We start from the raw sequence: 288358 nt of genomic DNA, 5'->3' as shown, positions 1-288358 counted from the left end.
TATTAGATTCCGATGCACCACTGTAGGTTTACTGTATCCCTTGGACCTTCACATTGACGATGAAACACACAAATCGCATCGGAATTGAATATAAAAGGCACAATGCCGACTTAAGTACAAGAAGAGTGAATCTTCTAAGAATTTGGGCTTTGAGCGGCTCCTGGGAAACCAGTATTGGATTCCGATGCACCAGTGCAGGTTTACTGTATCCCTAGGACCTTCACTTTGACGATGAAACACAGATATCGCATCGGAATTGAATATAAAAGGCACAATGCCGACTTAAGTACTAGAAGAGTGAATCTTCTAAGAGTTTGTGCTTTGAGCGGCTCCTGGGAAACCAGTATTGGATTCCGATGCACCAGTGCAGGTTTACTGTATCCCTAGGACGTTCATATTGACGATGAAACAAAGGAATCGGATCGGAATTGAATATAAAAGGCACAATGCCGACTTAAGTACAAGAAGCGTGAGTCTTCTAAGAGTTTGTGGTTTGAGCGGCTCCTGGGAGACCAGTATTAGATTCCGATGCACCAGTGCAGGTTTACTGTATCCCTTGGACCTTCACATTGACGATGAAACACAGAAATCGCATCGGAATTGAATATAAAAGGCACAATGCCGACTTAAGTACAAGAAGAGTGAATCTTCTAAGAATTTGGGCTTTGAGCGGCTCCTGGGAGACCAGTATTTAATTCCGATGCACCAGTGCAGGTTAACTGTATCCCTTGGACCTTCACATTGACGATGAAACACAGATATCGCATCGGAATTGAATATAAAAGGCACAATGCCGACTTAAGTACTAGAAGAGTGAATCTTCTAAGAGTTTGTGCTTTTAGCGGCTCCTGGGAAACCAGTATTGGATTCCGATGCACCAGTGCAGGTTTACTGTATCCCTAGGACGTTCATATTGACGATGAAACAAAGGAATCGGATCGGAATTGAATATAAAAGGCACAATGCCGACTTAAGTACAAGAAGCGTGAGTCTTCTAAGAGTTTGTGGTTTGAGCGGCTCCTGGGAGACCAGTATTAGATTCCGATGCACCAGTGCAGGTTTACTGTATCCCTTGGACCTTCACATTGACGATGAAACACAGAAATCGCATCGGAATTGAATATAAAAGGCACAATGCCGACTTAAGTACAAGAAGAGTGAATCTTCTAAGAGTTTGTGCTTTGAGCGGCTCCTGGGAGACCAGTATTGGATTCCGATGCACCAGTGCAGGTTTACTGTATCCCTTGGCCCTTCACATTGACGATGAAACACAGAAATCGCATCGGAATTGAATATAAAAGGCACAATGCCGAATTAAGTGCAAGAAGAGTGAGTCTTCTAACAGTTTGTTCTTTGAGCGGCTCCTGGGAGACCAGTATTGGATTCCGATGCACCAGTGCAGGTTAACTGTATCCCTTGGACCTTCACATTGACGATGAAACACAGATATCGCATCGGAATTGAATATAAAAAGCACAATGCAGACTTAAGTACTAGGAGAGTGAATCTTCTAAGAGTTTGTGCTTTGAGCGGCACTTGGGAGACCAGTATTGGATTCCGATGCACCAGTGCAGGTTTACTGTATCCCTTGGACGTTCACATTGACGATGATACAAAGAAGACGGATCGGAATTGAATATAAAAGGCACAATGCCGACTTAAGTACAAGAAGAGTGAGTCTTCTAAGAGTTTGTGGTTTGAGCGGCTCCTGGGAGACCAGTATTAGATTCCGATGCACCACTGTAGGTTTACTGTATCCCTTGGACCTTCACATTGACGATGAAACACACAAATCGCATCGGAATTGAATATAAAAGGTACAATGCCGACTTAAGTACAAGAAGAGTGAATCTTCTAAGAGTTTGTGGTTTGGGCGGGTCCTGGGAGACCAGTATTGGATTCCGTTGCACCAGTGCAGGTTTACTGTATCCCTTGGACCTTCACATAGACGATGAAACACAGAAATCGCATCGGAATTGAATATGAAAGGCACAATGCCGACATAAGTACAAGAAGAGTGAGTCTTCTAACAGTTTGTGGTTTAAGCGCCTCCTGGGAAACCAGTATTATATTCCGATGCACCAGTGCAGGTTACCTGTATCCCTTGGACCTTCACATTGGCGATGAAACACAGATATTGCATCGGAATTGAATACGAAAGGCACAATGCCGACTTAAGTACAAGAAGAGTGAATCTTCTAAGAGTTTGCGCTTTGAGCGGCTCCTGGTAGACAAGTACTGGATTCCGATGCACCAGTGCAGGTTTACTGTATCCCTTGGACCTTCACATTGACGATGAAACACAGAAATCGCATCGGAATTGAATATAAAAGGCACAATGCCGACTTAAGTACAAGAAGAGTGAGTCTTCTAACAGTTTGTGGTTTAAGCGCCTCCTGGGAAACCAGTATTATATTCCGATGCACCAGTGCAGGTTAACTGTATCCCTTGGACATTCACATTGACGATGAAACACAGATATTGCATCGGAATTGAATATGAAGTACAAGAAGAGTGAATCTTCTAAGAGTTTGCGCTTTGAGCGGCTCCTGGGAGACAAGTATTGGATTCCGATGCACCAGTGCAGGTTTACTGTATCCCTTGGACCTACACATTGACGATGAAACACAGAAATCGCATCGGAATTGAATATAAAAGGCACAATGCCGACTTAAGTACAAGAAGAGTGTATCTTCTAAGAGTTTGTGGTTTGAGCGGCTCCTGGGAGACCAGTATTGGATTCCGATGCACCAGTGCAGGTTTACTGTATCCCTTGGACCTTCACATTGACGATGAAACACAGAAATCGAATCGCAATTGAATATAAAAAGCACAATGCCGACATAAGTACAAGAAGAGTGAATCTTCAAAGAGTTTGCGCTTTGAGCGGCTCCTGGGAGACCAGTATTGCATTCCGATGCACCAGTGCAGGTTTACTGTATCCCTTGGACCTTCACATTGACGATGAAACACAGAAATCGCATCGGAATTGAATATAAAAGGCACAATGCCGACTTAAGTACTAGAAGAGTGAATCTTCTAAGAGTTTGTGCTTTGAGCGGCTCCTGGGAGACCAGTATTGGATTCCGATGCACCAGTGCAGGTCAACTGTATCACTTGGACCTCCACATTGACAATGAAACACAGATATCGCCTCCGAATTGAATATAAAAGCACAATGCCGACTTCAGTACTAGAAGAGTGAATCTTCTAAGAGTTTGTGCTTTGAGCGGCTCCTGGGAGACCAGTATTGGATTCCGATGCACCAGTGTAGGTTTATTGTATCCCTTGGACGTTCACATTAACGATGAAACAAAGAAATCGGATCGGAATTGAATATAAAAGGCACAATGCCGACTTAAGTACAAGAAGAGTGAGTCTTCTAAGAGTTTGTGGTTTGAGCGGCTCCTGGGAGACCAGTATTAGATTCCGATGCACCAGTGCAGGTTTACTGTATCCCTTGGACCTTCACATTGACGATGAAACACAGAAATCGCATCGGAATTGAATATAAAAGGCACAATGCCGACTTAAGTACAAGAAGAGTGAGTCTTCTAACAGTTTGTGGTTTAAGCGCCTCCTGGGAAACCAGTATTATATTCCGATGCACCAGTGCAGGTTAACTGTATCCCTTGGACATTCACATTGACGATGAAACACAGATATTGCATCGGAATTGAATATGAAGTACAAGAAGAGTGAATCTTCTAAGAGTTTGCGCTTTGAGCGGCTCCTGGGAGACAAGTATTGGATTCCGATGCACCAGTGCAGGTTTACTGTATCCCTTGGACCTACACATTGACGATGAAACACAGAAATCGCATCGGAATTGAATATAAAAGGCACAATGCCGACTTAAGTACAAGAAGAGTGTATCTTCTAAGAGTTTGTGGTTTGAGCGGCTCCTGGGAGACCAGTATTGGATTCCGATGCACCAGTGCAGGTTTACTGTATCCCTTGGACCTTCACATTGACGATGAAACACAGAAATCGAATCGCAATTGAATATAAAAAGCACAATGCCGACATAAGTACAAGAAGAGTGAATCTTCAAAGAGTTTGCGCTTTGAGCGGCTCCTGGGAGACCAGTATTGCATTCCGATGCACCAGTGCAGGTTTACTGTATCCCTTGGACCTTCACATTGACGATGAAACACAGAAATCGCATCGGAATTGAATATAAAAGGCACAATGCCGACTTAAGTACTAGAAGAGTGAATCTTCTAAGAGTTTGTGCTTTGAGCGGCTCCTGGGAGACCAGTATTGGATTCCGATGCACCAGTGTAGGTTTATTGTATCCCTTGGACGTTCACATTAACGATGAAACAAAGAAATCGGATCGGAATTGAATATAAAAGGCACAATGCCGACTTAAGTACAAGAAGAGTGAGTCTTCTAAGAGTTTGTGGTTTGAGCGGCTCCTGGGAGACCAGTATTAGATTCCGATGCACCAGTGCAGGTTTACTGTATCCCTTGGACCTTCACATTGACGATGAAACACAGAAATCGCATCGGAATTGAATATAAAAGGCACAATGCCGACTTAAGTACAAGAAGAGTGAATCTTCTAAGAATTTGGGCTTTGAGCGGCTCCTGGGAGACCAGTATTTAATTCCGATGCACCAGTGCAGGTTAACTGTATCCCTTGGACCTTCACATTGACGATGAAACACAGATATCGCATCGGAATTGAATGTAAAAGGCACAATGCCGACTTAAGTACTAGAAGAGTGAATCTTCTAAGAGTTTGTGCTTTGAGCGGCTCCTGGGAAACCAGTATTGGATTCCGATGCACCAGTGCAGGTTTACTGTATCCCTAGGACGTTCATATTGACGATGAAACAAAGGAATCGGATCGGAATTGAATATAAAAGGCACAATGCCGACTTAAGTACAAGAAGCGTGAGTCTTCCAAGAGTTTGTGGTTTGAGCGGCTCCTGGGAGACCAGTATTAGATTCCGATGCACCAGTGCAGGTTTACTGTATCCCTTGGACCTTCACATTGACGATGAAACACAGAAATCGCATCGGAATTGAATATAAAAGGCACAATGCCGACTTAAGTACAAGAAGAGTGAATCTTCTAAGAGTTTGTGCTTTGAGCGGCTCCTGGGAGACCAGTATTGGATTCCGATGCACCAGTGCAGGTTTACTGTATCCCTTGGACCTTCACATTGACGATGAAACACAGAAATCGCATCGGAATTGAATATAAAAGGCACAATGCCGAATTAAGTGCAAGAAGAGTGAGTCTTCTAACAGTTTGTTCTTTGAGCGGCTCCTGGGAGACCAGTATTGGATTCCGATGCACCAGTGCAGGTTAACTGTATCCCTTGGACCATCACATTGACGATGAAACACAGATATCGCATCGGAATTGAATATAAAAAGCACAATGCAGACTTAAGTACTAGGAGAGTGAATCTTCCAAGAGTTTGTGCTTTGAGCGGCACTTGGGAGACCAGTATTGGATTCCGATGCACCAGTGCAGGTTTACTGTATCCCTTGGACGTTCACATTGACGATGATACAAAGAAGACGGATCGGAATTGAATATAAAAGGCACAATGCCGACTTAAGTACAAGAAGAGTGAGTCTTCTAAGAGTTTGTGGTTTGAGCGGCTCCTGGGAGACCAGTATTAGATTCCGATGCACCAGTGTAGGTTTACTGTATCCCTTGGACCTTCACATTGACGATGAAACACACAAATCGCATCGGAATTGAATATAAAAGGTACAATGCAGACTTAAGTACAAGAAGAGTGAATCTTCTAAGAGTTTGTTGTTTGGGCGGGTCCTGGGAGACCAGTATTGGATTCCGTTGCACCAGTGCAGGTTTACTGTATCCCTTGGACCTTCACATAGACGATGAAACACAGAAATCGCATCGGAATTGAATATAAAAGGCACAATGCCGACATAAGTACAAGAAGAGTGAGTCTTCTAACAGTTTGTGGTTTAAGCGCCTCCTGGGAAACCAGTATTATATTCCGATGCACCAGTGCAGGTTACCTGTATCCCTTGGACCCTCACATTGGCGATGAAACACAGATATTGCATCGGAATTGAATATGAAAGGCACAATGCCGACTTAAGTACAAGAAGAGTGAATCTTCTAAGAGTTTGCGCTTTGAGCGGCTCCTGGTAGACAAGTACTGGATTCCGATGCACCAGTGCAGGTTTACTGTATCCCTTGGACCTTCACATTGACGATGAAACACAGAAATCGCATCGGAATTGAATATAAAAGGCACAATGCCAACTTAAGTACAAGAAGAGTGAGTCTTCTAACAGTTTGTGGTTTAAGCGCCTCCTGGGAAACCAGTATTATATTCCGATGCACCAGTGCAGGTTAACTGTATCCCTTGGACATTCACATTGACGATGAAACACAGATATTGCATCGGAATTGAATATGAAGGGCACAAAGCCGACTTAAGTACAAGAAGAGTGAATCTTCTAAGAGTTTGCGCTTTGAGCGGCTCCTGGGAGACAAGTATTGGATTCCGATGCACCAGTGCAGGTTTACTGTATCCCTTGGACCTACACATTGACGATGAAACACAGAAATCGCATCGGAATTGAATATAAAAGGCACAATGCCGACTTAAGTACAAGAAGAGTGTATCTTCTAAGAGTTTGTGCTTTGAGCGGCTCCTGGGAGACCAGTATTGGATTCCGATGCACCAGTGCAGGTTTACTGTATCCCTTGGACCTTCACATTGACGATGAAACAGAGAAATCGAATCGCAATTGAATATAAAAGGCACAATGCGGACTTAAGTACAAGAAGAGTGAATCTTCAAAGAGTTTGCGCTTTGAGCGGCTCCTGGGAGACCAGTATTGCATTCCGATGCACCAGTGCAGGTTTACGGTATCCCTTGGACCTTCACATTGACGATGAAACACAGAAATCGCATCGGAATTGAATATAAAAGGCACAATGCCGACTTAAGTACTAGAAGAGTGAATCTTCTAAGAGTTTGTGCTTTGAGCGGCTCCTGGGAGACCAGTATTGGATTCCGATGCACCAGTGCAGGTCAACTGTATCACTTGGACCTCCACATTGACAATGAAACACAGATATCGCCTCCGAATTGAATATAAAAGGCACAATGCCGACTTCAGTACTAGAAGAGTGAATCTTCTAAGAGTTTGTGCTTTGAGCGGCTCCTGGGAGACCAGTATTGGATTCCGATGCACCAGTGTAGGTTTATTGTATCCCTTGGACGTTCACATTAACGATGAAACAAAGAAATCGGATCGGAATTGAATATAAAAGGCACAATGCCGGCTTAAGTACAATAAGAGTGAGTCTTCTAAGAGTTTGTGGTTTGAGCGGCTCCTGGGAGACCAGTATTAGATTCCGATGCACCACTGTAGGTTTACTGTATCCCTTGGACCTTCACATTGACGATGAAACACACAAATCGCATCGGAATTGAATATAAAAGGCACAATGCCGACTTAAGTACAAGAAGAGTGAATCTTCTAAGAATTTGGGCTTTGAGCGGCTCCTGGGAAACCAGTATTGGATTCCGATGCACCAGTGCAGGTTTACTGTATCCCTAGGACCTTCACATTGACGATGAAACACAGATATCGCATCGGAATTGAATATAAAAGGCACAATGCCGACTTAAGTACTAGAAGAGTGAATCTTCTAAGAGTTTGTGCTTTGAGCGGCTCCTGGGAAACCAGTATTAGATTCCGATGCACCAGTGCAGGTTTACTGTATCCCTAGGACGTTCATATTGACGATGAAACAAAGGAATCGGATCGGAATTGAATATAAAAGGCACAATGCCGACTTAAGTACAAGAAGCGTGAGTCTTCTAAGAGTTTGTGGTTTGAGCGGCTCCTGGGAGACCAGTATTAGATTCCGATGCACCAGTGCAGGTTTACTGTATCCCTTGGACCTTCACATTGACGATGAAACACAGAAATCGCATCGGAATTGAATATAAAAGGCACAATGCCGACTTAAGTACAAGAAGAGTGAATCTTCTAAGAATTTGGGCTTTGAGCGGCTCCTGGGAGACCAGTATTTAATTCCGATGCACCAGTGCAGGTTAACTGTATCCCTTGGACCTTCACATTGACGATGAAACACAGATATCGCATCGGAATTGAATATAAAAGGCACAATGCCGACTTAAGTACTAGAAGAGTGAATCTTCTAAGAGTTTGTGCTTTGAGCGGCTCCTGGGAAACCAGTATTGGATTCCGATGCACCAGTGCAGGTTTACTGTATCCCTAGGACGTTCATATTGACGATGAAACAAAGGAATCGGATCGGAATTGAATATAAAAGGCACAATGCCGACTTAAGTACAAGAAGCGTGAGTCTTCTAAGAGTTTGTGGTTTGAGCGGCTCCTGGGTGACCAGTATTAGATTCCGATGCACCAGTGCAGGTTTACTGTATCCCTTGGACCTTCACATTGACGATGAAACACAGAAATCGCATCGGAATTGAATATAAAAGGCACAATGCCGACTTAAGTACAAGAAGAGTGAATCTTCTAAGAGTTAGTGCTTTGAGCGGCTCCTGGGAGACCAGTATTGGATTCCGATGCACCAGTGCAGGTTTACTGTATCCCTTGGACCTTCACATTGACGATGAAACACAGAAATCGCATCGGAATTGAATATAAAAGGCACAATGCCGAATTAAGTGCAAGAAGAGTGAGTCTTCTAACAGTTTGTTCTTTGAGCGGCTCCTGGGAGACCAGTATTGGATTCCGATGCACCAGTGCAGGTTAACTGTATCCCTTGGACCTTCACATTGACGATGAAACACAGATATCGCATCGGAATTGAATATAAAAAGCACAATGCAGACTTAAGTACTAGAAGAGTGAATCTTCTAAGAGTTTGTGCTTTGAGCGGCACTTGGGAGACCAGTATTGGATTCCGATGCACCAGTGCAGGTTTACTGTATCCCTTGGACGTTCACATTGACGATGATACAAAGAAGACGGATCGGAATTGAATATAAAAGGCACAATGCCGACTTAAGTACAAGAAGAGTGAGTCTTCTAAGAGTTTGTGGTTTGAGCGGCTCCTGGGAGACCAGTATTAGATTCCGATGCACCAGTGTAGGTTTACTGTATCCCTTGGACCTTCACATTGACGATGAAACACACAAATCGCATCGGAATTGAATATAAAAGGTACAATGCCGACTTAAGTGCAAGAAGAGTGAATCTTCTAAGAGTTTGTGGTTTGGGCGGGTCCTGGGAGACCAGTATTGGATTCCGTTGCACCAGTGCAGGTTTACTGTATCCCTTGGACCTTCACATAGACGATGAAACACAGAAATCGCATCGGAATTGAATATAAAAGGCACAATGCCGACATAAGTACAAGAAGAGTGAGTCTTCTAACAGTTTGTGGTTTAAGCGCCTCCTGGGAAACCAGTATTATATTCCGATGCACCAGTGCAGGTTACCTGTATCCCTTGGACCTTCACATTGGCGATGAAACACAGATATTGCATTGGAATTGAATATGAAAGGCACAATGCCGACTTAAGTACAAGAAGAGTGAATCTTCTAAGAGTTTGCGCTTTGAGCGGCTCCTGGTAGACAAGTACTGGATTCCGATGCACCAGTGCAGGTTTACTGTATCCCTTGGACCTTCACATTGACGATGAAACACAGAAATCGCATCGGAATTGAATATAAAAGGCACAATGCCGACTTAAGTACAAGAAGAGTGAGTCTTCTAACAGTTTGTGGTTTAAGCGCCTCCTGGGAAACCAGTATTATATTCCGATGCACCAGTGCAGGTTAACTGTATCCCTTGGACCGTCACATTGACGATGAAACACAGATATTGCATCGGAATTGAATATGAAAGGTACAAAGCCGACTTAAGTACAGGAAGAGTGAATCTTCTAAGAGTTTGCGCTTTGAGCGGCTCCTGGGAGACCAGTATTGGATTCCGATGCACCAGTGCAGGTTTACTGTATCCCTTGGACCTACACATTGACGATGAAACACAGAAATCGCATCGGAATTGAATATAAAAGGCACAATACCGACTTAAGTACAAGAAGAGTGTATCTTCTAAGAGTTTGCGCTTTGAGCGGCTCCTGGGAGACCAGTATTGGATTCCGATGCACCAGTGCAGGTTTACTGTATCCCTTGGACGTTCACATTGACGATGAAACACAGAAATCGCATCGGAATTGAATATAAATGGCACAATGCCGACTTAAGTACAAGAAGAGTGAGTCTTCTAAGAGTTTGTGGTTTGAGCGGCTCCTGGGAGACCAGTATTAGATTCCGATGCACCAGTGCAGGTTTACTGTATCCCTTGGACCTTCACATTGACGATGAAACACAGAAATCGCATCGGAGTTGATTATAAAGGGTACAATGCCGACTTAAGTACAAGAAGAGTGAATCTTCTAAGAGTTTGTACTTTAAGCGGCTTCTGGGAGACCAGTATTGGATTCCGATGCACCAGTGCAGGTTTACTATATCCCTTGGACCTTCACATTGACGATGAAACACAGAAATCGAATCGCAATTGAATATAAAAGGCACAATGCCGACTTAAGTACAAGAAGAGTGAATCTTCAAAGAGTTTGCGCTTTGAGCGGCTCCTGGGAGACCAGTATTGCATTCCGATGCACCAGTGCAGGTTTACTGTATCCCTTGGACCTTCACATTGACGATGAAACACAGAAATCGCATCGGAATTGAATATAAAAGGCACAATGCCGACTTAAGTACTAGAAGAGTGAATCTTCTAAGAGTTTGTGCTTTGAGCGGCTCCTGGGAGACTAGTATTGGATTCCGATGCACCAGTGCAGGTCAACTGTATCACTTGGACTTCCACATTGACAATGAAACACAGATATCGCCTCCGAATTGAATATAAAAGGCACAATGCCGACTTAAGTACTAGAAGGGTGAATCTTCTAAGAGTTTGTGCTTTGAGCGGCTCCTGGGAAACCAGTATTGGATTCCGATGCACCAGTGCAGGTTTACTGTATCCCTAGGACGTTCATATTGACGATGAAACAAAGGAATCGGATCGGAATTGAATATAAAAGGCACAATGCCGACTTAAGTACAAGAAGCGTGAGTCTTCTAAGAGTTTGTGGTTTGAGCGGCTCCTGGGAGACCAGTATTAGATTCCGATGCACCAGTGCAGGTTTACTGTATCCCTTGGACCTTCACATTGACGATGAAACACAGAAATCGCATCGGAATTGAATATAAAAGGCACAATGCCGACTTAAGTACAAGAAGAGTGAATCTTCTAAGAGTTTGTGCTTTGAGCGGCTCCTGGGAGACCAGTATTGGATTCCGATGCACCAGTGCAGGTTTACTGTATCCCTTGGACCTTCACATTGACGATGAAACACAGAAATCGCTTCGGAATTGAATATAAAAGGCACAATGCCGAATTAAGTGCAAGAAGAGTGAGTCTTCTAAGAGTTTGTTCTTTGAGCGGCTCCTGGGAGACCAGTATTGGATTCCGATGCACCAGTGCAGGTTAACTGTATCCCTTGGACCTTCACATTGACGATGAAACACAGATATCGCATCGGAATTGAATATAAAAAGCACAATGCAGACTTAAGTACTAGAAGAGTGAATCTTCTAAGAGTTTGTGCTTTGAGCGGCACTTGGGAGACCAGTATTGGATTCCGATGCACCAGTGCAGGTTTACTGTATCCCTTGGACGTTCACATTGACGATGATACAAAGAAGACGGATCGGAATTGAATATAAGAGGCACAATGCCGACTTAAGTACAAGAAGAGTGAGTCTTCTAAGAGTTTGTGGTTTGAGCGGCTCCTGGGAGACCAGTATTAGATTCCGATGCACCAGTGTAGGTTTACTGTATCCCTTGGACCTTCACATTGACGATGAAACACACAAATCGCATCGGAATTGAATATAAAAGGTACAATGCCGACTTAAGTGCAAGAAGAGTGAATCTTCTAAGAGTTTGTGGTTTGGGCGGGTCCTGGGAGACCAGTATTGGATTCCGTTGCACCAGTGCAGGTTTACTGTATCCCTTGGACCTTCACATAGACGATGAAACACAGAAATCGCATCGGAATTGAATATAAAAGGCACAATGCCGACATAAGTACAAGAAGAGTGAGTCTTCTAACAGTTTGTGGTTTAAGCGCCTCCTGGGAAACCAGTATTATATTCCGATGCACCAGTGCAGGTTACCTGTATCCCTTGGACCTTCACATAGACGATGAAACACAGAAATCGCATCGGAATTGAATATAAAAGGCACAATGCCGACATAAGTACAAGAAGAGTGAATCTTCTAAGAGTTTGTGGTATGAGCGGCTCCTGGGAGACCAGTATTGGATTCCGATGCACCAGTGCAGGTTTACTGTATCCCTTGGACCTTTACATTGACGATGAAACACAGAAATCGCATCGGAATTGAATATAAAAGGCACAATGCCGACTTAAGTACAAGAAGAGTGAATCTTCTAAGAGTTTGTGGTTTGAGCGGCTCCTGTGAGACCAGTATTAGATTCCGATGCAACAGTGCAGGTTTACTGTATCCCTTGGACCTTCCAATTGACGATGAAACACAGAAATCGCATCGGAATTGAATATAAAAGGCACAATGCCGACTTAAGTACAAGAAGAGTGAGTCTTCTAACAGTTTGTGGTTTGAGCGCCTCCTGGGAAACCAGTATTATTTTCCGATGCACCAGTGCAGGTTAACTGTATCCCTTGGACATTCACACTGACGATGAAACACAGATATTGCATCGGAATTGAATATGAAAGGCACAATGCCGACTTAAGTACAAGAAGAGTGAATCTTCTAAGATTTTGCGCTTTGAGCGGCTCCTGGGAGACTAGTATTGGATTCCGATGCACCAGTGCTGGTTTACTGTATCCCTTGGACCTTCGCATTGACGATGAAACACACAAATCGCATCGGAATTGAATATAAAAGGCACAATGCCGACTTAAGTACAAGAAGAGTGAATCTTCTAAGAGTTTGTGGTTTGAGCGGCTCCTGGGAGACCAGTATTGGATTCCGAAGCACCAGTGCAGGTTAACTGTATCCCTTGGACCTTCACATTGACGATGAAACACAGATATCGCATCGGAATTGAATATAAAAGGCACAATGCCGACTTAAGTACTAGAAGAGGGAATCTTCTAAGAGTTTGTGCTTTGAGCGGCTCCTGGGAGACCAGTATTGGGTTCCGATGCACCAGTGCAGGTTTACTGTATCCCTAGGACGTTCATATTGACGATGAAACAAAGGAATCGGATCGGAATTGAATATAAAAGGCACAATGCCGACTTAAGTACAAGAAGCGTGAGTCTTCTAAGAGTTTGTGGTTTGAGCGGCTCCAGGGAGGCCAGTATTAGATTCCGATGCACCAGTGCAGGTTTACTGTATCCCTTGGACCTTCACATTGACGATGAAACACAGAAATCGCATCGGAATTGAATATAAAAGGCACAATGCCGAATTAAGTACAAGAAGAGTGAGTCATCTAACAGTTTGTTCTTTGAGCGGCTCCTGGGAGACCAGTATTGGATTCCGATACACCAGTGCAGGTTAACTGTATCCTTTGGACCTTCACATTGACGATGAAACACAGATATCGCATCGGAATCGAATATAAAAGGCACAATGCAGACATAAGTACTAGAAGAGTGAATCTTCTAAGAGTTTGTGCTTTGAGCGGCACCTGGGAGACCAGTATTGGATTCCGATGCACCAGTGCTGGTTTACTGTATCCCTTGGACGTTCACATTGACGATGAAACAAAGAAATCGGATCGGAATTGAATATAAAAGGCACAACGCCGACTTAAGTACAAGAAGAGTGAGTCTTCTAAGAGTTTGTGGTTTGAGCGGCTCCTGGGAGACCAGTATTAGATTCCGATGCACCAGTGCAGGTTTACTGTATCCCTTGGACCTTCACATTGACGATGAAACACACAAATCGCATCGGAATTGAATATAAAAGGTACAATGCCGACTTAAGTACAAGAAGAGTGAATCTTCTAAGAGTTTGTGCTTTGAGCGGCTCCTGGGAGACCAGTATTGGATTCCGATGCACCAGTGCAGGTTTACTGTATCCCTTGTACGTTCACATTGACGATGAAACACAGAAATCGCATCGCAATTGAATATAAAAGGCAAAATGCCGAATGAAGTACAAGATGAGTGAGTCTTCTAACAATTTGTTCTTTGAGCGGCTCCTGGGAGACCAGTATTGGATTCCGATGCACCAGTGCAGGTTAACTGTATCCCTTGGACCTTCACATTGACGATGAAACACAGATATCGCATCGGAAGTGAATATAAAAGGCACAATGCCGACTTAAGTACAAGAACGTGAGTCTTCTAAGAGTTTGTGGTTTGAGCGGCTCCTGGGAGACCAGTATTAGATTCCGATGCACCAGTGCAGGTTTACTGTATCCCTTGGACCTTCACATTGACGATGAAACACACAAATCGCATCGGAATTGAATATAAAAGGTACAATGCCGACTTAAGTACAAGAAGAGTGAATCTTCTAAGAGTTTGTGCTTTGAGCGGCTCCTGGGAGACCAGTATTGGATTCCGATGCACCAGTGCAGGTTTACTGTATCCCTTGGACCTTCACATAGACGATGAAACACAGAAATCACATCGGAATTGAATATAAAAGGCACAATGCCGACTTAAATACAAGAAGAGTGAGTCTTCTAACAGTTTGTGGTTTAAGCGCCTCCTGGGAAACCAGTATTATATTCCGATGCACCAGTGCAGGTTAACTGTATCCCTTGGACCTTCACATTGACGATGAAACACAGATATTGCATCGGAATTGAATATGAAAGGCACAGTGCCGACTTAAGTACAAGAAGAGTGAATCTTCTAAGAGTTTGCGCTTTGAGCGGCTCCTGAGAGACAAGTATAGGATTCCGATGCACCAGTGCAGGTTTACTGTATCCCTTGGACCTTCACATTGACGATGAAACACAGAAATCGCATCGGAATTGAATATAAAAGGCACAAAGCCGACTTAAGTACAAGAAGAGTGAATCTTCTAAGAGTTTGCGCTTTGAGCGGCTCCTGGGAGACCAGTATTGGATTCCGATGCACCAGTGCAGGTTTACTGTATCCCTTGGACCTTCACATTAACGATGAAACACAGAAATCGCATCGGAATTGAATATTAAATGCAAAATGCCGAATTAAGTACAAGAAGAGTGAGTCTTCTATCAGTTTGTTCTTTGAGCGGCTCCTGGGAGACCAGTATTGGATTCCGATGCACCAGTGCAGGTTAACTGTATCCCTTGGATGTTCACATTGACGATGAAACACAGATATCGCATCAGAATTGAATATAAAAGGCACAATGCCGACTTAAGTACTAGAAGAGTGAATCTTCTAAGAGTTTGTGCTTTGAGCGGCTCCTGGGAGACCAGTATTGGATTCCGATGCACCAGTGCAGGTTTACTGTATCCCTTGGACCTTTACATTGACGATGAAACACAGAAATCGCATCGGAATTGAATATAAAAGGCACAATGCCGACTTAAGTACAAGAAGAGTGAATCTTCTAAGAGTTTGTGCTTTGAGCGGCTCCTGGGAGACCAGTATTGGATTCCGATGCACCAGTGCAGGTTTACTGTATCCCTTGGACGTTCACATTGACGATGAAACAAAGAAATCGGGTCGGAATTGAATATAAAAGGCACAATGCCGACTTAAGTACAAGAAGAGTGAGTCTTCTAAGAGTTTGTGGTTTGAGCGGCTCCTGGGAGACCAGTATTGGATTCCGATGCACCAGTGCAGGTTTACTGTATCCCTTGGACCTTCACATTGACGATGAAACACAGAAATCGCATCGGAATTGAATATAAAAGGCACAATGCCGACTTAAGTACAAGAAGAGTGAGTCTTCTAACAGTTTGTTCTTTGTGCGGCTCCTGGGAGACCAGTATTGGATTCCGATGCACCAGAGCAGGTTAACTGTATCCCTTGGACGTTCACATTGACGATGAAACACAGATATCGCATCGGAATTGAATATAAAAGGCACAATGCCGACTTAAGTACTAGAAGAGTGAATCTTCTAAGAATTTGTGCTTTTGAGCGGCTCCTGGGAGACCAGTATTGGATTGCGATGCACCAGTGCAGGTTTACTGTATCCCTTGGACGTTCACATTGACGATGAAACAAAGAAATCGGATCGGAATTGTATATAAAAAGCACAATGCCGACTTAAGTACAAGAAGCGTGAGTCTTCTAAGAGTTTGTGGTTTGAGCGGCTCCTGGGAGACCAGTATTAGATTCCGATGCACCAGTGCAGGTTTACTGTATCCCTTGGACCTTCACATTGACGATGAAACACAGAAATCGCATCGGAATTGAATATAAAAGGCACAATGCCGACTTAAGTACAAGAAGAGTGAATCTTCTAAGAGTTTGTGGTTTGAGCGGCTATTGGGAGACCAGTATTAGTTTCCGATGCACCAGTGCAGGTTAACTGTATCCCTTGGACCTTCACATTGACGATGAAACACAGAAATCGCATCGGAATTGAATATAAATGGCACAATGCCGACTTAAGTACAAGAAGAGTGAGTCTTCTAAGAGTTTGTGGTTTGAGAGGCTCCTGGGAGACCAGTATTAGATTCCGATGCACCAGTGCAGGTTTACTGTATCCCTTGGACCTTCACATTGACGATGAAACACAGAATTCGCATCGGAGTTGATTATAAAGGGTACAATGCCGACTTAAGTACAAGAAGAGTGAATCTTCTAAGAGTTTGTGCTTTGAGCGGCTCCTGGGAGACCAGTATCGGATTCCGATGCACCAGTGCAGGTTTACTGTATCCCTTGGACGTTCACATTGACGATGAAACAAAGAAATTCGGTCGGAATTGAATATAAAAGGCACAATGCCGACTTAAGTACAAGAAGAGTGAGTCTTCTAAGAGTTTGTGGTTTGAGCGGCTCCTGGGAGACCAGTATTGGATTCCGATGCACCAGTGCAGGTTTACTGTATCCCTTGGACCTTCACATTGACGATGAAACACAGAAATCGCATCAGAATTGAATATAAAAGGCACAATGCCGACTTAAGTACAAGGAGAGTGAGTCTTCTAACAGTTTGTGGTTTGAGCGCCTCCTGGGAAACCAGTATTATATTCCGATGCACCAGTGCAGGTTAACTGTATCCCTTGGACATTCACATTGACGATGAAACACAGATATTGCATCGGAATTGAATATGAAAGGCACAATGCCGACTTAAGTACAAGAAGAGTGAATCTTCTAAGAATTTACGCTTTGAGCGGCTCCTGGTAGACCAGTATTGGATTCCGATGCACCAGTGCAGGTTTACTGTATCCCTTGGACCTTTACATTGACGATGAAACACAGAAATCGCATCGCACTTGAATATAATTGGCACAATGCCGACTTAAGTACAAGAAGAGTGAATCTTCTAAGAATTTGCGCTTTGAGCGGCTCCTGGGAGACCAGTATTGGATTCCGATGCACCAGTGCAGGTTTACTGTATCCCTTGGACCTTCACATTGACGATGAAACACAGAAATCGCATCGTAATTGAATATAAAACGCACAATGCAGACTTAAGTACAAGAAGAGTGAATCTTCTAAGAGTTTGTGTTTTGAGCGGCTCCTGGAGGACCAGTATTGGATTCCGATGCACCAGTGCAGGTTAACTGTATCCCTTGGACCTTCACATTGACGTTGAAACACAGAAATCGCATCGGAATTGAATATAAATGGCACAATGCCGACTTAAGTACAAGAAGAGTGAGTCTTCTAAGAGTTTGTGGTTTGAGCGGCTCCTTGGAGACCAGTATTAGATTCCGATGCACCAGTGCAGGTTTACTGTATCCCTTGGACCTTCACATTGACGATGAAACACAGAAATCGCATCGGAGTTGATTATAAAGGGTACAATGCCGACTTAAGTACAAGAAGAGTGAATCTTCTAAGAGTTTGTACATTAAGCGGCTTCTGGGAGACCAGTATTGGATTCCGATGCACCAGTGCAGGTTTACCATATCCCTTGGACCTTCACATTGACGATGAAACACAGAAATCGCATCGGAATTGAATATGAAAGGCACAATGCCGACTTAAGTACAAGAAGAGTGAATCTTCTAAGAGTTTGCGCTTTGAGCGGCACCTGGGAGACCAGTATTGCACTCCGATGCACCAGTGCAGGTTTACTGTATCCCTTGGACCTTTACATTGACGATGAAACACAGAAATCGCATCGCAATTGAATATAAATGGCACAATGCCGACTTAAGTACAAGAAGAGTGAATCTTCTAAGAGTTTGTGCTTTGAGCGGCTCCTGGGAGACCAGTATTGGATTCCAATGCACCAGTGCAGGTTTACTGTATCCCTTGGACGTTCACATTGACGATGAAGCACAGAAATCGCATCGGAATTGAATATGAAAGGCAAAATGCCGAATTAAGTACAAGAAGAGTGAGTCTTCTAACAGTTTGTTCTTTGTGCGGCTCCTGGGAGACCAGTATTAGATTCCGATGCACCAGTGCAGGTTTACTGTATCCCTTGGACCTTCACATTGACGATGAAACACAGAAATCGCATCGGAATTGAATATAAAAGGCAAAATGCCGAATAAAGTACAAGAAGAGTGAGTCTTCTAACAGTTTGTTCTTTGAGCGGCTCCTGGGAGACCAGTATTGGATTCCGATGCACCAGTGCAGGTTAACTGTATCCCTTGGACCTTCACATGGACGATGAAACACAGATATCGCATCGGAATTGAATATAAAAGGCACAATGCCGACTTAAGTACTAGAAGAGTGAATCTTCTAAGTATTTGTGCTTTGAGCGGCACCTGGGAGACCAGTATTGGATTCCGATGCACCAGGGCAGGTTTACTGTATCCCTTGGATGTTCACATTGACGATGAAACAAAGAAATCGGATCGGAATTGAATATAAAAGGCACAATGCCGACTTAAGTACAAGAAGAGTGAATCTTCTAAGAGTTTGTACTTTGAGCGGCTCCTGGGAGACCAGTATTGCATTCCGATGCACCAGTGCAGGTTAACTGTATCCCTTGGACCTTCACATTGACGATGAAACACAGATATCTCATCGGAATTGAATATAAAAGGCACAATGCCGACTTAAGTACTAGAAGAGTGAATCTTCTAAGAGTTTGTGCTTTGAGCGGCTCCTGGGAGACCAGTATTGGATTGCGATGCACCAGTGCATGTTTACTGTATCCCTTGGACGCTCACATTGACGATGAAACAAAGAAATCGGATCGGAATTGAATATAAAAAGCACAATGCCGACTTAAGTACAAGAAGCGTGAGTCTTCAAAGAGTTTGTGGTTTGAGCGGCTCCTGGGAGACCAGTATTAGATTCCGATGCACCAGTGCAGGTTTACTGTATCCCTTGGACCTTCACATTGACGATGAAACACAGAAATCGCATCGGAATTGAATATAAAAGGCAAAATGCCGAATTAAGTACAAGAAGAGTGAGTCTTCTAACAGTTTGTTCTTTGAGCGGCTCCTGGGAGACCAGTATTGGATTCCGATGCACCAGTGCAGGTTAACTGTAGCCCTTGGACGTTCACATGGACGATGAAACACAGATATCGCATCGGAATTGAATATAAAAGGCAAATGCCGACTTAAGTACTAGAAGAGTGAATCTTCTAAGAGTTTGTGCTTCGAGCGGCACCTGGGAGACCAGTATTGGATTCCGATGAACCAGTGCAGGTTTACTGTATCCCTTGGATGTTCACATTGACGATGAAACAAAGAAATCGGATCGGAATTGAATATAAAAGGCACAATGCCGACTTAAGTACAAGAAGCGTGAGTCTTCTAAGAGTTTGTGGTTTGAGCGGCTCCTGGAAGACCAGTATTAGATTCCGATGCACCAGTGCAGGTTTACTGTATCCCTTGGACCTTCACATTGACGATGAAACACAGAAATAGCATCGGAATTGAATATAAAAGGCACAATGCCGACTTAAGTACAAGAATTGTGAGTCTTCTAACAGTTTGTGGTTTTAGCGCCTCCTGGGAAACCAGTATTATATTCCGATGCACCAGTGCAGGTTAACTGTATCCCTTGGACCTTCACATTGACGATGAAACACAGATATTGCATCGGAATTGAATATGAAGGGCACAATGCCAACTTAAGTACAAGAAGAGTGAATCTTCTAAGAGTTTGCGCTTTGAGCGGCTCCTGGGAGACAAGTATTGGATTCCGATGCACCAGTGCAGGTTTACTGTATCCCTTGGACCTTCACATTGATGATGAAACACAGAAATCGCATCGGAATTGAATATGAAAGGCACATTGCCGACTTAAGTACAAGAAGAGTGAGTCTTCTAACAGTTTGTGGTTTAAGCGCCTCCTGGGAAACCAGTATTGTATTCCGATGCACCAGTGCAGGTTAACTGTATCCCTTGGACATTCACATTGACGATGAAACACAGATATTGCATCGGAATTGAATATGAAAGGCACAATGCCGACTTAAGTACAAGAAGAGTGAATCTTCTAAGAGTTTGCGCTTTGAGCGGCTCCTGGGAGACCAGTATTGGATTCCGATGCACCAGTGCAGGTTTACTGTATCCCTTGGACCTTTACATTGACGATGAAACACAGAAATCGCATCGCACTTGAATATAAATGGCACAATGCCGACTTAAGTACAAGAAGAGTGAATCTTCTAAGAATTTGCGCTTTGAGCGGCTCCTGGGAGACCAGTATTGGATTCCGATGCACCAGTGCAGGTTAACTGTATCCCTTGGACCTTCACATTGACAATGAAACACAGATATCGCATCGGAATTGAATATAAAAGGCACAATGCCGACTTAAGTACTAGAAGAGTGAATCTTCTAAGAGTTTGTGCTTTGAGCGGCTCCTGGGAGACCAGTATTGGATTCCGATGCACCAGTGCAGGTTTACTGTATCCCTTGGACGTTCATATTAACGATGAAACAAAGAAATCGGATCGGAATTGAATATAAAAGGCACAATGCCGACTTAAGTACAAGAAGTGTGAGTCTTCTAAGAGTTTGTGGTTTGAGCGGCTCCTGGGAGACCAGTATTAGATTCCGATGCACCAGTGCAGGTTTACTGTATCCCTTGGACCTTCACATTGACGATGAAACACAGAAATCGCATCGGAATTGAATATACAAGGCACAATGCCGAATAAAGTACAAGAAGAGTGAGTCTTCTAACAGTTTGTTCTTTGAGCGGCTCCTGGGAGACCAGTATTGGCTTCCGATGCACCAGTGCAGGTTAACTGTATCCCTTTGACCTTCACATTGACGATGAAACACAGATACCGCATCGGAATTGAATATAAAAGGCACAATGCCGACTTAAGTACTAGAAGAGTGAATCTTCTAAGAGTTTGTGCTTTGAGCGGCACCTGGGAGACCAGTATTGGATTCCGATGCACCAGTGCAGGTTTACTGTATCCCTTGGACCTTCACATTGACGATGAAACAAAGAAATCGGATCGGAATTGAATATAAAAGGCACAATGCCGACTTAAGCACAAGAAGAGTGAGTCTTCTAAGTGTTTGTGGTTTGAGCGGCTCCTGGGAGACCAGTATTAGATTCCGCTGCACCAGTGCAGGTTTACTGTATCCCTTGGACCTTCACATTGACGATGAAACACACAAATCGCATCGGAATTGAATATAAAAGGCACAATGCCGACTTAAGTACAAGAAGAGTGAATCTTCTAAGAGTTTGTGGTTTGAGCGTCTCCTGGGAGCCCAGTATTGGATTCCGATGCACCAGTGCAGGTTTACTGTATCTCTTGGACCTTCACATAGACGATGAAACATAGAAATAGCATCGGAATTGAATATAAAAGGCACAATGCCGACTTAAGTACAAGAAGAGTGAGTCTTCTAACAGTTTGTGGTTTAAGCGCCTCCTGGGAAACCAGTATTATATTCCGATGCACCAGTGCAGGTTAACTGTATCCCTTGGACCTTCACATTGACGATGAAACACAGATATTGCATCGGAATTGAATATGAAGGGCACAATGCCGACTTAAGTACAAGAAGAGTGAATCTTCTAAGAATTTGCGCTTTGAGCGGCTCCTGGGAGACAAGTATTGGATTCCGATGCACCAGTGCAGGTTTACTGCATTCCTTGGACCTTCACATTGACGATGAAACACAGAAATCGCATCGGAAAAGAATATGAAAAGCACATTGCCGACTTAAGTACAAGAAGAGTGAATCTTCGAAGAGTTTACGCTTTGAGCGGCTCCTGGGAGACCAGTATTGGATTCCGATGCACCAGTGCAGGTTTACTGTATCCCTTGGACCTTCACATTGACGATTAAACACAGAAATCGCATCGGAATTGAATATAAATGGCACGATGCCGACTTAAGTACAAGAAGAGTGAGTCTTCTAAGAGTTTGTGGTTTGAGCGGCTCCTGGGAGACCAGTATTAGATTACGATGCACCGGTGCAGGTTTACTGTATCCCTTGGACCTTCACATTGACGATTAAACACAGAAATAGCATCGGAATTGAATATAAAAGGCACAATGCCGAATTAAGTACAAGAAGAGTGAGTCTCCTAACAGTTTGTGCTTTGAGCGGCTCTTGGGAGACCAGTATTGGATTCCGATGCACCAGTGCAGGTTAACTGTATCCCTTGGACGTCCACATTGACAATGAAACACAGATATCGCATCGGAATTGAATATAAAAGGCACAATGCCGACTTAAGTACTAGAAGAGTGAATCTTCTAAGAGTTTGTGCTCTGAGCGGCTCCTGGGAGACCAGTATTGGATTCCGATGCACCAGTGTAGGTTTATTGTATCCCTTGGACGTTCACATTGACGATGAAACAAAGAAATCGGATCGGAATTTAATATAAAAGGCACAATGCCGACTTAAGTACAAGAAGAGTGAGTCTTCTAAGAGTTTGTGGTTTGAGCGGCTCCTGGGAGACCAGTATTAGATTCCGATGCACCAGTGCAGGTTTACTGTATCCCTTGGACCTTCACATTGACGATGAAACGCAGAAATCGCATCGGAATTGAATATAAAAGGCACAATGCCGAATTATGTACAAGAAGAGTGAGTCTTCTAACAGTTTGTTCTTTGAGCAGCTCCTGGGAGACCATTATTGGCTTCCGATGCACCAGTGCAGGTTATCTGTATCCCTTGGACCTTCACATTGACGATGAAACACAGATATCGCATCGGAATTGAATATAAAAGTCACAATGCCGACTTAAGTACAAGAAGAGTGAATCTTCTAAGAGTTTGTGCTTTGAGCGGCACCTGGGAGACCAGTATTGGATTCCGATGCACCAGTGCAGGTTTACTGTATCCCTTGGACGTTCACATTGACGATGAAACACACAAATCGCATCGGAATTGAATATAAAAGGCACAATGCCGACTTAAGTACAAGAAGAGTGAATCTTCTAAGAGTTTGTGGTTTGAGCGGCTCCTGGGAGACCAGTATTGGATTCCGATGCACCAGTGCAGGTTTACTGTATCCCTTTGACCTTCACATAGACGATGAAACACTGACATCGCATCGGAATTGAATATAAAAGGCACAATGCCGACTTAAGTACAAGAAGAGTGAATCTTCTAAGAGTTTGTGCTTTGAGCGGCTCCTGGGTGACCAGTATTGGATTCCGATGCACCAGTGCAGGTTTACTGTATCCCTTGGACGTTCACATTGACGATGAAACACAGAAATCGCATCGGAATTGAGTATAAAAGGCCAAATGCCGAATTAAGTACAAGAAGAGTGAGTCTTCTAACAATTTGTTCTTTGAGCGGCTCCTGGGAGACCAGTATTGGATTCCGATGCACCAGTGCAGGTTAACTGTATCCCTTGGACGTTCGCATTGACGATGAAACACAGATATCGCAACGGAATTGAATATAAAAGGCACAATGCCGACTTAAGTACTAGAAGAGTGAATCTTCTAAGAGTTTGTGCTTTGAGCGGCTCCTGGGAGACCAGTATTGGATTCCAATGCACCAGTGCAGGTTAACTGTATCCCTTGGACATTCACATTGACGATGAAACACAGATATTGCATATGAATTGAATATGAAAGGCACAATGCCGACTTAAGTACAAGAAGAGTGAATCTTCTAAGAGTTTACGCTTTGAGCGGCTCCTGGGAGACCAGTATTGGATTCCGATGCACCAGTGCAGGTTTACTGTATCCCTTGGACCTTTACATTGACGATGAAACACAGAAATCGCATCGCACTTGAATATAAATGGCACGATGCTGACTTAAGTACAAGGAGAGTGAGTCTTCTAAGAGTTTGTGGTTTGAGCGGCTCCTGGGAGACCAGTGTTAGATTCCGATGCACCAGTGCAGGTTTACTGTATCCCTTGGACCTTCACATTGACGATGAAACACAGAAATCGCATCGGAGTTGATTATAAAGGGTACAATGCCGACTTAAGTACAAGAAGAGTGAATCTTCTAAGAGTTTGTACTTTAAGCGGCTTCTGGGAGACCAGTATTGGATTCCGATGAACCAATGCTGGTTTACTACATCCCTTGGACCTTCACATTGACGATGAAACACAGAAATCGAATCGCAATTGAATTTAAAAGGCACAATGCCGACTTAAGTACAAGAAGAGTGAATCTTCTAAGAGTTTGCGCTTTGAGCGGCTCCTGGGAGACCAGTATTGCATTCCGATGCACCAGTGTAGGTTTATTGTATCCCTTGGACGTTCTCATTGACGATGAAACAAAGAAATCGGATCGGAATTTAATATAAAAGGCACAATGCCGACTTAAGTACAAGAAGAGTGAGTCTTCTAAGAGTTTGTGGTTTGAGCGGCTCATGGGAGACCAGTATTGGATTCCGATGCACCAGTGCAGGTTTACTGTATCCCTTGGACCTTCACATTGACGATGAAACACAGAAATCGCATCGGAATTGAATATAAAAGGCACAATGCCGACTTATGTAAAAGAAGAGTGAGTCTTCTAACAGTTTGTGGTTTGAGCGCCTCCTGGGAGACCAGTATCAGATTTCGATGCACCAGTGCAGGTTTACTGTATCCCTTGGACCTTCACAGTGACGATGAAACACAGAAATCGTATCGGAGTTGATTATAAAAGGTACAATGCCGACATAAGCACAAGAAGAGTGAATCTTCTAAGAGTTTGTGCTTTAAGCGGCTCCTGGGAGACCAGTATTGGATTCCGATGCACCAGTGCAGGTTTACTGTATCCCATGGACCTTCACATTGACGATGAAGCACAGAAATCGAATCGCAATTGAATATAAAAGGCACAATGCCGACTTAAGTACAAGAAGAGTGAATCTTCAAAGAGTTAGCGCATTGAGCGGCTCTTGGGAGACCAGTATTGGATTCCGATGCACCAGTGCAGGTTTACTGTATCCCTTGGACTTTCACATTGACGATGAAACACAGAAATCGCATCGGAATTGAATATAAAAGGCACAATGCCGACTTAAGTACAAGAAGAGTGAATCTTCTAAGAGTTTTTGGTTTGAGCGGCTCCTGGGAGACCAGTATTGGATTCCGATGCACCAGTGCAGGTTTACTGTATCCCTTCGACCTTCACATTGACGATGAAACACAGAAATCGCATCGGAATTGAATGCAAAAGGCACAATGCCGAATTAAGTACAAGAAGAGTGAGTCTTCTAACAGTTTGTTCTTTGAGCGGCTCCTGGGAGACCAGTATTGGATTCAGATGCACCAGTGCAGGTTTACTGTATCCCTTGGACCTTCACATTGACGATGAAGCACAGAAATCGAATCGCAATTGAATATAAAAGGCACAATGCCGACTTAAGTACAAGAAGAGTGAATCTTCTAAGAGTTTGCGCTTTGAGCGCCTCCTGGGAGACCAGTATTGGATTCCGATGCACCAGTGCAGGTTTACTGTATCCCTTGGACCTTCACATTGACGATGAAACACAGAAATCTCATCGGAATTGAATATAAAAGACACAATGCCGACTTAAGTACAAGAAGAGTGAGTCTTCTAACAGTTTGTTCTTTGAGCGGCTCCTGGGAGACCAGTATTGGATTCCGATGCACCAGTACCGGTTAACTGTATCCCTTGGACCTTCACATTGACGATGAATCACAGATATCGCATCGGAGTTGAATATAAAAGGCACAATGCCGACTTAAGTACTAGAAGAGGGAATCTTCTAAGAGTTTGTGCTTTGAGCGGCTCCTGGGAGACCAGTATTGGATTCCGATGCACCAGTGCAGGTTTACTGTATCCCTTGGACGTTCACATTGACGATGGAACAAAGAAATCGGATCGGAATTGAATATAAAAGGCACAATGCCGACTTAAGTACAAGAAGAGTGAGTCTTCTAAGAGTTTGTGGTTTGAGCGGCACCTGGGAGGCCAGTATTAGATTCCGATGCACCAGTGCAGGTTTACTGTATTCCTTGGACCTTCACATTGACGATGAAACGCAGAAATCGCATCGGAATTGAATGTAAAAGGCACAATGCCGACTTAAGTACAAGAAGAGTGAATCTTCTAAGAGTTTGTGCTTTGAGCAGCGCCTGGGGGACCAGTATTGGATTCCGATGCTCCAGTGCAGGTTCACTGTATCCCTTGGACCTTCACATTGTCGATGAAACACAGAAATCGAATCGGAATTGAATATAAAAGGCACAATGCCGACTTATGTACAAGAAGAGTGAATCTTCTGAGAGTATCTTCTAAGAGTTTGTGCTTTGAGCGGCTCCTGGGAGAGCAGTATTAGATTCCGATGCACCAGTGCAGGTTTACTGTACCCCTTGGACCTTCCCATTGACGATGAAACGCAGAAATCGCATCGGAATTGATTATAAAAGGCACAATGCCGACTTAACTACAAGAAGAGTGAACCTTCTAAGAGTTTGGGCTTTAAGCGGCTCCTGGGAGACCAGTATTGGATTCCGATGCACCAGTGCAGGTTTACTGTATCCCTTGGACCTTTACATTGACGATGAAACACAGAAATCGCATCGGAATTGAATATAAAAGGCACAATACCGACTTAAGTACAAGAAGAGTGAATCTTCTAAGAGTTTGTGCTTTGAGCGGCTCCTGGGAGTCCAGTATTGGATTCCGATGCACCAGTGCAGGTTTACTGTATCCCTTCGACCTACACATTGACGATAAACACAGAAATCGCATCGGAATTGAATATGAAAGGCACAATGCCGACTTAAGAACAAGAAGAGTGAATCTTCTAAGAGTTTGCTATTTGAGCGGCTCCTGGGAGACCAGTATTGGATTCCGATGCACCAGTGCAGGTTTACTGTATCCCTTGGACGTTCACATCGACGATGAAACACAGAAATCGCATCGGAATTGAATATAAAAGGCAGAATGCCGACTTAACTACAAGAAGAGTGAATCTTCAAAGAGTTTGTGCTTTGAGCGGCTCCTGGGAGACTAGTATTGGATTCCGATGCACCAGTGCAGGTTTACTGTATCCCTTGGACCTTCACATTGACGATGAAACACACAAATCGCATCGGAATTGAATATTAAAGGCACAATGCCGACTTAAGTACAAGAAGAGTGAATCTTCTAGGAGTTTTTGGTTTGAGCGGCTCCTGGGAGACCAGTATTGGATTACGATGCACCAGTGCAGGTTTACTGTATCCCTTGGACCTTCACATTGACGATGAAACACAGAAATCGCATCGCAATTGAATATAAAAGGCACAATGCCGACTTAAGTTTAAGAAGAGTGAATCGTCTAAGAGTTTGTGCTTTGAGCGGCTCTTGGGATACCAGTATTGGATTACGATGCACCAGTGCAGGTTTACTGTATCCCTTGGACGTTCACATTGACGATGAAACACAGAAATCGCATCGGAATTGAATATAAAAGGCACAATGCCGACTTATGTAAAAGAAGAGTGAGTCTTCTAACAGTTTGTGGTTTGAGCGCCTCCTGGGAGACCAGTATCAGATTTCGATGCACCAGTGCAGGTTTACTGTATCCCTTGGACCTTCACAGTGACGATGAAACACAGAAATCGTATCGGAGTTGATTATAAAAGGTACAATGCCGACATAAGCACAAGAAGAGTGAATCTTCTAAGAGTTTGTGCTTTAAGCGGCTCCTGGGAGACCAGTATTGGATTCCGATGCACCAGTGCAGGTTTACTGTATCCCATGGACCTTCACATTGACGATGAAGCACAGAAATCGAATCGCAATTGAATATAAAAGGCACAATGCCGACTTAAGTACAAGAAGAGTGAATCTTCAAAGAGTTAGCGCATTGAGCGGCTCCAGGGAGACCAGTATTGGATTCCGATGCACCAGTGCAGGTTTACTGTATCCCTTGGACTTTCACATTGACGATGAAACACAGAAATCGCATCGGAATTGAATATAAAAGGCACAATGCCGACTTAAGTACAAGAAGAGTGAATCTTCTAAGAGTTTTTGGTTTGAGCGGCTCCTGGGAGACCAGTATTGGATTCCGATGCACCAGTGCAGGTTTACTGTATCCCTTCGACCTTCACATTGACGATGAAACACAGAAATCGCATCGGAATTGTATGCAAAAGGCACAATGCCGAATTAAGTACAACAAGAGTGAGTCTTCTAACAGTTTGATCTTTGAGCGGCTCCTGGGAGACCAGTATTGGATTCAGATGCACCAGTGCAGGTTTACTGTATCCCTTGGACCTTCACATTGACGATGAAGCACAGAAATCGAATCGCAATTGAATATAAAAGGCACAATGCCGACTTAAGTACAAGAAGAGTGAATCTTCTAAGAGTTTGCGCTTTGAGCGGCTCCTGGGAGACCAGTATTGGATTCCGATGCACCAGTGCAGGTTTACTCTATCCCTTGGACTTTCACATTGACGATGAAACACAGAAATCGCATCGGAATTGAATATAAAAGGCACAATGCCGACTTAAGTACAAGAAGAGTGAATCTTCTAAGAGTTTGTGCTTTGAGCGCCTCCTGGGAGACCAGTATTGGATTCCGATGCACCAGTGCAGGTTTACTGTATCCCTTGGACCTTCACATTGACGATGAAACACAGAAATCTCATCGGAATTGAATATAAAAGACACAATGCCGAATTAAGTACAAGAAGAGTGAGTATTCTAACAGTTTGTTCTTTGAGCGGCTCCTGGGAGACCAGTATTGGATTCCGATGCACCAGTACCGGTTAACTGTATCCCTTGGACCTTCACATTGACGATGAATCACAGATATCGCATCGGAGTTGACTATAAAAGGCACAATGCCGACTTAAGTACTAGAAGAGGGTATCTTCTAAGAGTTTGTGCTTTGAGCGGCTCCTGGGAGACCAGTATTGGATTCCGATGCACCAGTGCAGGTTTACTGTATCCCTTGGACGTTCACATTGACGATGGAACAAAGAAATCGGATCGGAATTGAATATAAAAGGCACAATGCCGACTTCAGTACAAGAAGAGTGAGTCTTCTAAGAGTTTGTGGTTTGAGCGGCACCTGGGAGGCCAGTATTAGATTCCGATGCACCAGTGCAGGTTTACTGTATTCCTTGGACCTTCACATTGACGATGAAACGCAGAAATCGCATCGGAATTGAATATAAAAGGCACAATGCCGACTTAAGTACAAGAAGAGTGAATCTTCTAAGAGTTTGTGCTTTGAGCAGCTCCTGGGGGACCAGTATTGGATTCCGATGCACCAGTGCAGATTCACTGTATCCCTTGGACCTTCACATTGTCGATGAAACACAGAAATCGAATCGGAATTGAATATAAAAGGCACAATGCCGACTTAAGTACAAGAAGAGTGAATCTTCTAGGAGTTTTTGGTTTGAGCGGCTCCTGGGAGACCAGTATTGGATTACGATGCACCAGTGCAGGTTTACTGTATCCCTTGGACCTTCACATTGACGATGAAACACAGAAATCGCATCGCAATTGAATATAAAAGGCACAATGCCGACTTAAGTACAAGAAGAGTGAATCTTCTAAGAGTTTGCGCTTTGAGCGGCTCCTGGGAGACAAGTATTGGATTCCGATGCACCAGTGCAGGTTTACTGTATCCCTTGGACCTTCACATTGACGATGAAACACAGAAATCGCATCGGAATTGAATATGAAAGGCACATTGCCGACTTAAGTATAAGAAGAATGAAGCTTCGAAGAGTTTACGTTTTGAGCGGCTCCTGGGAGACCAGTATTGGATTCCGATGCACCAGTGCAGGTTTACTGTATCCCTTGGACCTTCACATTGACGATTAAACACAGAAATCGCATCGGAATTGAATATAAATGGAACGATGCCGACTTAAGTACAAGAAGAGTGAGTCTTCTAAGAGTTTGTGGTTTGAGCGGCTCCTGGGAGACCAGTATTAGATTACGATGCACCGGTGCAGGTTTACTGTATCCCTTGGACCTTCACATTGACGATTAAACACAGAAATCGCATCGGAATTGAATATAAAAGGCACAATGCCGAATTAAGTACAAGAAGAGTGAGTCTCCTAACAGTTTGTGCTTTGAGCGGCTCTTGGGAGACCAGTATTGGATTCCGATGCACCAGTGCAGGTTAACTGTATCCCTTGGACCTCCACATTGACAATGAAACACACATATCGCATCGGAATTGAATATAAAATGCACAATGCCGACTTAAGTACTAGAAGAGTGAATCTTCTAAGAGTTTGTGCTCTGAGCGGCTCCTGGGAGACCAGTATTGGATTCCGATGCACCAGTGTAGGTTTATTGTATCCCTTGGACGTCCACATTGACGATGAAACAAAGAAATCGGATCGGAATTTAATATAAAAGGCACAATGCCGACTTAAGTACAAGAAGAGTGAGTCTTCTAAGAGTTTGTGGTTTGAGCGGCTCCTGGGAGACCAGTATTAGGTTCCGATGCACCAGTGCAGGTTTACTGTATACCTTGGACCTTCTCATTGACGATGAAACGCAGAAATCGCATCGGAATTGAATATAAAAGGCACAATGCCGACTTAAGTACTAGAAGAGTGAATCTTCTAAGAGTTTGTGCTTTGAGCGGCACCTGGGAGACCAGTATTGGATTCCGATGCACCAGTGCAGGTTTACTGTATCCCTTGGACCTTCACATTGACGATGAAACACACAAATCGCATCGGAATTGAATATAAAAGGCACAATGCCGACTTAAGTACAAGAAGAGTGAATCTTCTAAGAGTTTGTGGTTTGAGCGGCTCCTGGGAGACCAGTATTGGATTCCGATGCACCAGTGCAGGTTTACTGTATCCCTTGGACCTTCACATAGACGATGAAACACAGAAATCGCATCGGAATTGAATATAAAAGGCACAATGCCGACTTAAGTACAAGAAGAGTGAGTCTTCTAACAGTTTGTGGTTTAAGTGCCTCCTGGGAAACCAGTATTATATTCCGATGCACAAGTGCAGGTTAAATGTATCCCTTGGACCTTCACATTGACGATGAAACACAGATATTGCATCGGAATTGAATATGAAAGGCACAATGCCGACTTAAGTACAAGAAGAGTGAATCTTCTAAGAGTTTGCGCTTTGAGCGGCTCCTGGGAGACAAGTAATGGACTCCGATGCACCAGTGCAGGTTTACTGTATCCCTTGGACCTTCACATTGACGATGAAACACAGAAATCGCATCGGAATTGAATATAAAAGGCACAATGCCGACTTAAGTACAAGAAGAGTGAATCTTCTAAGAGTTAGTGCTTTGAGCGGCTCCTGGGGGACCAGTATTGGATTCCGATGCACCAGTGCAGGTTTACTGTATCCCTTGGACGTTCACATTGACGATGAAACACAGAAATCGCATCGGAATTGAATATAAAAGCCCAAATGCCGAATTAAGTACAAGAAGAGTGGGTCTTCTAACAGTTTGTTCTTTGAGCGGCTCCTGGGAGACCAGTATTGGATTCCGCTGCACCAGTGCAGGTTAACTGTATCCCTTGGACGTTCGCATTGACGATGAAACACAGATATCGCAACGGAATTGAATATAAAAGGCACAATGCCGACTTAAGTACTAGAAGAGTGAATCTTCTAAGAGTTTGTGCTTTGAGCGGCTCCTGGGAGACCAGTATTGGATTACGATGCACGAGTGCAGGTTAACTGTATCCCTTGGACATTCACATTGACGATGAAACACAGATATTGCATCGGAATTGAATATGAAAGGCACAATGCAGACTTAAGTACAAGAAGAGTGAATCTTCTAAGAGTTTACGCTTTGAGCGGCTCCTGGGAGACCAGTATTGGATTCCGATGCACCAGTGCAGGTTTACTGTATCCCTTGGACCTTTACATTGACGATGAAACACAGAAATCGTATCGCACTTGAATATAAATGGCACAATGCCTACTTAAGTACAAGAAGAGTGAAACTTCTAAGAATTTGCGCTTAGAGCGGCTCCTGGGAGACCAGTATTGGATTCCGATGCACCAGTGCAGGTTTACTGTATCCCTTGGACCTTCACATTGACGATGAAACACAGAAATCGCATCGGAATTGAATATAAAACGCACAATGCAGACTTAAGTACAAGAAGAGTGAATCTTCTAAGAGTTTGTGTTTTGAGCGGCTCCTGGAGGACCAGTATTGGATTCCGATGCACCAGTGCAGGTTAACTGTATCCCTTGGACCTTCACATTGACGATGAAACACAGAAATCGCATCGGAATTGAATATAAATGGCACAATGCCGACTTAAGTACAAGGAGAGTGAGTCTTCTAAGAGTTTGTGGTTTGAGCGGCTCCTGGGAGACCAGTATTAGATTCCGATGCACCAGTGCAGGTTTACTGTATCCCTTGGACCTTCACATTGACGATGAAACACAGAAATCGCATCGGAGTTGATTATAAAGGGTACAATGCCGACTTAAGTACAAGAAGAGTGAATCTTCTAAGAGTTTGTACTTTAAGCGGCTTCTGGGAGACCAGTATTGGATTCCGATGCACCAATGCTGGTTTACTATATCCCTTGGACCTTCACATTGACGATGAAACACAGAAATCGAATCGCAATTGAATATAAAAGGCACAATGCCGACTTAAGTACAAGAAGAGTGAATCTTCTAAGAGTTTGCGCTTTGAGCGGCTCCTGGGAGACCAGTATTGCATTCCGATGCACCAGTGCAGGTTTACTGTATCCCTTGGACCTTCACATGGACGATGAAACACAGAAATCGCATCGGAATTGAATATAAAAGGCACAATGCCGACTTAAGTACAAGAAGAGTGAATCTTCTAAGAGTTTGTGTTTGAGCGGCTCCTGGGAGACCAGTATTGGATTCCGATGCACCAGTGCAGGTTTACTGTATCCCTTGGACCTTCACATTGACGATTAAACACAGAAATCGCATCGGAATTGAATATAAAAGGCACAATGCCGAATTAAGTACAAGAAGAGTGAGTCTCCTAACAGTTTGTGCTTTGAGCGGCTCCTGGGAGTCCAGTATTGGATTCCGATGCACCAGTGCAGGTTAACTGTATCCCTTGGACCTCCACAATGACAATGAAACACAGATATCGCATCGGAATTGAATATAAACGGCACAATGCCGACATAAGTACTAGAAGAGTGAATCTTCTAAGAGTTTGCGCTTTGAGCGGCTCCTGGGAGACCAGTATTGCATTCCGATGCACCAGTGCAGGTTTACTGTATCCCTTGGACCTTCACATGGACGATGAAACACAGAAATCGCATCGGAATTGAATATAAAAGGCACAATGCCGACTTAAGTACAAGAAGAGTGAATCTTCTAAGAGTTTACGCTTTGAGCGGCTCCTGGGAGACCAGTATTGGATTCCGATGCACCAGTGCAGGTTTACTGTATCCCTTGGACCTTTACATTGACGATGAAACACAGAAATCGTATCGCACTTGAATATAAATGGCACAATGCCGACTTAAGTACAAGAAGAGTGAAACTTCTAAGAATTTGCGCTTTGAGCGGCTCCTGGGAGACCAGTATTGGATTCCGATGCACCAGTGCAGGTTTACTGTATCCCTTGGACCTTCACATTGACGATGATACACAGAAATCGCATCGGAATTGAATATAAAACGCACAATGCAGACTTAAGTACAAGAAGAGTGAATCTTCTAAGAGTTTGTGTTTTGAGCGGCTCCTGGAGGACCAGTATTGGATTCCGATGCACCAGTGCAGGTTAACTGTATCCCTTGGACCTTCACATTGACGATGAAACACAGAAATCGCATCGGAATTGAATATAAAATGCACAATGCCGACTTAAGTACAAGAAGAGTGAGTCTCCTAACAGTTTGTGCTTTGAGCGGCTCCTGGGAGTCCAGTATTGCATTCCGATGCACCAGTGCAGGTTAACTGTATCCCTTGGACCTCCACATTGACAATGAAACACAGATATCGCATCGGAATTGAATATAAACGGCACAATGCCGACTTAAGTACTAGAAGAGTGAATCTTCTAAGAGTTTGTGCTCTGAGCGGCTCCTGGGAGACCATTATTGGATTCCGATGCACCAGTGTAGGTTTATTGTATCCCTTGGACGTTCACATTGACGATGAAACAAAGAAATCGGATCGGAATTTAATATAAAAGGCACAATGCCGACTTAAGTACAAGAAGAGTGAATCTTCTAAGAGGTTGTGGTATGAGCGGCTCCTGGGAGACCAGTATTGGATTCCGATGCACCAGTGCAGGTTTACTGTATCCTTTGGACCTTCACATAGACGATGAGACACAGAAATCGCATCGGAATTGAATATAAAAGGCACAATGCCGACTTAAGTACAAGAAGAGTGAGTCTTCTAACAGTTTGTGGTTTAAGTGCCTCCTGGGAAACCAGTATTATATTCCGATGCACAAGTGCAGGTTAACTGTATCCCTTGGACCTTCACATTGACGATGAAACAAAGAAATCGCATCGGAATTGAATATAAAAGGCACAATGCCGACTTAAGTACAAGAAGAGTGAATCTTCTAAGAGTTTGTGCTTTGAGCGGCTCCTGGGGGACCAGTATTGGATTCCGATGCACCAGTGCAGGTTTACTGTATCCCTTGGACGTTCACATTGACGATGAAACACAGAAATCGCATCGGAATTGAATATAAAAGGCCAAATGCCGAATTAAGTACAAGAAGAGTAAGTCTTCTAACAGTTTTTTCTTTGAGCGGCTCCTGGGAGACCAGTATTGGATTCCGATGCACCAGTGCAGGTTAACTGTATCCCTTGGACATTCGCATTGACGATGAAACACAGATATCGCAACGGAATTGAATATAAAAGGCACAATGCCGACTTAAGCACTAGAAGAGTGAATCTTCAAAGAGTTTGTGCTTTGAGCGGCTCCTGGGAGACCAGTATTGGATTCCAATGCACCAGTGCAGGTTAACTGTATCCCTTGGACATTCACATTGACGATGAAACACAGATATTGCATCGGAATTGAATATGAAAGGCACAATGCCTACTTAAGTACAAGAAGAGTGAATCTTCTAAGAGTTTAAGCTTTGAGCGGCTCCTGGGAGACCAGTATTGGATTCCGATGCACCAGTGCAGGTTTACTGTATCCCTTCGACCTTTACATTGACGATGAAACACAGAAATCGTATCGCACTTGAATATAAATGGCACAATGCCAACTTAAGTACAAGAAGAGTGAAACTTCTAAGAATTTGCGCTTTGAGCGGCTCCTGGGAGACCAGTATTGGATTCCGATGCACCAGTGCAGGTTTACTGTATCCCTTGGACCTTCACATTGACGATGAAACACAGAAATCGCATCGGAATTGAATATAAAACGCACAATGCAGACTTAAGTACAAGAAGAGTGAATCTTCTAAGAGTTTGTGTTTTGAGCGGCTCCTGGAGGACCAGTATTGGATTCCGATGCACCAGTGCAGGTTAACTGTATCCCTTGGACCTTCACATTGACGATGAAACACAGAAATCGCATCGGAACTGAATATAAATGGCACGATGCCGACTTTAGTACAAGGAGAGTGAGTCTTCTAAGAGTTTGTGGTTTGAGCGGCTCCGGGGAGACCAGTATTAGATTCCGATGCACCAGTGCAGGTTTACTGTATCCCTTGGACCTTCACATTGACGATGAAACACAGAAATCGCATCGGAGTTGATTATAAAGGGTACAATGCCGACTTAAGTACAAGAAGAGTGAATCTTCTAAGAGTTTGTACTTTAAGCGGCTTCTGGGAGACCGGTATTGGATTCCGATGCACCAATGCTGGTTTACTATATCCCTTGGCCCTTCACATTGACGATGAAACACAGAAATCGCATCGCAATTGAATATAAAAGGCACAATGCCGACTTAAGTACAAGAAGAGTGAATCTTCTAAGAGTTTGCGCTTTGAGCGGCTCCGGGGAAACCAGTATTGCATTCCGATGCACCAGTGCAGGTTTACTGTATCCCTTGGACCTTCACATGGACGATGAAACACAGAAATCGCATCGGAATTGAATATAAAAGGCACAATGCCGACTTAAGTACAAGAAGAGTGAATCTTCTAAGAGTTTGTGCTTTGAGCGGCTCCTGGGAGACCAGTATTGGATTCCGATGCACCAGTGCAGGTTTACTGTATCCCTTGGACCTTCACATTGACGATTAAACACAGAAATCGCATCGGAATTGAATATAAAAGGCCAAATGCCGAATTAAGTACAAGAAGAGTGAGTCTCCTAACAGTTTATGCTTTGAGCGGCTCCTGGGAGTCCAGTATTGGATTCCGATGCACCAGTGCAGGTTAACTGTATCCCTTGGACCTCTACATTGACAATGAAACACAGATATCGCATCGGAATTGAATATAAACGGCACAATGCCGACTTAAGTACTAGAAGAGTGAATCTTCTAAGAGTTTGTGCTCTGAGCGGCTCCTGGGAGACCAGTATTGGATTCCGATGCACCAGTGCAGGTTTACTGTATCCCTTGGACCTTCACATTGACGATGAAACACAGAAATCGCATCGGAATTGAATATAAAAGGCACAATGCCGACTTATGTGAAAGAAGAGTGAGTCTTCTAACAGTTTGTGGTTTGAGCGCCTCCTGGGAGACAAGTATCAGATTTCGATGCACCAGTGCAGGTTTACTGTATCCCTTGGACCTTCACATTGACGATGAAACACAGAAATCGTATCGGAGTTGATTATAAAAGGTACAATGCCGACATAAGCACAAGAAGAGTGAATCTTCTAAGAGTTTGTGCTTTAAGCGGCTCCTGGGAGACCAGTATTGGATTTTGATGCACCAGTGCAGGTTTACTGTATCCCTTGGACCTTCACATTGACGATGAAGCACAGAAATCGAATCGCAATTGAATATAAAAAGCACAATGCCGACTTAAGTGCAAGAAGAGTGAATCTTCAAAGAGTTAGCGCTTTGAGCGGCTCCTGGGAGACCAGTATTGGATTCCGATGCACCAGTGCAGGTTTACTGTATCCCTTGGACTTTCACATTGCCGATGAAACACAGAAATCGCATCGGAATTGAATATAAAAGGCACAATGCCGACTTAAGTACAAGAAGAGTGAATCTTCTAAGAGTTTGTGCTTTCAGCGGCTCCTGGGAGACCAGTATTGGATTCCGATGCACCAGTGCAGGTTTACTGTATCCCTTCGACCTTCACATTGACGATGAAACACAGAAATCGCATCGGAATTGAATGCAAAAGGCACAATGCCGAATTAAGTATAAGAAGAGTGAGTCTTCTAACAGTTTGTTCTTTGAGCGGCTCCTGGGAGACCAGTATTGGATTCAGATGCACCAGTGCAGGTTTACTGTATCCCTTGGACCTTCACATTGACGATGAAGCATAGAAATCGAATCGCAATTGAATATAAAAGGCACAATGCCGACTTAAGTACAAGAAGAGTGAATCTTCTAAGAGATTGCGCTTTGAGCGGCTCCTGGGAGACCAGTATTGGATTCCGATGCACCAGTGCAGGTTTACTCTATCCCTTGGACTTTCACATTGACGATGAAACACAGAAATCGCATCGGAATTGAATATAAAAGGCACAATGCCGACTTAAGTACAAGAAGAGTGAATCTTCTAAGAGTTTGTGCTTTGAGCGGCTCCTGGGAGACCAGTATTGGATTCCGATGCACCAGTGCAGGTTTACTGTATCCCTTGGACCTTCCCATTGACGATGAAACACAGAAATCTCATCGGAATTGAATATAAAAGACACAATGCCGAATTAAGTACAAGAAGAGTGAGTCTTCTAACAGTTTGTTCTTTGAGCGGCTCCTGGGAGACCAGTATTGGATTCCGATGCACCAGTGCCGGTTAACTGTATCCCTTGGACTTCACATTGACGATGAATCACAGATATCGTATCGGAGTTGAATATAAAAGGCACAATGCCGACTTAAGTACTAGAATAGGGAATCTTCTAAGAGTTTGTGCTTTGAGCGGCTCCTGGGAGACCAGTATTGGATTCCGATGCACCAGTGCAGGTTTACTGTATCCCTTGGACGTTCACATTGACGATGAAACAATGAAATCGGATCGGAATTGAATATAAAAGGCACAATGCCGACTTAAGTACAAGAAGAGTGAGTCTTCTAAGGGTTTGTGGTTTGAGCGGCTCCTGGGAGGCCAGTATTAGAATCCGATGCACCAGTGCAGATTTACTGTATTCCTTGGACCTTCACATTGACGATGAAACGCAGAAATCGCATCGGAATTGAATATAAAAGGCACAATGCCGACTTAAGTACAAGAAGAGTGAATCTTCTAAGAGTTTGTGCTTTGAGCAGCTCCTGGGGGACCAGTATTGGATTCCGATGCACCAGTGCAGGTTCACTGTATCCCTTGGACCTTCACATTGACGATGAAACACAGAAATCGAATCGGAATTGAATATAAAAGGCACAATGCCGACTTAAGTACAAGAAGAGTAAATCTTCTGAGAGTATCTTCTAAGAGTTTGTGCTTTGAGCGGCTCCTGGGAGAGCAGTATTAGATTCCGATGCACCAGTGCAGGTTTACTGTACCCCTTGGACCTTCCCATTGACGATGAAACGCAGAAATCGCATCGGAATGGATTATAAAAGGCACAATGCCGACTTAAGTACAAGAAGAGTGAATCTTCTAAGAGTTTGGGCTTTAAGCGGCTCCTGGGAGACCAGTATTGGATTCCGATGCACCAGTGCAGGTTTACTGTATCCCTTGGACCTTTACATTGACGATGAAACACAGAAATCGCATCGCAATTGAATATAAAAGGCACAATGCCCACTTAAGTACAAGAAAAGTGAATCTTCTAAGGGTTTGTGCTTTGAGCGGCTCCGGGGAGACCGGTATTAGATTCCGATGCACCAGTGCAGGTTTACTGTATCCCTTGGACCTTCACATTGACGATGAAACACAGAAATGGCATCGGAATTGAATATAAAAGGCACAATGCCGACTTAAGTACAAGAAGAGTGAATCTTCTAAGAGTTTGTGCTTTGAGCGGCTCCTGGGAGACCAGTATTGGACTCCGATGCACCAGTGCAGGTTTACTGTATCCCTTGGACCTTCACATTGACGACGAAACACAGAAATCGCATCGAAATTGAATATAAAAGGCACAATGCCGACTTAAGTACAAGAAGAGTGAATCTTCTAAGAGTTTGTGGTTTGAGCGGCTCCTGGGAGACCAGTATTGGATTCCGATGCACCAGTGCAGGTTTACTGTACCCCTTGGACCTTCACATTGACGATGAAACACAGAAATCGCATCAGAATTGAATATAAAATGCACAATGCCGACTTAAGTACAAGAAGAGTGAATCTTCTAAGAGTTTGCGCTTTGAGCGGCTCCTGGGAGACCAGTATTGGATTCCGATGCACCAGTGCAGGTTTACTGTATCCCTTGGACCTTTACATTGACGATGAAACACAGATATCGCATCGCACTTGAATATAAATGGCACAATGCCGACTTAAGTACAAGAAGAGTGAATCTTCTAAGAATTTGCGCTTTGAGCGGCTCCTGGGAGACCAGTATTGGATTCCGATGCACCAGTGCAGGTTAACTGTATCCCTTGGACCTTCACATTGACGATGAAACACAGATATCGCATCGGAATTGAATATAAAAGGCACAATGCCGACTTAAGTACTAGAAGAGTGAATCTTCTAAGAGTTTGTGCTTTGAGCGGCTCCTGGGAGACCAGTATTGGATTCCGATTCACCAGTGCAGGTTTACTGTATCCCTTGGACGTTCACATTGACGATGAAACAAAGAAATCGGATCGGAATTGAATTTAAAAGGCACAATGCCGACTTAAGTACAAGAAGCGTGAGTCTTCTAAGAGTTTGGGTTTGAGCGGCTCCTGGGAGACCAGTATTAGATTCCGATGCACCAGTGCAGGTTTACTGTATCCCTTGGACCTTCACATTGACGATGAAACACAGATATCGCATCGGAATTGAATATACAAGGCACAATGCCGAATTAAGTACAAGAAGAGTGAGTCTTCTAACAGTTTGTTCTTTGAGCGGCTCCTGGGAGACCAGTATTGGCTTCCGATGCACCAGTGCAGGTTAACTGTATCCCTTGGACCTTCACATTGACGATGAAACACAGAAATCGCATCGGAATTGAATATAAATGGCACGATGCCGACTTTAGTACAAGGAGAGTGAGTCTTCTAAGAGTTTGTGGTTTGAGCGGCTCCGGGGAGACCAGTATTAGATTCCGATGCACCAGTGCAGGTTTACTGTATCCCTTGGACCTTCACATTGACGATGAAACACAGAAATCGCATCGGAGTTGATTATAAAGGGTACAATGCCGACTTAAGTACAAGAAGAGTGAATCTTCTAAGAGTTTGTACTTTAAGCGGCTTCTGGGAGACCGGTATTGGATTCCGATGCACCAATGCTGGTTTACTATATCCCTTGGCCCTTCACATTGACGATGAAACACAGAAATCGCATCGCAATTGAATATAAAAGGCACAATGCCGACTTAAGTACAAGAAGAGTGAATCTTCTAAGAGTTTGCGCTTTGAGCGGCTCCTGGGAGACCAGTATTGCATTCCGATGCACCAGTGCAGGTTTACTGTATCCCTTGGACCTTCACATGGACGATGAAACACAGAAATCGCATCGGAATTGAATATAAAAGGCACAATGCCGACTTAAGTACAAGAAGAGTGAATCTTCTAAGAGTTTGTGCTTTGAGCGGCTCCTGGGAGACCAGTATTGGATTCCGATGCACCAGTGCAGGTTTACTGTATCCCTTGGACCTTCACATTGACGATTAAACACAGAAATCGCATCGGAATTGAATATAAAAGGCCAAATGCCGAATTAAGTACAAGAAGAGTGAGTCTCCTAACAGTTTATGCTTTGAGCGGCTCCTGGGAGTCCAGTATTGGATTCCGATGCACCTGTGCAGGTTAACTGTATCCCTTGGACCTCTACATTGACAATGAAACACAGATATCGCATCGGAATTGAATATAAACGGCACAATGCCGACTTAAGTACTAGAAGAGTGAATCTTCTAAGAGTTTGTGTTCTGAGCGGCTCCTGGGAGACCAGTATTGGATTCCGATGCACCAGTGCAGGTTTACTGTATCCCTTGGACCTTCACATTGACGATGAAACACAGAAATCGCATCGGAATTGAATATAAAAGGCACAATGCCGACTTATGTGAAAGAAGAGTGAGTCTTCTAACAGTTTGTGGTTTGAGCGCCTCCTGGGAGACAAGTATCAGATTTCGATGCACCAGTGCAGGTTTACTGTATCCCTTGGACCTTCACATTGACGATGAAACACAGAAATCGTATCGGAGTTGATTATAAAAGGTACAATGCCGACATAAGCACAAGAAGAGTGAATCTTCTAAGAGTTTGTGCTTTAAGCGGCTCCTGGGAGACCAGTATTGGATTCCGATGCACCAGTGCAGGTTTACTGTATCCCTTGGACCTTCACATTGACGATGAAGCACAGAAATCGAATCGCAATTGAATATAAAAGGCACAATGCCGACTTAAGTGCAAGAAGAGTGAATCTTCAAAGAGTTAGCGCTTTGAGCGGCTCCTGGGAGACCAGTATTGGATTCCGATGCACCAGTGCAGGTTTACTGTATCCCTTGGACTTTCACATTGCCGATGAAACACAGAAATCGCATCGGAATTGAATATAAAAGGCACAATGCCGACTTAAGTACAAGAAGAGTGAATCTTCTAAGAGTTTGTGCTTTCAGCGGCTCCTGGGAGACCAGTATTGGATTCCGATGCACCAGTGCAGGTTTACTGTATCCCTTCGACCTTCACATTGACGATGAAACACAGAAATCGCATCGGAATTGAATGCAAAAGGCACAATGCCGAATTAAGTATAAGAAGAGTGAGTCTTCTAACAGTTTGTTCTTTGAGCGGCTCCTGGGAGACCAGTATTGGATTCAGATGCACCAGTTCAGGTTTACTGTATCCCTTGGACCTTCACATTGACGATGAAGCATAGAAATCGAATCGCAATAGAATATAAAAGGCACAATGCCGACTTAAGTACAAGAAGAGTGAATCTTCTAAGAGATTGCGCTTTGAGCGGCTCCTGGGAGACCAGTATTGGATTCCGATGCACCAGTGCAGGTTTACTCTATCCCTTGGACTTTCACATTGACGATGAAACACAGAAATCGCATCGGAATTGAATATAAAAGGCACAATGCCGACTTAAGTACAAGAAGAGTGAATCTTCTAAGAGTTTGTGCTTTGAGCGGCTCCTGGGAGACCAGTATTGGATTCCGTTGCACCAGTGCAGGTTTACTGTATCCCTTGGACCTTCACATTGACGATGAAACACAGAAATCTCATCGGAATTGAATATAAAAGACACAATGCCGAATTAAGTACAAGAAGAGTGAGTCTTCTAACAGTTTGTTCTTTGAGCGGCTCCTGGGAGACCAGTATTGGATTCCGATGCACCAGTGCCGGTTAACTGTATCCCTTGGACTTCACATTGACGATGAATCACAGATATCGTATCGGAGTTGAATATAAAAGGCACAATGCCGACTTAAGTACTAGAATAGGGAATCTTCTAAGAGTTTGTGCTTTGAGCGGCTCCTGGGAGACCAGTATTGGATTCCGATGCACCAGTGCAGGTTTACTGTATCCCTTGGACGTTCACATTGACGATGAAACAATGAAATCGGATCGGAATTGAATATAAAAGGCACAATGCCGACTTCAGTACAAGAAGAGTGAGTCTTCTAAGGGTTTGTGGTTTGAGCGGCTCCTGGGAGGCCAGTATTAGAATCCGATGCACCAGTGCAGGTTTACTGTATTCCTTGGACCTTCACATTGACGATGAAACGCAGAAATCGCATCGGAATTGAATATAAAAGGCACAATGCCGACTTAAGTACAAGAAGAGTGAATCTTCTAAGAGTTTGTGCTTTGAGCAGCTCCTGGGGGACCAGTATTGGATTACGATGCACCAGTGCAGGTTCACTGTATCCCTTGGACCTTCACATTGTCGATGAAACACAGAAATCGAATCGGAATTGAATATAAAAGGCACAATGCCGACTTAAGTACAAGAAGAGTGAATCTTCTGAGAGTATCTTCTAAGAGTTTGTGCTTTGAGCGGCTCCTGGGAGAGCAGTATTAGATTCCGATGCACCAGTGCAGGTTTACTGTACCCCTTGGACCTTCCCATTGACGATGAAACGCAGAAATCGCATCGGAATGGATTATAAAAGGCACAATGCCGACTTAAGTACAAGAAGAGTGAATCTTCTAAGAGTTTGGGCTTTAAGCGGCTCCTGGGAGACCAGTATTGGATTCCGATGCACCAGTGCAGGTTTACTGTATCCCTTGGACCTTTACATTGACGATGAAACACAGAAATCGCATCGCAATTGAATATAAAAGGCACAATGCCCACTTAAGTACAAGAAAAGTGAATCTTCTAAGGGTTTGTGCTTTGAGCGGCTCCGGGGAGACCGGTATTAGATTCCGATGCACCAGTGCAGGTTTACTGTATCCCTTGGACCTTCACATTGACGATGAAACACAGAAATGGCATCGGAATTGAATATAAAAGGCACAATGCCGACTTAAGTACAAGAAGAGTGAATCTTCTAAGAGTTTGTGCTTTGAGCGGCTCCTGGGAGACCAGTATTGGACTCCGATGCACCAGTGCAGGTTTACTGTATCCCTTGGACCTTCACATTGACGACGAAACACAGAAATCGCATCGAAATTGAATATAAAAGGCACAATGCCGACTTAAGTACAAGAAGAGTGAATCTTCTAAGAGTTTGTGGTTTGAGCGGCTCCTGGGAGACCAGTATTGGATTCCGATGCACCAGTGCAGGTTTACTGTACCCCTTGGACCTTCACATTGACGATGAAACACAGAAATCGCATCAGAATTGAATATAAAATGCACAATGCCGACTTAAGTACAAGAAGAGTGAATCTTCTAAGAGTTTGCGCTTTGAGCGGCTCCTGGGAGACCAGTATTGGATTCCGATGCACCAGTGCAGGTTTACTGTATCCCTTGGACCTTTACATTGACGTTGAAACACAGATATCGCATCGCACTTGAATATAAATGGCACAATGCCGACTTAAGTACAAGAAGAGTGAATCTTCTAAGAATTTGCGCTTTGAGCGGCTCCTGGGAGACCAGTATTGGATTCCGATGCACCAGTGCAGGTTAACTGTATCCCTTGGACCTTCACATTGACGATGAAACACAGATATCGCATCGGAATTGAATATAAAAGGCACAATGCCGACTTAAGTACTAGAAGAGTGAATCTTCTAAGAGTTTGTGCTTTGAGCGGCTCCTGGGAGACCAGTATTGGATTCCGATTCACCAGTGCAGGTTTACTGTATCCCTTGGACGTTCACATTGACGATGAAACAAAGAAATCGGATCGGAATTGAATTTAAAAGGCACAATGCCGACTTAAGTACAAGAAGCGTGAGTCTTCTAAGAGTTTGGGTTTGAGCGGCTCCTGGGAGACCAGTATTAGATTCCGATGCACCAGTGCAGGTTTACTGTATCCCTTGGACCTTCACATTGACGATGAAACACAGATATCGCATCGGAATTGAATATACAAGGCACAATGCCGAATTAAGTACAAGAAGAGTGAGTCTTCTAACAGTTTGTTCTTTGAGCGGCTCCTGGGAGACCAGTATTGGCTTCCGATGCACCAGTGCAGGTTAACTGTATCCCTTGGACCTTCACATTGACGATGAAACACAGATACCGCATCGGAATTGAATATAAAAGGCACAATGCCGACTTAAGTACTAGAAGAGTGAATCTTCTAAGAGTTTGTGCTTTGAGCGGCACCTGGGAGACCAGTATTGGATTCCGATGCACCAGTGCAGGTTTACTGTATCCCTTCGACCTACACATTGACGATAAACACAGAAATCGCATCGGAATTGAATATGAAAGGCACAATGCCGACTTAAGAACAAGAAGAGTGAATCTTCTAAGAGTTTGCTATTTGAGCGGCTCCTGGGAGACCAGTATTGGATTCCGATGCACCAGTGCAGGTTTACTGTATCCCTTGGACCTTCACATTGACGATGAAACACAGAAATCGCATCGGAATTGAATATGAAAGGCACATTGCCGACTTAAGTACAAGAAGAATGAATCTTCGAAGAGTTTACGCTTTGAGCGGCTCCTGGGAGACCAGTATTGGATTCCGATGCACCAGTGCTGGTTTACTGTATCCCTTGGACCTTCACATTGACGATTAAACACAGAAATCGCATCGGAATTGAATATAAATGGAACGATGCCGACTTAAGTACAAGAAGAGTGAGTCTTCTAAGAGTTTGTGGTTTGAGCGGCTCCTGGGAGACCAGTATTAGATTACGATGCACCGGTTCAGGTTTACTGTATCCCTTGGACCTTCACATTGACTATTAAACACAGAAATCGCATCGGAATCGAATATAAAAGGCACAATGCCGAATGAAGTACAAAATTAGTGAGTCTCCTAACAGTTTGTGCTTTGAGCGGCTCTTGGGAGACCAGTATTGGATTCCGATGCACCAGTGCAGGTTAACTGTATCCCTTGGACCTCCACATTGACAATGAAACACACATATCGCATCGGAATTGAATATAAAAGGCACAATGCCGACTTAAGTACTAGAAGAGTGAATTTTCTAAGAGTTTGTGCTCTGAGCGGCTCCTGGGAGACCAGTATTGGATTCCGATGCACCAGTGTAGGTTTATTGTATCCCTTGGACGTTCACATTGACGATGAAACAAAGAAATCGGATCGGAATTTAATATAAAAGGCACAATGCCGACTTAAGTACAAGAAGAGTGAGTCTTCTAAGAGTTTGTGGTTTGAGCGGCTCCTGGGAGACCAGTATTAGGTTCCGATGCACCAGTGCAGGTTTACTGCATCCCTTGGACCTTCTCATTGACGATGAAACGCAGAAATCGCACCGGAATTGAATATAAAAGGCACAATGCCGAATTATGTACAAGAAGAGTGAGTCTTCTAACAGTTTGTTCTTTGAGCGGCTCCTGGGAGACCAGTATTGGCTTCCGATGCACCAGTGCAGGTTAACTGTATCCCTTGGACCTTCACATTGACGATGAAACACAGATATCGCATCGGAATTGAATATAAAAGGCACAATGCCGACTTAAGTACTAGAAGAGTGAATCTTCTAAGAGTTTGTGCTTTGAGCGGCACCTGGGAGACCAGTATTGGATTCCGATGCACCAGTGCAGGTTTACTGTATCCCTTGGACCTTCACATTGACGATGAAACACACAAATCGCATCGGAATTGAATATAAAAGGCACAATGCCGACTTAAGTACAAGAAGAGTGAATCTTCTAAGAGTTTGTGCTTTGAGCGGCTCCTGGGAGACCAGTATTGGATTCCGATGCACCAGTGCAGGTTTACTGTCTCCCTTGGACCTTCACATAGACGATGAAACACAGAAATCGCATCGGAATTGAATATAAAAGGCACAATGCCGAGTTAAGTACAAGAAGAGTGAGTCTTCTAACAGTTTGTGGTTTAAGTGCCTCCTGGGAAACCAGTATTATATTCCGATGCACAAGTGCAGGTTAACTGTATCCCTTGGACCTTCACATTGACGATGAAACACAGATATTGCATCGGAATTGAATATGAAAGGCACAATGCCGACTTAAGTACAAGAAGAGTGAATCTTCTAAGAGTTTGCGCTTTGAGCGGCTCCTGGGAGACAAGTATTGGACTCCGATGCACCAGTGCAGGTTTACTGTATCCCTTGGACCTTCACATTGACGATGAAACACAGAAATCGCATCGGAATTGAATATAAAAGGCACAATGCCGACTTAAGTACAAGAAGAGTGAATCTTCTAAGAGTTTGTGCTTTGTGCGGCTCCTGGGGGACCAGTATTGGATTCCGATGCACCAGTGCAGGTTTACTGTATCCCTTGGACGTTCACATTGACGATGAAACACAGAAATCGCATCGGAATGAATATAAAATGCCAAATGCCGAATTAAGTAAAGAAGAGTGAGTCTTCTAACAGTTTGTTCTTTGTGCGGCTCCTGGGAGACCAGTATTGGATTCCGATGCACCAGTGCAGGTTAACTGTATCCCTTGGACGTTCGCATTGACGATGAAACACAGATATCGCAACGGAATTGAATATAAAAGGCACAATGCCGACTTAAGTACTAGAAGAGTGAATCTTCTAAGAGTTTGGGCTTTGAGCGGCTCCTGGGAGACCAGTATTGGATTCCAATGCACCAGTGCAGGTTAACTGTATCCCTTGGACATTCACATTGACGATGAAACACAGATATTGCATCGGAATTGAATATGAAAGGCACAATGCCGACTTAAGTACAAGAAGAGTGAATCTTCTAAGAGTTTACGCTTTGAGCGGCTCCTGGGAGACCAGTATTGGATTCCGATGCACCAGTGCAGGTTTACTGTATCCCTTGGACCTTTACATTGACGATGAAACACAGAAATCGTATCGCACTTGAATATAAATGGCACAATGCCGACTTAAGTACAAGAAGAGTGAAACTTCTAAGAATTTGCGCTTTGAGCGGCTCCTGGGAGACCAGTATTGGATTCCGATGCACCAGTGCAGGTTTACTGTATCCCTTGGACCTTCACATTGACGATGAAACACAGAAATCGCATCGGAATTGAATATAAAACGCACAATGCAGACCTTTAGTACAAGAAGAGTGAATCATCTAAGAGTTTGTGTTTTGAGCGGCTCCTGGAGGACCAGTATTGGATTCCGATGCACCAGTGCAGGTTAACTGTATCCCTTGGACCTTCACATTGACGATGAAACACAGAAATCGCATCGGAATTGAATATAAATGGCACGATGCCGACTTAAGTACAAGGAGAGTGAGTCTTCTAAGAGTTTGTGGTTTGAGCGGCTCCTGGGAGACCAGTATTAGATTCCGATGCACCAGTGCAGGTTTACTGTATCCCTTGGACCTTCACATTGACGATGAAACACAGAAATCGCATCGGAGTTGATTATAAAGGGTACAATGCCGACTTAAGTACAAGAAGAGTGAATCTTCTAAGAGTTTGTACTTTAAGCGGCTTCTGGGAGACCAGTATTGGATTCCGATGCACCAATGGTGGTTTACTATATCCCTTTTACCTCCACATTGACAATGAAACACAGAAATCGCATCGGAATGAATATAAAAGGCCAAATGCCGAATTAAGTACAAGAAGAGTGAGTCTTCTAACAGTTTGTTCTTTGAGCGGCTCCTGGGAGACCAGTATTGGATTCCGATGCACCAGTGCAGGTTTACTGTATCCCTTGGACCTTCACATTGACGATGAAACACAGAAATCGCATCGGAATTGAATATAAAAGGCACAATGCCGACTTAAGTACAAGAAGAGTAAATCTTCTAAGAGTTTGTGCTTTGTGCGGCTCCTGGGGGACCAGTATTGGATTCCGATGCACCAGTGCAGGTTTACTGTATCCCTTGGACGTTCACATTGACGATGAAACACAGAAATCGCATCGGAATGAATATAAAAGGCCAAATGCCGAATTAAGTACAAGAAGAGTGAGTCTTCTAACAGTTTGTTCTTTGAGCGGCTCCTGGGAGACCAGTATTGGATTCCGATGCACCAGTGCAGGTTTACTGTATCCCTTGGACCTTTACATTGACGATGAAACACAGAAATCGTATCGCACTTGAATATAAATGGCACAATGCCGACTTAAGTACAAGAAGAGTGAAACTTCTAAGAATTTGCGCTTTGAGCGGCTCCTGGGAGACCAGTATTGGATTCCGATGCACCAGTGCAGGTTTACTGTATCCTTTGGACCTTCACATTGACGATGAAACACACAAATCGCATCGGAATTGAAAATAAAAGGCACAATGCCGAATTAAGTACAAGAAGAGTGAGTCTCCTATCAGTTTGTGCTTTGAGCGGCTCCTGGGAGTCCAGTATTGGATTCCGATGCACCAGTGCAGGTTAACTGTATCCCTTGGACCTCCACATTGACAATGAAACACAGATATCGCATCGGAATTGAATATAAACGCCACAATGCCGACTTAAGTACTAGAAGAGTGAATCTTCTAAGAGTTTGCGCTTTGAGCGGCTCCTGGGAGACCAGTATTGCATTCCGATGCACCAGTGCAGGTTTACTGTATCCCTTGGACCTCCACATTGACAATGAAACACAGATATCGCATCGGAATTGAATATAAACGCCACAATGCCGACTTAAGTACTAGAAGAGTGAATCTTCTAAGAGTTTGCGCTTTGAGCGGCTCCTGGGAGACCAGTATTGCATTCCGATGCACCAGTGCAGGTTTACTGTATCCCTTGGACCTTCACATGGACGATGAAACACAGAAATCGCATCGGAATTGAATATAAAACGCACAATGCAGACTTAACTACAAGAAGAGTGAATCTTCTAAGATTTTGTGTTTTGAGCGGCTCCTGGAGGACCAGTATTGGATTCCGATGCACCAGTGCAGGTTAACTGTATCCCTTGGACCTTCACATTGACGATGAAACACAGAAATCGCATCGGAATTGAATATAAAAGGCACAATGCCGACTTAAGTACAAGAAGAGTGAGTCTCCTAACAGTTTGTGCTTTGAGCGGCTCCTGGGAGTCCAGTATTGGATTCCGATGCACCAGTGCAGGTTAACTGTATCCCTTGGACCTTCACATTGACGATGAAACACAGATACCGCATCGGAATTGAATATAAAAGGCACAATGCCGACTTAAGTACTAGAAGAGTGAATCTTCTAAGAGTTTGTGCTTTGAGCGGCACCTGGGAGACCAGTATTGGTTTCCGATGCACCAGTGCAGGTTTACTGTATCCCTTCGACCTACACATTGACGATAAACACAGAAATCGCATCGGAATTGAATATGAAAGGCACAATGCCGACTTAAGAACAAGAAGAGTGAATCTTCTAAGAGTTTGCTATTTGAGCGGCTCCTGGGAGTCCAGTATTGGATTCCGATGCACCAGTGCAGGTTTACTGTATCCCTTGGACCTTCACATTGACGATGAAACACAGAAATGGCATCGGAATTGAATATAAAAGGCACAATGCCGACTTAAGTACAAGAAGAGTGAATCTTCTAAGAGTTTGTGCTTTGAGCGGCTCCTGGGAGACCAGTATTGGACTCCGATGCACCAGTGCAGGTTTACTGTATCCCTTGGACCTTCACATTGACGACGAAACACAGAAATCGCATCGAAATTGAATATAAAAGGCACAATGCCGACTTAAGTACAAGAAGAGTGAATCTTCTAAGAGTTTGTGGTTTGAGCGGCTCTTGGGAGGCCAGTATTGGATTCCGATGCACCAGTGCAGGTTTACTGTATCCCTTGGACCTTCACATTGACGATGAAACACAGAAATCGCATCAGAATTGAATATAAAATGCACAATGCCGACTTAAGTACAAGAAGAGTGAATCTTCTAAGAGTTTGCGCTTTGAGCGGCTCCTGGGAGACCAGTATTGGATTCCGATGCACCAGTGCAGGTTTACTGTATCCCTTGGACCTTTACATTGACGATGAAACACAGAAATCGCATCGCACTTGAATATAAATGGCACAATGCCGACTTAAGTACAAGAAGAGTGAATCTTCTAAGAATTTGCGCTTTGAGCGGCTCCTGGGAGACCAGTATTGGAATCCGATGCACCAGTGCAGGTTAACTGTATCCCTTGGACCTTCACATTGACGATGAAACACAGATATCGCATCGGAATTGAATATAAAAGGCACAATGCCGACTTAAGTACTAGAAGAGTGAATCTTCTAAGAGTTTGTGCTTTGAGCGGCTCCTGGGAGACCAGTATTGGATTCCGATTCACCAGTGCAGGTTTACTGTATCCCTTGGACGTTCACATTGACGATTAAACAAAGAAATCGGATCGGAATTGAATATAAAAGCACAATGCCGACTTAAGTACAAGAAGCGTGAGTCTTCTAAGAGTTTGTGGTTTGAGCGGCTCCTGGGAGACCAGTATTAGATTCCGATGCACCAGTGCAGGTTTACTGTATCCCTTGGACCTTCACATTGACGATGAAACACAGATATCGCATTGGAATTGAATATACAAGGCACAATGCCGAATTAAGTACAAGAAGAGTGAGTCTTCTAACAGTTTGTTCTTTGAGCGGCTCCTGGGAGACCAGTATTGGATTCCGATGCACCAGTGCAGGTTTACTGTATCCCTTGGACCTTCACATTGACGATTAAACACAGAAATCGCATCGGAATTGAATATAAAAGGCACAATGCCGAATTAAGTACAAGAAGATTGAGTCTCCTAACAGTTTGTGCTTTGAGCGGCTCCTGGGAGTCCAGTATTGGATTCCGATGCACCAGTGCAGGTTAACTGTATCCCTTGGACCTCCACATTGACAATGAAACACAGATATCGCATCGTAATTGAATATAAACGGCACAATGCCGACTTAAGTACTAGAAGAGTGAATCTTCTAAGAGTTTGTGCTCTGAGCGGCTCCTGGGAGACCAGTATTGGATTCCGATGCACCAGTGCAGGTTTACTGTATCCCTTGGACCTTTACATTGACGATGAAACACAGAAATCGTATCGCACTTGAATATAAATGGCACAATGCCGACTTAAGTACAAGAAGAGTGAAACTTCTAAGAATTTGCGCTTTGAGCGGCTCCTGGGAGACCAGTATTGGATTCCGATGCACCAGTGCAGGTTTACTGTATCCCTTGGACCTTCACATTGACGATGAAACACAGAAATCGCATCGGAATTGAATATAAAAGGCACAATGCCGACTTAAGTACAAGAAGAGTGAATCTTCTAAGAGTATGTGCTTTGTGCGGCTCCTGGGGGACCAGTATTGGATTCCGATGCACCAGTGCAGGTTTACTGTATCCCTTGGACCTTCACATTGACAATGAAACACAGATATCGCATCGGAATTGAATATAAACGCCACAATGCCGACTTAAGTACTAGAAGAGTGAATCTTCTAAGAGTTTGCGCTTTGAGCGGCTCCTGGGAGACCAGTATTGCATTCCGATGCACCAGTGCAGGTTTACTGTATCCCTTGGACCTCCACATTGACAATGAAACACAGATATCGCATCGGAATTGAATATAAACGCCACAATGCCGACTTAAGTACTAGAAGAGTGAATCTTCTAAGAGTTTGCGCTTTGAGCGGCTCCTGGGAGACCAGTATTGCATTCCGATGCACCAGTGCAGGTTTACTGTATCACTTGGACCTTCACATGGACGATGAAACACAGAAATCGCATCGGAATTGAATATAAAACGCACAATGCAGACTTAACTACAAGAAGAGTGAATCTTCTAAGATTTTGTGTTTTGAGCGGCTCCTGGAGGTCCAGTATTGGATTCCGATGCACCAGTGCAGGTTAACTGTATCCCTTGGACCTTCACATTGACGATGAAACACAGAAATCGCATCGGAATTGAATATAAAAGGCACAATGCCGACTTAAGTACAAGAAGAGTGAGTCTCCTAACAGTTTGTGCTTTGAGCGGCTCCTGGGAGTCCAGTATTGGATTCCGATGCACCAGTGCAGGTTAACTGTATCCCTTGGACCTTCACATTGACGATGAAACACAGATACCGCATCGGAATTGAATATAAAAGGCACAATGCCGACTTAAGTACTAGAAGAGTGAATCTTCTACGAGTTTGTGCTTTGAGCGGCACCTGGGAGACCAGTATTGGATTCCGATGCACCAGTGCAGGTTTACTGTATCCCTTCGACCTACACATTGACGATAAACACAGAAATCGCATCGGAATTGAATATGAAAGGCACAATGCCGACTTAAGAACAAGAAGAGTGAATCTTCTAAGAGTTTGCTATTTGAGCGGCTCCTGGGAGACCAGTATTGGATTCCGATGCACCAGTGCAGGTTTACTGTATCCCTTGGACGTTCACATTGACGATGAAACACAGAAATCGCATCGGAATTGAATATAAAAGGCAGAATGCCGACTTAACTACAAGAAGAGTGAATCTTCAAAGAGTTTGTGCTTTGAGCGGCTCCTGGGAGACTAGTATTGGATTCCGATGCACCAGTGCAGGTTTACTGTATCCCTTGGACCTTCACATTGACGATGAAACACACAAATCGCATCGGAATTGAATATAAAAGGCACAATGCCGACTTAAGTTCAAGAAGAGTGAATCTTCTAAGAGTTTTTGGTTTGAGCGACTCCTGGGAGACCAGTATTGGATTACGATGCACCAGTGCAGGTTTACTGTATCCCTTGGACCTTCACATTGAAGATGAAACACAGAAATCGCATCGCAATTGAATATAAAAGGCACAATGCCGACTTAAGTTTAAGAAGAGTGAATCTTCTAAGAGTTTGTGCTTTGAGCGGCTCTTGGGATACCAGTATTGGATTACGATGCACCAGTGCAGGTTTACTGTATCCCTTGGACCTTCACATTGACGATGAAACACAGAAATCACATTGGAATTGAATATAAAAGGCACAATGCCGACATAAGTACAAGAAGAGTGAATCTTCTAAGAGTTTGCGCTTTGAGCGGCTCCTGGGAGACAAGTATTGGATTCCGATGCACCAGTGCAGGTTTACTGTATCCCTTGGACCTTCACATTGACGATGAAACACAGAAATCGCATCGGAATTGAATATGAAAGGCACATTGCCGACTTAAGTACAAGAAGAATGAATCTTCGAAGAGTTTACGCTTTGAGCGGCTCCTGGGAGACCAGTATTGGATTCCGATGCACCAGTGCAGGTTTACTGTATCCCTTGGACCTTCACATTGACGATTAAACACAGAAATCGCATCGGAATTGAATATAAATGGAACGATGCCGACTTAAGTACAAGAAGAGTGAGTCTTCTAAGAGTTTGTGGTTTGAGCGGCTCCTGGGAGACCAGTATTAGATAACGTGCACCGGTGCAGGTTTACTGTATCCCTTGGACCTTCACATTGACAATGAAACACAGATATCGCATCGGAATCGAATATAAAAGGCACAATGCCGAATTAAGTACAAGATGAGTGAGTCTCCTAACAGTTTGTGCCTTGAGCGGCTCTTGGGAGACCAGTATTGGATTCCGATGCACCAGTGCAGGTTAACTGTATCCCTTGGACCTCCACATTGACAATGAAACACACATATCGCATCGGAATTGAATATAAAAGGCACAATGCCGACTTAAGTACTAGAAGAGTGAATCTTCTAAGAGTTTGTGCTCTGAGCGGCTCCTGGGAGACCAGTATTGGATTCCGATGCACCAGTGTAGGTTTATTGTATCCCTTGGACGTTCACATTGACGATGAAACAAAGAAATCGGATCGGAATTTAATATAAAAGGCACAATGCCGACTTAAGTACAAGAAGAGTGAGTCTTCTAAGAGTTTGTGGTTTGAGCGGCTCCTGGGAGACCAGTATTAGGTTCCGATGCACCAGTGCAGGTTTACTGTATCCCTTGGACCTTCTCATTGACGATGAAACGCAGAAATCGCATCGGAATTGAATATACAAGGCACAATGCCGAATTATGTACAAGAAGAGTGAGTCTTCTAACAGTTTGTTCTTTGAGCGGCTCCTGGGAGACCAGTATTGGCTTCCGATGCACCAGTGCAGGTTAACTGTATCCCTTGGACCTTCACATTGACGATGAAACACAGATATCGCATCGGAATTGAATATAAAAATCACAATGCCGACTTAAGTACTAGAAGAGTGAATCTTCTAAGAGTTTGTGCTTTGAGCGGCACCTGGGAGACCAGTATTGGATTTCGATGCACCAGTGCAGGTTTACTGTATCCCTTGGACCTTCACATTGACGATGAAACACACAAATCGCATCGGAATTGAATATAAAAGGCACACTGCCGACTTAAGTACAAGAAGAGTGAATCTTCTAAGAGTTTGTGCTTTGAGCGGCTCCTGGGAGACCAGTATTGGATTCCGATGCACCAGTGCAGGTTTACTGTATCCCTTGGACCTTCACATAGACGATGAAACACAGAAATCGCATCGGAATTGAATATAAAAGGCACAATGCCGAGTTAAGTACAAGAAGAGTGAGTCTTCTAACAGGTTGTGGTTTAAGTGCGTCCTGGGAAACCAGTATTATATTCCGATGCAGAAGTGCAAGTTAACTGTATCCCTTGGACCTTCACATTGACGATGAAACACAGATATTGCATCGGAATTGAATATGAAAGGCACAATGCCGACTTAAGTACAAGAAGAGTGAATCTTCTAAGAGTTTGCGCTTTGAGCGGCTCCTGGGAGACAAGTATTGGACTCCGATGCACCAGTGCAGGTTTACTGTATCCCTTGGACCTTCACATTGACGATGAAACACAGAAATCGCATCGGAATTGAATATAAAAGGCACAATGCCGACTTCAGTACAAGAAGAGTGAATCTTCTAAGAGTTTGTGCTTTGTGCGGCTCCTGGGGGACCAGTATTGGATTCCGATGCACCAGTGCAGGTTTACTGTATCCCTTGGACGTTCACATTGACGATGAAACACAGAAATCGCATCGGAATGAATATAAAAGGCCAAATGCCGAATTAAGTACAAGAAGAGTGAGTCTTCTAACAGTTTGTTCTTTGAGCGGCTCCTGGGAGACCAGTATTGGATTCCGATGCACCAGTGCAGGTTAACTGTATCCCTTGGACGTTCGCATTGACGATGAAACACAGATATCGCAACGGAATTGAATATAAAAGGCACAATGCCGACTTAAGTACTAGAAGAGTGAATCTTCTAAGAGTTTGGGCTTTGAGCGGCTCCTGGGAGACCAGTATTGGATTCCAATGCACCAGTGCTGGTTAACTGTATCCCTTGGACATTCACATTGACGATGAAACACAGATATTGCATCGGAATTGAATATGAAAGGCACAATGCCGACTTAAGTACAAGAAGAGTGAATCTTCTAAGAGTTTACGCTTTGAGCGGCTCCTGGGAGACCAGTATTGGATTCCGATGCACCAGTGCAGGTTTACTGTATCCCTTGGACCTTTACATTGACGATGAAACACAGAAATCGTATCGCACTTGAATATAAATGGCACAATGCCGACTTAAGTACAAGAAGAGTGAAACTTCTATGAATTTGCGCTTTGAGCGGCTCCTGGGAGACCAGTATTGGATTCCGATGCACCAGTGCAGGTTTACTGTATCCCTTGGACCTTCACATTGACGATGAAACACAGAAATCGCATCGGAATTGAATATAAAACGCACAATGCAGACCTTTAGTACAAGAAGAGTGAATCATCTAAGAGTTTGTGTTTTGAGCGGCTCCTGGAGGACCAGTATTGGATTCCGATGCACCAGTGCAGGTTAACTGTATCCCTTGGACCTTCACATTGACGATGAAACACAGAAATCGCATCGGAATTGAATATAAATGGCACGATGCCGACTTAAGTACAAGGAGAGTGAGTCTTCTAAGAGTTTGTGGTTTGAGCGGCTCCTGGGAGACCAGTATTAGATTCCGATGCACCAGTGCAGGTTTACTGTATCCCTTGGACCTTCACATTGACGATGAAACACAGAAATCGCATCGGAGTTGATTATAAAGGGTACAATGCCGACTTAAGTACAAGAAGAGTGAATCTTCTAAGAGTTTGTACTTTAAGCGGCTTCTGGGAGACCAGTATTGGATTCCGATGCACCAATGCTGGTTTACTATATCCCTTGGACCTTCACATTGACGTTGAAACACAGAAATCGAATCGCAATTGAATATAAAAGGCACAATGCCGACTTAAGTACTAGAAGAGTGAATCTTCTAAGAGTTTGCGCTTTGAGCGGCTCCTGGGAGACCAGTATTGCATTCCGATGCACCAGTGCAGGTTAACTGTATCCCTTGGACCTTCACATGGACGATGAAACACAGAAATCGCATCGGAATTGAATATAAAAGGCACAATGGCGACTTAAGTACAAGAAGAGTGAATCTTCTAAGAGTTTGTGTTTTTAGCGGCTCCTGATAGACCAGTATTGGATTCCGATGCACCAGTGTAGGTTTACTGTATCCCTTGGACCTTCACATTGACGATTAAACACAGAAATCGCATCGGAATTGAATATAAAAGGCACAATGCCGAATTAAGTACAAGAAGAGTGAGTCTCCTAACAGTTTGTGCTTTGAGCGGCTCCTGGGAGTCCAGTATTGGATTCCGATGCACCAGTGCAGGTTAACTGTATCCCTTGGACATCCACATTGACAATGAAACACAGATATCGCATCGGAATTGAATATAAACGCCACAATGCCGACTTAAGTACTAGAAGAGTGAATCTTCTAAGAGTTTGCGCTTTGAGCGGCTCCTGGGGGACCAGTATTGCATTCCGATGCACCAGTGCAGGTTTACTGTATCCCTTGGACCTTCACATGGACGATGAAACACAGAAATCGCATCGGAATTGAATATAAAACGCACAATGCAGACTTAACTACAAGAAGAGTGAATCTTCTAAGATTTTGTGTTTTGAGCGGCTCCTGGAGGACCAGTATTGGATTCCGATGCACCAGTGCAGGTTAACTGTATTCCTTGGACCTTCACATTGACGATGAAACACAGAAATCGCATCGGAATTGAATATAAAAGGCACAATGCCGACTTAAGTACAAGAAGAGTGAGTCTCCTAACAGTTTGTGCTTTGAGCGGCTCCTGGGAGTCCAGTATTGGATTCCGATGCACCAGTGCAGGTTAACTGTATCCCTTGGACCTCCACATTGACAATGAAACACAGATATCGCATCGGAATTGAATATAAACGGCACAATGCCGACTTAAGTACTAGATGAGTGAATCTTCTAAGAGTTTGTGCTCTGAGCGGCTCCTGGGAGACCAGTATTGGATTCCGATGCACCAGTGTAGGTTTATTGTATCCCTTGGACGTTCACATTGACGATGAAACAAAGAAATCGGATCGGAATTTAATATAAAAGGCACAATGCCGACTTAAGTACAAGAAGAGTGAGTCTTCTAAGAGTTTGTGGTTTGAGCGGCTCCTGGGAGACCAGTATTAGGTTCCGATGCACCAGTGCAGGTTTACTGTATCCCTTGGACCTTCTCATTGACGATGAAACGCAGAAATCGCATCGGAATTGAATATAAAAGGCACAATGCCGAATTATGTACGAGAAGAGTGAGTCTTCTAACAGTTTGTTCTTTGAGCGGCTCCTGGGAGACCAGTATTGGCTTCCGATGCACCAGTGCAGGTTAACTGTATCCCTTGGACCTTCACATTGACGATGAAACACAGATATCGCATCGGAATTGAATATAAAAGGCACAATGCCGACTCAAATACAAGAAGAGTGAATCTTCTAAGAGTTTGTGCTTTGAGCGGCACCTGGGAGACCAGTATTGGATTCCGATGCACCAGTGCAGGTTTACTGTATCCCTTGGATCTTCACATTGACGATGAAACACACAAATCGCATCGGAATTGAATATAAAAGGCACAATGCCGACTTAAGTACAAGAAGAGTGAATCTTCTAAGAGTTTGTGCTTTGAGCGGCTCCTGGGAGACCAGTATTGGATTCCGATGCACCAGTGCAGGTTTACTGTATCCCTTGGACCTTCACATAGACGATGAAACACAGAAATCGCATCGGAATTGAATATAAAAGGCACAATGCCGACTTAAGTACAAGAAGAGTGAGTCTTCTAACAGTTTGTGGTTTAAGTGCCTCCTGGGAAACCAGTATTATATTCCGATGCACAAGTGCAGGATAACTGTATCCCTTGGACCTTCACATTGACGATGAAACACAGATATTGCATTGGAATTGAATATGAAAGGCACAATGCCGACTTAAGTACAAGAAGAGTGAATCTTCTAAGAGTTTGCGCTTTGAGCGGCTCCTGGGAGACAAGTATTGGACTCCGATGCACCAGTGCAGGTTTACTGTATCCCTTGGACCTTCACATTGACGATGAAACACAGAAATCGCATCGGAATTGAATATAAAAGGCACAATGCCGACTTAAGTACAAGAAGAGTGAATCTTCTAAGAGTTTGTGCTTTGAGCGGCTCCTGGGGGACCAGTATTGGATTCCGATGCACCAGTGCAGGTTTACTGTATCCTTTGGACGTTCACATTGACGATGAAACACAGAAATCGCATCGGAATTGAATATAAAAGGCCAAATGCCGAATTAAGTACAAGAAGAGTGAGTCTTCTAACAGTTTGTTCTTTGAGCGGCTCCTGGGAGACCAGTATTGGATTCCGATGCACCAGTGCAGGCTAACTGTATCCCTTGGACGTTCGCATTGACGATGAAACACAGATATCGCAACGGAATTGAATATAAAAGGCACAATGCCGACTTAAGTACTAGAAGAGTAAATCTTCTAAGAGTTTGTGCTTTGAGCGGCTCCTGGGAGACCAGTATTGGATTCCAATGCACCAGTGCAGGTTAACTGTATCCCTTGGACATTCACATTGACGATGAAACACAGATATTGCATCGGAATTGAATATGAAAGGCACAATGCCGACTTAAGTACAAGAAGAGTGAATCTTCTAAGAGTTTACGCTTTGAGCGGCTCCTGGGAGACCAGTATTGGCTTCCGATGCACCAGTGCAGGTTAACTGTATCCCTTGGACCTTCACATTGACGATGAAACACAGATATCGCATCGGAATTGAATATAAAAGGCACAATGCCGACTTAAGTACTAGAAGAGTGAATCTTCTAAGAGTTTGTGCTTTGAGCGGCACCTGGGAGACCAGTATTGGATTCCGATGCACCAGTGCAGGTTTACTGTATCCCTTGGATCTTCACATTGACGATGAAACACACAAATCGCATCGGAATTGAATATAAAAGGCACAATGCCGACTTAAGTACAAGAAGAGTGAATCTTCTAAGAGTTTGTGCTTTGAGCGGCTCCTGGGAGACCAGTATTGGATTCCGATGCACCAGTGCAGGTTTACTGTATCCCTTGGACCTTCACATAGACGATGAAACACAGAAATCGCATCGGAATTGAATATAAAAGGCACAATGCCGACTTAAGTACAAGAAGAGTGAGTCTTCTAACAGTTTGTGGTTTAAGTGCCTCCTGGGAAACCAGTATTATATTCCGATGCACAAGTGCAGGATAACTGTATCCCTTGGACCTTCACATTGACGATGAAACACAGATATTGCATTGGAATTGAATATGAAAGGCACAATGCCGACTTAAGTACAAGAAGAGTGAATCTTCTAAGAGTTTGCGCTTTGAGCGGCTCCTGGGAGACAAGTATTGGACTCCGATGCACCAGTGCAGGTTTACTGTATCCCTTGGACCTTCACATTGACGATGAAACACAGAAATCGCATCGGAATTGAATATAAAAGGCACAATGCCGACTTAAGTACAAGAAGAGTGAATCTTCTAAGAGTTTGTGCTTTGAGCGGCTCCTGGGGGACCAGTATTGGATTCCGATGCACCAGTGCAGGTTTACTGTATCCTTTGGACGTTCACATTGACGATGAAACACAGAAATCGCATCGGAATTGAATATAAAAGGCCAAATGCCGAATTAAGTACAAGAAGAGTGAGTCTTCTAACAGTTTGTTCTTTGAGCGGCTCCTGGGAGACCAGTATTGGATTCCGATGCACCAGTGCAGGCTAACTGTATCCCTTGGACGTTCGCATTGACGATGAAACACAGATATCGCAACGGAATTGAATATAAAAGGCACAATGCCGACTTAAGTACTAGAAGAGTAAATCTTCTAAGAGTTTGTGCTTTGAGCGGCTCCTGGGAGACCAGTATTGGATTCCAATGCACCAGTGCAGGTTAACTGTATCCCTTGGACATTCACATTGACGATGAAACACAGATATTGCATCGGAATTGAATATGAAAGGCACAATGCCGACTTAAGTACAAGAAGAGTGAATCTTCTAAGAGTTTACGCTTTGAGCGGCTCCTGGGAGACCAGTATTGGATTCCGATGCACCAGTGCAGGTTTACTGTATCCCTTGGACCTTTACATTGACGATGAAACACACAAATCGTATCGCACTTGAATATAAATGGCACAATGCCGACTTAAGTACAAGAAGAGTGAAACTTCTAAGAATTTGCGCTTTGAGCGGCTCCTGGGAGACCAGTATTGGATTCCGATGCACCAGTGCAGGTTTACTGTATCCCTTGGACCTTCACATTGACGATGAAACACAGAAATCGCATCGGAACTGAATATAAAACGCACAATAAAGACTTAAGTACAAGAAGAGTGAATCTTCTAAGAGTTTGTGTTTTGAGCGGCTCCTGGAGGACCAGTATTGGATTCCGATGCACCAGTGCAGGTTAACTGTATCCCTTGGACCTTCACATTGACGATGAAACACAGAAATCGCATCGGAATTGAATATAATTGGCACGATGCCGACTGAAGTACAAGGAGAGTGAGTCTTCTAAGAGTTTGTGGTTTGAGCGGCTCCTGGGAGACCAGTATTAGATTCCGATGCACCAGTGCAGGTTTACTGTATCCCTTGGACCTTCACATTGACGATGAAGCACAGAAATCGCATCGGAGTTGATTATAAATGGTACAATGCCGACTTAAGTACAAGAAGAGTGAATCTTCTAAGAGTTTGTACTTTAAGCGGCTTCTGGGAGACCAGTATTGGATTCCGATGCACCAATGCTGGTTTACTATATCCCTTGGACCTTCACATTGACGATGAAACACAGAAATCGAATCGCAATTGAATATAAAAGGCACAATGCCGACTTAAGTACAAGAAGAGTGAATCTTCTAAGAGTTTGCGCTTTGAGCGGCTCCTGGGAGACCAGTATTGCATTCCGATGCACCAGTGCAGGATTACTGTATCCCTTGGACCTTCACATGGACGATGAAACACAGAAATCGCATCGGAATTGAATATAAAAGGCACAATGCCGACTTAAGTACAAGAAGAGTGAATCTTCTAAGAGTTTGTGCTTTGAGCGGCTCCTGGGAGACCAGTATTGGATTCCGATGCACCAGTGCAGGTTTACTGTATCCCTTGGACCTTCACATTGACGATGAAACACAGAAATCGCATCGGAATTGAATATAAAAGGCACAATGCCGACTTATGTGAAAGAAGAGTGAGTCTTCTAACAGTTTGTGGTTTGAGCGCCTCCTGGGAGACCAGTATCAGATTTCGATGCACCAGTGCAGGTTTACTGTATCTCTTACTGCATTGACGATGAAACACAGAAATCGTATCGGAGTTGATTGTAAAAGGTACAATGCCGACATAAGCACAAGAAGAGTGAATCTTCTAAGAGTTTGTGCTTTAAGCGGCTCCTGGTAGACCAGTATTGGATTCCGATGCACCAGTGCAGGTTTACTGTATCCCTTGGACCTTCACATTGACGATGAAGCACAGAAATCGAATCGCAATTGAATATAAAAGGCACAATGCCGACTTAAGTACAAGAAGAGTGAATCTTCAAAGAGTTAGCGCTTTGAGCGGCTCCTGGGAGACCAGTATTGGATTCCGATGCACCAGTGCAGGTTTACTGTATCCCTTGGACTTTCACATTGCCGATGAAACACAGAAATCGCATCGGAATTGAATATAAAAGGCACAATGCCGACTTAAGTACAAGAAGAGTGAATCTTGTAAGAGTTTGTGCTTTCAGCGGCTCCTGGGAGACCAGTATTGGATTCCGATGCACCAGTGCAGGTTTACTGTATCCCTTCGACCTTCACATTGACGATGAAACACAGAAATCGCATCGGAATTGAATGCAAAAGGCACAATGCCGAATTAAGTATAAGAAGAATGAGTCTTCTAACAGTTTGTTCTTTGAGCGGCTCCTGGGAGACCAGTATTGGATTCAGATGCACCAGTGCAGGTTTACTGTATCCCTTGGACCTTCACATTGACGATGAAGCACAGAAATCGAATCGCAATTGAATATAAAAGGCACAATGCCGACTTAAGTACAAGAAGAGTGAATCTTCTAAGAGATTGCGCTTTGAGCGGCTCCTGGGAGACCAGTATTGGATTCCGATGCACCAGTGCAGGTTTACTCTATCCCTTGGACTTTCACATTGACGATGAAACACAGAAATCGCATCGGAATTGAATATAAAAGGCACAATGCCGACTTAAGTACAAGAAGAGTGAATCTTCTAAGAGTTTGTGCTTTGAGCGGCTCCTGGGAGACCAGTATTGGATTCCGATGCACCAGTGCAGGTTTTCTGTATCCCTTGGACCTTCACATTGACGATGAAACACAGAAATCTCATCGGAATTGAATATAAAAGACACAATGCCGAATTAAGTACAAGAAGAGTGAGTCTTCTAACAGTTTGTTCTTTGAACGGCTCCTGGGAGACCAGTATTGGATTCCGATGCACCAGTGCCGGTTAACTGTATCCCTTGGACCTTCACATTGACGATGAATCACAGATATCGCATCGGAGTTGAATATAAAAGGCACAATGCCGACTTAAGTACTAGAAGAGGGAATCTTCTAAGAGTTTGTGTTTTGAGCGGCTCCTGGGAGACCAGTATTGGATTCCGATGCACCAGTGCAGGTTTACTGTATCCCTTGGACGTTCACATTGACGATGAAACACAGATATCGCATCGGAATTGAATATACAAGGCACAATGCCAACTTAAGTACAAGAAGAGTGAGTCTTCTAAGGGTTTGTGGTTTGAGCGGCACCTGGGAGGCCAGTATTAGAATCCGATGCACCAGTGCAGGTTTACTGTACACCTTGGACCTTCCCATTGTCGATGAAACGCAGAAATCGCATCGGAATTGATTATAAAAGGCACAATGCCGACTTAAGTACAGGAAGAGTGAATCTTCTAAGAGTTTGGGCTTTAAGCGGCTCCTGGGAGACCAGTATTGGATTCCGATGCACCAGTGCAGGTTTACTGTATCCCTTGGACCTTTACATTGACGATGAAACACAGAAATCGCATCGGAATTGAATATAAAAGGCACAATACCGACTTAAGTACAAGAAGAGTGAATCTTCTAAGAGTTGGTGCTTTGAGCGGCTCCTGGGAGTCCAGTATTGGATTCCAATGCACCAGTGCAGGTTTACTGTATCCCTTCGACCTACACATTGACGATAAACACAGAAATCGCATCGGAATTGAATATGAAAGGCACAATATCGACTTAAGAACAAGAAGAGTGAATCTTCTAAGAGTTTGCTATTTGAGCGGCTCCTGGGAGACCAGTATTGCATTCCGATGCACCAGTGCAGGTTTACTGTATCCCTTGGACGTTCACATTGACGATGAAACACAGAAATCGCATCGGAATTGAATATAAAAGGCAGAATGCCGACCTAACTACAAGAAGAGTGAATCTTCAAAGAGTTTGTGCTTTGAGCGGCTCCTGGGAGGCTGGTATTGGATTCCGATGCACCAGTGCAGGTTTACTGTATCCCTTGGACCTTCACATTGACGATGAAACACACAAATCGCATCGGAATTGAATATAAAAGGCACAATGCCGACTTAAGTACAAGAAGAGTGAATCTTCTAAGAGTTTTTCGTTTGAGCGGCTCCTGGGAGACCAGTATTGGATTACGATGCACCAGTGCAGGTTTACTGTATCCCTTGGACCTTCACATTGACGATGAAATACAGATCTTGCATCGGAATTGAATATGAAAGGCACAATGCCGACTTAAGTACAAGAAGAGTGAATCTTCTAAGAGTTTGCGCTTTGAGCGGCTCCTGGGAGACCAGTATTGGATTCCGATGCACCAGTGCAGGTTTACTGTATCCCTTTGACCTTCACATTGACGATGAAACACGGAAATCGCATCGAAATTGAATATAAGAGGCACAATGCCGACTTAAGTTTAAGAAGAGTGAATCTTCTAAGAGTTTGTGCTTTGAGCGGCTCTTGGGATACCAGTATTGGATTACGATGCACCAGTGCAGGTTTACTGTATCCCTTGGACCTTCACATTGACGATGAAACACAGAAATCACATCGGAATTGAATATAAAAGGCACAATGCCGACTTAAGTACAAGAAGAGTGAATCTTCTAAGAGTTTGTGTTTGAGCGGCTCCTGGGAGACCAGTATTGGATTCCGATGCACCAGTGCAGGTTTACTGTATCCCTTGGACCTTCCCATTCATGATGAAACACAGAAATCGCATCGGAATTGAATATAAAAGGCACAATGCCGACTTAAGTACAAGAAGAGCGAATCTTCTAAGGGTTTGGGGTTTGAGCGGCTCCTGGGAGACCAGTATTGAATTCCGATGCACCAGTGCAGATTTACTGTATCCCTTGGACCTTCACATTGACGATGAAACACAGAAATCGCATCGCAATTGAATATAAAAGGCACAATGCCGACTTAAGTACAAGAAGAGTGAATCTTCTAAGGGTTTGTGCTTTGAGCGGCTCCGGGGAGACCGGTATTAGATTCCGATGCACCAGTGCAGGTTTACTGTATCCCTTGGACCTTCACATTGACGATGAAACACAGAAATGGCATCGGAATTGAATATAAAAGGCACAATGCCGACTTAAGTACAAGAAGAGTGAATCTTCTAAGAGTTTGTGCTTTGAGCGGCTCCTGGGAGACCAGTATTGGACTCCGATGCACCAGTGCAGGTTTACTGTATCCCTTGGACCTTCACATTGACGACGAAACACAGAAATCGCATCGAAATTGAATATAAAAGGCACAATGCCGACTTAAGTACAAGAAGAGTGAATCTTCTAAGAGTTTGTGGTTTGAGCGGCTCCTGGGAGACCAGTATTGGATTCCGATGCACCAGTGCAGGTTTACTGTATCCCTTGGACCTTCACATTGACGATGAAACACAGAAATCACATCGGAATTGAATATAAAAGGCACAATGCCGACTTAAGTACAAGAAGAGTGAATCTTCTAAGAGTTTGTGTTTGAGCGGCTCCTGGGAGACCAGTATTGGATTCCGATGCACCAGTGCAGGTTTACTGTATCCCTTGGACCTTCCCATTCATGATGAAACACAGAAATCGCATCGGAATTGAATATAAAAGGCACAATGCCGACTTAAGTACAAGAAGAGCGAATCTTCTAAGGGTTTGGGGTTTGAGCGGCTCCTGGGAGACCAGTATTGAATTCCGATGCACCAGTGCAGATTTACTGTATCCCTTGGACCTTCACATTGACGATGAAACACAGAAATCGCATCGCAATTGAATATAAAAGCACAATGCCGACTTAAGTACAAGAAGAGTGAATCTTCTAAGGGTTTGTGCTTTGAGCGGCTCCGGGGAGACCGGTATTAGATTCCGATGCACCAGTGCAGGTTTACTGTATCCCTTGGACCTTCACATTGACGATGAAACACAGAAATGGCATCGGAATTGAATATAAAAGGCACAATGCCGACTTAAGTACAAGAAGAGTGAATCTTCTAAGAGTTTGTGCTTTGAGCGGCTCCTGGGAGACCAGTATTGGACTCCGATGCACCAGTGCAGGTTTACTGTATCCCTTGGACCTTCACATTGACGACGAAACACAGAAATCGCATCGAAATTGAATATAAAAGGCACAATGCCGACTTAAGTACAAGAAGAGTGAATCTTCTAAGAGTTTGTGGTTTGAGCGGCTCCTGGGAGACCAGTATTGGATTCCGATGCACCAGTGCAGGTTTACTGTATCCCTTGGACCTACACATTGACGATAAACACAGAAATCGCATCGGAATTGAATATAAAAGGCAGAATGCCGACTTAACTACAAGAAGAGTGAATCTTCAAAGAGTTTGTGCTTTGAGCGGCTCCTGGGAGACTGGTATTGGATTCCGATGCTCCAGTGCAGGTTTACTGTATCCCTTGGACCTTCACATTGACGATGAAACACACAAATCGCATCGGAATTGAATATAAAAGGCACAATGCCGACTTAAGTACAAGAAGAGTGAATCTTCTAAGAGTTTTTCGTTTGAGCGGCTCCTGGGAGACCAGTATTGGATTACGATGCACCAGTGCAGGTTTACTGTATCCCTTGGACCTTCACATTGACGATGAAATACAGATCTTGCATCGGAATTGAATATGAAAGGCACAATGCCGACTTAAGTACAAGAAGAGTGAATCTTCTAAGAGTTTGCGCTTTGAGCGGCTCCTGGGACACCAGTATTGGATTCCGATGCACCAGTGCAGGTTTACTGTATCCCTTGGACCTTCACATTGACGATGAAACATGGAAATCGCATCGAAATTGAATATAAGAGGCACAATGCCGACTTAAGTTTAAGAAGAGTGAATCTTCTAAGAGTTTGTTCTTTGAGCGGCTCTTGGGATACCAGTATTGGATTACGATGCACCAGTGCAGGTTTACTGTATCCCTTGGACCTTCACATTGACGATGAAACACAGAAATCACATCGGAATTGAATATAAAAGGCACAATGCCGACTTAAGTACAAGAAGAGTGAATCTTCTAAGAGTTTGTGTTTGAGCGGCTCCTGGGAGACCAGTATTGGATTCCGATGCACCAGTGCAGGTTTACTGTATCCCTTGGACCTTCCCATTCATGATGAAACACAGAAATCGCATCGGAATTGAATATAAAAGGCACAATGCCGACTTAAGTACAAGAAGAGCGAATCTTCTAAGGGTTTGGGGTTTGAGCGGCTCCTGGGAGACCAGTATTGAATTCCGATGCACCAGTGCAGATTTACTGTATCCCTTGGACCTTCACATTGACGATGAAACACAGAAATCGCATCGCAATTGAATATAAAAGGCACAATGCCGACTTAAGTACAAGAAGAGTGAATCTTCTAAGGGTTTGTGCTTTGAGCGGCTCCGGGGAGACCGGTATTAGATTCCGATGCACCAGTGCAAGTTTACTGTACCCCTTGGACCTTCACATTGACGATGAAACACAGAAATGGCATCGGAATTGAATATAAAAGGCACAATGCCGACTTAAGTACAAGAAGAGTGAATCTTCTAAGAGTTTGTGCTTTGAGCGGCTCCTGGGAGACCAGTATTGGACTCCGATGCACCAGTGCAGGTTTACTGTATCCCTTGGACCTTCACATTGACGACGAAACACAGAAATCGCATCGAAATTGAATATAAAAGGCACAATGCCGACTTAAGTACAAGAAGAGTGAATCTTCTAAGAGTTTGTGGTTTGAGCGGCTCCTGGGAGACCAGTATTGGATTCCGATGCACCAGTGCAGGTTTACTGTATCCCTTGGACCTTCACATTGACGATGAAACACAGAAATCGCATCAGAATTGAATATAAAATGCACAATGCCGACTTAAGTACAAGAAGAGTGAATCTTCTAAGAGTTTGCGCTTTGAGCGGCTCCTGGGAGACCAGTATTGGATTCCGATGCACCAGTGCAGGTTTACTGTATTCCTTGGACCTTTACATTGACGATGAAACACAGAAATCGCATCGCACTTGAATATAAATGGCACAATGCCGACTTAAGTACAAGAAGAGTGAATCTTCTAAGAGTTTGCGCTTTGAGCGGCTCCTGGGAGACCACTATTTGGATTCCGATGCACCAGTGCAGGTTTACTGTATCCCTTGGACCTTCACATTGACGATGAAACACGGAAATCGCATCGCAATTCAATATAAAAGGCACAATGCCGACTTAAGTTTAAGAAGAGTGAATCTTCTAAGAGTTTGTGCTTTGAGCGGCTCTTGGGATACCAGTATTGGATTACGATGCACCAGTGCAGGTTTACTGTATCCCTTGGACCTTCACATTGACGATGAAACACAGAAATCACATCGGAATTGAATATAAAAGGCACAATGCCGACTTAAGTACAAGAAGAGTGAATCTTCTAAGAGTTTGTGTTTGAGCGGCTCCTGGGAGACCAGTATTGGATTCCGATGCACCAGTGCAGGTTTACTGTATCCCTTGGACCTTCCCATTCATGATGAAACACAGAAATCGCATCGGAATTGAATATAAAAGGCACAATGCCGACTTAAGTACAAGAAGAGCGAATCTTCTAAGGGTTTGAGGTTTGAGCGGCTCCTGGGAGACCAGTATTGAATTCCGATGCACCAGTGCAGATTTACTGTATCCCTTGGACCTTCACATTGACGATGAAACACAGAAATCGCATCGCAATTGAATATAAAAGGCACAATGCCGACTTAAGTACAAGAAGAGTGAATCTTCAAAGGGTTTGTGCTTTGAGCGGCTCCGGGGAGGCCGGTATTAGATTCCGATGCACCAGTGCAGGTTTACTGTATCCCTTGGACCTTCACATTGACGATGAAACACAGAAATGGCATCGGAATTGAATATAAAAGGCACAATGCCGACTTAAGTACAAGAAGAGTGAATCTTCTAAGAGTTTGTGCTGTGAGCGGCTCCTGGGAGACCAGTATTGGACTCCGATGCACCAGTGCAGGTTTACTGTATCCCTTGGACCTTCACATTGACGACGAAACACAGAAATCGCATCGAAATTGAATATAAAAGGCACAATGCCGACTTAAGTACAAGAAGAGTGAATCTTCTAAGAGTTTGTGGTTTGAGCGGCTCTTGGGAGACCAGTATTGGATTCCGATGCACCAGTGCAGGTTTACTGTATCCCTTGGACCTTCACATTGACGATGAAACACAGAAATCGCATCAGAATTGAATATAAAATGCACAATGCCGACTTAAGTACAAGAAGAGTGAATCTTCTAAGAGTTTGCGCTTTGAGCGGCTCCTGGGAGACCAGTATTGGATTCCGATGCACCAGTGCAGGTTAACTGTATCCCTTGGACCTTCACATTGACGATGAAACACAGATATCGCATCGGAATTGAATATAAAAGGCACAATGCCGACTTAAGTACTAGAAGAGTGAATCTTCTAAGAGTTTGTGCTTTGAGCGGCTCCTGGGAGACCAGTGTTAGATTCCGATGCACCAGTGCAGGTTTACTGTATCCCTTGGACCTTCACATTGACGATGAAACACAGATATCGCATCGGAATTGAATATACAAGGCACAATGCCGAATTAAGTACAAGAAGAGTGAGTCTTCTAACAGTTTGTTCTTTGAGCGGCTCCTGGGAGACCAGTATTGGCTTCCGATGCACCAGTGCAGGTTAACTGTATCCCTTGGACCTTCACATTGACGATGAAACACAGATACCGCATCGGAATTGAATATAAAAGGCACAATGCCGACTTAAGTACTAGAAGAGTGAATCTTCTAAGAGTTTGTGCTTTGAGCGGCACCTGGGAGACCAGTATTGGATTCCGATGCACCAGTGCAGGTTTACTGTATCCCTTGGACCTTCACATTGACGATGAAACAAAGAAATCGCATCGGAATTGAATATAAAAGGCACAATGCCGACTTAAGTACAAGAAGAGTGAATCTTCTAAGAGTTTGTGGTTTGATCGTCTCCTGGGAGCCCAGTATTGGATTCCGATGCACCAGTGCAGGTTTACTGTATCTCTTGGACCTTCACATAGACGATGAAACACAGAAATAGCATCGGAATTGAATATAAAAGGCACAATGCAGACTTAAGTACAAGAAGAGTGAGTCTTCTAACAGTTTGTGGTTTAAGCGCCTCCTGGGAAACCACTATTATATTCCGATGCACCAGTGCAGGTTAACTGTATCCCTTGGACCTTCACATTGACGATGAAACACAAATATTGCATCGGAATTGAATATGAAGGGCACAATGCCGACTTAAGTACAAGAAGAGTGAATCTTCTAAGAGTTTGCGTTTTTGAGCGGCTCCTGGGAGACAAGTATTGGATTCCGATGCACCAGTGCTGGTTTACTGTATCCCTTGGACCTTCACATTGACGATGAAACACAGAAATCGCATCGGAATTGAATATGAAAGGCACATTGCCGACTTAAGTACAAGAAGAGTGAATCTTCGAAGAGTTTACGCTTTGAGCGGCTCCTGGGAGACCAGTATTGGATTCCGATGCACCAGTGCAGGTTTACTGTATCCCTTGGACCTTCATATTGACGATTAAACACAGAAATCGCATCGGAATTGAATATAAATGGCACGATGCCGACTTAAGTACAAGAAGAGTGAGTCTTCTAAGAGTTTGTGGTTTGAGCGGCTCCTGGGAGACCAGTATTAGATTACGATGCACCGGTGCAGGTTTACTGTATCCCTTGGACCTTCACATTGACGATGAAACACAGAAATCGCATCGGAATTGAATATAAAAGGCACAATGCCGAATTAAGTACAAGAAGAGTGAGTCTCCTAACAGTTTGTGCTTTGAGCGGCTCTTGGGATACCAGTATTGGATTCCGATGCATCAGTGCAGGTTAACTGTATCCCTTGGACCTCCACATTGACAATGAAACACAGATATCAAATCGGAATTGAATATAAAAGGCACAATGCCGACTTAAGTACTAGAAGAGTGAATCTTCTAAGAGTTTGTGCTCTGAGCGGCTCCTGGGAGACCAGTATTGGATTCCGATGCACCAGTGTAGGTTTATTGTATCCCTTGGACGTTCACATTGACGATGAAAGAAAGAAATCGGATCGGAATTTAATATAAAAGGCACAATGCCGACTTAAGTACAAGAAGAGTGAGTCTTCTAAGAGTTTGTGGTTTGAGCGGCTCCTGGGAGACCAGTATTATATTCCGATGCACAAGTGCAGGTTAACTGTATCCCTTGGACCTTCACATTGACGATGAAACACAGATATTGCATCGGAATTGAATATGAAAGTCACAATGCCGACTTAAGTACAAGAAGAGTGAATCTTCTAAGAGTTTGCGCTTTGAGCGGCTCCTGGGAGACAAGTATTGGATTCCGATGCACCAGTGCAGGTTTACTGTATCCCTTGGACCTTCACATTGACGATGAAACACAGAAATCGCATCGGAATTGAATATAAAAGGCACAATGCCGACTTAAGTACAAGAAGAGTGAATCTTCTAAGAGTTCGTGCTTTGAGCGGCTCCTGGGGGACCAGTATTGGATTCCGATGCACCAGTACAGGTTTACTGTATCCCTTGGACGTTCACATTGACGATGAAACACAGAAATCGCATCGGAATTGAATATAAAAGGCCAAATGCCGAATTAAGTACAAGAAGAGTGAGTCTTGTAACAATTTGTTCTTTGAGCGGCTCCTGGGAGACCAGTATTGGATTCCGATGCACCAGTGCAGGTTAACTGTATCCCTTGGACGTTCGCATTGACGATGAAACACAGATATCGCAACGGAATTGAATATAAAAGGCACAATGCCGACTTAAGTACTAGAAGAGTGAATCTTCTAAGAGTTTGTGCTTTGAGCGGCTCCTGGGAGACCAGTATTGGATTCCAATGCACCAGTGCAGGTTAACTGTATCCCTTGGACATTCACATTGACGATGAAACACAGATATTGCGTCGGAATTGAATATGAAAGGCACAATGCCGACTTAAGTACAAGAAGAGTGAATCTTCTAAGAGTTTACGCTTTGAGCGGCTCCTGGGAGACCAGTATTGGATTCCGATGCACCAGTACAGGTTTACTGTATCCCTTGGACCTTTACATTGACGATGAAACACAGAAATCGCATCGCACTTGAATATAAATGGCACAATGCCGACTTAAGTACAAGAAGAGTGAAACTTCTAAGAATTTGCGCTTTGAGCGGCTCCTGGGAGACCAGTATTGGATTCCGATGCACCAGTGCAGGTTTACTGTATCCCTTGGACCTTCACATTGACGATGAAACACAGAAATCGCATCGGAATTGAATATAAAACGCACAATGCAGACTTAAGTACAAGAAGAGTGAATCTTCTAAGAGTTTGTGTTTTGAGCGGCTCCTGGAGGACCAGTATTGGATTCCGATGCACCAGTGCAGGTTAACTGTATCCCTTGGACCTTCACATTGACGATGAAACACAGAAATCGCATCGGAATTGAATATAAATGGCACGATGCCGACTTAAGTAGAAGGAGAGTGAGTCTTCTAAGAGTTTGTGGTTTGAGCGGCTCCTGGGAGACCAGTATTAGATTCCGATGCACCAGTGCAGGTTTACTGTATCCCTTGGACCTTCACATTGACGATGAAATACAGAAATCGCATCGGAGTTGATTATAAAGGGTACAATGCCGACTTACGTACAAGAAGAGTGAATCTTCTAAGAGTTTGTACTTTAAGCGGCTTCTGGGAGACCAGTACTGGATTCCGATGCACCAATGCTGGTTTACTATATCCCTTGGACCTTCACATTGACGATGAAACACAGAAATCGAATCGCAATTGAATATAAAAGGCACAATGCCGAATTAAGTACAAGAAGAGTGAATCTTCTAAGAGTTTGCGCTTTGAGCGGCTCCTGGGAGACCAGTATTGCATTCCGATGCACCAGTGCAGGTTTACTGTATCCCTTGGACCTTCACATGGACGATGAAACACAGAAATCGCATCGGAATTGAATATAAAAGGCACAATGCCGACTTAAGTAGAAGAAGAGTGAATCTTCTAAGAGTTTGTGCTTTGAGCGGCTCCTGGGAGACCAGTATTGGATTCCGATGCACCAGTGCAGGTTTACTGTATCCCTTGGACCTTCACATTGCCGATTAAACACAGAAATCGCATCGGAATTGAATATAAAAGGCACAATGCCGAATTAAGTACAAGAAGAGTGAGTCTCCTAACAGTTTGTGCTTTGAGCGGCACCTGGGAGTCCAGTATTGGATTCCGATGCACCAGTGCAGGTTAACTGTATCCCTTGGACCTCCACATTGACAATGAAACACAGATATCGCATCGGAATTGAATATAAACGGCACAATGCCGACTTAAGTACTTGAAGAGTGAATCTTCTAAGAGTTTGTGCTCTGAGCGGCTCCTGGGAGACCAGTATTGGATTCCGATGCACCAGTGTAGGTTTATTGTATCCCTTGGACGTTCACATTGACGATGAAACAAAGAAATCGGATCGGAATTTAATATAAAAGGCACAATGCCGACTTAAGTACAAGAAGAGTGAGTCTTCTAAGAGTTTGTGGTTTGAGCGGTTCCTGGGAGACCAGTATTAGATTCCGATGCACCAGTGCAGGTTTACTGTATCACTTGGACCTTCACATTGACGATGAAACGCAGAAATCGCATCGGAATTGAATATAAAAGGCACAATGCCGACTTAAGTACAAGAAGAGTGAATCTTCTAAGAGTTTGTGCTTTGAGCGGCTCCTGGGAGACCAGTATTGGATTCCGATGCACCAGTGCAGGTTTTCTGTATCCCTTGGACCTTCACATTGACGATGAAACACAGAAATCTCATCGGAATTGAATATAAAAGACACAATGCCGAATTAAGTACAAGAAGAGTGAGTCTTCTAACAGTTTGTTCTTTGAGCGGCTCCTGGGAGACCAGTATTGGATTCAGATGCACCAGTGCCGGTTAACTGTATCCCTTGGACCTTCACATTGACGATGAATCACAGATATCGCATCGGAGTTGAATATAAAAGGCACAATGCCGACTTAAGTACTAGAAGAGGGAATCTTCTAAGAGTTTGTGTTTTGAGCGGCTCCTGGGAGACCAGTATTGGATTCCGATGCACCAGTGCAGGTTTACTGTATCCCTTGGACGTTCACATTGACGATGAAACACAGATATCGCATCGGAATTGAATATACAAGGCACAATGCCAACTTAAGTACAAGAAGAGTGAGTCTTCTAAGGGTTTGTGGTTTGAGCGGCACCTGGGAGGCCAGTATTAGAATCCGATGCACCAGTGCAGGTTTACTGTATTCCTTGGACCTTCACATTGACGATGAAACGCAGAAATCGCATCGGAATTGAATATAAAAGGCACAATGCCGACTTAAGTACAAGAAGAGTGAATCTTCTAAGAGTTTGTGCTTTGAGCAGCTCCTGGGGGACCAGTATTGGATTCCGATGCACCAGTGCAGGTTCACTGTATCCCTTGGACCTTCTCATTGTCGATGAAACACAGAAATCGAATCGGAATTGAATATAAAAGGCACAATGCCGACTTAAGTACAAGAAGAGTGAATCTTCTGAGAGTATCTTCTAAGAGTTTGTGCTTTGAGCGGCTCCTGGGAGAGCAGTATTAGATTCCGATGCACCAGTGCAGGTTTACTGTACCCCTTGGACCTTCCCATTGTCGATGAAACGCAGAAATCGCATCGGAATTGATTATAAAAGGCACAATGCCGACTTAAGTACAAGAAGAGTGAATCTTCTAAGAGTTTGGGCTTTAAGCGGCTCCTGGGAGACCAGTATTGGATTCCGATGCACCAGTGCAGGTTTACTGTATCCCTTGGACCTTTACATTGACGATGAAACACAGAAATCGCATCGGAATTGAATATAAAAGGCACAATACCGACTTAAGTACAAGAAGAGTGAATCTTCTAAGAGTTGGTGCTTTGAGCGGCTCCTGGGAGTCCAGTATTGGATTCCGATGCACCAGTGCAGGTTTACTGTATCCCTTCGACCTACACATTGACGATAAACACAGAAATCGCATCGGAATTGAATATGAAAGGCACAATATCGACTTAAGAACAAGAAGAGTGAATCTTCTAAGAGTTTGCTATTTGAGCGGCTCCTGGGAGACCAGTATTGCATTCCGATGCACCAGTGCAGGTTTACTGTATCCCTTGGACGTTCACATTGACGATGAAACACAGAAATCGCATCGGAATTGAATATAAAAGGCAGAATGCCGACTTAACTACAAGAAGAGTGAATCTTCAAAGAGTTTGTGCTTTGAGCGGCTCCTGGGAGACTGGTATTGGATTCCGATGCACCAGTGCAGGTTTACTGTATCCCTTGGACCTTCACATTGACGATGAAACACACAAATCGCATCGGAATTGAATATAAAAGGCACAATGCCGACTTAAGTACAAGAAGAGTGAATCTTCTAAGAGTTTTTCGTTTGAGCGGCTCCTGGGAGACCAGTATTGGATTACGATGCACCAGTGCAGGTTTACTGTATCCCTTGGACCTTCACATTGACGATGAAATACAGATCTTGCATCGGAATTGAATATGAAAGGCACAATGCCGACTTAAGTACAAGAAGAGTGAATCTTCTAAGAGTTTGCGCTTTGAGCGGCTCCTGGGAGACCAGTATTGGATTCCGATGCACCAGTGCAGGTTTACTGTATCCCTTGGACCTTCACATTGACGATGAAACACGGAAATCGCATCGCAATTGAATATAAGAGGCACAATACCGACTTAAGTTTAAGAAGAGTGAATCTTCTAAGAGTTTGTGCTTTGAGCGGCTCTTGGGATACCAGTATTGGATTACGATGCACCAGTGCAGGTTTACTGTATCCCTTGGACCTTCACATTGACGATGAAACACAGAAATCACATCGGAATTGAATATAAAAGGCACAATGCCGACTTAAGTACAAGAAGAGTGAATCTTCTAAGAGTTTGTGTTTGAGCGGCTCCTGGGAAACCAGTATTGGATTCCGATGCACCAGTGCAGGTTTACTGTATCCCTTGGACCTTCCCATTCATGATGAAACACAGAAATCGCATCGGAATTGAATATAAAAGGCACAATGCCGACTTAAGTACAAGAAGAGCGAATCTTCTAAGGGTTTGGGGTTTGAGCGGCTCCTGGGAGACCAGTATTGAATTCCGATGCACCAGTGCAGATTTACTGTATCCCTTGGACCTTCACATTGACGATGAAACACAGAAATCGCATCGCAATTGAATATAAAAGGCACAATGCCGACTTAAGTACAAGAAGAGTGAATCTTCTAAGGGTTTGTGCTTTGAGCGGCTCCGGGGAGACCGGTATTAGATTCCGATGCACCAGTGCAGGTTTACTGTATCCCTTGGACCTTCACATTGACGATGAAACACAGAAATGGCATCGGAATTGAATATAAAAGGCACAATGCCGACTTAAGTACAAGAAGAGTGAATCTTCTAAGAGTTTGTGCTTTGAGCGGCTCCTGGGAGACCAGTATTGGACTCCGATGCACCAGTGCAGGTTTACTGTATCCCTTGGACCTTCACATTGACGACGAAACACAGAAATCGCATCGAAATTGAATATAAAAGGCACAATGCCGACTTAAGTACAAGAAGAGTGAATCTTCTAAGAGTTTGTGGTTTGAGCGGCTCCTGGGAGACCAGTATTGGATTCCGATGCACCAGTGCAGGTTTACTGTATCCCTTGGACCTTCACATTGACGATGAAACACAGAAATCGCATCAGAATTGAATATAAAATGCACAATGCCGACTTAAGTACAAGAAGAGTGAATCTTCTAAGAGTTTGCGCTTTGAGCGGCTCCTGGGAGACCAGTATTGGATTCCGATGCACCAGTGCAGGTTTACTGTATTCCTTGGACCTTTACATTGACGATGAAACACAGAAATCGCATCGCACTTGAATATAAATGGCACAATGCCGACTTAAGTACAAGAAGAGTGAATCTTCTAAGAGTTTGCGCTTTGAGCGGCTCCTGGGAGACCACTATTTGGATTCCGATGCACCAGTGCAGGTTTACTGTATCCCTTGGACCTTCACATTGACGATGAAACACGGAAATCGCATCGCAATTCAATATAAAAGGCACAATGCCGACTTAAGTTTAAGAAGAGTGAATCTTCTAAGAGTTTGTGCTTTGAGCGGCTCTTGGGATACCAGTATTGGATTACGATGCACCAGTGCAGGTTTACTGTATCCCTTGGACCTTCACATTGACGATGAAACACAGAAATCACATCGGAATTGAATATAAAAGGCACAATGCCGACTTAAGTACAAGAAGAGTGAATCTTCTAAGAGTTTGTGTTTGAGCGGCTCCTGGGAGACCAGTATTGGATTCCGATGCACCAGTGCAGGTTTACTGTATCCCTTGGACCTTCCCATTCATGATGAAACACAGAAATCGCATCGGAATTGAATATAAAAGGCACAATGCCGACTTAAGTACAAGAAGAGCGAATCTTCTAAGGGTTTGAGGTTTGAGCGGCTCCTGGGAGACCAGTATTGAATTCCGATGCACCAGTGCAGGTTTACTGTATCCCTTGGACCTTCCCATTCATGATGAAACACAGAAATCGCATCGGAATTGAATATAAAAGGCACAATGCCGACTTAAGTACAAGAAGAGCGAATCTTCTAAGGGTTTGGGGTTTGAGCGGCTCCTGGGAGACCAGTATTGAATTCCGATGCACCAGTGCAGATTTACTGTATACCTTGGACCTTCACATTGACGATGAAACACAGAAATCGCATCGCAATTGAATATAAAAGGCACAATGCCGACTTAAGTACAAGAAGAGTGAATCTTCTAAGGGTTTGTGCTTTGAGCGGCTCCGGGGAGACCGGTATTAGATTCCGATGCACCAGTGCAGGTTTACTGTATCCCTTGGACCTTCACATTGACGATGAAACACAGAAATGGCATCGGAATTGAATATAAAAGGCACAATGCCGACTTAAGTACAAGAAGAGTGAATCTTCTAAGAGTTTGTGCTTTGAGCGGCTCCTGGGAGACCAGTATTGGACTCCGATGCACCAGTGCAGGTTTACTGTATCCCTTGGACCTTCACATTGACGACGAAACACAGAAATCGCATCGAAATTGAATATAAAAGGCACAATGCCGACTTAAGTACAAGAAGAGTGAATCTTCTAAGAGTTTGTGGTTTGAGCGGCTCCTGGGAGACCAGTATTGGATTCCGATGCACCAGTGCAGGTTTACTGTATCCCTTGGACCTTCACATTGACGATGAAACACAGAAATCGCATCAGAATTGAATATAAAATGCACAATGCCGACTTAAGTACAAGAAGAGTGAATCTTCTAAGAGTTTGCGCTTTGAGCGGCTCCTGGGAGACCAGTATTGGATTCCGATGCACCAGTGCAGGTTTACTGTATTCCTTGGACCTTTACATTGACGATGAAACACAGAAATCGCATCGCACTTGAATATAAATGGCACAATGCCGACTTAAGTACAAGAAGAGTGAATCTTCTAAGAGTTTGCGCTTTGAGCGGCTCCTGGGAGACCACTATTTGGATTCCGATGCACCAGTGCAGGTTTACTGTATCCCTTGGACCTTCACATTGACGATGAAACACGGAAATCGCATCGCAATTCAATATAAAAGGCACAATGCCGACTTAAGTTTAAGAAGAGTGAATCTTCTAAGAGTTTGTGCTTTGAGCGGCTCTTGGGATACCAGTATTGGATTACGATGCACCAGTGCAGGTTTACTGTATCCCTTGGACCTTCACATTGACGATGAAACACAGAAATCACATCGGAATTGAATATAAAAGGCACAATGCCGACTTAAGTACAAGAAGAGTGAATCTTCTAAGGGTTTGAGGTTTGAGCGGCTCCTGGGAGACCAGTATTGAATTCCGATGCACCAGTGCAGATTTACTGTATCCCTTGGACCTTCACATTGACGATGAAACACAGAAATCGCATCGCAATTGAATATAAAAGGCACAATGCCGACTTAAGTACAAGAAGAGTGAATCTTCAAAGGGTTTGTGCTTTGAGCGGCTCCGGGGAGACCGGTATTAGATTCCGATGCACCAGTGCAGGTTTACTGTATCCCTTGGACCTTCACATTGACGATGAAACACAGAAATGGCATCGGAATTGAATATAAAAGGCACAATGCCGACTTAAGTACAAGAAGAGTGAATCTTCTAAGAGTTTGTGCTGTGAGCGGCTCCTGGGAGACCAGTATTGGACTCCGATGCACCAGTGCAGGTTTACTGTATCCCTTGGACCTTCACATTGACGACGAAACACAGAAATCGCATCGAAATTGAATATAAAAGGCACAATGCCGACTTAAGTACAAGAAGAGTGAATCTTCTAAGAGTTTGTGGTTTGAGCGGCTCTTGGGAGACCAGTATTGGATTCCGATGCACCAGTGCAGGTTTACTGTATCCCTTGGACCTTCACATTGACGATGAAACACAGAAATCGCATCAGAATTGAATATAAAATGCACAATGCCGACTTAAGTACAAGAAGAGTGAATCTTCTAAGAGTTTGCGCTTTGAGCGGCTCCTGGGAGACCAGTATTGGATTCCGATGCACCAGTGCAGGTTAACTGTATCCCTTGGACCTTCACATTGACGATGAAACACAGATATCGCATCGGAATTGAATATAAAAGGCACAATGCCGACTTAAGTACTAGAAGAGTGAATCTTCTAAGAGTTTGTGCTTTGAGCGGCTCCTGGGAGACCAGTGTTAGATTCCGATGCACCAGTGCAGGTTAACTGTATCCCTTGGACCTTCCCATTGACGATGAAACACAGATATCGCATCGGAATTGAATATATAAGGCACAATGCCGAATTAAGTACAAGAAGAGTGAGTCTTCTAACAGTTTGTTCTTTGAGCGGCTCCTGGGAGACCAGTATTGGCTTCCGATGCACCAGTGCAGGTTAACTGTATCCCTTGGACCTTCACATTGACGATGAAACACAGATACCGGTCCGGAATTGAATATAAAAGGCACAATGCCGACTTAAGTACTAGAAGAGTGAATCTTCTAAGAGTTTGTGCTTTGAGCGGCACCTGGGAGACCAGTATTGGATTCCGATGCACCAGTGCAGGTTTACTGTATCCCTTGGACCTTCCCATTGACGATGAAACACAGATATCGCATCGGAATTGAATATACAAGGCACAATGCCAACTTAAGTACAAGAAGAGTGAGTCTTCTAAGGGTTTGTGGTTTGAGCGGCACCTGGGAGGCCAGTATTAGAATCCGATGCACCAGTGCAGGTTTACTGTATTCCTTGGACCTTCACATTGACGATGAAACGCAGAAATCGCATCGGAATTGAATATAAAAGGCACAATGCCGACTTAAGTACAAGAAGAGTGAATCTTCTAAGAGTTTGTGCTTTGAGCAGCTCCTGGGGGACCAGTATTGGATTCCGATGCACCAGTGCAGGTTCACTGTATCCCTTGGACCTTCTCATTGTCGATGAAACACAGAAATCGAATCGGAATTGAATATAAAAGGCACAATGCCGACTTAAGTACAAGAAGAGTGAATCTTCTGAGAGTATCTTCTAAGAGTTTGTGCTTTGAGCGGCTCCTGGGAGAGCAGTATTAGATTCCGATGCACCAGTGCAGGTTTACTGTACCCCTTGGACCTTCCCATTGTCGATGAAACGCAGAAATCGCATCGGAATTGATTATAAAAGGCACAATGCCGACTTAAGTACAAGAAGAGTGAATCTTCTAAGAGTTTGGGCTTTAAGCGGCTCCTGGGAGACCAGTATTGGATTCCGATGCACCAGTGCAGGTTTACTGTATCCCTTGGACCTTTACATTGACGATGAAACACAGAAATCGCATCGGAATTGAATATAAAAGGCACAATACCGACTTAAGTACAAGAAGAGTGAATCTTCTAAGAGTTGGTGCTTTGAGCGGCTCCTGGGAGTCCAGTATTGGATTCCGATGCACCAGTGCAGGTTTACTGTATCCCTTCGACCTACACATTGACGATAAACACAGAAATCGCATCGGAATTGAATATGAAAGGCACAATATCGACTTAAGAACAAGAAGAGTGAATCTTCTAAGAGTTTGCTATTTGAGCGGCTCCTGGGAGACCAGTATTGCATTCCGATGCACCAGTGCAGGTTTACTGTATCCCTTGGACGTTCACATTGACGATGAAACACAGAAATCGCATCGGAATTGAATATAAAAGGCAGAATGCCGACTTAACTACAAGAAGAGTGAATCTTCAAAGAGTTTGTGCTTTGAGCGGCTCCTGGGAGACTGGTATTGGATTCCGATGCACCAGTGCAGGTTTACTGTATCCCTTGGACCTTCACATTGACGATGAAACACACAAATCGCATCGGAATTGAATATAAAAGGCACAATGCCGACTTAAGTACAAGAAGAGTGAATCTTCTAAGAGTTTTTCGTTTGAGCGGCTCCTGGGAGACCAGTATTGGATTACGATGCACCAGTGCAGGTTTACTGTATCCCTTGGACCTTCACATTGACGATGAAATACAGATCTTGCATCGGAATTGAATATGAAAGGCACAATGCCGACTTAAGTACAAGAAGAGTGAATCTTCTAAGAGTTTGCGCTTTGAGCGGCTCCTGGGAGACCAGTATTGGATTCCGATGCACCAGTGCAGGTTTACTGTATCCCTTGGACCTTCACATTGACGATGAAACACGGAAATCGCATCGCAATTGAATATAAGAGGCACAATACCGACTTAAGTTTAAGAAGAGTGAATCTTCTAAGAGTTTGTGCTTTGAGCGGCTCTTGGGATACCAGTATTGGATTACGATGCACCAGTGCAGGTTTACTGTATCCCTTGGACCTTCACATTGACGATGAAACACAGAAATCACATCGGAATTGAATATAAAAGGCACAATGCCGACTTAAGTACAAGAAGAGTGAATCTTCTAAGAGTTTGTGTTTGAGCGGCTCCTGGGAAACCAGTATTGGATTCCGATGCACCAGTGCAGGTTTACTGTATCCCTTGGACCTTCCCATTCATGATGAAACACAGAAATCGCATCGGAATTGAATATAAAAGGCACAATGCCGACTTAAGTACAAGAAGAGCGAATCTTCTAAGGGTTTGGGGTTTGAGCGGCTCCTGGGAGACCAGTATTGAATTCCGATGCACCAGTGCAGATTTACTGTATCCCTTGGACCTTCACATTGACGATGAAACACAGAAATCGCATCGCAATTGAATATAAAAGGCACAATGCCGACTTAAGTACAAGAAGAGTGAATCTTCTAAGGGTTTGTGCTTTGAGCGGCTCCGGGGAGACCGGTATTAGATTCCGATGCACCAGTGCAGGTTTACTGTATCCCTTGGACCTTCACATTGACGATGAAACACAGAAATGGCATCGGAATTGAATATAAAAGGCACAATGCCGACTTAAGTACAAGAAGAGTGAATCTTCTAAGAGTTTGTGCTTTGAGCGGCTCCTGGGAGACCAGTATTGGACTCCGATGCACCAGTGCAGGTTTACTGTATCCCTTGGACCTTCACATTGACGACGAAACACAGAAATCGCATCGAAATTGAATATAAAAGGCACAATGCCGACTTAAGTACAAGAAGAGTGAATCTTCTAAGAGTTTGTGGTTTGAGCGGCTCCTGGGAGACCAGTATTGGATTCCGATGCACCAGTGCAGGTTTACTGTATCCCTTGGACCTTCACATTGACGATGAAACACAGAAATCGCATCAGAATTGAATATAAAATGCACAATGCCGACTTAAGTACAAGAAGAGTGAATCTTCTAAGAGTTTGCGCTTTGAGCGGCTCCTGGGAGACCAGTATTGGATTCCGATGCACCAGTGCAGGTTTACTGTATTCCTTGGACCTTTACATTGACGATGAAACACAGAAATCGCATCGCACTTGAATATAAATGGCACAATGCCGACTTAAGTACAAGAAGAGTGAATCTTCTAAGAGTTTGCGCTTTGAGCGGCTCCTGGGAGACCACTATTTGGATTCCGATGCACCAGTGCAGGTTTACTGTATCCCTTGGACCTTCACATTGACGATGAAACACGGAAATCGCATCGCAATTCAATATAAAAGGCACAATGCCGACTTAAGTTTAAGAAGAGTGAATCTTCTAAGAGTTTGTGCTTTGAGCGGCTCTTGGGATACCAGTATTGGATTACGATGCACCAGTGCAGGTTTACTGTATCCCTTGGACCTTCACATTGACGATGAAACACAGAAATCACATCGGAATTGAATATAAAAGGCACAATGCCGACTTAAGTACAAGAAGAGTGAATCTTCTAAGAGTTTGTGTTTGAGCGGCTCCTGGGAGACCAGTATTGGATTCCGATGCACCAGTGCAGGTTTACTGTATCCCTTGGACCTTCCCATTCATGATGAAACACAGAAATCGCATCGGAATTGAATATAAAAGGCACAATGCCGACTTAAGTACAAGAAGAGCGAATCTTCTAAGGGTTTGAGGTTTGAGCGGCTCCTGGGAGACCAGTATTGAATTCCGATGCACCAGTGCAGATTTACTGTATCCCTTGGACCTTCACATTGACGATGAAACACAGAAATCGCATCGCAATTGAATATAAAAGGCACAATGCCGACTTAAGTACAAGAAGAGTGAATCTTCAAAGGGTTTGTGCTTTGAGCGGCTCCGGGGAGACCGGTATTAGATTCCGATGCACCAGTGCAGGTTTACTGTATCCCTTGGACCTTCACATTGACGATGAAACACAGAAATGGCATCGGAATTGAATATAAAAGGCACAATGCCGACTTAAGTACAAGAAGAGTGAATCTTCTAAGAGTTTGTGCTGTGAGCGGCTCCTGGGAGACCAGTATTGGACTCCGATGCACCAGTGCAGGTTTACTGTATCCCTTGGACCTTCACATTGACGACGAAACACAGAAATCGCATCGAAATTGAATATAAAAGGCACAATGCCGACTTAAGTACAAGAAGAGTGAATCTTCTAAGAGTTTGTGGTTTGAGCGGCTCTTGGGAGACCAGTATTGGATTCCGATGCACCAGTGCAGGTTTACTGTATCCCTTGGACCTTCACATTGACGATGAAACACAGAAATCGCATCAGAATTGAATATAAAATGCACAATGCCGACTTAAGTACAAGAAGAGTGCATCTTCTAAGAGTTTGCGCTTTGAGCGGCTCCTGGGAGACCAGTATTGGATTCCGATGCACCAGTGCAGGTTAACTGTATCCCTTGGACCTTCACATTGACGATGAAACACAGATATCGCATCGGAATTGAATATAAAAGGCACAATGCCGACTTAAGTACTAGAAGAGTGAATCTTCTAAGAGTTTGTGCTTTGAGCGGCTCCTGGGAGACCAGTGTTAGATTCCGATGCACCAGTGCAGGTTAACTGTATCCCTTGGACCTTCCCATTGACGATGAAACACAGATATCGCATCGGAATTGAATATATAAGGCACAATGCCGAATTAAGTACAAGAAGAGTGAGTCTTCTAACAGTTTGTTCTTTGAGCGGCTCCTGGGAGACCAGTATTGGCTTCCGATGCACCAGTGCAGGTTAACTGTATCCCTTGGACCTTCACATTGACGATGAAACACAGATACCGGTCCGGAATTGAATATAAAAGGCACAATGCCGACTTAAGTACTAGAAGAGTGAATCTTCTAAGAGTTTGTGCTTTGAGCGGCACCTGGGAGACCAGTATTGGATTCCGATGCACCAGTGCAGGTTTACTGTATCCCTTGGACCTTCACATTGACGATGAAACAAAGAAATCGCATCGGAATTGAATATAAAAGGCACAATGCCGACTTAAGTACAAGAAGAGTGAATCTTCTAAGAGTTTGTGGTTTGAGCGTCTCCTGGGAGCCCAGTATTGGATTCCGATGCACCAGTGCAGGTTTACTGTATCTCTTGGACCTTCACATAGACGATGAAACACAGAAATAGCATCGGAATTGAATATAAAAGGCACAATGCAGACTTAAGTACAAGAAGAGTGAGTCTTCTAACAGTTTGTGGTTTAAGCGCCTCCTGGGAAACCACTATTATATTCCGATGCACCAGTGCAGGTTAACTGTATCCCTTGGACCTTCACATTGACGATGAAACACAAAAATTGCATCGGAATTGAATATGAAGGGCACAATGCCGACTTAAGTACAAGAAGAGTGAATCTTCTAAGAGTTTGCGTTTTTGAGCGGCTCCTGGGAGACAAGTATTGGATTCCGATGCACCAGTGCAGGTTTACTGTATCCCTTGGACCTTCACATTGACGATGAAACACAGAAATCGCATCGGAATTGAATATGAAAGGCACATTGCCGACTTAAGTACAAGAAGAGTGAATCTTCGAAGAGTTTACGCTTTGAGCGGCTCCTGGGAGACCAGTATTGGATTCCGATGCACCAGTGCAGGTTTACTGTATCCCTTGGACCTTCATATTGACGATTAAACACAGAAATCGCATCGGAATTGAATATAAATGGCACGATGCCGACTTAAGTACAAGAAGAGTGAGTCTTCTAAGAGTTTGTGGTTTGAGCGGCTCCTGGGAGACCAGTATTAGATTACGATGCACCGGTGCAGGTTTACTGTATCCCTTGGACCTTCACATTGACGATGAAACACAGAAATCGCATCGGAATTGAATATAAAAGGCACAATGCCGAATTAAGTACAAGAAGAGTGAGTCTCCTAACAGTTTGTGCTTTGAGCGGCTCTTGGGATACCAGTATTGGATTCCGATGCATCAGTGCAGGTTAACTGTATCCCTTGGACCTCCACATTGACAATGAAACACAGATATCAAATCGGAATTGAATATAAAAGGCACAATGCCGACTTAAGTACTAGAAGAGTGAATCTTCTAAGAGTTTGTGCTCTGAGCGGCTCCTGGGAGACCAGTATTGGATTCCGATGCACCAGTGTAGGTTTATTGTATCCCTTGGACGTTCACATTGACGATGAAACAAAGAAATCGGATCGGAATTGAATATAAAAGGCACAATGCCGACTTAAGTACAAGAAGAGTGAGTCTTCTAAGAGTTTGTGGTTTGAGCGGCTCCTGGGAGACCAGTATTATATTCCGATGCACAAGTGCAGGTTAACTGTATCCCTTGGACCTTCACATTGACGATGAAACACAGATATTGCATCGGAATTGAATATGAAAGTCACAATGCCGACTTAAGTACAAGAAGAGTGAATCTTCTAAGAGTTTGCGCTTTGAGCGGCTCCTGGGAGACAAGTATTGGATTCCGATGCACCAGTGCAGGTTTACTGTATCCCTTGGACCTTCACATTGACGATGAAACACAGAAATCGCATCGGAATTGAATATAAAAGGCACAATGCCGACTTAAGTACAAGAAGAGTGAATCTTCCAAGAGTTCGTGCTTTGAGCGGCTCCTGGGGGACCAGTATTGGATTCCGATGCACCAGTGCAGGTTTACTGTATCCCTTGGACGTTCACATTGACGATGAAACACAGAAATCGCATCGGAATTGAATATAAAAGGCCAAATGCCGAATTAAGTACAAGAAGAGTGAGTCTTCTAACAATTTGTTCTTTGAGCGGCTCCTGGGAGACCAGTATTGGATTCCGATGCACCAGTGCAGGTTAACTGTATCCCTTGGACGTTCGCATTGACGATGAAACACAGATATCGCAACGGAATTGAATATAAAAGGCACAATGCCGACTTAAGTACTAGAAGAGTGAATCTTCTAAGAGTTTGTGCTTTGAGCGGCTCCTGTTAGACCAGTATTGGATTCCAATGCACCAGTGCAGGTTAACTGTATCCCTTGGACATTCACATTGACGATGAAACACAGATATTGCGTCGGAATTGAATATGAAAGGCACAATGCCGACTTAAGTACAAGAAGAGTGAATCTTCTAAGAGTTTACGCTTTGAGCGGCTCCTGGGAGACCAGTATTGGATTCCGATGCACCAGTACAGGTTTACTGTATCCCTTGGACCGTTACATTGACGATGAAACACAGAAATCGCATCGCACTTGAATATAAATGGCACAATGCCGACTTAAGTACAAGAAGAGTGAAACTTCTAAGAATTTGCGCTTTGAGCGGCTCCTGGGAGACCAGTATTGGATTCCGATGCACCAGTGCAGGTTTACTGTATCCCTTGGACCTTCACATTGACGATGAAACACAGAAATCGCATCGGAATTGAATATAAAACGCACAATGCAGACTTAAGTACAAGAAGAGTGAATCTTCTAAGAGTTTGTGTTTTGAGCGGCTCCTGGAGGACCAGTATTGGATTCCGATGCACCAGTGCAGGTTAACTGTATCCCTTGGACCTTCACATTGACGATGAAACACAGAAATCGCATCGGAATTGAATATAAATGGCACGATGCCGACTTAAGTAGAAGGAGAGTGAGTCTTCTAAGAGTTTGTGGTTTGAGCGGCTCCTGGGAGACCAGTATTAGATTCCGATGCACCAGTGCAGGTTTACTGTATCCCTTGGACCTTCACATTGACGATGAAATACAGAAATCGCATCGGAGTTGATTATAAAGGGTACAATGCCGACTTACGTACAAGAAGAGTGAATCTTCTAAGAGTTTGTACTTTAAGCGGCTTCTGGGAGACCAGTACTGGATTCCGATGCACCAATGCTGGTTTACTATATCCCTTGGACCTTCACATTGACGATGAAACACAGAAATCGAATCGCAATTGAATATAAAAGGCACAATGCCGAATTAAGTACAAGAAGAGTGAATCTTCTAAGAGTTTGCGCTTTGAGCGGCTCCTGGGAGACCAGTATTGCATTCCGATGCACCAGTGCAGGTTTACTGTATCCCTTGGACCTTCACATGGACGATGAAACACAGAAATCGCATCGGAATTGAATATAAAAGGCACAATGCCGACTTAAGTAGAAGAAGAGTGAATCTTCTAAGAGTTTGTGCTTTGAGCGGCTCCTGGGAGACCAGTATTGGATTCCGATGCACCAGTGCAGGTTTACTGTATCCCTTGGACCTTCACATTGCCGATTAAACACAGAAATCGCATCGGAATTGAATATAAAAGGCACAATGCCGAATTAAGTACAAGAAGAGTGAGTCTCCTAACAGTTTGTGCTTTGAGCGGCTCCTGGGAGTCCAGTATTGGATTCCGATGCACCAGTGCAGGTTAACTGTATCCCTTGGACCTCCACATTGACAATGAAACACAGATATCGCATCGGAATTGAATATAAACGGCACAATGCCGACTTAAGTACTTGAAGAGTGAATCTTCTAAGAGTTTGTGCTCTGAGCGGCTCCTGGGAGACCAGTATTGGATTCCGATGCACCAGTGTAGGTTTATTGTATCCCTTGGACGTTCACATTGACGATGAAACAAAGAAATCGGATCGGAATTTAATATAAAAGGCACAATGCCGACTTAAGTACAAGAAGAGTGAGTCTTCTAAGAGTTTGTGGTTTGAGCGGCTCCTGGGAGACCAGTATTAGATTCCGATGCACCAGTGCAGGTTTACTGTATCACTTGGACCTTCACATTGACGATGAAACGCAGAAATCGCATCGGAATTGAATATAAAAGGCACAATGCCGACTTAAGTACAAGAAGAGTGAATCTTCTAAGAGTTTGTGCTTTGAGCGGCTCCTGGGAGACCAGTATTACATTCCGATGCACCAGTGCAGGTTTACTGTATCCCTTGGACCTTCACATTGACGATGAAACAAAGATATCGCATCGGAATTGAATATAAAAGGCACGATGCCGACTTAACTACAAGAAGAGTGAATCTTCTAAGAGTTTGAGCTTTGAGCGTCTCCTGGGAGACCAGTATTGGATTCCGATGCACCAGTGCAGGTTTACTGTATCCCTTGGACCTTCACATTGACGATGAAACACAGAAATCGCATCGGAATTGAATATAAAAGGCACAATGCCGACTTATGTAAAAGAAGAGTGAGTCTTCTAACAGTTTGTGGTTTGAGCGCCTCCTGGGAGACCAGTATCAGATTTCGATGCACCAGTGCAGGTTAACTGTATCCCTTGGACCTTCACATTGACGATGAAACACAGAAATCGTATCGGAGTTGATTATAAAAGGTACAATGCCGACATAAGCACAAGAAGAGTGAATCTTCTAAGAGTTTGTGCTTTAAGCGGCTCCTGGGAGACCAGTATTGGATTCCGATGCACCAGTGCAGGTTTACTGTATCCCTTGGACCTTCACATTGACGATGAAGCACAGAAATCGAATCGCAATTGAATATAAAAGGCACAATGCCGACTTAAGTACAAGAAGAGTGAATCTTCAAAGAGTTAGCGCTTTGAGCGGCTCCTGGGAGACCAGTATTGGATTCCGATGCACCAGTGCAGGTTTACTGTATCCCTTGGACTTTCACATTGACGATGAAACACAGAAATCGCATCGGAATTGAATATAAAAGGCACAATGCCGACTTAAGTACAAGAAGAGTGAATCTTCTAAGAGTTTGTGCTTTGAGCGGCTCCTGGGAGACCAGTATTGGATTCCGATGCACCAGTGCAGGTTTACTGTATCCCTTCGACCTTCACATTGACGATGAAACACAGAAATCGCATCGGAATTGAATGCAAAAGGCACAATGCCGAATTAAGTACAAGAAGAGTGAGTCTTCTAACAGTTTGTTCTTTGAGCGGCTAGTGGGACACCAGTATTGGATTCAGATGCACCAGTGCAGGTTTACTGTATCCCTTTGACCTTCACATTGACGATGAAGCACAGAAATCGAATCGCAATTGAATATAAAAGGCACAATGCCGACTTAAGTACTAGAAGAGTGAATCTTCTAAGAGTTTGTGCTTTGAGCGGCTCCTGGGAGACCAGTATTGGATTCCGATGCACCAGTGCAGGTTTACTGTATTCCTTGGACCTTCACATTGACGATGAAACGCAGAAATCGCATCGGAATTGAATATAAAAGGCACAATGCCGACTTAAGTACAAGAAGAGTGAATCTTCTAAGAATTTGTGCTTTGAGCAGCCCCTGGGGGACCAGTATTGGATTCCGATGCACCAGTGCAGGTTCACTGTATCCCTTGGACCTTCACATTGTCGATGAAACACAGAAATCGAATCGGAATTGAATATAAAAGGCACAATGCCCACTTAAGTACAAGAAGAGTGAATCTTCTGAGAGTATCTTCTAAGAGTTTGTGCTTTGAGCGGCTCCTGGGAGAGCAGTATTAGATTCCGATGCACCAGTGCAGGTTTACTGTACCCCTAGGACCTTCCCATTGACGATGAAACGCAGAAATCGCATCGGAATTGATTATAAAAGGCACAATGCCGACTTAAGTACAAGAAGAGTGAACCTTCCAAGAGTTTGGGCTTTAAGCGGCTCCTGGGAGACCAGTATTGGATTCCGATGCACCAGTGCAGGTTTCCTGTATCCCTTGGACCTTTATATTGACGATGAAACACAGAAATCGCATCGGAATTGAATATAAAAGGCACAATACCGACTTAAGTACAAGAAGAGTGAATCTTCTAAGAGTTTGTGCTTTGAGCGGCTCCTGGGAGTCCAGTATTGGATTCCGATGCACCAGTGCAGGTTTACTGTATCCCTTCGACCTACACATTGACGATAAACACAGAAATCGCATCGGAATTGAATATGAAAGGCACAATGCCGACTTAAGAACAAGAAGAGTGAATCTTCTAAGAGTTTGCTATTTGAGCGGCTCCTGGGAGACCAGTATTGGATTCCGATGCACCAGTGCAGGTTTACTGTATCCCTTGGACGTTCACATTGACGATGAAACACAGAAATCGCTCGGAATTGAATATAAAAGGCAGAATGCCGACTTAACTACAAGAAGAGTGAATCTTCAAAGAGTTTGTGCTTTGAGCGGCTCCTGGGAGACTAGTATTGGATTCCGATGCACCAGTGCTGGTTTACTGTATCCCTTGGACCTTCACATTGACGATGAAACACACAAATCGCATCGGAATTGAATATAAAAGGCACAATGCCGACTTAAGTACAAGAAGAGTGAATCTTCTAAGAGTTTTTGGTTTGAGCGGCTCCTGGGAGACCAGTATTGGATTACGATGCACCAGTGCAGGTTTACTGTATCCCTTGGACCTTCACATTGACGATGAAATACAGATCTTGCATCGGAATTGAATATGAAAGGCACAATGCCGACTTAAGTACAAGAAGAGTGAATCTTCTAAGAGTTTGCGCTTTGAGCGGCTCCTGGGAGACCAGTATTGGATTCCGATGCACCAGTGCAGGTTTACTGTATCCCTTGGACCTTCACATTGGCGATGAAACACAGAAATCGCATCGCAATTGAATATAAAAGCCACAATGCCGACTTAAGTTTAAGAAGAGTGAATCTTCTAAGAGTTTGTGCTTTGAGCGGCTCTTGCGATACCAGTATTGGAGTCCGATGCACCAGTGCAGGTTTACTGTATCCCTTGGACCTTCACATTGACGATGAAACACAGAAATCGCATCGGAATTGAATATAAATGGCACGATGCCGACTTAAGTACAAGAAGAGTGAGTCTTCGAAGAGTTTACGCTTTGAGCGGCTCTGGGAGACCAGTATTGGATTCCGATGCACCAGTGCAGGTTAACTGCATCCCTTGGACCTTCACATTGACGATGAAACACAGATATCGCATCGGAATTGAATATAAAAGGCACAATGCCGACTTAAGCACTAGAAGAGTGAATCTTCTAAGAGTTTGTGCTTTGAGCGGCACCTGGGAGACCAGTATTGGTTTCCGATGCACCAGTGCAGGTTTACTGTATCCCTTGGACCTTCACATTGACGATGAAACACACAAATCGCATCGGAATTGAATATAAAAGGCACAATGCCGACTTAAGTACAAGAAGAGTGAATCTTCTAAGAGTTTGTGGTTTGAGCGGCTCCTGGGAGACCAGTATTGGATTCCGATGCATCAGTGCAGGTTTACTGTATCCCTTGGACCTTCACATTGACGATGAAACACAGAAATCGCATCGGAATTGAATATAAATGGCACGATGCCGACTTAAGTACAAGAAGAGTGAGTCTTCGAAGAGTTTACGCTTTGAGCGGCTCCTGGGAGACCAGTATTGGATTCCGATGCACCAGTGCAGGTTTACTGTATCCCTTGGACCTTCACATTGACGATTAAACACAGAAATCGCATCGGAATTGAATATAAAAGGCACAATGCCGAATTAAGTACAAGAAGAGTGAGTCTCCTAACAGTTTGTGCTTTGAGCGGCTCTTGGGAGACCAGTATTGGATTCCGATGCACCAGTGCAGGTTAACTGTATCCCTTGGACCTCCACATTGACAATGAAACACAGATATCGCATCGGAATTGAATATAAAAGGCACAATGCCGACTTAAGTACTAGAAGAGTGAATCTTCTAAGAGTTTGTGCTCTGAGCGGCTCCTGGGAGACCAGTATTGGATTCCGATGCACCAGTGTAGGTTTATCGTATCCCTTGGACGTTCACATTGACGATGAAACAAAGAAATCGGATCGGAATTTAATATAAAAGGCACAATGCCGACTTAAGTACAAGAAGAGTGAGTCTTCTAAGAGTTTGTGGTTTGAGCGGCTCCTGGGAGACCAGTATTAGATTCCGATGCACCAGTGCAGGTTTACTGTATCCCTTGGACCTTCACATTGACGATTAAACGCAGAAATTGCATCGGAATTGAATATAAAAGGCACAATGCCGAATTATGTACAAGAAGAGTGAGTCTTCTAACAGTTTGTTCTTTGAGCGGCTCCTGGGAGACCAGTATTGGCTTCCGATGCACCAGTGCAGGTTTACTGTATCCCTTGGACCTTCACATAGACGATGAAACACAGATATCGCATCGGAATTGAATATAAAAGGCACAATGCCGACTTAAGTACTAGAAGAGTGAATCTCCTAAGAGTTTACGCTTTGAGCGGCACCTGGGAGACCAGTATTGGATTCCGATGCACCAGTGCAGGTTTACTGTATCCCTTGGACCTTCACATTGACGATGAAACACACAAATCGCATCGGAATTGAATATAAAAGGCACAATGCCGACTTAAGTACAAGAAGAGTGAATCTTCTAAGAGTTTGTGGTTTGAGCGGCTCCTGGGAGACCAGTATTGGATTCCGATGCACCAGTGCAGGTTTACTGTATCCCTTGGACCTTCACATAGACGATGAAACACAGAAATCTCATCGGAATTGAATATAAAAGACACAATGCCGAATTAAGTACAAGAAGAGTGAGTCTCCTAAAAGTTTGTGCTTTGAGCGGCTCCTGGGAGTCCAGTATTGGATTCCGATGCACCAGTGCAGGTTAACTGTATACCTTGGACCTCCACATTGACAATGAAACACAGATATCGCATCGGAATTGAATATAAACGGCACAATGCCGACTTAAGTACTAGAAGAGTGAATCTTCTAAGAGTTTGTGCTCTGAGCGGCTCCTGGGAGACCAGTATTGGATTCCGATGCACCAGTGCAGGTTTACTGTATCCCTTGGACCTTCACATTGACGATGAAACACAGAAATCGCATCGGAATTGAATATAAAAGGCACAATGCCGACTTATGTAAAAGAAGAGTGAGTCTTCTAACAGTTTGTGGTTTGAGCGCCTCCTGGGAGACCAGTATCAGATTTCGATGCACCAGTGCAGGTTTACTGTATCCCTTGGACCTTCACATTGACGATGAAACACAGAAATCGTATCGGAGTTAATTATAAAAGGTACAATGCCGACATAAGCACAAGAAGAGTGAATCTTCTAAGAGTTTGTGCTTTAAGCGGCTCCTGGGAGACCAGTATTAGATTCCGATGCACCAGTGCAGGTTACTGTATCCCTTGGACCTTCACATTGACGATGAAGCACAGAAATCGAATCGCAATTGAATATAAAAGACACAATGCCGACTTAAGTACAAGAAGAGTGAATCTTCAAAGAGTTAGCGCTTTGAGCGGCTCCTGGGAGACCAGTATTGGATTCCGATGCACCAGTGCAGGTTTACTGTATCCCTTGGACTTTCACATTGACGATGAAACACAGAAATCGCATCGGCATTGAATATAAAAGGCACAATGCCGACTTAAGTACAAGAAGAGTGAATCTTCTAAGAGTTTGTGCTTTGAGCGGCTCCTGGGAGACCAGTATTGGATTCCGATGCACCAGTGCAGGTTTACTGTATCCCTTCACCTTCACATTGACGATGAAACACAGAAATCGCATCGGAATTGAATGCAAAAGGCACAATGCCGAATTAAGTACAAGAAGAGTGAGTCTTCTAACAGTTTGTTCTTTGAGCGGCTCCTGGGAGACCAGTATTGGATTCAGATGCACCAGTGCAGGTTTACTGTATCCCTTGGACCTTCACATTGACGATGAAGCACAGAAATCGAATCGCAATTGAATATAAAAGGCACAATGACGACTTAATTACAAGAAGAGTGAATCTTCTAAGAGTTTGCGCTTTGAGCGGCTCCTGGGAGACCAGTATTGGATTCCGATGCACCAGTGCAGGTTTACTGTATCCCTTGGACTTTCACATTGACGATGAAACACAGAAATCGCATCGGAATTGAATATAAAAGGCACAATGCCGACTTAAGTACAAGAAGAGTGAATCTTCTAAGAGTTTGTGCTTTGAGCGGCTCCTGGGAGACCAGTATTGGATTCCGATGCACCAGTGCAGGTTTACTGTATCCCTTGGACCTTCACATTGACGATGAAACACAGAAATCTCATCGGAATTGAATATAAAAGGCACAATGCCGAATTAAGCACAAGAAGAGTGAGTCTTCTAACAGTTTGTTCTTTGAGCGGCTCCTGGGAGACCAGTATTGGATTCCGATGGACCAGTGCCGGTTAACTGTATCCCTTGGACCTTCACATTGACGATGAATCACAGATATCGCATCGGAGTTGAATATAAAAGGCACAATGCCGACTTAAGTACTAGAAGAGGGAATCTTCTAAGAGTTTGTGCTTTGAGCGGCTCCTGGGAGACCAGTATTGGATTCCGATGCACCAGTGCAGGTTTACTGTATCCCTTGGACGTTCACATTGACGATGAAACAAAGAAATCGGATCGGAATTGAATATAAAAGGCACAATGCCGACATAAGTACAAGAAGAGTGAATCTTCTAAGAGTTTGTGCTTTGAGCAGCTCCTGGGGGACCAGTATTGGATTCCGATGCACCAGTGCAGGTTTACTGTACCCCTTGGACCTTCCCATTGACGATGAAACGCAGAAATCGCATCGGAATTGATTATAAAAGGCACATTGCCGACTTAAGTACAAGAAGAATGAATCTTCTAAGAGTTTGGGCTTTAAGCGGCTCCTGGGAGATAAGTATTGGATTCCGATGCACCAGTGCAGGTTTACTGTATCCCTTGGACCTTTACATTGACGATGAAACACAGAAATCGCATCGGAATTGAATATAAAAGGCACAATACCGACTTAAGTACAAGAAGAGTGAATCTTCTAAGAGTTTGTGCTTTGAGCGGCTCCTGGGAGTCCAGTATTGGATTCCGATGCACCAGTGCAGGTTTACTGTATCCCTTCTACCTACACATTGACGATAAACACAGAAATCGCATCGGAAATGAATATGAAAGGCACAATGCCGACTTAAGAACAAGAAGAGTGAATCTTCTAAGAGTTTGCTATTTGAGCGGCTCCTGGGAGACCAGTATTGGATTCCGATGCACCAGTGCAGGTTTACTGTATCCCTTGGACATTCACATTGACGATGAAACGCAGAAATTGCATCGGAATTGAATATAAAAGGCACAATGCCGAATTATGTACAAGAAGAGTGAGTCTTCTAACAGTTTGTTCTTTGAGCGGCTCCTGGGAGACCAGTATTGGCTTCCGATGCACCAGTGCAGGTTTACTGTATCCCTTGGACCTTCACGTAGACGATGAAACACAGATATCGCATCGGAATTGAATATAAAAGGCACAATGCCGACTTAAGTACTAGAAGAGTGAATCTTCTATGAGTTTGTGCTTTGAGCGGCACCTGGGAGACCAGTATTGGATTCCGATGCACCAGTGCAGGTTTACTGTATCCCTTGGACCTTCACATTGACGATGAAACACACAAATCGCATCGGAATTGAATATAAAAGGCACAATGCCGACTTAAGTACAAGAAGAGTGAATCTTCTAAGAGTTTGTGGTTTGAGCGGCTCCTGGGAGGCCAGTATTGGATTCCGATGCACCAGTGCAGGTTTACTGTATCCCTTGGACCTTCTCATAGACGATGAAACACAGAAATCGCATCGGAATTGAATATAAAAGGCACAATGCCGACTTAAGTACAAGAAGAGTGAATCTTCTAAGAGTTTGCGCTTTGAGCGGCTCCTGGGAGACAAGTATTGGACTCCGATGCACCAGTGCATTTGTACTGTATCCCTTGGACCTTCACTTTGACGATGAAACACAGAAATCGAATCGCAATTGAATATAAAAGGCACAATGCCGACTTAAGTACAAGAAGAGTGAATCTTCTAAGAGTTTGCGCTTTGAGCGGCTCCTGGGAGACCAGTATTGCATTCCGATGCACCAGTGCAGGTTTACTGTATCCCTTGGACCTTCACATGGACGATGAAACACAGAAATCGCATCGGAATTGAATATAAAAGGCACAATGCCGACTTAAGTACAAGAAGAATGAATCTTCTAAGAGTTTGTGCTTTGAGCGGCTCCTGGGAGACCAGTATTGGATTCCGATGCACCAGTGCAGGTTTACTGTATCCCTTGGACCTTCACATTGACGATTAAACACAGAAATCGCATCGGAATTTAATATAAAAGTCACAATGCCGAATTAAGTACAAGAAGAGTGAGTCTCCTAACAGTTTGTGCTTTGAGCGGCTCCTGGGAGTCCAGTATTGGATTCCGATGCACCAGTGCAGGTTAACTGTATACCTTGGACCTCCACATTGACAATGAAACACAGATATCGCATCGGAATTGAATATAAACGGCACAATGCCGACTTAAGTACTAGAAGAGTGAATCTTCTAAGAGTTTGTGCTCTGAGCGGCTCCTGGGAGACCAGTATTGGATTCCGATGCACCAGTGCAGGTTTACTGTATCCCTTGGACCTTCACATTGACGATGAAACACAGAAATCTCATCGGAATTGAATATAAAAGACACAATGCCGAATTAAGTACAAGAAGAGTGAGTCTCCTAACAGTTTGTGCTTTGAGCGGCTCCTGGGAGTCCAGTATTGGATTCCGATGCACCAGTGCAGGTTAACTGTATACCTTGGACCTCCACATTGACAATGAAACACAGATATCGCATCGGAATTGAATATAAACGGCACAATGCCGACTTAAGTACTAGAAGAGTGAATCTTCTAAGAGTTTGTGCTCTGAGCGGCTCCTGGGAGACCAGTATTGGATTCCGATGCACCAGTGCAGGTTTACTGTATCCCTTGGACCTTCACATTGACGATGAAACACAGAAATCGCATCGGAATTGAATATAAAAGGCACAATGCCGACTTATGTAAAAGAAGAGTGAGTCTTCTAACAGTTTGTGGTTTGAGCGCCTCCTGGGAGACCAGTATCAGATTTCGATGCACCAGTGCAGGTTTACTGTATCCCTTGGACCTTCACATTGACGATGAAACACAGAAATCGTATCGGAGTTGATTATAAAAGGTACAATGCCGACATAAGCACAAGAAGAGTGAATCTTCTAAGAGTTTGTGCTTTAAGCGGCTCCTGGGAGACCAGTATTAGATTCCGATGCACCAGTGCAGGTTACTGTATCCCTTGGACCTTCACATTGACGATGAAGCACAGAAATCGAATCGCAATTGAATATAAAAGGCACAATGCCGACTTAAGTACAAGAAGAGTGAATCTTCAAAGAGTTAGCGCTTTGAGCGGCTCCTGGGAGACCAGTATTGGATTCCGATGCACCAGTGCAGGTTTACTGTATCCCTTGGACTTTCACATTGACGATGAAACACAGAAATCGCATCGGAATTGAATATAAAAGGCACAATGCCGACTTAAGTACAAGAAGAGTGAATCTTCTAAGAGTTTGTGCTTTGAGCGGCTCCTGGGAGACCAGTATTGGATTCCGATGCACCAGTGCAGGTTTACTGTATCCCTTCACCTTCACATTGACGATGAAACACAGAAATCGCATCGGAATTGAATGCAAAACGCACAATGCCGAATTAAGTACAAGAAGAGTGAGTCTTCTAACAGTTTGTTCTTTGAGCGGCTCCTGGGAGACCAGTATTGGATTCAGATGCACCAGTGCAGGTTTACTGTATCCCTTGGACCTTCACATTGACGATGAAGCACAGAAATCGAATCGCAATTGAATATAAAAGGCACAATGATGACTTAATTACAAGAAGAGTTAATCTTCTAAGAGTTTGCGCTTTGAGCGGCTCCTGGGAGACCAGTATTGGATTCCGATGCACCAGTGCAGGATTACTGTATCCCTTGGACTTTCACATTGACGATGAAACACAGAAATCGCATCGGAATTGAATATAAAAGGCACAATGCCGACTTAAGTACAAGAAGAGTGAATCTTCTAAGAGTTTGTGCTTTGAGCGGCTCCTGGGAGACCAGTATTGGATTCCGATGCACCAGTGCAGGTTTACTGTATCCCTTGGACCTTCACATTGACGATGAAACACAGAAATCTCATCGGAATTGAATATAAAAGACACAATGCCGAATTAAGCACAAGAAGAGTGAGTCTTCTAACAGTTTGTTCTTTGAGCGGCTCCTGGGAGACCAGTATTGGATTCCGATGGACCAGTGCCGGTTAACTGTATCCCTTGGACCTTCACATTGACGATGAATCACAGATATCGCATCGGAGTTGAATATAAAAGGCACAATGCCGACTTAAGTACTAGAAGAGGGAATCTTCTAAAAGTTTGTGCTTTGAGCGGCTCCTGGGAGACCAGTATTGGATTCCGATGCACCAGTGCAGGTTTACTGTATCCCTTGGACGTTCACATTGACGATGAAACAAAGAAATCGGATCGGAATTGAATATAAAAGGCACAATTCCGACATAAGTACAAGAAGAGTGAATCTTCTAAGAGTTTGTGCTTTGAGCAGCTCCTGGGGGACCAGTATTGGATTCCGATGCACCAGTGCAGGTTCACTGTATCCCTTGGACCTTCACATTGTCGATGAAACACAGAAATCGAATCGGAATTGAATATAAAAGGCACAATGCCGACTTAAGTACAAGAAGAGTGAATCTTCTGAGAGTATCTTCTAAGAGTTTGTGCTTTGAGCGGCTCCTGGGAGAGCAGTATTAGATTCCGATGCACCAGTGCAGGTTTACTGTACCCCTTGGACCTTCCCATTGACGATGAAACGCAGAAATCGCATCGGAATTGATTATAATAGGCACATTGCCGACTTAAGTACAAGAAGAGTGAATCTTCTAAGAGTTTGGACTTTAAGCGGCTCCTGGGAGGCCAGTATTGGATTCCGATGCACCAGTGCGGGTTTACTGTATCCCTTGGACCTTCACATTGACGATGAAACACAGAAATCTCATCGGAATTGAATATAAAAGACACAATGCCGAATTAAGTACCAGAAGAGTGAGTCTCCTAACAGTTTGTGCTTTGAGCGGCTCCTGGGAGTCCAGTATTGGATTCCGATGCACCAGTGCAGGTTAACTGTATACCTTGGACCTCCACATTGACAATGAAACACAGATATCGCATCGGAATTGAATATAAACGGCACAATGCCGACTTAAGTACTAGAAGAGTGAATCTTCTAAGAGTTTGTGCTCTGAGCGGCTCCTGGGAGACCAGTATTGGATTCCGATGCACCAGTGCAGGTTTACTGTATCCCTTGGACCTTCACATTGACGATGAAACACAGAAATCGCATCGGAATTGAATATAAAAGGCACAATGCCGACTTATGTAAAAGAAGAGTGAGTCTTCTAACAATTTGTGGTTTGAGCGCCTCCTGGGAGACCAGTATCAGATTTCGATGCACCAGTGCAGGTTTACTGTATCCCTTGGACCTTCACATTGACGATGAAACACAGAAATCGTATCGGAGTTGATTATAAAAGGTACAATGCCGACATAAGCACAAGAAGAGTGAATCTTCTAAGAGTTTGTGCTTTAAGCGGCTCCTGGGAGACCAGTATTAGATTCCGATGCACCAGTGCAGGTTACTGTATCCCTTGGACCTTCACATTGACGATGAAGCACAGAAATCGAATCGCAATTGAATATAAAAGGCACAATGCCGACTTAAGTACAAGAAGAGTGAATCTTCAAAGAGTTAGCGCTTTGAGCGGCTCCTGGGAGACCAGTATTGGATTCCGATGCACCAGTGCAGGTTTACTGTATCCCTTGGACTTTCACATTGACGATGAAACACAGAAATCGCATCGGAATTGAATATAAAAGGCACAATGCCGACTTAAGTACAAGAAGAGTGAATCTTCTAAGAGTTTGTGCTTTGAGCGGCTCCTGGGAGACCAGTATTGGATTCCGATGCACCAGTGCAGGTTTACTGTATCCCTTCACCTTCACATTGACGATGAAACACAGAAATCGCATCGGAATTGAATGCAAAAGGCACAATGCCGAATTAAGTACAAGAAGAGTGAGTCTTCTAACAGTTTGTTCTTTGAGCGGCTCCTGGGAGACCAGTATTGGATTCAGATGCACCAGTGCAGGTTTACTGTATCCCTTGGACCTTCACATTGACGATGAAGCACAGAAATCGAATCGCAATTGAATATAAAAGGCACAATGATGACTTAATTACAAGAAGAGTTAATCTTCTAAGAGTTTGCGCTTTGAGCGGCTCCTGGGAGACCAGTATTGGATTCCGATGCACCAGTGCAGGTTTACTGTATCCCTTGGACTTTCACATTGACGATGAAACACAGAAATCGCATCGGAATTGAATATAAAAGGCACAATGCCGACTTAAGTACAAGAAGAGTGAATCTTCTAAGAGTTTGTGCTTTGAGCGGCTCCTGGGAGACCAGTATTGGATTCCGATGCACCAGTGCAGGTTTACTGTATCCCTTGGACCTTCACATTGACGATGAAACACAGAAATCTCATCGGAATTGAATATAAAAGACACAATGCCGAATTAAGCACAAGAAGAGTGAGTCTTCTAACAGTTTGTTCTTTGAGCGGCTCCTGGGAGACCAGTATTGGATTCCGATGGACCAGTGCCGGTTAACTGTATCCCTTGGACCTTCACATTGACGATGAATCACAGATATCGCATCGGAGTTGAATATAAAAGGCACAATGCCGACTTAAGTACTAGAAGAGGGAATCTTCTAAAAGTTTGTGCTTTGAGCGGCTCCTGGGAGACCAGTATTGGATTCCGATGCACCAGTGCAGGTTTACTGTATCCCTTGGACGTTCACATTGACGATGAAACAAAGGAATCGGATCGGAATTGAATATAAAAGGCACAATTCCGACATAAGTACAAGAAGAGTGAATCTTCTAAGAGTTTGTGCTTTGAGCAGCTCCTGGGGGACCAGTATTGGATTCCGATGCACCAGTGCAGGTTCACTGTATCCCTTGGACCTTCACATTGTCGATGAAACACAGAAATCGAATCGGAATTGAATATAAAAGGCACAATGCCGACTTAAGTACAAGAAGAGTGAATCTTCTGAGAGTATCTTCTAAGAGTTTGTGCTTTGAGCGGCTCCTGGGAGAGCAGTATTAGATTCCGATGCACCAGTGCAGGTTTACTGTACCCCTTGGACCTTCCCATTGACGATGAAACGCAGAAATCGCATCGGAATTGATTATAAAAGGCACATTGCCGACTTAAGTACAAGAAGAGTGAATCTTCTAAGAGTTTGGACTTTAAGCGGCTCCTGGGAGACCAGTATTGGATTCCGATGCACCAGTGCAGGTTTACTGTATCCCTTGGACCTTTACATTGACGATAAAACACAGAAATCGCATCGGAATTGAATATAAAAGGCACAATACCGACTTAAGTACAAGAAGAGTGAATCTTCTAAGAGTTTGTGCTTTGAGCGGCTCCTGGGAGTCCAGTATTGGATTCCGATGCACCAGTGCAGGTTTACTGTATCCCTTCTACCTACACATTGACGATAAACACAGAAATCGCATCGGAAATGAATATGAAAGGCACAATGCCGACTTAAGAACAAGAAGAGTGAATCTTCTAAGAGTTTGCTATTTGAGCGGCTCCTGGGAGACCAGTATTGGATTCCGATGCACCAGTGCAGGTTTACTGTATCCCTTGGACATTCACATTGACGATGAAACACAGAAATCGCATCGAAATTGAATATAAAAGGCAGAATGCCGACTTAACTACAAGAAGAGTGAATCTTCAAAGAGTTTGTGCTTTGAGCGGCTCCTGGGAGACTAGTATTGGATTCCGATGCACCAGTGCAGGTTTACTGTATCCCTTGGACCTTCACATTGACGATGAAACACACAAATCGCATCGGAATTGAAAATAAAAGGCACAATGCCGACTTAAGTACAAGAAGAGTGAATCTTCTAAGAGTTGTTGGTTTGAGCGGCTCCTGCGACACCAGTTTTGGATTACGATGCACCAGTGCAGGTTTACTGTATCCCTTGGACCTTCACATTGACGATGAAATACAGATCTTGCATCGGAATTGAATATGAAAGGCACAATGCCGACTTAAGTACAAGAAGAGTGAATCTTCTAAGAGTTTGCGCTTTGAGCGGCTCCTGGGAGACCAGTATTGGATTCAGATGCACCAGTGCAGGTTTACTGTATCCCTTGGACCTTCACATTGACGATGAAACACAGAAATCGCATCGCAATTGAATATAAAAGGCACAATGCCGACTTAAGTTTAAGAAGAGTGAATCTTCTAAGAGTTTGTGCTTTGAGCGGCTCTTGGGATACCAGTATTGGATTACGATGCACCAGTGCAGGTTTACTGTATCCCTTGGACCTTCACATTGACGATGAAACACAGAAATCACATCGGAATTGAATATAAAAGGCACAATGCCGACTTAAGTACAAGAAGAGTGAATCTTCTAAGAGTTTGTGTTTGAGCGGCTCCTGGGAGACCAGTATTGGATTCCGATGCACCAGTGCAGGTTTACTGTATCCCTTGGACCTTCACATTGACGATGAAACACAGAAATCGCATCGCAATTGAATATAAAAGGCACAATGCCGACTTAAGTACAAGAAGAGTGAATCTTCTAAGGGTTTGTGCTTTGAGCGGCTCCGGGGAGACCGGTATAAGATTCCGATGCACCAGTGCAGGTTTACTGTATCCCTTGGACCTTCACATTGACGATGAAACACAGAAATGGCATCGGAATTGAACATAAAAGGCACAATGCCGACTTAAGTACAAGAAGAGTGAATCTTCTAAGAGTTTGTGGTTTGAGCGGCTCCTGGGAGACCAGTATTGGACCCGATGCACCAGTGCAGGTTTACTGTATCCCTTGGACCTTCACATTGAAGACGAAACACAGAAATCGCATCGAAATTGAATATAAAAGGCACAATGCCGACTTAAGTACAAGAAGAGTGAATCTTCTAAGAGTTTGTGCTTTGAGCGGCTCCTGGGAGACCAGTATTGGATTCCGATGCACCAGTGCAGGTTTACTGTATCCCTTCACCTTCACATTGACGATGAAACACAGAAATCGCATCGGAATTGAATGCAAAACGCACAATGCCGAATTAAGTACAAGAAGAGTGAGTCTTCTAACAGTTTGTTCTTTGAGCGGCTCCTGGGAGACCAGTATTGGATTCAGATGCACCAGTGCAGGTTTACTGTATCCCTTGGACCTTCACATTGACGATGAAGCACAGAAATCGAATCGCAATTGAATATAAAAGGCACAATGATGACTTAATTACAAGAAGAGTTAATCTTCTAAGAGTTTGCGCTTTGAGCGGCTCCTGGGAGACCAGTATTGGATTCCGATGCACCAGTGCAGGATTACTGTATCCCTTGGACTTTCACATTGACGATGAAACACAGAAATCGCATCGGAATTGAATATAAAAGGCACAATGCCGACTTAAGTACAAGAAGAGTGAATCTTCTAAGAGTTTGTGCTTTGAGCGGCTCCTGGGAGACCAGTATTGGATTCCGATGCACCAGTGCAGGTTTACTGTATCCCTTGGACCTTCACATTGACGATGAAACACAGAAATCTCATCGGAATTGAATATAAAAGACACAATGCCGAATTAAGCACAAGAAGAGTGAGTCTTCTAACAGTTTGTTCTTTGAGCGGCTCCTGGGAGACCAGTATTGGATTCCGATGGACCAGTGCCGGTTAACTGTATCCCTTGGACCTTCACATTGACGATGAATCACAGATATCGCATCGGAGTTGAATATAAAAGGCACAATGCCGACTTAAGTACTAGAAGAGGGAATCTTCTAAAAGTTTGTGCTTTGAGCGGCTCCTGGGAGACCAGTATTGGATTCCGATGCACCAGTGCAGGTTTACTGTATCCCTTGGACGTTCACATTGACGATGAAACAAAGAAATCGGATCGGAATTGAATATAAAAGGCACAATTCCGACATAAGTACAAGAAGAGTGAATCTTCTAAGAGTTTGTGCTTTGAGCAGCTCCTGGGGGACCAGTATTGGATTCCGATGCACCAGTGCAGGTTCACTGTATCCCTTGGACCTTCACATTGTCGATGAAACACAGAAATCGAATCGGAATTGAATATAAAAGGCACAATGCCGACTTAAGTACAAGAAGAGTGAATCTTCTGAGAGTATCTTCTAAGAGTTTGTGCTTTGAGCGGCTCCTGGGAGAGCAGTATTAGATTCCGATGCACCAGTGCAGGTTTACTGTACCCCTTGGACCTTCCCATTGACGATGAAACGCAGAAATCGCATCGGAATTGATTATAATAGGCACATTGCCGACTTAAGTACAAGAAGAGTGAATCTTCTAAGAGTTTGGACTTTAAGCGGCTCCTGGGAGGCCAGTATTGGATTCCGATGCACCAGTGCGGGTTTACTGTATCCCTTGGACCTTCACATTGACGATGAAACACAGAAATCTCATCGGAATTGAATATAAAAGACACAATGCCGAATTAAGTACCAGAAGAGTGAGTCTCCTAACAGTTTGTGCTTTGAGCGGCTCCTGGGAGTCCAGTATTGGATTCCGATGCACCAGTGCAGGTTAACTGTATACCTTGGACCTCCACATTGACAATGAAACACAGATATCGCATCGGAATTGAATATAAACGGCACAATGCCGACTTAAGTACTAGAAGAGTGAATCTTCTAAGAGTTTGTGTTCTGAGCGGCTCCTGGGAGACCAGTATTGGATTCCGATGCACCAGTGCAGGTTTACTGTATCCCTTGGACCTTTACATTGACGATAAAACACAGAAATCGCATCGGAATTGAATATAAAAGGCACAATACCGACTTAAGTACAAGAAGAGTGAATCTTCTAAGAGTTTGTGCTTTGAGCGGCTCCTGGGAGTCCAGTATTGGATTCCGATGCACCAGTGCAGGTTTACTGTATCCCTTCTACCTACACATTGACGATAAACACAGAAATCGCATCGGAAATGAATATGAAAGGCACAATGCCGACTTAAGAACAAGAAGAGTGAATCTTCTAAGAGTTTGCTATTTGAGCGGCTCCTGGGAGACCAGTATTGGATTCCGATGCACCAGTGCAGGTTTACTGTATCCCTTGGACATTCACATTGACGATGAAACACAGAAATCGCATCGAAATTGAATATAAAAGGCAGAATGCCGACTTAACTACAAGAAGAGTGAATCTTCAAAGAGTTTGTGCTTTGAGCGGCTCCTGGGAGACTAGTATTGGATTCCGATGCACCAGTGCAGGTTTACTGTATCCCTTGGACCTTCACATTGACGATGAAACACACAAATCGCATCGGAATTGAAAATAAAAGGCACAATGCCGACTTAAGTACAAGAAGAGTGAATCTTCTAAGAGTTGTTGGTTTGAGCGGCTCCTGCGACACCAGTTTTGGATTACGATGCACCAGTGCAGGTTTACTGTATCCCTTGGACCTTCACATTGACGATGAAATACAGATCTTGCATCGGAATTGAATATGAAAGGCACAATGCCGACTTAAGTACAAGAAGAGTGAATCTTCTAAGAGTTTGCGCTTTGAGCGGCTCCTGGGAGACCAGTATTGGATTCAGATGCACCAGTGCAGGTTTACTGTATCCCTTGGACCTTCACATTGACGATGAAACACAGAAATCGCATCGCAATTGAATATAAAAGGCACAATGCCGACTTAAGTTTAAGAAGAGTGAATCTTCTAAGAGTTTGTGCTTTGAGCGGCTCTTGGGATACCAGTATTGGATTACGATGCACCAGTGCAGGTTTACTGTATCCCTTGGACCTTCACATTGACGATGAAACACAGAAATCACATCGGAATTGAATATAAAAGGCACAATGCCGACTTAAGTACAAGAAGAGTGAATCTTCTAAGAGTTTGTGTTTGAGCGGCTCCTGGGAGACCAGTATTGGATTCCGATGCACCAGTGCAGGTTTACTGTATCCCTTGGACCTTCACATTGACGATGAAACACAGAAATCGCATCGCAATTGAATATAAAAGGCACAATGCCGACTTAAGTACAAGAAGAGTGAATGTTCTAAGGGTTTGTGCTTTGAGCGGCTCCGGGGAGACCGGTATAAGATTCCGATGCACCAGTGCAGGTTTACTGTATCCCTTGGACCTTCACATTGACGATGAAACACAGAAATGGCATCGGAATTGAACATAAAAGGCACAATGCCGACTTAAGTACAAGAAGAGTGAATCTTCTAAGAGTTTGTGGTTTGAGCGGCTCCTGGGAGACCAGTATTGGACCCGATGCACCAGTGCAGGTTTACTGTATCCCTTGGACCTTCACATTGAAGACGAAACACAGAAATCGCATCGAAATTGAATATAAAAGGCACAATGCCGACTTAAGTACAAGAAGAGTGAATCTTCTAAGAGTTTGTGGTTTGAGCGGCTCCTGGGAGACCAGTATTGGATTCCGATGCACCAGTGCAGGTTTACTGTATCCCTTGGACCTTCACATTGACGATGAAACACAGAAATCGCATCTGAATTGAATATAAAATGCACAATGCCGACTTAAGTACAAGAAGAGTGAATCTTCTAAGAGTTTGTGCTTTGAGCGGCTCCTGGGGGACCAGTATTGGATTCCGATGCACCAGTGCAGGTTTACTGTATCCCTCGGACCTTCACATTGACGATGAAACACAGAAATCGCATCGTGTTTGAATATAAAAGGCACAATGCCGACTTAAGTACAAGAAGAGCGAATCTTCTAAGAGTTTGTGGTTTGAGCGGGTCCTTGGAGACCTGTATTGAATTACGATGCACCTGTGCAGATTTACTGTATCCCTTGGAACTTCTCATTGACGATGAAACACAGAAATCGCATCGGAATTGAATATAAAAGGCACAAAGCCGACTTAAGTACAAGAAGAGTGAATCTTCTAAGAGTTTGTGCTTTGAGCGGCTCCTGGGAGACCAGTATTAGATTCCGATGCACCAGTGCAGGTTACCTGTATCCCTTGGACCTTCACATTGACGATGAAACACAGAAATCGCATCGGAATTGAATATAAAAGGCACAATGCCGAGTTAAGTTGAAGAAGAGTGAATCTTCTAAGAGTTTCTGCTTTCAGCGGCTCCTGGGAGAGCAGTATTGGATTCCGATGCACCAGTGCAGGTTTACTGTATCCCTTGGACCTTCACATTGACGATGAAACACAGATATCGCATCGGAATTGAATATAAAAGGCTCAATGCCGACTTAAGTACAAGAAGAGTGAATCTTCTAGGTGTTTGTGGTTTGTGCGGCTCCTGGGAGACCAGTATTGGATTCCGATGCACCAGTGCAGGTTTACTGTATCCCTTGGACCTTCACAATGACGATGAAACACAGAAATCGCATCGGAATTGAATATAAAAGGCACAATGCCGACTTAAGTACAAGAAGAGTGAATCTTCTAAGAGTTTGCGCTTTGAGCGGCTCCTGGGAGACCAGTATTGGATTCCGATGCACCAGTGCAGGTTTACTGTATCCCTTGGACCTTCACATTGACGATGAAACACAGAAATCGCATCGGAATTGAATATAAAATGCACAATGCCGACTTAAGTACAAGAAGAGTGAATCTTCTAAGATTTTGCGCTTTGATCGGCTCCTGGGAGACCAGTATTGGATTCCGATGCACCAGTGCAGGTTTACTGTATCCCTTGGACCTTCACATTGACGATGAAACACAGAAATCGCATCGCAATTGAATATAAAAGGCACAATGCCGACTTAAGTACAAGAAGAGTGAATCTTCTAAGAGTTTGTGCTTTGAGCGGCTCTTGGGATACCAGTATTGGATTACGATGCACCAGTGCAGGTTTACTGTATCCCTTGGACCTTCACATTGACGATGAAACACAGAAATCGCATCGGAATTGAATATAAAAGGCACAATGCCGACTTAAGTACAAGAAGAGTGAATCTTCTAGGAGTTTGTGCTTTGAGCGGCTCCTGGGGGACCAGTATTGGATTCCGATGCACCAGTGCAGGTTTACTGTATCCCTTGGACCTTCCCATTCACGATGAAACACAGAAATCGCATAGGAATTGAATATAAAAGGCACAATGCCGACTTAAGTACAAGAAGAGTGAGTCTTCTAACAGTTTGTGCTTTGAGCGGCTCCTGGGAGACCAGTATTGCATTCCGATGCACCAGTGCAGGTTAACTGTATCCCTTGGACCTTCACATTGACGATGAAACACAGATATCGCATCGGAATTGAATATAAAAGACACAATGCCGACTTAAGTACAAGAAGAGTGAATCTTCTAAGAGTTTGTGGTTAGAGCGCCTCCTGGGAACCAGTATTGATTCCGATGCACCAGTGCAGGTTTACTGTATCCCATGGACCTTCACATTCGCGATGAAACACAGATATCGCATCGGAATTGAATATAAAAGGCACAAAGCCGACTTAACTACAAGAAGAGTGAATCTTCTAAGAGTTTGTGCTTTGAGCGGCTCCTGGGAGACCAGTATTAGATTCCGATGCACCAGTGCAGGTTAACTCTATCCCTTGGACCTTCACATTGACGATGAAACACAGCAATCGCATCGGAATTGAATATAAAAGGAACAATGCCGACTTAAATACAAGAAGAGTGAATCTTCCAAGAGTTTGTGGTTTGAGCGGCTCCTGGGAGACCAGTATTGGATTCCGATGCACCAGTGCAGGTTTACTGTATCCCTTGGACCTTCACATTGACGATGAAACACAGAAATCGCATTGGAATTGAATATAAAAGGCTCAATGCCGACTTAAGTACAAGAAGAGTGAATCTTCTAAGAGTTTGTGGTTTGTGCGGCTCCTGGGAGACCAGTATTGGATTCCGATGCACCAGTGCAGGTTTACTGTATCCCTTGGACCTTCACAATGACGATGAAACACAGAAACCGCATCGGAATTGAATATAAAAGGCACAATGCCGACTTAAGTACAAGAAGAGTGAATCTTCTAAGAGTTTGCGCTTTGAGCGGCTCCTGGGAGACCAGTATTGGATTCCGATGCACCAGTGCAGGTTTACTGTATCCCTTGGACCTTCACATTGACGATGAAACACAGAAATCGCATCGGAATTGAATATAAAATGCACAATGCCGACCTAAGTACAAGAAGAGTGAATCTTCTAAGAGTTTGCGCTTTGATCGGCTCCTGGGAGACCAGTATTGGATTCCGATGCACTAGTGCAGGTTTACTGTATCCCTTGGACCATCACATTGACGATGAAACACAGAAATCGCATCGCCATTGAATATAAAAGGCACAATGCCGACTTAAGTACAAGAAGAGTGAATCTTCTAAGAGTTTGTGCTTTGAGCGGCTCTTGGGATACCAGTATTGGATTACGATGCACCAGTGCAGGTTTACTGTATCCCTTGGACCTTCACATTGGCGATGAAACACAGATATCGCATCGGAATTGAATATAAAAGGCACAATTCCGACTTAACTACAAGAAGAGTGAATCTTCTAAGAGTGTACTTTGAGTGGCTCCTGGGAGACCAGTATTGGATTCCGATGCACGAGTGCAGGTTTACTGTATCCCTTGGACCTTCACATTGACGATGAAACACAGAAATCGCATTGGAATTGAACATAAAAGGCTCAATGCCGACTTAAGTACAAGAAGAGTGAATCTTCTAAGAGTTTGTGGTTTGTGCGGCTCCTGGGAGACCAGTATTGGATTCCGATGCACCAGTGCAGGTTTAATGTATCCCTTGGACCTTCACAATGACGATGAAACACAGAAATCGCATCGGAATTGAATATAAAAGGCACAATGCCGACTTAAGTACAAGAAGATTGAATCTTCTAAGAGTTTGCGCTTTGAGCGGCTCCTGGGAGACCAGTATTGGTTTCCGATGCACCAGTGCAGGTTTACTGTATCCCTTGGACCTTCACATTGACGATGAAACACAGAAATCGCATCGGAATTGATATAAAATGCACAATGCCGACTTAAGTACAAGAAGAGTGAATCTTCTAAGAGTTTGCGCTTTGATCGGCTCCTGGGAGACCAGTATTGGATTCCGATGCACCAGTGCAGGTTTACTGTATCCCTTCGACCTTCACATTGACGATGAAACACAGAAATCGCATCGCAATTGAATATAAAAGGCACAATGCCGACTTTAGTACAAGAAGAGTGAATCTTCTAAGAGTTTGTGCTTTGAGCGGCTCTTGGGATACCAGTATTGGATTACGATGCACCGGGTCAGGTTTACTGTATCCCTTGGACCTTCACATTGACGATGAAACACAGAAATCGCATCGGAATTGAATATAAAAGGCACAATGCCGACTTAAGTACAAGAAGAGGGAATCTTCTAAGAGTTTGTGCTTTGAGCGGCTCCTGGGGGACCAGTATTGGATTCCGATGCATCAGCGCAGGTTTACTGTATCCCTTGGACCTTCCCATTCACGATGAAACACAGAAATCGCATAGGAATTGAATATAAAAGGCACAATGCCGACTTAAGTACAAGAAGAGTGAGTCTTCTAACATTTTGTGCTTTGAGCGCCTCCTGGGAGACCAGTATTGGATTCCGATGCACCAGTGCAGGTTAACTGTATCCCTTGGACCTTCACATTGACGATGAAACACAGATATCGCATCGGAATTGAATATAAAAGACACAATGCCGACTTAAGTACAAGAAGAGTGAGTCTTCTAACATTTTGTGCTTTGAGCGGCTCCTGGGAGACCAGTATTGGATTCCGATGCACCAGTGCAGGTTTACTGTATCCCTTGGACCTTCACAATGACGATGAAACACAGAAATCGCATCGGAATTGAATATAAAAGGCACAATGCCGACTTAAGTACAAGAAGAGTGAATCTTCTAAGAGTTTGCGCTTTGAGCGGCTCCTGGGAGACCAGTATTGGATTCCGATGCACCAGTGCTGGTTTACTGTATCCCTTGGACCTTCACATTGACGATGAAACACAGAAATCGCATCGGAATTGAATATAAAATGCACAATGCCGACCTAAGTACAAGAAGAGTGAATCTTCTAAGAGTTTGCGCTTTGATCGGCTCCTGGGAGACCAGTAATGGATTCCGATGCACTAGTGCAGGTTTACTGTATCCCTTGGACCATCACATTGACGATGAAACACAGAAATCGCATCGCCATTGAATATAAAAGGCACAATGCCGACTTAAGTACAAGAAGAGTGAATCTTCTAAGAGTTTGTTTTTTTGAGCGGCTCTTGGGATACCAGTATTGGATTACGATGCACCAGTGCAGGTTTACTGTATCCCTTGGACCTTCACAATGACGATGAAACACAGAAATCGCATCGGAATTGAATATAAAAGGCACAATGCCGACTTAAGTACAAGAAGAGTGAATCTTCTAAGAGTTTGCGCTTTGAGCGGCTCCTGGGAGACCAGTATTGGATTCCGATGCACCAGTGCAGGTTTACTGTATCCCTTGGACCTTCACATTGACGATGAAACACAGAAATCGCATCGGAATTGAATATAAAAGGCACAATGCCGACTTAAGTACAAGAAGAGTGAATCTTCTAAGAGTTTGCGCTTTGAGCGGCTCCTGGGAGACCAGTATTGGATTCCGATGCACCAGTGCAGGTTTACTGTATCCCTTGGACCTTCACATTGACGATGAAACACAGAAATCGCATCGGAATTGAATATAAAATGCACAATGCCGACCTAAGTACAAGAAGAGTGAATCTTCTAAGAGTTTGCCCTTTGATCGGCTCCTGGGAGACCAGTATTGGATTCCGATGCACTAGTGCAGGTTTACTGTATCCCTTGGACCATCACATTGACGATGAAACACAGAAATCGCATCGCCATTGAATATAAAAGGCACAATGCCGACTTAAGTACAAGAAGAGTGAATCTTCTAAGAGTTTGTGCTTTGAGCGGCTCTTGGGATACCAGTATTGGATTACGAAGCACCAGTGCAGGTTTACTGTATCCCTTGGACCTTCACATTGACGATGAAACACAGATATCGCATCGGAATTGAATATAAAAGGCACAATTCCGAATTAACTACAAGAAGAGTGAATCTTCTAAGAGTGTACTTTGAGCGGCTCCTGGGAGACCAGTATTGGATTCCGATGCACCAGTGCAGGTTTACTGTATCCCTTGGACCTTCACATTGACGATGAAACACAGAAATCGCATTGGAATTGAACATAAAAGGCTCAATGCCGACTTAAGTACAAGAAGAGTGAATCTTCTAAGAGTTTGTGGTTTGATCGGCTCCTGGGAGACCAGTATTGGATTCCGATGCACCAGTGCAGGTTTACTGTATCCCTTGGACCTTCACATTGACGATGAAACACAGAAATCGCATCGCAATTGAATATGAAAGGCACAATGCCGACTTAAGTACAAGAAGAGTGAATCTTCTAAGAGTTTGTGCTTCGAGCGGCTCTTGGGATACCAGTATTGGATTACGATGCACCGGTGCAGGTTTACTGTATCCCTTGGACCTTCACATTGACGATGAAACACAGAAATCGCATCGGAATTGAATATAAAAGGCACAATGCCGACTTAAGTACAAGAAGAGTGAATCTTCTAAGAGTTTGTGCTTTGAGCGGCTCCTGGGGGACCAGTATTGGATTCCGATGCATCAGCGCAGGTTTACTGTATCCCTTGGACCTTCCCATTCACGATGAAACACAGAAATCGCATAGGAATTGAATGTAAAAGGCACAATGCCGACTTAAGTACAAGAAGAGTGAGTCTTCTAACATTTTGTGCTTTGAGCGGCTCCTGGGAGACCAGTATTGGATTCCGATGCACCAGTACAGGTTAACTGTATCCCTTGGACCTTCACATTGACGATGAAACACAGATATCGCATCGGAATTGAATATAAAAGACACAATGCCGACTTAAGTACAAGAAGAGTGAATCTTCTAAGAGTTTGTGGTTTGAGAGGCTCCTGGGAACCAGTATTGATTCCGATGCACCAGTGCAGGTTTACTGTATCCCATGGACCTTCACATTTGCGATGAAACACAGATATCGCATCGGAATTGAATATAAATGAAACAAAGCCGACTTAACTACAAGAAGAGTGAATCTTCTAAGAGTTTGTGCTTTGAGCGGCTCCTGGGAGACCAGTATTAGATTTCGATGCACCAGTGCAGGTTTACTCTATCACTTGGACCTTCACATTGACGATGAAACACAGAAATCGCATCGGAATTGAATATAAAAGGCACAATGCCGACTTAAGTACAAGAAGAGTGAGTCTTCTAAGAGTTTGTGGTTTGAGCGGCTCCTGGTAGACCAGTAATAGATTCCGATGCACCAGTGCAGGTTTACTGTATCCCTTGGACCTTCACATTGACGATGAAACACAGAAATCGCATCGCAATTGAATATAAAAGGCACAATGCCGACTTAAGTACAAGAAGAGTGAATCTTCTAAGAGTTTGTGCTTTGAGCGGCTCTTGGGATACCAGTATTGGATTACGATGCACCAGTGCAGGTTTACTGTATCCCTTGGACCTTCACATTGACGATGAAACACAGAAATCGCATCGGAATTGAATATAAAAGGCACAATGCCGACTTAAGTACAAGAAGAGTGAATCTTCTAGGAGTTTGTGCTTTGAGCGGCTCCTGGGGGACCAGTATTGGATTCCGATGCACCAGTGCAGGTTTACTGTATCCCTTGGACCTTCCCATTCACGATGAAACACAGAAATCGCATAGGAATTGAATATAAAAGGCACAATGCCGACTTAAGTACAAGAAGAGTGAGTCTTCTAACAGTTTGTGCTTTGAGCGGCTCCTGGGAGACCAGTATTGCATTCCGATGCACCAGTGCAGGTTAACTGTATCCCTTGGACCTTCACATTGACGATGAAACACAGATATCGCATCGGAATTGAATATAAAAGACACAATGCCGACTTAAGTACAAGAAGAGTGAATCTTCTAAGAGTTTGTGGTTAGAGCGCCTCCTGGGAACCAGTATTGATTCCGATGCACCAGTGCAGGTTTACTGTATCCCATGGACCTTCACATTCGCGATGAGACACAGATATCGCATCGGAATTGAATATAAAAGGCACAAAGCCGACTTAACTACAAGAAGAGTGAATCTTCTAAGAGTTTGTGCTTTGAGCGGCTCCTGGGAGACCAGTATTAGATTCCGATGCACCAGTGCAGGTTTACTCTATCCCTTGGACCTTCACATTGACGATGAAACACAGCAATCGCATCGGAATTGAATATAAAAGGAACAATGCCGACTTAAGTACAAGAAGAGTGAATCTTCTAAGAGTTTGAGGTTTGTGCGGCTCCTGGGAGACCAGTATTGGATTCCGATGCACCAGTGCAGGTTTACTGTATCCCTTGGACCTTCACAATGACGATGAAACACAGAAATCGCATCGGAATTGAATATAAAAGGCACAATGCCGACTTAAGTACAAGAAGAGTGAATCTTCTAAGAGTTTGCGCTTTGAGCGGCTCCTGGGAGACCAGTATTGGATTCCGATGCACCAGTGCAGGTTTACTGTATCCCTTGGACCTTCACATTGACGATGAAACACAGAAATTGCATCGGAATTGAATATAAAATGCACAATGCCGACCTAAGTACAAGAAGAGTGAATCTTCTAAGAGTTTGCGCTTTGATCGGCTCCTGGGAGACCAGTATTGGATTCCGATGCACTAGTGCAGGTTTACTGTATCCCTTGGACCATCACATTGACGATGAAACACAGAAATCGCATCGCCATTGAATATAAAAGGCACAATGCCGACTTAAGTACAAGAAGAGTGAATCTTCTAAGAGTTTGTGCTTTGAGCGGCTCTTGGGATACCAGTATTGGATTACGATGCACCAGTGCAGGTTTACTGTATCCCTTGGACCTTCACATTGGCGATGAAACACAGATATCGCATCGGAATTGAATATAAAAGGCACAATTCCGACTGAACTACAAGAAGAGTGAATCTTCTAAGAGTGTACTTTGAGTGGCTCCTGGGAGACCAGTATTGGATTCCGATGCACCAGTGCAGGTTTACTGTATCCCTTGGACCTTCACATTAACGATGAAACACAGAAATCGCATTGGAATTGAACATAAAAGGCTCAATGCCGACTTAAGTACAAGAAGAGTGAATCTTCTAAGAGTTTGTGGTTTGTGCGGCTCCTGGGAGACCAGTATTGGATTCCGATGCACCAGTGCAGGTTTAATGTATCCCTTGGACCTTCACAATGACGATGAAACACAGAAATCGCATCGGAATTGAATATAAAAGGCACAATGCCGACTTAAGTACAAGAAGATTGAATCTTCTAAGAGTTTGCGCTTTGAGCGGCTCCTGGGAGACCAGTATTTGTTTCCGATGCACCAGTGCAGGTTTACTGTATCCCTTGGACCTTCACATTGACGATGAAACACAGAAATCGCATAGGAATTGAATATAAAAGGCACAATGCCGACTTAAGTACAAGAAGAGTGAGTCTTCTAACATTTTGTGCTTTGAGCGGCTCCTGGGAGACCAGTATTGGATTCCGATGCACCAGTGCAGGTTAACTGTATCCCTTGGACCTTCACATTGACGATGAAACACAGATATCGCATCGGAATTGAATATAAAAGACACAATGCCGACTTAAGTACAAGAAGAGTGAGTCTTCTAACATTTTGTGCTTTGAGCGGCTCCTGGGAGACCAGTATTGGATTCCGATGCACCAGTGCAGGTTTACTGTATCCCTTTGACCTTCACAATGACGATGAAACACAGAAATCGCATCGGAATTGAATATAAAAGGCACAATGCCGACTTAAGTACAAGAAGAGTGAATCTTCTAAGAGTTTGCGCTTTGAGCGGCTCCTGGGAGACCAGTATTGGATTCCGATGCACCAGTGCAGGTTTACTGTATCCCTTGGACCTTCACATTGACGATGAAACACAGAAATCGCATCGGAATTGAATATAAAATGCACAATGCCGACCTAAGTACAAGAAGAGTGAATCTTCTAAGAGTTTGCGCTTTGATCGGCTCCTGGGAGACCAGTAATGGATTCCGATGCACTAGTGCAGGTTTACTGTATCCCTTGGACCATCACATTGACGATGAAACACAGAAATCGCATCGCCATTGAATATAAAAGGCACAATGCCGACTTAAGTACAAGAAGAGTGAATCTTCTAAGAGTTTGTGCTTTGAGCGGCTCTTGGGATACCAGTATTGGATTACGATGCACCAGTGCAGGTTTACTGTATCCCTTGGACCTTCACAATGACGATGAAACACAGAAATCGCATCGGAATTGAATATAAAAGGCACAATGCCGACTTAAGTACAAGAAGAGTGAATCTTCTAAGAGTTTGCGCTTTGAGCGGCTCCTGGGAGACCAGTATTGGATTCCGATGCACCAGTGCAGGTTTACTGTATCCCTTGGACCTTCACATTGACGATGAAACACAGAAATCGCATCGGAATTGAATATAAAAGGCACAATGCCGACTTAAGTACAAGAAGAGTGAATCTTCTAAGAGTTTGCGCTTTGAGCGGCTCCTGGGAGACCAGTATTGGATTCCGATGCACCAGTGCAGGTTTACTGTATCCCTTGGACCTTCACATTGACGATGAAACACAGAAATCGCATCGGAATTGAATATAAAATGCACAATGCCGACCTAAGTACAAGAAGAGTGAATCTTCTAAGAGTTTGCCCTTTGATCGGCTCCTGGGAGACCAGTATTGGATTCCGATGCACTAGTGCAGGTTTACTGTATCCCTTGGACCATCACATTGACGATGAAACACAGAAATCGCATCGCCATTGAATATAAAAGGCACAATGCCGACTTAAGTACAAGAAGAGTGAATCTTCTAAGAGTTTGTGCTTTGAGCGGCTCTTGGGATACCAGTATTGGATTACGATGCACCAGTGCAGGTTTACTGTATCCCTTGGACCTTCACATTGACGATGAAACACAGATATCGCATCGGAATTGAATATAAAAGGCACAATTCCGACTTAACTACAAGAAGAGTGAATCTTCTAAGAGTGTACTTTGAGCGGCTCCTGGGAGACCAGTATTGGATTCCGATGCACCAGTGCAGGTTTACTGTATCCCTTGGACCTTCACATTGACGATGAAACACAGAAATCGCATTGGAATTGAACATAAAAGGCTCAATGCCGACTTAAGTACAAGAAGAGTGAATCTTCTAAGAGTTTGTGGTTTGTGCGGCTCCTGGGAGACCAGTATTGGATTCCGATGCACCAGTGCAGGTTTAATGTATCCCTTGGACCTTCACAATGACGATGAAACACAGAAATCGCATCGGAATTGAATATAAAAGGCACAATGCCGACTTAAGTACAAGAAGATTGAATCTTCTAAGAGTTTGCGCTTTGAGCGGCTCCTGGGAGACCAGTATTGGTTTCCGATGCACCAGTGCAGGTTTACTGTATCCCTTGGACCTTCACATTGACGATGAAACACAGAAATCGCATCGGAATTGATATAAAATGCACAATGCCGACTTAAGTACAAGAAGAGTGAATCTTCTAAGAGTTTGCGCTTTGATCGGCTCCTGGGAGACCAGTATTGGATTCCGATGCACCAGTGCAGGTTTACTGTATCCCTTGGACCTTCACATTGACGATGAAACACAGAAATCGCATCGCAATTGAATATGAAAGGCACAATGCCGACTTAAGTACAAGAAGAGTGAATCTTCTAAGAGTTTGTGCTTTGAGCGGCTCTTGGGATACCAGTATTGGATTACGATGCACCGGTGCAGGTTTACTGTATCCCTTGGACCTTCACATTGACGATGAAACACAGAAATCGCATCGGAATTGAATATAAAAGGCACAATGCCGACTTAAGTACAAGAAGAGTGAATCTTCTAAGAGTTTGTGCTTTGAGCGGCTCCTGGGGGACCAGTATTGGATTCCGATGCATCAGCGCAGGTTTACTGTATCCCTTGGACCTTCCCATTCACGATGAAACACAGAAATCGCATAGGAATTGAATATAAAAGGCACAATGCCGACTTAAGTACAAGAAGAGTGAGTCTTCTAACATTTTGTGCTTTGAGCGGCTCCTGGGAGACCAGTATTGGATTCCGATGCACCAGTACAGGTTAACTGTATCCCTTGGACCTTCACATTGACGATGAAACACAGATATCGCATCGGAATTGAATATAAAAGACACAATGCCGACTTAAGTACAAGAAGAGTGAATCTTCTAAGAGTTTGTGGTTTGAGAGGCTCCTGGGAACCAGTATTGATTCCGATGCACCAGTGCAGGTTTACTGTATCCCATGGACCTTCACATTTGCGATGAAACACAGATATCGCATCGGAATTGAATATAAATGGCACAAAGCCGACTTAACTACAAGAAGAGTGAATCTTCTAAGAGTTTGTGCTTTGAGCGGCTCCTGGGAGACCAGTATTAGATTTCGATGCACCAGTGCAGGTTTACTCTATCACTTGGACCTTCACATTGACGATGAAACACAGAAATCGCATCGGAATTGAATATAAAAGGCACAATGCAGACTTAAGTACAAGAAGAGTGAGTCTTCTAAGAGTTTGTGGTTTGAGCGGCTCCTGGTAGACCAGTAATAGATTCCGATGCACCAGTGCAGGTTTACTGTATCCCTTGGACCTTCACATTGACGATGAAACACAGAAATCGCATCGCAATTGAATATAAAAGGCACAATGCCGACTTAAGTACAAGAAGAGTGAATCTTCTAAGAGTTTGTGCTTTGAGCGGCTCTTGGGATACCAGTATTGGATTACGATGCACCAGTGCAGGTTTACTGTATCCCTTGGACCTTCACATTGACGATGAAACACAGAAATCGCATCGGAATTGAATATAAAAGGCACAATGCCGACTTAAGTACAAGAAGAGTGAATCTTCTAGGAGTTTGTGCTTTGAGCGGCTCCTGGGGGACCAGTATTGGATTCCGATGCACCAGTGCAGGTTTACTGTATCCCTTGGACCTTCCCATTCACGATGAAACACAGAAATCGCATAGGAATTGAATATAAAAGGCACAATGCCGACTTAAGTACAAGAAGAGTGAGTCTTCTAACAGTTTGTGCTTTGAGCGGCTCCTGGGAGACCAGTATTGCATTCCGATGCACCAGTGCAGGTTAACTGTATCCCTTGGACCTTCACATTGACGATGAAACACAGATATCGCATCGGAATTGAATATAAAAGACACAATGCCGACTTAAGTACAAGAAGAGTGAATCTTCTAAGAGTTTGTGGTTAGAGCGCCTCCTGGGAACCAGTATTGATTCCGATGCACCAGTGCAGGTTTACTGTATCCCATGGACCTTCACATTCGCGATGAAAGACAGATATCGCATCGGAATTGAATATAAAAGGCACAAAGCCGACTTAACTACAAGAAGAGTGAATCTTCTAAGAGTTTGTGCTTTGAGCGGCTCCTGGGAGACCAGTATTAGATTCCGATGCACCAGTGCAGGTTTACTCTATCCCTTGGACCTTCACATTGACGATGAAACACAGCAATCGCATCGGAATTGAATATAAAAGGAACAATGCCGACTTAAGTACAAGAAGAGTGAATCTTCTAAGAGTTTGTGGTTTGTGCGGCTCCTGGGAGACCAGTATTGGATTCCGATGCACCAGTGCAGGTTTACTGTATCCCTTGGACCTTCACAATGACGATGAAACACAGAAATCGCATCGGAATTGAATATAAAAGGCACAATGCCGACTTAAGTACAAGAAGAGTGAATCTTCTAAGAGTTTGCGCTTTGAGCGGCTCCTGGGAGACCAGTATTGGATTCCGATGCACCAGTGCAGGTTTACTGTATCCCTTGGACCTTCACATTGACGATGAAACACAGAAATTGCATCGGAATTGAATATAAAATGCACAATGCCGACCTAAGTACAAGAAGAGTGAATCTTCTAAGAGTTTGCGCTTTGATCGGCTCCTGGGAGACCAGTATTGGATTCCGATGCACTAGTGCAGGTTTACTGTATCCCTTGGACCATCACATTGACGATGAAACACAGAAATCGCATCGCCATTGAATATAAAAGGCACAATGCCGACTTAAGTACAAGAAGAGTGAATCTTCTAAGAGTTTGTGCTTTGAGCGGCTCTTGGGATACCAGTATTGGATTACGATGCACCAGTGCAGGTTTACTGTATCCCTTCGACCTTCACATTGGCGATGAAACACAGATATCGCATCGGAATTGAATATAAAAGGCACAATTCCGACTTAACTACAAGAAGAGTGAATCTTCTAAGAGTGTACTTTGAGTGGCTCCTGGGAGACCAGTATTGGATTCCGATGCACCAGTGCAGGTTTACTGTATCCCTTGGACCTTCACATTAACGATGAAACACAGAAATCGCATTGGAATTGAACATAAAAGGCTCAATGCCGACTTAAGTACAAGAAGAGTGAATCTTCTAAGAGTTTGTGGTTTGTGCGGCTCCTGGGAGACCAGTATTGGATTCCGATGCACCAGTGCAGGTTTAATGTATCCCTTGGACCTTCACAATGACGATGAAACACAGAAATCGCATCGGAATTGAATATAAAAGGCACAATGCCGACTTAAGTACAAGAAGATTGAATCTTCTAAGAGTTTGCGCTTTGAGCGGCTCCTGGGAGACCAGTATTGGTTTCCGATGCACCAGTGCAGGTTTACTGTATCCCTTGGACCTTCACATTGACGATGAAACACAGAAATCGCATCGGAATTGATATAAAATGCACAATGCCGACTTAAGTACAAGAAGAGTGAATCTTCTAAGAGTTTGCGCTTTGATCGGCTCCTGGGAGACCAGTATTGGATTCCGATGCACCAGTGCAGGTTTACTGTATCCCTTGGACCTTCACATTGACGATGAAACACAGAAATCGCATCGCAATTGAATATAAAAGGCACAATGCCGACTTAAGTACAAGAAGAGTGAATCTTCTAAGAGTTTGTGCTTTGAGCGGCTCTTGGGATACCAGTATTGGATTACGATGCACCGGTGCAGGTTTACTGTATCCCTTGGACCTTCACATTGACGATGAAACACAGAAATCGCATCGGAATTGAATATAAAAGGCACAATGCCGACTTAAGTACAAGAAGAGGGAATCTTCTAAGAGTTTGTGCTTTGAGCGGCTCCTGGGGGACCAGTATTGGATTCCGATGCATCAGCGCAGGTTTACTGTATCCCTTGGACCTTCCCATTCACGATGAAACACAGAAATCGCATAGGAATTGAATATAAAAGGCACAATGCCGACTTAAGTACAAGAAGAGTGAGTCTTCTAACATTTTGTGCTTTGAGCGGCTCCTGGGAGACCAGTATTGGATTCCGATGCACCAGTGCAGGTTAACTGTATCCCTTGGACCTTCACATTGACGATGAAACACAGATATCGCATCGGAATTGAATATAAAAGACACAATGCCGACTTAAGTACAAGAAGAGTGAGTCTTCTAACATTTTGTGCTTTGAGCGGCTCCTGGGAGACCAGTATTGGATTCCGATGCACCAGTGCAGGTTTACTGTATCCCTTGGACCTTCACAATGACGATGAAACACAGAAATCGCATCGGAATTGAATATAAAAGGCACAATGCCGACTTAAGTACAAGAAGAGTGAATCTTCTAAGAGTTTGCGCTTTGAGCGGCTCCTGGGAGACCAGTATTGGATTCCGATGCACCAGTGCAGGTTTACTGTATCCCTTGGACCTTCACATTGACGATGAAACACAGAAATCGCATCGGAATTGAATATAAAATGCACAATGCCGACCTAAGTACAAGAAGAGTGAATCTTCTAAGAGTTTGCGCTTTGATCGGCTCCTGGGAGACCAGTAATGGATTCCGATGCACTAGTGCAGGTTTACTGTATCCCTTGGACCATCACATTGACGATGAAACACAGAAATCGCATCGCCATTGAATATAAAAGGCACAATGCCGACTTAAGTACAAGAAGAGTGAATCTTCTAAGAGTTTGTGCTTTGAGCGGCTCTTGGGATACCAGTATTGGATTACGATGCACCAGTGCAGGTTTACTGTATCCCTTGGACCTTCACAATGACGATGAAACACAGAAATCGCATCGGAATTGAATATAAAAGGCACAATGCCGACTTAAGTACAAGAAGAGTGAATCTTCTAAGAGTTTGCGCTTTGAGCGGCTCCTGGGAGACCAGTATCGGATTCCGATGCACCAGTGCAGGTTTACTGTATCCCTTGGACCTTCACATTGACGATGAAACACAGAAATCGCATCGGAATTGAATATAAAAGGCACAATGCCGACTTAATTACAAGAAGAGTGAATCTTCTAAGAGTTTGCGCTTTGAGCGGCTCCTGGGAGACCAGTATTGGATTCCGATGCACCAGTGCAGGTTTACTGTATCCCTTGGACCTTCACATTGACGATGAAACACAGAAATCGCATCGGAATTGAATATAAAATGCACAATGCCGACCTAAGTACAAGAAGAGTGAATCTTCTAAGAGTTTGCCCTTTGATCGGCTCCTGGGAGACCAGTATTGGATTCCGATGCACTAGTGCAGGTTTACAGTATCCCTTGGACCATCCCATTGACGATGAAACACAGAAATCGCATCGCCATTGAATATAAAAGGCACAATGCCGACTTAAGTACAAGAAGAGTGAATCTTCTAAGAGTTTGTGCTTTGAGCGGCTCTTGGGATACCAGTATTGGATTACGATGCACCAGTGCAGGTTTACTGTATCCCTTGGACCTTCACATTGACGATGAAACACAGATATCGCATCGGAATTGAATATAAAAGGCACAATTCCGACTTAACTACAAGAAGAGTGAATCTTCTAAGAGTGTACTTTGAGCGGCTCCTGGGAGACCAGTATCGGATTCCGATGCACCAGTGCAGGTTTACTGTATCCCTTGGACCTTCACATTGACGATGAAACACAGAAATCGCATCGGAATTGAATATAAAAGGCACAATGCCGACTTAATTACAAGAAGAGTGAATCTTCTAAGAGTTTGCGCTTTGAGCGGCTCCTGGGAGACCAGTATTGGATTCCGATGCACCAGTGCAGGTTTACTGTATCCCTTGGACCTTCACATTGACGATGAAACACAGAAATCGCATCGGAATTGAATATAAAATGCACAATGCCGACCTAAGTACAAGAAGAGTGAATCTTCTAAGAGTTTGCCCTTTGATCGGCTCCTGGGAGACCAGTATTGGATTCCGATGCACTAGTGCAGGTTTACAGTATCCCTTGGACCATCCCATTGACGATGAAACACAGAAATCGCATCGCCATTGAATATAAAAGGCACAATGCCGACTTAAGTACAAGAAGAGTGAATCTTCTAAGAGTTTGTGCTTTGAGCGGCTCCTGGGGGACCAGTATTGGATTCCGATGCATCAGCGCAGGTTTACTGTATCCCTTGGACCTTCCCATTCACGATGAAACACAGAAATCGCATAGGAATTGAATATAAAAGGCACAATGCCGACTTAAGTACAAGAAGAGTGAGTCTTCTAACATTTTGTGCTTTGAGCGGCTCCTGGGAGACCAGTATTGGATTCCGATGCACCAGTACAGGTTAACTGTATCCCTTGGACCTTCACATTGACGATGAAACACAGATATCGCATCGGAATTGAATATAAAAGACACAATGCCGACTTAAGTACAAGAAGAGTGAATCTTCTAAGAGTTTGTGGTTTGAGAGGCTCCTGGGAACCAGTATTGATTCCGATGCACCAGTGCAGGTTTACTGTATCCCATGGACCTTCACATTTGCGATGAAACACAGATATCGCATCGGAATTGAATATAAATGGCACAAAGCCGACTTAACTACAAGAAGAGTGAATCTTCTAAGAGTTTGTGCTTTGAGCGGCTCCTGGGAGACCAGTATTAGATTTCGATGCACCAGTGCAGGTTTACTCTATCACTTGGACCTTCACATTGACGATGAAACACAGAAATCGCATCGGAATTGAATATAAAAGGCACAATGCAGACTTAAGTACAAGAAGAGTGAGTCTTCTAAGAGTTTGTGGTTTGAGCGGCTCCTGGTAGACCAGTAATAGATTCCGATGCACCAGTGCATGTTTACTGTATCCCTTGGACCTTCACATTGACGATGAAACACAGAAATCGCATCGGAATTGAATATAAAAGGCACAATGCCGGCTTAAGTACAGGAAGAGTGAATCTTCTAAGAGTTTGTGCTTTGAGCGGCTCCTGGGAGACCAGTATTAGATTCCGATGCACCAGTGCAGGTTTACTCTATCCCTTGGACCTTCACATTGACGATGAAACACAGAAATCGCATCGGAATTGAATATAAAAGGAACAATGCCGACTTAAATACAAGAAGAGTGAATCTTCCAAGAGTTTGTGGTTTGAGCGGCTCCTGGGAGACCAGTATTGGATTACGATGCACCAGTGCAGGTTTACTGTATCCCTTGGACCTTCACATTGACGATGAAACACAGAAATCGCATCGGAATTGAATATAAAAGGCACAATGCCGACTTAAGTTCAAGAAGAGTTAACTTCTAAGAGTGTACTTTGAGTGGCTCCTGGGAGACCAGTATTGGATTCCGATGCACCAGTGCAGGTTTACTGTATCCCTTGGGCATTCACATTGACGATGAAACACAGAAATCGCATCGGAATTGAATATAAAAGGCACAATGCAGACTTAAGTACAAGAAGAGTGAGTCTTCTAAGAGTTTGTGGTTTGAGCGGCTCCTGGTAGACCAGTAATAGATTCTGATGCACCAGTGCATGTTTACTGTATCCCTTGGACCTTCACATTGACGATGAAACACAGAAATCGCATCGGAATTGAATATAAAAGGCACAATGCCGGCTTAAGTACAGGAAGAGTGAATCTTCTAAGAGCTTGTGCTTTGAGCGGCTCCTGGGAGACCAGTATTGGATTCCGATGCACCAGTGCAGGTTTACTGTATCCCTTGGACCTTAACATTGACGATGAAAGACAGATATCGCATCGGAATTGAATATAAAAGGCACAATGCCGACTTAACAACAAGAAGAGTGAATCTTCTAAGAGTTTGTGCTTTGAGCGGCTCCTGGGAGACCAGTATTTAATTCCGATGCACCATTGCAGGTTAACTGTATCCCTTGGACCTTCACATTGACGATGAAACACAGATATCGCAAAGGAATTGAATATAATAGGCACAATGCCGACTTAAGTACAAGAAGAGTGAGTCTTCTAAGAGTTTGTGCTTTGAGCGGCTCCTGGGAGACCAGTATTAGATTCCGATGCACCAGTGCAGACTTAGTGTATCCCTTGGACCTTCACATTGACGATGGAACACAGAAATCGCATCGGAATTGAATATAAATGGCACATGGCCGACTTAAGTACAAGAAGAGTGAATCTTCTAAGAGTTTGTGCTTTGAGCGGCTCCGGGGAGACCAGTATTAGATTCAGATGCACCAGTGCAGGTTTACTGTATCCCTTGGACCTTCACATTGACGATGAAACACAGAAATGGCATCGGAATTCAATATAAAAGGCACAATGCCGACTTAAGTACAAGAAGAGGGAATCTTCTAAGAGTTTGTGATTTGAGCGGCTCCTGGGAGACCAGTATTGGACTCCGATGCACCAGTGCAGGTTTACTATATCCCTTGGTCCTTCACACTGGCGATGAAACACAGAAATCGCATCGCAGCTGAATATAAAAGGCACAATGCCGACTTAAGTACAAGAAGAGTGAAGCTACTAAGAGTTTGTGCTTTGAGCGGCTCCTGGGAGACCAGTATTAGATTCCAATGCACCAGTGCAGGTTAACTTATCCCTTTGACCTTCACATTGACGATGAAACACAGAAATCGCATCGGAATTGAATATAAAAGGCACAATGCCGAGTTAAGTTAAAGAAGAGTGAATCTTCTAAGATTTTTGGTTTCAGCGGCTCCTGGGAGAGCAGTATTGGATTCCGATGCACCAGTGCTGGTTTACTGTATCCCTTGGACCTTCACATTGACGATGAAACACAGAAATCGCATCGAAATTGAATATAAAAATCACAATGCCGACTTAAGTACTAGAAGAGTGAATCTTCTAAGAGTTTGTGGTATGAGCGGTTCCTGGGAGACCAGTATTGGATTTCGATGCACCAGTGCAGGTTTACTGTATCCCTTGGACCTTCCCATTGACGATGAAACACAGAAATCGCATCGGAATTGAATATAAAAGGCACAATGCCGACTTAAGTGCAAGAAGGGTGAATCTTCTAAGAGTTTGCGCTTTGAGCGGCTCCTGGGAGACCAGTATTGGATTCCGATGCACCAGTTTAGGTTTACTGTATGCCTTGGACCTTTACATTGACGATGAAACACAGAAGTCGCATCGGAATTGAATATAAAAGGCACAATGCCGACTTAAGTATAAGAAGAGTGATTCTTCCAAGAGACTGTGCTTTGAGCGGCTCCTGGGAGACCAGTATTGGATTCCGATGCACCAGTGCAGGTTTACTGTATCCCTTGGACCTTCACATTGACGATGAAACACAGAAATCGCAGCGGAATTGAATATAAAAGGCACAATGCCGACTTAAGTACAAGAAGAGTGAATCTTCTAAGAGTTTGTGGTTTGAGCGGCTCCTGGGAGACCTGTATTGAATTACGATGCACCAGTGCAGATTTACTGTATCCCTTGGACCTTCTCATTGACGATGAAACACAGAAATCGCATCGCAATTGAATATAAAAGGCACAAAGCCGACTTAAGTACAAGAAGAGTGAATCTTCTAAGAGTTTGTGCTTTGAGCGGCTCCTGGGAGACCAGTATTAGATTCCGAGGCACCAGTGCCGGTTACCTGTATCCCTTGGACCTTCACATTGACGATGAAACACAGAAATCGCATCGGAATTGAATATAAGAGCCACAATGACGACTTAAGTACAAGAAGAGTGAATCTTCTAAGAGTTTGGGCCTTGAGCGTCTCCTGGGAGACCAGTATTGGATTCCGAAGCACCAGTGCAGGTTTACTGTATCCCTTGGACCTTCACATTGACGATGAAACACAGAATTCGCATTGGAATTGAATATAAAAGGCACAATGTCGAGTTAAGTTAAAGAAGAGTGAATCTTCTAAGAGTTTGTGCTTTCAGCGGCTCCTGGGAGAGCAGTATTGGATTCCGATGCACCAGTGCAGGTTTACTGTATCCCTTGGCCTTCACATTGACGATTAAACACAGAAATCGCATCGTAATTGAATATAAAAGGCACAATGCCGACTTAAGTACAAGAAGAGTGAATCTTCTAAGAATTTGTACTTTGAGCGGCTCCTGGGAGACCAGTATAGGATTCTGATGCACCACTGCAGATTTACTGTATCCCTCGGACCTTCACATTGACGATGAAACACAGAAATCGCATCGGAATTGAATATAAAAAGCACAATGTCGAGTTAAGTTAAAGAAGAGTGAATCTTCTAAGAGTTTGTGCTTTCAGCGGCTCCTGGGAGAGCAGTATTGGATTCCGATGAACCAGTGCAGGTTTACTGTATCCCTTGGACCTTCACATTGACGATGAAACACAGAAATCGCAGCGGAATTGAATATAAAAGGCACAATGCCGACTTAAGTACAAGAAGAGTGAATCTTCTAAGAGTTTGTGGTTTGAGGGGCTCCTGAGAGACCAGTAATGAATTGCGATGCACCAGTGCACGTTTACTGTATCCCTTGGACCTTCACATTGACGATGAAACACAGAAATCGCATCGGAATTGAATATAAAAGGCTCAATGCCGACTTAAGTACAAGAAGAGTGAGTCTTCTAAGAGTTTGTGCTTTGAGCGGCTCCTGGGAGACCAGTATTAAATTCCGATGCACCAGTGCAGTTTTACTGTATCGCTTGGACCTTCACATTGACGATGGAACACAGAAATCGCATCGGAATTGAATATAAATGGCACAATGCCGACTTAAGTACAAGAAGAGTGAATCTTCTAAGAGTTTGTGCTTTGAGCGGCTCCGGGGAGACCAGTATTAGATTCAGATGCACCAGTGCAGGTTTACTGTATCCCTTGGACCTTCACATTGACGATGAAACACAGAAATGGCATCGGAATTCAATATAAAATGCACAATGCCGACTTAAGTACAAGAAGAGGGAATCTTCTAAGAGTTTGTGCTTTGAGCGGCTCCTGGGAGACCAGTATTGGACTCCGATGACCCAGTGCAGGTTTACTGTATCCCTTGGTCCTTCACACTGATGGTGAAACACAGAAATCGCATCGCAGCTGAATATAAAAGGCACAATGCCGACTTAACTGCAAGAAGAGTGAAGCTTCTAAGAGTTTGTGCTTTGAGCGGCTCCTGGGAGACCAGTATTAGATTCCAATGCACCAGTGCAGGTTTACTGTATCCCTTTGACCTTCACATTGACGATGGAACACAGAAATCGCATCGGAATTGAATATAAATGGCACAATGCCGACTTAAGTACAAGAAGAGTGAATCTTTTAAGAGTTTGTGCTTTGAGCGGCTCCGGGGAGACCAGTATTAGATTCAGATGCACCAGTGCAGGTTTACTGTATCCCTTTGACCTTCACATTGACGATGAAACACAGAAATCGCATCGGAATTGAATATAAAAGGCACAATGCCGAGTTAAGTTAAAGAAGAGTGAATCTTCTAAGATTTTTTGCTTTCAGCGGCTCCTGGGAGAGCAGTATTGGATTCCGATGCACCAGTGCTGGTTTACTGTATCCCTTGGACCTTCACATTGACGATGAAACACAGAAATCGCATCGAAATTGAATATAAAAATCACAATGCCGACTAAAGTACTACAAGAGTGAATCTTCTAAGAGTTTGTGGTATGAGCGGTTCCTTTGAGACCAGTATTGGATTTCGAAGCACCAGTGCAGGTTTACTGTATCCCTTGGACCTTCCCATTGTCGATGAAACACAGAAATCGCATCGGAATTGAATATAAAAGGCACAATGCCGACTTAAGTGCAAGAAGGGTGAATCTTCTAAGAGTTTGCGCTTTGAGCGGCTCCTGGGAGACCAGTATTGGATTCCGATGCACCAGTTTAGGTTTACTGTATGCCTTGGACCTTTACATTGACGATGAAACACAGAAGTCGCATCGGAATTGAATATAAAAGGCACAATGCCGACTTAAGTACAAGAAGAGTGAATCTTCCAAGAGATTGTGCTTTGAGCGGCTCCTGGGAGACCAGTATTGGATTCCGATGCACCAGTGCAGGTTTACTGTATCCCTTGGACCTTCACATTGACGATGAAACACAGAAATCGCAGCGGAATTGAATATAAAAGGCACAATGCCGACTTAAGTACAAGAAGAGTGAATCTTCTAAGAGTTTGTGGTTTGAGCGGCTCCTGGGAGACCTGTATTGAATTACGATGCACCAGTGCAGATTTACTGTATGCCTTGGACCTTTACATTGACGATGAAACACAGAAATCGCATTGCAATTGAATATAACAGGCACAAAGCCGACTTAAGTACAAGAAGAGTGAATCTTCTAAGAGTTTGTGCTTTGAGCGGCTCCTGGGAGACCAGTATTAGATTCCGAGGCACCAGTGCCGGTTACCTGTATCCCTTGGACCTTCACATTGACGATGAAACACAGAAATCGCATCGGAATTGAATATAAAAGGCACAATGACGACGTAAGTACAAGAAGAGTGAATCTTCTAAGAGTTTGGGCTTTGAGCGTCTCCTGGGAGACCAGTATTGGATTCCGAAGCACCAGTGCAGGTTTACTGTATCCCTTGGACCTTCACATTGACGATGAAACATAGAATTCGCATTGGAATTGAATATAAAAGGCACAATGCCGAGTTAAGTTAAAGAAGTGTGAATCTTCTAAGATTTTTTGCTTTCAGCGGCTCCTCGGAGAGCAGTATTGGATTCCGATGCACCAGTGCTGGTTTACTGTATCCCTTGGACCTTCACATTGACGATGAAACACAGAAATCGCATCGAAATTGAATATAAAAGGCACAATGCCTACTTAAGTACTAGAAGAGTGAATCTTCTAAGAGTTTGTGGTATGAGCGGTTCCTGGGAGACCAGTATTGGATTCCGATGCACCAGTGCAGGATTACTGTATCCCTTGGACCTTCCCATTGACGATGAAACACAGAAATCGCATCGTAATTGAATATAAAAGGCACAATGCCGACTTAAGTACAAGAAGAGTGAATCTTCTAAATATTTGTACTTTGACCGGCTCCTGGGAGACCAGTATAGGGTTCTGATGCACCAGTGCAGATTTACTGTATCCCTCGGACCTTCACATTGACGATGAAACACAGAAATCGCATCGGAATTGAATATAAAAGGCACAATGCCGAGTTAAGTTAAAGAAGTGTGAATCTTCTAAGATTTTTTGCTTTCAGCGGCTCCTCGGAGAGCAGTATTGGATTCCGATGCACCAGTGCAGGATTACTGTATGCCTTGGACCTTTACATTGACGATGAAACACAGAAGTCGCATCGGAATTGAATATAAAAGGCACAATGCAGACTTAAGTACAAGAAGAGTGAATCTTCCAAGAGTTTGTGATTTGAGCGGCTCCTGGGAGACCAGTATTGGGTTCCGATGCACCAGTGCAGGTTTACTGTATCCCTTGGACCTTCACATTGACGATGAAACACAGAAATCGCAGCGGAATTGAATATAAAAGGCACAATGCCGACTTAAGTACAAGAAGAGTGAATCTTCTAAGAGTTTGTGGTTTGAGGGGCTCGTGAGAGACCAGTATTGAATTGCGATGCACCAGTGCACGTTTACCGTATCCCTTGGACCTTCACATTGACGATGAAACACAGAAATCGCATCGCAATTGAAAATAAAAGGCACAATGCCGACTTAAGTACAAGAAGATAGAATCTTCTAAGAGTTTGGGCTTTGAGCGGCTCCTGGGAGACCAGTATTGGATTCCGATGCACCAGTGCAGGTTTACTGTATGCCTTGGACCTTTACATTGACGATGAAACACAGAAGCCGCATCGGAATTGAATATAAAAGGCACAATGCCGACTTAAGTACAAGAAGAGGGAATCTTCTAAGAGTTTGTGCTTTGAGCGGCTCCGGGGAGACCAGTATTAGATTCAGATGCACCAGTGCAGGATTACTGTATCCCTTGGACCTTCACATTGACGATGAAACAGAGATATCGCATAGGAATTGAATATAATAGGCACAATGCCGACTTAAGTACAAGAAGAGTGAGTCTTCTATCAGTTTGTGGTTTGAGCGGCTCCTGGGAGACAAGTATTAGATTCCGATGCACCAGTGCAGGTTTACTGTATCCCTTGGACCTTCACATTGACGATGAAACACAGAAATTGCATCGGAATTCAATATAAAAGGCACAATGCCGACTTCAGTACAAGAAGAGTGAGTCTTCTAAGAGTTTGTGCTTTGAGCGGCTCCTGGGAGACCAGTATTAGATTCCGATGCACCAGAGCAGCCTTAGTGTATCCCTTGGACCTTCACATTGACGATGGAACACAGAAATCGCATCGGAATTGAATATAAAAGGCACAATGCCGAGTTAAGATAAAGAAGTGTGAATCTTCTAAGATTTTTTGCTTTCAGCGGCTCCTCGGAGAGCAGTATTGGATTCCGATGCACCAGTGCTGGTTTACTGTATCCCTTGGACCTTCACATTGACGATGAAACACAGAAATCGCATCGAAATTGAATATAATAGGCACAATGCCGACTTAAGTACTAGAAGAGTGAATCTTCTAAGAGTTTGTGGTATGAGCGGTTCCTGGGAGACCAGTATTGGATTCCGATGCACCAGTGCAGGTTTACTGTATCCCTTGGACCTTCACATTGACGATGAAACACAGAAATCGCATCGGAATTGAATAAAAAAGGCACAATGCCGACTTAAGTGCAAGAAGAGTGAGTCTTCTAAGAGTTTGCGCTTTGAGCGGCTCCTGGGAGACCAGTATTGGATTCCGATGCACCAGTGCAGGTTTACTGTATGCCTTGGACCTTTACATTGACGATGAAACACAGAAGCCGCATCGGAATTGAATATAAAAGGCACAATGCCGACTTAAGTACAAGAAGAGTGAATCTTCCAAGAGTTTGTGCTTTGAGCGGCTCCTGGGAGACCAGTATTGGATTCCGATGCACCAGTGCAGGTTTACTGTATCCCTTGGACCTTCTCATTGACGATGAAACACAGAAATCGCAGCGGAATTGAATATAAAAGGCACAATGCCGACTTAAGTACAAGAAGAGTGAATCTTCTAAGAGTTTGTGATTTGAGCGGCTCCTGGGAGACCAGTATTGGATTCCGATGCACCAGTGCAGGTTTACTGTATCCCTTGGACCTTCACATTGACGATGAAACACAGAAATTGCATCGGAATTGAATATAAAAGGCACAATGCCGACTTAAGTACAAGAAGAGTGAATCTTCTAAGAGTTTGTGCTTTGAGCGGCTCCTGGGAGACCAGTATTGGATTCCGATGCACCAGTGCAGGTTTACTGTATCCCTTGGACCTTCACATTGACGATGAAACACAGAAATCGCAGCGGAATTGAATATAAAAGGCACAATGCCGACTTAAGTACAAGAAGAGTGAATCTTCTAAGAGTTTGTGCTTTGAGCGGCTCCTGGGAGACCAGTATTGGATTCCGATGCACCAGTGCAGGTTTACTGTATCCCTTGGACCTTCACATTGACGATGAAACACAGAAATCGCAGCGGAATTGAATACAAAAGGCACAATGCCGACTTAAGTACAAGAAGAGTGAATCTTCTAAGAGTTTGTGCTTTGAGCGGCTCCTGAGAGACCAGTATTGAATTGCGATGCACCAGTGCACGTTTACTGTATCCCTTGGACCTTCACATTGACGATGAAACACAGAAATCGCATCGCAATTGAATATAGAAGGCACAATGCCGACTTAAGTACAAGATGATAGAATCTTCTAAGAGTTTGGGCTTTGAGCGGCTCCTGGGAGACCAGAATTGGATTCCGATGCACCAGTGCAGGTTTACTGCATCCCTTGGACCTTCACATAGACGATGAAACTCAGAAATCGCATCGGAATTGAATATAAAAGGCATAATGCCGACTTCAGTACAAGAAGAGGGAATCTTCTAAGAGTTTGTGCTTTGAGCGGCTCCGGGGAGACCAGTATTAGATTCAGATGCACCAGTGCAGGATTACTGTATCCCTTGGACCTTCACATTGACGATGAAACACAGATATCGCATAGGAATTGAATATAATAGGCACAATGCCGACTTAAGTACAAGCAGAGTGAGTCTTCTATCAGTCTGTGGTTTGAGCGGCTCCTGGGAGACAAGTATTAGATTCCGATGCACCAGTGCAGGTTTACTGTATCCCTTGGACCTTCACATTGACGATGAAACACAGAAATTGCATCGGAATTCAATATAAAAGGCACAATGCCGACTTCAGTACAAGAAGAGTGAGTCTTCTAAGAGTTTGTGCTTTGAGCGGCTCCTGGGAGACCAGTATTAGATTCCGATGCACCAGAGCAGCCTTAGTGTATCCCTTGGACCTTCACATTGACGATGGAACACAGAAATCGCATCGGAATTGAATATAAAAGGCACAATGCCGAGTTAAGATAAAGAAGTGTGAATCTTCTAAGATTTTTTGCTTTCAGCGGCTCCTCGGAGAGCAGTATTGGATTCCGATGCACCAGTGCTGGTTTACTGTATCCCTTGGACCTTCACATTGACGATGAAACACAGAAATCGCATCGAAATTGAATATAATAGGCACAATGCCGACTTAAGTACTAGAAGAGTGAATCTTCTAAGAGTTTGTGGTATTAGCGGTTCCTGGGAGACCAGTATTGGATTCCGATGCACCAGTGCAGGTTTACTGTATCCCTTGGACCTTCACATTGACGATGAAACACAGAAATCGCATCGGAATTGAATAAAAAAGGCACAATGCCGACTTAAGTGCAAGAAGAGTGAGTCTTCTAAGAGTTTGCGCTTTGAGTGGCTCCTGGGAGACCAGTATTGGATTCCGATGCACCAGTGCAGGTTTACTGTATGCCTTGGACCTTTACATTGACGATGAAACACAGAAGCCGCATCGGAATTGAATATAAAAGGCACAATGCCGACTTAAGTACAAGAAGAGTGAATCTTCCAAGAGTTTGTGCTTTGAGCGGCTCCTGGGAGACCAGTATTGGATTCCGATGCACCAGTGCAGGTTTACTGTATCCCTTGGACCTTCTCATTGACGATGAAACACAGAAATCGCAGCGGAATTGAATATAAAAGGCACAATGCCGACTTAAGTACAAGAAGAGTGAATCTTCTAAGAGTTTGTGATTTGAGCGGCTCCTGGGAGACCAGTATTGGATTCCGATGCACCAGTGCAGGTTTACTGTATCCCTTGGACCTTCACATTGACGATGAAACACAGAAATTGCATCGGAATTGAATATAAAAGGCACAATGCCGACTTAAGTACAAGAAGAGTGAATCTTCTAAGAGTTTGTGCTTTGAGCGGCTCCTGGGAGACCAGTATTGGATTCCGATGCACCAGTGCAGGTTTACTGTATCCCTTGGACCTTCACATTGACGATGAAACACAGAAATCGCAGCGGAATTGAATATAAAAGGCACAATGCCGACTTAAGTACAAGAAGAGTGAATCTTCTAAGAGTTTGTGCTTTGAGCGGCTCCTGGGAGACCAGTATTGGATTCCGATGCACCAGTGCAGGTTTACTGTATCCCTTGGACCTTCACATTGACGATGAAACACAGAAATCGCAGCGGAATTGAATATAAAAGGCACAATGCCGACTTAAGTACAAGAAGAGTGAATCTTCTAAGAGTTTGTGCTTTGAGCGGCTCCTGAGAGACCAGTATTGAATTGCGATGCACCAGTGCACGTTTACTGTATCCCTTGGACCTTCACATTGACGATGAAACACAGAAATCGCATCGCAATTGAATATAAAAGGCACAATGCCGACTTAAGTACAAGAAGATAGAATCTTCTAAGAGTTTGGGCTTTGAGCGGCTCCTGGGAGACCAGAATTGGATTCCGATGCACCAGTGCAGGTTTACTGTATCCCTTGGACCTTCACATAGACGATGAAACTCAGAAATCGCATCGGAATTGAATATAAAAGGCATAATGCCGACTTCAGTACAAGAAGAGTGAATCTTCTAAGAGTTTGCGCTTTGAGCGGCCCCTGGGAGACCAGTATTGGATTCCGATGCACCAGTGCAGGTTTACTGTATCCCTTGGACCTTCACATTGACGATGAAACACAGAAATCGCTTCGGAATTGAATATAAAAGGCACAATGCCGACTTAAGTACAAGAAGAGGGAATCTTCTAAGAGTTTGTGGTTTGAGCCGCTCCTGGGAGACCAGTATTGGATTTCGATGCACCAGTGAAAGTTTACTGTATCCCTTGGACCTTCACATTGACGATGAAACACAGAAATCGCATCGGAATTGAATATAAAAGGCACAATGCCGACTTAAGTACAAGAAGAGCGAATCTTCTAAGAGGTTGTGATTTGAGCGGCTCCTGGGAGACCAGTATTGAATTCCGATGCACCAGTGCAGATTTACTGTATCCCTTGGACCTTCACATTGACGATGAAACACAGAAATCGCATCAAAATTGAATATAAAAGGCACAATGCCGACTTAAGTACAAGAAGAGCGAATCTTCTAAGAGGTTGTGGTTTGAGCGGCTCCTGGGAGACCAGTATTGAATTCCGATACACCAGTGCAGATTTACTGTATCCCTTGGACCTTCACATTGACGATGAAACACAGAAATCGCATCGCAATTGAATATAAAAGGCACAATGCCGACTTAAGTACAAGAAGAGTGAGTCTTCTAAGAGTTTGTGCTTTGAGCGTCTCCTGGGAGACCAGTATTGGATTCCGATGCACCAGTGCAGGTTTACTGTATCCCTCGGACCTTCACATTAGGATGAAACACAGAAATCGCATCGGGTTTGAATATAAGAGGCACAATGCCGACTTAAGTACAAGAAGAGTGATTCTTCTAAGAGTTTGTGGTTTGAGCGGCTCCAGGGAGACCAGTATTGGATTCCGATGCACCAGTGCAGGATTACTGTATCCCTTGGATCTTCACATTGACGATGAAACACAGAAATCGCATCAAAATTGAATATAAAAGGCACAATGCCGACTTAAGTACAAGAAGAGCGAATCTTCTAAGAGGTTGTGGTTTGAGCGGCTCCTGGGAGACCAGTATTGAATTCCGATGCACCAGTGCAGATTTACTGTATCCCTTGGACCTTCACATTGACGATGAAACACAGAAATCGCATCGCAATTGAATATAAAAGGCACAATGCCGACTTAAGTACAAGAAGAGTGAATCTTCTAAGAGTTTGTGCTTTGAGCGGCTCCTGGGAGACCAGTATTAGATTCCGATGGACCAGTGCAGGTTAACTGTATCCCTTTGACTTTCACATTGACGATGAAACACAGAAATCGCATCGCAATTGAATATAAAAGGCACAATGCCGACTTAAGTACAAGAAGAGTGAATCTTCTAAATATTTGTACTTTGAGCGGCTCCTGGGAGACCAGTATAGGATTCTGATGCACCAGTGCAGATTTACTGTATCCCTCGGACCTTCACATTGACGATGAAACACAGAAATCGCATCGGAATTGAATATAAAAGGCACAATGCCGAGTTAAGTTAAAGAAGTGTGAATCTTCTAAGATATTTTGCTTTCAGCGGCTCCTCGGAGAGCAGTATTGGATTCCGATGCACCAGTGCAGGATTACTGTATGCCTTGGACCTTTACATTGACGATGAAACACAGAAGTCGCATCGGAATTGAATATAAAAGGCACAATGCAGACTTAAGTACAAGAAGAGTGAATCTTCCAAGAGTTTGTGATTTGAGCGGCTCCTGGGAGACCAGTATTGGATTCCGATGCACCAGTGCAGGTTTACTGTATCCCTTAGACCTTCACATTGACGATGAAACACAGAAATCGCAGCGGAATTGAATATAAAAGGCACAATGACGACTTAAGTACAAGAAGAGTGAATCTTCTAAGAGTTTGTGGTTTGAGGGGCTCGTGAGAGACCAGTATTGAATTGCGATGCACCAGTGCACGTTTACCGTATCCCTTGGACCTTCACATTGACGATGAAACACAGAAATCGCATCGCAATTGAAAATAAAAGGCACAATGCCGACTTAAGTACAAGAAGATAGAATCTTCTAAGAGTTTGGGCTTTGAGCGGCTCCTGGGAGACCAGTATTGGATTCCGATGCACCAGTGCAGGTTTACTGTATGCCTTGGACCTTTACATTGACGATGAAACACAGAAGCCGCATCGGAATTGAATATAAAAGGCACAATGCCGACTTAAGTACAAGAAGAGAGAATCTTCTAAGAGTTTGTGCTTTGAGCGGCTCCGGGGAGACCAGTATTAGATTCAGATGCACCAGTGCAGGATTACTGTATCCCTTGGACCTTCACATTGACGATGAAACACAGATATCGCATAGGAATTGAATATAATAGGCACAATGCCGACTTAAGTACAAGAAGAGTGAGTCTTCTATCAGTTTGTGGTTTGAGCGGCTCCTGGGAGACAAGTATTAGATTCCGATGCACCAGTGCAGGTTTACTGTATCCCTTGGACCTTCACATTGACGATGAAACACAGAAATTGCATCGGAATTCAATATAAAAGGCACAATGCCGACTTCAGTACAAGAAGAGTGAGTCTTCTAAGAGTTTGTGCTTTGAGCGGCTCCTGGGAGACCAGTATTAGATTCCGATGCACCAGAGCAGCCTTAGTGTATCCCTTGGACCTTCACATTCACGATGGAACACAGAAATCGCATCGGAATTGAATATAAAAGGCACAATGCCGAGTTAAGATAAAGAAGTGTGATCTTCTAAGATTTTTTGCTTTCAGCGGCTCCTCGGAGAGCAGTATTGGATTCCGATGCACCAGTGCTGGTTTACTGTATCCCTTGGACCTTCACATTGACGATGAAACACAGAAATCGCATCGAAATTGAATATAATAGGCACAATGCCGACTTAAGTACTAGAAGAGTGAATCTTCTAAGAGTTTGTGGTATGAGCGGTTCCTGGGAGACCAGTATTGGATTCCGATGCACCAGTGCAGGTTTACTGTATCCCTTGGACCTTCACATTGACGATGAAACACAGAAATCGCATCGGAATTGAATAAAAAAGGCACAATGCCGACTTAAGTGCAAGAAGAGTGAGTCTTCTAAGAGTTTGCGCTTTGAGCGGCTCCTGGGAGACCAGTATTGGATTCCGATGCTCCAGTGCAGGTTTACTGTATCCCTTGGACCTTCACATTGACGATGAAACAAAGAAATTGCATCGGAATTGAATATAAAAGGCACAATGCCGACTTAAGTACAAGAATAGTGAATCTTCTAAGAGTTTGTGCTTTGAGCGGCTCCTGGGAGACCAGTATTGGATTCCGATGCACCAGTGCAGGTTTACTGTATCCCTTGGACCTTCACATTGACGATGAAACACAGAAATCGCAGCGGAATTGAATATAAAAGGCACAATGCCGCCTTAAGTACAAGAAGAGTGAATCTTCTAAGAGTTTGTGCTTTGAGCGGCTCCTGGGAGACCAGTATTGGATTCCGATGCACCAGTGCAGGTTTACTGTATCCCTTGGACCTTCACATTGACGATGAAACACAGAAATCGCAGCGGAATTGAATATAAAAGGCACAATGCCGACTTAAGTACATGAAGAGTGAATCTTCTAAGAGTTTGTGCTTTGAGCGGCTCCTGAGAGACCAGTATTGAATTGCGATGCACCAGTGCACGTTTACTGTATCCCTTGGACCTTCACATTGACGATGAAACACAGAAATCGCATCGCAATTGAATATAAAAGGCATAATGCCGACTTAAGTACAAGAAGATAGAATCTTCTAAGAGTTTGGGCTTTGAGCGGCTCCTGGGAGACCAGAATTGGATTCCGATGCACCAGTGCAGGTTTACTGTATCCCTTGGACCTTCACATAGACGATGAAACTCAGAAATCGCATCGGAATTGAATATAAAAGGCATAATGCCGACTTCAGTACAAGAAGAGTGAATCTTCTAAGAGTTTGCGCTTTGAGCGGCCCCTGGGAGACCAGTATTGGATTCCGATGCACCAGTGCAGGTTTACTGTATCCCTTGGACCTTCACATTGACGATGAAACACAGAAATCGCTTCGGAATTGAATATAAAAGGCACAATGCCGACTTAAGTACAAGAAGAGCGAATCTTCTAAGAGGTTGTGATTTGAGCGGCTCCTGGGAGACCAGTATTGAATTCCGATGCACCAGTGCAGATTTACTGTATCCCTTGGACCTTCACATTGACGATGAAACACAGAAATCACATCGGAATTGAATATAAAAGGCACAATGCCGACTTAAGTACAAGAAGAGCGAATCTTCTAAGAGGTTGTGGTTTGAGCGGCTCCTGGGAGACCAGTATTGAATTCCGATGCACCAGTGCAGCTTTACTGTATCCCTTGGACCTTCACATTGACGATGAAACACAGAAATCGCATCGGAATTGAATATAAAAGGCTCAATGCCGACTTAAGTACAAGAAGAGTGAGTCTTCTAAGAGTTTCTGCTTTGAGCGTCTCCTGGGAGACCAGTATTGGATTCCGATGCACCAGTGCAGGTTTACTGTATCCCTCGGACCTTCACATTGACGATGAAACACAGAAATCGCATCGGGTTTGAATATAAGAGGCACAATGCCGACTTAAGTACAAGAAGAGTGAATCTTCTAAGAGTTTGTGGTTTGAGCGGCTCCAGGGAGACCAGTATTGGATTCCGATGCACCAGTGCAGGATTACTGTATCCCTTGGATCTTCACATTGACGATGAAACACAGAAATCGCATCAAAATTGAATATAAAAGGCACAATGCCGACTTAAGTACAAGAAGAGCGAATCTTCTAAGAGGTTGTGGTTTGAGCGGCTCCTGGGAGACCAGTATTGAATTCCGATGCACCAGTGCAGATTTACTGTATCCCTTGGACCTTCACATTGACGATGAAACACAGAAATCGCATCGCAATTGAATATAAAAGGCACAATGCCGACTTAAGTACATGAAGAGTGAATCTTCGAAGAGTATGTGCTTTGAGCGGCTCCTGGGAGACCAGTATTAGATTCCGATGGACCAGTGCAGGTTAACTGTATCCCTTTGACTTTCACATTGACGATGAAACACAGAAATCGCATCGGAATTGAATAGAAAAAGCACAATGCCGACTTAAGTACAAGAAAAGTGAATCTTCTAAGAGTTTGTGGTTTGAGCGGCTCCTGGGGGACCAGTATAGGTTTCCGATGCACCAGTGCAGATTTACTGTATCCCTCGGACCTTCACATTGACGATGAAACACAGAAATCGCATCGGAATTGAATATAAAAGGCACAATGCCGAGTTAAGTTAAAGAAGTGTGAATCTTCTAAGATTTTTTGCTATCAGCGGCTCCTCGGAGAGCAGTATTGGATTCCGATGCACCAGTGCTGGTTTACTGTATCCCTTGGACCTTCACATTGACGATGAAACACAGAAATCGCATCGAAATTGAATATAAAAGGCACAATGCCAACTTAAGTACTAGAAGAGTGAATCTTCTAAGAGTTTGTGGTATGAGCGGTTCCTGGGAGACCAGTATTGGATTCCGATGCACCAGTGCAGGTTTACTGTATCCCTTGGACCTTCCCATTGACGATGAAACACAGAAATCGCATCGGAATTGAATATAAAAGGCACAATGCCGACTTAAGTGCAAGAAGGGTGAATCTTCTAACAGTTTGTGCTTTGAGCGGCTCCTGGGAGACCAGTATTCGATTCCGATGCACCAGTGCAGGTTTACTGTATGCCTTGGTCTTTTACATTGACGATGAAACACAGACGTCGCATCGGAATTGAATATAAAAGGCACAATGCCGACTTAAGTACAAGAAGAGTGAATCTTCTAAGAGTTTGGGGTTTGAGGGGCTCCTGAGAGACCAGTATTGAATTGCGATGCACCAGTGCACGTTTACTGTATCCCTTGGATCTTCACATTGACGATGAAACACAGATATCGCATCGCAATTGAATATAAAAGGCACAATGCCGACTTAAGTACAAGAAGATAGAATCTTCTAAGAGTTTGGGCTTTGAGCGGCTCCTGGGAGACCAGTATTGGATTCCGATGCACCAGTGCAGGTTTACTGTATCCCTTGGACCTTCACATTGACGATGAAACACAGAAATGGCATCGGAATTGAATAAAAAAGGCACAATGCCGACTTAAGTGCAAGAAGAGTGAGTCTCCTAAGAGTTTGCGCTTTGAGCGTGTCCTGGGAGACCAGTATTGGATTCCGAAGCACCAGTGCAGGTTTACTGTATCCCTTGGACCTTCACATTGACGACGAAGCACAGAAATCGCATCGGAATTGAATATAAAAGTCATAATGCCGACTTCAGTACAAGAAGAGTGAATCTTCTAAGAGTTTGTGGTTTGAGCGGCTCCTGGGAGACCAGTATTGAATTCCGATGCACCAGTGCACGTTTACTGTATCCCTTGGACCTTCACATTGACGATGAAACACAGAAATCGCATCGGAATAGAATAAAAAAGGCTCAATGCCGACTTAAGTGCAAGAAGAGTGAATCTTCTAAGAGTTTGTAGTTTGAGCGGCTCCTGGGAGACCAGTATTGGATTCCGATGCACCAGTGCAGGTTTACTGTATCCCTTGGATCTTCACATTGACGATGAAACACAGAAATCCCATCGTAATTGAATATAAAAGGCATAATGCCGACTTAAGTACAAGAAGAGTGAATCTTCTAAGAGTTTGCGCTTTGAGCGGCCCCTGGGAGACCAGTATTGGATTCCGATGCACCAGTGCAGGTTTACTGTATCCCTTGGACCTTCACATTGACGATGAAACACAGAAATCGCATCGGAATTGAATATAAAAGGCACAATGACGACTTAAGTACAAGAAGAGGGAATCTTCTAAGAGTTTGTGGTTTGAGCCGCTTCTGGGAGACCAGTATTGGATTTAGATGCACCAGTGAAAGTTAACTGTATCCCTTGGACCTTCACATTGACGATGAAACACAGAAATTGCATCGGGTTTGAATATAAAAGGCACAATGCCGACTTAAGTACAAGAAGAGCGAATCTTCTAAGAGTTTGTGCTTTGAGCGGCTCCTGGGAGACCAGTATTGAATTCCGATGCACCAGTGCAGATTTACTGTATCCCTTGGACCTTCACATTGACGATGAAACACAGAAATCGCATCGCAATTGAATATAAAAGGCACAATGCCGACTTAAGTACAAGAAGAGTGAAGCTTCTAAGAGTTTGTGCTTTGAGCGGCTCCTGGGAGACCAGTATTAGATTCCGATGCACCAGTGCAGGTTAACTGTATCCCTTTGACCTTCACATTGACGATGAAACACAGAAATCGGATCGGAATTGAATATAAAAGGCACAATGCCGACTTAAGTACAAGAAGAGTGAATCTTCAAAGAGTTTGTGCTTTGAGCGGCTCCTGCGAGACCAGTATTGGATTCCGATGCACCAGTGCAGGATTACTGTATCCCTTGGACGTTCACATTGACGATGAAACACAGAAATCGCATCGGAATTGAATATAAAAGGCACAATGCCGACTTAAGTGCAAGAAGAGTGAATCTTCTAAGAGTTTGTGCTTTGAGCGGCTCCTGGGAGACCAGTATTGGATTCCGATGCACCAATGCAGGTTTACTGTATCCCTTGGACCTTCCCATTGACGATGAAACACAGAAATCGCATCGGAATTGAATATAAAAGGCACAATGCCGAATTAAGTGCAAGAAGAGTGAATCTTCTAAGAGTTTGTGCTTTGAGCGTCTCCTGGGAGACCAGCATTGGATTCCGAAGCACCGGTGCAGGTTTACTGTATCCCTTGGACCTTCACATTGACGATGAAACACAGAATTCGCATCGGAATTGAATATAAAAGGCACAATGCCGACTTAAGTACAAGACGAGTGAATCTTCTAAGAGTTTGTGGTTTGAGCGGTTCCTGGGAGACCAGTATTGGATTCCGATGCACCAGTGCAGGTTTACTGTATGCCTTGTACCTTCACATTGACGATGAAACACAGAAATCGCATCGGAATTGAATATAAAAGGCACAATGCCGACTTAAGTGCAAGAAGGGTGAATCTTGTAAGAGTTTGTGGTTTGAGCGGTTCCTGGGAGACCAGTATTGGATTCCGATGCACCAGTGCAGGTTTACTGTATGCCTTGGAACTTTACATTGACGATGAAACACAGAAGTCGCATCGGAATTGAATATAAAAGGCACAATGCCGACTTAAGTACAAGAAGAGTGAATCTTCCAAGCGTTTGTGCTTTGAGCGGCTCCTGGGAGACCAGTATTGGATTCCGATGCACCAGTGCAGGTTTACTGTATCCCTTGGACCTTCACATTGACGATGAAACACAGATATCGCAGCGGAATTGAATATAAAAGGTACAATGCCGACTTAAGTACAAGAAGATTGAATCTTCCAAGAGTTTGTGCTTTGAGGGGCTCCTGGGAGACCAGTATTGGATTCCGATGCACCAGTGCAGGTTCACTGTATCCCTTGGACCTTCACATTGACGATGAAACACAGAAATCGCAGCGGAATTGAATATAAAAGGCACAATGCCGACTTAAGTACAAGAAGAGTGAATCTTCTAAGAGTTTGTGGTTTGAGGGGCTCCTGAGAGACCAGTATTGAATTGCGATGCACCAGTGCAGGTTTACTGTATCCCTTGGACCTTCACATTGACGATGAAACACAGAAATCGCATCGGAATTGAATATAGAAGGCACAATGCCGACTTAAGTACAAGAAGATAGAATCTTCTAAGAGTTTGGGCTTTGAGCGGCTCCTGGGAGACCAGTATTGGATTCCGATGCACCAGTGCAGGTTTACTGTATCCCTTGGACCTTCACATTGACGATGAAACACAGAAATCGCATCGCAATTGAATAAAAAAGGCACAATGCCGCCTTAAGTGCAATAAGAGTGAGTCTTCTAAGAGTTTGTGCTTTGAGCGTCTCCTGGGAGACCAGTATTGGATTCCGAAGCACCAGTGCAGGTTTACTGTATCCCTTGGACCTTCACATTGACGATGAAACACAGAAATCGCATCGGAATTGAATATAAAAGGCATAATGCCGACTTCAGTACAAGAAGAGTGAATCTTCTAAGAGTTTGTGCTTTGAGCGGCTCCTGAGAGCCAGTATTGGATTCCGATGCACCAGTGCAGGTTTACTGTATCCCTTGGACCTTCACATTGACGATGAAACACAGAACTCGCATCTGAATTGAATATAAAAGGCACAATGCCGACTTAAGTACAAGAAGAGGGAATCTTCTAAGAGTTTGTGGTTTGAGCCGCTCCTGGGAGACGAGTATTGGATTTCGATGCACCAGTGCAGGTTTACTGTATCCCTCGGACCTTCACATTGACGATGAAACACAGAAATTGCATCGGAATTGAATATAAAAGGCACAATGCTGACTTAAGTACAAGAAGAGTGAATCTTCTAAGAATTTGTACTTTGAGCGGCTCCTGGGAGACCAGTATAGGTTTCCGATGCACCAGTGCAGGTTTACTGTATCCTTCGGACCTTCACATTGACGATGAAACACAGAAATCGCATCGGGTTTGAATATAAAAGGCACAATGCCGACTTAAGTACAAGAAGAGTGAATCTTCTAAGAGTTTGTGGTTTGAGCGGCTCCAGGGAGACCAGTATTGGATTCCGATGCACCAGTGCAGGATTACTGTATCCCTTGAACCTTCACATTGACGATGAAACACAGAAATCGCATCGGAATTGAATATAAAAGGCACAATGCCGACTTAAGTACAAGAAGATTGAATCTTCCAAGAGTTTGTGCTTTGAGTGGCTCCTGGGAGACCAGTATTGGATTCCGATGCACCAGTGCAGGTTTACTGTATCCCTTGGACCTTCACATTGACGATGAAACACAGAAATCGCAGCGGAATTGAATATAAAAGGCACAATGCCGACTTAAGTACAAGAAGAGTGAATCTTCTAAGAATTTGTACTTTGAGCGGCTCCTGGGAGACCAGTATAGGATTCCGATGCACCAGTGCAGGTTTACTGTATCCCTCGGACCTTCACATTGACGATGAAACACAGAAATTGCATCGGAATTGAATATAAAAGACACAATGCTGACTTAAGTACAAGAAGAGTGAATCATCTAAGAATTTGTACTTTGAGCGGCTCCTGGGAGACCAGTATAGGATTCCGATGCACCAGTGCAGGTTTACTGTATCCCTCGGACCTTCACATTGACGATGAAACACAGAAATCGCATCGGGTTTGAATATAAAAGGCACAATGCCGACTTAAGTACAAGAAGAGTGAATCTTCTAAGAGTTTGTGGTTTGAGCGGCTCCAGGGAGACCAGTATTGGATTCCGATGCACCAGTGCAGGATTACTGTATCCCTTGAACCTTCACATTGACGATGAAACACAGAAATCGCATCGGAATTGAATATAAAAGGCACAATGCCGACTTAAGTACAAGAAGATTGAATCTTCCAAGAGTTTGTGCTTTGAGTGGCTCCTGGGAGACCAGTATTGGATTCCGATGCACCAGTGCAGGTTTACTGTATCCCTTGGACCTTCACATTGACGATGAAACACAGAAATCGCATCGGAATTGAATATAGAAGGCACAATGCCGACTTAAGTACAAGAAGATTGAATCTTCCAAGAGTTTGTGCTTTGAGTGGCACCTGGGAGACCAGTATTGGATTCCGATGCACCAGTGCAGGTTTACTGTATCCCTCGGACCTTCACAATGACGATGAAACACAGAAATCGCATCGGGTTTGAATATAAAAGGCACAATGCCGACTTAAGTACAAGAAGAGTGAATCTTCTAAGAGTTTGTGGTTTGAGCGGCTCCAGGGAGACCAGTATTGGATTCCGATGCACCAGTGCAGGATTCCTGTATCCCTTGAACCTTCACATTGACGATGAATCACAGAAATCGCATCGGAATTGAATATAAAAGGCACAATGCCGACTTAAGTACAAGAAGATTGAATCTTCCAAGAGTTTGTGCTTTGAGTGGCTCCTGGGAGACCAGTATTGGATTCCGATGCACCAGTGCAGGTTTACTGTATCCCTTGGACCTTCACATTGACGATGAAACACAGAAATCGCATCGGAATTGAATATAAAAGGCACAATGCCGACTTAAGTACAAGAAGATTGAATCTTCCAAGAGTTTGTGCTTTGAGTGGCTCCTGGGAGACCAGTATAGGATTCCGATGCACCAGTGCAGGTTTAATGTATCCCTCGGACCTTCACATTGACGATGAAACACAGAAATCGCATCGGGTTTGAATATAAAAGGCACAATGCCGACTTAAGTACAAGAAGAGTGAATCTTCTAAGAGTTTGTGGTTTGAGCGGCTCCAGGGAGACCAGTATTGGATTCCGATGCACCAGTGCAGGATTACTGTATCCCTTGAACCTTCACATTGACGATGAAACACAGAAATCGCATCGGAATTGAATATAAAAGGCACAATGCCGACTTAAGTACAAGAAGATTGAATCTTCCAAGAGTTTGTGCTTTGAGTGGCTCCTGGGAGACCAGTATTGGATTCCGATGCACCAGTGCAGGTTTACTGTATCCCTTGGACCTTCACATTGACGATGAAACACAGAAATCGCAGCGGAATTGAATATAAAAGGCACAATGCCGACTTAAGTACAAGAAGAGTGAATCTTCTAAGAATTTGTACTTTGAGCGGCTCCTGGGAGACCAGTATAGGATTCCGATGCACCAGTGCAGGTTTACTGTATCCCTCGGACCTTCACATTGACGATGAAACACAGAAATTGCATCGGAATTGAATATAAAAGGCACAATGCTGACTTAAGTACAAGAAGAGTGAATCTTCTAAGAATTTGTACTTTGAGCGGCTCCTGGGAGACCAGTATAGGATTCCGATGCACCAGTGCAGGTTTACTGTATCCCTCGGACCTTCACATTGACGATGAAACACAGAAATCGCATCGGGTTTGAATATAAAAGGCACAATGCCGACTTAAGTACAAGAAGAGCGAATCTTCTAAGAGGTTGTGATTTGAGCGGCTCCTGGGAGACCAGTATTGAATTCCGATGCACCAGTGCAGATTTACTGTATCCCTTGGACCTTCACATTGACGATGAAACACAGAAATCGCATCGGAATTGAATATAAAAGGCACAATGCCGACTTAAGTACAAGAAGAGCGAATCTTCTAAGAGGTTGTGGTTTGAGCGGCTCCTGGGAGACCAGTATTGAATTCCGATGCACCACTGCAGATTTACTGTATCCCTTGGACCTTCTCATTGACGATGAAACACAGAAATCGCAGCGGAATTGAATATAAAAGGCACAATGCCGACTTAAGTACAAGAAGAGTGAATCTTCTAAGAGTTTGTGATTTGAGCGGCTCCTGGGAGACCAGTATTGGATTCCGATGCACCAGTGCAGGTTTACTGTATCCCTTGGACCTTCACATTGACGATGAAACACAGAAATTGCATCGGAATTGAATATAAAAGGCACAATGCCGACTTAAGTACAAGAAGAGTGAATCTTCTAAGAGTTTGTGCTTTGAGCGGCTCCTGGGAGACCAGTATTGGATTCCGATGCACCAGTGCAGGTTTACTGTATCCCTTGGACCTTCACATTGACGATGAAACACAGAAATCGCAGCGGAATTGAATATAAAAGGCACAATGCCGACTTAAGTACAAGAAGAGTGAATCTTCTAAGAGTTTGTGCTTTGAGCGGCTCCTGGGAGACCAGTATTGGATTCCGATGCACCAGTGCAGGTTTACTGTATCCCTTGGACCTTCACATTGACGATGAAACACAGAAATCGCAGCGGAATTGAATATAAAAGGCACAATGCCGACTTAAGTACAAGAAGAGTGAATCTTCTAAGAGTTTGTGCTTTGAGCGGCTCCTGAGAGACCAGTATTGAATTGCGATGCACCAGTGCACGTTTACTGTATCCCTTGGACCTTCACATTGACGATGAAACACAGAAATCGCATCGCAATTGAATATAAAAGGCACAATGCCGACTTAAGTACAAGAAGATAGAATCTTCTAAGAGTTTGGGCTTTGAGCGGCTCCTGGGAGACCAGAATTGGATTCCGATGCACCAGTGCAGGTTTACTGTATCCCTTGGACCTTCACATAGACGATGAAACTCAGAAATCGCATCGGAATTGAATATAAAAGGCATAATGCCGACTTCAGTACAAGAAGAGTGAATCTTCTAAGAGTTTGCGCTTTGAGCGGCCCCTGGGAGACCAGTATTGGATTCCGATGCACCAGTGCAGGTTTACTGTATCCCTTGGACCTTCACATTGACGATGAAACACAGAAATCGCTTCGGAATTGAATATAAAAGGCACAATGCCGACTTAAGTACAAGAGGAGGGAATCTTCTAAGAGTTTGTGGTTTGAGCCGCTCCTGGGAGACCAGTATTGGATTTCGATGCACCAGTGAAAGTTTACTGTATCCCTTGGACCTTCACATTGACGATGAAACACAGAAATCGCATCGGAATTGAATATAAAAGGCACAATGCCGACTTAAGTACAAGAAGAGCGAATCTTCTAAGAGGTTGTGATTTGAGCGGCTCCTGGGAGACCAGTATTGAATTCCGATGCACCAGTGCAGATTTACTGTATCCCTTGGACCTTCACATTGACGATGAAACACAGAAATCGCATCGGAATTGAATATAAAAGGCACAATGCCGACTTAAGTACAAGAAGAGCGAATCTTCTAAGATGTTGTGGTTTGAGCGGCTCCTGGGAGACCAGTATTGAATTCCGATACACCAGTGCAGATTTACTGTATCCCTTGGACCTTCACATTGACGATGAAACACAGAAATCGCATCGGAATTGAATATAAAAGGCACAATGCCGACTTAAGTACAAGAAGAGTGAGTCTTCTAAGAGTTTGTGCTTTGAGCGTCTCCTGGGAGACCAGTATTGGATTCCGATGCACCAGTGCAGGTTTACTGTATCCCTCGGACCTTCACATTGACGATGAAACACAGAAATCGCATCGGGTTTGAATATAAGAGGCACAATGCCGACTTAAGTACAAGAAGAGTGAATCTTCTAAGAGTTTGTGGTTTGAGCGGCTCCAGGGAGACCAGTATTGGATTCCGATGCACCAGTGCAGGATTACTGTATCCCTTGGATCTTCACATTGACGATGAAACACAGAAATCGCATCAAAATTGAATATAAAAGGCACAATGCCGACTTAAGTACAAGAAGAGCGAATCTTCTAAGAGGTTGTGGTTTGAGCGGCTCCTGGGAGACCAGTATTGAATTCCGATGCACCAGTGCAGATTTACTGTATCCCTTGGACCTTCACATTGACGATGAAACACAGAAATCGCATCGCAATTGAATATAAAAGGCACAATGCCGACTTAAGTACAAGAAGAGTGAATCTTCTAAGAGTTTGTGCTTTGAGCGGCTCCTGGGAGACCAGTATTAGATTCCGATGGACCAGTGCAGGTTAACTGTATCCCTTTGACTTTCACATTGACGATGAAACACAGAAATCGCATCGCAATTGAATATAAAAGGCACAATGCCGACTTAAGTACAAGAAGAGTGAATCTTCTAAATATTTGTACTTTGAGCGGCTCCTGGGAGACCAGTATAGGATTCTGATGCACCAGTGCAGATTTACTGTATCCCTCGGACCTTCACATTGACGATGAAACACAGAAATCGCATCGGAATTTAATATAAAAGGCACAATGCCGAGTTAAGTTAAAGAAGTGTGAATCTTCTAAGATATTTTGCTTTCAGCGGCTCCTCGGAGAGCAGTATTGGATTCCGATGCACCAGTGCAGGATTACTGTATGCCTTGGACCTTTACATTGACGATGAAACACAGAAGTCGCATCGGAATTGAATATAAAAGGCACAATGCAGACTTAAGTACAAGAAGAGTGAATCTTCCAAGAGTTTGTGATTTGAGCGGCTCCTGGGAGACCAGTATTGGATTCCGATGCACCAGTGCAGGTTTACTGTATCCCTTGGACCTTCACATTGACGATGAAACACAGAAATCGCAGCGGAATTGAATATAAAAGGCACAATGCCGACTTAAGTACAAGAAGAGTGAATCTTCTAAGAGTTTGTGGTTTGAGGGGCTCGTGAGAGACGAGTATTGAATTGCGATGCACCAGTGCACGTTTACCGTATCCCTTGGACCTTCACATTGACGATGAAACACAGAAATCGCATCGCAATTGAAAATAAAAGGCACAATGCCGACTTAAGTACAAGAAGATAGAATCTTCTAAGAGTTTTGGCTTTGAGCGGCTCCTGGGAGACCAGTATTGGATTCCGATGCACCAGTGCAGGTTTACTGTATGCCTTGGACCTTTACATTGACGATGAAACACAGAAGCCGCATCGGAATTGAATATAAAAGGCACAATGCCGACTTAAGTACAAGAAGAGGGAATCTTCTAAGAGTTTGTGCTTTGAGCGGCTCCGGGGAGACCAGTATTAGATTCAGATGCACCAGTGCAGGATTACTGTATCCCTTGGACCTTCACATTGACGATGAAACACAGATATCGCATAGGAATTGAATATAATAGGCACAATGCCGACTTAAGTACAAGAAGAGTGAGTCTTCTATCAGTTTGTGGTTTGAGCGGCTCCTGGGAGACAAGTATTAGATTCCGATGCACCAGTGCAGGTTTACTGTATCCCTTGGACCTTCACATTGACGATGAAACACAGAAATTGCATCGGAATTCAATATAAAAGGCACAATGCCGACTTCAGTACAAGAAGAGTGAGTCTTCTAAGAGTTTGTGCTTTGAGCGGCTCCTGGGAGACCAGTATTAGATTACGATGCACCAGAGCAGCCTTAGTGTATCCCTTGGACCTTCACATTGACGATGGAACACAGAAATCGCATCGGAATTGAATATAAAAGGCACAATGCCGAGTTAAGATAAAGAAGTGTGAATCTTCTAAGATTTTTTGCTTTCAGCGGCTCCTCGGAGAGCAGTATTGGATTCCGATGCACCAGTGCTGGTTTACTGTATCCCTTGGACCTTCACATTGACGATGAAACACAGAAATCGCATCGAAATTGAATATAATAGGCACAATGCCGACTTAAGTACTAGAAGAGTGAATCTTCTAAGAGTTTGTGGTATGAGCGGTTCCTGGGAGACCAGTATTGGATTCCGATGCACCAGTGCAGGTTTACTGTATCCCTTGGACCTTCACATTGACGATGAAACACAGAAATCGCATCGGAATTGAATAAAAAAGGCACAATGCCGACTTAAGTGCAAGAAGAGTGAGTCTTCTAAGAGTTTGCGCTTTGAGCGGCTCCTGGGAGACCAGTATTGGATTCCGATGCTCCAGTGCAGGTTTACTGTATCCCTTGGACCTTCACATTGACGATGAAACACAGAAATTGCATCGGAATTGAATATAAAAGGCACAATGCCGACTTAAGTACAAGAAGAGTGAATCTTCTAAGAGTTTGTGCTTTGAGCGGCTCCTGGGAGACCAGTATTGGATTCCGATGCACCAGTGCAGGTTTACTGTATCCCTTGGACCTTCACATTGACGATGAAACACAGATATCGCAGCGGAATTGAATATAAAAGGCACAATGCCGCCTTAAGTACAAGAAGAGTGAATCTTCTAAGAGTTTGTGCTTTGAGCGGCTCCTGGGAGACCAGTATTGGATTCCGATGCACCAGTGCAGGTTTACTGTATCCCTTGGACCTTCACATTGACGATGAAACACAGAAATCGCAGCGGAATTGAATATAAAAGGCACAATGCCGACTTAAGTACAAGAAGAGTGAATCTTCTAAGAGTTTGTGCTTTGAGCGGCTCCTGAGAGACCAGTATTGAATTGCGATGCACCAGTGCACGTTTACTGTATCCCTTGGACCTTCACATTGACGATGAAACACAGAAATCGCATCGCAATTGAATATAAAAGGCATAATGCCGACTTAAGTACAAGAAGATAGAATCTTCTAAGAGTTTGGGCTTTGAGCGGCTCCTGGGAGACCAGAATTGGATTCCGATGCACCAGTGCAGGTTTACTGTATCCCTTGGACCTTCACATAGACGATGAAACTCAGAAATCGCATCGGAATTGAATATAAAAGGCATAATGCCGACTTCAGTACAAGAAGAGTGAATCTTCTAAGAGTTTGCGTTTTGAGCGGCCCCTGGGAGACCAGTATTGGATTCCGATGCACCAGTGCAGGTTTACTGTATCCCTTGGACCTTCACATTGACGATGAAACACAGAAATCGCTTCGGAATTGAATATAAAAGGCACAATGCCGACTTAAGTACAAGAAGAGCGAATCTTCTAAGAGGTTGTGATTTGAGCGGCTATTGGGAGACCAGTATTGAATTCCGATGCACCAGTGCAGATTTACTGTATCCCTTGGACCTTCACATTGACGATGAAACACAGAAATCGCATCGGAATTGAATATAAAAGGCACAATGCCGACTTAAGTACAAGAAGAGCGAATCTTCTAAGAGGTTGTGGTTTGAGCGGCTCCTGGGAGACTAGTATTGAATTCCGATGCACCAGTGCAGATTTACTGTATCCCTTGGACCTTCACATTGACGATGAAACACAGAAATCGCATCGGAATTGAATATAAAAGGCTCAATGCCGACTTAAGTACAAGAAGAGTGAGTCTTCTAAGAGTTTGTGCTTTGAGCGTCTCCTGGGAGACCAGTATTGGATTCCGATTCACCAGTGCAGGTTTACTGTATCCCTCGGACCTTCACATTGACGATGAAACACAGAAATCGCATCGGGTTTGAATATAAGAGGCACAATGCCGACTTAAGTACAAGAAGAGTGAATCTTCTAAGAGTTTGTGGTTTGAGCGGCTCCAGGGAGACCAGTATTGGATTCCGATGCACCAGTGCAGGATTACTGTATCCCTTGGATCTTCACATTGACGATGAAACACAGAAATCGCATCAAAATTGAATATAAAAGGCACAATGCCGACTTAAGTACAAGAAGAGCGAATCTTCTAAGAGGTTGTGGTTTGAGCGGCTCCTGGGAGACCAGTATTGAATTCCGATGCACCAGTGCAGATTTACTGTATCCCTTGGACCTTCACATTGACGATGAAACACAGAAATCGCATCGCAATTGAATATAAAAGGCACAATGCCGACTTAAGTACATGAAGAGTGAATCTTCGAAGAGTTTGTGCTTTGAGCGGCTCCTGGGAGACCAGTATTAGATTCCGATGGACCAGTGCAGGTTAACTGTATCCCTTTGACTTTCACATTGACGATGAAACACAGAAATCGCATCGGAATTGAATAGAAAAAGCACAATGCCGACTTAAGTACAAGAAAAGTGAATCTTCTAAGAGTTTGTGCTTTGAGCGGCTCCTGGGGGACCAGTATAGGTTTCCGATGCACCAGTGCAGATTTACTGTATCCCTCGGACCTTCACATTGACGATGAAACACAGAAATCGCATCGGAATTGAATATAAAAGGCACAATGCCGAGTTAAGTTAAAGAAGTGTGAATCTTCTAAGATTTTTTGCTATCAGCGGCTCCTCGGAGAGCAGTATTGGATTCCGATGCACCAGTGCTGGTTTACTGTATCCCTTGGACCTTCACATTGACGATGAAACACAGAAATCGCATCGAAATTGAATATAAAAGGCACAATGCCAACTTAAGTACTAGTAGAGTGAATCTTCTAAGAGTTTGTGGTATGAGCGGTTCCTGAGAGACCAGTATTGGATTCCGATGCACCAGTGCAGGTTTACTGTATCCCTTGGACCTTCCCATTGACGATGAAACACAGAAATCGCATCGGAATTGAATATAAAAGGCACAATGCCGACTTAAGTGCAAGAAGGGTGAATCTTCTAACAGTTTGTGCTTTGAGCGGCTCCTGGGAGACCAGTATTGGATTCCGATGCACCAGTGCAGGTTTACTGTATGCCTTGGTCTTTTACATTGACGATGAAACACAGACGTCGCATCGGAATTGAATATAAAAGGCACAATGCCGACTTAAGTACAAGAAGAGTGAATCTTCTAAGAGTTTGGGGTTTGAGGGGCTCCTGAGAGACCAGTATTGAATTGCGATGCACCAGTGCACGTTTACTGTATCCCTTGGATCTTCACATTGACGATGAAACACAGATATCGCATCGCAATTGAATATAAAAGGCACAATGCCGACTTAAGTACAAGAAGATAGAATCTTCTAAGAGTTTGGGGTTTGAGCGGCTCCTGGGAGACCAGTATTGGATTCCGATGCACCAGTACAGGTTTACTGTATCCCTTGGACCTTCACATTGACGATGAAACACAGAAATCGCATCGGAATTGAATAAAAAAGGCACAATGCCGACTTAAGTGCAAGAAGAGTGAGTCTCCTAAGAGTTTGTGCTTTGAGCGTCTCCTGGGAGACCAGTATTGGATTCCGAAGCACCAGTGCAGGTTTACTGTATCCCTTGGACCTTCACATTGACGACGAAGCACAGAAATCGCATCGGAATTGAATATAAAAGGCATAATGCCGACTTCAGTACAAGAAGAGTGAATCTTCTAAGAGTTTGTGGTTTGAGCGGCTCCTGGGAGACCAGTATTGAATTCCGATGCACCAGTGCACGTTTACTGTATCCCTTGGACCTTCACATTGACGATGAAACACAGAAATCGCATCGGAATAGAATAAAAAAGGCTCAATGCCGACTTAAGTGCAAGAAGAGTGAATCTTCTAAAAGTTTGTGCTTTGAGCGTCTCCTGGGAGACCAGTATTGGATTCCGAAGCACCAGTGCAGGTTTACTGTATCCCTTGGACCTTCACATTGACGACGAAACACAGAAATCGCATCGGAATTTAATATAAAAGGTATAATGCCGACTTCAGTACAAGAAGAGTGAATCTTCTAAGAGTTTGTGGTTTGAGCGTCTCCTGGGAGACCAGTATTGGATTCCGAAGCACCAGTGCAGGTTTACTGTATCCCTTGGAACTTCACATTGACGACGAAACACAGAAATCGCATCGGAATTGAATATAAAAGGCATAATGCCGACTTCAGTACAAGAAGAGTGAATCTTCTAAGAGTTTGTGGTTTGAGCGGCTCCTGGGAGACCAGTATTGGATTCCGATGCACCAGTGCAGGTTTACTGTATCCCTTGGACCTTCACATTGACGATGAAACACAGAAATCCCATCGTAATTGAATATAAAAGGCACAATGCCGACTTAAGTACTAGAAGAGTGAATCTTCTAAGAGTTTGCGCTTTGAGCGGCCCCTGGGAGACCAGTATTTGATTCCGATGCACCAGTGCAGGTTTACTGTATCCCTTGGACCTTCACATTGACGATGAAACACAGAAATCGCTTCGGAATTGAATATAAAAGGCACAATGCCGACTTAAGTACAAGAAGAGGGAATCTTCTAAGAGTTTGTGGTTTGAGCCGCTCCTGGGAGACCAGTATTGGATTTCGATGCACCAGTGAAAATTTACTGTATCCCTTAGACCTTCACATTGACGATGAAACACAGAAATCGCATCGGAATTGAATATAAAAGGCACAATGCCGACTTAAGTACAAGAAGAGCGAATCTTCTAAGAGGTTGTGATTTGAGCGGCTCCTGGGAGACCAGTATTGAATTCCGATGCACCAGTGCAGATTTACTGTATCCCTTGGACCTTCACATTGACGATGAAACACAGAAATCGCATCGGAATTGAATATAAAAGGCACAATGCCGACTTAAGTACAAGAAGAGCGAATCTTCTAAGAGGTTGTGGTTTGAGCGGCTCCTGGGAGACCAGTATTGAATTCCGATACACCAGTGCAGATTTACTGTATCCCTTGGACCTTCACATTGACGATGAAACACAGAAATCGCATCGGAATTGAATATAAAAGGCACAATGCCGACTTAAGTACAAGAAGAGTGAGTCTTCTAAGAGTTTGTGCTTTGAGCGTCTCCTGGGAGACCAGTATTGGATTCCGATGCACCAGTGCAGGTTTACTGTATCCCTCGGACCTTCACATTGACGATGAAACACAGAAATCGCATCGGGTTTGAATATAAGAGGCACAATGCCGACTTAAGTACAAGAAGAGTGAATCTTCTAAGAGTTTGTGGTTTGAGCGGCTCCAGGGAGACCAGTATTGGATTCCGATGCACCAGTGCAGGATTACTGTATCCCTTTGACTTTCACATTGACGATGAAACACAGAAATCGCATCGCAATTGAATATAAAAGGCACAATGCCGACTTAAGTACAAGAAGAGTGAATCTTCTAAATATTTGTACTTTGAGCGGCTCCTGGGAGACCAGTATAGGATTCTGATGCACCAGTGCAGATTTACTGTATCCCTCGGACCTTCACATTGACGATGAAACACAGAAATCGCATCGGAATTGAATATAAAAGGCACAATGCCGAGTTAAGTTAAAGAAGTGTGAATCTTCTAAGATATTTTGCTTTCAGCGGCTCCTCGGAGAGCAGTATTGGATTCCGATGCACCAGTGCAGGATTACTGTATGCCTTGGACCTTTACATTGACGATGAAACACAGAAGTCGCATCGGAATTGAATATAAAAGGCACAATGCAGACTTAAGTACAAGAAGAGTGAATCTTCCAAGAGTTTGTGATTTAAGCGGCTCCTGGGAGACCAGTATTGGATTCCGATGCACCAGTGCAGGTTTACTGTATCCCTTGGACTTTCACATTGACGATGAAACACAGAAATCGCAGCGGAATTGAATATAAAAGGCACAATGCCGACTTAAGTACAAGAAGAGTGAATCTTCTAAGAGTTTGTGGTTTGAGGGGCTCGTGAGAGACCAGTATTGAATTGCGATGCACCAGTGCACGTTTACCGTATCCCTTGGACCTTCACATTGACGATGAAACACAGACATCGCTTCGCAATTGAAAATAAAAGGCACAATGCCGACTTAAGTACAAGAAGATAGAATCTTCTAAGAGTTTGGGCTTTGAGCGGCTCCTGGGAGACCAGTATTGGATTCCGATGCACCAGTGCAGGTTTACTGTATGCCTTGGACCTTTACATTGACGATGAAACACAGAAGCCGCATCGGAATTGAATATAAAAGGCACAATGCCGACTTAAGTACAAGAAGAGGGAATCTTCTAAGAGTTTGTGCTTTGAGCGGCTCCGGGGAGACCAGTGTTAGATTCAGATGCACCAGTGCAGGATTACTGTATCCCTTGGACCTTCACATTGACGATGAAACACAGATATCGCATAGGAATTGAATATAATAGGCACAATGCCGACTTAAGTACAAGAAGAGTGAGTCTTCTATCAGTTTGTGGTTTGAGCGGCTCCTGGGAGACAAGTATTAGATTCCGATGCACCAGTGCAGGTTTACTGTATCCCTTGGACCTTCACATTGACGATGAAACACAGAAATTGCATCGGAATTCAATATAAAAGGCACAATGCCGACTTCAGTACAAGAAGAGTGAGTCTTCTAAGAGTTTGTGCTTTGAGCGTCTCCTGGGAGACCAGTATTGGATTCCGATGCACCAGTGCAGGTTTACTGTATCCCTCGGACCTTCACATTGACGATGAAACACAGAAATCGCATCGGGTTTGAATATAAGAGGCACAATGCCGACTTAAGTACAAGAAGAGTGAATCTTCTAAGAGTTTGTGGTTTGAGCGGCTCCAGGGAGACCAGTATTGGATTCCGATGCACCAGTGCAGATTTACTGTATCCCTTGGACCTTCACATTGACGATGAAACACAGAAATCGCATCGGAATTGAATATAAAAGGCACAATGCCGACTTAAGTACAAGAAGAGCGAATCTTCTAAGAGGTTGTGGTTTGAGCGGCTCCTGGGAGACCAGTATTGAATTCCGATACACCAGTGCAGATTTACTGTATCCCTTGGACCTTCACATTGACGATGAAACACAGAAATCGCATCGGAATTGAATATAAAAGGCACAATGCCGACTTAAGTACAAGAAGAGTGAGTCTTCTAAGAGTTTGTGCTTTGAGCGTCTCCTGGGAGACCAGTATTGGATTCCGATGCACCAGTGCAGGTTTACTGTATCCCTCGGACCTTCACATTGACGATGAAACACAGAAATCGCATCGGGTTTGAATATAAGAGGCACAATGCCGACTTAAGTACAAGAAGAGTGAATCTTCTAAGAGTTTGTGGTTTGAGCGGCTCCAGGGAGACCAGTATTGGATTCCGATGCACCAGTGCAGGATTACTGTATCCCTTTGACTTTCACATTGACGATGAAACACAGAAATCGCATCGCAATTGAATATAAAAGGCACAATGCCGACTTAAGTACAAGAAGAGTGAATCTTCTAAATATTTGTACTTTGAGCGGCTCCTGGGAGACCAGTATAGGATTCTGATGCACCAGTGCAGATTTACTGTATCCCTCGGACCTTCACATTGACGATGAAACACAGAAATCGCATCGGAATTGAATATAAAAGGCACAATGCCGAGTTAAGTTAAAGAAGTGTGAATCTTCTAAGATATTTTGCTTTCAGCGGCTCCTCGGAGAGCAGTATTGGATTCCGATGCACCAGTGCAGGATTACTGTATGCCTTGGACCTTTACATTGACGATGAAACACAGAAGTCGCATCGGAATTGAATATAAAAGGCACAATGCAGACTTAAGTACAAGAAGAGTGAATCTTCCAAGAGTTTGTGATTTGAGCGGCTCCTGGGAGACCAGTATTGGATTCCGATGCACCAGTGCAGGTTTACTGTATCCCTTGGACCTTCACATTGACGATGAAACACAGAAATCGCAGCGGAATTGAATATAAAAGGCACAATGCCGACTTAAGTACAAGAAGAGTGAATCTTCTAAGAGTTTGTGGTTTGAGGGGCTCGTGAGAGACCAGTATTGAATTGCGATGCACCAGTGCACGTTTACCGTATCCCTTGGACCTTCACATTGACGATGAAACACAGACATCGCTTCGCAATTGAAAATAAAAGGCACAATGCCGACTTAAGTACAAGAAGATAGAATCTTCTAAGAGTTTGGGCTTTGAGCGGCTCCTGGGAGACCAGTATTGGATTCCGATGCACCAGTGCAGGTTTACTGTATGCCTTGGACCTTTACATTGACGTTGAAACACAGAAGCCGCATCGGAATTGAATATAAAAGGCACAATGCCGACTTAAGTACAAGAAGAGGGAATCTTCTAAGAGTTTGTGCTTTGAGCGGCTCCGGGGAGACCAGTGTTAGGTTCAGATGCACCAGTGCAGGATTACTGTATCCCTTGGACCTTCACATTGACGATGAAACACAGATATCGCATAGGAATTGAATATAATAGGCACAATGCCGACTTAAGTACAAGAAGAGTGAGTCTTCTATCAGTTTGTGGTTTGAGCGGCTCCTGGGAGACAAGTATTAGATTCCGATGCACCAGTGCAGGTTTACTGTATCCCTTGGACCTTCACATTGACGATGAAACACAGAAATTGCATCGGAATTCAATATAAAAGGCACAATGCCGACTTCAGTACAAGAAGAGTGAGTCTTCTAAGAGTTTGTGCTTTGAGTGGCTCCTGGGAGACCAGTATTAGATTCCGATGCACCAGAGCAGCCTTAGTGTATCCCTTGGACCTTCACATTGACGATGGAACACAGAAATCGCATCGGAATTGAATATAAAAGGCACAATGCCGAGTTAAGATAAAGAAGTGTGAATCTTCTAAGATTTTTTGCTTTCAGCGGCTCCTCGGAGAGCAGTATTGGATTCCGATGCACCAGTGCTGGTTTACTGTATCCCTTGGACCTTCACATTGACGATGAAACACAGAAATCGCATCGAAATTGAATATAATAGGCACAATGCCGACTTAAGTACTAGAAGAGTGAATCTTCTAAGAGTTTGTGGTATGAGCGGTTCCTGGGAGACCAGTATTGGATTCCGATGCACCAGTGCAGGTTTACTGTATCCCTTGGACCTTCACATTGACGATGAAACACAGAAATCGCATCGGAATTGAATAAAAAAGGCACAATGCCGACTTAAGTGCAAGAAGAGTGAGTCTTCTAAGAGTTTGCGCTTTGAGCGGCTCCTGGGAGACCAGTATTGGATTCCGATGCTCCAGTGCAGGTTTACTGTATCCCTTGGACCTTCACATTGACGATGAAACACAGAAATTGCATCGGAATTGAATATAAAAGGCACAATGCCGACTTAAGTACAAGAAGAGTGAATCTTCTAAGAGTTTGTGCTTTGAGCGGCTCCTGGGAGACCAGTATTGGATTCCGATGCACCAGTGCAGGTTTACTGTATCCCTTGGACCTTCACATTGACGATGAAACACAGAAATCGCAGCGGAATTGAATATAAAAGGCACAATGCCGCCTTAAGTACAAGAACAGTGAATCTTCTAAGAGTTTGTGCTTTGAGCGGCTCCTGGGAGACCAGTATTGGATTCCGATGCACCAGTGCAGGTTTACTGTATCCCTTGGACCTTCACATTGACGATGAAACACAGAAATCGCAGCGGAATTGAATATAAAAGGCACAATGCCGACTTAAGTACAAGAATAGTGAATCTTCTAAGAGTTTGTGCTTTGAGCGGCTCCTGAGAGACCAGTATTGAATTGCGATGCACCAGTGCACGTTTACTGTATCCCTTGGACCTTCACATTGACGATGAAACACAGAAATCGCATCGCAATTGAATATAAAAGGCATAATGCCGACTTAAGTACAAGAAGATAGAATCTTCTAAGAGTTTGGGCTTTGAGCTGCTCCTGGGAGACCAGAATTGGATTCCGATGCACCAGTGCAGGTTTACTGTATCCCTTGGACCTTCACATAGACGATGAAACTCAGAAATCGCATCGGAATTGAATATAAAAGGCATAATGCCGACTTCAGTACAAGAAGAGTGAATCTTCTAAGAGTTTGCGCTTTGAGCGGCCCCTGGGAGACCAGTATTGGATTCCGATGCACCAGTGCAGGTTTACTGTATCCCTTGGACCTTCACATTGACGATGAAACACAGAAATCGCTTCGGAATTGAATATAAAAGGCACAATGCCGACTTAAGTACAAGAAGAGCGAATCTTCTAAGAGGTTGTGGTTTGAGCGGCTCCTGGGAGACCAGTATTGAATTCCGATGCACCAGTGCAGATTTACTGTATCCCTTGGACCTTCACATTGACGATGAAACACAGAAATCGCATCGGAATTGAATATAAAAGGCTCAATGCCGACTTAAGTACAAGAAGAGTGAGTCTTCTAAGAGTTTGCGCTTTGAGCGTCTCCTGGGAGACCAGTATTGGATTCCGATGCACCAGTGCAGGTTTACTGTATCCCTCGGACCTTCACATTGACGATGAAACACAGAAATCGCATCGGGTTTGAATATAAGAGGCACAATGCCGACTTAAGTACAAGAAGAGTGAATCTTCTAAGAGTTTGTGGTTTGAGCGGCTCCAGGGAGACCAGTATTGGATTCCGATGCACCAGTGCAGGATTACTGTATCCCTTGGATCTTCACATTGACGATGAAACACAGAAATCGCATCAAAATTGAATATAAAAGGCACAATGCCGACTTAAGTACAAGAAGAGCGAATCTTCTAAGAGGTTGTGGTTTGAGCGGCTCCTGGGAGACCAGTATTGAATTCCGATGCACCAGTGCAGATTTACTGTATCCCTTGGACCTTCACATTGACGATGAAACACAGAAATCGCATCGCAATTGAATATAAAAGGCACAATGCCGACTTAAGTACATGAAGAGTGAATCTTCGAAGAGTTTGTGCTTTGAGCGGCTCCTGGGAGACCAGTATTAGATTCCGATGGACCAGTGCAGGTTAACTGTATCCCTTTGACTTTCACATTGACGATGAAACACAGAAATCGCATCGGAATTGAATAGAAAAAGCACAATGCCGACTTAAGTACAAGAAAAGTGAATCCTCTAAGAGTTTGTGCTTTGAGCGGCTCCTGGGGGACCAGTATAGGTTTCCGATGCACCAGTGCAGATTTACTGTATCCCTCGGACCTTCACATTGACGATGAAACACAGAAATCGCATCGGAATTGAATATAAAAGGCACAATGCCGAGTTAAGTTAAAGAAGTGTGAATCTTCTAAGATTTTTTGCTATCAGCGGCTCCTCGGAGAGCAGTATTGGATTCCGATGCACCAGTGCTGGTTTACTGTATCCCTTGGACCTTCACATTGACGATGAAACACAGAAATCGCATCGAAATTGAATATAAAAGGCACAATGCCAACTTAAGTACTAGAAGAGTGAATCTTCTAAGAGTTTGTGGTATGAGCGGTTCCTGGGAGACCAGTATTGGATTCCGATGCACCAGTGCAGGTTTACTGTATCCCTTGGACCTTCCCATTGACGATGAAACACAGAAATCGCATCGGAATTGAATATAAAAGGCACAATGCCGACTTAAGTGCAAGAAGGGTGAACCTTCTAACAGTTTGTGCTTTGAGCGGCTCCTGGGAGACCAGTATTGGATTCCGATGCACCAGTGCAGGTTTACTGTATGCCTTGGTCTTTTACATTGACGATGAAACACAAACGTCGCATCGGAATTGAATATAAAAGGCACAATGCCGACTTAAGTACAAGAAGAGTGAATCTTCTAAGAGTTTGGGGTTTGAGGGGCTCCTGAGAGACCAGTATTGAATTGCGATGCACCAGTGCACGTTTACTGTATCCCTTGGATCTTCACATTGACGATGAAACACAGATATCGCATCGCAATTGAATATAAAAGGCACAATGCCGACTTAAGTACAAGAAGATAGAATCTTCTAAGAGTTTGGGCTTTGAGTGGCTCCTGGGAGACCAGTATTGGATTCCGATGCACCAGTGCAGGTTTACTGTATCCCTTGGACCTTCACATTGACGATGAAACACAGAAATCGCATCGGAATTGAATAAAAAAGGCACAATGCCGACTTAAGTGCAAGAAGAGTGAGTCTCCTAAGAGTTTGTGCTTTGAGCGTCTCCTGGGAGACCAGTATTGGATTCCGAAGCACCAGTGCAGGTTTACTGTATCCCTTGGACCTTCACATTGACGACGAAGCACAGAAATCGCATCGGAATTGAATATAAAAGGCATAATGCCGACTTCAGTACAAGAAGAGTGAATCTTCTAAGAGTTTGTGGTTTGAGCGGCTCCTGGGAGACCAGTATTGAATTCCGATGCACCAGTGCACGTTTACTGTATCCCCTGGACCTTCACATTGACGATGAAACACAGAAATCGCATCGGAATAGAATAAAAAAGGCTCAATGCCGACTTAAGTGCAAGAAGAGTGAATCTTCTAAAAGTTTGTGCTTTGAGCGTCTCCTGGGAGACCAGTATTGGATTCCGAAGCACCAGTGCAGGTTTACTGTATCCCTTGGACCTTCACATTGACGACGAAACACAGAAATCGCATCGGAATTTAATATAAAAGGTATAATGCCGACTTCAGTACAAGAAGAGTGAATCTTCTAAGAGTTTGTGGTTTGAGCGTCTCCTGGGAGACCAGTATTGGATTCCGAAGCACCAGTGCAGGTTTACTGTATCCCTTGGACCTTCACATTGACGACGAAACACAGAAATCGCATCGGAATTGAATATAAAAGGCATAATGCCGACTTCAGTACAAGAAGAGTGAATCTTCTAAGAGTTTGTGGTTTGAGCGGCTCCTGGGAGACCAGTATTGGATTCCGATGCACCAGTGCAGGTTTACTGTATCCCTTGGACCTTCACATTGACGATGAAACACAGAAATCCCATCGTAATTGAATATAAAAGGCACAATGCCGACTTAAGTACAAGAAGAGTGAATCTTCTAAGAGTTTGCGCTTTGAGCGGCCCCTGGGAGACCAGTATTGGATTCCGATGCACCAGTGCAGGTTTACTGTATCCCTTGGACCTTCACATTGACGATGAAACTCAGAAATCGCATCGGAATTGAATATAAAAGGCACAATGACGACTTAAGTACAAGAAGAGGGAATCTTCTAAGAGTTTGTGGTTTGAGCCGCTTCTGGGAGACCAGTATTGGATTTAGATGCACCAGTGAAAGTTAACTGTATCCCTTGGACCTTCACATTGACGATGAAACACAGAAATTGCATCGGGTTTGAATATAAAAGGCACAATGCCGACTTAAGTACAAGAAGAGCGAATCTTCTAAGAGTTTGTGCTTTGAGCGGCTCCTGGGAGACCAGTATTGAATTCCGATGCACCAGTGCAGATTTACTGTATCCCTTGGACCTTAACATTGACGATGAAACACAGAAATCGCATCGGAATTGAATATAAAAGGCACAATGGCGACTTAAGTGCAAGAAGAGTGAATCTTCTAAGAGTTTGTGCTTTGAGCGGCTCCTGGGAGACCAGTATTGGATTCCGATGCACCAATGCAGGTTTACTGTATCCCTTGGACCTTCCCATTGACGATGAAACACAGAAATCGCATCGGAATTGAATATAAAAGGCACAATGCCGAATTAAGTGCAAGAAGAGTGAATCTTCTAAGAGTTTGTGCTTTGAGCGTCTCCTGGGAGACCAGCATTGGATTCCGAAGCACCGGTGCAGGTTTACTGTATCCCTTGGACCTTCACATTGACGATGAAACACAGAATTCGCATCGGAATTGAATATAAAAGGCACAATGCCGACTTAAGTACAAGACGAGTGAATCTTCTAAGAGTTTGTGGTTTGAGCGGTTCCTGGGAGACCAGTATTGGATTCCGATGCACCAGTGCAGATTTACTGTATCCCTTGGACCTTCACATTGACGATGAAACACAGAAATCGCAGCGGAATTGAATATAAAAGGCACAATGCCGACTTAAGTACAAGAAGAGTGAATCTTCTAAGAGTTTGTGGTTTGAGGGGCTCGTGAGAGACCAGTATTGAATTGCGATGCACCAGTGCACGTTTACCGTATCCCTTGGACCTTCACATTGACGATGAAACACAGAAATCGCATCGCAATTGAAAATAAAAGGCACAATGCCGACTTAAGTACAAGAAGATAGAATCTTCTAAGAGTTTGGGCTTTGAGCGGCTCCTGGGAGACCAGTATTGGATTCCGATGCACCAGTGCAGGTTTACTGTATGCCTTGGACCTTTACATTGACGATGAAACACAGAAGCCGCATCGGAATTGAATATAAAAGGCACAATGCCGACTTAAGTACAAGAAGAGGGAATCTTCTAAGAGTTTGTGCTTTGAGCGGCTCCGGGGAGACCAGTATTAGATTCAGATGCACCAGTGCAGGATTACTGTATCCCTTGGACCTTCACATTGACGATGAAACACAGATATCGCATAGGAATTGAATATAATAGGCACAATGCCGACTTCAGTACAAGAAGAGTGAGTCTTCTATCAGTTTGTGGTTTGAGCGGCTCCTGGGAGACAAGTATTAGATTCCGATGCACCAGTGCAGGTTTACTGTATCCCTTGGACCTTCACATTGACGATGAAACACAGAAATTGCATCGGAATTCAATATAAAAGGCACAATGCCGACTTCAGTACAAGAAGAGTGAGTCTTCTAAGAGTTTCTGCTTTGAGCGGCTCCTGGGAGACCAGTATTAGATTCCGATGCACCAGAGCAGCCTTAGTGTATCCCTTGGACCTTCACATTGACGATGGAACACAGAAATCGCATCGGAATTGAATATAAAAGGCACAATGCCGAGTTAAGATAAAGAAGTGTGAATCTTCTAAGATTTTTTGCTTTCAGCGGCTCCTCGGAGAGCAGTATTGGATTCCGATGCACCAGTGCTGGTTTACTGTATCCCTTGGACCTTCACATTGACGATGAAACACAGAAATCGCATCGAAATTGAATATAATAGGCACAATGCCGACTTAAGTACTAGAAGAGTGAATCTTCTAAGAGTTTGTGGTATGAGCGGTTCCTGGGAGACCAGTATTGGATTCCGATGCACCAGTGCAGGTTTACTGTATCCCTTGGACCTTCACATTGACGATGAAACACAGAAATCGCATCGGAATTGAATAAAAAAGGCACAATGCCGACTTAAGTGCAAGAAGAGTGAGTCTTCTAAGAGTTTGCGCTTTGAGCGGCTCCTGGGAGACCAGTATTGGATTCCGATGCTCCAGTGCAGGTTTACTGTATCCCTTGGACCTTCACATTGACGATGAAACACAGAAATTGCATCGGAATTGAATATAAAAGGCACAATGCCGACTTAAGTACAAGAAGAGTGAATCTTCTAAGAGTTTGTGCTTTGAGCGGCTCCTGGGAGACCAGTATTGGATTCCGATGCACCAGTGCAGGTTTACTGTATCCCTTGGACCTTCACATTGACGATGAAACACAGAAATCGCAGCGGAATTGAATATAAAAGGCACAATGCCGAGTTAAGTTAAAGAAGTGTGAATCTTCTAAGATTTTTTGCTATCAGCGGCTCCTCGGAGAGCAGTATTGGATTCCGATGCACCAGTGCTGGTTTACTGTATCCCTTGGACCTTCACATTGACGATGAAACACAGAAATCGCATCGAAATTGAATATAAAAGGCACAATGCCAACTTAAGTACTAGAAGAGTGAATCTTCTAAGAGTTTGTGGTATGAGCGGTTCCTGAGAGACCAGTATTGGATTCCGATGCACCAGTGCAGGTTTACTGTATCCCTTGGACCTTCCCATTGACGATGAAACACAGAAATCGCATCGGAATTGAATATAAAAGGCACAATGCCGACTTAAGTGCAAGAAGGGTGAAACTTCTAACAGTTTGTGCTTTGAGCGGCTCCTGGGAGACCAGTATTGGATTCCGATGCACCAGTGCAGGTTTACTGTATGCCTTGGTCTTTTACATTGACGATGAAACACAGACGTCGCATCGGAATTGAATATAAAAGGCACAATGCCGACTTAAGTACAAGAAGAGTGAATCTTCTAAGAGTTTGGGGTTTGAGGGGCTCCTGAGAGACCAGTATTGAATTGCGATGCACCAGTGCACGTTTACTGTATCCCTTGGATCTTCACATTGACGATGAAACACAGATATCGCATCGCAATTGAATATAAAAGGCACAATGCCGACTTAAGTACAAGAAGATAGAATCTTCTAAGAGTTTGGGCTTTGAGCGGCTCCTGGGAGACCAGTATTGGATTCCGATGCACCAGTGCAGGTTTACTGTATCCCTTGGACCTTCACATTGACGATGAAACACAGAAATCGCATCGGAATTGAATAAAAAAGGCACAATGCCGACTTAAGTGCAAGAAGAGTGAGTCTCCTAAGAGTTTGTGCTTTGAGCGTCTCCTGGGAGACCAGTATTGGATTCCGAAGCACCAGTGCAGGTTTACTGTATCCCTTGGACCTTCACATTGACGACGAAGCACAGAAATCGCATCGGAATTGAATATAAAAGGCATAATGCCAACTTCAGTACAAGAAGAGTGAATCTTCTAAGAGTTTGTGGTTTGAGCGGCTCCTGGGAGACCAGTATTGAATTCCGATGCACCAGTGCACGTTTACTGTATCCCTTGGACCTTCACATTGACGATGAAACACAGAAATCGCATCGGAATAGAATAAAAAAGGCTCAATGCCGACTTAAGTGCAAGAAGAGTGAATCTTCTAAAAGTTTGTGCTTTGAGCGTCTCCTGGGAGACCAGTATTGGATTCCGAAGCACCAGTGCAGGTTTACTGTATCCCTTGGACCTTCACATTGACGACGAAACACAGAAATCGCATCGGAATTTAATATAAAAGGTATAATGCCGACTTCAGTACAAGAAGAGTGAATCTTCTAAGAGTTTGTGGTTTGAGCGTCTCCTGGGAGACCAGTATTGGATTCCGAAGCACCAGTGCAGGTTTACTGTATCCCTTGGACCTTCACATTGACGACGAAACACAGAAATCGCATCGGAATTGAATATAAAAGGCATAATGCCGACTTCAGTACAAGAAGAGTGAATCTTCTAAGAGTTTGTGGTTTGAGCGGCTCCTGGGAGACCAGTATTGGATTCCGATGCACCAGTGCAGGTTTACTGTATCCCTTGGACCTTCACATTGACGATGAAACACAGAAATCCCATCGTAATTGAATATAAAAGGCACAATGCCGACTTAAGTACAAGAAGAGTGAATCTTCTAAGAGTTTGCGCTTTGAGCGGCCCCTGGGAGACCAGTATTGGATTCCGATGCACCAGTGCAGGTTTACTGTATCCCTTGGACCTTCACATTGACGATGAAACACAGAAATCGCTTCGGAATTGAATATAAAAGGCACAATGCCGACTTAAGTACAAGAAGAGGGAATCTTCTAAGAGTTTGTGGTTTGAGCCGCTCCTGGGAGACCAGTATTGGATTTCGATGCACCAGTGAAAGTTTACTGTATCCCTTGGACCTTCACATTGACGATGAAACACAGAAATCGCATCGGAATTGAATATAAAAGGCACAATGCCGACTTAAGTACAAGAAGAGCGAATCTTCTAAGAGGTTGTGATTTGAGCGGCTCCTGGGAGACCAGTATTGAATTCCGATGCACCAGTGCAGATTTACTGTATCCCTTGGACCTTCACATTGACGATGAAACACAGAAATCGCATCGGAATTGAATATAAAAGGCACAATGCCGACTTAAGTACAAGAAGAGCGAATCTTCTAAGAGGTTGTGGTTTGAGCGGCTCCTGGGAGACCAGTATTGAATTCCGATACACCAGTGCAGATTTACTGTATCCCTTGGACCTTCACATTGACGATGAAACACAGAAATCGCATCGGAATTGAATATAAAAGGCACAATGCCGACTTAAGTACAAGAAGAGTGAGTCTTCTAAGAGTTTGTGCTTTGAGCGTCTCCTGGGAGACCAGTATTGGATTCCGATGCACCAGTGCAGGTTTACTGTATCCCTCGGACCTTCACATTGACGATGAAACACAGAAATCGCATCGGGTTTGAATATAAGAGGCACAATGCCGACTTAAGTACAAGAAGAGTGAATCTTCTAAGAGTTTGTGGTTTGAGCGGCTCCAGGGAGACCAGTATTGGATTCCGATGCACCAGTGCAGGATTACTGTATCCCTTGGATCTTCACATTGACGATGAAACACAGAAATCGCATCAAAATTGAATATAAAAGGCACAATGCCGACTTAAGTACAAGAAGAGCGAATCTTCTAAGAGGTTGTGGTTTGAGCGGCTCCTGGGAGACCAGTATTGAATTCCGATGCACCAGTGCAGATTTACTGTATCCCTTGGACCTTCACATTGACGATGAAACACAGAAATCGCATCGCAATTGAATATAAAAGGCACAATGCCGACTTAAGTACAAGAAGAGTGAATCTTCTAAGAGTTTGTGGTTTGAGGGGCTCGTGAGAGACCAGTATTGAATTGCGATGCACCAGTGCACGTTTACCGTATCCCTTGGACCTTCACATTGACGATGAAACACAGAAATCGCATCGCAATTGAAAATAAAAGGCACAATGCCGACTTAAGTACAAGAAGATAGAATCTTCTAAGAGTTTGGGCTTTGAGCGGCTCCTGGGAGACCAGTATTGGATTCCGATGCACCAGTGCAGGTTTACTGTATGCCTTGGACCTTTACATTGACGATGAAACACAGAAGCCGCATCGGAATTGAATATAAAAGGCACAATGCCGACTTAAGTACAAGAAGAGGGAATCTTCTAAGAGTTTGTGCTTTGAGCGGCTCCGGGGAGACCAGTGTTAGATTCAGATGCACCAGTGCAGGATTACTGTATCCCTTGGACCTTCACATTGACGATGAAACACAGATATCGCATAGGAATTGAATATAATAGGCACAATGCCGACTTAAGTACAAGAAGAGTGAGTCTTCTATCAGTTTGTGGTTTGAGCGGCTCCTGGGAGACAAGTATTAGATTCCGATGCACCAGTGCAGGTTTACTGTATCCCTTGGACCTTCACATTGACGATGAAACACAGAAATTGCATCGGAATTCAATATAAAAGGCACAATGCCGACTTCAGTACAAGAAGAGTGAGTCTTCTAAGAGTTTGTGCTTTGAGCGGCTCCTGGGAGACCAGTATTAGATTCCGATGCACCAGAGCAGCCTTAGTGTATCCCTTGGACCTTCACATTGACGATGGAACACAGAAATCGCATCGGAATTGAATATAAAAGGCACAATGCCGAGTTAAGATAAAGAAGTGTGAATCTTCTAAGATTTTTTGCTTTCAGCGGCTCCTCGGAGAGCAGTATTGGATTCCGATGCACCAGTGCTGGTTTACTGTATCCCTTGGACCTTCACATTGACGATGAAACACAGAAATCGCATCGAAATTGAATATAATAGGCACAATGCCGACTTAAGTACTAGAAGAGTGAATCTTCTAAGAGTTTGTGGTATGAGCGGTTCCTGGGAGACCAGTATTGGATTCCGATGCACCAGTGCAGGTTTACTGTATCCCTTGGACCTTCACATTGACGATGAAACACAGAAATCGCATCGGAATTGAATAAAAAAGGCACAATGCCGACTTAAGTGCAAGAAGAGTGAGTCTTCTAAGAGTTTGCGCTTTGAGCGGCTCCTGGGAGACCAGTATTGGATTCCGATGCTCCAGTGCAGGTTTACTGTATCCCTTGGACCTTCACATTGACGATGAAACACAGAAATTGCATCGGAATTGAATATAAAAGGCACAATGCCGACTTAAGTACAAGAAGAGTGAATCTTCTAAGAGTTTGTGCTTTGAGCGGCTCCTGGGAGACCAGTATTGGATTCCGATGCACCAGTGCAGGTTTACTGTATCCCTTGGACCTTCACATTGACGATGAAACACAGAAATCGCAGCGGAATTGAATATAAAAGGCACAATGCCGCCTTAAGTACAAGAACAGTGAATCTTCTAAGAGTTTGTGCTTTGAGCGGCTCCTGGGAGACCAGTATTGGATTCCGATGCACCAGTGCAGGTTTACTGTATCCCTTGGACCTTCACATTGACGATGAAACACAGAAATCGCAGCGGAATTGAATATAAAAGGCACAATGCCGACTTAAGTACAAGAAGAGTGAATCTTCTAAGAGTTTGTGCTTTGAGCGGCTCCTGAGAGACCAGTATTGAATTGCGATGCACCAGTGCACGTTTACTGTATCCCTTGGACCTTCACATTGACGATGAAACACAGAAATCGCATCGCAATTGAATATAAAAGGCATAATGCCGACTTAAGTACAAGAAGATAGAACATTCTAAGAGTTTGGGCTTTGAGCGGCTCCTGGGAGACCAGAATTGGATTCCGATGCACCAGTGCAGGTTTACTGTATCCCTTGGACCTTCACATAGACGATGAAACTCAGAAATCGCATCGGAATTGAATATAAAAGGCATAATGCCGACTTCAGTACAAGAAGAGTGAATCTTCTAAGAGTTTGCGCTTTGAGCGGCCCCTGGGAGACCAGTATTGGATTCCGATGCACCAGTGCAGGTTTACTGTATCCCTTGGACCTTCACATTGACGATGAAACACAGAAATCGCTTCGGAATTGAATATAAAAGGCACAATGCCGACTTAAGTACAAGAAGAGCGAATCTTCTAAGAGGTTGTGATTTGAGCGGCTCCTGGGAGACCAGTATTGAATTCCGATGCACCAGTGCAGATTTACTGTATCCCTTGGACCTTCACATTGACGATGAAACACAGAAATCGCATCGGAATTGAATATAAAAGGCACAATGCCGACTTAAGTACAAGAAGAGCGAATCTTCTAAGAGGTTGTGGTTTGAGCGGCTCCTGGGAGACCAGTATTGAATTCCGATACACCAGTGCAGATTTACTGTATCCCTTGGACCTTCACATTGACGATGAAACACAGAAATCGCATCGGAATTGAATATAAAAGGCACAATGCCGACTTAAGTACAAGAAGAGTGAATCTTCTAAATATTTGTACTTTGAGCGGCTCCTGGGAGACCAGTATAGGATTCTGATGCACCAGTGCAGATTTACTGTATCCCTCGGACCTTCACATTGACGATGAAACACAGAAATCGCATCGGAATTGAATATAAAAGGCACAATGCCGAGTTAAGTTAAAGAAGTGTGAATCTTCTAAGATATTTTGCTTTCAGCGGCTCCTCGGAGAGCAGTATTGGATTCCGATGCACCAGTGCAGGATTACTGTATGCCTTGGACCTTTACATTGACGATGAAACACAGAAGTCGCATCGGAATTGAATATAAAAGGCACAATGCAGACTTAAGTACAAGAAGAGTGAATCTTCCAAGAGTTTGTGATTTGAGCGGCTCCTGGGAGACCAGTATTGGATTCCGATGCACCAGTGCAGGTTTACTGTATCCCTTGGACCTTCACATTGACGATGAAACACAGAAATCGCAGCGGAATTGAATATAAAAGGCACAATGCCGACTTAAGTACAAGAAGAGTGAATCTTCTAAGAGTTTGTGGTTTGAGGGGCTCGTGAGAGACCAGTATTGAATTGCGATGCACCAGTGCACGTTTACCGTATCCCTTGGACCTTCACATTGACGATGAAACACAGACATCGCTTCGCAATTGAAAATAAAAGGCACAATGCCGACTTAAGTACAAGAAGATAGAATCTTCTAAGAGTTTGGGTTTTGAGCGGCTCCTGGGAGACCAGTATTGGATTCCGATGCACCAGTGCAGGTTTACTGTATGCCTTGGACCTTTACATTGACGATGAAACACAGAAGCCGCATCGGAATTGAATATAAAAGGCACAATGCCGACTTAAGTACAAGAAGAGGGAATCTTCTAAGAGTTTGTGCTTTGAGCGGCTCCGGGGAGACCAGTGTTAGATTCAGATGCACCAGTGCAGGATTACTGTATCCCTTGGACCTTCACATTGACGATGAAACACAGATATCGCATAGGAATTGAATATAATAGGCACAATGCCGACTTAAGTACAAGAAGAGTGAGTCTTCTATCAGTTTGTGGTTTGAGCGGCTCCTGGGAGACAAGTATTAGATTCCGATGCACCAGTGCAGGTTTACTGTATCCCTTGGACCTTCACATTGACGATGAAACACAGAAATTGCATCGGAATTCAATATAAAAGGCACAATGCCGACTTCAGTACAAGAAGAGTGAGTCTTCTAAGAGTTTGTGCTTTGAGTGGCTCCTGGGAGACCAGTATTAGATTCCGATGCACCAGAGCAGCCTTAGTGTATCCCTTGGACCTTCACATTGACGATGGAACACAGAAATCGCATCGGAATTGAATATAAAAGGCACAATGCCGAGTTAAGATAAAGAAGTGTGAATCTTCTAAGATTTTTTGCTTTCAGCGGCTCCTCGGAGAGCAGTATTGGATTCCGATGCACCATTGCTGGTTTACTGTATCCCTTGGACCTTCACATTGACGATGAAACACAGAAATCGCATCGAAATTGAATATAATAGGCACAATGCCGACTTAAGTACTAGAAGAGTGAATCTTCTAAGAGTTTGTGGTATGAGCGGTTCCTGGGAGACCAGTATTGGATTCCGATGCACCAGTGCAGGTTTACTGTATCCCTTGGACCTTCACATTGACGATGAAACACAGAAATCGCATCGGAATTGAATAAAAAAGGCACAATGCCGACTTAAGTGCAAGAAGAGTGAGTCTTCTAAGAGTTTGCGCTTTGAGCGGCTCCTGGGAGACCAGTATTGGATTCCGATGCTCCAGTGCAGGTTTACTGTATCCCTTGGACCTTCACATTGACGATGAAACACAGAAATTGCATCGGAATTGAATATAAAAGGCACAATGCCGACTTAAGTACAAGAAGAGTGAATCTTCTAAGAGTTTGTGCTTTGAGCGGCTCCTGGGAGACCAGTATTGGATTCCGATGCACCAGTGCAGGTTTACTGTATCCCTTGGACCTTCACATTGACGATGAAACACAGAAATCGCAGCGGAATTGAATATAAAAGGCACAATGCCGCCTTAAGTACAAGAACAGTGAATCTTCTAAGAGTTTGTGCTTTGAGCGGCTCCTGGGAGACCAGTATTGGATTCCGATGCACCAGTGCAGGTTTACTGTATCCCTTGGACCTTCACATTGACGATGAAACACAGAAATCGCAGCGGAATTGAATATAAAAGGCACAATGCCGACTTAAGTACAAGAATAGTGAATCTTCTAAGAGTTTGTGCTTTGAGCGGCTCCTGAGAGACCAGTATTGAATTGCGATGCACCAGTGCACGTTTACTGTATCCCTTGGACCTTCACATTGACGATGAAACACAGAAATCGCATCGCAATTGAATATAAAAGGCATAATGCCGACTTAAGTACAAGAAGATAGAATCTTCTAAGAGTTTGGGCTTTGAGCGGCTCCTGGGAGACCAGAATTGGATTCCGATGCACCAGTGCAGGTTTACTGTATCCCTTGGACCTTCACATAGACGATGAAACTCAGAAATCGCATCGGAATTGAATATAAAAGGCATAATGCCGACTTCAGTACAAGAAGAGTGAATCTTCTAAGAGTTTGCGCTTTGAGCGGCCCCTGGGAGACCAGTATTGGATTCCGATGCACCAGTGCAGGTTTACTGTATCCCTTGGACCTTCACATTGACGATGAAACACAGAAATCGCTTCGGAATTGAATATAAAAGGCACAATGCCGACTTAAGTACAAGAAGAGCGAATCTTCTAAGAGGTTGTGGTTTGAGCGGCTCCTGGGAGACCAGTATTGAATTCCGATGCACCAGTGCAGATTTACTGTATCCCTTGGACCTTCACATTGACGATGAAACACAGAAATCGCATCGGAATTGAATATAAAAGGCTCAATGCCGACTTAAGTACAAGAAGAGTGAGTCTTCTAAGAGTTTGCGCTTTGAGCGTCTCCTGAGAGACCAGTATTGGATTCCGATGCACCAGTGCAGGTTTACTGTATCCCTCGGACCTTCACATTGACGATGAAACACAGAAATCGCATCGGGTTTGAATATAAGAGGCACAATGCCGACTTAAGTACAAGAAGAGTGAATCTTCTAAGAGTTTGTGGTTTGAGCGGCTCCAGGGAGACCAGTATTGGATTCCGATGCACCAGTGCAGGATTACTGTATCCCTTGGATCTTCACATTGACGATGAAACACAGAAATCGCATCAAAATTGAATATAAAAGGCACAATGCCGACTTAAGTACAAGAAGAGCGAATCTTCTAAGAGGTTGTGGTTTGAGCGGCTCCTGGGAGACCAGTATTGAATTCCGATGCACCAGTGCAGATTTACTGTATCCCTTGGACCTTCACATTGACGATGAAACACAGAAATCGCATCGCAATTGAATATAAAAGGCACAATGCCGACTTAAGTACATGAAGAGTGAATCTTCGAAGAGTTTGTGCTTTGAGCGGCTCCTGGGAGACCAGTATTAGATTCCGATGGACCAGTGCAGGTTAACTGTATCCCTTTGACTTTCACATTGACGATGAAACACAGAAATCGCATCGGAATTGAATAGAAAAAGCACAATGCCGACTTAAGTACAAGAAAAGTGAATCCTCTAAGAGTTTGTGCTTTGAGCGGCTCCTGGGGGACCAGTATAGGTTTCCGATGCACCAGTGCAGATTTACTGTATCCCTCGGACCTTCACATTGACGATGAAACACAGAAATCGCATCGGAATTGAATATAAAAGGCACAATGCCGAGTTAAGTTAAAGAAGTGTGAATCTTCTAAGATTTTTTGCTATCAGCGGCTCCTCGGAGAGCAGTATTGGATTCCGATGCACCAGTGCTGGTTTACTGTATCCCTTGGACCTTCACATTGACGATGAAACACAGAAATCGCATCGAAATTGAATATAAAAGGCACAATGCCAACTTAAGTATTAGAAGAGTGAATCTTCTAAGAGTTTGTGGTATGAGCGGTTCCTGGGAGACCAGTATTGGATTCCGATGCACCAGTGCAGGTTTACTGTATCCCTTGGACCTTCCCATTGACGATGAAACACAGAAATCGCATCGGAATTGAATATAAAAGGCACAATGCCGACTTAAGTGCAAGAAGGGTGAACCTTCTAACAGTTTGTGCTTTGAGCGGCTCCTGGGAGACCAGTATTGGATTCCGATGCACCAGTGCAGGTTTACTGTATGCCTTGGTCTTTTACATTGACGATGAAACACAAACGTCGCATCGGAATTGAATATAAAAGGCACAATGCCGACTTAAGTACAAGAAGAGTGAATCTTCTAAGAGTTTGGGGTTTGAGGGGCTCCTGAGAGACCAGTATTGAATTGCGATGCACCAGTGCACGTTTACTGTATCCCTTGGATCTTCACATTGACGATGAAACACAGATATCGCATCGCAATTGAATATAAAAGGCACAATGCCGACTTAAGTACAAGAAGATAGAATCTTCTAAGAGTTTGGGCTTTGAGTGGCTCCTGGGAGACCAGTATTGGATTCCGATGCACCAGTGCAGGTTTACTGTATCCCTTGGACCTTCACATTGACGATGAAACACAGAAATCGCATCGGAATTGAATAAAAAAGGCACTATGCCGACTTAAGTGCAAGAAGAGTGAGTCTCCTAAGAGTTTGTGCTTTGAGCGTCTCCTGGGAGACCAGTATTGGATTCCGAAGCACCAGTGCAGGTTTACTGTATCCCTTGGACCTTCACATTGACGACGAAGCACAGAAATCGCATCGGAATTGAATATAAAAGGCATAATGCCGACTTCAGTACAAGAAGAGTGAATCTTCTAAGAGTTTGTGGTTTGAGCGGCTCCTGGGAGACCAGTATTGAATTCCGATGCACCAGTGCACGTTTACTGTATCCCTTGGACCTTCACATTGACGATGAAACACAGAAATCGCATCGGAATAGAATAAAAAAGGCTCAATGCCGACTTAAGTGCAAGAAGAGTGAATCTTCTAAAAGTTTGTGCTTTGAGCGTCTCCTGGGAGACCAGTATTGGATTCCGAAGCACCAGTGCAGGTTTACTGTATCCCTTGGACCTTCACATTGACGACGAAACACAGAAATCGCATCGGAATTTAATATAAAAGGTATAATGCCGACTTCAGTACAAGAAGAGTGAATCTTCTAAGAGTTTGTGGTTTGAGCGTCTCCTGGGAGACCAGTATTGGATTCCGAAGCACCAGTGCAGGTTTACTGTATCCCTTGGACCTTCACATTGACGACGAAACACAGAAATCGCATCGGAATTGAATATAAAAGGCATAATGCCGACTTCAGTACAAGAAGAGTGAATCTTCTAAGAGTTTGTGGTTTGAGCGGCTCCTGGGAGACCAGTATTGGATTCCGATGCACCAGTGCAGGTTTACTGTATCCCTTGGACCTTCACATTGACGATGAAACACAGAAATCCCATCGTAATTGAATATAAAAGGCACAATGCCGACTTAAGTACAAGAAGAGTGAATCTTCTAAGAGTTTGCGCTTTGAGCGGCCCCTGGGAGACCAGTATTGGATTCCGATGCACCAGTGCAGGTTTACTGTATCCCTTGGACCTTCACATTGACGATGAAACTCAGAAATCGCATCGGAATTGAATATAAAAGGCACAATGACGACTTAAGTACAGGAAGAGGGAATCTTCTAAGAGTTTGTGGTTTGAGCCGCTTCTGGGAGACCAGTATTGGATTTAGATGCACCAGTGAAAGTTAACTGTATCCCTTGGACCTTCACATTGACGATGAAACACAGAAATTGCATCGGGTTTGAATATAAAAGGCACAATGCCGACTTAAGTACAAGAAGAGCGAATCTTCTAAGAGTTTGTGCTTTGAGCGGCTCCTGGGAGACCAGTATTGAATTCCGATGCACCAGTGCAGATTTACTGTATCCCTTGGACCTTCACATTGACGATGAAACACAGAAATCGCATCGGAATTGAATATAAAAGGCACAATGGCGACTTAAGTGCAAGAAGAGTGAATCTTCTAAGAGTTTGTGCTTTGAGCGGCTCCTGGGAGACCAGTATTGGATTCCGATGCACCAATGCAGGTTTACTGTATCCCTTGGACCTTCCCATTGACGATGAAACACAGAAATCGCATCGGAATTGAATATAAAAAGCACAATGCCGAATTAAGTGCAAGAAGAGTGAATCTTCTAAGAGTTTGTGCTTTGAGCGTCTCCTGGGAGACCAGCATTGGATTCCGAAGCACCGGTGCAGGTTTACTGTATCCCTTGGACCTTCACATTGACGATGAAACACAGAATTCGCATCGGAATTGAATATAAAAGGCACAATGCCGACTTAAGTACAAGACGAGTGAATCTTCTAAGAGTTTGTGGTTTGAGCGGTTCCTGGGAGACCAGTATTGGATTCCGATGCACCAGTGCAGGTTTACTGTATCCCTTGGACCTTCACATTGACGATGAAACACAGAAATCGCAGCGGAATTGAATATAAAAGGCACAATGCCGACTTAAGTACAAGAAGAGTGAATCTCCTAAGAGTTTGTGGTTTGAGGGGCTCGTGAGAGACCAGTATTGAATTGCGATGCACCAGTGCACGTTTACCGTATCCCTTGGACCTTCACATTGACGATGAAACACAGAAATCGCATCGCAATTGAAAATAAAAGGCACAATGCCGACTTAAGTACAAGAAGATAGAATCTTCTAAGAGTTTGGGCTTTGAGCGGCTCCTGGGAGACCAGTATTGGATTCCGATGCACCAGTGCAGGTTTACTGTATGCCTTGGACCTTTACATTGACGATGAAACACAGAAGCCGCATCGGAATTGAATATAAAAGGCACAATGCCGACTTAAGTACAAGAAGAGGGAATCTTCTAAGAGTTTGTGCTTTGAGCGGCTCCGGGGAGACCAGTATTAGATTCAGATGCACCAGTGCAGGATTACTGTATCCCTTGGACCTTCACATTGACGATGAAACACAGATATCGCATAGGAATTGAATATAATAGGCACAATGCCGACTTCAGTACAAGAAGAGTGAGTCTTCTATCAGTTTGTGGTTTGAGCGGCTCCTGGGAGACAAGTATTAGATTCCGATGCACCAGTGCAGGTTTACTGTATCCCTTGGTCCTTCACATTGACGATGAAACACAGAAATTGCATCGGAATTCAATATAAAAGGCACAATGCCGACTTCAGTACAAGAAGAGTGAGTCTTCTAAGAGTTTGTGCTTTGAGCGGCTCCTGGGAGACCAGTATTAGATTCCGATGCACCAGAGCAGCCTTAGTGTATCCCTTGGACCTTCACATTGACGATGGAACACAGAAATCGCATCGGAATTGAATATAAAAGGCACAATGCCGAGTTAAGATAAAGAAGTGTGAATCTTCTAAGATTTTTTGCTTTCAGCGGCTCCTCGGAGAGCAGTATTGGATTCCGATGCACCAGTGCTGGTTTACTGTATCCCTTGGACCTTCACATTGACGATGAAACACAGAAATCGCATCGAAATTGAATATAATAGGCACAATGCCGACTTAAGTACTAGAAGAGTGAATCTTCTAAGAGTTTGTGGTATGAGCGGTTCCTGGGAGACCAGTATTGGATTCCGATGCACCAGTGCAGGTTTACTGTATCCCTTGGACCTTCACATTGACGATGAAACACAGAAATCGCATCGGAATTGAATAAAAAAGGCACAATGCCGACTTAAGTGCAAGAAGAGTGAGTCTTCTAAGAGTTTGCGCTTTGAGCGGCTCCTGGGAGACCAGTATTGGATTCCGATGCTCCAGTGCAGGTTTACTGTATCCCTTGGACCTTCACATTGACGATGAAACACAGAAATTGCATCGGAATTGAATATAAAAGGCACAATGCCGACTTAAGTACAAGAAGAGTGAATCTTCTAAGAGTTTGTGCTTTGAGCGGCTCCTGGGAGACCAGTATTGGATTCCGATGCACCAGTGCAGGTTTACTGTATCCCTTGGACCTTCACATTGACGATGAAACACAGAAATCGCAGCGGAATTGAATATAAAAGGCACAATGCCGAGTTAAGTTAAAGAAGTGTGAATCTTCTAAGATTTTTTGCTATCAGCGGCTCCTCGGAGAGCAGTATTGGATTCCGATGCACCAGTGCTGGTTTACTGTATCCCTTGGACCTTCACATTGACGATGAAACACAGAAATCGCATCGAAATTGAATATAAAAGGCACAATGCCAACTTAAGTACTAGAAGAGTGAATCTTCTAAGAGTTTGTGGTATGAGCGGTTCCTGAGAGACCAGTATTGGATTCCGATGCACCAGTGCAGGTTTACTGTATCCCTTGGACATTCCCATTGACGATGAAACACAGAAATCGCATCGGAATTGAATATAAAAGGCACAATGCCGACTTAAGTGCAAGAAGGGTGAATCTTCTAACAGTTTGTGCTTTGAGCGGCTCCTGGGAGACCAGTATTGGATTCCGATGCACCAGTGCAGGTTTACTGTATGCCTTGGTCTTTTACATTGACGATGAAACACAGACGTCGCATCGGAATTGAATATAAAAGGCACAATGCCGACTTAAGTACAAGAAGAGTAAATCTTCTAAGAGTTTGGGGTTTGAGGGGCTCCTGAGAGACCAGTATTGAATTGCGATGCACCAGTGCACGTTTACTGTATCCCTTGGATCTTCACATTGACGATGAAACACAGATATCGCATCGCAATTGAATATAAAAGGCACAATGCCGACTTAAGTACAAGAAGATAGAATCTTCTAAGAGTTTGGGCTTTGAGCGGCTCCTGGGAGACCAGTATTGGATTCCGATGCACCAGTGCAGGTTTACTGTATCCCTTGGACCTTCACATTGACGATGAAACACAGAAATCGCATCGGAATTGAATAAAAAAGGCACAATGCCGACTTAAGTGCAAGAAGAGTGAGTCTCCTAAGAGTTTGTGCTTTGAGCGTCTCCTGGGAGACCAGTATTGGATTCCGAAGCACCAGTGCAGGTTTACTGTATCCCTTGGACCTTCACATTGACGACGAAGCACAGAAATCGCATCGGAATTGAATATAAAAGGCATAATGCCGACTTCAGTACAAGAAGAGTGAATCTTCTAAGAGTTTGTGGTTTGAGCGGCTCCTGGGAGACCAGTATTGAATTCCGATGCACCAGTGCACGTTTACTGTATCCCTTGGACCTTCACATTGACGATGAAACACAGAAATCGCATCGGAATAGAATAAAAAAGGCTCAATGCCGACTTAAGTGCAAGAAGAGTGAATCTTGTAAAAGTTTGTGCTTTGAGCGTCTCCTGGGAGACCAGTATTGGATTCCGAAGCACCAGTGCAGGTTTACTGTATCCCTTGGACCTTCACATTGACGACGAAACACAGAAATCGCATCGGAATTTAATATAAAAGGTATAATGCCGACTTCAGTACAAGAAGAGTGAATCTTCTAAGAGTTTGTGGTTTGAGCGTCTCCTGGGAGACCAGTATTGGATTCCGAAGCACCAGTGCAGGTTTACTGTATCCCTTGGACCTTCACATTGACGACGAAACACAGAAATCGCATCGGAATTGAATATAAAAGGCATAATGCCGACTTCAGTACAAGAAGAGTGAATCTTCTAAGAGTTTGTGGTTTGAGCGGCTCCTGGGAGACCAGTATTGGATTCCGATGCACCAGTGCAGGTTTACTGTATCCCTTGGACCTTCACATTGACGATGAAACACAGAAATCCCATCGTAATTGAATATAAAAGGCACAATGCCGACTTAAGTACAAGAAGAGTGAATCTTCTAAGAGTTTGCGCTTTGAGCGGCCCCTGGGAGACCAGTATTGGATTCCGATGCACCAGTGCAGGTTTACTGTATCCCTTGGACCTTCACATTGACGATGAAACACAGAAATCGCTTCGGAATTGAATATAAAAGACACAATGCCGACTTAAGTACAAGAAGAGGGAATCTTCTAAGAGTTTGTGGTTTGAGCCGCTCCTGGGAGACCAGTATTGGATTTCGATGCACCAGTGAAAGTTTACTGTATCCCTTGGACCTTCACATTGACGATGAAACACAGAAATCGCATCGGAATTGAATATAAAAGGCACAATGCCGACTTAAGTACAAGAAGAGCGAATCTTCTAAGAGGTTGTGATTTGAGCGGCTCCTGGGAGACCAGTATTGAATTCCGATGCACCAGTGCAGATTTACTGTATCCCTTGGACCTTCACATTGACGATGAAACACAGAAATCGCATCGGAATTGAATATAAAAGGCACAATGCCGACTTAAGTACAAGAAGAGCGAATCTTCTAAGAGGTTGTGGTTTGAGCGGCTCCTGGGAGACCAGTATTGAATTCCGATACACCAGTGCAGATTTACTGTATCCCTTGGACCTTCACATTGACGATGAAACACAGAAATCGCATCGGAATTGAATATAAAAGGCACAATGCCGACTTAAGTACAAGAAGAGTGAGTCTTCTAAGAGTTTGTGCTTTGAGCGTCTCCTGGGAGACCAGTATTGGATTCCGATGCACCAGTGCAGGTTTACTGTATCCCTCGGACCTTCACATTGACGATGAAACACAGAAATCGCATCGGGTTTGAATATAAGAGGCACAATGCCGACTTAAGTACAAGAAGAGTGAATCTTCTAAGAGTTTGTGGTTTGAGCGGCTCCAGGGAGACCAGTATTGGATTCCGATGCACCAGTGCAGGATTACTGTATCCCTTGGATCTTCACATTGACGATGAAACACAGAAATCGCATCAAAATTGAATATAAAAGGCACAATGCCGACTTAAGTACAAGAAGAGCGAATCTTCTAAGTGGTTGTGGTTTGAGCGGCTCCTGGGAGACCAGTATTGAATTCCGATGCACCAGTGCAGATTTACTGTATCCCTTGGACCTTCACATTGACGATGAAACACAGAAATCGCATCGCAATTGAATATAAAAGGCACAATGCCGACTTAAGTACAAGAAGAGTGAATCTTCTAAGAGTTTGTGGTTTGAGGGGCTCGTGAGAGACCAGTATTGAATTGCGATGCACCAGTGCACGTTTACCGTATCCCTTGGACCTTCACATTGACGATGAAACACAGAAATCGCATCGCAATTGAAAATAAAAGGCACAATGCCGACTTAAGTACAAGAAGATAGAATCTTCTAAGAGTTTGGGCTTTGAGCGGCTCCTGGGAGACCAGTATTGGATTCCGATGCACCAGTGCAGGTTTACTGTATGCCTTGGACCTTTACATTGACGATGAAACACAGAAGCCGCATCGGAATTGAATATAAAAGGCACAATGCCGACTTAAGTACAAGAAGAGGGAATCTTCTAAGAGTTTGTGCTTTGAGCGGCTCCGGGGAGACCAGTGTTAGATTCAGATGCACCAGTGCAGGATTACTGTATCCCTTGGACCTTCACATTGACGATGAAACACAGATATCGCATAGGAATTGAATATAATAGGCACAATGCCGACTTAAGTACAAGAAGAGTGAGTCTTCTATCAGTTTGTGGTTTAAGCGGCTCCTGGGAGACAAGTATTAGATTCCGATGCACCAGTGCAGGTTTACTGTATCCCTTGGACCTTCACATTGACGATGAAACACAGAAATTGCATCGGAATTCAATATAAAAGGCACAATGCCGACTTCAGTACAAGAAGAGTGAGTCTTCTAAGAGTTTGTGCTTTGAGCGGCTCCTGGGAGACCAGTATTAGATTCCGATGCACCAGAGCAGCCTTAGTGTATCCCTTGGACCTTCACATTGACGATGGAACACAGAAATCGCATCGGAATTGAATATAAAAGGCACAATGCCGAGTTAAGATAAAGAAGTGTGAATCTTCTAAGATTTTTTGCTTTCAGCGGCTCCTCGGAGAGCAGTATTGGATTCCGATGCACCAGTGCTGGTTTACTGTATCCCTTGGACCTTCACATTGACGATGAAACACAGAAATCGCATCGAAATTGAATATAATAGGCACAATGCCGACTTAAGTACTAGAAGAGTGAATCTTCTAAGAGTTTGTGGTATGAGCGGTTCCTGGGAGACCAGTATTGGATTCCGATGCACCAGTGCAGGTTTACTGTATCCCTTGGACCTTCACATTGACGATGAAACACAGAAATCGCATCGGAATTGAATAAAAAAGGCACAATGCCGACTTAAGTGCAAGAAGAGTGAGTCTTCTAAGAGTTTGCGCTTTGAGCGGCTCCTGGGAGACCAGTATTGGATTCCGATGCTCCAGTGCAGGTTTACTGTATCCCTTGGACCTTCACATTGACGATGAAACACAGAAATTGCATCGGAATTGAATATAAAAGGCACAATGCCGACTTAAGTACAAGAAGAGTGAATCTTCTAAGAGTTTGTGCTTTGAGCGGCTCCTGGGAGACCAGTATTGGATTCCGATGCACCAGTGCAGGTTTACTGTATCCCTTGGACCTTCACATTGACGATGAAACACAGAAATCGCAGCGGAATTGAATATAAAAGGCACAATGCCGCCTTAAGTACAAGAACAGTGAATCTTCTAAGAGTTTGTGCTTTGAGCGGCTCCTGGGAGACCAGTATTGGATTCCGATGCACCAGTGCAGGTTTACTGTATCCCTTGGACCTTCACATTGACGATGAAACACAGAAATCGCAGCGGAATTGAATATAAAAGGCACAATGCCGACTTAAGTACAAGAAGAGTGAATCTTCTAAGAGTTTGTGCTTTGAGCGGCTCCTGAGAGACCAGTATTGAATTGCGATGCACCAGTGCACGTTTACTGTATCCCTTGGACCTTCACATTGACGATGAAACACAGAAATCGCATCGCAATTGAATATAAAAGGCATAATGCCGACTTAAGTACAAGAAGATAGAACATTCTAAGAGTTTGGGCTTTGAGCGGCTCCTGGGAGACCAGAATTGGATTCCGATGCACCAGTGCAGGTTTACTGTATCCCTTGGACCTTCACATAGACGATGAAACTCAGAAATCGCATCGGAATTGAATATAAAAGGCATAATGCCGACTTCAGTACAAGAAGAGTGAATCTTCTAAGAGTTTGCGCTTTGAGCGGCCCCTGGGAGACCAGTATTGGATTCCGATGCACCAGTGCAGGTTTACTGTATCCCTTGGACCTTCACATTGACGATGAAACACAGAAATCGCTTCGGAATTGAATATAAAAGGCACAATGCCGACTTAAGTACAAGAAGAGCGAATCTTCTAAGAGGTTGTGATTTGAGCGGCTCCTGGGAGACCAGTATTGAATTCCGATGCACCAGTGCAGATTTACTGTATCCCTTGGACCTTCACATTGACGATGAAACACAGAAATCGCATCGGAATTGAATATAAAAGGCACAATGCCGACTTAAGTACAAGAAGAGCGAATCTTCTAAGAGGTTGTGGTTTGAGCGGCTCCTGGGAGACCAGTATTGAATTCCGATGCACCAGTGCAGATTTACTGTATCCCTTGGACCTTCACATTGACGATGAAACACAGAAATCGCATCGGAATTGAATATAAAAGGCTCAATGCCGACTTAAGTACAAGAAGAGTGAGTCTTCTAAGAGTTTGTGCTTTGAGCGTCTCCTGGGAGACCAGTATTGGATTCCGATGCACCAGTGCAGGTTTACTGTATCCCTCGGACCCTCACATTGACGATGAAACACAGAAATCGCATCGGGTTTGAATATAAGAGGCACAATGCCGACTTAAGTACAAGAAGAGTGAATCTTCTAAGAGTTTGTGGTTTGAGCGGCTCCAGGGAGACCAGTATTGGATTCCGATGCACCAGTGCAGGATTACTGTATCCCTTGGATCTTCACATTGACGATAAACACAGAAATCGCATCAAAATTGAATATAAAAGGCACAATGCCGACTTAAGTACAAGAAGAGCGAATCTTCTAAGAGGTTGTGGTTTGAGCGGCTCCTGGGAGACCAGTATTGAATTCCGATGCACCAGTGCAGATTTACTGTATCCCTTGGACCTTCACATTGACGATGAAACACAGAAATCGCATCGCAATTGAATATAAAAGGCACAATGCCGACTTAAGTACATGAAGAGTGAATCTTCGAAGAGTTTGTGCTTTGAGCGGCTCCTGGGAGACCAGTATTAGATTCCGATGGACCAGTGCAGGTTAACTGTATCCCTTTGACTTTCACATTGACGATGAAACACAGAAATCGCATCGGAATTGAATAGAAAAAGCACAATGCCGACTTAAGTACAAGAAAAGTGAATCTTCTAAGAGTTTGTGCTTTGAGCGGCTCCTGGGGGACCAGTATAGGTTTCCGATGCACCAGTGCAGATTTACTGTATCTCTCGGACCTTCACATTGACGATGAAACACAGAAATCGCATCGGAATTGAATATAAAAGGCACAATGCCGAGTTAAGTTAAAGAAGTGTGAATCTTCTAAGATTTTTTGCTATCAGCGGCTCCTCGGAGAGCAGTATTGGATTCCGATGCACCAGTGCTGGTTTACTGTATCCCTTGGACCTTCACATTGACGATGAAACACAGAAATTCCATCGAAATTGAATATAAAAGGCACAATGCCAACTTAAGTACTAGAAGAGTGAATCTTCTAAGAGTTTGTGGTATGAGCGGTTCCTGGGAGACCAGTATTGGATTCCGATGCACCAGTGCAGGTTTACTGTATCCCTTGGACCTTCCCATTGACGATGAAACACAGAAATCGCATCGGAATTGAATATAAAAGGCACAATGCCGACTTAAGTGCAAGAAGGGTGAATCTTCTAACAGTTTGTGCTTTGAGCGGCTCCTGGGAGACCAGTATTGGATTCCGATACACCAGTGCAGGTTTACTGTATGCCTTGGTCTTTTACATTGACGATGAAACACAGACGTCGCATCGGAATTGAATATAAAAGGCACAATGCCGACTTAAGTACAAGAAGAGTGAATCTTCTAAGAGTTTGGGGTTTGAGGGGTTCCTGAGAGACCAGTATTGAATTGCGATGCACCAGTGCACGTTTACTGTATCCCTTGGATCTTCACATTGACGATGAAACACAGATATCGCATCGGAATTGAATATAAAAGGCACAATGCCGACTTAAGTACAAGAAGATAGAATCTTCTAAGAGTTTGGGCTTTGAGTGGCTCCTGGGAGACCAGTATTGGATTCCGATGCACCAGTGCAGGTTTACTGTATCCCTAAGACCTTCACATTGACGATGAAACACAGAAATCGCATCGCAATTGAATATAAAAGGCACAATGCCGACTTAAGTACATGAAGAGTGAATCTTCGAAGAGTTTGTGCTTTGGGCGGCTCCTGGGAGACCAGTATTAGATTCCGATGGACCAGTGCAGGTTAACTGTATCCCTTTGACTTTCACATTGACGATGAAACACAGAAATCGCATCGGAATTGAATAGAAAAAGCACAATGCCGACTTAAGTACAAGAAAAGTGAATCTTCTAAGAGTTTGTGCTTTGAGCGGCTCCTGGGGGACCAGTATAGGTTTCCGATGCACCAGTGCAGATTTACTGTATCCCTTGGACCTTCACATTGACGATGAAACACAGAAATCGCATCGGAATTGAATAAAAAAGGCACAATGCCAACTTAAGTGCAAGAAGAGTGAGTCTCCTAAGAGTTTGTGCTTTGAGCGTCTCCTGGGAGACCAGTATTGGATTCCGAAGCACCAGTGCAGGTTTACTGTATCCCTTGGACCTTCACATTGACGACGAAGCACAGAAATCGCATCGGAATTGAATATAAAAGGCATAATGCCGACTTCAGTACAAGAAGAGTGAATCTTCTAAGAGTTTGTGGTTTGAGCGGCTCCTGGGAGACCAGTATTGAATTCCGATGCACCAGTGCACGTTTACTGTATCCCTTGGACCTTCACATTGACGATGAAACACAGAAATCGCATCGGAATAGAATAAAAAAGGCTCAATGCCGACTTAAGTGCAAGAAGAGTGAATCTTCTAAAAGTTTGTGCTTTGAGCGTCTCCTGGGAGACCAGTATTGGATTTCGAAGCACCAGTGCAGGTTTACTGTATCCCTTGGACCTTCACATTGACGACGAAACACAGAAATCGCATCGGAATTTAATATAAAAGGTATAATGCCGACTTCAGTACAAGAAGAGTGAATCTTCTAAGAGTTTGTGGTTTGAGCGTCTCCTGGGAGACCAGTATTGGATTCCGAAGCACCAGTGCAGGTTTACTGTATCCCTTGGACCTTCACATTGACGACGAAACACAGAAATCGCATCGGAATTGAATATAAAAGGCATAATGCCGACTTCAGTACAAGAAGAGTGAATCTTCTAAGAGTTTGTGGTTTGAGCGGCTCCTGGGAGACCAGTATTGGATTCCGATGCACCAGTGCAGGTTTACTGTATCCCTTGGACCTTCACATTGACGATGAAACACAGAAATCCCATCGTAATTGAATATAAAAGGCACAATGCCGACTTAAGTACAAGAAGAGTGAATCTTCTAAGAGTTTGCGCTTTGAGCGGCCCCTGGGAGACCAGTATTGAATTCCGATGCACCAGTGCAGATTTACTGTATCCCTTGGACCTTCACATTGACGATGAAACACAGAAATCGCATCGCAATTGAATATAAAAGGCACAATGCCGACTTAAGTACAAGAAGAGTGAAGCTTCTAAGAGTTTGTGCTTTGAGCGGCTCCTGGGAGACCAGTATTAGATTCCGATGCACCAGTGCAGGTTCACTGTATCCCTTTGACCTTCACATTGACGATGAAACACAGAAATCGGATCGGAATTGAATATAAAAGGCACAATGCCGACTTAAGTACAAGAAGAGTGAATCTTCAAAGAGTTTGTGCTTTGAGCGGCTCCTGCGAGACCAGTATTGGATTCCGATGCACCAGTGCAGGATTACTGTATCCCTTGGACGTTCACATTGACGATGAAACACAGAAATCGCATCGGAATTGAATATAAAAGGCACAATGCCGACTTAAGTGCAAGAAGAGTGAATCTTCTAAGAGTTTGTGCTTTGAGCGGCTCCTGGGAGACCAGTATTGGATTCCGATGCACCAATGCAGGTTTACTGTATCCCTTGGACCTTCCCATTGACGATGAAACACAGAAATCGCATCGGAATTGAATATAAAAGGCACAATGCCGAATTAAGTGCAAGAAGAGTGAATCTTCTAAGAGTTTGTGCTTTGAGCGTCTCCTGGGAGACCAGCATTGGATTCCGAAGCACCGGTGCAGGTTTACTGTATCCCTTGGACCTTCACATTGACGATGAAACACAGAATTCGCATCGGAATTGAATATAAAAGGCACAATGCCGACTTAAGTACAAGACGAGTGAATCTTCTAAGAGTTTGTGGTTTGAGCGGTTCCTGGGAGACCAGTATTGGATTCCGATGCACCAGTGCAGGTTTACTGTATCCCTTGGACCTTCACATTGACGATGAAACACAGAAATCGCATCGGAATTGAATATAAAAGGCACAATGCCGACTTAAGTGCAAGAAGGGTGAATCTTGTAAGAGTTTGCGCTTTTAACGGCTCCTGGGAGACCAGTATTGGATTCCGATGCACCAGTGCAGGTTTACTGTATGCCTTGGACCTTTACATTGACGATGAAACACAGAAGTCGCATCGGAATTGAATATAAAAGGCACAATGCCGACTTAAGTACAAGAAGAGTGAATCTTCTAAGAGTTTGTGGTTTGAGCGGTTCCTGGGAGACCAGTATTGGATTCCGATGCACCAGTGCAGGTTTACTGTATGCCTTGGACCTTTACATTGACGATGAAACACAGAAGTCGCATCGGAATTGAATATAAAAGGCACAATGCCGACTTAAGTACAAGAAGAGTGAATCTTCCAAGCGTTTGTGCTTTGAGCGGCTCCTGGGAGACCAGTATTGGATTCCGATGCACCAGTGCAGGTTTACTGTATCCCTTGGACCTTCACATTGACGATGAAACACAGATATCGCAGCGGAATTGAATATAAAAGGTACAATGCCGACTTAAGTACAAGAAGATTGAATCTTCCAAGAGTTTGTGCTTTGAGTGGCTCCTGGGAGACCAGTATTGGATTCCGATGCACCAGTGCAGGTTCACTGTATCCCTTGGACCTTCACATTGACGATGAAACACAGAAATCGCAGCGGAATTGAATATAAAAGGCACAATGCCGACTTAAGTACAAGAAGAGTGAATCTTCTAAGAGTTTGTGGTTTGAGGGGCTCCTGAGAGACCAGTATTGAATTGCGATGCACCAGTGCAGGTTTACTGTATCCCTTGGACCTTCACATTGACGATGAAACACAGAAATCGCATCGCAATTGAATATAAAAGGCACAATGCCGACTTAAGTACAAGAAGATAGAATCTTCTAAGAGTTTGGGCTTTGAGCGGCTCCTGGGAGACCAGTATTGGATTCCGATGCACCAGTGCAGGTTTACTGTATCCGTTGGACCTTCACATTGACGATGAAACACAGAAATCGCATCGGAATTGAATAAAAAAGGCACAATGCCGCCTTAAGTGCAATAAGAGTGAGTCTTCTAAGAGTTTGTGCTTTGAGCGTCTCCTGGGAGTCCAGTATTGGATTCCGATGCACCAGTGCAGGTTTACTGTATCCCTTGGACCTTCACATTGACGATGAAACACAGAACTCGCATCTGAATTGAATATAAAAGGCACAATGCCGACTTAAGTACAAGAAGAGGGAATCTTCTTAGAGTTTGTGGTTTGAGCCGCTCCTGGGAGACCAGTATTGGATTTCGATGCACCAGTGCAGGTTTACTGTATCCCTCGGACCTTCACATTGACGATGAAACACAGAAATTGCATCGGAATTGAATATAAAAGGCACAATGCTGACTTAAGTACAAGAAGAGTGAATCTTCTAAGAATTTGTACTTTGAGCGGCTCCTGGGAGACCAGTATAGGTTTCCGATGCACCAGTGCAGGTTTACTGTATCCCTCGGACCTTCACATTGACGATGAAACACAGAAATCGCATCGGGTTTGAATATAAAAGGCACAATGCCGACTTAAGTACAAGAAGAGTGAATCTTCTAAGAGTTTGTGGTTTGAGCGGCTCCAGGGAGACCAGTATTGGATTCCGATGCACCAGTGCAGGATTACTGTATCCCTTGAACCTTCACATTGACGATGAAACACAGAAATCGCATCGGAATTGAATATAAAAGGCACAATGCCGACTTAAGTACAAGAAGATTGAATCTTCCAAGAGTTTGTGCTTTGAGTGGCTCCTGGGAGACCAGTATTGGATTCCGATGCACCAGTGCAGGTTTACTGTATCCCTTGGACCTTCACATTGACGATGAAACACAGAAATCGCAGCGGAATTGAATATAAAAGGCACAATGCCGACTTAAGTACAAGAAGAGTGAATCTTCTAAGAATTTGTACTTTGAGCGGCTCCTGGGAGACCAGTATAGGATTCCGATGCATTAGTGCAGGTTTACTGTATCCCTCGGACCTTCACATTGACGATGAAACACAGAAATTGCATCGGAATTGAATATAAAAGGCACAATGCTGACTTAAGTACAAGAAGAGTGAATCATCTAAGAATTTGTACTTTGAGCGGCTCCTGGGAGACCAGTATAGGATTCCGATGCACCAGTGCAGGTTTACTGTATCCCTCGGACCTTCACATTGACGATGAAACACAGAAATCGCATCGGGTTTGAATATAAAAGGCACAATGCCGACTTAAGTACAAGAAGAGTGAATCTTCTAAGAGTTTGTGGTTTGAGCGGCTCCAGGGAGACCAGTATTGGATTCCGATGCACCAGTGCAGGATTACTGTATCCCTTGAACCTTCACATTGACGATGAAACACAGAAATCGCATCGGAATTGAATATAAAAGGCACAATGCCGACTTAAGTACAAGAAGATTGAATCTTCCAAGAGTTTGTGCTTTGAGTGGCTCCTGGGAGACCAGTATTGGATTCCGATGCACCAGTGCAGGTTTACTGTATCCCTTGGACCTTCACATTGACGATGAAACACAGAAATCGCATCGGAATTGAATATAAAAGGCACAATGCCGACTTAAGTACAAGAAGATTGAATCTTCCAAGAGTTTGTGCTTTGAGTGGCTCCTGGGAGACCAGTATTGGATTCCGATGCACCAGTGCAGGTTTACTGTATCCCTTGGACCTTCACATTGACGATGAAACACAGAATTGGCATCGGAATTGAATATAAAAGGCACAATGCCGACTTAAGTACAAGACGAGTGAATCTTCTAAGAGTTTGTGGTTTGAGCGGTTCCTGGGAGACCAGTATTGGATTCCGATGCACCAGTGCAGGTTTACTGTATGCCTTGGACCTTCACATTGACGATGAAACACAGAAATCGCATCGGAATTGAATATAAAAGGCACAATGCCGACTTAAGTGCAAGAAGGGTGAATCTTGTAAGAGTTTGCGCTTTTAACGGCTCCTGGGAGACCAGTATTGGATTCCGATGCACCAGTGCAGGTTTACTGTATGCCTTGGACCTTTACATTGACGATGAAACACAGAAGTCGCATCGGAATTGAATATAAAAGGCACAATGCCGACTTAAGTACAAGAAGAGTGAATCTTCTAAGAGTTTGTGGTTTGAGCGGTTCCTGGGAGACCAGTATTGGATTCCGATGCACCAGTGCAGGTTTACTGTATGCCTTGGACCTTTACATTGACGATGAAACACAGAAGTCGCATCGGAATTGAATATAAAAGGCACAATGCCGACTTAAGTACAAGAAGAGTGAATCTTCCAAGCGTTTGTGCTTTGAGCGGCTCCTGGGAGACCAGTATTGGATTCCGATGCACCAGTGCAGGTTTACTGTATCCCTTGGACCTTCACATTGACGATGAAACACAGATATCGCAGCGGAATTGAATATAAAAGGTACAATGCCGACTTAAGTACAAGAAGATTGAATCTTCCAAGAGTTTGTGCTTTGAGTGGCTCCTGGGAGACCAGTATTGGATTCCGATGCACCAGTGCAGGTTCACTGTATCCCTTGGACCTTCACATTGACGATGAAACACAGAAATCGCAGCGGAATTGAATATAAAAGGCACAATGCCGACTTAAGTACAAGAAGAGTGAATCTTCTAAGAGTTTGTGGTTTGAGGGGCTCCTGAGAGACCAGTATTGAATTGCGATGCACCAGTGCAGGTTTACTGTATCCCTTGGACCTTCACATTGACGATGAAACACAGAAATCGCATCGCAATTGAATATAAAAGGCACAATGCCGACTTAAGTACAAGAAGATAGAATCTTCTAAGAGTTTGGGCTTTGAGCGGCTCCTGGGAGACCAGTATTGGATTCCGATGCACCAGTGCAGGTTTACTGTATCCCTTGGACCTTCACATTGACGATGAAACACAGAAATCGCATCGGAATTGAATAAAAAAGGCACAATGCCGCCTTAAGTGCAATAAGAGTGAGTCTTCTAAGAGTTTGTGCTTTGAGCGTCTCCTGGGAGACCAGTATTGGATTCCGATGCACCAGTGCAGGTTTACTGTATCCCTTGGACCTTCACATTGACGATGAAACACAGAACTCGCATCTGAATTGAATATAAAAGGCACAATGCCGACTTAAGTACAAGAAGAGGGAATCTTCTAAGAGTTTGTGGTTTGAGCCGCTCCTGGGAGACCAGTATTGGATTTCGATGCACCAGTGCAGGTTTACTGTATCCCTCGGACCTTCACATTGACGATGAAACACAGAAATCGCATCGGGTTTGAATATAAAAGGCACAATGCCGACTTAAGTACAAGAAGAGTGAATCTTCTAAGAGTTTGTGGTTTGAGCGCCTCCAGGGAGACCAGTATTGGATTCCGATGCACCAGTGCAGGATTACTGTATCCCTTGAACCTTCACATTGACGATGAAACACAGAAATCGCATCGGAATTGAATATAAAAGGCACAATGCCGACTTAAGTACAAGAAGATTGAATCTTCCAAGAGTTTGTGCTTTGAGTGGCTCCTGGGAGACCAGTATTGGATTCCGATGCACCAGTGCAGGTTTACTGTATCCCTTGGACCTTCACATTGACGATGAAACACAGAAATCGCAGCGGAATTGAATATAAAAGGCACAATGCCGACTTAAGTACAAGAAGAGTGAATCTTCTAAGAATTTGTACTTTGAGCGGCTCCTGGGAGACCAGTATAGGATTCCGATGCACCAGTGCAGGTTTACTGTATCCCTTGGACCTTCACATTGACGATGAAACACAGAATTTGCATCGGAATTGAATATAAAAGGCACAATGCTGACTTAAGTACAAGAAGAGTGAATCATCTAAGAATTTGTACTTTGAGCGGCTCCTGGGAGACCAGTATAGGATTCCGATGCACCAGTGCAGGTTTACTGTATCCCTCGGACCTTCACATTGACGATGAAACACAGAAATCGCATCGGGTTTGAATATAAAAGGCACAATGCCGACTTAAGTACAAGAAGAGTGAATCTTCTAAGAGTTTGTGGTTTGAGCGGCTCCAGGGAGACCAGTATTGGATTCCGATGCACCAGTGCAGGATTACTGTATCCCTTGAACCTTCACATTGACGATGAAACACAGAAATCGCATCGGAATTGAATATAAAAGGCACAATGCCGACTTAAGTACAAGAAGATTGAATCTTCCAAGAGTTTGTGCTTTGAGTGGCTCCTGGGAGACCAGTATTGGATTCCGATGCACCAGTGCAGGTTTACTGTATCCCTTGGACCTTCACATTGACGATGAAACACAGAAATCTCATCGGAATTGAATATAAAAGGCACAATGCCGACTTAAGTACAAGAAGATTGAATCTTCCAAGAGTTTGTGCTTTGAGTGGCTCCTGGGAGACCAGTTTTGGATTCCGATGCACCAGTGCAGGTTTACTGTATCCCTCGGACCTTCACATTGACGATGAAACACAGAAATCGCATCGGGTTTGAATATAAAAGGCACAATGCCGACTTAAGTACAAGAAGAGTGAATCTTCTAAGAGTTTGTGGTTTGAGCGGCTCCAGGGAGACCAGTATTGGATTCCGATGCACCAGTGCAGGATTACTGTATCCCTTGAACCTTCACATTGACGATGAAACACAGAAATCGCATCGGAATTGAATATAAAAGGCACAATGCCGACTTAAGTACAAGAAGATTGAATCTTCCAAGAGTTTGTGCTTTGAGTGGCTCCTGGGAGACCAGTATTGGATTCCGATGCACCAGTGCAGGTTTACTGTATCCCTTGGACCTTCACATTGACGATGAAACACAGAAATCGCATCGGAATTGAATATAAAAGGCACAATGCCGACTTAAGTACAAGAAGATTGAATCTTCCAAGAGTTTGTGCTTTGAGTGGCTCCTGGGAGACCAGTATAGGATTCCGATGCACCAGTGCAGGTTTACTGTATCCCTCGGACCTTCACATTGACGATGAAACACAGAAATCGCATCGGGTTTGAATATAAAAGGCACAATGCCGACTTAAGTACAAGAAGAGTGAATCTTCTAAGAGTTTGTGGTTTGAGCGGCTCCAGGGAGACCAGTATTGGATTCCGATGCACCAGTGCAGGATTACTGTATCCCTTGAACCTTCACATTGACGATGAAACACAGAAATCGCATCGGAATTGAATATAAAAGGCACAATGCCGACTTAAGTACAAGAAGATTGAATCTTCCAAGAGTTTGTGCTTTGAGTGGCTCCTGGGAGACCAGTATTGGATTCCGATGCACCAGTGCAGGTTTACTGTATCCCTTGGACCTTCACATTGACGATGAAACACAGAAATCGCAGCGGAATTGAATATAAAAGGCACAATGCCGACTTAAGTACAAGAAGAGTGAATCTTCTAAGAATTTGTACTTTGAGCGGCTCCTGGGAGACCAGTATAGGATTCCGATGCACCAGTGCAGGTTTACTGTATCCCTCGGACCTTCACATTGACGATGAAACACAGAAATTGCATCGGAATTGAATATAAAAGGCACAATGCTGACTTAAGTACAAGAAGAGTGAATCTTCTAAGAATTTGTACTTTGAGCGGCTCCTGGGAGACCAGTATAGGATTCCGATGCACCAGTGCAGGTTTACTGTATCCCTCGGACCTTCACATTGACGATGAAACACAGAAATCGCATCGGGTTTGAATATAAAAGGCACAATGCCGACTTAAGTACAAGAAGAGTGAATCTTCTAAGAGTTTGTGGTTTGAGCGGCTCCAGGGAGACCAGTATTGGATTCCGATGCACCAGTGCAGGATTACTGTATCCCTTGAACCTTCACATTGACGATGAAACACAGAAATCGCATCGGAATTGAATATAAAAGGCACAATGCCGACTTAAGTACAAGAAGATTGAATCTTCCAAGAGTTTGTGCTTTGAGTGGCTCCTGGGAGACCAGTATTGGATTCCGATGCACCAGTGCAGGTTTACTGTATCCCTTGGACCTTCACATTGACGATGAAACACAGAAATCGCAGCGGAATTGAATATAAAAGGCACAATGCCGACTTAAGTACAAGAAGAGTGAATCTTCTAAGAGTTTGTGGTTTGAGGGGCTCCTGAGAGACCAGTATTGAATTGCGATGCACCAGTGCACGTTTACTGTATCCCTTGGACCTTCACATTGACGATGAAACACAGAAATCGCATCGCAATTGAATATAAAAGGCACAATGCCGACTTAAGTACAAGAAGATAGAATCTTCTAAGAGTTTGGGCTTTGAGCGGCTCCTGGGAGACCAGTATTGGATTCCGATGCACCAGTGCAGGTTTACTGTATCCCTTGGACCTTCACATTGACGATGAAACACAGAAATCGCATCGGAATTGAATAAAAAAGGCACAATGCCGCCTTAAGTGCAATAAGAGTGAGTCTTCTAAGAGTTTGTGCTTTGAGCGTCTCCTGGGAGACCAGTATTGGATTCCGAAGCACCAGTGCAGGTTTACTGTATCCCTTGGACCTTCACATTGACGACGAAGCACAGAAATCGCATCGGAATTGAATATAAAAGGCATAATGCCGACTTCAGTACAAGAAGAGTGAATCTTCTAAGAGTTTGTGCTTTGAGCGGCTCCTGGGAGCCAGTATTGGATTCCGATGCACCAGTGCAGGTTTACTGTATCCCTTGGACCTTCACATTGACGATGAAACACAGAAATCGCATCGCAATTGAATATAAAAGGCACAATGCCGACTTAAGTACAAGAAGAGTGAATCTTCTAAGTGTTTGCGCTTTGAGCGGCCCCTGGAATACCAGTATTGGATTCCGATGCACCAGTGCAGGTTTACTGTATCCCTTGGACCTTCACATTGACGATGAAACACAGAAATCGCATCGGAATTGAATATAAAAGGCACAATGCCGACTTAAGTACAAGAAGAGGGAATCTTCTAAGAGTTTGTGGTTTGAGCCGCTCCTGGGAGACCAGTATTGGATTTCGATGCACCAGTGAAAGTTTACTGTATCCCTTGGACCTTCACATTGACGATGAAACACAGAAATTGCATCGGAATTGAATATAAAAGGCACAATGCTGACTTAAGTACAAGAAGAGTGAATCTTCTAAGAATTTGTACTTTGAGCGGCTCCTGGGAGACCAGTATAGGATTCCGATGCACCAGTGCAGGTTTACTGTATCCCTCGGACCTTCACATTGACGATGAAACACAGAAATCGCATCGGGTTTGAATATAAAAGGCACAATGCCGTCTTAAGTACAAGAAGAGTGAATCTTCTAAGAGTTTGTGGTTTGAGCGGCTCCAGGGAGACCAGTATTGGATTCCGATGCACCAGTGCAGGATTACTGTATCCCTTGAACCTTCACATTGACGATGAAACACAGGAATCGCATCGGAATTGAATATAAAAGGCACAATGCCGACTTAAGTACAAGAAGAGCGAATCATCTAAGAGTTTGTGGTTTTAGCGGCTCCTGGGAGACCAGTATTGAATTCCGATGCACCAGTGCACGTTTACTGTATCCCTTGGACCTTCACATTGACGATGAAACACAGAAATCGCATCGGAATTGAATAAAAAAGGCTCAATGCCGACTTAAGTGCAAGAAGAGTGAATCTTCTAAGAGTTTGTGCTTTGAGCGTCTCCTGGGAGACCAGTATTGGATTCCGAAGCACCAGTGCAGGTTTACTGTATCCCTTGGACTTTCACATTGACGACGAAACACAGAAATCGCATCGGAATTTAATATAAAAGGCATAATGCCGACTTCAGTACAAGAAAAGTGAATGTTCTAAGAGTTTGTGGTTTGAGCGTCTCCTGGGAGACCAGTATTGGATTCCGAAGCACCAGTGCAGGTTTACTGTATCCCTTGGACCTTCACATTGACGACGAAACACAGAAATCGCATCGGAATTGAATATAAAAGGCATAATGCCGACTTCAGTACAAGAAGAGTGAATCTTCTAAGAGTTTGTGATTTGAGCGGCTCCTGGGAGACCAGTATTGGATTCCGATGCACCAGTGCAGGTTTACTGTATCCCTTGGACCTTCACATTGATGATGAAACACAGAAATCGCATCGGAATTGAATATAAAAGGCACAATGCCGACTTAAGTACAAGAAGAGGGAATCTTCTAAGAGTTTGTGGTTTGAGCCGCTTCTGGGAGACCAGAATTGGATTTAGATGCACCAGTGAAAGTGTACTGTATCCCTTGGACCTTCACATTGACGATGAAACACAGAAATTGCATCGGGTTTGAATATAAAAGGCACAATGCCGACTTAAGTACAAGAAGAGCGAATCTTCTAAGAGTTTGTGCTTTGAGCGGCTCCTGGGAGACCAGTATTGAATTCCGATGCACCAGTGCAGATTTACTGTATCCCTTGGACCTTCACATTGACGATGAAACACAGAAATCGCATCGCAATTGAATATAAAAGGCACAATGCCGACTTAAGTACAAGAAGAGTGAAGCTTCTAAGAGTTTGTGCTTTGAGCGGCTCCTGGGAGACCAGTATTAGATTCCGATGCACCAGTGCAGGTTAACTGTATCCCTTTGACCTTCACATTGACGATGAAACACAGAAATCGCATCGGAATTGAATATAAAAGGCACAATGCCGACTTAAGTACAAGAAGAGTGAAGCTTCTAAGAGTTTGTGCTTTGAGCGGCTCCTGCGAGACCAGTATTGGATTCCGATGCACCAGTGCAGGTTTACTGTATCCCTTGGACCCTCACATTGACGATGAAACACAGAAATCGCATCGGAATTGAATATAAAAGGCACAATGCCGACTTAAGTACAAGAAGAGTGAATCTTCTAAGAGTTTGTGCTTTGAGCGGCTCCTGGGAGACCAGTATTGGATTCCGATGCACCAGTGCAGGTTTACTGTATCCCTTGGACCTTCACATTGACGATGAAACACAGAAATCGCATCGGAATTGAATATAAAAAGCACAATGCCGACTTAAGTGCAAGAACAGTGAATCTTCTAAGAGTTTGTCCTTTGAGCGTCTCCTGGGAGACCAGCATTGGATTCCGATGCACCAGTGCAGGTTTACTGTATCCCTTGGACCTTCACATTGACGATGAAACACAGAAATCGCATCGGAATTGAATATAAAAGGCACAATGCCGAATTAAGTGCAAGAAGAGTGAATCTTCTAAGAGTTTGTGCTTTGAGCGGCTCCTGGGAGACCAGTATTGGATTCCGATGCACCAGTGCAGGTTTACTGTATCCCTTGGACCTTCACATTGACGATGAAACACAGAAATCACATCGGAATTGAATATAAAAGGCACCATGCCGACTTAAGTGCAAGAAGAGTGAATCTTCTAAGAGTTTGTGCTTTGAGCGTCTCCTGGGAGACCAGCATTGGATTCCGAAGCACCAGTGCAGGTTTACTGTATCCCTTGGACCTTCACATTGACGATGAAACACAGAAATCGCATCGGAATTGAATATAAAAGGCACAATGCCGACTTAAGTACAAGAAGAGTGAATCTTCTAAGAGTTTGTGGTTTGAGCGGTTCCTGGGAGACCAGTATTGGATTCCGATGCACCAGTGCAGGTTTACTGTATGCCTTGGACCTTCACATTGACGATGAAACACAGAAATCGCATCGGAATTGAATATAAAAGGCACAATGCCGACTTAAGTGCAAGAAGGGTGAATCTTGTAAGAGTTTGCGCTTTGAGCGGCTCCTGGGAGACCAGTATTGGATTCCGATGCACCAGTGCAGGTTTACTGTATGCCTTGGACCTTTACATTGAGGATGAAACACAGAAGTCGCATCGGAATTGAATATAAAAGGCACAATGCCGACTTAAGTACAAGAAGAGTGAATCTTCCAAGCGTTTGTGCTTTGAGCGGCTCCTGGGAGACCAGTATTGGATTCCGATGCACCAGTGCAGGTTTACTGTATCCCTTGGACCTTCACATTGACGATGAAACACAGATATCGCAGCGGAATTGAATATAAAAGGCACAATGCCGACTTAAGTACAAGAAGAGTGAATCTTCTAAGAGTTTGTGGTTTGAGCGGCTCCTGGGAGACCAGTATTGAATTGCGATGCACCAGTGCACGTTTACTGTATCCCTTGGACCTTCACATTGACGATGAAACACAGAAATCGCATCGGAATTGAATAAAAAAGACTCAATGCCGACTTAAGTGCAAGAAGAGTGAATCCTCTAAGAGTTTGTGCTTTGAGCGTCTCCTGGGAGACCAGTATTGGATTCCGAAGCACCAGTGCGGGTTTACTGTATCCCTTGGACCTTCACATTGACGACGAAACACAGAAATCGCATCGGAATTGAATATAAAAGGCATAATTCCGACTTCAGTACAAGAAGAGTGAATCTTCTAAGAGTTTGTGGTTTGAGCGGCTCCTGGGAGACCAGTATTGGATTCCGATGCACCAGTGCAGGTTTACTGTATCCCTTCGACCTTCACATTGACGATGAAACACAGAAATCGCATCGGAATTGAATATAAAAGGCACAATGCCGACTTAAGTGCAAGAAGGGTGAATCTTGTAAGAGTTTGCGCTTTGAGCGGCTCCTGGGAGACCAGTATTGGATTCCGATGCACCAGTGCAGGTTTACTGTATGCCTTGGACCTTTACATTGACGATGAAACACAGAAGTCGCATCGGAATTGAATATAAAAGGCACAATGCCGACTTAAGTACAAGAAGAGTGAATCTTCCAAGCGTTTGTGCTTTGAGCGGCTCCTGGGGGACCAGTATTGGATTCCGATGCACCAGTGCAGGTTTACTGTATCCCTTGGACCTTCACATTGACGATGAAACACAGATATCGCAGCGGAATTGAATATAAAAGGCACAATGCCGACTTAAGTACAAGAAGAGTGAATCTTCTAAGAGTTTGTGGTTTGAGCGGCTCCTGGGAGACCAGTATTGAATTGCGATGCACCAGTGCACGTTTACTGTATCCCTTGGACCTTCACATTGACGATGAAACACAGAAATCGCATCGGAATTGAATAAAAAAGACTCAATGCCGACTTAAGTGCAAGAAGAGTGAATCTTCTAAGAGTTTGTGCTTTGAGCGTCTCCTGGGAGACCAGTATTGGATTCCGAAGCACCAGTGCGGGTTTACTGTATCCCTTGGACCTTCACATTGACGACGAAACACAGAAATCGCATCGGAATTGAATATAAAAGGCATAATGCCGACTTCAGTACAAGAAGAGTGAATCTTCTAAGAGTTTGTGGTTTGAGCGGCTCCTGGGAGACCAGTATTGGATTCCGATGCACCAGTGCAGGTTTACTGTATCCCTTGGACCTTCACATTGACGATGAAAGACAGAAATCGCATCGCAATTGAATATAAAAGGCACAATGCCGACTTAAAATCGAGTAACGTTCCCATGGAAACGACAAGATTTACGTTTGGATACGAGTCTCTCCATTCCGATACACTATTCCTTCTTTATTGCATCCCTCGCACGCTCACATTGACGAATTAACGCAGATATAGCGTCGCTATGAAATGCTATGGATTCCATGATTTCTACTTCTAAATCGAGTAACGTTTCTAGGGAATCGACAGGATTTTCTTTTGGGATACGATTATCTCCTTTCCGATGCACTATTCCTTCTTTACTGCATCCCTCGCTCCCTCACATTGACGAATTAACACAGATATTGCGTCGCTATGAAATTCTATGGATTCCATGACTTCTCCTTCTAAATCGAGTAACGTTCCTATGGAAACGACAAGATTTACGTTTGGATACGAGTCTCTCCATTCCGATACACTATTCCTTCTTTACTGCATCCCTCGCACACTCACATTGACCAATTAACGCAGATATTACGTCGCTATGAAACACTACGGATTCCATGACTTCTACTTCTAAATCGAGTAACGTTTCTATGGAAACGACAGGATTTTCTTTTGGAATACGAGTATCTCCTATCCGATGCCTTAATCCAATTTACTGCATTCTTCGCTTCCTCACATTGACGAATTAACACAGAAATTGCGTCGCTATGACATACTATGGGTTCTATGACTTATACTTCTAAATCGAGTAACGTTTCTATGGAAACGACAGGATTTTCTTTTGGGATACGAGTATCTCCTTTCCGATGCACTATTCCATCTTTACTGCATCCCTCGCATCCTCACATTGACGAATTACACAGATATTGCGTCGTTATGATATACTATGGGTTCCATGACTTCTTATCAATCGAGTAACGTTTCTATGGAAACGACAGGATTTTCATTTGGGATACATCTCCTTTCCGATGTACTATTCCTTCCTTACTGCATCCCTCGCTCACTCACATTGACGAATTAACACAGAAAATGCGTCGCTATGAAATACTATGGGTTTTATGACTTCTCCTTCTAAATCGAGTAAAGTTTCTATGCAAACGACAGGAATTTCTTTTGGGATACGACTATATACTTTCCGAAGCTCTATTCCTTCTATACTGCATCCCTCGCTCCCTCACATTGACGAATTAACACAGAAATTGCGTCGCTATGAAATACTATGTGTTCTATGACATCTCATTCTAAATCGAGTAACGTTTGTATGGAAACGACAGGACTTTCTTTTGGGATACGAGTATCTCCTTTCCGATGCACTATTCCTTCTTTACTGCATCCCTCGCTCCCTCACATTGACGAATTAACACAGATATTGCGTCGCTATGAAATACTATGGGTTCCATGACTTCTTTTAAATCGAGTAACGTTGCTATGGAAACGACAAAATTTTCCTTTGGGATACGAGTATCTCCTTTCCGATGCGCTATTCCTTGTTTACTGCATCCCTCGCTCCCTCACATTGACGAATTAACACAGAAATTGCGTCGCTATGAAATACTATGGGTTCTATGACTTCTCCTTCTTAATCGAGTAAAGTTTCTATGGAAACGACAAGAATTTCTTTTGGGATACGACTATATACTTTCCGAAGTTCTATTCCTTCTGTACTGCATCCCTCGCCCCCTCAGATTGACGAATTAACACAAAAATTGCGTCGCTATGAAATACTATGGGTTCTATCACTTCTCCTTCTTAATCGAGTAACGTTGCAATGGAAACGACAGGATTTTCTTTTGGGATACGAGTATCTCCTTTCCGATGCACTATTCCTTCTTTACTGCATCCCTCGCATCCTCACATTGACGAATCAACACAGATATTGCGTCGTTAGGATATACTATGGGTTCCATGACTTCCTATAATGCGAGTAACGTTTCTATGGAAACGACAGGATTTTCATTTGCGATACGATTATCTCTTTTCCGATGTACTACTCCTTCTTTACTGCATCCCTCGCTCCCTGACATTGACGAATTAACACAGAAATTGCATCGCTATGAAATACTATGGGTTCTATGACTTCTCCTTTTAAATCGAGTAACGTTTCTGTGGAAACGACAGGATTTTCTTTTAGGATACGAGTATCTCCTTTCCGATGCACTATTCCTTCTTTACTGCATCCCTCGCTCCCTCACATTGACGAATTAACACAGAAATTGCCTCGCTATGAAATACTATGCTTTCTATGACTTCTGCTTCTACATCGAGTAAAGTTACTATGGAAACGACACGAATTTCTTTTGGGATACGAGTATCTCCTTTCCGATCCAATATTCCTTCTTTACTGCATCCATCGCTCCCTCACATTGACGAATTAACACAGAGATTGTGTCGCTATGAAATACTATGGGTTCCAAGACTTTTCCTTCTAAACCGAGTAACGTTTCTATGGAAACGACAGGATTTTCTTTTGGGATACGAGTGTTTCCTATCCGATGCACTATTCCTTCTTTACTGCGTCCTTCGCTCCGTCACATTGACGAATTAACACAGAAATTGCGTCGCTATGAAATGCTATGGGTACTATGGCTTCTCCTTCTAAACCGACTAACGTTTCTATGGAAACGACAGGATTTTCATTTGGGATACGAGTATCTCCTTTCCGAGGCACTATTCCTTCTTTACTGCATCCCTTGCTCCCTCACATTGAGGAATTAACACAGAAATTGCGTCGCTATGAAGTACTATGTGTTCTATGACATCTCCTTCTAAATCGAGTAAAGTTTCTGTGGAAACGAAAGGATTTTCTTTTGGGATACGAGTATCTCCTTTCCGATGCACTATTCCTTCTTTACTGCATCCCTCGCTCCCTCACATTGACGAATTAACACAGAAATTGCGTCGCTATGAAGTACTATGTGTTCTATGACATCTCCTTCTAAATCGAGTAAAGTTTCTGTGGAAACGACAGGATTTTCTTTTGGAATACGAGTATCTCCTATCCGATGCACTAATCCAATTTACTGCATTCTTCGCTTCCTCACATTGACGAATTAACACAGAAATTGCGTCGCTATGACATACTATGGATTCTATGACTTGTACTTCTAAATCGAGTAACGTTTCTATGGAAACGACAGGATTTTCTTTTGGGATACGAGTATCTCCTTTCCGATGCACTATTCCATCTTTACTGCATCCCTCGCATCCTCACATTGACGAATTACACAGATATTGCGTCGTTATGATATACTATGGGTTCCATGACTTCTCCTTCTAAATCGAGTAACGTTCCTATGGAAACGACAAGATTTACGTTTGGATACGAGTCTCTCCATTCCGATACACTATTCCTTCTTTACTGCATCCCTCGCACACTCACATTGACCAATTAACGCAGATATTACGTCGCTATGAAACACTACGGATTCCATGACTTCTACTTCTAAATCGAGTAACGTTTCTATGGAAACGACAGGATTTTCTTTTGGAATACGAGTATCTCCTATCCGATGCCTTAATCCAATTTACTGCATTCTTCGCTTCCTCACATTGACGAATTAACACAGAAATTGCGTCGCTATGACATACTATGGGTTCTATGACTTATACTTCTAAATCGAGTAACGTTTCTATGGAAACGACAGGATTTTCTTTTGGGATACGAGTATCTCCTTTCCGATGCACTATTCCATCTTTACTGCATCCCTCGCATCCTCACATTGACGAATTACACAGATATTGCGTCGTTATGATATACTATGGGTTCCATGACTTCTTATCAATCGAGTAACGTTTCTATGGAAACGACAGGATTTTCATTTGGGATACATCTCCTTTCCGATGTACTATTCCTTCCTTACTGCATCCCTCGCTCACTCACATTGACGAATTAACACAGAAAATGCGTCGCTATGAAATACTATGGGTTTTATGACTTCTCCTTCTAAATCGAGTAAAGTTTCTATGCAAACGACAGGAATTTCTTTTGGGATACGACTATATACTTTCCGAAGCTCTATTCCTTCTATACTGCATCCCTCGCTCCCTCACATTGACGAATTAACACAGAAATTGCGTCGCTATGAAATACTATGAGTTCTATCACTTCTCCCTCTAAATCGAGTAACGTTTCTATGGAAACGACAGGATTTTCTTTTGGGATACGAGTATCTCCTTTCCGATGCACTATTCCTTCTTTACTGCATCCCTCGCATCCTCACAGTGACGAATTAACACAGATATTGCGTCGCTAGGATATACTATGGGTTCCATGACTTCTTACAATTCGAGTAACGTTTCTATGGAAACGACAGAATTTTCTTTTGGGACACGATTATCTCCTTCCCGATGTACTATTCCTTCTTTACTGCATCCCTCGCTCCCTGACATTGACGAATTAACACAGAAATTGCGTCGCTATGAAATACTATAGGTTCTATGACTTCTCCTTCTAAATCGAGTAACGTTTCTATGGAAACGACAGGATTTTTTTTTTGGGATACGAGTATCTCCTTTACGATGCACTCTTCCTTCTTTACTGCATCCCTCGCTCCCTCACATTGACGAATTAACACAGAAATTGCGTCGCTATGAAATACTATGTGTTCTATGACATCTCATTCTAAATCGAGTAACGTTTGTATGGAAACGACAGGACTTTCTTTTGGGATACGAGTATCTCCTTTCCGATGCACTATTCCTTCTTTACTGCATCCCTCGCTCCCTCACATTGACGAATTAACACAGATAGTGCGTCGCTATGATATACTATGGGTTCCATGACTTCTTTTAAATCGAGTAACGTTGCTATGGAAACGACAAAATTTTCCTTTGGGATACGAGTATCTCCTTTCCGATGCGCTATTCCTTGTTTACTGCATCCCTCGCTCCCTCACATTGACGAATTAACACAGAAATTGCGTCGCTATGAAATACTATGGGTTCTATGACTTCTCCTTCTTAATCGAGTAAAGTTTCTATGGAAACGACAAGAATTTCGTTTGGGATACGACTATATACTTTCCGAAGCTCTATTCCTTCTGTACTGCATCCCTCGCTCCCTCAGATTGACGAATTAACACAAAAATTGCGTCGCTATGAAATACTATGGGTTCTATCACTTCTCCTTCTTAATCGAGTAACGTTGCTATGGAAACGACAGGATTTTCTTTTGGGATACGAGTATCTCCTTTCCGATGCACTATTCCTTCTTTACTGCATCCCTCGCATCCTCACATTGACGAATCAACACAGATATTGCGTCGTTCGGATATACTATGGGTTCCATGACTTCCTATAATGCGAGTAACGTTTCTATGGAAACGACAGGATTTTCATTTGCGATACGATTATCTCTTTTCCGATGTACTATTCCTTCTTTACTGCATCCCTCGCTCCCTGACATTGACGAATTAACACAGAAATTGCATCGCTATGAAATACTATGGGTTCTATGACTTCTCCTTCTAAATCGAGTAACGTTTCTGTGGAAACGACAGGATTTTCTTTTAGGATACGAGTATCTCCTTTCCGATGCACTATTCCTTCTTTACTGCATCCCTCGCTCCCTCACATTGACGAATTAACACAGAAATTGCCTCGCTATGAAATACTATGCTTTCTATGACTTCTGCTTCTACATCGAGTAAAGTTACTATGGAAACGACACGAATTTCTTTTGGGATACGAGTATCTCCTTTCCGATCCAATATTCCTTCTTTACTGCATCCATCGCTCCCTCACATTGACGAATTAACACAGAGATTGTGTCGCTATGAAATACTATGGGTTCCAAGACTTTTCCTTCTAAACCGAGTAACGTCTCTATGGAAACGACAGGATTTTCTTTTGGGATACGAGTGTTTCCTATCCGATGCACTATTCCTTCTTTACTGCGTCCTTCGCTCCGTCACATTGACGAATTAACACAGAAATTGCGTCGCTATGAAATGCTATGGGTACTATGGCTTCTCCTTCTAAACCGACTAACGTTTCTATGGAAACGACAGGATTTTCATTTGGGATACGAGTATCTCCTTTCCGAGGCACTATTCCTTCTTTACTGCATCCCTTGCTCCCTCACATTGAGGAATTAACACAGAAATTGCGTCGCTATGAAGTACTATGTGTTCTATGACATCTCCTTCTAAATCGAGTAAAGTTTCTGTGGAAACGAAAGGATTTTCTTTTGGGATACGAGTATCTCCTTTCCGATGCACTATTCCTTCTTTACTGCATCCCTCGCTCCCTCACATTGACGAATTAACACAGAAATTGCGTCGCTATGAAGTACTATGTGTTCTATGACATCTCCTTCTAAATCGAGTAAAGTTTCTGTGGAAACGACAGGATTTTCTTTTGGAATACGAGTATCTCCTATCCGATGCACTAATCCAATTTACTGCATTCTTCGCTTCCTCACATTGACGAATTAACACAGAAATTGCGTCGCTATGACATACTATGGATTCTATGACTTGTACTTCTAAATCGAGTAACGTTTCTATGGAAACGACAGGATTTTCTTTTGGGATACGAGTATCTCCTTTCCGATGCACTATTCCATCTTTACTGCATCCCTCGCATCCTCACATTGACGAATTACACAGATATTGCGTCGTTATGATATACTATGGGTTCCATGACTTCTTATCAATCGAGTAACGTTTCTATGGAAACGACAGGATTTTCATTTGGGATACATCTCCTTTCCGATGTACTATTCCTTCCTTACTGCATCCCTCGCTCACTCACATTGACGAATTAACACAGAAATTGCGTCGCTATGAAATACTATGGGTTTTATGACTTCTCCTTCTAAATCGAGTAAAGTTTCTATGCAAACGAAAGGAATTTCTTTTGGGATACGACTATATACTTTCCGAAGCTCTATTCCTTCTATACTGCATCCCTCGCTCCCTCACATTGACGAATTAACACAGAAATTGCGTCGCTATGAAATACTATGAGTTCTATCACTTCTCCCTCTAAATCGAGTAACGTTTCTATGGAAACGACAGGATTTTCTTTTGGGATACGAGTATCTCCTTTCCGATGCACTATTCCTTCTTTACTGCATCCCTCGCATCCTCACAGTGACGAATTAACACAGATATTGCGTCGCTAGGATATACTATGGGCTCCATGACTTCTTACAATTCGAGTAACGTTTCTATGGAAACGATAGAATTTTCTTTTGAGACACGATTATCTCCTTCCCGATGTACTATTCCTTCTTTACTGCATCCCTCGCTCCCTGACATTGACGAATTAACACAGATATTGCGTCGCTATGAAATGCTATAGGTTCTATGACTTCTCCTTCTAAATCGAGTAACGTTTCTATGGAAACGACAGGATTTATTTTTGGGATACGAGTATCTCCTTTCCGATGCACTATTCCTTCTTTACTGCATCCCTCGCTCCCTCACATTGACGAATTAACACAGAAATTGCGTCGCTATGAAATACTATGTGATCTATGACATCTCATTCTAAATCGAGTAACGTTTGTATGGAAACGACAGGACTTTCTTTTGGGATACGAGTATCTCCTTTCCGATGCACTATTCCTTCTTTACTGCATCCCTCGCTCCCTCACATTGACGAATTAACACAGATATTGCGTCGCTATGAAATACTATGGGTTCCATGACTTCTTTTAAATCGAGTAACGTTGCTATGGAAACGACAAAATTTTCCTTTGGGATACGAGTATCTCCTTTCCGATGCGCTATTCCTTGTTTACTGCATCCCTTGCTCCCTCACATTGACGAATTAACACAGAAATTGCGTCGCTATGAAATACTATGGGTTCTATGACTTCTCCTTCTTAATCGAGTAAAGTTTCTATGGAAACGACAAGAATTTCTTTTGGGATACGACTATATACTTTCCGAAGCTCTATTCCTTCTGTACTGCATCCCCCGCTCCCTCAGATTGACGAATTAACACAAAAATTGCGTCGCTATGAAATACTATGGGTTCTATCACTTCTCCTTCTTAATCGAGTAACGTTGCTATGGAAACGACAGGATTTTCTTTTGGGATACGCGTATCTCCTTTCCGATGCACTATTCCTTCTTTACTGCATCCCTCGCATCCTCACATTGACGAATCAACACAGATATTGCGTCGTTAGGATATACTATGGGTTCCATGACTTCTTATAATGCGAGTAACGTTTCTATGGAAACGACAGGATTTTCATTTGCGATACGATTATCTCTTTTCCGATGTACTATTCCTTCTTTACTGCATCCCTCGCTCCCTGACATTGACGAATTAACACAGAAATTGCATCGCTATGAAATACTATGGGTTCTATGACTTCTCCTTCTAAATCGAGTAACGTTTCTGTGGAAACGACAGGATTTTCTTTTAGGATACGAGTATCTCCTTTCCGATGCACTATTCCTTCTTTACTGCATCCCTCGCTCCCTCACATTGACGAATTAACACAGAAATTGCCTCGCTATGAAATACTATGCTTTCTATGACTTCTGCTTCTACATCGAGTAAAGTTACTATGGAAACGACACGAATTTCTTTTGGGATACGAGTATCTCCTTTCCGATCCAATATTCCTTCTTTACTGCATCCATCGCTCCCTCACATTGACGAATTAACACAGAGATTGTGTCGCTATGAAATACTATGGGTTCCAAGACTTTTCCTTCTAAACCGAGTAACGTTTCTATGGAAACGACAGGATTTCCTTTTGGGATACGAGTGTTTCCTATCCGATGCACTATTCCTTCTTTACTGCGTCCTTCGCTCCGTCACATTGACGAATTAACACAGAAATTGCGTCGCTATGAAATGCTATGGGTACTATGGCTTCTCCTTCTAAACCGACTGCCGGCCGAAGTGGCCGTGCGGTTAAAGGCGCTGCAGTCTGGAACCGCAAGACCGCTACGGTCGCAGGTTCGAATCCTGCCTCGGGCATGGATGTTTGTGATGTCCTTAGGTTAGTTAGGTTTAACTAGTTCTAAGTTCTAGGGGACTAATGACCTCAGCAGTTGAGTCCCATAGTGCTCAGAGCCATTTGAACCATTTTCTAAACCGACTAACGTTTCTATGGAAACGACAGGATTTTCATTTGGGATACGAGTATCTCCTTTCCGAGGCACTATTCCTTCTTTACTGCATCCCTTGCTCCCTCACATTGAGGAATTAACACAGAAATTGCGTCGCTATGAAGTACTATGTGTTCTATGACATCCCCTTCTAAATCGAGTAAAGTTTCTGTGGAAACGAAAGGATTTTCTTTTGGGATACGAGTATCTCCTTTCCGATGCACTATTCCTTCTTTACTGCATCACTCGCTCCCTCACATTGACGAATTAACACAGAAATTGCGTCGCTATGAAATACTATGGGTTCTATGACTTCTCCTTCTACATCGAGAAACGTTTCTATGGAAACGACTGGATTTACAGTTAGGATACGAGTATCTCCTTTCCGTAACACTATTCCTTCTTTACTGCATCCCTCGCTCCCTCACATTGACGAATCAACACAGAAATTGCGACGCTATGAAATACTATGTGTTCTATGACTTCTCCTTCTAAATCGAGTAAAGTTTCTATGGAAACGACAGGAATTTCTTCTGGGATACGACTATATACTTTCCGAAGCACTATTCCTTCTTTACTGCATCCCTCGCTCCCTCACATTGACGAATTAAGACAGAAATTGCGTCGCTATGAAATACTATGGGTTCCATGACTTCTCCTTCTAAATCGAGTAACGTTTCTATGGAAACGACTGGATTTTATTTTGGGATACGAGTATCTCCTTTCCGATGCACCATTCCTTGTTTACTGCATCCCTCGCTCCATCATATTGACGAATTAACACAGAAATTGCCACGCTATGAAATACTATGTGTTCTATGACTTCTCCTTCTAAATCGAGTAAAGTTTCTATGGAAACGACAGGATTTTCTTTTGGGATACATCTCCTTTCCGATGTACTATTCCTGCATCCCTGCATCCTGCATCCCTCGCTCACTCACATTGACGAATTAACACAGAAATTGCGTCGCTATGAAATACAATGGGTTCTATGACTTCTCCTTCTAAATCGAGTAAAGTTTCTATGGAAACGACAGGAATTTCTTTTGGGATACGACTATATACTTTCCGAAGCTCTATTCCTTCTGTCCTGCATCCCTCGCACCCACAAATTGACGAATTAACACAGAAATTGCGTCGCTATGAAATACTATGGGTTCTATCACTTCTCCCTCTAAATCGAGTAACGTTTCTATGGAAACGACAGGATTTTATTTTGGGATACGAGTATCTCCTTTCCGATGCACTATTCCTTCTTTACTGCATCCCTCGCATCCTCACATTGACGAATTAACACAGATATTGCGTCGTTAGGATATACTATGGGTTCCATGACTTCTTATATGGCGAGTAACGTATCTATGGAAACGACAGGATTTTCTTTTGGGATACGATTATCTGCTTTCCGACGTACTATTCCTTCTTTACTGCATCCCTCGCTCACTGACATTGACGAATTAACACAGAAATTGCGTCGCTATGAAATACTATGGGTTCTATGACTTCTCCTTCTAAATCGAGTAACGTTTCTATGGAAACGACAGGATTTTCTTTTGGGATACGGTTATCTCCTTTCCGATGTACTATTCCTTCTTTACTGCATCCCTCGCTCCCTGACATTGACGAATTAACACAGAACTTGCGTCGCTATGAAATACTATGGGTTCTATCACTTCTCCCTCTAAATCGAGTAACGTTTCTATGGAAACGACAGAATTTTCTTTTGGGATACGAGTGTTCCCTTTCCGATGCACTATTCCTTCTTTACTGCATCCTTCGCTCCGTCACATTGACGAATTAACACAGAAATTGCGGCGCTATGAAATACTATGTGTACTGTGACTTCTCCTTCTAAACCGACTAACGATTCTATGGAAACGACAGGATTTTCATTTGGGATACGAGTATCTCCTTTCCGAGGCACTGTTCCTTCTTTACTGCATACCTCGCTCCCTCACATTGAGGAATTAACACAGAAATTGCGTCGCTATGAAGTACTATGTGTTCTATGACATCTCCTTCTAAGTCAGTCGAGTAAAGCTTCTATGGAAACGAAAGGATTTTCTTTTGGGATACGAGTATCTCCATTCCGATGCACTAATCCTTCTTTACTGCATCACTCGCTCCCTCACATTGACGAATTAACACAGAAATTGCGTCTCTATGAAATACTATGGGTTCTATGACTTCTCCTTCTAAATCGAGAAACGTTTCTATGGAAACGACTGGATTTTCAGTTAGGATACGAGTATCTCCTTTCCGAAGCACTAATCCAATTTACTGCATTCTTCGCTCCCTCACATTGTCGAAGTAACACATAAATTGCGTCGCTATGAAATACTTTGGGTTCTATGACTTCTCCTTCTAAATCGAGTAACGTTCCTATGGAAACGACAAGATTTACGTTTGGATACGAGTCTCTCCATTCCGATACACTATTCCTTCTTTTATGCATCCCTCGGACTCTCACATTGACGAATTAACGCAGATATTGCGTCGCTATGAAATACTATGGATTCCATGACTTCTACTTCTAAATCGAGTAACGTTTCTATGGAACCGACAGTTTTTTCTTTTGGGATACGAGTATCTCCCTTCCGATGCACTATTCCTTCTTTACTGCATCCCTTGCATCCTCACATTGACGAATTAACACAGATATTGCGTCGTTATGATATACTATGGCTTCCATGACTTCTTATAAATCGAGTCACTTTTCCATGGAAACGACAGGATTTTCTTTTGGGATACGAGTATCTCCTTTCCGATGCACTATTCCTTCCTTACTGCATCCCTTGCTCCCTCACATTGACGAATTAACACAGAAATTGCGTCGCTATGAAATACTATGATTTCTATGACTTCTCCTTCTAAATCGAGTAAAGTTTCTATGGAAACGACAGGAATTTCTTTTGGGATACGACTATATACTTTCCGAAGCACTATTCCTTCTGTACTGCATCCCTCGCTCCCTCACATTGACGAATTAACACAGAAATTGCGTCGCTATGAAATACTATGGGTTCCATGACTTCTCCTTCTAAATCGAGTAAAGTTTCTATGGAAACGACAGGAATTTCTTTTGGGATACGACTATATACTTTCCGAAGCACTATTCTTCAGTACTGCATCCCTCGCTCCCTCACATTGACGAATTAACACAGAAATTATGTCGCTATGAAATGCTATGTGTTCTATGACTTCTCCTTCTAAATCGAGTAACGTTTCTATGGAATCGACAGGATTTTTTTTGGGATACGAGTATCTCCTTTCCGATGCACTATTCCTTCCTTACTGCATCCCTCACTCCCTCACATTGACAATTTAACACAGAAATTGCGTCGCTATGAAATACCATGTGTTCTATGACATCTCCTTCTAAATCGAGTAACGTTTGTATGGAAACGATAAGATTTTCTTTTGGGATACGAGTATCTCCTTTCCGATGCACTATTCCTTCTTTACTGCATCCCTCGCTCCCTCACATTGACGAATTAACACACATATTGCGTCGCTGTGGAATACTATGGGTTCCATGACTTCTTTTAAATCGAGTAACGTTTCTATGGAAACGACAGGGTTTTCTTTTGGGATACGAGTATCTCCTTTCCGATGCACTATTCCTTCTTTACTGCATCCCTCGCTCCCTCACATTGACGAATTAACATAGAAATTGCGTCGCTATGAACTACTATGTGTTATACGACTTCTCCTTCTAAATCGAGTAAAGTTTCTATGGAAACGACAGGAATTTCTTTTGGGATACGACTATATACTTTCCGAAGCACTATTCCTTCTGTACTGCATCCCTGGCTCCCTCACATTGACGAATTAACACAGAAATCGCGTCGCTATGAAATACTATGTGTTCTATGACATCTCCTTCTAAATCGAGTAACCTTTGTATGGAAACGACAAGATTTTCTTTTGGGATACGAGTATCTCCTTTCCGATGCACTATTCCTTCTTTACTGCATCCCTCGCTCCCTCACGTTGACGAATTAACACAGAAATTGCGTCGCTATGAAATACTATGTGTTCTATGACATCTCCTTCTAAATCGAGTAACCTTTGTATGGAAACGAAAAGATTTTCTTTTGGGATACGAGTATCTCCTTTCCGATGCACTATTCCTTCTTTACTGCATCCCTCGCATCCTCACATTGACGAATTAACACAGATATTGCGTCGCTAGGATATACTATGGGTTCCATGACTTCTTATAATGCGAGTAACGTTTCTATGGAAACGACAGGAGTTTCTTTTAGGATACGAGTATCTCCTTTCCGATGCACTATTCCTTCTTTACTGCATCCCTCGCATCCTCACATTGACGAATTAACACAGATATTGCGTCGCTAGGATATACCATGGGTTCCATGACTTCTTATAATGCGAGTAACGTTTCTATGGAAACGACAGGAGTTTCTTTTGGGATACGAGTATCTCCTTCCGATGTACTATTCCTTCTTTACAGCATCCCTCGCTCCCTGATATTGACGAATTAACACAGAAATTGCGTCACTATGAAATACTATGTGTTCTATGACATCTCCTTCTAAATCGAGTAACCTTTGTATGGAAACGACAAGATTTTCTTTTGGGATACGAGTATCTCCTTTCCGATGCACTATTCCTTCTTTACTGCATCCCTCGCATCCTCACATTGACGAATTAACACAGATTTTGCGTCGCTAGGATATACTATGGGTTCCATGACTTCTTATAATGCGAGTAACTTTTCTATGGAAACGACAGGATTTTCTTTTGGGATACAATTATCTCCTTTCCGATGTAATATTCCTTCTTTACTGCATCCCTCGCTCCCTGACATTGACGAATTAACACAGAACTTGCGTCGCTATGAAATAGTTTGGGTTCTATCACTTCTCCCTCTAAATCGAGTAACGTTTCTATGGAAACGACAGGATTTTCTTTTAGGATACGAGTATCTCCTTTCCGATGCACTATTCCTTCTTTACTGCATCCCTCGCATCCTCACATTGACGAATTAACACAGATATTGCGTCGCTAGGATATACTATGGGTTCCATGACTTCTTATAATGCGAGTAACGTTTCTATGGAAACGACTGGATTTTCTTTTGGGATACGATTACCTCCTTTCCGATGTACTATTCCTTCTTTACTGCATCCCTCGCTCCCTGACATTTAAGAATTAACACAGAAATTGCGTCGCTATGAAATACTATGGGTTCTATGACTTCTCCTTCTAAATCGAGTAACGTTTCTATGGAAACGACAGGATTTTCTTTTGGGATACGATTATCTCCTTTCCGATGTACTATTCCTTCTTTACTGCATCCCTCGCTCCCTGATATTGACGAATTAACACAGGACTTGCGTCGCTATGAAATACTATGGGTTCTATCACTTCTCCCTCTAAATCGAGTAACGTTTCTATGGAAACGACAGGATTTTCTTTTAGGATACGAGTATATCCTTTCCGATGCACTATTCCTTCTTTACTGCATCCCTCGCTCCCTCACGTTGACGAATTAACACAGATATTGCGTCGCTATGAAATACTATGGGTTCCATGACTTCTTTTAAATCGAGAAACGTTTCTATGGAAACGACAGGAGTTTCTCTTGGGATACGAGTATCTCCTTTCCGATGCACTATTCCTTCTTTACGGCATCCCTCGCTCCCTCACATTGTCGAATTAACACAGAAATTGCGTCGCTATGAAATACTATGTGTTCTATGACATCTCCTTCTAAATCGAGTAACCTTTGTATGGAAACGACAAGATTTTCTTTTGGGATACGAGTATCTCCTTTCCGATGCACTATTCCTTCTTTACTGCATCCCTCGCATCTTCACATTGACGAATTAACACAGATATTGCGTCGCTAGGATATACTATGGGTTCCATGACTTCTTATAATGCGAGTAACCTTTCTATGGAAACGACAGGATTTTCTTTTGGGATACGATTATCTCCTTTCCGATGTACTATTCCTTCTTTACTGCATTCCTCGCTCCCTGACATTGACGAATTAACACAGAAATTGCGTCGCTATGAAATACTATTTTCTTTTGGGATACGATTATCTCCTTTCCGATGTACTATTCCTTCTTGACTGCATCCTTCGCTCCCTGACATTGACGAATTAACACAGAACTTGCGTCGCTATGAAATAGTATGGGTTCTATCACGTCTCCCTCTAAATCGAGTAACGTTTCTATGGAAACGACAGGATTTTCTTTTAGGATACGAGTATCTCCTTTCCGATGCACTATTCCTTCTTTACTGCATCCCTCGCATCCTCACATTGACGAATTAACACAGATATTGCGTCGCTTGGATATACTATGGGTTCCATGACTTCTTATAATGCGAGTAACGTTTCTATGGAAACGACAGGATTTTCTTTTGGGATACGATTATCTCCTTTCCGATGTACTATTCCTTCTTTACTGCATCCCTCGCTCCCTGACATTGAAGAATTAACACAGAAAGTGCGTCGCTATGAAATACTATGGGTTCTATGACTTCTCCTTCTAAATCGAGTAACGTTTCTATGGAAACGACAGGATTTTCTTTTGGGATACGATTATCTCTTTTCCGATGTACTATTCCTTCTTTACTGCATCCCTCGCTCCCTGACATTGACGAATTAACACAGGACTTGCGTCGCTATGAAATACTATGGGTTCTATCACTTCTCCCTCTAAATCGAGTAACGTTTCTATGGAAACGACAGGATTTTCTTTTAGGATACGAGTATATCCTTCCCGATGCCCTATTCCTTCTTTACTGCATCCCTCGCTCCCTCACATTGACGAATTAACACAGAAATTGCCTCGCTATGAAATACTATGCTTTCTATGACTTCTCCTTCTACATCGAGTAAAGATACTATGGAAACGACACGAATTTCTTTTGGGATACGAGTATCTCCTTTCCGATCCAATATTCCTTCTTTACTGTATCCCTCGCTCCCTCACATTGACGAATTAACACAGAGATTGCGTCGCTATGAAATACTATGGGTTCCACGACATTTCCTTCTAAGTAGAGTAACGTTTCTATGGAAACGACAGGATTTTCTTTTGGGTTACGAGTGTTTCCTTTCCGATGCACTATTCCTTCTTTACTGCATCCTTCGCTCCGTCACATTGACGAATTAACACAGATATTGCGGCGCTATGAAATACTATGTGTTCTATGACTTCTCCTTCTAAATCGAGTAAAGTTTCTATGGAAACGAAAGGATTTTCCTTTGGGATACGAGTATCTCCATTCCGATGCACTATTCCTTCTTTACTGCATCACTCGCTCCCTCACATTGACGAATTAACACGGATATCGCGTCGCTATGAAATACTATGGGTTCCATGACTTCTTTTAAATCTAGTAACGTTTCTATGGAAACGACAGGATTTTCTTTTGGGATACGAGTATCTCCTTTCCGATGCACTATTCCTTCTTTACTGCATCCCTCGCTCCCTCATGTTGACGAATTAACACAGATATTGCGTCGCTATGAAATACTATGGGTTCCATGACTTCTTTTAAATCGAGAAACGTTTCTATGGAAACGACAGGAGTTTCTATTGGGATACGAGTATCTCCTTTCCGATGCACTATTCCTTCTTTACGGCATCCCTCGCTCCCTCACATTTTCGAATTAACACAGAAATTGCGTCGCTATGAAATACTATGTGTTCTATGACATCTCCTTCTAAATCGAGTAACCTTTGTATGGAAACGACAAGATTTTCTTTTGGGATACGAGTATCTCCTTTCCGATGCACTATTCCTTCTTTACTGCATCCCTCGCATCCTCACATTGACGAATTAACACAGATATTGCGTCGCTAGGATATACTATGGGTTCCATGACTTCTTATAATGCGAGTAACGTTTCTATGGAAACGACAGGATTTTCTTTTGGGATACGATTATCTCCTTTCCGATGTACTATTCCTTCTTTACTGCATCCCTCGCTCCCTGACATTGACGAATTAACACAGAATTTGCGTCGCTATGAAATACTATGGGTTCTATCACTTCTCCCTCTAAATCGAGTAACGTTTCTATGGAGACGACAGGATTTTCTTTTAGGATACGAGTATCTCCTTTCCGATGCACTATTCCTTCTTTACTGCATCCCTCGCATCCTCACATTGACGAATTAACACAGATATTGCGTCGCTAGGATATACTATGGGTTCCATGATTTCTTATAATGCGAGTAACGTTTCTATGGAAACGACAGGATTTTCTTTTGGGATACGATTATCTCCTTTCCGATGTACTATTCCTTCTTTACTGCATCCCTCGCTCCCTGACATTGAAGAATTAACACAGAAATTGCGTCGCTATGAAATACTATGGGTTCTATGACTTCTCCTTCTAAATCGAGTAACGTTTCTATGGAAACGACAGGATTTTCTTTTGGGATACGATTATCTCTTTTCCGATGTACTATCCCTTCTTTACTGCATCCCTCGCTCCCTGACATTGACGAATTAACACAGGACTTGCGTCGCTAAGAAATACTATGGGTTCTATCACTTCTCCCTCTAAATCGAGTAACGTTTCTATGGAAACGACAGGATTTTCTTTTAGGATACGAGTATATCCTTCCCGATGCACTATTCCTTCTTTACTGCATCCCTCGCTCCCTCACATTGACGAATTAACACAGATATTGCCTCGCTATGAAATACTATGCTTTCTATGACTTCTCCTTCAACATCGAGTAAAGTTACTATGGAAACGACACGAATTTCTTTTGGGATACGAGTATCTCCTTTCCGATCCAATATTCCTTCTTTACTGTATCCCTCGCTCCCTCACATTGACGAATTAACACAGAGATTGCGTCGCTATGAAATACTATGGGTTCCACGACATTTCCTTCTACGTAGAGTAACGTTTCTATGGAAACGACAGGATTTTCTTTTGGGTTACGAGTGTTTCCTTTCCGATGCACTATTCCTTCTTTACTGCATCCTTCGCTCCGTCACATTGACGAATTAACACAGAAATTGCGGCCTTATGAAATACTATGTGTTCTATGACTTCTCCTTCTAAATCGAGTAAAGTTTCTATGGAAACGAAAGGATTTTCCTTTGGGATACGAGTATCTCCATTCCGATGCACTATTCCTCCTTTACTGCATCACTCGCTCCCTCACATTAAGGAATTAACACGGATATCGCGTCGCTATGAAATACTATGGGTTCCATGACTTCTTTTAAATCTAGTAACGTTTCTATGGAAACGACAGGATTTTCTTTTGGGATACGAGTATCTCCTTTCCGATGCACTGTTCCTTCTTTACTGCATCCCTCGCTCCCTCATGTTGACGAATTAACACAGATATTGCGTCGCTATGAAATACTATGGGTTCCATGACTTCTTTTAAATCGAGAAACGTTTCTATGGAAACGACAGGAGTTTCTTTTGGGATACGAGTATCTCCTTTCCGATGCACTATTCCTTCTTTACGGCATCCCTCGCTCCCTCACATTTTCGAATTAACACAGAAATTGCGTCGCTATGAAATACTATGTGTTCTATGACATCTCCTTCTAAATCGAGTAACCTTTGTATGGAAACGACAAGATTTTCTTTTGGGATACGAGTATCTCCTTTCCGATGCACTATTCCTTCTTTACTGCATCCCTCGCATCCTCACATTGACGAATTAACACAGATATTGCGTCGCTAGGATATACTATGGGTTCCATGACTTCTTATAATGCGAGTAACGTTTCTATGGAAACGACAGGATTTTCTTTAGGGATACGATTATCTCCTTTCCGATGTACCATTCCTTCTTTACTGCATCCCTCGCTCCCTGACATTGACGAATTAACACAGAAATCGCGTCGCTATGAAATACTATGGGTTCTATGACTTCTCCTTCTAAATCGAGTAACGTTTCTATATAAACGACAGGATTTTCTTTTGGGATACGATTATCTCCGTTCCGACGTACTATTCCTTCTTTACTGCATCCCTCGCTCTCTGACATTGACGAATTAACACAGAACTTGCGTCGCTATGAAATACTATGAGTTCTATCACTTCTCCCTCTAAATCGAGTAACGTTTCTAGGGAAACGACAGGATTTTCTTTTAGGATACGAGTATCTCCTTTCCGAAGCACTATTCCTTCTTTACTGCATCCCTCGCTCCCTCACATTGACGAATTAACACAGAAATTGCCTCGCTATGAAATACTATGCTTTCTATGACTTCTCCTTCTACATCGAGTAAAGTTACTATGGAAACGACACGAATTTCATTTCGGATACGAGTATCTCCTTTCCGATCCAATATTCCTTCTTTACTGTATCCCTCGCTCCCTCACATTGACGAATTAACACAGAGATTGCGTCGCTATGAAATACTATGGGTTCCACGACATTTCCTTCTTTTGGGATACGAGTGTTTCCTTTCCGATGCACTATTCCTTCTTTACTGCATCCTTCGCTCCGTCACATTGCGGAATTAACACAGAAATTGCGGCGCTATGAAATACTGTGTGTACTGTGACTTCTCCTTCTAAACCGACTAACGTTTCTATGGAAACGACAGGATTTTCATTTGGGATACGAGTATCTCCTTTCCGAGGCACTGTTCCTTCTTTACTGCATACCTCGCTCCGTCACATTGACGAATTAACACAGAAATTGCGTCGCTATGAAGTACTATGTGTTCTATGACATCTCCTTCTAAGTCGAGTAAAGTTTCTATGGAAACGAAAGGATTTTCCTTTGGGATACGAGTATCTCCATTCCGATGCACTATTCCTTCTTTACTGCATCACTCGCTCCCTCACATTGACGAATTAACACAGAAATTGCGTCGCTATGAAATACTATGGGTTCTATGACTTCTCCTTCTAAATCGAGAAACGTTTCTATGGAAACGACTGGATTTTTAGTTAGGATACGAGTATCTGCTTTCCGTAGCACTATTCCTTCTTTACTGCATCCCTCGCTCCCTCACATTGACGAATCAACACAGAAATTGCGTCGCTATGAAATACTATGGGTTGTATGACTTCTCCTTCTAAAGCGAGTAAAGTTTCTATGGAAACGACAGGAATTTCTTGTGGGATACAACTATATACTTTCCGAAGCACTATTCCTTCCTTACTGCATCCCTCGCTCCCTCACATTGACGAATTAACACAGAAATTGCGTCGCTATTAAATACTATGGGTTCCATGACTTCTCCTTCTAAATCGAGTAGCGTTTCTATGGAAACGACTGGATTTTATTTTGAGATTAGAGTATCTACTTTCCGATGCACCATTCCTTGTTTACTGCATCCCTCGCTCCATCACATTGACAATTTAACACAGAAATTTAGTCACTATCAAATACTATGGGTTGTATGACTTCTCCTTCTAAATCGATTAACGTTTCTATATTAACGACAGGATTCCCTTTTGGGATACGAGTATCTCCTTTCCGATGCACTAATCCAATTTACTTCATTCTTCGCTCCCTCTCATTGACAAAGTAACACATAAATTGCGTCGCTATGAAATACTATGGGTTCTATGACTTCTCCTTCTAAATCGAGTAACGTTCGTATGGAAACGACAAGATTAACGTTTGGATACGAGTCTCTCCATTCGGATACACTATTCCTTCTTTTCTGCATCCCTCGCACTCTCACATTGACGAATTAACGCAGATATGGCGTCGCTATGAAATACTATGGATGCCATGACTTCTACTTCTAAATCGAGTAACGTTTCTATGGAACCGACAGGATTTTCTTTTGGGATACGAGTATCTCCTATCCGATGCACTAATCCAATTTACTGCATTCTTCGCTTCCTCACATTGACGAATTAACACCGAAATTGTGTCGCTTTGAAATACTATGGGTTTTATGACTTCTCCTTCTAAATCGAGTAACGTTTCTATGGAAACGACAGGATTTTCTTTTGGGATACGAGTATCTCCCTTCCGATGCACTATTCCTTCTTTACTGCATCCCTTGCATCCTCACATTGACGAATTAACACAGATATTGCGTCGTTATGATATACTATGGCTTCCATGACTTCTTATAAATCGAGTAACGTTTCCATGGAAACGACAGGATTTTCTTTTGGGATACGAGTATCTCCTTTCCGATGCACTATTCCTTCCTTACTGCATCCCTTGCTCCCTCACATTGACGAATTAACACAGAAATTATGTCGCTATGAAATACTATGGGTTCTATGACTTCTCCTTCTAAATCGAGTAAAGTTTCTATGGAAATGACAGGAATTTCTTTTGGGATACGACTATATACTTTCCGAAGCACTATTCCTTCTGTACTGCATCCCTCGCTCCCTCACATTGACGAATTAACACAGAAATTGCGTCGCTATGAACTACTATGGGTTCTACGACTTCTCCTTCTAAATCGAGTAAAGTTTCTATGGAAACGACAGGAATTTCTTTTGGGATACGACTATATACTTTCCGAAGTACTATTCCTTCTGTACTGCATCCCTCGCTCCCTCACATTGACGAATTAACACAGATATTGCGGCGCTATGAAATACTATGTGTTCTATGACATCTCCTTCTAAATCGAGTAACCTTTGTATGGAAACGACAAGATTTTCTTTTGGGATACGAGTATCTCCTTTCCGATTCACTATTCCTTCTATACTGCATCCCTCGCTCCCTCACGTTGACGAATTAACACAGATATTGCGTCGCTATGAAATACTATGGGTTCCATGACTTCTTTTAAATCGAGAAACGTTTCTATGGAAACGACAGGAGTTTCTTTTGGGATACGAGTATCTCCTTTCCGATGCACTATTCCTTGATTACGGCATCCCTCGCTCCCTCACATTTTCGAATTAAAACAGAAATTGCGTCGCTATGAAATACAATGTGTTATATGACATCTCCTTCTAAATCGAGTAACCTTTGTATGGAAACGACAAGATTTTCTTTTGGGAACGAGTATCTCCTTTCCCATGCACTATTCCTTCTTTACTGCATCCCTCGCATCCTCACATTGACGAATTAACACAGATATTGCGTCGCTAGGATATACTATGGGTTCCATGACTTCTTATAATGCGAGTAACGTTTCTATGGAAACGACAGGATTTTCTTTTGGGATACGATTATCTCCTTTCCGATGTACTATTCCTTCTTTACTGCATCCCTCGCTCCCTGACATTGACGAATTAACACAGAGATTGCGTCGCTATGTAATACTATTTTCTTTTGGGATACGATTATCTCCTTTCAGATGTACTATTCCTTCTTTACTGCATCCCTCGCTCCCTGACATTGACGAATTAACACAGAATTTGCGTCGCTATGAAATACTATGGGTTCTATCACTTCTCCCTCTAAATCGAGTAACGTTTCTATGGAAACGACAGGATTTTCTTTAGGGATACGATTATCTCCTTTCCGATGTACCATTCCTTCTTTACTGCATCCCTCGCTCCCTGACATGGTCGAATTAACACAGAATTTGCGTCGCTATGAAATACTATGGGTTCTATCACTTCTCCCTCTAAATCGAGTAACGTTTCTATATAAACGACAGGATTTTCTTTTGGAATACGATTATCTCCTTTCCGACGTACTATTCCTTCTTTACTGCATCCCTCGCTCTCTGACATTGACGAATTAACACAGAACTTGCGTCGCTATGAAATACTATGGGTTCTATCACCTCTCCCTGTAAATCGAGTAACGTTTCTATGGAAACGACAGGATTTTCTTTTAGGATACGAGTATCTCCTTTCCGAAGCAATATTCCTTCTGTACTGCATCCCTCGCTCCCTCACATTGACGAATTAACACAGAAATTGCCTCGCTATGAAATACTATGCTTTCTATGACTTCTCCTTCTACATCAAGTAAAGTTACTATGGAAACGACACGAATTTCATTTGGGATACGAGTATCTCCTTTCCGAAGCAATATTCCTTCTTTACTGCATCCCTCGCTCCCTCACATTGACGAATTAACACAGAAATTGCGGCGCTATGAAATACTATGTGTACTGTGACTTCTCCTTCTAAACCGACTAACGTTTCTATGGAAACGACAGGATTTTCATTTGGGATACGAGTATCTCCTTTCCGAGGCTCTGTTCCTTCTTTACTGCATACCTCGCTCCGTCACATTGACGAATTAACACAGAAATTGCGTCGCTATGAAGTACTATGTGTTCTATGACATCTCCTTCTAAGTCTAGTAAAGTTTCTATGGAAACGAAAGGATTTTCCTTTGGGATACGAGTATCTCCATTCCGATGCACTATTCCTTCTTTATTGCATCACTCGCTCCCTCACATTGACGAATTAACACAGAAATTGCGTCGCTATGAAATACTATGGGTTCTATGACTTCACCTTCTAAATCGAGAAACGTTTCTATGGAAACGACTGGATTTTTAGTTAGGATACGAGTATCTCCTTTCCGTAGCACTATTCCTTCTTTACTGCATCCCTCGCTCCCTCACATTGACGAATCAACACAGAAATTGCGTCGCTATGAAATACTATGGGTTCTATGACTTCTCCTTCTAAAGCGAGTAAAGTTTCTATGGAAACGACAGGAATTTCTTGTGGGATACAACTATATACCTTCCGAAGCACTATTCCTTCCTTACTGCATCCCTCGCTCCCTCACATTGACGAATTAACACAGAAATTGCGTCGCTATTAAATACTATGGGTTCCATGACTTCTCCTTCTAAATCGAGTAGCGTTTCTATGGAAACGACTGGATTTTATTTTGAGAGACGAGTATCTCCTTTCCGATGCACCATTCCTTGTTTACTGCATCCCTCGCTCCATCACATTGCCAATTTAACACAGAAATTTAGTCACTATCAAATACTATGGGTTGTATGACTTCTCCTTCTAAATCGATTAACGTTTCTATATTAACGACAGGATTCCCCTTTGGGATACGAGTATCTCCTTTCCGATGCACTAATCCAATTTACTGCATTCTTCGCTCCCTCTCATTGACGAAGTAACACATAAATTGCGTCGCTATGAAATACTATGGGTTCTAGGACTTCTCCATCTAAATCGAGTAACGTTCGTATGGAAACGACAAGATTTACGTTTGGATACGAGTCTCTCCATTCCGATACACTATTCCTTCTTTTCTGCATCTCTCGCACTCTCACATTGACGAATTAACGCAGATATGGCGTCGCTATGAAATACTATGGATTCCATGACTTCTACTTCTAAATCGAGTAACGTTTCTATGGAACCGACAGGATTTTCTTTTGGGATACGAGTATCTCCTATCCGATGCACTAATCCTTCTTTACTGCATCCCTTGCATCCTCACATTGACGAATTAACACAGATATTGCGTCGTTATGATATACTATGGCTTCCATGACTTCTTATAAATCGAGTAACGTTTCCATGGAAACGACAGGATTTTCTTTTGGGATACGAGTATCTCCTTTCCGATGCACTATTCCTTCCTTACTGCATCCCGTGCTCCCTCACATTGACGAATTAACACAGAAATTATGTCGCTATGAAATACTATGGGTTCTATGACTTTTCCTTCTAAATCGAGTAAATTTTCTATGGAAACGACAGGAATTTCTTTTGGGATACGACTATATACTTTCCGAAGCACTATTCCTTCTGTACTGCATCCCTCGCTCCCTCACATTGACGAATTAACACAGAAATTGCAACGCTATGAAATACTATGGGTTCCATGACTTCTCCTTCTAAATCGAGTAATGTTTCTATGGAAACGACAGGAATTTCTTTTGGGATACGACTATATACTTTCCGACGCACTATTCCTTCAGTACTGCATCCCTCGCTCCCTCACATTGACGAATTAACACAGAAATTATGTCGCTATGAAATGCTATGTGTTCTATGACTTCTCCTTCTAAATCGAGTAACGTTTCTATGGAATCGACAGGATTTTTTTTGGGATACGAGTATCTCCTTTCCGATGCACTATTCCTTCCTTACTGCATCCCTCACTCCCTCACATTGACATTTTAACACAGAAATTGCGTCGCTATGAAATACTATGTGTTCTATGACATCTCCTTCTAAATCGAGTAACGTTTGTATGGAAACGATAAGATTTTCTTTTGGGATACGAGTATCTCCTTTCCGATGCACTATTCCTTCTTTACTGCATCCCTCGCTCCCTCACATTGACGAATTAACACAGATATTGCGTCGCTATGAAATACTATGGGCTCCATGACTTCTTTTAAATCGAGTAACGTTTCTATGGAAACGACAGGATTTTCTTTTGGGATACGAGTATCTCCTTTCCGATGCACTATTCCTTCTTTACTGCATCCCTCGCTCCCTCACATTGACGAATTAACATAGAAATTGCGTCGCTATGAACTACTATGGGTTCTACGACTTCTCCTTCTAAATCGAGTAAAGTTTTTATGGAAACGACAGGAATTTCTTTTGGGATACGACTATATACTTTCCGAAGTACTATTCCTTCTGTACTGCATCCCTCGCTCCCTCACATTGACGAATTAACACAGAAATTGCGTCGCTATGAAATACTATGTGTTCTATGACATCTCCTTCTAAATCGAGTAACGTTTGTATGGAAAGGACAAGATTTTCTTTTGGAATACGAGTATCTCCTTTCCGATGCACTATTAATTCTTTACTGCTACCCTCGCTCCCTCACATTGACGAATTAACACAGATATTGCGTCGCTATGAAATACTATGGGTTCAATGACTTCTCCTTCTAAATCGAGTAATGTTTCTATGGAAACGACAGGAATTTCTTTTGGGATCCGACTTTATACTTTCCGAAGCACTATTCCTTCTTTACTGCATCCGTCGCACCCTCACATTGACAATTTAACACAGAAATTGCGTCGCTATGAAATACTATGTGTTCTATGACATCTTCTAAATCGAGTAACGTTTCTATGGAAACTATAGGATTTTCTTTTGGGTTACTAGTATCTCCTTTCCGATGCACTATTCCTTCTTTACTGCATCCCTCGTTCCCTCACATTGACAATTTAACACAGAAATTGCGTCGCTATGAAATACTATGGGTTCTATGGCCGCTCCTTCCTAATCGAGTAACGTTTCTATGGAAACGACAGGATTTTCTTTTAGGATTCGAGTATCTGCTTTCCGATGCACTATTCCTTCTTTACTGCATCCCTCTCTCCCTCACGTTCACGAATTAACACAGATATTGCGTCGCTTTTAAATCGAGTAACGTTTCTATGGAAACGACAGGATTTTCTTTTGGGATACGAGTATCCCCTTTCCGATGCACTAATCCAATTTACTGCATTCTTCGCTTCTTCACATTGACGAATTAACACAGAAATTGTGTCGCTTTGAAATACTGTTGGTTTTATGACTTCTCCTTCTAAATCGAGTAACGTTTCTATGGAAACGACAGGATTTTCTTTTGGGATACGAGTATCTCCTTTCCGTTGCACTATTCCTTCTTTACTGCATCCCTCGCATTCTCACATTGACGAATTAACACAGATATTGCGTCGTTATGATATACTATGGCTTCCATGACTTCTTATAAATCGAGTAACGTTTCCAGGGAAACGACAGGATTTTCTTTTGGGATACGAGTATCTCCTTTCCGATGCACTATTCCTTCCTTACTGCATACCTCGCTCCCTCACATTGACGAATTAAGACAGAAATTGCGTCGCTATGAAATACAATGGATTCTATGACTTCTCCTTCTAAATCGAGTAACGTTTCTATGGAATCGACAGGATTTTTTTTGGGATACGAGTATCTCCTTTCCGATGCACTATTCCTTCCTTACTGCATCCCTCGCTCCCTCACAATGACAATTTAACACAGAAATTGCGTCGCTATGAAATACTATGTGTTCTATGACATGTCCTTCTAAATCGAGTAACGTTTGTATGGAAAGGACAAGATTTTCTTTTGGGATACGAGTATCTCCTTTCTGATGCACTATTCCTTCTTTACTGCTACCCTCGCTCCCTCACATTGACGAATTACCACAGATATTGCGTCGCTATGAGATACTATGTGTTCCATGACTTCTTTTAAATCGAGTAACGTTTCTATGGAAACGACAGGATTTTCTTTTGGGATACGAGTATCTCCTTTCCGATGCACTACTCCTTCTTTACTGTATCCCTCGCTCCCACACATTGACGATATAACACAGAAGTTGCGTCGCTATGAAGTACTATGGTTTCAATGACTTCTCCTTCTAAATCGAGTAAAGTTTCTATGGAAACGACAGGAATTTCTTTTGGGATACGACTTTACACTTTCCGAAGCACTATTCCTTCTGTACTGCATCCCGCGCTCGCTCACATTGACGAATTAACACAGTAATTGCGTCGCTATGAAATACTATGGGTTCCATGACTTATCCTTCTAAATCGAGTAAAGTTTCTATAGAAACGACAGGAATTTCTTTTGGGATACGACTATATACTTTCCGAAGCACTATTTTTCTGTACTGCATCCCTCGCTCACTCAAATTGACGAATTAAAACAGAAATTGCGTCGCTATGAAATGCTATGTGTTCTATGACTTCTCCTTCTAAATCGAGTAACGTTTCTATGGAATCGACAGGATTTTTTTTGGGATACGAGTATCTCCTTTCCGATGCACTATTAATTCCTTACTGCATCCGTCACTCCCTCACATTGACAATTTAACACAGAAATCGCGTCGCTATGAATTACTATGTGTTCTATGACATCTCCTTCTAAATCGAGTAACGTTTCTATGGAAACGACAAGATTTTCTTTTGGGATACGACTATCTCCCTTCCGATGCACTATTCCTTTTTTACTGCACCCCTCGCTCCCTCACATTGACGAATTAACACAGATATTGCGTCGCTATGAAATACTATGGGTTCCATGACTTCCTTTAAATCGAGTAACGTTTCTATGGGAACGACAGGATTTTCTTTTGGGATACGAGTATCTCCTTTCCGATGCACTATTCCTTCTTTACTGCATCCCTCGCTCCCTCACATTGACGAATTAACAAAGAAATTGCGTCGCTATGAAATACTATGGGTTCTATGACTTCTCCTTCTAAATCGAGAAACCTTTGTATGGAAACGACAAGATTTTCTTTTGGGATACGAGTATCTCCATTCTGATGCGCTATTCCTTCTTTACTGCATCCCTCGCTCCCACACGTTGACGAATTAACACAGATATTGCGTCGCTATGAAATACTATGCGTTCCATGACTTGTTTTAAATCGAGTAACGTTTCTATGGGAACGACAGGATTTTCTTTTGGGATACGAGTATCTCCTTTCCGATGCACTATTCCTTCTATACTGCATCCCTCGCTCCCTCACATTGACGAATTAACAAAGAAATTGCGTCGCAATAAAATACTATGGGTTCTATGACTTCTCCTTCTAAATCGAGTAAAGTTTCTATGGAAACGACAGGAATTTCTTTTGGGATACGAGTATATACTTTCCGAAGCACTATTCCTTCTGTACTGCATCCCTCGCTCCCTCACATTGACGAATTAACACTGAAATTGCGTCGCTATGAACTACTCTGTGTTCCATGGCTTCTCCATCTAAATCGACTAACGTTCCAATGGAAACGATAGAATTTTTTTTTTGGGATACGAGTATCTCTTTTCCGATGCACTATTCCTTCTTTACTGCATCCGTCGCACCCTCACATTGACAATTTAACAGAGAAATTGCGTCGCTATGAAATACTATGTGTTCTATAACATCTCCTTCTAAATCGAGTAACGTTTCTATGGAAACGAAAGGATTTTCTTTTGGGTTACTAGCATCTCCTTTCCTGTGCACTATTCCCTCTTTACTGCATCCCTCGCTCCCTCACATTGACAATTTAACACATAAATTGCGTCGCTATGTAGTACTATGGGTTCTATGACTTCTCCTTTTAAATCGAGTAACGTTTGAATGAAAACGACAAGATTTTCTTTTGGGATACGACTATCTCCCTTCCGATGCACTATTCCTTTTTTACTGCACCCCTCGCTCCCTCACATTGACGAATTAACACAGATATTGCGTCGCTATGAAATACTATGGGTTCCATGACTTCCTTTAAATCGAGTAACGTTTCTATGGAAACGACAGGATTTTCTTTTGGGATACGAGTATCTCCTTTCCGATGCACTATTCCTTCTTTACGGCATCCCTCGCTTCCTCACATTGACGAATTAACACAGAAATTGCGTCGCTACGAAATACTATTGGTTCTATGACTTCTCCTTCTAAATCGAGTAAAGTTTCTATGGAAACGACAGGAATTTCTTTTGGGATAAGACTATATACTTTCCGCAGCACTATTCCTTCTGTACTGCATCCCTCGCTCCCTCACATTCACAATTTAACACAGATATTGCGTCGTTATGAAATACTATGTGTTCTATGACATTTCCTTCTAAATCGAGTAACGTTTCTATGGAAACGACAGGATTTTCTTTTGGGTTACTAGTATCTCCTTTCCGATGCACTATTCCTTCTTTACTGCATCCCTCGCTCCCTCACATTGACAATGTAACACAGAAATTGCGTCGCTATGAAATACTATGGGTTCAATGACTTCTCCTTCTAAATCGAGTAACGTTTCTATGGAAACGACAGAATTTTTTTTTTTTTTGGATACGAGTATCTCCTTTCCGATGCACTATTCGTTCTTTACTGCATCCCTCGCTCCCTCACATTGACAATTTAACACAGAAATTGCGTCGCCATTAAATACTATGTGATCTATGACATCTGCTTCTAAATCGAGTAACGTTTCTATGGAAACGACAGGATTTTCTTTTGGGATACGATTATCTCCTTTCCGATGCACTATTCTTAGTTTACTGCATCCCTCGCTCTCTCACATTGACGAATTAACACAGAAATCTCGTCGCTATGAAATACTGTGTGTTCTATGACATCTCCTTCTAAACCGAGTAAAGTTTCTATGGAAACGAAAGGATTTTCTTTTGGGATACGAGTATCTCCTTTCCGATGCACTAATCCAATTTACTGCATTCTTCGCTCCCTCACATTGACGAATTAACACAGAAGTTGAGTCGCTATGGAATTGGGTTCTATGACTTCTCCTTCTAAAGCGAGTAACGTTCCTATGGAAACAACAAGATTTACGTTTGGATACGAGTCTCTCCTTTCCGATACACTATTCCCTCTTTACTGCATCCCTCGCTCCCTCATATTGACGAATGAACACCGAAATTGCCTTGCTATGAAATACTTTGCGTTCTATGACTTGTCCTTCTAAATCGAGAAAAGTTTCTATGGAAACGACAGGAATTTCTTTTGGGATACGAGTATCTCCATTCCCATGCACTATTCCTTCTTTACTGCATCCCTCGCTCCCTGACATTGACGAATTAACACAGATATTGCGTCGCTATGAAATACTATGGGTTCCATGACTTCTTTAAAATCGAGTAACGTTTCTATGGAAACGACAGGATTTTCTTTTGGGGTACGAGTATCTCCTTTCGGATGCAGTATTCCTTCCTTACTGCATCCCTCGCTCCCTCACATTGACGAATTAGCACAGAAATTGCGTCGCTATGAAATACTATGGGTTCTATGACTTCTCCTTCTAAATCGAGTAACGTTTCTATGGAATCGACAGGATTTTTTTTGGGATACGAGTATCTCCTTTCCGATGCACTATTCCTTCCTTACTGCATCCCTCACTCCCTCACATTGACAATTTAACACAGAAATTGCGTCGCTATGAAATACTATTTGTTCTATGACATCTCCTTCTAAACCGAGTAACGTTTGTATGGAAACGACAAGATTTTCTTTTGGGATACGAGTATCTCCTTTCCGATGCACTATTCCTTCTTTACTGCATCCCTCGCTCCCTCACATTGACGAATTAACACAGATATTGCGTCGCTATGAAATACTATGGGTTCCATGACTTCTTTTAAATCGAGTAACGTTTCTATGGAAACGACAGGATTTTATTTTGGGATACGAGTATCTCCTTTCCGATGCACTATTCCTTCTTTACTGCATCCCTCGCTACCTCACATTGACGAATTAACACAGAAATTGCGTCGCTATGAAATACTATGGGTTCTATGACTTCTCCTTCTAAATCGAGTAAAGTTTCTATGGAAACGACAGGAATTTCTTTTGGGATACGACTATATACATTCCAAAGCACTATTCCTTCAGTACTGCATCCCTCGCTCCCTCACATTGACGAATTAGCACAGAAATTGCGTCGCTCTGAAATACTATGCTTTCTATGACTTCTCCTTCTAAATGGAGTAAAGTTTCTACGGAAACGAAAGGAATTTCTTTTGGGATACGAGTATATACTTTCCGAAGCACAATTCCTTCTGTACTGCATCCCTCACTCCCTCACATTGACAATTTAACACAGAAATTGCGTCGCTATGAAATACTATTTGTTCTATGACATCTCCTTCTAAATCGAGTAACGTTTGTATGGAAACGACAAGATTTTCTTTTGGGATACGAGTATCTGCTTTCCCATGCACTATTTCTTCTTTACTGCATCCCTCGCTCCCTCACATTGACAATTTAACACAGAAATTGCGTCGCTATGAAATACAATGGGTTCCATGACTTCTCCTTCTAAATGGAGTAACGTTTCTATGGAAACGACAGAATTTTTTTTTTTGGTTACGAGTATCTCCTTTCCGATGCACTATTCCTTCTTTACTGCATCCCTCGCTCCCTCAAATTGGCGAATTAACACAGAAATTGCGTCGCTATAAAATACTATGGGTTCTATGACTTCTCCTTCTAAATCGAGTAAAGTTTCTATGGAAACGATAGGAATTTCTTTTGGGATACGTCTATATACTTTCCGCAGCACTATTCCTTTTTTACTGCATCCCTCGCTACCTCACATTGACAATTTAACACAGATATTGCGTCGTTATGAAATACTATGCCTTCTATGACATCTCCTTCTAAATCGAGTAACGTTTCTATGGAAACGACAGGATTTTCTTTTGGGTTACTAGTATCTCCTTTCCGATGCACTATTCCTTCTTTACTGCATCCCTCGCTCCCTCACATTGACAATTTAACACAGAAATTGCGTCGCTATGAAATACTATGGGTTCCATGACTTCTCCTTCTAAATCGAGTAACGTTTCTATGGAAACGACAGAATTTTTTTTTTGGTTACGAGTATCTCCTTTCCGATGCACTATTCCTTCTTTACTGCATCCCTCGCTCCCTCACATTGACAATTTAACACAGAAATTGCGTCGCTATGAAATACTACGGGTTCTATGACTTCTCCTTCTAAATCGAGTAACGTTTCTATGGAATCGACAGGATTTTTTTTGGGATACGAGTATCTCCTTTCCGATGCAGTATTGCTTCCTTACTGCATCCCTCACTCCCTCACATTGACAATTTAACACAGAAATTGCGTCGCTATGAAATACTATTTGTTCTATGACATCTCCTTCTAAATCGAGTAACGTTTGTATGGAAACGACAAGATTTTCTTTTGGGATACGAGTATCTCCTTTCCGAAGCACTATTCCTTCTTTACTGCATCCCTCGCTCCCTCACATTGACGAATTAACACAGTTATTGCGTCGCTATGAAATACTAGGTGTTCTATGACATCTCCTTCTAAAACGAGTAACCTTTGTATGGAAACGACAAGATTTTCTTTTGGGATACGAGTATCTCCTTTCTGATGCACTATTCCTTCTTTACTGCATCCCTCGCTCCCTCACGTTGACGAATTAACACAGATATTGCGTTTCTATGAAATACTATGCGTTCCATGACTTGTTTTAAATCAAGTAACGTTTCTATGGAAACGACAGGATTTTCTTTTGGGATACGAGTATCTCCTTCCCGATGCACTATTCCTTCTTTACTGCATCCCTCGCTCCCTCACATTGACGAATTAACAAAGAAATTGCGTCGCTATGAAATACTATGGGTTCTATGACTTCTCCTTCTAAATCGAGTAAAGTTTCTATGGAAACGAGAGGAATTTCTTTTGGGATACGGGTATATACTTTCCGAAGCACAATTCCTTCTGTACTGCATCCCTCGCTCCCTCACATTGACGAATTATCACTGAAATTGCGTCGCTATGAACTACTATGTGTTCCATGACTTCTCCATCTAAATCGAGTAACGTTTCTATGGAAACGATAGAATTTTTTTTTGGGATACGAGTATCTCTTTTCCGCTGCACTATTCCTTCTTTACTGCATCCCTCGCACCCTCACAATGACAATTTAACACAGAAATTGCGTCGCTATGAAATACTATGTGTTCTATGACATCTCCTTCTAAATCGAGTAACGTTTCTATGGAAACGAAAGGATTTTCTTTTGGGTTACTAGTATCTTCTTTCCTATGCACTATTCCCTCTTTACTGCAATCCTCGCTCCCTCACATTGTCAATTTAACACAGGAATTGCGTCGCTATGAAATACTATGGGTTCTATGACTTCTCCTTCTAAATCGAGTAACGTTTGAATGGAAACGACAAGATTTTCTTTTGGGATACGACTATCTCACTTCCGATGCACTATTCCTTTTTTACTGCATCCTTCGCTCCCTCACATTGACGAATTAACACAGATATTGCGTCGCTATGAAATACTATGGGTTCCATGACTTCTTTTAAATCGAGTAACGTTACTATGGAAACGACAGGATTTTCTTTTGGGATACGAGTATCTCCTTTCCGATGCAATATTCCTTCCTTACTGCATCCCTCGCTCCCTCACATTGACGAATTAACACAGAAATTGCGTCGCTATGAAATACTATGGGTGCTATGACTTCTCCTTCTAAATCGAGTAACGTTTCTATGGAATCGACAAGTATTTTTTGGGATACGAGTATCTCCTTTCCGATGCACTATTCCTTCCTTACTGCATCCCTCACTCCCTCACATTGACAATTTAACACAGAAATTGCGTCGCTATGAAATACTATGGGTTCCATGACTTCTCCTTCTAAATCGAGTAACGTTTCTATGGAAACGACAAGATTTTCTTTTGGGATACGAGTATCTCCTTTCCGAAGCACTATTCCTTCTTTACTGCATCCCTCGCTCCCTCACATTGACGAATTAACACAGAAATTGCGTCGCTATGAAATACTATGTGTTCTATGACTTCTCCGTCTAAATCGAGTAAAGTATCTATGGAAACGACAGGAATTTCTTTTGGGATACGACTATATACTTTCCGAAGCACTATTCCTTCTGTACTGCATCCCTCGCTCCCTCACATTGACGAATTAACACTGAAATTGCGCCGCTATGAAATACTATGGGTTCCATGACTTCTCCATCTAAATCGAATAAAGTTCCTATGGAAACGATAGAATATTTTTTTTTGGGATACAAGTATCTCTTTTCCGATGCACTATTCCTTCTTTACTGCATCCCTCGCACCCTCACATTGACAATTTAATACAGAAATTTTGTCGCTATGAAATACTATGTGTTCTATGACATCTCCTTCTAAATCGAGTAACGTTTCTATGGAAACTACAGGATTTTCTTTTGGGTTTCTAGTATCTCCTTTCCGATGCACTATTCCTTCTTTACTGCATCCCTCGCTCCCTCACATTGACAATTTCACACAGAAATTGCGTCGCTATGAAATACAATGGGTTCTATGACTTCTCCTTCTAAATTGAGTAACGTTTCTATGGAAACCACAGGATTTTCTTTTGGGATACGAGTATCTGCTTTCCCATGCACTATTCCCTCCTTACTGAATCCCTCGCTCCCTCACATTGCCAATTTAACACAGAAATTGCGTCGCTATGAAATACTATGTGTTCTATGACATCTCCTTCTAAATCGAGTAACCTTTGTATGGAAACGACAAGATATGCTTTTGGGATACGAGTATCTCCTTTCTGATGCACTATTCCTTCTTTACTGCAACCCTCGCTCCCTCACGTTGTCAAATTAACACAGATATCGCGTCGCTATGAAATACTATGCGTTCCATGACTTGTTTTAAATCAAGTAACGTTTCTATGGAAACGAGAGGATTTTCTTTTGGGATACGAGTATCTCCTTCCCGATGCACTATTCATTCTTTACTGCATCCCTCGCTCCCTCACATTGACGAATTAACAAAGAAATTGCGTCGCTATGAAATACTATGGGCTCTATGACTACTCCTTCTAACTCGAGTAAAGTTTCTATGGAAACGACAGGAATTTCTTTTGAGATACGAGTATCTACTTTCCGAAGCACTATTCCTTCTGTACTGCATCCCTCGCTCCCTCACATTGACGAATTATCACTGAAATTGCATCGCTAGGAACTACTATGTGTTCCATGACTTCTCCATCTAAATCGAGTAACGTTTCTATGGAAACGAAAGGATTTTCTTTTGGGTTACTAGTATCTCCTTTCCTATGCACTATTCCCTCTTTACTGCAACCCTCGCTCCCTCACGTAGACAATTTAACACAGAAATTGCGTCGCTATGAAATACAATGGGTTCTATGACTTCTCCTTCTAAATCGAGTAACGTTTGAATGGAAAGGACAAGATTTTCTCTTGGAATACGACTATATCACTTCCGATGCACCATTCCTTTGTTACTGCATCCCTCGCTCCCTCACATTGACGAATTAACACAGATATTGCGTCGCTATGAAATACTATGGGTTCCATGACTTCCTTTAAATCGAGTAACGTTTCTATGGAAACGACAGGATTTTCTTTTGGGATACGAGTATATCCTTTCCGATGCACTATTCGTTCTTTACGGCATCCCTCGCTCCCTCACATTGACGAATTAACACAGAAATTGCGTCGCTATGAAATACTATGGGTTCTATGACTTCTCCTTCTAAATCGAGTAAAGTTTCTATGGAAACGACAGGAATTTCTTTTGGGATACGACTATATACTTTCCGCAGCACTATTCCTTATGTACTGCATCCCTCGCTCCCTCACATTGACAATTTAACACAGATATTGCGTCGTTATGAAATACTATGTGTTCTATGACATTTCCTTCTAAATCGAGTAACGTTTCTATGGAAACGACAGGATTTTCTCTTGGGTTACTAGTATCTCCTTTCCGATGCTCTATTCCTTCTTTACTGCATCCCTCGCTCCCTCACATTGACGAATTAACACAGATATTGCGTCGCTATGAAATACTATGGGTTCCATGACTTCTTTTAAATCGAATAACGTTTCTATGGAAACGACAGGATTTTATTTTGGGATACGAGTATCTCCTTTCCGATGCACTATCCCTTCTTTACTGCATCCCTCGCTACCTCACATTGACGAATTAGCACAGAAATTGCGTCGCTATGAAATACTATGTGTTCCATGACTTCTCCCTCTAAATCGAGTAACGTTTCTATGGAAACAACATCTTTTTTTTTTTTTTTTTTGGGATTTGAGTATCTCCTTTCCGATGCACTATTCCTTTTTTACTGCATCCCTCGCTCCCTCACATTGACGAATTAACACAGATATTGCGTCGCTATGAAATACTATGTGTTCTATGACTTCTCCTTCTAAATCGAGTAAAGTTTCTATGGAAACGACAGGAATTTCTTTGGGATACGACTATATACTTTCCGAAGCACTATTCCTTCTGTACTGCATCCCTCGCTCCCTCACATTGACGAATTAACACAGAAATTGCGTCGTTATGAAATGCTATGGAATCTATGACTTCTCCTTCTAAATCGAATAACGTTTCTATGGAAACGACGGGATTTTTTTTGGGACACGAGTATCTCCTTTCCGATGCACTATTCCATCCTTACTGCATCCCTCGCTCCCTCACATTGACAATTTAACAAAGAAATTGCGTCGCTATGAAATACTATGTGTTCTATGACTTCTCCTTCTAAATCAAGTAAAGTTTCAATGGAAACGAAAGGAATTTCTTTTGGGATACGACTATATACTTTCTGAAGCACTATTCCTTCTGTACTGCATACCTCGCTCCCTCACATTGACGAATTAACACAGAAATTGCGTCGCTATGAAATACTATTTGTTCCATGACTTCTCCTTCTAAATCGAATAACGTTCCTATGGAAACGACAGTTTTTTTTTTTTTTTTTTTTTTTTGGGATACGTGTATCTCCTTTCCGATGCACTATTCCTTTTTTACTGCATCCCTCGCTTACTCACATTGACGAATTAACACAGATATTGCGTCGCTATGAAATACTATGGGTTCCATGACTTCTTTTAAATCGAGTAACGTTTCTATGGAAACGACAGGATTTTCTTTTGGGATACGAGTATCTCCTTTCCGATGCACTATTCCTTCTTTACGGCATCCCTCGCTCCCCCACATTGACGAATTAACACAGAAATTGCGTCGCTATGAAATACTATGGGTTCTATGACTTCTCCTTCTAAATCGAGTAAAGTTTCTATGGAAACGACAGGAATTTCTTTTGGGATACGACTATATACTTTCCGCAGCACTATTTCTTCTGTACTGCATCCCTCGCTCCCTCACATTGACAATTTAACACAGAAATTGCGTAGCTATGAAATATCATGGGTTCCATGACTTCTCCTTCTAAATCGAGTTACGTTTCTTTGGAATCGACAGGATTTTTTTTGGGATACGAGTATCTCCTTTCCGATGCACTATTCCTTGCTTACTGCATCCCTCGCTCCCTTCACATTGACAATTTAACATAGAAATTGCGTCGCAATGAAATACTATGTGTTCTATGACATCTCCTTCTAAATCGAGTAACGTTAGGATGGAAACGACACGATTTTCTTTTGGGATACTTTCCAATGCACTATTCGTTCTTTACTGCATCCCTCGCTCCCTCACATTGTCGAATTAACACAGATATTGCGTAGCTATGAAATACTATGGGTTCCATGACTTCTTTTAAATCGAGTAACGTTTCTATGGAAACGACAGGGTTTTCTTTTGGGATACGAGTATCTCCTTTCCGATTCACTATTCCTTCTTTACTGCATCCCTCGCTCCCTCACATTGACGAATTAACACAGAAATTGCGTCGCTATGAAATACTATGGGTTCTATGACTTCTCCTTCTAAATCGAGTAAAGTTTCTATGGAAACGACAGGAATTTCTTTTGGGATACGACTATATACTTTCCGAAGCACTATTCCTTCTGTACTGCATCCCTCGCTCCCTCACATTGACGAATTAACACAGAGATTGCGTCGCTATAAAATACTATTGGTTCTATGACTTCTCCTTCTAAATCGAGTAAAGTTTCTATGGAAACGACAGGAATTTCTTTTGGGATACCTCTATATACTTTCCGAAGCACTATTCCTTCTGTACTGCATCCCTCGCTCCCTCACATTGACGAATTAACACAGAAATTGCGTCGCTATGAAATACTATGGGTTCCATGACTTCTCCTTCTAAATCGAGTGCGTTTCTATGGAAACGACAGTTTTTTTTTTGGGATACGAGTATCTCCTTTCCGATGCACTATTCCTTCTTTACAGCATCCCTTGCTCCCTCACATTGACGAATTAACACAGATATTGCGTCGCTATGAAATACTATGGGTTCTATGACCTCTCCTTCTAAATCGAATAAAGTTTCTATGGAAACGACTGGGATTTCTTTTGGGATACGACTATATCATTTCCGAAGCACTATTCCTTCTTTACTGCATCCCTCGCTCCCTCATATTGACGAATTAACACAGAAATTTCGTCGCTATGAAATACTATGGGTTCTATGACTTCTCCTTCTAAATCGAGTAAAGTTTCTATGGAAACGGCAGGAATTTCTTTTGGGATACGACTATATACTTTCCGAAGCACTATTCCTTCTGTACTGCATCCCTCGCTCCCTCACATTGACGAGTTAACACAGAAATTGCGTCGCTATGAAATACTATGGGTTCCATGACTTCTCCTTCTAAATCGTGAAAGTTTCTATGGAAACGACAGGAATTTCTTTTGGGATACGACTATATACTTTCCGAAGCACTATTCCTTCTGTACTGCATCCCTCGCTCCCTCACATTGACGAATTAACACAGAAATTGCGTCGCTATGAACTACTATGGGTTCTACGACTTCTCCTTCTAAATCGAGTAAAGTTTGTATGGAAACGATAAGATTTTCTTTTGGGATACGAGTATCTCCTTTCCGATGCACTATTCCTTCTTTACTGCATCCCTCGCTCCCTCACATTGACGAATAACACAGATATTGCGTCGCTATGAAATGCTATGGCTTCCATGACTTCTTTTAAATCGAGTAACGTTTCTATGGAAACGACAGGATTTTCTTTTGGGATACGAGTATCTCCTTTCCGATGCACTATTCCTTCTTTACTGCATCCCTCGCTCCATCACATTGACGAATTAACATAGAAATTGCGTCGCTATGAACTACTATGGGTTCTACGACTTCTCCTTCTAAATCGAGTAAAGTTTCTATGGAAACGACAGGAATTTCTTTTGGGATACGACTATATACTTTCCGAAGTACTATTCCTTCTGTACTGCATCCCTCGCTCCCTCACATTGACGAATTAACACAGATATTGCGTCGCTATGAAATACTATGTGTTCTATGACATCTCCTTCTAAATCGAGTAACCTTTGTATGGAAACGACAAGATTTTCTTTTGGGATACGAGTATCTCCTTTCCGATTCACTATTCCTTCTTTACTGCATCCCTCGCTCCCTCACGTTGACGAATTAACACAGATATTGCGTCGCTATGAAATACTATGGGTTCCATGACTTCTTTAAATCGAGAAACGTTTCTATGGAAACGACAGGAGTTTCTTTTGGGATACGAGTATCTCCTTTCCGATGCACTATTCCTTGTTTACGGCATCCCTCGCTCCCTCACATTTTCGAATTAACACAGAAATTGCGTCGCTATGAAATACAATGTGTTCTATGACATCTCCTTCTAAATCGAGTAACCTTTGTGTGGAAACGACAAGATTTTCTTTTGGGAACGAGTATCTCCTTTCCCATGCACTATTCCTTCTTTACTGCATCCCTCGCATCCTCACATTGACGAATTAACACAGATATTGCGTCGCTAGGATATACTATGGGTTCCATGACTTCTTATAATGCGAGTAACGTTTCTATGGAAACGACAGGATTTTCTTTTGGGATACGATTATCTCCTTTCCGATGTACTATTCCTTCTTTACTGCATCCCTCGCTCCCTGACATTGACGAATTAACACAGAAATTGCGTCGCTATGTAATACTATTTTCTTTTGGGATACGATTATCTCCTTTCCGATGTACTATTCCTTCTTTACTGCATCCCTCGCTCCCTGACATTGACGAATTAACACAGATTTTGCGTCGCTATGAAATACTATGGGTTCTATCACTTCTCCCTCTAAATCGAGTAACGTTTCTATGGAAACGACAGGATTTTCTTTTAGGATACGAGTATCTCCTTTCCGATGCACTATTCCTTCTTTACTGCATCCCTCGCATCCTCACATTGACGAATTAACACAGATATTGCGTCGCTAGGATATACTATGGGTTCCATGACCTCTTATAATGCGAGTAACGTTTCTATGGAAACGACAGGATTTTCTTTAGGGATACGATTATCTCCTTTCCGATGTACCATTCCTTCTTTACTGCATCCCTCGCTCCCTGACATGGACGAATTAACACAGAATTTGCGTCGCTATGAAATACTATGGGTTCTATCACTTCTCCCTCTAAATCGAGCAACGTTTCTATATAAACGACAGGATTTTCTTTTGGAATACGATTATCTCCTTTCCGACGTACTATTCCTTCTTTACTGCATCCCTCGCTCTCTGACATTGACGAATTAACACAGAACTTGCGTCGCTATGAAATACTATGGGTTCTATCACTTCTCCCTGTAAATCGAGTAACGTTTCTTTGGAAACGACAGGATTTTCTTTTAGGATACGAGTATCTCCTTTCCGAAGCAATATTCTTTCTTTACTGCATCCCTCGCTCCCTCACATTGACGAATTAACACAGAAATTGCCTCGCTATGAAATACTATGCTTTCTATGACTTCTCCTTCTACATCAAGTAAAGTTACTATGGAAACGACACGAATTTCATTTGGGATACGAGTATCTCCTTTCCGAAGCAATATTCCTTCTTTACTGCATCCCTCGCTCCCTCACGTTGACGAATTAACACAGAAATTGCGGCGCTATGAAATACTATGTGTACTGTGACTTCTCCTTCTAAACCGACTAACGTTTCTATGGAAACGACAGGATTTTCATTTGGGATACGAGTATCTCCTTTCCGAGGCACTGTTCCTTCTTTACTGCATACCTCGCTCCGTCACATTGACGAATTAACACAGAAATTGCGTCGCTATGAAGTACTATGTGTTCTATGACATCTCCTTCCAAGTCTAGTAAAGTTTCTATGGAAACGACAGGATTTTCTTTTGGGTTTCTAGTATCTCCTTTCCGATGCACTATTCCTTCTTTACTGCATCCCTCGCTCCCTCACATTGACAATTTCACACAGAAATTGCGTCGCTATGAAATACAATGGGTTCTATGACTTCTCCTTCTAAATTGAGTAACGTTTCTATGGAAACCACAGGATTTTCTTTTGGGATACGAGTATCTGCTTTCCCATGCACTATTCCCTCCTTACTGAATCCCTCGCTCCCTCACATTGACAATTTAACACAGAAATTGCGTCGCTATGAAATACTATGTGTTCTATGACATCTCCTTCTAAATCGAGTAACCTTTGTATGGAAACGACAAGATATGCTTTTGGGATACGAGTATCTCCTTCCCGATGCACTGTTCCTTCTTTACTGCATACCTCGCTCCGTCACATTGACGAATTAACACAGAAATTGCGTCGCTATGAAGTAGTATGTGTTCTATGACATCTCCTTCCAAGTCTAGTAAAGTTTCTATGGAAACGACAGGATTTTCTTTTGGGTTTCTAGTATCTCCTTTCCGATGCACTATTCCTTCTTTACTGCATCCCTCGCTCCCTCACATTGACAATTTCACACAGAAATTGCGTCGCTATGAAATACAATGGGTTCCATGACTTCTCCTTCTAAATTGAGTAACGTTTCTATGGAAACCACAGGATTTTCTTTTGGGATACGAGTATCTGCTTTCCCATGCACTATTCCCTCCTTACTGAATCCCTCGCTCCCTCACATTGACAATTTAACACAGAAATTGCGTCGCTATGAAATACTATGTGTTCTATGACATCTCCTTCTAAATCGAGTAACCTTTGTATGGAAACGACAAGATATGCTTTTGGGATACGAGTATCTCCTTCCCGATGCACTATTCATTCTTTACTGCATCCCTCGCTCCCTCACATTGACGAATTAACAAAGAAATTGCGTCGCTATGAAATACTATGGGCTCTATGACTACTCCTTCTAACTCGAGTAAAGTTTCTATGGAAACGACAGGAATTTCTTTTGAGATACGAGTATCTACTTTCCGAAGCACTATTCCTTCTGTACTGCATCCCTCGCTCCCTCACATTGACGAATTATCACTGAAATTGCGTCGCTATGAACTACTATGTGTTCCATGACTTCTCCATCTAAATCGAGTACCGTTTCTATGGAAACGAAAGGATTTTCTTTTGGGTTACTAGTATCTCCTTTCCTATGCACTATTCCCTCTTTACTGCAACCCTCGCTCCCTCACATTGACAATTTAACACAGAAATTGCGTCGCTATGAAATACTATGGGTTCTATGACTTCTCCTTCTAAATCGAGTAACGTTTGAATGGAAAGGACAAGATTTTCTTTTGGGATACGACTATCTCACTTCCGATGCACCATTCCTTTTTTACTGCATCCCTCGCTCCCTCACATTGACGAATTAACACAGAAATTGCGTCGCTATGAAATACTATGGGTTCTATGACTTCTCCTTCTAAATCGAGTAAAGTTTCTATGGAAACGACAGGAATTTCTTTTGGGATACGACTATATACTTTCCGCAGCACTATTCCTTATGTACTGCATCCCTCGCTCCCTCACATTGACAATTTAACACAGATATTGCGTCGTTATGAAATACTATGTGTTCTATGACATTTCCTTCTAAATCGAGTAACGTTTCTATGGAAACGACAGGATTTTCTCTTGGGTTACTAGTATCTCCTTTCCGATGCTCTATTCCTTCTTTAATGCATCCCTCGCTCCCTCACATTGACAATTTAACACAGAAATTGCGTCTCTATGAAATACTATGGGTTCCATGACTTCTCCTTCTAAATCGAGTAACGTTTCTATGGAAACGACAGGATTTTCTTTTGGGATACGAGTATCTCCTTTCCGATGCACTATTCTTAGTTTACTGCAACCCTCGCTCTCTCACATTGACGAATTAACACAGAAATTTCGTCGCTATGAAATACTGTGTGTTCTATGACATCTCCTTCTAAACCGAGTAAAGTTTCTATGGAAACGAAAGGATTTTCTTTTGGGATACGAGTATCTCCTTTCCGATGCACTAATCCAATTTACTGCATTCTTCGCTCCCTCACATTGACGAATTAACACAGAAGTTGTGTCGCTATGGAATTGGGTTCTATGACTTCTACTTCTAAAGCGAGTAACGTTCCTATGGAAACAACAAGATTTACGTTTGGATACGAGTCTCTCCTTTCCGATACACTATTCCCTCTTTACTGCATCCCTCGCTCCCTCACATTGACGAATGAACACCGAAATTGCCTTGCTATGAAATACTTTGCGTTCTATGACTTGTCCTTCTAAATCGAGAAAAGTTTCTATGGAAATGACAGGAATTTCTTTTGGGATACGAGTATCTCCATTCCGATGCACTATTCCTTCTTTACTGCATCCCTCGCTCCCTGACATTGACGGATTAACACAGATATTGCGTCGCTATGAAATACTATGGGTTTCATGACTTCTTTAAAAACGAGTAACGTTTCTATGGAAACGACAGGATTTTCTTTTGGGATACGAGTATCTCCTTTCCGATGCAATATTCCTTCCTTACTGCATCCCTCGCTCCCTCACATTGACGAATTAACACAGAAATTGCGTCGCTATGAAATACTATGGGTTCTATGACTTCTCCTTCTAAATCGAGTAACGTTACTATGGAATCGACAGGATTTTTTTTGGGATACGAGTATCTCCTTTCCGATGCACTATTCCTTCCTTACTGCATCCCTCACTCCCTCACATTGACAATTTAACACAGAAATTGCGTCGCTATGAAATACTATTTGTTCTATGACATCTCCTTCTAAATCGAGTAACGTTTGTATGGAAACGACAAGATTTTCTTTTGGGATACGAGTATCTCCTTTCCGATGCACTATTCCTTCTTTACTGCATCCCTCGCTCCCTCACATTGACGAATTAACACAGATATTGCGTCGCTATGAAATACTATGGGTTCCATGACTTCTTTTAAATCGAATAACGTTTCTATGGAAACGACAGGATTTTATTTTGGGATACGAGTATCTCCTTTCCGATGCACTATCCCTTCTTTACTGCATCCCTCGCTACCTCACATTGACGAATTAGCACAGAAATTGCGTCGCTATGAAATACTATGGGTTCCATGACTTCTCCCTCTAAATCGAGTAACGTTTCTATGGGAACAACAGCTTTTTTTTTTTTTTTTTTTTTTGGGATACGAGTATCTCCTTTCCGATGCACTATTCCTTTTTTACTGCATCCCTCGCTCCCTCACATTGACGAATTAACACAGATATTGCGTCGCTATGAAATACTATGTGTTCTATGACTTCTCCTTCTAAATCGAGTAAAGTTTCTATGGAAACGACAGGAATTTCTTTGGGATGCGACTATATACTTTCCGAAGCACTATTCCTTCTGTACTGCATCCCTCGCTCCCTCACATTGACGAATTAACACAGAAATTGCGTCGCTATGAAATGCTATGGAATCTATGACTTCTCCTTCTAAATCGAATAACGTTTCTATTTAAACGACGGGATTTTTTTTGGGACACGAGTATCTCCTTTCCGATGCACTATTCCATCCTTACTGCATCCCTCGCTCCCTCACATTGACAATTTAACAAAGAAATTGCGTCGCTATGAAATACTATGTGTTCTATGACTTCTCCTTCTAAATCAAGTAAAGTTTCAATGGAAACGAAAGGAATTTCTTTTGGGATACGACTATATACTTTCCGAAGCACTATTCCTTCTGTACTGCATACCTCGCTCCCTCACATTGACGAATTAACACAGAAATTGCGTCGCTATGAAATACTCATAGCAACAAATAGACCGGAACTTTTCGACTCCGTGAATGTAGAAGAGGGTATCAGTGATCATAAGTCAGTGGTTGCATCAATGACTACAAGTGTAATAAGAAATGCCAAGAAAGGAAGGAAAATCTATTTGCTTAACAAGAGTGATAGGGCACAAATCGCAGAATATCTGAGTGACCACCATCAAACGTTCATTTCTGAGGAAGAGGATGTGGAACAAAAATGGAAAAAATTCAGAAACATCGTCCAGTACGCCTTAGATAAGTTCGTACCGACTAAGGTCGAAAGCGAGGGGAAAGATCCACCGTGGTATAACAATCATGTACGAAAGGTACTACGGAAACAAAGAAAGCTTCACCATAGGTTTAAGAGTAGTCGAATCATAGCTGATAAGGAAAAGCTGAACGAAGCGAAAAAGAGCGTAAAGAGAGCAATGAGAGAAGCATTCAACGAATTCGAACATAAAACATTGGCAAACAATCTAAACAAGAACCCTAAAAAGTTTTGGTCATATGTAAAATCGGTAAGCGGATCTAAATCCCCTATTCAGTCACTCGTTGACCAAGTTTTGGTCATATGTAAAATCGGTAAGCGGATCTAAATCCCCTATTCAGTCACTCGTTGACCACGATGGCACCGAAACAAAGGACGACCGAAGAAAGGCAGAAATACTGAATTCAGTGTTCCGAAACTGTTTCACTGCGGAAAATCGTAACACGGTCCCTGACTTCAGCCGTCGCACGGACGCCAAAATGGAAAATATTGAAATAAACGATATCGGAATTGAAAAACAACTGCTATCACTTAGTAGCGGAAAAGCATCCGGACCAGACGAGATACCCTTAAGATTCTACAGTGATTATGCTAAAGAACTTGCCCCCTTTCTATCAGCAATTTATCGTAGATCTCTGGAAGAACGTAAAGTACCTAGCGACTGGAAGAAAGCACAGGTCGTTCCCATTTTCAAGAAGGGTCATAAATCAGATGCGAATAATTATAGGCCTATTTCACTTACGTCAATCTGTTGTAGAATAATGGAACATGTTTTGTGTTCTCGTATTATGACGTTCTTAGATAATACAAATCTCCTTCATCATAACCAACATGGATTCCGCAAACAGAGATCATGTGAAACCCAGCTCGCCCTATTTGCCCAAGAAATTCACAGTGCCGTAGACACTGGCGAGCAGATTGATGCCGTATTCCTGGACTTCAGGAAGGCATTTGATACGGTTCCGCACTTACGTTTAGTGAAAAAAATACGTGCTTACGGAATATCGGACCAGGTTTGTGATTGGATTCAGGATTTCCTAGAAGAAAGAACACAACATGTCATTCTTAACGGTTCAAAATCTGCAGATGTAGAGGTAATTTCGGGAGTACCGCAAGGAAGCGTGATAGGACCTTTATTGTTTACAATATACATAAATGACTTAGTTGACAACATCGGTAGCTCCGTGAGGCTATTTGCAGATGACACGGTTGTCTACAAGAAAGTAGCAACATCAGAAGACTCGTACGTACTCCAGGAAGACCTGCAGAGGATTAATGAATGGTGCGACAGCTGGCAGCTTTCCCTAAACGTAGATAAATGTAATATAATGCGCATACATAGGGGCAGAAATCCATTCCAGTACGATTATGCCATAGGTGGTAAATCATTGGAAGCGGTAACGACCGTAAAATACTTAGGAGTTACTATCCGGAGCGATCTGAAGTGGAATGATCACATAAAACAAATTGTGGGAAAAGCAGGCGCCAGGTTGAGATTCATAGGAAGAATTCTAAGAAAATGTGACTCATCGACGAAAGAAGTAGCTTACAAAACGCTTGTTCGTCCGATTCTTGAGTATTGCTCATCAGTATGGGACCCTTACCAGGTTGGATTAATAGAAGAGATAGACATGATCCAGCGAAAAGCAGCGCGATTCGTCATGGGGACATTTAGTCAGCGCGAGAGCGTTACGGAGATGCTGAACAAGCTCCAGTGGCGGACACTTCAAGAAAGGCGTTACGCAATACGGAGAGGTTTATTATCGAAATTACGAGAGAGCACATTCCGGGAAGAGATGGGCAACATATTACTACCGCCCACATATATCTCGCGTAATGATCACAACGAAAAGATCCGAGAAATTAGAGCAAATACGGAGACTTACAAGCAGTCGTTCTTCCCACGCACAATTCGTGAATGGAACAGGGAAGGGGGGATCAGATAGTGGTACAATAAGTACCCTCCGCCACACACCGAAAGGTGGCTCGCGGAGTATAGATGTAGATGTAGATGTACTATTTGTTCCATGACTTCTCCTTCTAAATCGAATAACGTTCCTATGGAAACGACAGTTTTTTTTTTTTTTTTTGGGATACGAGTATCTCCTTTCCGATGCACTATTCCTTTTTTACTGCATCCCTCGCTCCCTCACATTGACGAATTAACACAGATATTGCGTCGCTATGAAATACTATGGGTTCCATGACTTCTTTTAAATCGAGTAACGTTTCTATGGAAACGACAGGATTTTCTTTTGGGATACGAGTATCTCCTTTCCGATGCACTATTCCTTCTTTACTGCATCCCTCGCTCCCCCACATTGACGAATTAACACAGAAATTGCGTCGCTATGAAATACTATGGGTTCTATGACTTCTCCTTCTAAATCGAGTAAAGTTTCTATGGAAACGACAGGAATTTCTTTTGGGATACGACTATATACTTTCCGCAGCACTATTTCTTCTGTACTGCATCCCTCGCTCCCTCACATTGACAATTTAACACAGAAATTGCGTAGCTATGAAATATCATGGGTTCCATGACTTCTCCTTCTAAATCGAGTTACGTTTCTTTGGAATCGACAGGATTTTTTTTGGGATACGAGTATCTCGTTTCCGATGCACTATTCCTTGCTTACTGCATCCCTCGCTCCCTTCACATTGACAATTTAACATAGAAATTGCGTCGCAATGAAATACTATGTGTTCTATGACATCTCCTTCTAAATCGAGTAACGTTTGGATGGAAACGACACGATTTTCTATTGGGATACGAGTATCTCCTTTCCAATGCACTATTCGTTCTTTACTGCATCCCTCGCTCCCTCACATTGTCGAATTAACACAGATATTGCGTAGCTATGAAATACTATGGGTTCCATGACTTCTTTTAAATCGAGTAACGTTTCTATGGAAACGACAGGGTTTTCTTTTGGGATACGAGTATCTCCTTTCCGATTCACTATTCCTTCTGTACTGCATCCCTCGCTCCCTCACATTGACGAATTAACACAGAAATTGCGTCGCTATGAAATACTATTGGTTCTATTACTTCTCCTTCTAAATCGAGTAAAGTTTCTATGGAAACGACAGGAATTTCTTTTGGGATACCTCTATATACTTTCCGAAGCACTATTCCTTCTGTACTGCATCCCTCGCTCCCTCACATTGACGAATTAACACAGAAATTGCGTCGCTATGAAATACTATGGGTTCCATGACTTCTCCTACTAAATCGAGTGCGTTTCTATGGAAACGACAGTTTTTTTTTTTTTGGGATACGAGTATCTCCTTTCCGATGCACTATTCCTTCTTTACTGCATCCCTTGCTCCCTCACATTGACGAATTAACACAGACATTGCGTCGCTATGAAATACTATGGGTTCTATGACCTCTCCTTCTAAATCGAATAAAGTTTCTATGGAAACGACTGGGATTTCTTTTGGGATACGACTATATCCTTTCCGAAGCACTATTCCTTCTTTACTGCATCCCTCGCTCCCTCATATTGACGAATTAACACAGAAATTTCGTCGCTATGAAATACTATGGGTTCTATGACTTCTCCTTCTAAATCGAGTAAAGTTTCTATGGAAACGACAGGAATTTCTTTTGGGATACAACTATATACTTTCCGAAGCACTATTCCTTCTGTACTGCATCCCTCGCTCCCTCACATTGACGAGTTAACACAGAAATTGCGTCGCTATGAAATGCTATGGAATCTATGACTTCTCCTTCTAAATCGAATAACGTTTCTATGGAAACGACGGGATTTTTTTTGGGACTCGAGTATCTCCTTTCCGATGCACTATTCCATCCTTACTGCATCCCTCGCTCCCTCACATTGACAATTTAACAAAGAAATTGCGTCGCTATGAAATACTATGGGTTCTACGACTTCTCCTTCTAAATCGAGTAAAGTTTCTATGGAAACGACAGGAATTTCTTTTGGGATACGAATATATACTTTCCGAAGTACTATTCCTTCTGTACTGCATCCCTCGCTCCCTCACATTGACGAATTAACACAGATATTGCGTCGCTATGAAATACTATTGGTTCCATGACTTCTTTTTCTAAATCGAGTAATGTTTCTATGGAAACGACAGGAATTTCTTTTGGGATAGGACTATATACATTCCGACGCACTATTCCTCAGTCCTGCATCCCTCGCTCCCTCACATTGACGAATTAACACAGAAATAATGTCGCTATGAAATGCTATGTGTTCTATGACTTCTCCTTCTAAATCGAGTAACGTTTCTATGGAATCTACAGGATTTTTTTTGGGATACGAGTATCTCCTTTCCGATGCACTATTCCTTCCTTACTGCATCCCTCACTCCCTCACATTGACATTTTAACACAGAAATTGCGTCGCTATGAAATACTATGTGTTCTATGACATCTCCTTCTAAATCGAGTAACGTTTGTATGGAAACGATAAGATTTTCTTTTGGGATACGAGTATCTCCTTTCCGATGCACTATTCCTTCTTTACTGCATCCCTCGCTCCCTCACATTGACGAATTAACACAGATATTGCGTCGCTATGAAATACTATGGCTTCCATGACTTCTTTTAAATCGAGTAACGTTTCTATGGAAACGACAGGATTTTCTTTTGGGATACGAGTATCTCCTTTCCGATGCACTATTCCTTCTGTACTGCATCCCTCGCTCCATCACATTGACGAATTAACATAGAAATTGCGTCGCTATGAACTACTATGGGTTCTACGACTTCTCCTTCTAAATCGAGTAAAGTTTCTATGGAAACGACAGGAATTTCTTTTGGGATACGACTATATACTTTCCGAAGTACTATTCCTTCTGTACTGCATCCCTCGCTCCCTCACATTGACGAATTAACACAGATATTGCGTCGCTATGAAATACTATGTGTTCTATGACATCTCCTTCTAAATCGAGTAACCTTTGTATGGAAACGACCAGATTTTCTTTTGGGATACGAGTATCTCCTTTCCGATTCACTATTCCTTCTTTACTGCATCCCTCGCTCCCTCACGTTGACGAATTAACACAGATATTGCGTCGCTATGAAATACTATGGGTTCCATGACTTCTTTTAAATCGAGAAACGTTTCTATGGAAACGACAGGAGATTCTTTTGGGATACGAGTATCTCCTTTCCGATGCACTATTCCTTGTTTACGGCATCCCTCTCTCCCTCACATTTTGGAATTAACACAGAAATTGCGTCGCTATGAAATACAATGTGTTCTATGACATCTCCTTCTAAATCGAGTAACCTTTGTATGGAAACGACAAGATTTTCTTTTGGGAACGAGTATCTCCTTTCCCATGCACTATTCCTTCTTTACTGCATCCCTCGCATCCTCACATTGACGAATTAACACAGATATTGCGTCGCTAGGATATACTATGGGTTCCATGACTTCTTATAATGCGAGTAACGTTTCTATGGAAACGACAGGATTTTCTTTTGGGATACGATTATCTCCTTTCCGATGTACTATTCCTTCTTTACTGCATCCCTCGCTCCCTGACATTGACGAATTAACACAGAAATTGCGTCGCTATGTAATACTATTTTCTTTTGGGATACGATTATCTCCTTTCCGATGTACTATTCCTTCTTTACTGCATCCCTCGCATCCTCACATTGACGAGTTAACACAGATATTGCGTCGCTAGGATATACTATGGGTTCCATGACTTCTTATAATGCGAGTAACGTTTCTATGGAAACGACAGGATTTTCTTTAGGGATACGATTATCTCCTTTCCGATGTACCATTCCTTCTTTACTGCATCCCTCGCTCCCTGACATGGACGAATTAACACAGAATTTGCGTCGCTATGAAATACTATGGGTTCTATCACTTCTCCCTCTAAATCGAGTAACGTTTCTATATAAACGACAGGATTTTCTTTTGGAATACGATTATCTCCTTTCCGACGTACTATTCCTTCTTTACTGCATCCCTCGCTCTCTGACATTGACGAATTAACACAGAACTTGCGTCGCTATGAAATACTATGGGTTCTATCACTTCTCCCTGTAAATCGAGTAACGTTTCTATGGAAACGACAGGATTTTCTTTTAGGATACGAGTATCTCCTTTCCGAAGCAATATTCCTTCTTTACTGCATCCCTCGCTCCCTCACATTGACGAATTAACACAGAAATTGCCTCGCTATGAAATACTATGCTTTCTATGACTTCTCCTTCTACATCAAGTAAAGTTACTATGGAAACGACACGAATTTCATTTGGGATACGAGTATCTCCTTTCCGAAGCAATATTCCTTCTTTACTGCATCCCTCGCTCCCTCACATTGACGAATTAACACAGAAATTGCGGCGCTATGAAATACTATGTGTACTGTGACTTCTCCTTCTAAACCGACTAACGTTTCTATGGAAACGACAGGATTTTCATTTGGGATACGAGTATCTCCTTTCCGAGGCACTGTTCCTTCTTTACTGCATACCTCGCTCCGTCACATTGACGAATTAACACAGAAATTGCGTCGCTATGAAGTACTATGTGTTCTATGACATCTCCTTCTAAGTCTAGTAAAGTTTCTATGAAAACGAAAGGATTTTCCTTTGGGATACGAGTATCTCCATTCCGATGCACTATTCCTTCTTTATTGCATCACTCGCTCCCTCACATTGACGAATTAACACAGAAATTGCGTCGCTATGAAATACTATGGGTTCTATGACTTCTCCTTCTAAATCGAGAAACGTTTCTATGGAAACGACTGGATTTTTAGTTAGGATACGAGTATCTCCTTTCCGTAGCACTATTCCTTCTTTACTGCATCCCTCGCTCCCTCACATTGACGAATCAACACAGAAATTGCGTCGCTATGAAATACTATGGGTTCTATGACTTCTCCTTCTAAAGCGAGTAAAGTTTCTATGGAAACGACAGGAATTTCTTGTGGGATACAACTATATACCTTCCGAAGCACTATTCCTTCCTTACTGCATCCCTCGCTCCCTCACATTGACGAATTAACACAGAAATTGCGTCGCTATTAAATACTATGGGTTCCATGACTTCTCCTTCTAAATCGAGTAGCGTTTCTATGGAAACGACTGGATTTCATTTTGAGAGACGAGTATCTCCTTTCCGATGCACCATTCCTTGTTTACTGCATCCCTCGCTCCATCACATTGCCAATTTAACACAGAAATTTAGTCACTATCAAATACTATGGGTTGTATGACTTCTCCTTCTAAATCGATTAACGTTTCTATATTAACGACAGGATTCCCTTTTGGGATACGAGTATCTCCTTTCCGATGCACTAATCCAATTTACTGCATTCTTCGCTCCCTCTCATTGACGAAGTAACACATAAATTGCGTCGCTATGAAATACTATGGGTTCTATGACTTCTCCATCTAAATCGAGTAACGTTCGTATGGAAACGACAAGATTTACGTTTGGATACGAGTCTCTCCATTCCGATACACTATTCCTTCTTTTCTGCATCTCTCGCACTCTCACATTGACGAATTAACGCAGATATGGCGTCGCTATGAAATACTATGGATTCCATGACTTCTAATTCTAAATCGAGTAACGTTTCTATGGAACCGACAGGATTTTCTTTTGGGATACGAGTATCTCCTATCCGATGCACTAATCCAATTTACTGCATTCTTCGCTTCCTCACATTGACGAATTAACACCGAAATTGTGTCGCTTTGAAATACTATGGGTTTTATGACTTCTCCTCCTAAATCGAGTAACGTTTCTATGGAAACGACAGGATTTTCTTTTGGGATACGAGTATCTCCCTTCCGATGCACTATTCCTTCTTTACTGCATCCCTTGCATCCTCACATTGACGAATTAACACAGATATTGCGTCGTTATGATATACTATGGCTTCCATGACTTCTTATAAATCGAGTAACGTTTCCATGGAAACGACAGGATTTTCTTTTGGGATACGAGTATCTCCTTTCCGATGCACTATTCCTTTCATACTGCATCCCTTGCTCCCTCACATTGACGAATTAACACAGAAGTTATGTCGCTATGAAATACTATGGGTTCTATGACTTTTCCTTCTAAATCGAGTAAATTTCCTATGGAAACGACAGGAATTTCTTTTGGGATACGACTATATACTTTCCGAAGCACTATTCCTTCTGTACTGCATCCCTCGCTCCCTCACATTGACGAATTAACACAGAAATTGCGTCGCTATGAAATACTATGGGTTCCATGACATCTCCTTCTAAATCGAGTAATGTTTCTATGGAAACGACAGGAATTTCTTTTGGGATACGACTATATACTTTCCAACGCACTATTCCTTCAGTACTGCATCCCTCGCTCCCTCACATTGACGAATTAACACAGAAATTATGTCGCTACGAAATGCTATGTGTTCTATGACTTCTCCTTCTAAATCGAGTAACGTTTCTATGGAATCGACAGGATTTTTTTTGGGATACGAGTATCTCCTTTCCGATGCACTATTCCTTCCTTACTGCATCCCTCACTCCCTCACATTGACATTTTGACACAGAAATTGCGTCGCTATGAAATACTATGTGTTCTATGACATCTCCTTCTAAATCGAGTAACGTTTGTATGGAAACGATAAGATTTTCTTTTGGGATACGAGTATCTCCTTTCCGATGCACTATTCCTTCTTTACTGCATCCCTCGCTCCCTCACATTGACGAATTAACACAGATATTGCGTCGCTATGAAATACTATGGGTTCCATGACTTCTTTTAAATCGAGTAACGTTTCTATGGAAACGACAGGATTTTCTTTTGGGATACGAGTATCTCCTTTCCGATGCACTATTCCTTCTTTACTGCATCCCTCGCTCCCTCACATTGACGAATTAACATAGAAATTGCGTCGCTATGAACTACTATGGGTTCTACGACTTCTCCTTCTAAATCGAGTAAAGTTTCTATGGAAACGACAGGAATTTCTTTTGGGATACGACTATATACTTTCCGAAGTACTATTCCTTCTGTACTGCATCCCTCGCTCCCTCACATTGACGAATTAACACAGAAATTGCGTCGCTATGAAATACTATGTGTTCTATGACATCTCCTTCTAAATCGAGTGACCTTTGTATGGAAACGACAAGATTTTCTTTTGGGATACGAGTATCTCCTTTCCGGTTCACTATTCCTTCTTTACTGCATCCCTCGCTCTCTCACGTTGACGAATTAACACAGATATTGCGTCGCTATGAAATACTATGGGTTCCATGACTTCTTTTAAATCGAGAAACGTTTCTATGGAAACGACAGGATTTTCTTTTGGGATACGAGTATCTCCTTTCCGATGCACTATTCCTTGTTTACGGCATCCCTCGCTCCCTCACATTGTCAATTAACACAGAAATTGCGTCGCTATGAAATACTATGGATTCCATGACTTCTACTTCTAAATCGAGTAACGTTTCTATGGAACCGACAGGATTTTCTTTTGGGATACGAGTATCTCCTATCCGATGCACTAATCCAATTTACTGCATTCTTCGCTTCCTCACATTGACGAATTAACACAGAAATTGCGTCGCTATGAAATACTATGGGTTCCATGACATCTCCTTCTAAATCGAGTAATGTTTCTATGGAAACGACAGGAATTTCTTTTGGGATACGACTATATACTTTCCGACGCACTATTCCTTCAGTACTGCATCCCTCGCTCCCTCACATTGACGAATTAACACAGAAATTATGTCGCTATGAAATGCTATGTGTTCTATGACTTCTCCTTCTAAATCGAGTAACGTTTCTATGGAAACGACAGGATTTTCTTTTGGGATACGAGTATCTCCTTTCCGATGCACTATTCCTTCTTTACTGCATCCCTCGCTCCCTCACATTGACGAATTAACACAGATATTGCGTCGCTATGAAATACTATGGCTTCCATGACTTCTACTTCTAAATCGAGTAACGTTTCTATGGAACCGACAGGATTTTCTTTTGGGATACGAGTATCTCCTATCCGATGCACTAATCCAATTTACTGCATTCTTCGCTTCCTCACATTGACGAATTAACACCGAAATTGTGTCGCTTTGAAATACTATGGGTTTTATGACTTCTCCTCCTAAATCGAGTAACGTTTCTATGGAAACGACAGGATTTTCTTTTGGGATACGAGTATCTCCTTTCCGATGCACTATTCCTTCTTTACTGCATCCCTCGCTCCCTCACATTGACGAATTAACATAGAAATTGCGTCGCTATGAACTACTATGGGTTCTACGACTTCTCCTTCTAAATCGAGTAAAGTTTCTATGGAAACGACAGGAATTTCTTTTGGGATACGACTATATACTTTCCGAAGTACTATTCCTTCTGTACTGCATCCCTCGCTCCCTCACATTGACGAATTAACACAGAAATTGCGTCGCTATGAAATACTATGTGTTCTATGACATCTCCTTCTAAATCGAGTGACCTTTGTATGGAAACGACAAGATTTTCTTTTGGGATACGAGTATCACCTTTCCGGTTCACTATTCCTTCTTTACTGCATCCCTCGCTCTCTCACGTTGACGAATTAACACAGATATTGCGTCGCTATGAAATACTATGGGTTCCATGACTTCTTTTAAATCGAGAAACGTTTCTATGGAAACGACAGGATTTTCTTTTGGGATACGAGTATCTCCTTTCCGATGCACTATTCCTTGTTTACGGCATCCCTCGCTCCCTCACATTGTCAATTAACACAGAAATTGCGTCGCTATGAAATACTATGGATTCCATGACTTCTACTTCTAAATCGAGTAACGTTTCTATGAAACCGACAGGATTTTCTTTTGGGATACGAGTATCTCCTATCCGATGCACTAATCCAATTTACTGCATTCTTCGCTTCCTCACATTGACGAATTAACACAGAAATTGTGTCGCTTTGAAATACAATGGGTTTTATGACTTCTCCTTCTAAATCGAGTAACGTTTCTATGGAAACGACAGGATATTCTTTAGGGATACGAGTATCTCCTTTCCGATGCACTAATCGAATTTACTGCATTCTTCGCTTCCTCACATTGACGAATTAACACAGAAATTGTGTCGCTTTGAAATACTATGGGTTTTATGACTTCTCCTTCTAAATGGAGTAACGTTTCTATGGAAACGACAGGATTTTCTTTTGGGATACGAGTATCTCCTTTCCGATGCACTATTCCTTCTTTGCTGCATCCCTCGCATCCTCACATTGACGAATTAACACAGATATTGCGTCGTTATGATATACTATGGCTTCCATGACTTCTTATTAATCGAGTAACGTTTCTATGGAAACGACAGGATTTTCTTTAAGGATACGAGTATCTCCTTTCCGATGCACTATTCCTTCCTTACTGCATCCCTCACTCCCTCACATTGACATTTTAACACAGAAATTGCGTCGCTATGAAATACTATGTGTTCTATGACATCTCCTTCTAAATCGAGTAACGTTTGTATGGAAACGATAAGATTTTCTTTTGGGATACGAGTATCTCCTTTCCGATGCACTATTCCTTCTTTACTGCATCCCTCGCTCCCTCACATTGACGAATTAACACAGATATTGCGTCGCTATGAAATACTATGGCTTCCATGACTTCTTTTAAATCGAGTAACGTTTCTATGGAAACGACAGGATTTTCTTTTGGGATACGAGTATCTCCTTTCCGATGCACTATTCCTTCTTTACTGCATCCCTCGCTCCCTCACATTGACGAATTAACATAGAAATTGCGTCGCTATGAACTACTATGGGTTCTACGACCTCTCCTTCTAAATCGAGTAAAGTTTCTATGGAAACGACAGGAATTTCTTTTGGGATACGACTATATACTTTCCGAAGTACTATTCCTTCTGTACTGCATCCCTCGCTCCCTCACACTGACGAATTAACACAGAAATTGCTTCGCTATGAAATACTATGTGTTCTATGACATCTCCTTCTAAATCGAGTGACCTTTGTATGGAAACGACAAGATTTTCTTTTGGGATACGAGTATCTCCTTTCCGATTCACTATTCCTTCTTTACTGCATCCCTCGCTCCCTCACGTTGACGAATTAACACAGATATTGCGTCGCTATGTAATACTATTTTCTTTTGGTATACGATTATCTCCTTTCCGATGTACTATTCCTTCTTTACTGCATCCCTCGCTCCCTGACATTGACGAATTAACACAGAATTTGCGTCGCTATGAAATACTATGGGTTTTATCACTTCTCCCTCTAAATCGAGTAACGTTTCTATGGAAACGACAGGATTTTCTTTTAGGATACGAGTATCTCCTTTCCGATGCACTATTCCTTCTTTACTGCATCCCTCGCATCCTCACATTGACGAATTAACACAGATATTGCGTCGCTAGGATATACTATGGGTTCCATGACTTCTTATAATGCGAGTAACGTTTCTATGGAAACGACAGGATTTTCTTTAGGGATACGATTATCTCCTTTCCGATGTACCGTTCCTTCTTTACTGCATCCCTCGCTCCCTGACATGGACGAATTAACACAGAATTTGCGTCGCTATGAAATACTATGGGTTCTATCACTTCTCCCTCTAAATCGAGTAACGTTTCTATATAAACGACAGGATTTTCTTTTGGAATACGATTATCTCCTTTCCGACGTACTATTCCTTCTTTACTGCATCCCTCGCTCTCTGACATTGACGAATTAACACAGAACTTGCGTCGCTCTGAAATACTATGGGTTCTATCACTTCTCCCTGTAAATCGTGTAACGTTTCTATGGAAACGACAGGATTTTCTTTTAGGATACGAGTATCACCTTTCCGAAGCAATATTCCTTCTTTACTGCATCCCTCGCTCCCTCACATTGACGAATTAACACAGAAATTGCCTCGTTATGAAATACTATGCTTTCTATGACTTCTCCTTCTACATCAAGTAAAGTTACTATGGAAACGACACGAATTTCATTTGGGATACGAGTATCTCCTTTCCGAAGCAATATTCCTTCTTTACTGCATCCCTCGCTCCCTCACATTGACGAACTAACACAGAAATTGCGGCGCTATGAAATACTATGTGTACTGTGACTTCTCCTTCTAAACCGACTAACGTTTCTATGGAAACGACAGGATTTTCATTTGGGATACGAGTATCTCCTTTCCGAGGCACTGTTCCTTCTTTACTGCATACCTCGCTCCGTCACATTGACGAATTAACACAGAAATTGCGTCGCTATGAAGTACTATGTGTTCTATGACATCTCCTTCTAAGTCTAGTAAAGTTTCTATGGAAACGAAAGGATTTTCCTTTGGGATACGAGTATCTCCATTCCGATGCACTATTCCTTCTTTATTGCATCACTCGCTCCCTCACATTGACGAATTAACACAGAAATTGCGTCGCTATGAAATACTATGGGTTCTATGACTTCTCCTTCTAAATCGAGAAACGTTTCTATGGAAACGACTGGTTTTTTAGTTAGGATACGAGTATCTCCTTTCCGTAGCACTATTCCTTCTTTACTGCATCCCTCGCTCCCTCACATTGACGAATCAACACAGAAATTGCGTCGCTATGAAATACTATGGGTTCTATGACTTCTCCTTCTAAAGCGAGTAAAGTTTCTATGGAAACGACAGGAATTTCTTGTGGGATACAACTATATACCTTCCGAAGCACTATTCCTTCCTTACTGCATCCCTCGCTCCCTCACATTGACGAATTAACACAGAAATTGCGTCGCTATTAAATACTATGGGTTCCATGACTTCTCCTTCTAAATCGAGTAGCGTTTCTATGGAAACGACTGGATTTTATTTTGAGAGACGAGTATCTCCTTTCCGATGCACCATTCCTTGTTTACTGCATCCCTCGCTCCATCACATTGCCAATTTAACACAGAAATTTAGTCACTATCAAATACTATGGGTTGTATGACTTCTCCTTCTAAATCGATTAACGTTTCTATATTAACGACAGGATTCCCTTTTGGGATACGAGTATCTCCTTTCCGCCGCACTAATCCAATTTACTGCATTCTTCGCTCACTCTCATTGACGAAGTAACACATAAATTGCGTCGCTATGAAATACTATGGGTTCTATGACTTCTCCATCTAAATCGAGTAACGTTCGTATGGAAACGACAAGATTTACGTTTGGATACGAGTCTCTCCATTCCGATACACTATTCCTTCTTTTCTGCATCTCTCGCACTCTCACATTGACGAATTAACGCAGATATGGCGTCGCTATGAAATACTATGGATTCCATGACTTCTACTTCTAAATCGAGTAACGTTTCTATGGAACCGACAGGATTTTCTTTTGGGATACGAGTATCTCCTATCCGATGCACTAATCCAATTTACTGCATTCTTCGCTTCCTCACATTGACGAATTAACACCGAAATTGTGTCGCTTTGAAATACTATGGGTTTTATGACTTCTCCTTCTAAATCGAGTAATGTTTCTATGGAAACGACAGGAATTTCTTTTGGGATACGACTATATACTTTCCGACGCACTATTCCTTCAGTACTGCATCCCTCGCTCCCTCACATTGACGAATTAACACAGAAATTATGTCGCTATGAAATGCTATGTGTTCTATGACTTCTCCTTCTAAATCGAGTAACGTTTCTATGGAATCGACAGGATTTTTTTTGGGATACGAGTATCTCCTTTCCGATGCACTATTCCTTCCTTACTGCATCCCTCACTCCCTCACATTGACATTTTAACACAGAAATTGCGTCGCTATGAAATACTATGTGTTCTATGACATCTCCTTCTCAATCGAGTAACGTTTGTATGGAAACGATAAGATTTTCTTTTGGGATACGAGTATCTCCTTTCCGATGCACTATTCCTTCTTTACTGCATCCCTCGCTCCCTCACATTGACGAATTAACACAGATATTGCGTCGCTATGAAATACTATGGGTTCCATGACTTCTTTTAAATCGAGTAACGTTTCTATGGAAACGACAGGATTTTCTTTTGGGATACGAGTATCTCCTTTCCGATGCACTATTCCTTCTTTACTGCATCCCTCGCTCCCTCACATTGACGAATTAACATAGAAATTGCGTCGCTATGAACTACTATGGGTTCTACGACTTCTCCTTCTAAATCGAGTAACGTTTCTATGGAAACGTCAGGATTTTCTTTTCGGATACGAGTATCTCCTTTCCGATGCACTATTCCTTCCTTACTGCATCCCTCGCTCCCTCACATTGACAATTTAACACAGAAATTGCGTAGCTATGAAATATCATGGGTTCCATGACTTCTCCTTCTAAATCGAGTTACGTTTCTTTGGAATCGACAGGATTTTTTTTGGGATACGAGTATCTCCTTTCCGATGCACTATTCCTTGCTTACTGCATCCCTCGCTCCCTTCACATTGACAATTTAACATAGTAATTGCGTCGCAATGAAATACTATGTGTTCTATCACATCTCCTTCTAAATCGAGTAACGTTTGGATGGAAACGACACGATTTTCTTTTGGGATACGAGTATCTCCTTTCCAATGCACTATTCGTTCTTTACTGCATCCCTCGCTCCCTCACATTGTCGAATTAACACAGATATTGCGTAGCTATGAAATACTATGGGTTCCATGACTTCTTTTAAATCGAGTAACGTTTCTATGGAAACGACAGGGTTTTCTTTTGGGATACGAGTATCTCCTTTCCGATTCACTATTCCTTCTTTACTGCATCCCTCGCTCCCTCACATTGACGAATTAACACAGAAATTGCGTCGCTATGAAATACTATGGGTTCTATGACTTCTCCTTCTAAATCGAGTAAAGTTTCTATGGAAACGACAGGAATTTCTTTGGGGATACGACTATATACTTTCCGAAGCACTATTCCTTCTGTACTGCATCCCTCGCTCCCTCACATTGACGAATTAACACAGAAATTGCGTCGCTATGAAATACTATTGGTTCTATGACTTCTCCTTCTAAATCGAGTAAAGTTTCTATGGAAACGACAGGAATTTCTTTTGGGATACCTCTATATACTTTCCGAAGCACTATTCCTTCTGTACTGCATCCCTCGCTCCCTCACATTGACGAATTAACACAGAAATTGCGTCGCTATGAAATACTATGGGTTCCATGACTTCTCCTTCTAAATCGAGTGCGTTTCTATGGAAACTACAGTTTTTTTTTTTTTGGGGATACGAGTATCTCCTTTCCGATGCACTATTCCTTCTTTACTGCATCCCTGGCTCCCTCATATTGACGAATTAACACAGAAATTTCGTCGCTATGAAATACTATGGGTTCTATGACTTCTCCTTCTAAATCGAGTAAAGTTTCTATGGAAACGACAGGAATTTCTTTTGGGATACGACTATATACTTTCCGAAGCACTATTCCTTCTGTACTGCATCCCTCGCTCCCTCACATTGACGAATTAACACAGAAATTGCGTCGCTATGAAATACTATGGGTTCTATGACTTTTCCTTCTAAATCGAGTAAAGTTTCTATGGAAACGACAGGAATTTCTTTTGGGATACGACTATATACTTTCCGAAGCACTATTCCTTCTGTACTGCATCCCTCGCTCCCTCACATTGACGAGTTAACACAGAAATTGCGTCGCTATGAAATACTATGGGTTCTATGACTTCTCCTTCTAAATCGAGTAAAGTTTCTATGGAAACGACAGGAATTTCTTTTGGGATACCTCTATATACTTTCCGAAGCACTATTCCTTCTGTACTGCATCCCTCGCTCCCTCACATTGACGAATTAACACAGAAATTGCGTCGCTATGAAATACTATGGGTTCCATGACTTCTTCTTCTAAATCGAGTGCGTTTCTATGGAAACGACAGTTTTTTTTTTTTGGGATACGAGTATCTCCTTTCCGATGCACTATTCCTTCTTTACTGCATCCCCCGCTCCCTCATATTGACGAATTAACACAGAAATTGCGTCGCTATGAAATACTATGGGTTCTATGACTTCTCCTTCTAAATCGAGTAAAGTTTCTATGGAAACGACAGGAATTTCTTTTGGGATACGACTATATACTTTCCGAAGCACTATTCCTTCTGTACTGCATCCCTCGCTCCCTCACATTGACGAATTAACACAGAAATTGCGTCGCTATGAAGTACTATTGGTTCTATGACTTCTCCTTCTAAATCGAGTAAAGTTTCTATGGAAACGACAGGAATTTCTTTTGGGATACCTCTATATACTTTCCGAAGCACTATTCCTTCTGTACTGCATCCCTCGCTCCCTCACATTGACGAATTAACACAGAAATTGCGTCGCTATGAAATACTATGGGTTCCATGACTTCTCCTTCTAAATCGAGTGCGTTTCTATGGAAACGACAGTTTTTTTTTTTTTTGGGATACGAGTATCTCCTTTCCGATGCACTATTCCTTCTTTACTGCATCCCTCGCTCCCTCATATTGACGAATTAACACAGAAATTTCGTCGCTGTGAAATACTATGGGTTCTATGACTTCTCCTTCTAAATCGAGTAAAGTTTCTATGGAAACGACAGGAATTTCTTTTGGGATACGACTATATACTTTCCGTAGCACTATTCCTTCTGTACTGCATCCCTCGCTCCCTCACATTGACGAGTTAACACAGAAATTGCGTCGCTATGAAATACTATGGGTTCTATGACTTCTCCTTCTAAATCGTGAAAGTTTCTATGGAAACGACAGGAATTTCTTTTGGGATACGACTATATACTTTCCGAAGCACTATTCCTTCTGTACTGCATCCCTCGCTCTCTCACATTGACAATTTAACATAGAAATTGCGTCGCAATGAAATGCTATGTGTTCTGTGACTTCTCCTTCTAAATCGAGTAACGTTTCTATGGAATCGACAGGATTTTTTTTGGGATACGAGTATCTCCTTTCCGATGCACTATTCCTTCCTTACTGCATCCCTCACTCCCTCACATTGACATTTTAACACAGAAATTGCGTCGCTATGAAATACTATGGGTTCCATGACTTCTCCTTCTACATCGAGTGCGTTTCTATGGAAACGACAGTTTTTTTTTTTTGGGATACGAGTATCTCCTTTCCGATGCACTATTCCTTCTTTACTGCATCCCCCGCTCCCTCATATTGACGAATTAACACAGAAATTGCGTCGCTATGAAATACTATGGGTTCTATGACTTCTCCTTCTAAATCGAGTAAAAATTCTATGGAAACGACAGGAATTTCTTTTGGGATACGACTATATACTTTCCGAAGCACTATTCCTTCTGTACTGCATCCCTCGCTCCCTCACATTGACGAATTAACACAGAAATTGCGTCGCTATGAAGTACTATTGGTTCTATGACTTCTCCTTCTAAATCGAGTAAAGTTTCTATGGAAACGACAGGAATTTCTTTTGGGATACCTCTATTTACTTTCCGAAGCACTATTCCTTATGTACTGCATCCCTCGCTCCCTCACATTGACGAATTAACACAGAAATTGCGTCGCTATGAAATACTATGGGTTCCATGACTTCTCCTTCTAAATCGAGTGCGTTTCTATGGAAACGACAGTTTTTTTTTTTTGGGATACGAGTATCTCCTTTCCGATGCACTATTCCTTCTTTACTGCATCCCTCGCTCCCTCATATTGACGAATTAACACAGAAATTTCGTCGCTATGAAATACTATGGGTTCTATGACTTCTCCTTCTAAATCGAGTAAAGTTTCTATGGAAACGACAGGAATTTCTTTTGGGATACGACTATATACTTTCCGAAGCACTATTCCTTCTGTACTGCATCCCTCGCTCCCTCACATTGACGAGTTAACACAGAAATTGCGTCGCTATGAAATACTATGGGTTCTATGACTTCTCCTTCTAAATCGTGAAAGTTTCTATGGAAACGACAGGAATTTCTTTTGGGATACGACTATATACTTTCCGAAGCACTATTCCTTCTGTACTGCATCCCTCGCTCTCTCACATTGACAATTTAACATAGAAATTGCGTCGCAATGAAATGCTATGTGTTCTATGACTTCTCCTTCTAAATCGAGTAACGTTTCTATGGAATCGACAGGATTTTTTTTGGGATACGAGTATCTCCTTTCCGATGCACTATTCCTTCCTTACTGCATCCCTCACTCCCTCACATTGACATTTTAACACAGAAATTGCGTCGCTATGAAATACTATGTGTTCTATGACATCTCCTTCTAAATCGAGTAACGTTTGTATGGAAACGATAAGATTTTCTTTTGGGATACGAGTATCTCCTTTCCGATGCACTATTCCTTCTTTACTGCATCCCTCGCTCCCTCACATTGACGAATTAACACAGATATTGCGTCGCTATGAAATACCGTGGGATCCATGGCTTCTCCTTCTAAATCGAGTAACGTTTCTATGGAAACGACAGGATTTTCTTTTGGGATACGAGTATCTCCTTTCCGATGCACTATTCCTTCTTTACGGCATCCCTCGCTCCCTCACATTGACGAATTAACACAGAAATTGCGTCGCTATGAAATACTATGGGTTCTATGACTTCTCCTTCTAAATCGAGTAAAGTTTCTATGGAAACGACAGGAATTTCTTTTGGGATACGACTATATACTTTCCGCAGCACTATTTCTTCTGTACTGCATCCCTCGCTCCCTACATTGACAATTTAACACAGAAATTGCGTAGCTATGAAATATCATGGGTTCCATGACTTCTCCTTCTAAATCGAGTTACGTTTCTATGGAATCGACAGGATTTTTTTTGGGATACGAGTATCTCCTTTCCGATGCACTATTCCTTGCTTACTGCGTCCCTTGCTCCCTTCACATTGACAATTTAACATAGAAATTGCGTCGCAATGAAATACTATGTGTTCTATGACATCTCCTTCTAAATCGAGTAACGTTTGGATGGAAACGACACGATTTTCTTTTGGGATACGAGTATCTCCTTTCCAATGCACTATTCGTTCTTTACTGCATCCCTCGCTCCCTCACATTGTCGAATTAACACAGATATTGCGTAGCTATGAAATACTATGGGTTCCATGACTTCTATTAAATCGAGTAACGTTTCTATGGAAACGACAGGGTTTTCTTTTGCGATACGAGTATCTCCTTTCCGATGCACTATTCCTTCTTTACTGCATCCCTCGCTCCCTCACATTGACGAATTAACACAGAAATTGCGTCGCTATGAAATACTATGGGTTCTATGACTTCTCCTTCTAAATCGAGTAAAGTTTCTATGGAAACAACAGGAATTTCTTTTGGGATACGACTATATACTTTCCGAAGCACTACTCCTTCTGTACTGCATCCCTCGCTCCCTCACATTGACGAATTAACACAGAAATTGCGTCGCTATGAAATACTATTGGTTCTATGACTTCTCCTTCTAAATCGAGTAAAGTTTCTATGGAAACGACAGGAATTTCTTTTGGGATACCTCTATATACTTTCCGAAGCACTATTTCTTCTGTACTGCATCCCTCGCTCCCTCACATTGACGAATTAACACAGAAATTGCGTCGCTATGAAATACTATGGGTTCCATGACTTCTCCTTCTAAATCGAGTGCGTTTCTATGGAAACGACAGTTTTTTTTTTTTTTTTGGGATACGAGTATCTCCTTTCCGATGCACTATTCCTTCTTTACTGCATCCCTTGCTCCCTCACATTGACGAATTAACACAGATATTGCGTCGCTATGAAATACTATGCGTTCTATGACCTCTCCTTCTAAATCGAATAAAGTTTCTATGGAAACGACTGGGATTTCTTTTGGGATACGACTATATCCTATCCGAAGCACTATTCCTTCTTTACTGCATCCCTCGCTCCCTCATATTGACGAATTAACACAGAAATTTCGTCGCTATGAAATACTATGGGTTCTATGACTTCTCCTTCTAAATCGGATAAAGTTTCTATGGAAACGACAGGAATTTCTTTTGGGATACGACTATATACTTTCCGAAGCACTATTCCTTCTGTACTGCATCCCTCGCTCCCTCACATTGACGAGTTAACACAGAAATTGCGTCGCTATGAAATACTATGGGTTCTATGACTTCTCCTTCTAAATCGTGAAAGTTTCTATGGAAACGACAGGAATTTCTTTTGGGATACGACTATATACTTTCCGAAGCACTATTCCTTCTGTACTGCATCCCTCGCTCTCTCACATTGACAATTTAACACAGAAATTGCGTCGCAATGAAATAGTATGTGTTCTATGACATCTCCTTCTAAATCGAGTAACGTTTCTATGGAAACGACAGGATTTTCTTTTGGGTTACTAGTATCTCCTTTCCGATGCACTATTCCTTCTTTACTGCATCCCTCGCTCCCTCACATTGACAATTTAACACAGAAATTGCGTCGCTATGAAATACTATGCTTTCCATGACTTCTCCTTCTAAATCGAGTAACGTTTCTATGGATACGAAAGAATTTTTTTTTTTTTTGAGATACGAGTATCCCCTTTCCGATGCACTATTCCTTCTTTACTGCATCCCTCGCTCCCTCACATTGACAATTTAACACAGAAATTGCGTCGATATGAAATACTATGTGTTCTATCACATCTCCTTCTAAATCGAGTAACATTTCTATGGAAACGACAGGATTTTCATTTGGGATACGAGTATCTCCTTTCCGATGCACTATTCTTATTTTACTGCATCCCTCGCTCCCCAACATTGACGAATTAACACAGAAATTGCGTCGCTATGAAATACTATGTGTTCTATGACATACCCTTCTAAATCGAGTAAAGTTTCTTTGGAAACGAAAGGATTTTCTTTTGGGATACGAGTATCTCCTTTCCGATGCACTATTCCTTCTTTACTGCATCCCTCGCTCCCTCACATTGACGAATTAAACACAGATATTGCGTCGCTATGAAATACTATGAGTTCCATGACTTCTTTTAAATCGAGTAACGTTTCTATGGAAACGACAGGATTTTCTTTTGGGAAACGAGTCTCTCATTTCCGATACACTATTCATTCATTACTGCTTCCCTCGCTCCCTCACATTGACGAATGAACACAGAAATTGCCTCGCTATGAAATACTTTGCGTTCTATGACTTGTCCCTCTAAATCGAGAAAAGTTTCTATGGAAACGACAGGAATTTTGCTTTGGGATACGAGTATCTCCTTTCCGATGGACTATTCCTTCTTTACTGCATCCCTCGCTCCCTCACATTGACGAATTAACACAGATATTGCGTCGCTATGAAATACTATGGGTTCCATGACTTCTTTTAAATCGAGTAACGTTTCTATGGAAACGACAGGATTTTCTTTTGGGATACGAGTATCTCCTTTCCGATGCAATATTCCTTCTTTACTGCATGCCTCGCTCCTTCACATTGACGAATTAACACAGAGATTGCGTCGCTATGAAATACGATGCGTTTCCCGACTTCTCCTTCTAAATCGAGTAACGTTTCTATGGAAACGACTGGATTTTCTTTGGGGATACGTGTATTTCCTTTCCGATGCACTATTCCTTCTTTACTGCATCCTTCGCTCCCTCACATTGACGAATTAACACAGATATTGCGTCGCTATGAAATACCGTGGGTTCCATGGCTTCTCCTTCTAAATCGAGTAACGTTTCTATGGAAACGACAGGATTTTCTTTTGGGATACGAGTATCTCCTTTCCGATGCACTATTCCTTCTTTACGGCATCCCTCGCTCCCTCACATTGACGAATTAACACAGAAATTGCGTCGCTATGAAATACTATGGGTTCTATGACTTCTCCTTCTAAATCGAGTAAAGTTTCTATGGAAACGACAGGAATTTCTTTTGGGATACGACTATATACTTTCCGCAGCACTATTTCTTCTGTACTGCATCCCTCGCTCCCTCACATTGACAATTTAACACAGAAATTGCGTAGCTATGAAATATGATGGGTTCCATGACTTCTCCTTCTAAATCGAGTTACGTTTCTATGGAATCGACAGGATTTTTTTTGGGATACGAGTATCTCCTATCCGATGCACTATTCCTTGCTTACTGCGTCCCTTGCTCCCTTCACATTGACAATTTAACATAGAAATTGCGTCGCAATGAAATACTATGTGTTCTATGACATCTCCTTCTAAATCGAGTAACGTTTGGATGGAAACGACACGATTTTCTTTTGGGATACGAGTATCTCCTTTCCAATGCACTATTCGTTCTTTACTGCATCCCTCGCTCCCTCACATTGTCGAATTAACACAGATATTGCGTAGCTATGAAATACTATGGGTTCCATGACTTCTATTAAATCGAGTAACGTTTCTATGGAAACGACAGGGTTTTCTTTTGCGATACGAGTATCTCCTTTCCGATGCACTATTCCTCCTTTACTGCATCCCTCGCTCCCTCACATTGACGAATTAACACAGAAATTGCGTCGCTATGAAATACTATGGGTTCTATGACTTCTCCTTCTAAATCGAGTAAAGTTTCTATGGAAACGACAGGAATTTCTTTTGGGATACGACTATATACTTTCCGAAGCACTACTCCTTCTGTACTGCATCCCTCGCTCCCTCACATTGACGAATTAACACAGAAATTGCGTCGCTATGAAATACTATTGGTTCTATGACTTCTCCTTCTAAATCGAGTAAAGTTTCTATGGAAACGACAGGAATTTCTTTTGGGATACCTCTATATACTTTCCGAAGCACTATTCCTTCTGTACTGCATCCCTCGCTCCCTCACATTGACGAATTAACACAGAAATTGCGTCGCTATGAAATACTATGGGTTCCATGACTTCTCCTTCTAAATCGAGTGCGTTTCTATGGAAACGACAGTTTTTTTTTTTTTTTTGGGATACGAGTATCTCCTTTCCGATGCACTATTCCTTCTTTACTGCATCCCTTGCTCCCTCACATTGACGAATTAACACAGATATTGCGTCGCTATGAAATACTATGCGTTCTATGACCTCTCCTTCTAAATCGAATAAAGTTTCTATGGAAACGACTGGGATTTCTTTTGGGATACGACTATATCCTATCCGAAGCACTATTCCTTCTTTACTGCATCCCTCGCTCCCTCATATTGACGAATTAACACAGAAATTTCGTCGCTATGAAATACTATGGGTTCTATGACTTCTCCTTCTAAATCGGATAAAGTTTCTATGGAAACGACAGGAATTTCTTTTGGGATACGACTATATACTTTCCGAAGCACTATTCCTTCTGTACTGCATCCCTCGCTCCCTCACATTGACGAGTTAACACAGAAATTGCGTCGCTATGAAATACTATGGGTTCTATGACTTCTCCTTCTAAATCGTGAAAGTTTCTATGGAAACGACAGGAATTTCTTTTGGGATACGACTATATACTTTCCGAAGCACTATTCCTTCTGTACTGCATCCCTCGCTCTCTCACATTGACAATTTAACACAGAAATTGCGTCGCAATGAAATAGTATGTGTTCTATGACATCTCCTTCTAAATCGAGTAACGTTTCTATGGAAACGACAGGATTTTCTTTTGGGTTACTAGTATCTCCTTTCCGATGCACTATTCCTTCTTTACTGCATCCCTCGCTCCCTCACATTGACAATTTAACACAGAAATTGCGTCGCTATGAAATACTATGCTTTCCATGACTTCTCCTTCTAAATCGAGTAACGTTTCTATGGATACGAAAGAATTTTTTTTTTTTGAGATACGAGTATCCCCTTTCCGATGCACTATTCCTTCTTTACTGCATCCCTCGCTCCCTCACATTGACAATTTAACACAGAAATTGCGTCGATATGAAATACTATGTGTTCTATCACATCTCCTTCTAAATCGAGTAACATTTCTATGGAAACGACAGGATTTTCATTTGGGATACGAGTATCTCCTTTCCGATGCACTATTCTTATTTTACTGCATCCCTCGCTCCCCAACATTGACGAATTAACACAGAAATTGCGTCGCTATGAAATACTATGTGTTCTATGACATACCCTTCTAAATCGAGTAAAGTTTCTTTGGAAACGAAAGGATTTTCTTTTGGGATACGAGTATCTCCTTTCCGATGCACTATTCCTTCTTTACTGCATCCCTCGCTCCCTCACATTGACGAATTAAACACAGATATTGCGTCGCTATGAAATACTATGAGTTCCATGACTTCTTTTAAATCGAGTAACGTTTCTATGGAAACGACAGGATTTTCTTTTGGGAAACGAGTCTCTCATTTCCGATACACTATTCATTCATTACTGCTTCCCTCGCTCCCTCACATTGACGAATGAACACAGAAATTGCCTCGCTATGAAATACTTTGCGTTCTATGACTTGTCCCTCTAAATCGAGAAAAGTTTCTATGGAAACGACAGGAATTTCTTTTGGGATACGACTATATACTTTCCGAAGCACTATTCCTTCTGTACTGCATCCCTCGCTCTCTCACATTGACAATTTAACACAGAAATTGCGTCGCAATGAAATAGTATGTGTTCTATGACATCTCCTTCTAAATCGAGTAACGTTTCTATGGAAACGACAGGATTTTCTTTTGGGTTACTAGTATCTCCTTTCCGATGCACTATTCCTTCTTTACTGCATCCCTCGCTCCCTCACATTGACAATTTAACACAGAAATTGCGTCGCTATGAAATACTATGCTTTCCATGACTTCTCCTTCTAAATCGAGTAACGTTTCTATGGATACGAAAGAATTTTTTTTTTTGAGATACGAGTATCCCCTTTCCGATGCACTATTCCTTCTTTACTGCATCCCTCGCTCCCTCACATTGACAATTTAACACAGAAATTGCGTCGATATGAAATACTATGTGTTCTATCACATCTCCTTCTAAATCGAGTAACATTTCTATGGAAACGACAGGATTTTCATTTGGGATACGAGTATCTCCTTTCCGATGCACTATTCTTATTTTACTGCATCCCTCGCTCCCCAACATTGACGAATTAACACAGAAATTGCGTCGCTATGAAATACTATGTGTTCTATGACATACCCTTCTAAATCGAGTAAAGTTTCTTTGGAAACGAAAGGATTTTCTTTTGGGATACGAGTATCTCCTTTCCGATGCACTATTCCTTCTTTACTGCATCCCTCGCTCCCTCACATTGACGAATTAAACACAGATATTGCGTCGCTATGAAATACTATGAGTTCCATGACTTCTTTTAAATCGAGTAACGTTTCTATGGAAACGACAGGATTTTCTTTTGGGAAACGAGTCTCTCATTTCCGATACACTATTCATTCATTACTGCTTCCCTCGCTCCCTCACATTGACGAATGAACACAGAAATTGCCTCGCTATGAAATACTTTGCGTTCTATGACTTGTCCCTCTAAATCGAGAAAAGTTTCTATGGAAACGACAGGAATTTTGCTTTGGGATACGAGTATCTCCTTTCCGATGGACTATTCCTTCTTTACTGCATCCCTCGCTCCCTCACATTGACGAATTAACACAGATATTGCGTCGCTATGAAATACTATGGGTTCCATGACTTCTTTTAAATCGAGTAACGTTTCTATGGAAACGACAGGATTTTCTTTTGGGATACGAGTATCTCCTTTCCGATGCAATATTCCTTCTTTACTGCATGCCTCGCTCCTTCACATTGACGAATTAACACAGAGATTGCGTCGCTATGAAATACTATGCGTTTCCCGACTTCTCCTTCTAAATCGAGTAACGTTTCTATGGAAACGACTGGATTTTCTTTGGGGATACGTGTATTTCCTTTCCGATGCACTATTCCTTCTTTACTGCATCCTTCGCTCCCTAACATGGACGAATTAACACACAAATTGCGGCGTTATGAAATACGATGGGTTCTATGACTTCTCCTTCTAAATCGAGTAAAGTTTCTATGGAAACGACAGGAATTTCTTTGGGATACGACTATATACTTTCCGAAGCACTATTCCTTCTGTACTGCATCCCTCGCTCCCTCACATTGACGAATTAACACAGAAATTGCGTCGCTATGAAATGCTATGGAATCTATGACTTCTCTTTCTAAATCGAATAACGTTTCTATGGAAACGACGGGATTTTTTTTGGGACACGAGTATCTCCTTTCCGATGCACTATTCCATCCTTACTGCATCCCTCGCTCCCTCACATTGACAATTTAACACAGAAATTGCGTCGCTATGAAATACTATGTGTTCTATGACTTCTCCTTCTAAATCAAGTAAAGTTTCAATGGAAACGAAAGGAATTTCTTTTGGGATACGACTATATACTTTCCGAAGCACTATTCCTTCTGTACTGCATACCTCGCTCCCTCACATTGACGAATTAACACAGAAATTGCGTCGCTATGAAATACTATGGGTTCCATGACTTCTCCTTCTAAATCGAACAACGTTCCTATGGAAACGACAGTTTTTTTTTTTTTTTTTTGGGATACGAGTATCTCCTTTCCGATGCACTATTCCTTTTTTACTGCATCCCTCGCTCCCTCACATTGACGAATTAACACAGATATTGCGTCGCTATGAAATACTATGGGTTCCATGACTTCTTTTAAATCGAGTAACGTTTCTATGGAAACGACAGGATTTTCTTTTGGGATACGAGTATCTCCTTTCCGATGCACTATTCCTTCTGTACGGCATCCCTCGCTCCCTCACATTGACGAATTAACACAGAAATTGCGTCGCTATGAAATGCTATGGGTTCTATGACTTCTCCTTCTAAATCGAGTAAAGTTTCTATGGAAACGACAGGAATTTCTTTTGGGATACGACTATATACTTTCCGCAGCACTATTTCTTCTGTACTGCATCCCTCGCTCCCTCACATTGACAATTTAACACAGAAATTGCGTAGCTATGAAATATCATGGGTTCCATGACTTCTCCTTCTAAATCGAGTTACGTTTCTATGGAATCGACAGGATTTTTTTTGGGATACGAGTATCTCCTTTCCGATGCACTATTCCTTGCTTACTGCATCCCTCGCTCCCTTCACATTGACAATTTAACATAGAAATTGCGTCGCAATGAAATACTATGTGTTCTATGACATCTCCTTCTAAATCGAGTAACGTTTGGATGGAAACGACACGATTTTCTTTTGGGATACGAGTATCTCCTTTCCAATGCACTATTCGTTCTTTACTGCATCCCTCGCTCCCTCACATTGTCGAATTAACACAGATATTGCGTAGCTATGAAATACTATGGGTTCCATGACTTCTTTTAAATCGAGTAACGTTTCTATGGAAACGACAGGGTTTTCTTTTGGGATACGAGTATCTCCTTTCCAATGCACTATTCCTTCTTTACTGCATCCCTCGCTCCCTCACATTGACGAATTAACACAGAAATTGCGTCGCTATGAAATACTATGGGTTCTATGTCTTCTCCTTCTAAATCGAGTAAAGTTTCTATGGAAACGACAGGAATTTCTTTTGGGATACGACTATATACTTTCCGAAGCACTATTCCTTCTGTACTGCATCCCTCGCTCCCTCACATTGACGAATTAACACAGAAATTGCGTCGCTATGAAATACTATTGGTTCTATGACTTCTCCTTCTAAATCGAGTAAAGTTTCTATGGAAACGACAAGAATTTCTTTTATGATACCTCTATATACTTTCCGAAGCACTATTCCTTCTGTACTGCATCCCTTGCTCCCTCACATTGACGAATTAACACAGAAATTGCGTCGCTATGAAATACTATGGGTTCCATGACTTCTCCTTCTAAATCGAGTGCGTTTCTATGGAAACGACAATTTTTTTTTTTTTTTGGGACACGAGTATCTCCTTTCCGATGCACTATTCCTTCTTTACTGCATCCCTTGCTCCCTCACATTGACGAATTAACACAGATATTGCGTCGCTATGAAATACTATGCGTTCTATGACCTCTCCTTCTAAATCGAATAAAGTTTCTATGGAAACGACTGGGATTTCTTTTCGGATACGACTATATCCTTTCCGAAGCACTATTCCTTCTGTACTGCATCCCTCGCTCCCTCACATTGACAAGTTAACACAGAAATTGCGTCGCTATGAAATACTATGGGTTCTATGACTTCTCCTTCTAAATCGTGAAAGTTTCTATGGAAACGACAGGAATTTCTTTTGGGATACGACTATATACTTTCCGAAGCACTATTCCTTCTGTACTGCATCCCTCGCTCTCTCACATTGACAATTTAACACAGAAATTGCGTCGCAATGAAATACTATGTGTTCTATGACATCTCCTTCTAAATCGAGTGTCGTTTCTATGGAAACGACAGGATTTTCTTTTGGGTTACTAGTATCTCCTTTCCGATGCACTATTCCTTCTTTACTGCATCCCTCGCTCCCTCACATTGACAATTTAACACAGAAATTGCGTCGCTATGAAATACTATGCTTTCCATGACTTCTCCTTCTAAATCGAGTAACGTTTCTATGGATACGAAAGAATTTTTTTTTGAGATACGAGTATCCCCTTTCCGATGCACTATTCCTTCTTTACTGCATCCCTCGCTCCCTCACATTGACAATGTAACACAAAAATTGCGTCGATATGAAATACTATGTGTTCTATCACATCTCCTTCTAAATCGAGTAACATTTCTATGGAAACGACAGGATTTTCATTTGGGATACGAGTATCTCCTTTCCGATGCACTATTCTTATTTTACTGCATCCCTCGCTCCCCAACATTGACGAATTAACACAGAAATTGCGTCGCTATGAAATACTATGTGTTCTATGACATCCCCTTCTAAATCGAGTAAAGTTTCTTTGGAAACGAAAGGATTTTCTTTTGGGATACGAGTATCTCCTTTCCGATGCACTATTCCTTCTTTACTGCATCCCTCGCTCCCTCACATTGACGAATTAACACAGATATTGCGTCGCTATGAAATACTATGGGTTCCATGACTTCTTTTAAATCGAGTAACGTTTCTATGGAAACGACAGGATTTTCTTTTGGGATACGAGTATCTCCTTTCCGATGCACTATTCCTTCTGTACGGCATCCCTCGCTCCCTCACATTGACGAATTAACACAGAAATTGCGTCGCTATGAAATGCTATGGGTTCTATGACTTCTCCTTCTAAATCGAGTAAAGTTTCTATGGAAACGACAGGAATTTCTTTTGGGATACGACTATATACTTTCCGCAGCACTATTTCTTCTGTACTGCATCCCTCGCTCCCTCACATTGACAATTTAACACAGAAATTGCGTAGCTATGAAATATCATGGGTTCCATGACTTCTCCTTCTAAATCGAGTTACGTTTCTATGGAATCGACAGGATTTTTTTTGGGATACGAGTATTTCCTTTCCGATGCACTATTCCTTGCTTACTGCATCCCTCGCTCCCTTCACATTGACAATTTAACATAGAAATTGCGTCGCAATGAAATACTATGTGTTCTATGACATCTCCTTCTAAATCGAGTAACGTTTGGATGGAAACGACACGATTTTCTTTTGGGATACGAGTATCTCCTTTCCAATGCACTATTCGTTCTTTACTGCATCCCTCGCTCCCTCACATTGTCGAATTAACACAGATATTGCGTAGCTATGAAATACTATGGGTTCCATGACTTCTTTTAAATCGAGTAACGTTTCTATGGAAACGACAGGGTTTTCTTTTGGGATACGAGTATCTCCTTTCCAATGCACTATTCCTTCTTTACTGCATCCCTCGCTCCCTCACATTGACGAATTAACACAGAAATTGCGTCGCTATGAAATACTATGGGTTCTATGTCTTCTCCTTCTAAATCGAGTAAAGTTTCTATGGAAACGACAGGAATTTCTTTTGGGATACGACTATATACTTTCCGAAGCACTATTCCTTCTGTACTGCATCCCTCGCTCCCTCACATTGACGAATTAACACAGAAATTGCGTCGCTATGAAATACTATTGGTTCTATGACTTCTCCTTCTAAATCGAGTAAAGTTTCTATGGAAACGACAAGAATTTCTTTTATGATACCTCTATATACTTTCCGAAGCACTATTCCTTCTGTACTGCATCCCTTGCTCCCTCACATTGACGAATTAACACAGAAATTGCGTCGCTATGAAATACTATGGGTTCCATGACTTCTCCTTCTAAATCGAGTGCGTTTCTATGGAAACGACAATTTTTTTTTTTTTTTGGGACACGAGTATCTCCTTTCCGATGCACTATTCCTTCTTTACTGCATCCCTTGCTCCCTCACATTGACGAATTAACACAGATATTGCGTCGCTATGAAATACTATGCGTTCTATGACCTCTCCTTCTAAATCGAATAAAGTTTCTATGGAAACGACTGGGATTTCTTTTCGGATACGACTATATCCTTTCCGAAGCACTATTCCTTCTGTACTGCATCCCTCGCTCCCTCACATTGACAAGTTAACACAGAAATTGCGTCGCTATGAAATACTATGGGTTCTATGACTTCTCCTTCTAAATCGTGAAAGTTTCTATGGAAACGACAGGAATTTCTTTTGGGATACGACTATATACTTCCGAAGCACTATTCCTTCTGTACTGCATCCCTCGCTCTCTCACATTGACAATTTAACACAGAAATTGCGTCGCAATGAAATACTATGTGTTCTATGACATCTCCTTCTAAATCGAGTGTCGTTTCTATGGAAACGACAGGATTTTCTTTTGGGTTACTAGTATCTCCTTTCCGATGCACTATTCCTTCTTTACTGCATCCCTCGCTCCCTCACATTGACAATTTAACACAGAAATTGCGTCGCTATGAAATACTATGCTTTCCATGACTTCTCCTTCTAAATCGAGTAACGTTTCTATGGATACGAAAGAATTTTTTTTTGAGATACGAGTATCCCCTTTCCGATGCACTATTCCTTCTTTACTGCATCCCTCGCTCCCTCACATTGACAATTTAACACAAAAATTGCGTCGATATGAAATACTATGTGTTCTATCACATCTCCTTCTAAATCGAGTAACATTTCTATGGAAACGACAGGATTTTCATTTGGGATACGAGTATCTCCTTTCCGATGCACTATTCTTATTTTACTGCATCCCTCGCTCCCCAACATTGACGAATTAACACAGAAATTGCGTCGCTATGAAATACTATGTGTTCTATGACATCCCCTTCTAAATCGAGTAAAGTTTCTTTGGAAACGAAAGGATTTTCTTTTGGGATACGAGTATCTCCTTTGCGATGCACTATTCCTTCTTTACTGCATCCCTCGCTCCCTCACATTGACGAATTAACACAGATATTGCGTCGCTATGAAATACTATGGGTTCCATGACTTCTTTTAAATCGAGTAACGTTTCTATGGAATCGACAGGATTTTTTTTTTTGGTTACGAGTATCTCCTTTCCGATGCACTATTCCTTCTTTACTGCATCCCTCGCTCCCTCACATTGACAATTTAACACAGAAATTGCGTCGCTATGAAATACTATGGGTTCTATGACTTCTCCTTCTAAATCGAGTAACGTTTCTATGGAATCGACAGGATTTTTTTTGGGATACGAGTATCTCCTTTCCGATGCAGTATTGCTTCCTTACTGCATCCCTCACTCCCTCACATTGACAATTTAACACAGAAATTGCGTCGCTATGAAATACTATTTGTTCTATGACATCTCCTTCTAAATCGAGTAACGTTTGGATGGAAACGACACGATTTTCTTTTGGGATTCGAGTATCTCCTTTCCAATGCACTATTCGTTCTTTACTGCATCCCTCGCTCCCTCACATTGTCGAATTAACACAGATATTGCGTAGCTATGAAATACTATGGGTTCCATGACTTCTTTTAAATCGAGTAACGTTTCTATGGAAACGACAGGGTTTTCTTTTGGGATACGAGTATCTCCTTTCCAATGCACTATTCCTTCTTTACTGCATCCCTCGCTCCCTCACATTGACGAATTAACACAGAAATTGCGTCGCTATGAAATACTATGGGTTCTATGTCTTCTCCTTCTAAATCGAGTAAAGTTTCTATGGAAACGACAGGAATTTCTTTTGGGATACGACTATATACTTTCCGAAGCACTATTCCTTCTGTACTGCATCCCTCGCTCCCTCACATTGACGAATTAACACAGAAATTGCGTCGCTATGAAATACTATTGGTTCTATGACTTCTCCTTCTAAATCGAGTAAAGTTTCTATGGAAACGACAAGAATTTCTTTTATGATACCTCTATATACTTTCCGAAGCACTATTCCTTCTGTACTGCATCCCTTGCTCCCTCACATTGACGAATTAACACAGAAATTGCGTCGCTATGAAATACTATGGGTTCCATGACTTCTCCTTCTAAATCGAGTGCGTTTCTATGGAAACGACAATTTTTTTTTTTTTTTGGGACACGAGTATCTCCTTTCCGATGCACTATTCCTTCTTTACTGCATCCCTTGCTCCCTCACATTGACGAATTAACACAGATATTGCGTCGCTATGAAATACTATGCGTTCTATGACCTCTCCTTCTAAATCGAATAAAGTTTCTATGGAAACGACTGGGATTTCTTTTCGGATACGACTATATCCTTTCCGAAGCACTATTCCTTCTGTACTGCATCCCTCGCTCCCTCACATTGACAAGTTAACACAGAAATTGCGTCGCTATGAAATACTATGGGTTCTATGACTTCTCCTTCTAAATCGTGAAAGTTTCTATGGAAACGACAGGAATTTCTTTTGGGATACGACTATATACTTTCCGAAGCACTATTCCTTCTGTACTGCATCCCTCGCTCTCTCACATTGACAATTTAACACAGAAATTGCGTCGCAATGAAATACTATGTGTTCTATGACATCTCCTTCTAAATCGAGTGTCGTTTCTATGGAAACGACAGGATTTTCTTTTGGGTTACTAGTATCTCCTTTCCGATGCACTATTCCTTCTTTACTGCATCCCTCGCTCCCTCACATTGACAATTTAACACAGAAATTGCGTCGCTATGAAATACTATGCTTTCCATGACTTCTCCTTCTAAATCGAGTAACGTTTCTATGGATACGAAAGAATTTTTTTTTGAGATACGAGTATCCCCTTTCCGATGCACTATTCCTTCTTTACTGCATCCCTCGCTCCCTCACATTGACAATTTAACACAAAAATTGCGTCGATATGAAATACTATGTGTTCTATCACATCTCCTTCTAAATCGAGTAACATTTCTATGGAAACGACAGGATTTTCATTTGGGATACGAGTATCTCCTTTCCGATGCACTATTCTTATTTTACTGCATCCCTCGCTCCCCAACATTGACGAATTAACACAGAAATTGCGTCGCTATGAAATACTATGTGTTCTATGACATCCCCTTCTAAATCGAGTAAAGTTTCTTTGGAAACGAAAGGATTTTCTTTTGGGATACGAGTATCTCCTTTGCGATGCACTATTCCTTCTTTACTGCATCCCTCGCTCCCTCACATTGACGAATTAACACAGATATTGCGTCGCTATGAAATACTATGGGTTCCATGACTTCTTTTAAATCGAGTAACGTTTCTATGGAATCGACAGGATTTTTTTTTTTGGTTACGAGTATCTCCTTTCCGATGCACTATTCCTTCTTTACTGCATCCCTCGCTCCCTCACATTGACAATTTAACACAGAAATTGCGTCGCTATGAAATACTATGGGTTCTATGACTTCTCCTTCTAAATCGAGTAACGTTTCTATGGAATCGACAGGATTTTTTTTGGGATACGAGTATCTCCTTTCCGATGCAGTATTGCTTCCTTACTGCATCCCTCACTCCCTCACATTGACAATTTAACACAGAAATTGCGTCGCTATGAAATACTATTTGTTCTATGACATCTCCTTCTAAATCGAGTAACGTTTGGATGGAAACGACACGATTTTCTTTTGGGATTCGAGTATCTCCTTTCCAATGCACTATTCGTTCTTTACTGCATCCCTCGCTCCCTCACATTGTCGAATTAACACAGATATTGCGTAGCTATGAAATACTATGGGTTCCATGACTTCTTTTAAATCGAGTAACGTTTCTATGGAAACGACAGGGTTTTCTTTTGGGATACGAGTATCTCCTTTCCGATGCACTATTCTTATTTTAATGCATCCCTCGCTCCCCAACATTGACGAATTAACACAGAAATTGCGTCGCTATGAAATACTATGAGTTCTATGACTTCTCCTTCTAAATCGAGTAAAGTTTCTATGGAAACGACAGGAATTTCTTTTGGGATACGACTATATACTTTCCGCAGCACTATTTCTTCTGTACTGCATCCCTCGCTCCCTCACATTGACAATTTAACACAGAAATTGCGTAGCTATGAAATATCATGGGTTCCATGACTTCTCCTTCTAAATCGAGTTACGTTTCTATGGAATCGACAGGTTTTTTTTGGGATACGAGTATCTCCTTTCCGATGCACTATTCCTTGCTTACTGCATCCCTCGCTCCCTTCACATTGACAATTTAACATAGAAATTGCGTCGCAATGAAATACTATGTGTTCTATGACATCTCCTTCTAAATCGAGTAACGTTTGGATGGAAACGACACGATTTTCTTTTGGGATACGAGTATCTCCTTTCCAATGCACTATTCGTTCTTTACTGCATCCCTCGCTCCCTCACATTGTCGAATTAACACAGATATTGCGTAGCTATGAAATACTATGGGTTCCATGACTTCTTTTAAATCGAGTAACGTTTCTATGGAAACGACAGGGTTTTCTTTTGGGATACGAGTATCTCCTTTCCGATGCACTATTCCTTCTTTACTGCATCCCTCGCTCCCTCACGTTGACGAATTAACACAGAAATTGCGTCGCTATGAAATACTATGGGTTCTATGACTTCTCCTTCTAAATCGAGTAAAGTTTCTATGGAAACGACAGGAATTTCTTTTGGGATACGACTATATACTTTCCGAAGCAGTATTCCTTCTGTACTGCATCCCTCGCTCCCTCACATTGACGAATTAACACAGAAATTGCGTCGCTATGAAATACTATTGGTTCTATGACTTCTCCTTCTAAATCGAGTAAAGTTTCTATGGAAACGACAGGAATTTCATTTGGGATACCTCTATATACTTTCCGAAGCACTATTCCTTCTGTACTGCATCCCTCGCTCCCTCACATTGACGAATTAACACAGAAATTGCGTCGCTATGAAATACTATGGGTTCCATGACTTCTCCTTCTAAATCGAGTGCGTTTCTATGGAAACGACAGTTTTTTTTTTTTTTTGGGACACGAGTATCTCCTTTCCGATGCACTATTCCTTCTTTACTGCATCCCTTGCTCCCTCACATTGACGAATTAACACAGATATTGCGTCGCTATGAAATACTATGGGTTCTATGACCTCTCCTTCTAAATCGAATAAAGTTTCTATGGAAACGACTGGGATTTCTTTTGGGATACGACTATATACTTTCCGAAGCACTATTCCTTCTTTACTGCATCCCTCGCTCCCTCATATTGACGAATTAACACAGAAATTTCGTCGCTATGAAATACTATGGGTTCTATGACTTCTTCTTCTAAATCGAGTAAAGTTTCTATGGAAACGACAGGAATTTCTTTTGGGATACGACTATATACTTTCCGAAGCACTATTCCTTCTGTACTGCATCCCTCGCTCCCTCACATTGACGAGTTAACACAGAAATTGCGTCGCTATGAAATACTATGGGTTCTATGACTTCTCCTTCTAAATCGTGAAAGTTTCTATGGAAACGACAGGAATTTCTTTTGGGATACGACTATATACTTTCCGAAGCACTATTCCTTCTGTACTGCATCCCTCGCTCTCTCACATTGACAATTTAACACAGAAATTGCGTCGCAATGAAATACTATGTGTTCTATGACATCTCCTTCTAAATCGAGTGTCGTTTCTATGGAAACGACAGGATTTTCTTTTGGGTTACTAGTATCTCCTTTCCGATGCACTATTCCTTCTTTACTGCATCCCTCGCTCCCTCACATTGACAATTTAACACAGAAATTGCGTCGCTATGAAATACTATGCTTTCCATGACTTCTCCTTCTAAATCGAGTAACGTTTCTATGGATACGAAAGAATTTTTTTTTGAGATACGAGTATCCCCTTTCCGATGCACTATTCCTTCTTTACTGCATCCCTCGCTCCCTCACATTGACAATTTAACACAAAAATTGCGTCGATATGAAATACTATGTGTTCTATCACATCTCCTTCTAAATCGAGTAACATTTCTATGGAAACGACAGGATTTTCATTTGGGATACGAGTATCTCCTTTCCGATGCACTATTCCTTCTTTACTGCATCCCTCGCTCCCTCACATTGACGAATTAACACAGATATTGCGTCGCTATGGAATACTATGGGTTCCATGACTTCTTTTAAATCGAGTAACGTTTCTATGGAAACGACAGGATTTTCTTTTGGGATACGAGTCTCTCATTTCCGATACACTATTCATTCATTACTGCATCCCTCGCTCCCTCACATTGACGAATGAACACAGAAATTGCCTCGCTATGAAATACTTTGCGTTCTATGACTTGTCCCTCTAAATCGAGAAAAGTTTCTATGGAAACGACAGGAATTTTGCTTTGGGATACGAGTATCTCCTTTCCGATGGACTATTCCTTCTTTACTGCATCCCTCGTTCCCTCACATTGACGAATTAACACAGATATTGCGTCGCTATGAAATACTATGGGTTCCATGACTTCTTTTCAATCGAGTAACGTTTCTATGGAAACGACAGGATTTTCTTTTGGGATACGAGTATCTCCTTTCCGATGCAATATTCCTTCTTTACTGCATGCCTCGCTCCTTCGCATTGACGAATTAACACAGAGATTGCGTCGCTATGAAATACTATGCGTTTCCCGACTTCTCCTTCTAAATCGAGTAACGTTTCTATGGAAACGACTGGATTTTCTTTGGGGATACGTGTATTTCCTTTCCGATGCACTATTCCTTCTTTACTGCATCCTTCGCTCCCTAACATGGACGAATTAACACACAAATTGCGGCGTTGTGAAACACGATGGGTTCTATGACTTCTCCTTCTAAACCGAGTAACGTTTCTATGGAAACGAAAGGATTTTCATTTGGGATACGAGTATCTCCTTTCCGATGCACTATTCCTTCTTTACTGCATCCCTCGGTCCCTCACATTGACGAATTAACACAGATATTGCGTCGCTATGAAATACTATGGGTTCCATGACTTCTTTAAAATCGAGTAACGTTTCTATGGAAACGACAGGATTTTCTTTTGGGATACGAGTATCTCTCTTCCGATGCACTATTCCTTCTTTACTGCATCCCTCGCATCCTCACATTGACGAATTAGCACAGAAATTGCGTCGCTATGAAATACTATGGGTTCTATGACTTCTCCTTCTAAATCGAGTAAAGTTTCTATGGAGACGAAAGGAATTTCTTTTGGGATACGACTATATACTTTCCGAAGCACTATTCCTTCTGTACTGCATCCCTCGCTCCCTCACATTGACGAATTAACACAGAAGTTGCATCACTATCAAATACTATGGATTCCATCACTTCTCCTTCTATAACGAGTAACGTTTCTATGGAAACGAAAGAATTTTTTTTTTGGGATACGAGTATCTCCTTACCGATGCACTATTCCTTCTTTACTGCATCCCTCGCTCCCTCACATTGACGAATTAACACAGAAATTGCGTCGCGATGAAATACTATGGGTTCTATGACATCTCCTTCTAAATCGAGTAACGTTTCTATGGAAACGACAGGATTTTTTTTTTTGGGTTACTAGTATCTCCTTTCCAATGCCCTATTCCTTCTTTACTGCATCCC

The sequence above is a fragment of the Schistocerca nitens genome, chromosome 5 (assembly GCF_023898315.1).
Source record: "Schistocerca nitens isolate TAMUIC-IGC-003100 chromosome 5, iqSchNite1.1, whole genome shotgun sequence".
NCBI lineage: Eukaryota > Metazoa > Arthropoda > Insecta > Orthoptera > Acrididae > Schistocerca > Schistocerca nitens.
The sequence above is the reverse complement of the archived record's forward strand: the minus strand, read 5'-3'. Positions refer to the sequence as shown.